The following is a 265,865-nucleotide window of genomic DNA, read 5'->3' as shown; positions in this document are numbered from 1 at the left end:
CAGTTTCTTCTTGCGATCCATCTAAGCCCACTGATGCTGAAAATATGTCAATTACCGCCCTTTAGAAAAAAATGAATCAAAGACTTGGGTATATTCAGGATAACACAGTTTGAATTGTCATAAACATCTCACAAGAGTCTCCTGAAGCAGTTACTCCTTCGGATGCTGAGAGCGATTGTTTGGACGGACCGCCTTGACCTGGGCGCGGAACAGCTGGAAGCGTCCATTCCACTACCGTGAAAGGAAGAGCTAATGATCTAAGCTACACGATTAAGAGAAATAAGAAACATAATATAATTGATTAGAATACATAACCTCAAAAAGATACTAAACACTCCACAAGTTAGATACGACATATTTAAACAAGATGCAAGAGTATATTTATATAAAGAACGCTTTTAGTTCTCATTTGACCCATTCTCCATACCATCATTACTTTCTTCTTAAAAGTTCACAAGAATAGATATTGGCATGGCAAGAAAGGCTTGTTAGCACTTGCAAAAGGGGGGAGCCAAGAAAAGAAGCCACATAGAGAATGTTGTTATAAGTAAATCTCCTCAAAAAATTTAAAGGGACAAGCTTTATCAATTTTATGCATAATCGTTCTTATTAGGCATTATGATGTTCAAGACCTAACATGAGCCAGTGATTATTTGGTGCCAATTACTCAATTTCACATGCAAAAAGTGTAAGGTGGGCAAGGCATTATTACGTGAAAGTAAATGGCCATACGAAGAAAGTATTACAGGAATGAGAGAGTAAGATATATAGAATGGGACATCTAAAGAAAAAAGTCAGAATGTAAAATTGCAAATTCTAAGCTTGCAAACATAAGAGAGAAAAAGTTATTGTCATCCACTCACTGAGACTAACTTAAGTAGAAAAAGTAAATATTTTGGGGTTTGAGCTCACTCACCATAACTGGATGCTTGGTCATTGCCCAAAAAGCTTCTTAGGAATGATCTTCTTTTGTATGATAGCACTGCATTCATGACTCAATACCACCATACCTTGCACTTCTTGAATTCTCTCCACGATCAAGTCTTTCAGAAACTTGTGAGAGTCTGGGATTAGCGCTAGAGCGTCAACAAGAGGTATCCGCAACTCAACCTCCTTAATATTCTTGGCAAACATAGCTCTATATTTATCTGCCAACGCTTTCTTGTGACGGCCAGGAAATGGAAGCTGTGGTTTGTAGGGAGGAGGGACAAAGACCTTTTCTTTGTTTTTAACAGCAACTGGTTTTGGAGCAGTTGGTGATGCTGCTGGGAAGATAGGTCGAGTTGTTGGTCGAGTAACGTTGTCAAGTGGCAGATCGAGTGGTTGCTCGAGTGACTGGTCGAGTGACTGGTCGAGTGGTTGCTCGAGTGACTGGTTGAGTGGTTGCTCGAGTGACTGGTCGAGTGATCCGCGCTTTGATCTCCTTCCTGTGTTTGTCATCAGAGTCAGCTGTGCCTCTGACGGTCCTATCACAGTCCTCGTTGTAATTGCCATCTGATTGAGCAAGGTTCTCTACCAAATCCTAGCCTTCTTCAACATCCTTGTTCTGGAAATTTTCATTGCTGGCGGTATCCAGAAGCATTCTGATGCGTGGTAGGACTCCTCTATAAAGAGTGCTGAGCAGAGAGGCTTTAGTAAAGCCATGATGAGGGCATTGGTTGGTGTAATCCTTGAAACGCTCCCATGCTTCACAGAAGCTTTCAGCAGTCTTCTGTGAGAAACCAGAGATCTCATTTCTGAGTCTTGCAGTTCTGGCATTGGAGAAGAACTTTGATAGAAAAGCCTTCTTGCAATCATCCCAGGTGGTGATTGAATCATGGGGCAGATTCTTCTCCCAGATGTGTGCTTTGTCGCCCAAGGAGAATGGGAACAGACGGAGCTTGAATCCGTCTTCACTGACACCATTGATCTTTGTCAGGTTGTAGAGCCAATCGAATTCATCAAGGTGGTCGAGTGGATCCTCCATTGGCAGACCATGGAATTTGTTCCCCTGAATCATGGAGATGAGACCACTCTTAATCTCGAAGTTGTTGTTCTGGATAGCAGGAGGTGCAATTCCTTTCCTCTGACGATGATCACGTGGTGCATCTCCAGCACCAATGTTGGCAGGGCCATTTTGTTGATTCTGTTCGTCAGCCATTTCGAGTGGTTGCTGAGGTACAGGGTTGACTGTGTTTCACCTTTCTCTAAGCTCGCGAGCTATGCGGTCAATGTTGTCGTTGAAAAGGAGGTTCTGATTGCCTGTTGATCGAGTTCGCATACAGTAGAGGTGTACCTGGATCAAGAAGACAACAAGAAAGACACAAAGTTAGTAACCGAAAAGAAAATTTGAAAAAGAACTTGATCTAAGCAAGTCTGAAATGTCAAATGTAAAAAACAGACACCCAATTGGCAACGGCGCCAAATTGATAATAGATTTTTCAGTCAATTAAACCTAAAGCACTATCATGTCGTTGTAGTACTGAAGGTTGTCAATCCAAATGGGTGTGATGCTAACAATTAAGATGTGATCAAAAGTCCCTAAGTCAAGCCAAGCAATAACAGGTTGTGGTGTGTTCTAGCAATTCTAAGTGAACATGCAGAAAATAGAAATTCAAGCAGAAACAGTAAAACACTCGACCAACACAGCTCTTTGCAGAGCACTAGGTGAGGAGTAACACACAGAAAATAAAACACAGATACTTGACTGCACAGTCTGTTGCCAGACAACTTGGTGGTCGAGTATGAGGTTGAGTAACAAGAAAGAACCGCAGAAATTAAGCGACAGATAACAAGATGCAGTAAACAACAGTAGAGTAAACAAAAAATTCAATCAGATAAAGAATTCCCGAGGATGGGGTAATTGAGTAGTTTCGTTTCCTCAGTTTACAGGTGATTGACATGCTCAATAAATTAACCCTAGACAACAAGTTCATTAACCAAATCTAAGTGCCACCGCAATAGAGACTCTCAAGTTAACCTAGTCCCAGACTCAATCACCATTGACGAGAGCTAACCTAACAGGCATTACGAATCAACAAGTTAAAGCCAAAACGCTCCCTGCAACCAATACCTTGGTACAGGGCCACAAGTCTCTAGAATTAGTGGTTCAGACATTTCATCGAACACCTTTTGGGCGCGGAAATGTCTGGGCTCAAATTCCAGTTGATCAGAAAGCAATAGGCATTAAGAACAACTAATCCATAAGGGATCTATCAATCAATACTCAATCACCTAGCATACTGAGAATTCTACACTATTCTAACCCATCCTCAGAAACCTATTCACTACTCAGACATCAGAACAGAAAGCATAAACGTTGAACAAGCTAAAAACATGATAACAACAGTGTAATAGAAGGGTGATAACAGAATGAACAACAGTAAACGAAAGCAAGACCAAAAGCTGAATACTGAATACTGAATACTGAATATTGAATAGATAAAGAGAAATCCGGATTACAAAAGGTCTAGAACACAAGGTCTGCGGAATAAAACTAAATAAAAAACTTGTTTGCGAAAATGTGAAGTACATGCTACTTATAGCCAAATATTCCGAAACCCTAATACTTAAAACGATGCAGTATTGGGACGGATTAAGAATTGTACTCGACTCATGTGGTCGAGTGGGGATCGAGTGAATAGCTGGAGTCTTCTTTTCTTCCTTGTGCTCGAGTGTCTGGTTGAGTGCGGAATGAAGAAGACTCTGAAGCTTGCCATCGAGTGTGTAGTCGAGTGGTGGTGATGGTGATACTCGACTTCCAGGTAGAGTGATGGGGTCGAGTGATGATTAGGTAATGGTGGTAAAGACACTCGACCTCAGGGTCGAGTGATGTGGTCGAGTGATGGTCAGGTGATGGAGATGAGGACACTCGACCTTGTGGCCGAGTGGTGAGGTGAAGTGGTGATGTCTTCTACTCGACCTGGGGGTCGAGTGGTCTGTTGAGATCTTGAAGCTCCTACTCGACCTCTGGGTCGAGTGGTTTGTCATGATCAGGTCCGCTTCTTCCAGTTAGCTCGTCAACAGCTCCAAATCACCTGAAATCAACACAAATATGCAACATGCATGCAAACCTATCCTAAACATGTAAAGTGATGATAAATGATGAGAAATGATATAAAACAGTGATGATATGATGCTAAAATGATGACAAATGGATGCTCAAAACATGCAAAATACACACTTATCAGTATCTCATCTACGTTGACCTTATTCCCACCAGCATCATTTAGCGTTTATCGGAGTTCTTATCTGCCGCCTCAGATCCGCCGCACCATCACCATCCTCTGCCACACTGTTGCCTTGTTAGGGTTCCTCTTAATGGGCCACTGTTCTTCGAGCCCATTAACCAAATTTAGGCCCATCCCCCAAAACAATTGCCCATCTCCACTAATGGATTGGCCCAGCCCCTCCAAACGGTCTCCGCAAAATCATAGGTTTGACCCAAACTCCTTTTTGTCTTCTCTTAGCTTTTATTTGCGTCGATTCATGATACCAATTGCTAATGGACATCAATTGAATCATAATCGAACATTGCTGCTATGTTGGTACAAAAATCCTTTGAGAACCTTGCCATTAGAATCTATAGGTGTACTATTCATGTTGCTAATTCCTTGAAGAAGATCGGCATGATGATCCCGTCTCCAAGGAGCAGTGATTACCGTAGTTTCTTCAAGTTTTCATCTCCGATTCATTTTATTATTGATTTCATACTTGATATATTTAGCTACATCATGGGTACTATTCTTGAAAGTAAAAGTTTGATGAATAATGGCATTATGATCCCGTCTCCTTGGATATGAATTAGTGCTTTAGGTTTAATTGATCTTAAAAAACCTATTATCATCTCCGTTCCTCATTGGCTTATCAAACCTATCTTTTTTTCCTTATTGTTAGCTTTCGTTATTCGGAGTTTTTTGTAACCCTTTGTATGCTTGAAGATCTTGTAAACTTTACCTTTAGGAGATGCATTGAATGAAATACAAGGCTTGTTTGACAAAAAAATAAGAATAAATAAAAAGTATCAACTGAAAAAAGCATTCGTTTATGCAATATAACAACGTATTCGATGATTCAATTTTAATTAAAAAAAATTCTAACAACATTCTCAACAATGCATCATACACATAATTCAGAAACAACATTGATCTTAAACCAATTTAACAGAGGGTAGTGTTGGATTCTAAAAACCTAAGAATTTGATGATGGAGCTCTTTACGTATTCTTCACACTCAGTGGTTTATTATATAAATATCAATTTAAGAGAATATAAATATCAATTTAAGAGAATAACTTACTCAAATCATTAAGTAATCCACAACTATTATACACTCATACTTTGAGTTTGGATTACAAGAAAAAAACAAACTTCGGGTATAAGAAAACTATTAAAATGGTTTTATTGAAAAATCATGTAATATTAAAATAAATTTAGTAATAATACAATTAAATATGTAAAATAAAATAATAAATATATCATTAACCTATAAATTAGAAGTTGAAGAGCTTACATTAATTATTTAATAGACACATGGCAAATGGTAAAGTGATGATGTGTCAATCATATGGAGAGAGTTGGCCAACTTTCATATATATGATTTATAAACCATGTGAGGTTCAAACCCCTTGGTTTATATTTGCTTAATAGTATAAAGTCGTGGTCGTATAACTTTTATGCCGGCAGGATGTTGGTATTGACGTTATGCTGCCCGACTATTATACTTTGATTGTTAGATAACTAGGATTAGCCAAATCATGAGGATCCCATCCGTATGTTGTGCATCGCGTGTAACTCCGTTCCATTATGGCATACGAAGGCAGGGGCTGGTTCAATACCGACCGGATGCTTCATGACGATGTAGTATAAGGAATGGCAATCTTCTTTAGACTTTGTGTCTAGGAGTGTGCAGGCCATTGCCTCGGGTTATCATGTGTTCGTAAAAGGCCTTACTTAAGTAGTTAGGAGCATGTTTAGGCATAGTAGTTTCGCTGCATATAGTTGCTAGTTGCATTGCATTTGATTGCCTGTTTGCTTTTTGTTTGGGGGTTGGGTTGGGTTTTATTTTTAGAGATCCCAGATTTATTGAGTAATACTAGATTACTCAGACACTACTTTTTTTTTACAGGCAACCTTTAGTAGGAAGACCTTAGGGGGCGAAGGATGTTAGACTAACCGGTGTAGATTTGCTTTGCCTTTGTAATATATAGTTTTGCGTATAGTATGTAAGACTCGATATTTTTATAAAGCTCTGATTTTATTAAAACCCCATATCTCCCAATGATATATTTAGTCTTGTCTAGACTATCACAACTCGCGTCCGCGGTACGGGTTGCAAAGCCTTAGGCCATGTTCGTGAGAAACGGGACTCGCGGTCGGACGGCTCGGGCGAACGGATTTGTTCTGGGAATATGGGTTGGCTGACTACGGGCGTGCACGTGACGCTCTCATTCTATCCTAGGCCTAGGACGGGGTAGGAGTGTTACAGTTACTAGCTGCAAAGTATGCTTCAAGAGAAATTCCTAAAGTGGACGTCTCAAAGATCGAGCTAGCTCAGCCTCAATCTGAGGCAGTAGAGTCCAAAGAGACGTTACCCCCGAACAAGAAATAAAAGAGCGACTCAACTCCCGTGACTACTAAAGGGCTAAAGAAAATGGTCAAGGTAATTATGGGATGATTCTATCAATGCAATCAAGCAACACAAGAGAAAAGTCGTTACTCCGATGGAAAAAAGCCTAAAACGAGCCGTGCTAACTGGCCCGAGGAAGAAACCAGCAACCTTGATAAGCCTCATGATGATGCCCTCGTAGTTACTCTTGACATTGCGAACTGTGAAGTCTAAAGGATACTCATTGACACCAGGAGTTCGGTTGATCTGATTTTTCTCGAAACACTCGTGAGAATGGGAATTTCCAAGAAGGATATTAAGGGAGCTCCAAGCCCACTTGTATCTTTTACCAGCAAAACCTTGATGTCAGTTTTCACAATAACGCTTCATGTTACCGCACAAGAGGTCGTTAAGATGATCGAGTTCTCTGTCTTTGACCGACCGGCGGCTTACAATGTAATTCTCGGAACACTTGGTTGTACAAGATGAAGGCAGTCCCATAAACTTACCATCAGTGCGTTAAGTTCCCAACCCCTACTGGAGTCAGGCAAATCATGGGAAATCAGTGCACCTCGAGAATGTGCTATTTGACTGGGCACAAGCTCAAAATCCAATAGCAACCACAACTCAAGGTATCTTTGAATGTGATCAAAAAAGTAGGGGATAACCACGTAGAAAAGGTGGTCATAAACGTGGAGCACCTGGATCAACTTGTCAGCATTGGGGCTAGTCTAAGTGAGAGCTTCCGAAGCGAAGTGATTCAATTTCTCAAAAATAATAAGGGCACCTTTGCATGGACTATCGAAGAGATGACTGGAATTAGTACGAAGGTCATTTCACACGAGCTGAACGTAGACCCAACATTCAAACTGGTCAAGCAAAAGCGTCGAAAGCTTGGTTTGGATAGCGTAAAACCGGTGAACACCGAAGTCGTCTGACTTCTCAAAGCAGGCTCGATCCGTGAAGTCAAGTATCCAAAATGGCTTGCTAACCCCGTAGTGGTTAAGAAGAAAAATGGCAAGTGGCGTGTATGTGTGGATTTTACCGACCTCAACAAAGCTTGTCCAAAAGATTGTTTTCCACTTCCCCACATCGACCGTCTTGTAGAGTCCACTACGGGACATGAAATGTTATCCTTTATGGATGCTTTTTCATGTAATAATCAAATCTTGATGAAATCGGAAGATCAAGAAAAAACGTCTTTCATCACGGAGCGCGGAACCTACTGTTATAAGGTGATGCCATTCGGGCTGAAAAATGTTGATGCCACATATCATCGTCTAGTGAACACAATGTTCAAGGATCTCCTCGGTAAAACAATGGAGGTTTACATCATGGACATGTTTGTGAAGTCAGCCGTCTCTACTTCGCATCTCGAGCATCTTCAGGAATGTTTAACTTTTTTGAATGAGTTCGGAATGAAGCTAAACACTTTGAAGTGCACCTTCGCTGTCCCTTCGGGAGAGTTTCTCAGGTACATTATCACCGAGCATGGAATCGAAGCAAACCCAATGCAGATAAATGTGTTCATGTCGATGACTTTGCCTCGCAGTATAAGAGAAGTTCAGCGTCTAACAGGTCGAGTTTCCGCACTGAACAAGTTCATATCCCTATCTATTGACAAGTGCCTACCTTTCTACACATTACTGCGGAAATCGAAAGCGGGGTTTGTTTGGGTTGAACACTGTGAGGAGGCATTAAGCAGCTGAAAAGCTATCTGTCCAAACCACCAATTCTTGCCAAGCCCGAGTTTGGTGAACAGCTCTTTCTATATATTTCTGTCTTGGAAAGCGTAGTGACTGGCGTTCTAGTGCGAGTTGAACGGAGTGACAAGCGTCCAATCTTTTACGTTAGCAAGTCATTCTCCGACGCAGAAACCAGATATCCAATGATGGAAAAGCTAGCTCTAGTTGTTGTAACGTCAGCTCTGAAGCTGAGGCCATATTTTCAGTCGCACCCGATCATCGTCTTGACATCGTTGCCACTTCGGACCATCCTCCACAGTCCAACTCAGTCCGGAAGATCAGCAAACTGGGCAATCAAGTTAAGTGAATTTGACCTAGAGTTTCACGCGCGAACAAGCTTAAAATCTCAACTTCTCGTAGATTTCCTGATCGAGCTGCCCTTGGCTACTCCCGAACCTGACATTCCGGACCAACCTAGGATTCTTCATTTGGATGGAGCTTCTTCTAAACAAGGGTCCAATGTCATAGTTTGCTTGAAGTCTTATACTAGAGAAATTCTTGAACAATCATTTTGGCTCGCTTTCAAAGGCTAAAACAACGAAGCTAAATACGAGTCACTTTTGGTCGGACTTTGCCTCGCCATCACGGTAGGAGTTCGTAATCTGCAAGCTCATTGTGATTCACTGCTTGTTGCCAATCAGTATTTCGGGGACTACAAAGCGAAGGATATTCGCATGGAAGCATACCCGGATTGAGCCCTGGAACTGACAAAGAAATTTGAAAAGTTCGAGCTATCTAGAGTTCCTCGTGTAGAGAATTCTGCTGTCAATGCACTAGCTGCCTTAGCTTCAACTTCCGACGTAAAAATGACCAGGATGATTCTTGTTGAAACAATTAGCCAACCGAGCGTACGTCTGAAAACGGTGAGTTTCGTCACCACTCAGGCCATGCGCAGACGGCTCGAAGCTCAAATGGATGATTCTGGACCTTAGCAGTTTGACAAAAATGGGGCGATTCCCGACATAACGTAGCTTGAGGCGAACCAAGAGAGTCCAAATTGTCTAATTCCAAATAGCCACGAAGTCCCTGATGCTGGTCAACCACCTCATGACTGGGGGGGGGGGGCAGACTAGAGAGAGCCTATTCGGAATTACATTCTCTCTGGAGTAATTCCCGCCGATAAATGGGAAGCTGAAAAGTTAAAAGCCACTAGTGCGCGTTTATGTGTAGCAAACGACGTTTTTTACAAACGATTAATTTCGGCTCCGGATGTTGTTTGCATCTTTGTGGAGCATACCCGTACTATGATGAAAGAAATCCACGACGGTACGTGCGGAAATCACTCAAAGTAAAAAAAATATGGTTATTTTTGGTAAACAATGATTGCAGACTAGGAAGCATACGCACTTAAATGTGAGCAATCCCTGAGGCATGCACCATTCATCTTGCAGCCCGCTGAACTTCTTAGTTTGGTGTCCGCACCTTATCCGTTTATGAAGTGGTCCATGGACATCATCGGATTACACCTCGCTATCCGCAGAGAAAAGGTCAGGCTAAAGCGATGAACAAAATAATCATTTCTAATCTCAAAAAGAAGTTGAACGAGTACAAGGGCGCTTAGTTAGGAGAATTACAAAACGTTCTATGGGCAATCCGTACGATTCTGAGAAGAGCTACCGGTGAAACACCTTTCCTTAGTTTACGGAATGGAGGTAGTCATCCCGACCGAAATCAAAGTCCCAAGTGCGAGAGGAATCAGAAATCCACAGAGTGAAGCTGCGAACCGCAAAATGATGGTTGATGTCATTGATACTATTGATGAGTGTCGCGATCAAGCCTTAGTCCGCATGCAAAACTACCACAACGTTGCAGCCCGCTATTACAATTGAACGTCTAAAACAGATCATTCGAGGTGGGAACTCTAGTTCTACGTCGGTTTCAACAGAAAACGACAGAGAAAGGAGCAGGCAAGTTAGGGATCAGCTGGGAAAGTCCTTACAGAATCACACACGTAGTTTGGAATGGAGTCTACCGCCTCGTGAAATGTTTTTACATTTAAATTCATCTTTGTCATTGAACTACGTTAGACTTGATCCCCACCTTTGAGTACGTAGGCAGCCCGTACATTGGGTCCAGTCTCTAAATTCTTAAAATCAATAAAACCGAGTTTTGTCGTATACTAAGTCTTTCATTTCTTACTCTGTACAGTTTCAGGTAGATTCCATTAGAATCTCACCTCCGCCTCGGAAATACACAAACTAAGCTAATACTTAGTCGTCGCGATCCTTACTGTTTTCCCAAAATTTATAAACCGAGTCTAACTCGTAAAGGAAAAGCATTCTTTGGTCATTTTTTCCAACTCAAAAGTTAAAACCAAGTCCATCTCGTAATTCGGAAAATAGACTAGCAATCAAAACTAAAATAAGACTGTCTCAGTGAATTTAAATAAGTTTAAGTAATTAAAAAGCCTCTGTGGCCAACAAAAGCAAAAACAAAATAAACTTTTCATAAAACAAAGCGGGGGTTCCAAAGGACCAGAACAACCCCGAGGTAATTCTTACTCCGCTGTTTGGGAGTCTTTCTGAACATCTATTGGGAACATTACCGCTATCCCGGGTTGCAAAGCAGAATTCTTGTTAGAACCTGTTCATTGTTGACCAAAACCTCGTCAGGAGTGGTTGTCTCCGCGACTGTCTAGGGAGGGGTGTCGTCCAGGAGAGAAGTGAGTTCAACCAGGTCAGGTTGGGGGGTCTTCGGTTCAGCAGCCTTCTCTGGGTACTTAACTTCATCGGCTCGAACTGATTCCAACTCCCCCTTTTTATCTCTTAAAGTAGTTCCTGATTCACTCTGGTCTCCGCAACTGATACCTTCAGTGCTTCAACCTCTTCTGACTCCTTGAAGAAGCTCCCGTATTTCGAAGAAAAGTCATGGAACTGAGCCCGAACTTTTCTCCTTTCCTCCTTCCTCGCAGCGTTCAACATCGCGGACTGCTCTTCCTCGAGTTTCTTCAGCTTCTCCTCGCAGACTTTGAGATTAGCTCTAGCTCGCTTCTCATTCTCGATAGCAGCAAAGTAGGCATTTTTGCCTAACTCGAGTTTTGCGGATAGGTCGATATTGGTCACCTCGAGGCTATGAACCCTCGCTTCGGCAGCTTTCATCCGGCTCAGAACTTTTTTGGCCTTATCCAAGAAACCGGCATTTTCCTCTTCTATCCTTTTGAAAACGTCAATTTCACTCTCTTTGTTGGAGAGCTAGTCTTCGTGGCTACAAAAGGTGGAGTTGAACTCCAAGATTAACTTTAAAAGTCATAAGGTTTGGTTAAAACACCGACTTGCGTGTTAAACTGAATATTTCCGAAGATCAACTGCTAGCTTTTTGGCAAAACGAAGATAGTTCTTCCGGTTAACAGCCTTCATTTTGTCAAAGGGAGCAATGGCAATTCCGGGAGGGACGAAAGTCCTGATTGTGTCCGCGAAAGATGCTGGAGGAGATGAAAACAAGTCAAAGCGGTATGAGTCGCCAATTCTTGTTTTACATTAAAAAATGAAATTTGTTATCTAGAGGAGGTGATGTGTCATGGTGCTCCAAGCTACGAGGACAAGACTCCCGATAGGAGAGGATCACAGATCTTGAGGGTCCCCCTTCTTGTTCTCTCCTTTCTGTATGCTCGCACTTGTAGTTTTTCCTCAATGCGATGACGAGATGTGCGAGGAGAGGGACGAACATCATCCTGTAGTTGCTTCATCTTCTTCTCAGTATCCCGTTTTGCGGATTCTTTGCTGGAAGAATTCTTGACACAAGTCCTTGCCTCCGAGGTGGGAGTCGCAGATTTTTTCCCAGTTGAAGAAGAAGCCCTTCCTACAATTTGACAAGGTTCGACCCCATCATCGACGATTGGCTTCTTTGACTTTTCGGCATCTCGGAGCTTACTCTCTTTGAGGATTCCCGACATCACGACTTTGTCGGATTTAATTTGAGCTTTCACCTGATTAGCCCTCTCTCTTTCCAATCTCTTCTCTTCGCGTTATGAAATGGAAGACATGTCAGCTTTGGAAAGAATTTGTGGTTGGAAGGGAGAAGTTAAGGCAGCAAGATCGGTACGATATTGAAGCCGTCTACCTGATGCTCTGATCATGTCCGACGTGAGAGATTCTTAACCTAAGTCTTGACGACAATGTGTGTGAGACTGGGGGTTTGTCGACTTTAACTGTAAGAGAACAGAAGTGGTTAGCTCGTAGAATGCGAGATGAATCGCAAAAGGGTACGACGAAATGAAAAATGGCATCCTAAGTTCATTATCTATCGGCCCGAGCTGTCCATTCAGACCCAAACAAGTCTGTCTTCTTGCCGTACGTGAGTTCATTCACAGGGAAAAAGAAGTAAGACTTCCTCCATTGTTCATCCTTTTCTGGGAAGTCATCAAACACTCAAAAACCCTTCCAGGGTGACAGGAGAAAGGTTCCATTTGTGTGACCCTTCTTCACTGTGTATAGTTGAAGAAGGTCGGGCAGCGACAGCATGAAGCCGTCTTCTTCGGCTAAAGTAAGGAAGCACATAATGGTACAGATGACATTCAGACATAACTGGGGCAGAGCAATTTTGAAATCATGCATAAAATCAATAAGAAAGCAGAAAGTAAAGTCCGCATTCCAAGAAGAAAATCTCGAAAGCGCAAGTATGACCAGGAGGCAGTGATTCGGTGAAACGGTTGGTTCGGGGGATAACAGGTTGATTTGGGGAGAAGTTTAGTGGGCCCCCTTTAAAAGGTTAAGTTTGCCCGGAGTCGTTAGGGAAGTCATATATTTCCCAAACTGACCGTTAATCGAGAATCTTTCGGGTTTAATCTTTCTCGGAGGCATAATTAACACTGCGAAATCGTGTCGCGGATGGTGAGGAAGGTCTGGGAAGTTTTTGGCTCAAGAACATGTTGAAGATCTTCCCAAAATCTGAAGAACACTCAATAAATTATCACCGGAATCCGGTGGTTAGCAGTTCAGAGCGCCGGTAGGCTCGACGACAGATGACGGATTACAGGCGGTGAAAGAGAAACCGGTGGTTAAAACGATGAATTTCTTCAAAATCAAAGTTGAAAATCTGAGAAACCGATAAGGAATCATGTCCTAAAACAGCCTGTTCAAATCCTAAGCAATTCTAAGCTTAATAAACATGCTGGATCTTCTAACGAACTAAACGATTTAACTGAAACAAGTTTAAGAGGAAGAGAGAAGAATCGAGGCTTTACTTTTAGCGGTGAATGAGCTCCAGCAAGTTATAAGCGATATTAGGAAGCTGATAAGGTTCAAATTACCTAGAACTACTCTCTCAAATAAGAGATCAATTGCAGTATTTAAGGATCGAATTCACGGAGTTCTTTGTTCAAACAGTGAGTTGAATGTCGAGATTAAGCTAGCAGGTGATGATTAAAATAGTAAGAAAACAAAATAAAAAGACAGCAAGTTGATTGTGATGTAAACGATTAAATAAAGAGCTAGGAACAGGGTATTCTCAGGAAACTATTGGTTAGTAGATCTAATGAAAGCTAGGTTGTTATCAAACCATTCTTGAACTCAAACTCTAATTATGGAATAACCGGTGGCGTTCCGCAAAACTCCCTATATCTATAGCTAAGAATAATCGGAGAAGCCGAGAAATTATCAACCTAAATATACATTCTTAACGAGTTCGATTGTTCACCTTAGTAGATAGGCCGATTCTTATTACACACCTATAAACCAGGCTCATCAAATAATAGATCCAACTACAAATACCTATGGCGGGCATATCTATTGTCTGGATTCAAGATCTAGTTAATTACTCTAGATCTAGCATTAAGCATAATTAAAGATGAAGAATTCTACAGATAACCTAGCAAGGGGGCAATCTACTAAACCATATGAATCCCTAATGAGAAACCCTCTTCCTAACAAGCAGATTACTCAGACATATTGATTGAAGTAAACAACATATTGAGTATGAAAACATAAACACAACAAATAGATTAAGGGAAAGAAGGGATCTCTTCACTGTATTAAGATCTGAATCAATCTCTGAAAAGAATCGATGAATAGCTTATGTCTCTCAGTAACAGGGTTTGCAAAAAGCTTTATAAGAACTTGATAGAAAACTGGATGATGAAAACATAGGTCTAAACAATGTATATAAACCCTATAAAACGTCCAAGGACTAATAATGCAAATACGGAAGTCTTCTGGGGCAAATTCCTCTTCTCTAAACTTGAAAGCGTCTTGGACTTTGCTGGGCCGAAACTGGTGTCGATCGACACCAAGAGTGTGTCGATCGACAGTCCTCGCTGATTCCTGAATCCAAAATCGTCCTTGGCTTCCTTTCCTTAGCTTTTGCTCCAGAATGTCTTCTCATCTCCATTGTTGTCCCACTGCATAGAATACCTGAAAAGACACTAAAACGACTCGGGAAATAATATAAAGACTCGAAATCCTATACCTAAAACATAGATAAAATCAGTGAAAACAGAGATATATCAGAAGCCAAGAGTTTAACCTCGATATATAAAGCGTCAGAAGAGCGAGAAAAAGGAAAATCCTAGGATCACAAAGCGTCACACTCTTTCCAAGAATAATCTCGAAAATCGCGATATTTTGTTTCCTTTCCCTACTTCGGAGGATATACGCGCCTGTTGAGGATCCTGAAAATTACGGCATTACTTCAAGATAGTATGTTGAAATTGATCTAAGTCCCCGAATTGAATTCATTTTTGAGACTTGGGGGGTAAATTGTGGATGTCGGATCACGTCTATTCGACCCGACCCGCAATCCGTCGATATGTCCTAGATCGGGTGAATAACAAGTTCGACCCATTCAGGATGAGATGGGCTTCAGGAGCCCATTTAATGAGGCGAGATCTGCGGCGTGATACGAGCATTCATTTACTTTCTGTAGATTTGTCTTCATTGTATAAATAGAACTTAGCCTGTAATTATAGAGGGGCAGAAAAAATTATACTGAAATAATTCCGATTTACTTAAACACTTTTTCGATTTGATCTTGGCTCGACTGACAAGGCTTAAGAACCTCGTTAATATCCATAAATTTTTAATTGCGGATTTCAACATCCACAATGGGTATCACATAAGCCTTCCAAGGGTACCATGACACATTCGATCAAGAAGAAGAAGTTAACTATGTTGGAGCCCAAGGATGCTTTAAGAATCGCGGCTACAACAACAACTTCAACAACAACTTTAGAGGTAGTCCTAGTCTTTCTTACAGAAACCCGAATGTTGAGAATCCTCAGGATCAAAACTATCCGTGTTGGTGTCGGATCCCAAACCGATCGTCCGGTTCCAACCAAAGATTGCCACGTCAACAAAAGGGGGTTTGCCAAGGATTCAACCTAGAGGATACCCCAAATCGAACAAGGAGTTTGACTTTGTGCAAGGTGAAGAACCTTGTCGAGATAGGAGGCAGTTCAGATAGTTGCTATGGGCCTAATGTCGAAGCCCAAGAAGAAGTCAAAGGAATTCAAATTCGAACGTTAAGGCATTTAACCAAAGAATCTAAACGGATGCATTGAAGGGAAATTAGTGTAGATAATTGTGAATAATTATAGTATTGATGTATATATACTGAGTCCAAAATGGAGTAATACACACACATTCTTGCAAACATACTTTAAGCTAATACAATACCAGTTTCAGTTTTATCATTCAAAAGGTGTTCTCTATTTTATTATATTTTCATTCGATTTTTGTCCTTAAGAGATTTCCTTCTCATAGATAAATAAATATTTGAGTGTGCAAGTCCGAGATCCACATTTTGGCGATGTCTATTGGGACGGAGGATTCTTGAGTCATCAGATATCTTTGACGACATACCCAAGGAAGGCGGCAATGGCCGAAGAAAGCTTTGTCAATGTGTCCATGGCTAAAACACTCTAGAGCATCCAGAAAACCGTTTCGGGCATGGCGCAAAAGTTTTCAGACGTGGAAAAGGTTGTGAGCACTTTGAAAGCAACTCAAGTATCTCTTAGCCAAAATTTCAATATTATGCAATCTCGGGTTCGATCTTTGAGGAAAGGAAACCCTCAAGGAGTCCGGAGGAGCATGTTCAGTTCACCATAGTCCCATACAGGGAATAAAACTGGCGGACAGATGACTCCGGATGCAACTGATCCCAGAACTCAACCAAATGTCGTGGAAGTACAACCTGATGGTGAAGAACAACTCGGGAGTCTCGTGAGCAAGAAAACTATGAGCAGTTTGAACCTATGAAGAAGGTTAGCCGTAAACTGAAAGAGATAAAATCAAAGTTCCATCAGGCCACCAGTTCGGAACTAGACATCGATCGAGTCATCGAAGCAACAAGGTGGACGCATTTCACCCCTCATATTGCGAGCATAAGAATCAAGATTCCCGGAAGCTCAACCGCGAGCCCTATAATGGGCTAGAAGATCCTAAAAGCTATCTCGTGGCTTTCCTGATAGCCGTCGGGCGAGTCGATTTGGACGAAGCTAAACAGGATGCAGGATACTGCAAGCTTTAATACGAGAACCTGGCTAGACAAGCCTAGATATGGTTCACCCAGCTCGAACCAGGCTCTATCATGAACTTCAACGAATTATCCGTTGTGTTCCTGAAGCAGTACACCATCCTTATGGGTAAAAGCACTTCAGACACTAACCTTTGGAATCTACAGCAAGGGCCAAATTAGTCACTCCAAACTTTCATCACAAAATTCAAAGCTGTACTTTCAAAGCTCATGAGGGTGTTTCCCTATGGCAAGTCTGATGACCAAGGAATCGTTATGATAACTGTCAAGACTGTTCTTCTAGCTTTCTTCGAGCATGATAACATCGTTTGGTCGGTCGAAAGGTCTCGACCAGTTGCTACTTGAGTCGACTCGTTTCTGATAAGCTTTGCTTGCAGCTAAGGTGTGGAGGCAATACGCTGATCCACCCATTATGGTAAAAATCCTCTATCGGGTTCCACTTGGTTCTGCGTCGATTGCCCTTCGATCGCTTTGGATTCTCTTCGGATTCTCTGATAGTAGGATTTTACTCAATTAATCCTAAAACACTATCGTGTCGTTGTAGTATTTTAGGTTGTCAATCCAATCCGGTGTGATGCAAACAGATGAGATATGATTGAAAGCTCTAAGTCAAGCCAAGTAGAGAGTTGGTTGGTTCTAACTATCCTAGTATGCAATAACATAAATGAAATGAAACTAAAAGAAGAAATGGCAATAACAGGCAGGTGAATAACAAAGCAGAAATAATAACAGGCAGTCAAATGGATAAACGATTCCTAAGGATGGGGTAATCGAATAGTGTGATCTCCTTAATCTATTCAGGCGGTTGACAAAACTTCACAGAAGCTATCCCTAGACAACAAGTTCAACAACAGATTAATTCACTCCCGTGATAGAAATCTTCAAGCAAAGCTAGACACTGACCTAATTCCCATTAGCGATCTCTAACTAAGCAGGCAATATCGAATCAACTTATTAAAGCCAATACCTTCTCTACAAGCCAATCCCTTGGGGTAGAGGCGAATATCTCTGGAATTAATAGATCTGACATTCTATCGAACACCTTTTGAGCGCGGGAATGTCTGGATTCATATTCCACATTAGCCAGTGAAACAAGCAATAAGCGCAACTAATCTAGAAGGGATTCTAGTATTCTAAACTCAACCACCTAAAACGACCAAGTAAACCACAACTACTCTATCTCATCATCAGAAATACGGTTCACTACTGAGACATAATCAAAGACAATAGCAAAGCAACGATTGAAAACATGATAACTACTTGAAAGTGAATATCAAATATTTGAAAGTGAATAGAAAGTCGCAGGAGAAACACTGCGGCAAGAAAAGTTGTATGAATAACGGATGCCCTGGGGAAAACCCTTAAAGGAAGTTTATATAAGCAAAACTATGAATCAAATAAGGAAACTAGATAGATAGCGAATCTTCACGTCAGGACCATGCGATCAAGTATGTCATTGGCATCTGATGGGCTGAAATGGGCTTCCCTGTGATTGAGTATGTCATTGATCAAACTGGGATTCAGGGACTCCGCCTTGCGATCGAGTGGATGTCATGAGGTTGTGATCGAGTGGTTGCTTTAGCTTCTCTTCTCTTCTTTGTTCTCAGTTTGTCTGGTTGAATGCAGAACGAGCAGATAGGCCTCCTTGTGATCGAGTGGTGTAAGATGGGTGATTCCTCCGGCTTTGCGATTGAGTAAAACTGATTGTTAGCTTCTCCGGGGTTGCGATAGAGTGGTTTGCCTTGGCAGGGCTCCGAGGCTGCAATAGAGTACTTTGGCTGAAGGCGTCATTGTGAAACCAAAGTACCTGAAAAACAACCAAATATACAATGCACATGCAATCCTAATGCGAAACCATCCTAAGTATGCAAAACACACTAAAACGACTCCTAATGAGATGAAATGTGGATGAAACAATGACAAACTGGTGAAGAATGAATGCCTAAATCATGCAAATTATAGACATATCAGTCTCCGTGTCTCTCGGCTCATGATCTACCACAGGGTCAGCCTGCTTGGGCCGGACATGTCTTGCTTGTAGGTCCTTGTGGGTGATGTTTCCTAGAGCTTCGCGGCTAGAAATTTAGCTGCTAATTTTGCTCTAAGGCTTTGACACTTAGAAGTATAATGCCCAAAGGTCTTGTGGAGTTACCAATACCTTTGCTTGTTGTTTGACGGTTGGTCTCTTTTCGGCCTGTATCTACTTGGTAATCGTGTGCTCCAGAGAAGTTACGTCTCTCATGATGTACGAATGGTCCGCTCTGAATGCCCCTCTTCTGGGTCAGGAAGTTTGTGTGTACTTTCTCGGCTCGTGCTTCCTTGCTAGCAGCTCCATGTCCTTTTTGTGGGCGACGTAATACAAAGCGCGAAGCAGGGCGTCTCGGATTGTCAAAGGCTTAGACAAATTTAACTCTTTTCAGAATTCAGATTTGTACGAAATGGCCTTCCTTAGGGCCGAGAGGGCAGCGACGTCGCTTATTCATTCGACTTTAGCCAGGGTTGACTTAAACGTTGCGACAAAGTCCCTTAGTGGCTCATTAGGTTGTTGAGATAATGACCAAAGATATGCGTCGGATGTCCATGGGTCGATTAGCATGGAGTACTGCATGAGAAAGAGCGTCAACGGCTCTTGGAAACTCTCAACCAAATTCCGATCCAAACTAGAGAACAAATCTTGTGCAGTTCCTTTGAGGTGTCCACGAACAACAAACACAAGCTGGCGTCTCTCTCTCCTAGTTTGAATCTGCCTCATCTAACAGCTATCATGAAAGACTTTTATATGTCCCTTTGGGTCGTATGACCCGTTCAAATACTCGATCTTGAGCTTTCACAGGTCAGAGATCGTGGCCTAAGTGATCATGCGTGTGAATGGCGTATTGTACGATTCTTCCGGGATGCGGTCAATATGGAGGCCGAGGAGGCCATGCTATGCATCTGCGAATTCACGAGCTTCATGTCAGCCTCAACATTGGCTAGCGAGGCTTTTATCACGTCGATCTCATACTCCCTTTCGTACTCCTCGGTCCATTTGATGTTTTCCTCAGCTTCTTCATCGTTAGTGACTTCAATCTGTTTGATTGCATTAGCCTCTGCTTGGGGATGCAGTTCTTGATGGTTGCCAAGCTCGTCCGTTTAGTTTGATGCGTCTAAATCTAACGGCTCAGCATGATTGTTACAGTAGGGGATGTCGAGCGGTTTCTTAACTTGGCTCGGCATCCCCTACTGTAATTCGTATGATCCCGAGGTAATCCATAACCATTGGCGTTTGGCTCGGTCTCATTAAGTGGGTGAAATCTGACCCTAACAATTATGCTTAGTCAATTTCCATTCTTTTTACACCTAACCCTTTATTTCGATAAGAGGGTTTTGCAAAACCCAACACTGAAACCCTTCTCCGTAATTTCTCAACTCCAACACTTAACCCACTTTTTTCTTATCTCATATGAGCTCTATTATACAAACCAGAACATGACAGCTTAAAAAACAGAGCACAAACGCTCATCAACAAAACACATATGCCTTAACTCTGAAAAAAAAAAAACTAAATCATCCTCCTCGTTTTTCCTCTTCAATTCGTGAATGTAACCACCACGGTTTTATAACCAAATTCTACTAATATGTAAAGTCCAATAGTTCCACGATCTTGGCAATACAAAGTGATGAGAAATAGAAACCCAATCTCAAATGCTTATAACTACTACTTTCATTAAAATAAAACTACTTAATTCCACGATCTGACAACGTTCTACCGACTGGTTTCGAGAATCAACTACCACACTCCAAAATATCACATATGCAAATCAGGTTGAAATCCACCAGTTTCGTCTTAGAAAAGCCATAAGAAGACATCTTCTAGCCTTTATCATCTTAACCCGATTTCTTAACAAAAACGTTTGTCTAAGACCTATATGAAGTACTCTTCATAGTAATTGACAAATATATTACTCCCACATAAAAGTGGAACCAATCGACTATGAGACATAGGAAATCAATCAATGGTAAATGAAAATCGAATTGAAATCCTAGTTGAATCTAAAACGAATACTATTAGAACCAGAAAAGCCGATTCAACAAAGATGAAAAAGATCCAACTCAAATCAGAAATTATATGTTTAACAAAAAAAACTTGCGTTTTCATTAACCAGATATCACATTCTCTCTAGAAAATATAATTGAGATAAGAGAGATCTAATGCAAACTATTTTTTATAATTACGTTTCAAAAATTGTACTATACTACAAACTCACCCTAACTTTTAGGCCTGGGAGTTCGGATTAAACCGATCAAACCGGCACGATCAACCCGAAATTTTCGGTTCTCGGCTTAGACCGAAGAGATTAAACCAAACCGAACGGCAAATTAATTTGGGCAATCAGATGTCGGTTTGGGTCGGTTTGGTAATCAGTTATCGATCGATTACTTCGGGTTTAAAGGAACATTGTATAAAAACATAAAACCCTAGATCTAATTCATTTCATCTCTTCTCCTCCTTTTCGCCTCTCCTTTACGATCCTTCTTTTTCCACTCTCCTCCTCTCCTTACGATCTTCCTTGTTCTTTCTTCTTCTCCTTCCTTCTCTTCTAAACTCTTCTACATCTTAATCTTCTTCGTTTTCGTCTCAGCCTTCCATGACATTTACCGACGTGAGGTTCGTGTTGGGATTTGATTATTGGTGTTACTTGATTTTTTCGTAGTGATTGTTTTTTCAAGTTCTAGATCTTAGAAATCGTTTTTATTTTATTGATTTAATTGTTTTCTTTCTTCTTTCAGTGAGAATGCTAAAAACACATTCATCAACCTCATTCAATGCAATCTCGCTTCAAGGAATAAATGTCTGGAATGCCACTATGTGCGAAAAAGTAACCAGGAATGCCACTCTTCTAATTCTTATTTTTTGCCGAATTAAAAATAAATGAGAGAAAATCCAAATAATTGGCAAAAGACCAAAAACCCAGACGACCCAACAAAGTATCCGATCCAATTAAGATCCATGCCCAGCGACCCAAAACTCATCCCAAACACTTAAGCGAAATCCCTAATTTCTAAAATCAAACCGTTTCTGCTCTCAGAAAATTCAAATTTTCCAAAATCAAATTCATAATTTCTCGCCTTTCACGATTTTCCGACGAATTCTTGATTCGTGTAATAGTTTGATGGCTCGTGTTAGAGACGGTATTGCTGGCCCTTTATATGATTCGACGGAGAAGTCGTCGTCCGGTGAAGTTTCGACATCCGAACCAGTTACTTCAAAAATTGAGAACGACGGAGATGTCGCCGACTTGGTTCCGACCGAACCTGCAGGTCCGACAGAACCAGAAACACGAGATGTTGCGGCGAATGATACTACAAAAGAAACCGCTGAAATTGAAAAGGCTATGGAGGAACCGCGTGATGGTGATGAGGGTTCTGAAATTGAAAAGGCTATGGAGGAACCGCTTGTTGGTGATGAGGCTTCTCCAAAAGAAACTGCTGAAATTGAAAAGGCTATGGAGGAACCGCATGATGGTGATGAGGGTTCTGAAATTAAAAAGGCTATGGAGGAACCGCGTGTTGGTGATGAGGCTTCTCCTAAAGGAACCGCCGAAATTGAAGAGAATCAGACAGGGACAACTTTGAAACCTCTAATTGACGCTGTCATTCAACAATTCGAAGAAGCGAAAGACGGGAATGGGGAGGAGTTGGAGGAGGAGGAAATGGTGAATACAATTTCAAAAGAAGGGGTAGAGAATGTTAATCGTCAGGTATATACAATTGAATCTCTATGACACACATTTGTTTTGTTTGAGTATTAGTTCTCGTATTAGTTAGAAATGTTCAACTAGTTCATCTATGACACATGTTTGATTTAAGTAATTTGATGGAACTAGTTCAATTGGTACATATGAATTATTAGTTTGGTACATATGAATTCTTCAATTGGTTAATGTTTATTGAATTTGCAGGATACTTGTGAGGCCGAGGATGATGAGGTTTCTGTTAAAGAGACAGAGGAAGATGAGGCTGGCAATGATGGTTTGGAGGATGATGATTTAGATTCTCAGCCCCTGCCGCCACAGACCATGCATTTTCCTTTTTCAGAATACGGCAAAGTGTGCAAGATAAGCAGTAGGTGCCAGGTCACGCAGACAGTTGAACTGATAGAGAGGAAGTTTAAAGAAGAAGTTGTATGGTTCAAAAGACACGATCAGTTCAAGCATATATTCCACATCCCTCAGGAGCCTAACCACCAGACGCAAGGCATGTGGGTGCTTATGCTGCGCACAGTGAAGACAGATTTGCTCGAGGAGGCTTGGTTTGTGGTAAATGGAGTACCTATTAGGTATTCCATTAAAGAGCATGCGTTGTTAAGTGGGTTTGATTGCCACAATTACCCAAAAGAACTAAATCCAATGGGGAATATTAACTTTGTGAAGAGGATATTTAAAAAAGAATCTGGGATAAAGGTTGTAGATGTTCTTGCTAAGTGCTCGAAGATGAAGCATGGTTCAGATAGGTTGAAGTTAGTGCTGTTGTAATTCTTGGGCAAGGTAGTAAAAGCTGGTGCAAAGAATGATGGAAACATTGAAGAGTTTCTGTTAAGGATTATTGGCAATTTGAATGCGTGCGAGACGTTTCCGTGGGGCCGTTACACCTTTTTGGAATGTATGGCAGGAATAAGGAAAATGATGAAGAACATGAATGGTTTCGTGAAACCAAAAGCTCAACCTTGCTTTAGTGGATTCATTGTGCCTCTTGAGATAAGTAATTTATGATCATTATATGAGAATAAGGTGTAATGTACATGTTTTATGATATTAACATTGTTTTGTTATTTGTAGATTCTGGCTTATGAGGCTATTCCACAGCTTGGACTGAAATTTAAGAGTCCCTTGCGCTCCGCTTTGAATGACTGTCCAAGGATGTGCAAGCATAAGTTTAAAGAATGTAGCACGAAAGGTGTCCCGTTGGAAGTTATATATAAAGAGCTTGGGAATAGTAAGGTTAGAGTTTCTGTATTTACTTCATTGTGTGTCTAGTCTCTCATGAGATTGATTGATTGCTAAATGAATTTCTTTTAACAGGATTTTCCACGCATTTTGGTACCTGCCTATCATGAGAAATATTTGTTGAAAAATCTCTTAAACAATGATGTTGATGATGACTGCGGTCCAATAGATATTGTTATTGACAGTTGGAGAGAGCGAGTATTAGTAGAGAAGAAGAGGATATGGTGGAAAGGAATGTGTGAGATGGACATTTCTTCTAGATGTATTGTAAATGATATTTCGGATGAGGAAGTCCATGAGATTGAGAATGAGGTCCCCGAGAAAGATGTCCCCCTGACTGCTGTCCCTCCTTGATTCCCTGATTTAGATACAGTTGTGGCATCTATAACCTCACTGACGCAGATGATGACCAAAGGCTTTTATGAAACAAAAGATAAGATTGATGTCATTGATGTGAGAGTGCAGTCTATTGAGTTATTTGTGGCAGATCTGAAGGAAAGGGAACATGGGAAGCAAACAGAGGAGGCAAGTCAACATGGGCATTCAACAGACGATGACGTGTTATTTGCTTCGCCCGATGGTTTTGTGACCACCGGCAGGATGCAACAACGGGATGTAGTGATCTACAGAGAACATTCTCCAGAGGTTGCAGAAAATAGTAAGTATAATAATTAATGTCAATTGGGTATAAAAATGTGAATATATGACTTAGGTTTTGTTTTAAAATGTGTGCAGGTAATAAAGAGACAAACACGACGGAGAAAGAGCTGAAAGGAAAAGCGAAGAAGAATGGCGGGGGCAAGAAGAAGCAGGAGGTGCCACCTGTAATAGAAACCGGAAAGAAGTGAACAAGGGTAGCATCCCGCCTTATTAAATCACCGTTTGTGACGGATAATAAGAAGCGTAAGAGAATGCGGAAGGCAGATTGATCCAGTTAATGGTAGTTGTGGAACAATTGGTTTACTTAAAAACGTTTGGCTTGATTTGCATTGTAATGATGTCTACTTTTGTGAATTTTTAAACATTTGGCTTGTAATTGGTCTTTTAGGTTCAACTGTTTATTTTGGTTCCTCTACTATGGTTCAACTGTTTATTTTGGTTCATCTACTATGGTTCAACTGGAATGTTACTAAGTCACAACGGATAGTTCAGATAGTTCAACACTAGGATTATCCGGTTCGACTTATTAGTTCAAATGGTTCACTTTGGTTCAACCGATTAGTTCATCCGGTTCAACTGCTAGTTCAAATAGTTCATCCGGTTCGACTGATTAGTTCAAATAGTTCAGATAGTTCAACACTAGGATTATCCGGTTCGACTTATTAGTTCCAATGGTTCAATTTGGTTCGACTGATTAGATCAAATGGTTCAAATGTGTTCGACTAGTTAGTTCAAACGGTTCGACCTGTATAGTTCATCCGGTTCGACTAATTAGTTCAAATAGTTCATCCGGTTCGACTAAAGTCCAAATGGCTCGACTAAGAAGTCCAAATGGTTCGACCAATAAAGTACATCCGTTCGACTGATTATATAATTGTTAGCAAAATTTACTTTCAAAACACAGATAGTTATATTCAAACATTTAGATTCATACATTGTATTCAAAACATAGATAGTTAGCAAAATAAAGATTTTAAACAACAATTTAGATTTAGATTTATCTTACAAACTTAAACAAAACAAAGGCATAATGTTTATTGAAAGAGAGAGTCAGGAGGATACTCGCGTGGAGGCTCATCCACTCTCCAGTAGTAACTTCCATCATCTGGTTCATCGTCCTCCTCAATGGGATTTGGCTCCGCGAAAAACGACCAATTCGGTGACGATCCATCGTGCTCAACACACCATCTCCTTAGTGGCAGTGGAATGTCAGCAACTTTGTCGAAACCGTATCTCACCCAGTCTTTCGGATGAGCCTCCAACCGCCTCATACCTCTCTCCAGGTCTTGCAACTTAATGAGTAGTTGGCGGTGACGCCTTCGATAAGCCTGGTGTTGATTATCCACCTGTCCAACAATAGAAATGTCAATTTCTCGCTAAATATCCATCAATACAACTATACCACCACTATATGATTCACCTAATATAACCAACAATCAACACAACTAAACCCTAAACCTGAAATTTGATTAAACCCTAAACCTAACCAAACGAGCAACAACGAAACACTATTCTTACATTTACCTTTTGAATGAACATTTGACATGCGTCATGCATCTCATTGGATAGATTCGTTTGACCAAAAAACTTTCCGGGCCAAATAACTTCACCTGGGACAAAATCTCTTGGGGCTGGAACAAAATCCGGCCCCATATCTCCTGGTAAAGGAGACTTCATCCACGGTACCGTCGGCTCCACTGCTCCAGGGGGATTACACGGTGAAGCGGAACCCCCAAATGTCGGCAAATTATCTCGATGTCAACTAACTACTCAGGTGGTGGTGGAGAAGAACAATCCAGTGATGTTGGAGTCGGAGACGCAGGAGAGGAAGGCGCCGACGTTCTTACTCTCTGAATGCTCCGGCGATGAGCCATGTAGTTCACCGGTGAACAGTTTCAATTTCTTGAATTCTCTGGTTTCGTGTAAAATTAAAAGCAAACGAGTAAATTGAATAGACATGACTCTTCGGCTGTCTCATCTGAACTTTGACGCCGAACGATTAAGAAAATGGGTTGGGCTTAGGCCTTTCGTTTACTAGGGGTTGTAGCATCCCTAAAATAAGTATCCGTTTTGGGTCTTTTGCCATCTTTAATGGGCTTATAAATTACAAAAAACAAAATCCAATAAATTTCAAAATATAGAGTCTGCTTTATGCAAAATTCATAATTCAAAATTCGAAAAGGCAAAAACGATTTCAATCCCTAAATCGAAAAATTCGAATTCCAATTCCGAATTGCAAAATTGATTTAGGGTTTTGTGAGTGCCTTCTCTAACTACTCCGATGAGTTCAAGTTCAGTGTCAGTGTCATCTGGTGTTGATGGAGCCCGTGGTTTTCCGGTGAATTGTGCGTGTGGAGCAGATGTGACGATCTTCACATCCAAGAGTCAAGACAATCCCGGAAGACCTTTTTCCGGTGTAAAACCAAAAGAGATCCGAAAATGTGGACAAACAAAAGAGATGTAAGTAGAGTTGGTGGTTATAATGTGTATTTATGTAGTTGCTAAACTTGTCGGATTTGGTTCGTGGGTTGTGCAATAGGGTCATTTGTTTAAGTGGGTTGAGGATGCTGTGCAAGAAGAGGTCGAAGATGCTTTAGAAAAATTTGGAGTCATTGCAAATGAGCTTAACAAAATCAAATCTGAGGCGAAAGAGCTACATGTGATGTTACAAGAACTGAAAGAAGAAGCAGAATTGGGCAAAAAAGAATTCCGCAAGTGGAAAGTTTGCTTAACAATGTGTTTTGTGTGGCTTTGCTTGATCACCATTGCCATTGTTTACGTAATGTTTGGTAATAAAAAGAAACAGGACTTTGTAATGTCGGATTTGTGACCTTATTATTCCCTGATTTTATAATACTTTTGATTTGTGACTTTGTAATGTTATTTCATTGGTTCGACTGAACTAGAGATAGTTCATCTGGTTCGAAACAGTTTAGTTCAAATGGTTCATCTTTCGTCACATTACCCTGTTCAACTGTATATTTTGGTTGCACATCGTAATAAATCATAAATACTTGCATATTTAAAACAAAGTGGTTCACAAGGTTCATACATAAATACACTTGCATAATTAAAACAAAGTGGTTCACATGGTTCAAAAGTAAATACTTGCATAATGAAAACAACGTGGTTCACATGGTTCATACATGGTTCAACGAGAACCACGCCCTCCTCTAGCTCGGAGGATACTAATAGCACTCCTCATTGATCGTAGTTCCTTGAATAATTGGGTCTCAAGCTCAGTGATCCGGTCAATCATAATGCGTATCTTCTCGTGGATGGCTCGAACATCGGAACTTGCCAAGCAGGAGGTCCTTCTTCTCGCTTGTCCTTCCGGCTACAGTACTTCGAAAACTCCTCTTCAATGGCTTCCTCCCACCACTTATGCAAGTGTTCTCCATCCACCTCGGTCAGATTTAGTGGACTTCGGAATCTTGTTTTCCCGTGGAGATTGCCACCAACCACATTACCCTTTTCAACGTCTTTTCCACAGTAGCACTTAGTCAGAATGCCCCAATTCCTGTCCCGTATTGCATTGTAGTAGTCGAAACCGTCAGATTTCTCACTAGGAGAGGAGTCGGAGCTTCCGTTAAAAGAGATAGGCATGTCTGTCAAATACAAAATATAAAACTATCTAATACTTGACTAAACCCTAGATCTTGACTAAAATAAACCCTAGATCTTGACTATTATAAACCCTAGATCTTGACTAAAATAAACCACATAAACCCTATATCTTTAATAGAAAAGATCTAACCTTGTGAAGAAATGACGTCGTTTGCCGGAAAAATCTCGTCGCCCGAAAATACTTGACGCCGCTAAAGAATCGCCGCCGTCTTCTTCAGCAGAGGGTTTTCTCGAATTTTCGATTTTTCACACAAGTAAATGATTAAATATAGATGAAAATCCTCAAAACCCTACCATTAAAAAAAAATATTTTAAACATAGGGACCCACCAAAATCTAACTTGAGTTGATAAATCCAGACATTTATTCCTTGAGTTGATATACAGTATGCCAGCTGGAATTATGCGGTATGCCAGCTGGAATTATCAAGTTCATCCGCTAAAATTTTACACATAATTGTACAGCTGAACTATCATACACATAGATGTACTTTTCACTGTTTTCATATATTGCAGCTGAACTTTAATGTACATACTTGATAACTATGTCGAACCCAACCTAACTGTGATTTATTTTGCATATTCAAAGTTTTGGCATAATCATATTTGATATACGACCATATTCACGTAATTTACTTCATTTGAGGTGATCTCATAGTAACTACTCCTTATCATATAAGAGGTTGTATATGTGAACACATACCACGATTTCAATTTTTATAAAATAATATTTATCAATGACACTTTAATAGTAATAGTAGATTTTTTGTTGAGCTAGTAGTAAACTTCAAACGTTTCTACATATTATAAAATCGTTAAACACATTTTACTAAGTGATTATAGTTGAACGAGCTGAACCTGTTGTACTAGGCTTACAGATTTCGGGAATTACAAAGGAAACATAGAAAGACTTGTTATTAGTTAAAATAATAAAGTCAGATTACAAATTCCTTCGTTTATACGAATAATACAAAGTACCCAAAAACTAAAATACTACATTATAAATTTCATCAACTTCCGAAATTTCCAGATTACCAAACACCTTCGACACGAGGCCATGACTCACAAGCTTCGGTTTAGAATGACCGCTCACACGCCAGCAAACGAGTACAACCACAATTCCCCGAGTACAAAGACTCCGAAAGTGAGCTTGAAAGTCCAAAGCTTGTTGATTGTGTGCTTCACAATAGAGAACTTCATTGCTGCAATTCATAGAAATTATTTACTTGATCAGAAATTGTGAACATGACTATCTGAACCAGGTCTGCTGAACCATTTGAACTATAGCACTTGAACCATCAGAATAGACCAAGTGAACCATGTGAACTATAGCAATTTGAACCATTTGAACTAGAGTAGGTGCACCATGTGAACTATAGCAATTTTAACCATTTGAACTAGATTAGGTGAACATGTGAACTAAAGCATTTGAACCATTTGAACTAGAATAGGTGCACCATGTGAACTAAAATAGGTGAACCGTTAAAACTATATCATTTGAACCATTTGAACTAATCCCAAAATAGAAACCAAGTTTCATTATAATAAGTTAAGATGGAGGCACTTACTGTTGATTCATTATCTTGAAAGAAAACTTCACACCCTCGATGCCTTCGGTCAATCGGCTCTGCCAAATAATCGCACCTACCGCATCTTGTGTATAATAATAGAAGTAAGTATTCGTACAATTTCTCAAAGAAAATACTATAAAATTGTCAAAATAACTCACCGACCAACACATTCTTGTAAACCGTCTTCTCTATGATATTGTCGAAAGGAGTAAAATTCCAAAACAAGAGTGCATCCGTTCGCAAAGCTTTAGTAACAATAGTTTGTTCAATAAACCATATCTGGTAGTCATGGGATGTTGCTCTCACAGACTCAGCGTCGTTTCGGACCGAGAAATTAGTGGTAATTATCCACTCATACTCATATTCTCGTATTCGATCAAGGTAAAATGACGCAAGGCGACGAGGAATGGTAGCCTTGATTCGGGAACGGGGACCCTACACCAAATAATTTTAACTATATACCTGCAAGTTATGTGAAAGAAACAAAATTAAACATATTCGCAATATATTACCGTTTGATCTGCCAATATGACGCCCAGTTCGAACTCATCCGGTGCCACAAACTTCTTGAACACATTCACAACAAAAACGCAAATAGTCCCATCCACTGATAGTCAGACAAAGTTCGGAAACAGAATGATATCCATCCATGTTGACAAACAACGGCTTCCTTTATTAGTGGGGTGGGCTCTTTTTGTTGGATAGGATGAAATATGAATGGTGTAAAATCGATTGTAATCCTGTCTTAAATAATATTCCAACCGACGCGACGATTGGTACTCGCAGTGCCACCTGTCACTGCTAATATTTCAACTGACGCGTTGACTAGGATGCCACCCGTGTTTATAGTAGACGCAGATGAACCTGTTGTACTAGGTTTGCCAAACAACGACTGGTTCGTAGTTGAACCTGTTGAACTATGTTTGGCAATTCTGTTGAATTAAAAAACTTAACTATGCTTAAAAATTCCGAAAACACAAATTTAAACACAAAGGATTGTTCTTAATTGAACCTGTCGAACAATATTTGACAATTCCGAGAAACACAAATTTACACACAAAGACTTTATCGTAGTTGAACTCCTTGTACTAGTTGACGAGTTAACGTCAATCATCATTGGTTTCAGGCTGCAACCACCTCTCCAAGTTGATGCCACGCGTAGCTTTGTTATTTGTCTTCTTTCGGCGCTTCTCACCTGTGGATGGAAACCGGGTTTCTTGATTCCTTCCTTTTTTTGGAGTGTAATCCGGCGGTTTTGCGACCTTCTCCACATAATCAGGAGGAAAGAACCAGTGAGCCTGATGCGGCACCACATAAATTGTTCTGTAATATGCCAATGCCCACGTCTCGATCAAGTAATACTTCGAGCAAAGACCATAGATACTTACATTCAAGATTGAACGGCTATTCTAATCCATCTAGATCGCTTTATGGTTGCAGCTATAGCATGGACGCACGGGTACTTGTCTATATCAAATTCTCTGCAAGAACAAGTATTCCTTTCCAAGTCCACCAAATAAGAACAACATCAATTCCAATTACGTTGTATTCTTGTCGGAAACTGTTTAGTTCAGTTGCATTTAGCTTTGCACCAATTGGACAGCGCGTATGTAATATATTCTCCACAACATGCACCACTTGCCTTGTGTTCGATGTAGACGCGGAATCTTTGCGATGTGTGTTGAACCACTCAGAAAACTTCTTCAAAATCGCATCGATCATCGGTAACAGATGGTACTTCCTTACTTCTGAAAACACAACGTTCATTGACTCTGCGGAGTTGCTAGTATCTATGTTGTACTTGTCTCCCTAAAAATAGCACCTAGCCCATTTCTCAATCCCAATTGCCCGATCCAGATAGGTGGTTACATTAGGATGCTTTCTCCTAAATTCTGCATACCTAGTGTTGAACTTAGTCGCAGTATAAATATGAGCTAATTCCCTAAATTTGGCCATACCTGCTTCTTTGTCACCTGCCAGCATTTTCTTAATGTTTTGAGACAAATGCCATACACAATGTCCATGTGATGCCTTCGGGAACACATCCGCGACTCCCTTGATGATGCTTCCATGTCTGTCGCTTATGAAAACCAATTTCGGGTCATCCGGTATAATGGAAATCAATTTTCTGAAAAACCAGTTCCAACTAGCATGATTCTCGCTATCAATTACACCAAACGCAATGGGGTAATGAAGATGATTAGGATCCTGAGATGTTGCAATAACTAACATCCCTCCATATATGGTTTTCAGAAAAGTTGCATCGATCACTATAACTTTCCTCATTGCCTTAAACCCTTCAATGCTTGCTCCCAAAACGATGAATAGGAACTTAAACCTGTCATCTGCATCCAATTCCACTTCCGTTATTGTCCCATGATTCACAGACCTTAAAATGTGCAGATAAGCAAACAATAACTTGTAGCTAGTTTCAGGGCTCCCACGCACATCACTAACATGTTTTTTTTTTCCTCTTAAAGCTGTGGAGTATGAACAATCCAAACCATGTCTTCCTTTAACAATACTCATTTTTTGTTAAGGTTTCAGAGTATTAAGAGGACCCGGATAGTCCTCATGCAACACATCTGCTACTAATCGCGGTGTGGCTTTTTGTTTTTCATATCTAGTTGCTTCCGGACATCAAGAGCATTTATGTATTTGTGTGTGTTTCTTCACAAACCAAAAATCTGTGCTCGAAGTTTTGGTAACTCTTAAATACCAATCACAACCCAATGATGTTTGACTGCATTCTAACATAAGACGGCCCGGGTCAGATTTAATAGTTTTCACACCAAACACTTCCTCTTTCGAAGCTCTATTAATCAAATCCCATACTGCCTCTTTAGAACGAAATTCTTGACCTACTAAATCACCAATACCATCTTCCCATTCTTTGACAACGGCAGCCACACTTTCTTGTACCGGACCTGCAAGACGAACATATTTGATATGTCTATAATATGCATGTTTTCAATGTCCATTCATCATCGTTTTGAGTCCAGTTTCGTATCATTCATCACTGTTTTATATCATTTCTCATCATTCTTGCATACTTTGCATGATTATGATGGCTTTGCATACATATTGCATTTCTGAGTTGTTTTCAGGTGATTTGGAGCTGTTTGCGAGCAAATTGGAAGAAACGAGGCAGAACCAGAAGACATACTCGACCACCAGGTCGTGTGCATCCAGCACCATACTCGACCCCCTGGTCGAGTGACTTTGGAGCCATTCTTCCCATCTTCTCGACCCCTTGGTCGAGTAACCTCAGCTCAGGCCACTCGATGATGCCACTCGACCCCCTGGTCGAGTATCACTTCGCCACACCACCTGACCACACTCGGCCATTCACTCTACCAAATTACTCGACCCCCTGGTCGAGTATCATCACTCACCACCATCACCATCACTCGACCGGACACTCGATCACGTCTTCACAGTCTACTCAAATCCGCACTCAACCAGACAAGCTAAGCACAAGGAAGAGAAGAGGAGAAGACAAAGTGTTTGGAAGCGGCCTGGACCTCCATCGAATCACGAAGCCCATCTCGGCCCATTATCACTCTGTGGGCCGGGCGATTAGGTTATTGGCCCGTCTACTATCATTTTATTTCGTTTTGTATAAATAGATGTCTTAGGGTTCTGTCCTGAGACATCTAGTCGACATTGAGTTTTTGCTTCAGTTTTATTTTTTGTTTTACTCTGCTGCGCCGCTTTTGCTTCTGCAACCTGTAATTCGAGATTTTTCCAAGTTATTCAGATTCCGCATTTGATTTCATTTGTCATCCTGTTTCTCTACTCTTTATCTCTTTACTTATGCAATATTATCATTTATCTACGTTTATGTCTTTGAGCATGTTGTCTGAGTAGTGACTTAGAATTCTTAGGGATGGGATAGAGTAGTTGTGGAATTCGTAGTCTGTAGAGTGGTTAAGTTTTAGAATTGATTGAATCCCTTTAGGACTACTTGCGTTTACTGCTTATTTCTTTCTGATCAACTGGAATTCGATCCCAAGCATTCCAGCACCCAGAAGGTGTTCGATGAAATGCTTGATCCACTAGTTCCTGAGATATGCGTCTCTATCCCAAGGGATTGGCCGTTTAGAGCGTTTATTGACTTTATCAGTCTGTTTTTATTGCCTGCATAGTTAGATTCCGTTAATGGGAATTAGTCTGGGCTAGCTTTGCTTGAGGATTTCTATCACGGGAGTGAATTGATCTGTTGTTGAACCTGTTGTCTAGGGATAACTTGATTGCGCTTGTTAACCATTCGGATAGGCTAGGATACCACTATACTCGATTACCCCATCCTTAGGAATTTCTCGTCTATATTATTTCTCTGTTTTATCGTTATCGCTTAATCATTCTCATTGCTTGTTTCTTAGTTTTTGCAATTACTCAACCAACTTACTCGACCACACCCAGTGTCTGGCAACAGACTGTGCAGTCGAGTACAGTTATCTTGTTTCCTGTCTGTTACTCGACCAGTATACTCGACCACACCCAGTGTCTGGCAACAGACTGTGCAGTCGAGTATATCTGTTTCATATCATGTCTGTTACTCGACCAGTTACTCGACCACATCCTACTTCTGGCATCAGCCTGTTGTAGTCGAGTGATTTTAGTAATTCTGTTATTGTTTCTGTTTTCTGCATGTTCGCTTAGGACTGTTAGAAACCCCAAAACTGTTATTGCTTGGCTTGACTTAGTGACTTCTGATCACATCTCATTTGTTTGTATCACACTCATTTGGATTGACACCTAAAATACTACAACGACAGGATAGTGTTTTAGAATTAATTGACTAAAAACCTATTATCAATATTCTTCCCTAACATAATCATTATCAGAATCTTCATTAACCCCACACTCTATCATCAGCGGTTCAATAACAGTTTCAGAAACTCCATTCTCTAGCATCATAGGTTCACTAACTGTCTCACGCTGTTCCTCTAGTTCAATAATAGGTTCACTAACTGTCTCACGCTGTTCCTCTAGTTCAATAATAAGTTCATTAGTACTCAGAATTCCTGTATTTACATCCGCAACCATTACAACATTGGCAGCCAATTCCCCATAATTTACACCGCATGAACTTCTTCGCTCTACTATTGGAACTTGCCTATTATTACTTTCCAAATCACTGCATAACTCTACATGCAAAACAGGTCTAAATCCCTCTTTATCCAATGACGTTAAATATATCAACACATCCTCATTATCTACAATATAAGACTCTCTCCATGCTTTACATATCTTGTAACTCAATTTCAGATTCCTTTTCTCTCCACCTAGAGCAATCTTTCTACAGATCTTATCTATTAAATCCGCATATGTTATTCTCTCCAAAGATGATGTCTTAAACACTATACCGTATATTGAATTTTTGCAACTTCACTCATGGTCTGCTGTATAGTACCCTCCATAGTCAAAGTGTAGGTTCATCTGGATCCTCTTCTTCATCGCCTCCTACAAATATAAACACTATATTAGTACCAGTTGAACCACGAGATGTACCAGTGTCTGATTCAATTTCAGTTCGTCCATCCATTGTATTATGCAAATATGGTTTGATTCTGCTTACACATTGATTCAATTCAATTACATTGTACTAACTATAATACTTACAGGAGATGGAAGAACTAAAGAAGGATCGTTTCCAGAGTAGCCGCAGCAAAGATCAATAAAGAATTCGATCCAATAGTATCGACTCACGTAGCACGCAGCACCGGAGAAATCGACGGCCGGAGAATTGGATTAGCTGACCTAGCAAAGTTTCCCCAGACTCGACGGAGCCAATGTCAAAAATCACCGATGTTGGAAGTTAATCGGAAATCGCCTATCTCGTCGGAATTAAATGAATTGGGTCGGAATTAATTGGGTTGGGTCGGGATAATTTCGATTTCGATTTGGATTTTGTTTTTGATTTTTCTTTTAAAATTAATTGATATAATTCATTAAGGGTAAATAGGTATTATCCACTACAAGAGTGGCATGCAGATCAAAAGATGGCACGCCGGATTCAAATTTCCAGTTTAGTGGCATTGTTGATTAGGACTCCTTCAAGTTGGAATAGGACGGTCGGAGATCGCCGTGGTTTTTACCGTCGCTGTCACAATCACAGCCAGAGCCGCAGTCACTTTGCTCATTCCTTTGCAAAACCCTAAAAAAATTATTGGGTTGGGCTTTTGATTGTATGTTGGGTTTTTTAATTGTATTGGGCTTTTATATTATTTGTAATGGTTTATTTTAGTAGGGTGAATTACAAAAATGACGGTTTTTGAAAAAGTTATTAAATATATAGCACCATAATGTGTGTAATTCATTTGATAGCACATGTCAGTTGTGAAAATACACCCAACTCCTTCCCAACGATGCGCTTGGAGAGAAAGAGAAGCCACAGGAGGAAAGAGAAATATATATGAGTAATATATATTCACCCCTCTTGATTTTGTTTACTTTATTAGTTTAACAATATTACTTGGTTAAAGTTAAAGATACTATTGAAAAAACAGATTTTTTTTTTGTTTATCTAATATGATTTGAATTTTAAAAATCGGAAACGAATTTCTTAAAAAATGAATAGTGGTATCAAATTCTATACAGATCATCATAGAAAGATAGAATATTATATATTTGTTCAAATAGAAACGTTTGTTCCGATGAATCCAAATAATCAATTAAATACTTTTTGATGGAAGGATACTAAACCCTAAGATAATATATAGGGAACCCAAGACTTTTAATATAAAACACTAATCAAATCACTTAATATCCTTAATCAAAACAAACAATTCATTTTAAAACATATATAGTACAAGGTATACGTAAATAGTATACCCAAAAAGTACAACGACGCCAATAAATTAGAGAGACCCAAAAAAAGAAATCAAATGAAGGAAACAGAAAACAGAGATTGATCAAATTCAGCGCTTATTAGCGAGAATCTCGACTAATTCAATTTCAAAAAATAAAACCAAAGTCTCTTAAAAAAAACCAAAGACTCCAACAAAATCTGAAGTCTTGCCTGTGTAAATCAAAACCTCTAATTCAATTTCGAGCAAAACCGAAATGTCATTTCCGAAAATTAACTGTCTTGCTTCTGTGCCCAATACACCTCTGTTAATCGTTGGCAAAATCAAAAGCTTCATAAACGGTGGACTGAAATTTATTAGAGCCAAACCCATGTTCAAAAGTTAATAGTTAGTGAAAGAGAATAATTGGTTTTCTATGGAAGGGAGAAGATGAAGAGCGTGTATTTCAAACAGGGATAGTATTGGCATTATTACAGAAAATACAAACAATATTGGTTACTTTTTTTTAGAGTGTTAGTTACCTAATTATAATATTTTTGTAGGTTATAAATGTAAATTTCCCATTTTAGTATTTTACTAGATTTGTGTTTGTAATAGAGTAATTGTAATATGTAAACCAAAATGAAAAAATCTATAAACCAAGAAAAATACAAAATCCAGTTCATGTTCAGAACATAAATTTTAGCTAATAACCGATCCGAATTAACCGACTACCGAACTGATCCGAACCGAATTTTAATTCGAGTCTATTCAGTGAAATTTTCAAAACCCTGAATTTTCCTTAAACCGAATAACCCGATCCGACCAACCCGATTTAGTCGAACTCCCGGGCCTACTAACTTTTGTAGCGTTTAACGGAACAACCGGACCGGTTTTAGTAATTTCCCTAATTCAAATTCACTCTTCCCTCAGTTTGAAATCTCTAAACTGGTAATTCCAATACAGTCTTTTCTTAAAATCGCACTAGCTTAAACCAGTAGATCCTAAACCGATTCATTTAAACAACAAAAAACCACTTACAGAGTTCGTTCGCCGGCGGCGGCGAGTCATCGTCATCAATGTCAAACATCGTTGTTCTAGACAACGGCGGTGGTCTAATCAAAGCCGGACAAGGCGGCGAGCGTGATCCCACCACCGTAATCCCGAACTGTCTCTACAAACCTCTCTCTTCCAAAAAATTCATCCACCCATCACCACTCACCACTCTCTCCGACGAAATCGACCTCACCTCCGCCGCCGTACGCCGCCCAATCGACCGTGGCTACCTCATAAACTCCGACCTACAACGCGAAATCTGGTCACACCTATTCACTTCCCTCCTCCACATAGCTCCTTCCTCCTCCTCTCTCCTCCTCACCGAAGCACCACTCTCAATCCCTTCCGTTCAACGAACCACCGACGAACTCGTCTTCGAAGATTTCGGATTCTCTTCTCTCTATATAGCTCATCCTCAATCTCTTGTTCATCTCTATGAAGCTAGTCGTCAGCCTGATTCAATCCTCTCAAAGACTCAGTGTAGTCTCGTTGTTGATTGTGGTTTCTCCTTCACTCACGCTGTTCCTGTTCTTCACAATTTCACTCTTAATCACGCCATTAAGAGGATTGATTTAGGAGGAAAAGCTTTTACTAATTACTTGAAGGAATTGGTTTCTTATAGATCTATTAATGTTATGGATGAAACTTTTTTAGTTGATGATGCTAAAGAGAAGCTTTGTTTTGTTTCACTTGATCTTCTTCGTGATCTCCGCCTTGCTAGAAATGGGAACACTCTTATCAAGTCTACTTATGTTCTTCCTGATGGTGTTACACATACCAAAGGCTATGTTAAAGACCCTCAAGCTGCTAAGAGGTTTCTTAGTTTGTCAGAGAAAGAGTCTGTGGTGGTGATGGATAAGGTTGGGGAGAGAAAGAAGGCTGACATGAACAAAAATGTAAACTTTTTTTCGATTCTTTTGTCTCTGTGGTGGTGGTAGGGATTTCTCTCAAGTTTGAGGTTTTTTTTTTGTCTTTGCAGGAGATTGATTTAACGAATGAGCGTTTTCTTGTACCTGAGACGTTATTCCAGCCTGCAGATTTAGGTTTGTGTTGATGAATGTTAGAATGTAGTTGTAGATAGAAGATGATGATGAGATGGTATTTTATTTTGTTTTGGGATAGGGATGAATCAGGCGGGACTTGCAGAGTGCATTGTCCGAGCTATAAACTCATGCCATTCTTACTTGCAACCAGTTTTGTATCAAAGGTGGTTTTCAAATGGATTACTTATTTTTAATCTTCTGCTGTTATTGAATGAGCTTTGATGTCTAATGTTTGATGTTTTACCGCAGCATTATCTTAACTGGTGGAAGTACATTATTTCCACAACTTAAGGAGAGACTGTAAGGCTAAATTTATGTGATGAATCATTCATTAGTACTGCTTTATTATTAGAGAAGTTGATGGTCTGAGACATTATTGCAGAGAAGGAGAGCTTCGACCACTTGTCCCAGATCACTTTGATGTGAAGATAACAACTCAGGAGGAGTAAACAACCTCAATCCTTTTTTTTTTTTTTTTTTTACTCTTTATATTTGCAGCTCTTTCTTTGTTATTTTAACTCCTTTTGTATTTGCAGCCCCATACTAGGTGTATGGAGAGGTGGTTCACTTTTGGCTTCCAGCCCGGATTTCGAGTCCATGTGTGTCACCAAGGCTGAGTACGAAGAACTTGGATCAGCTCGGTGTCGTAGACGATTCTTTCATTGAGGCTAACCAAAACAATATCACATGAGTTGGTTGTAAGTTGAAATTCTTCACATTATTTGTCGTATATTGTAATGCATGTATTGTTTTTCTTCTTCCTCTAATTTGATAAACTTCAAACCGTTTAAGTAATAACCAAACAACAAGAGAAAATTATCTTGTCTTCTTAAATCAAGTTTACACAGAAGAAGGGTTTAGGGTACAACATGCAGAAACATTATCTATATCACAAATACAGTAATATTTAAATGCAAAAACTTGTTTTTGTTGTTGTTCTTCAAAGATGATTTCATGTGCGTAATTTTGCATAGCCAACGAAAGAGTTTGGTAGTATAGTTTCCTCATCAGTCGGTGTAGGGTTGAGAGTCCATGCACAAATGCACTAGCTTTCTCTGGTACTGTTGAAAGTATTCACAAACCGCTGTCACTTCTTCCTTCCCTGATTCAAGACCAGGCAGATCGGGCAGCGGTACTGTGCCATCACCAGAAGCAGATTCAGACTCCTCGTCTTGGGTTGATAGCTCGGTTATGATTTCTGAATGAATCTCCTGACACGCGAGGACAAACATGGCTACTGTATCAGGCTGTTGCACCTCTCTGAGAGCTGCAAGCGCCTCTTGCAGGGAACCAGCAGCCACATATAAAATAAGGGCCCTGCATTAATAAAATGAAATTCTTTTCTCATCATCGGAACTGTTTGAGGAATTTATGTCACATTTAAATTTTCTAAGTTAAACTGTATTGAATGTGAGCATGATGATAAAGTACCGCCAGACGTTGTGCTCCGCATGGAGAACATGATCAGCCCACCTTTGCAATACCCTGAGTAGATAGAGAGATAGGAGTAGTTACAACGACTAGTAACCAATAATAGGAAATAATAATTAGATCTAGAAGTAAACCGTAGAAGAAAAGACCTGGCATAATCCGATCCTTCTAAATGTGTTGCGGCCAAGGTAGCAGCATCGGTCCATCGTCCAGAATCTTGGAGCTGCATATTAAAAAGTATAAAATATTCTGTGTCTAAAACGTTGCCTATTATTAAACCAAGCTAAGAATATTCTCGAATAACTAATGAAATGACAATTTCAGTGGAAGCATAGTTCCGAAGAATATGCAATATGTAGTATGACCAAGGAAACAAAGAAAGCTAACCTGTGAACAAGCTTCTTGGTGCCTACCAACGGCACATAAAAGATGAGTACCAGTGAGTGAATTGTCGGTCCTTACCATGTTGGCTGCAACAACCTACGTGTGGAACAAATGTGATGGAATGATTTTTTTACAAGGACACGAAAGATTATCCAATATAGCAAAGACAGATACCTTTAGTGCAAGGTCGAGAAGAGATTTAGACACAGCAGAAGCGAGTGCAACAGCTCGGAGAGCATTTGGATAGAAGTATGGAGAATCTGGAGCTGAAGAAAGCAGCAAACTAACAGCAGCTTCCAAATTTCCAACTGATATCAGCCTGGTCAAAGAGGTTACCGATACAAGATCAACACAACTACTTTTTCTCTCAGCTTAAGATGCTTCTAAAATATATAGTTTCCATTTTACACAGGAGCTACTACTAAAACAAAACCGTAATTTCAAGTAATAAATTGAAAGGACAATAAACAGTAAAGACAAGCTAATGGTGAAATACTAACTCGTGTACTTGTTTCTGAATGCAATCTTCTCCGTCTAATTTTTCATGCCAAGGAAGACGTTCATTGGCACGCGTCCGTAATTCTTCTCGCTCAAAAGCCATCAATCTAAGTGAACCATCACACTGTTCGAGAAAATGTAGAATATAAGCTCACCAACAAACACTAAGCAAATGGAAATTTCTAATCCAAACCGACTTCAAATAAGAAAGCTCCATTAAGCTAGCAGAAAATTACAAAGTGAAGGAGCTCCAGTTCCAAAATAAATAAATCTCGTCTCTGCATCCTGGTAGAAGGGAATGGCTAGAATGCATGATCTTTTGAAAGGAAAAAAAAAATTATTTTGAAACTGACCATAGAGTCTATCTTCCTGGCTTCAGGTGACGATAATCCAGTAGATGGTATTTTACTCGGCATAGCTACTTCATCAGCTCCTGAGTCTAAAGTAGGGGAAGAGATTTTCTGCGGAGACCTTCTCGTTAGCTTGTTCATCAGATGGCGAATGGCTTGAGGAAGTTGCAACCAGAAAAGTGCTTCTGAGGTTTCACCAAAAACAGAAGCTGCAAAAGCAAATCTTGCAGCATAACCTTTCTTGACCACATCAGCGTAAAGTTTTGCTCTTTCATCGTCCAGCAAGCAACCTAGGATACAAGAAATTAGAGAAGGTAAGAAAATAGAATACTTAAACAGGTATCTTAACAGAGAGAGGCTAGTCTGTGGTGACAAATGAGATCAACCTTCTTTCCGATAAGGTTCTAGTATCTTCAACAGCATTTCGGGCACTACAGGGTCCCCTAAAGGCGGTAACTGAATCATGTAACTCCGTAGATCCTTAGAGGATGAAGCCATCCCACGGATTAAATGAGGCCTCTTCTCCAAAGTTGTGCTAGACGTATTAAACCAAGATGGTTTCACTCCTAACTGTAAAATCATCCGCAGTGCCTGCATGTATAATAATAATCAGACACATTGTCAAGAGTAATCGGAATCTCATTTCTCAGAACCTGTCTTGGGAGATTATACGGATATACAGATAATGCAATAATTAGTATCTTCTGGATTACATGAATTCAGAACTAAACCAAGATTGACTTCAGAATCAAGAAGTACTCCAAAGCAAAGAAAGTTACCAGCGCATGTGGCACAGGAAGTAAGATAGGGGAATACATAGGCATAGGACGAAACCTCTCCTTTACTGATTTAGACTGGGGCACAAAGCCAGCTTTCTTTTCATTTCTGCAAAATCCGGAAGAAAAAGTTGGAAATTAAAGATCGCAGAAGTAAATGATTGTAGCCAATTCAAACTTGGATCAATAATAATGGACCCTCAGAAAAAAAACAGTATTTATATGCCCTAACCTAGGCATGCCTAAGTCCTAACCTGGGGGAAAGGGCGCCTAGTTGTCAACCCCACTAATCCATCTACACGGCCTTGTTTTAGGCACAGTCCTCTGGTGAGCAAAATAGATAAACCTAGACATGTCTATTCTATACAGTTAAGTTATACGGGGAGAAACAACATGCTGAAAAAAACTAATCCTAATCTGAAAGCATTCATGGGACTCTGCATACGAATAAAGTTTTACACATACACAGTAACCTCAACGAGCCGGAAGGTGCTATCAGCCCCGGCAATGCATAGAACAAGCGGATCATTTTTATCAGTTCTCAGAGGCAGCCAATCAAGTTCCAGTACAAGGGTGCCAGGAATTTGAGGCTGGAGAAGTGATTGGGCTAACGGATCTGGTGAATCCTGCAGCAATTTTCAAAAGCAAGTGTCAGAAAGAGTCATTTTGAGTTGACAGACAATTTCAAACAAGTATCAATAAAACCAGTCCTGTTCTTGTTTTCTCTTCACACTACACAATATTAGTACACCACCTTTGAAACCACAAGACATGTGCACAAATTGAAGGAAAATACTGAATCCTCTTAAGACTCACCAGATCAAATACAGAGAATGTATTGTCATTAAATAGCACAGCTACACGCCCTCTGCTGCGATCTCCAGCAACAACAGGAGAAAATTTGATCCTCCGTATTCCATCTCTGTGACTATTAAATGCAGATGACTGTCCTGTTGTTACATCCCACCATCTTATGTTTCCTGATCTATCTCCCATAACCTGAAAAGAGAGAGCAAAATATGATCTCTCATAAAAATAAGAGACAGAACTGGAAGGTAAAAAGAAACGAACCACATGAGGCAAGCGATATGCCATGGCTGTAACCAATCCATCTGAGGGAACGAATGAAGTAGATGGCCATTTAGGTCTAGAAATAGAGGCGGGATCGTCTATACGTCAGTGAATATAGGAAGAAGATTACACAGCAATCAAGGTTCAAGAAGGTGAGTGCTAATTTATGTAAAGGCGGCTACTAACAACTATCAGGTAGTGAATTTTCTGCACTTTCTGAAATTGGACAATAAAGATCTACTCCCTATCTCGCAATTTTTTAAGAAGAATTTAATGACAGATGGCAAAGAAACAGATTGAAAAACAAGCATGGAATAAGTGAAAAGGAACTCTACAGCAGGTAAGCAATAATGTGCAATCACTATTTCATATTATCTTCTCAGAATCAGAGAGATATTCAGAAGCCCTTAACTATGATCAGCATTGTGACAAAAATAAAAACGCAGCTATAATGTATTACTACGGAAAGAAGAATTCTGAAAAAAAATTGAGTTAACGGAACTCTGATTAGTTTTACCTGAAATCTCGAATTCGACGTCCTTGGACTTCAAATACTCCAAGAGCACCATTTACTAGTGCAAATGCAAAACTCTCTACAGTTTCTTCTTGCGATCCATCTGAGCCCACTGATGCTGAAAATATGTCAATTACCGCCCCTTAGAAAAAAATGAATCAAAGACTTGGGTATATTCAGGATAACACAGTTTGAATTGTCATAAACATCTCACAAGAGTCTCCTGAAGCAGTTACTCCTTCGGATGCTGAGAGCGATTGTTTGGACGGACCGCCTTGACCTGGGCGCGGAACAGCTGGAAGCGTCCATTCCACTACCGTGAAAGGAAGAGCTAATGATCTAAGCTACACGATTAAGAGAAATAAGAAACATAATATAATTGATTAGAATACATAACCTCAAAAAGATACTAAACACTCCACAAGTTAGATACGACATATTTAAACAAGATGCAAGAGTATATTTATATAAAGAACGCTTTTAGTTCTCATTTGACCCATTCTCCATACCATCATTACTTTCTTCTTAAAAGTTCACAAGAATAGATATTGGCATGGCAAGAAAGGCTTGTTAGCACTTGCAAAAGGGGGGAGCCAAGAAAAGAAGCCACATAGAGAATGTTGTTATAAGTAAATCTCCTCAAAAAATTTAAAGGGACAAGCTTTATCAATTTTATGCATAATCGTTCTTATTAGGCATTATGATGTTCAAGACCTAACATGAGCCAGTGATTATTTGGTGCCAATTACTCAATTTCACATGCAAAAAGTGTAAGGTGGGCAAGGCATTATTACGTGAAAGTAAATGGCCATACGAAGAAAGTATTACAGGAATGAGAGAGTAAGATATATAGAATGGGACATCTAAAGAAAAAAGTCAGAATGTAAAATTGCAAATTCTAAGCTTGCAAACATAAGAGAGAAAAAGTTATTGTCATCCACTCACTGAGACTAACTTAAGTAGAAAAAGTAAATATTTTGGGGTTTGAGCTCACTCACCATAACTGGATGCTTGGTCATTGCCCAAACTTCTACAGGAGCATCACGGAAAAGAATTAGAAGATACCTGCAACAGGACAGAAAAAACGAATTCTCAGCATCAGAAGAGGTATCTAGAAGCTCGGGTCCAAAGTAATAACTTCCAATTTTACAATAGTTCCTCATCTTTGAAATAGTGAAGGAGTATCCTCGATGATCTGAATTGACATTTGTCATCTTATAAAGGAACATATTTTCAATACTGAAAGACGATGTTCTTAAGCTTAAATTATTAGTGAGAAGCTGATAGCTTGAAGAGCACAAGCATTTAGTTACATTATTTATAGGCATCAAATACTCAAGCAGGTAAAAAAACATTAAAATCAAACCTTCCGGAAGAAGAAGTTCTAAGAGCTCTTATGGGAGTGCGCTCTGGCTTTTGTAAATCACGAAATGGTTTATTCAACCCACTTCTAAGGCAGGTAACAACAAGCCTATTTATGTAGCCTCTGCTTTTGTCATTCACCTGAAACCACAAACCAGTGCATGATGCCGGATGTCACTTTCCTAATTCTATTATTTTTTATAAAAAAACAACTGGAAATTAAACTAAACCTAATACTATTCTTAAACCAACTGTAGATTGGAAATCACTACGAAAAAATAGAAGAAAGCGATGCGACGTAACATGTTGGATTATTAAAATATATTTGCACACCTGACTGTAAGAAAATGAAACTAATCTTGAATTTCCAAGCCACCGAAGGCCTCTAACAACACCAGTATGAACCGAAGTGCTTGCAGCAACAGCATTCGTTGATACATCAACAACATCGATTGTCCCACTCTGAGTTCCCAAAGCAACCAACGGAACAGCTGCAGCAGGAATGTTACCCCCTCCTTCATTTAAAATCAATCCATAAATCAATCATTTGAGTTTCTTATGAACACTTTTAGTATTACAAATACAAGGGAGAACAAAACAAACTTGCTAGGGTTGCTGTAAGAGACGGAGATGGTACAGCAAGTGTAGAGACTGTGGAAGAGAGAAGCTGAAGCTGTCCAGTCAGGCTGATCTGCATTGAGCGAAGTAAACAAGTATAAGCCCTGTTAAGTAGAAAAATAATGAAAAGACCAATAAACACATACTGTGGAAAACACAACCCTAATGATGAGGAACCTGGTAACGCCAAACTTCTACCCTCTGGCGGAATAGTCATATAGTGATTAAGGAACTAGTTAACCCAAAAACCTTCCAGCCACCAACCTTAAATGATAGATCTGATTTTTCCATGGAGGAACCTGATGTGTGACCTCTGCTTCGATTTGTAGGTGCAACAACTAATTCATCATCCAGACTTGAGGAATCATTTTCCTGAATAGCTCCAGGAAGTGCTGCTTCAGTGGCTCCAATACCCATGTCCAAGTCTGATGCATTTTTCAGAGCATCTTCAACACCTTCAGCACTTAAGACCCACTTCCATATTTTGCCATCATCAGATAGGGAGATAAAAGTTGTCTTAGAAACAAGAAGACTTTCGTCATAAAAGTCAAATGGGTTATCAAAATCTATAGAAGAGGTTCCATCCGGGTGAATTTTTGTAATGGTTTGCATTGTGGAGTCTGAATGACTGAGTAGAACAGCCAGAGCGGAAGGAGACGGGATGGACATTCCAATAGATGGCATAAACTCTTCCATGGTACACATGACATGCACCTGTTCTCCTCTGCAATGATATGTAACGAGCTATAGTTTAGATATGCATCCAGAACAGGGGTATCCAAGTCTATTCAACATAACAAGATACAAAGTCATATTCATATGACGCTTTTATACCATCAATCTCAGACACTATAAGACACCAGATAGTTCAAATATGACCAGATAGGTAGACTAGACTGGTTGAAGCACAAGGCTATTAGCATGATTACCCTAAAATCTGATACCTAAAATATTCTATCCATATTTTCCCAGTGTAGATTCTTTAAAAGATGATACTTCTAACATGTAAACGGTGATTGCTTCAACCATCTCCTGGTTAACAAGCAACTCAATCTGTATAGTGACTGGAAACACAAAACCCTGAACCATCAAAAGCTAAAATGAAGCCACCCTTAAAGGACATAGATATCTTACTCTTTCCGACGCCAAATGCTGAGCCTGCCATCGACATGACCACAATAAAGCAACTCCTTGTTTGGATCAGGCAAGATATCAAGAAACTTGGCGCAACCACGAGGTAATGGCGTAGTCGAGAGGGGCGTCTCATATTGCAGATCAAACACCAATAGCTCCCTAGGAAACGTCACAAAGAGTATATTCTTCCAATGTGGCGAGAAGGCAAATCTAGCAAAGTATAACGGAAATGCGGCTGAAGCAGGCGAAGACGATGATGAATTGCCATTACTAGCTGCCTCTCTTTCCAACCTCGGTAGCTCACTGAAATCTGTCTTTATCTGCATCTCCTGAATCACAACATCGTTCTCACTATCTCCAAGTACCTTAACCGACAATAGGAATCCTTTAAGGCCAAGCACACAGAAATGGCGAGAATCATAGGGATCGCGGCGGAGACAGGAGAGAATCTCCGTGCCGGCATCGTACTTCCAGAAAAGTCCACCGGAGGTCGTGTAGAGCGAGAGAAACGAAGATCCAGAAATCGCAGCGAGGACATGAGAATCGTGGCGAGCTTGAACCCAACAAAGGTCTTGAATTCCGAGCTTGGGATCGGAGGAAGGATTAAGCCAGACGACGACGGAGCGAAGATGGAAGTCAACGAGAGCGACACGGCCGTGGCGATCTGCAACGGCGAGGAGAAGGTGAGAGGCGGAGGGTTCGGTGGAGAGTAGATCGCGGGGGAGAGGGAGAGGAATCCAACGGACGGAAGTGACGAAGGGAGAGAGAGCACCGGGAGGAGGAGGGAGAGGGATAGTGGAAACGAGCTGGAGAGAACGAGAATCGACGACAGAGACGGAGGAGCCAGAGGCAAAGGCGAAGAGACCGGAGGGACTGAGATCGGCGGATCCGAAGTTGTTACGGCTGGGAGGACCGGGGAGAGTAGAATCCCAGGTATCGGTTGGTGATGGCTTCGATGCTGCCATTGTTGCAGCTTTCTACCAACTTAATTTCTCTCGATTTCAATTTCAATTGTCTCATTTGTAAACTTCCAAAGGTGAGTTGAAATCTATACATGAACCAGCATGTACAGAGGACCATTCTATTTTTAATTTTTTTTCACAAAGTGTTCTTTTTGTTTAGAAACAGAGAGATTCCAAACATTATAAAAGTGGGTACAACCACCTACAACCTTTAAAGCCTGCTAACTATTACAAGTTTTGGATTATCAAACAGAGTACTGACAATCCCTACTTCAACAGAACCAAAAGTATCCTAAGTTACTTGAAGCTCGACCATAACATCTTGAACATTCAAGGATTAATGAGCTCGCAATGAGAATAACCAAGGATCATTAGAAGACTCTACAACATAGGCTAGTCTTCATCTTTTACCTGAAAGTTAACACACACAAATTCCTAAAAACTGGATTAAAGAAAAAAAACGAAACAACCTTTTCCTGCTTTGTCGAAACTACGTGATACCAAAAAGTGGATGACAGTATTTGTAGAGTGATATTATCTCTTCTTTGGAGGTATCTCAACTCCCCAAACTGATGTTCTTGAAACTTTCATTATTTTTTTCTTCAGTTCATTATCTGTCACAATTGATAGATATTTAGATGACTCCCCAACCTCAATCTTTGTGTCATCTCATCTATCAGTCCTCACTCTTTACAAAGTTCTTTGCTGCCCAACAATGCTTTCTTTGGCAAATTGATCCGACAATCATTGAGGATGACTGCTAGCAACATAAGATTGAAGTCTTAATCTTGTTATCACTACAACAAATATCCACATTAATAGCACAAGAGGATACATTGATAGCACAAGAGGATAACTCATTTTCCGTTACTGCTATGAAAGATTAATTTTTATTTTGATTATTTTGTAATAGCGTTTGATAAACACTATGATAGAAAATCACTAAGCGGAAAGCTAAAATCATCTATTCCGCCAATATATATGCGAAAAAATCACTTAAGCGCCTTATGTCTCAGATCTAAAAATATTAAGCGACAAAACGCTAAACACATCTTAAGAAAAAAAAAAATCCCCCAAATTGATTCCTTCAAACCCTAAATTTCTTCTTTGAAAATCTCTAATTCCACTTCTTACATCCCAAATTCTACATTGTTCTTCACCTTTCTCTCCTCCTTTCTCTCTTCTTTCACTCATCCTCTCACGTTTCAGATGGAAAAGGTTTGTTGATTTTGTCTCTCTTTTCCCTTTGAATCTATAGCTTCTAATCCTTGTTTGTTGGTTGTATCGCTCCTCTGTTGGTTTTGTCTCTCCTCTTTTTTTGAATTTGCAGCTCAAAAGGGTAACGTTTTTGAAGTGTTTTTGTGCACACAAGGTGTTCGACGAATTGACTGTGAGACAAAAACCAAGAAAAGACTCAACATCTCTTTCTCTGGGTTCGTTTCTCTCTTCTCCAAGGTTGTGGTATATCTCAAATCACTATGATTCATAAACCTAATTACAAATACTTTATCTATAACATCTTAAGTGTTCTTCCTCATGTTGAATTATGTTGTGTATATGGTTCGACATTGCATTCAGCCGTGGATATTGTAGTATCTTAGGTCATTAAGCAAGGTCTCTTTGTTAGCATATGTAGCATAAAAAAGATTTTGTTTTGTTCTTTATGTTGTTTCGTGCTAATATATTTCACAAATTCTCATTGCTTTCTCTCATGATTCTCTAAATTGTTGTTACTCTCTTTGGATTTCTTTAATCTGTTTCCATGGATGATTACGTTTAGCTACTTTAATTGTATTTCTACATCGAGTTTATAATGATTTGGTTATATGATTAATAGTTTTCCTTCTAATAATGACTTATAATTTTCTCTATTTCAGTTTACTATTGACAATATACTTAGCTTCAATTAAGCTACTAGGAGACCGAGTTTTGGTAAGACCAAAGAGACAGAGAAAAAGACTTGACTTTTGAATATAGAGAATTGAGAGATGGGTGATAGTCAAGGTAGCATCAAACTTGCTTAATTGGTTTGGTTTCTGAAACTTCATTTTGTCGATTCTTAGTGGTTAGCAAGATTAGCTAGATTGATTTCACTTATGTGGTTTGTCATTTTTGTTTTCAGAATTCTCAGAAGTTCCTGATCTAAGTCAATGGTGTTCGAGTTATATCTATGAGTCACCGATGATGGATACAAGTGATGGTCTTGGGTTTGCTTTTCTTGGAGAAAGTAAAAGTATAAAGGAAATGGAATTAGTCTCTTCTCACGCTAAAGATATGTCTCAGTCCCAAATTGAGTTTTCAGGTGAGTAAAAAGATTTGTTTACTAATAATGTGACTTAATAAGTTTGTGTTCAAGAAGCCGAAATTTTACTTGTTTTATTTCATGTTCTAACAGAAGATATTATGAATCTCGTCGTTGAGGACAGTGAGATAGATGAAGACAACAGTCTTTGGGGAAAACCTAAGAGAAAAGGTAGCAATGTTTTCCGAAAACCTAAGAGAAAGGATGAGACTACAACAACCTATGAAGCTGAGCTAAATTACTTGAAGAACCGAGTCTAATATCTAGAAAACGAAGTAAGGATTTTGCATGATCTCATCAATAACTTCATTGGCAAAAGTAGTATATAGAAGTTAGGATATTAGTTTAAGTGTTGGATTGAGACTTGTGTTATGTATGAATTGATTTTTGGTTTATGAAATGGTGTATACTTTTTGGATGTTTATTATTATATATGTATTGGTTATTTTGAAAACTAAACATGTTCCACCAAATGCAAATAGATTAAAACAACCGCATAAAATTAGAGTCATGACACTGAATATTATAGCATTATAAACATTATAGATCATAGCCTATATATATCGCTATTATAAGTCAATAAATGAAAGCGTTTTACTAATGCTATGGTAGAATATTCTATCATAACATACGGAAAAAATGCTATCGTATATGGAGGGTCTACCATAACAGGGGCATAACACAGCGTTTATGAAAAAGCTATTAATGATATTTTATAGCGTTTCTCTCGTGATAAGAATGTGGATATTTGTTGTAGTGTATCACACTGTTAGCTATTTTCGCAGCTCCTCTATTACAACTTGAAGGCTCCAACAAGATGAACCAATGAGGCTTATTTTTTGTGTAACTTAAAAGCTCAGCTATATGACCTTCTATAGCTGGCCAATCTTTTGGTTTAGCAATAGCTTGAATGATGTCTACTGAAGAAGCTCCAAACGTAACTTTCTCTAAATGATGCTTATTCATGCTATCTAAAGCCCACTCCCAACTCTTTAATTTTGCATCAAATAATGAAAGCACCTGAGAATAAGATCTTCTGCTATGTAGCAACACATGGCCATTAGGATCACGAACTATCCATAATGCACCAGTGATATGTCTATAATTTGCATGATTTAGGCAATCATTCTTCACCACTTTATCATTGTTTCATCCACATTTCGTCTCATTAGGAGTCGTTTTAGTGTGTTTTACATACTTAGGACGATTTTGCGTTAGGATTGCATGTGCATTGCATATTTGGTTGTTTTCAGGTACTTTGGATGCTTTTGGAGTTCAAACAAAAGAGAAACAGAACGAGAAGTCAGAATGCCGAATGACGCCTTCAGCAAAAGTACTCTATCGCAGCCTCGGGGCCCTGCCAGGCATATCACTCTATCGCAACCCCGGAGAAGCTAGCAGCTCAGTTTCACTCAATCGCGAAGCCGGAGGAATCACCCCATCAGAACCACTCGATCACCACTCGATCACCAGAAGGCCTATCTGCTCGTTCTGCACTCAACCAGACAAGCTGAGAACGAAGAAGAGAAGAGAAGTCGAAGCAACCACTCGATCACCACCTCATGACATCCACTCGATCGCACTCGATCACAGGGTCGCTGGACCATTCAATCTCGACTTCACTAAATCTCACTCGATCGCAAGGCGGAGCCCCTGAAGCCCAGTTTGATCAATGACATACTCGATCACAAGGAAACTCATTTTAGCCCGTCAGAGGCCAATGACAAATTCGGTCGCAGGATCATGACGTGAAGATTCGCTATATATTTAGTTTCCTTATTTGTTTTATTTCTCGCTTATATAAACTGCCTCTTAAGGTTTTCCCTAGGGCATCCGTTATTTATCTCGCTTTTACATTTCGCAACTTTGATAGCGGCAGTGTTTCTCTTGTGACTTTGTATTTGTGCACTTTCAAGTATTTGATATTCAGTTTTCGTCTAAGTCTTTCATCATTTCTGTTATCATGTTTTCAATCGTTGCTTTGCTATTCTCTTTGAGTATGTCTGAGTAGTGAACTGTATTTTTGAGGATGGGATAGATTAGTTTTGGTTTACTTGGTCGTTTTAGGTGGTTGAGTTTAGAATACTAGAATCCCTTCTGGATTAGTTGCGCTTATTGCTTGTTTCACTGGCTAATGTGGAGTATGAGTCCAGACGTCCAGCGCTCATAAGGCGTTTAATGGGCGTTGGATCCTATTAATTCCAGAGATATCTGACTCTACCCCAAGGGATTGGCTGTAGAGAGGGTATTGGCTTTAACATGTTGATTCGATAATGCCTGCTTAGTTAGAGATCGCTAAAGGGATTTAGATTAGTGTCTAGCTTTGCTTGAAGATTTCTATCACGGGAGTGAATTAATCTGTTGTTGAACTTGTTGTCTAGGGATAGCTTTTGTGAAGTTTTGTCAACCGCCTGAATAGATTAAGTAGACCACACTATTCGATTACCCCATCCTTAGGAATCGTTTATCCATTTGATTGCCTGTTATCATTTCTGCTTTGTTATTCACCTGCCTGCTATTGCCATTTCTGCTTTTAGTTTCATTTCATTTCTGTTATTGCATACTAGAACTGTTAGAACCAAACAACTTTCTGCTTGGCTTGACTAGAGCATTCTGATCATATCTCATCTGTTTGCATCACACCGGATTGGATTGACATCCTAAACTACTACAACGACAGGATAGTATTTTAGGATTAATTGACTAAAAACCTATTATCAATTTGGCGTCGTTGCTAGTTTGGTGTTTGTTTGCTATATTTGAGATCATTAGAAACGTTAAGATCAAGTTCGTTTTTGTTACACAAGTTACTAACATTGTGCCTTTTCTGTCTTTGTGTTTCAGGTCCCTTGCAACCCGCTTTACAGACGCATCTCTGATTCGTCTGTTATAGTCCAGCTGCTATTTGCTGCATGCATACACGGTCACAAGGAAATCAGAACCTCCTATTCAACGATAACATCGACCGTATTGCTTGCCAAAAGAGAGAACATAAAGACACAAACACAATGACTGACGTTGTAGATGAGCAAGAGCAACCTACAAACATTGGTGCTGGTGACTGCCCTCACAACCACAACCAGCGTCATGGAATTGTTCCACCTCCAGTACAGAACAACAACTTTGAGATCAAAAGCGGTCTCATTGCAATGGTTCAGGGGAACAAGTTTCATGGCCTGCCAATGGACGATCCGCTAGATCATCTTGACGAGTTTGAAAGGCTTTGTGGCCTTACTAAAATCAATGGAGGTAGTGAAGATGGTTTCAAGCTTCGCTTGTTTCCATTCTCACTTGGAGATAAAGCCCATCTGTGGGAAAAGACGCTACCCCAGAATTCAATCACAACCTGGGATGACTGCAAAAAGGCCTTCTTGGCAAAATTCTTCTCCAATTCCAGAACTGCAAGACTCCGGAATGAGATATCCGGATTCACTCAAAAGCAAAATGAAAGCTTCTGTGAAGCTTGGGAGCGCTTTAAGGGTTATCAAACCAAATGCCCTCATCACGGATTTAAGCAAGCTTCTCTTCTCAGCACACTCTACAGAGGTGTCTTGCCTAAGATAAGGATACTGCTTGACACCGCTTCAAATAAGAAATTTTTGAAGAAGGATGTTGAAGAAGGATGGGAGCTAGTTGAAAACTTGCTCAGTCGGATGGCAATTACAATGAAGACTATGACAGAAGTATCTGCACCAGGTCTGACTCTGATGACAAGCACCATAGAGAGATGAAAGCTCTCAATGGTAAACCAGACAAAATCGTCCAAATGCAGCACAAACATGTTTACTTCATCTCTGAAGATGAACCATTCCCAGTACAAGAGGGGGAGAATGATCAGTGGGCTGAAATCAGCTATGTTTAGAATCAAGATGGCTACAACAAGGGGTATAATCATTACAGACCAAACCCAAATCTGTCATATAGAAGCACCAATGTCGCCAACCCTCAGGACCAAGTCTACGCTCAGCAGCAGCAGCAGCAGAACCAACCCAAACCGTTTGTTCCTTACAACCAAAACCAAGGGTTCATTCCAAAGCAGCAGTTTCAAGGAGGATATCAACAACAGCAGCCACAGCCTGGTTTCACACCACAACAACAACATGCACCTACGCCTCAGAATTCAGACATAATGATTATGCTCCAGCAGCTCATTCAAGGACAAGCCACATGAGCAATGGAAATCGCTAAGAAGCTGTCTGAAGTAAACTACAAAGTCGACCGACAAGGCGTCGAACTTAACAACAAGTTCGAATCAATGAGCACTAGGATGAGATATGTGGAATGCATCCTTGCATCACCATCTGTTAACACAAACCCATGCCAGCTTCCAGGGAACGCAATCCAAAATCCAAAGGAGTATGCCACTGCCCATGCCATCACTATCACACATGATCGAGCCATGCCATGTCCCTACATCAAACACTGAGGACACTGTAATTCTAGAGGGGGAGGATTTTTATCAAGATGATGTTTTGGCTAACAACACAATCGAAGAGCCCATACTCACCAGTAATCCACTCGACCACAAGCTTCCCCAGCTACTCTCTTTGTTGAAAAACCGGAAGCTGCAAAGACCAAAGACATAGTCTTCGTGCCACCCCCTTACAAACCTCCGCTTTCATTCCCTAGTCGTTTCAAGAAAGTTCTGGTTGCAAAATATCGAGCCCTCCTTGAAAAACAGATAAAGGATATGCCTTTAGTGGACTGTCTTGCGCTACTACCTGACGAGCACAAGTACGTGAAAGACCTGATTACAAAAAGGATCAAAGAAGTCCAAGGAATGGTGGTATTAAGTCATGAGTGCAGTGCTATCACTCAGCAGAAGATTGTTCCAGAAAAGTTAGAAGATCCAAGATCTTTTACTCTACCATGCTCCATTAGGCAATTGACTTTCAGCAATTTTCTATGTGATCTATGAGCCTCAGTCAGCATAATGCCACTCTCTGTGGCAAGGAAGCTGGGATTCGTTCAGTGCAAGCCTTGTGACCTAACCTTGATTCTTGCTGATAGGACTTCAAGGAGACCTTTTGGCCTGTTAGAGGATGTGCAAGTAATGATGAATGGAGTAGAGGTCCCTACTGATTTTGTTGTGCTTAAGATGGATGAAGAATCTAAGGATCCTCTAATCTTAGGAAGACCTTTCTTGGCTTCAGCTGGAGCAGTCATAGATGTTAAGCAAGGAAACATTAATCTTAATCTGGGGGAGGATTTCCAAATGAAGTTTGAAATTAGGGACACTATGAAGAAGCCAACAATAGAAGGACAAAGCTTCTTAGTTGAAGAAATGGGTCAGCTAGCTAATGAACTGCTAGAGGAGCTTACTGACAAAGATCACCTACAAACTGCTTTGACCAAAAGTAATGAAGCTGGATTTCTCTCTAGTGAGACCTTGAGCTATGAGATGTCAATAGACTCACACAACAAAGTACCAGGATCAGAGATCTTTAAAGGTGTCATTGCGTTAGAAAGAGAGGATGTTGCATTGAACGAGGAAGGCTCAATTGATACTCGACTAAAGTGCTCAACCAAACAGCTAAAGTCAAGCATGAGGGCATCAAATGATTGGTTAGAATTCAAGGAGAGGTCTAAATGGCATGACAGAGCTATAAGAGAGCTAACACACACTGTGAAAGAGCTGAAGGATCAAGTCAAAGAGCTCCATGGGAAAGCCAACCAAGCACCACTCGACATCAAGGACGTCCCAAATGATGAAGTTATTCCTATGGTTAGAAAAGAAGGATGTGAATTCACATTAGAATAGTATAGAAAAGATGATTATCCAGATGATGAAAAATGAGCTTACCAAGAAAGGGCCATTGAGTACTCAATTACATACTTGTCACGAGAGCATGCTGAATTTGATGTTGTATCTACTAAGGAAGGAGAGGAGACGTCAATTCTACTCTATCACCCTCCTTGAGCCTAATGAGTGTGAGGAGTCAAGCTAGAGACTTAAAACAAGCTCACTTGGGAGGAAGTCCCACGTCTATCCCTGTATATAGTTTTTATTTTATTTTATTTTGTTACTTTTGATTTGTTTTGGTTTTGGTTTTGATTCTCAGGAAATGAATAACAGCTAGAGCAACATCAGGGATGCAACCGAGTGTTCAAATAAAAAATTACAATTTTTTTTGATGAATCACTTGATCGCAAGATGGGAGTAAAAGCTCGGGAGTGCGATCTAGTAGTTTTTGGACAACATCTTTCTCAAAGACAATGTCAAACTACTCGATCGTAACATGGAAGTGGTGTGATTGAGTGATCTCCTAGTGGAATTGCCCAAACCACTCAATCGCAAGGAGAAGTGAAAATGCCCGACATGACTTCAATGACAACCCGCCTGAAGACATGCCATCCAGCTGCCAGGACATTGCCCAACAAAAGGAAATCCACCTATTAACAGAGGGACCACACCGTTCCGCAAGCTCCCGCAAGGCACTCGTCTCATGAGCCAATGGAACACAGGAGGAAGAATGCTAGAACTGTACATTCATCAAGTAAAGGCCGGATAATGTCGGGCCGAAGAACACATGATCATCGTGCTCCACAACCTGCTGGGGTTGCGATCGAGCACAATGACGAGGAGATGGCCGAGCCACATCAAGAACTTGTCATGCATGCGGAGTACACTCAAGCAGATATGGATGACTACATCTCCAGGACATTCTACTGAGGTAACACACCAAAACCCTTTGTAAATACTGCTTTTGTTTTTGTTTCTGTGTTTATCTTGAATTCTTTCACAAATTTTGATTACACAAGGGACTGTGTAATTTAAGTTTGAGGGAGGATTCAAGACGTAATTGACTTGTTTTTTGTGAATATCATTTGAGTCTGCATATCATCTAAGTCATAGAAAAAAAAAAAAAAATTGAAATTTTTTGAAAATGAATTCCACAAAAACAGAGTGATCATTTAGTTGCATTACATTTAGGATAGAGTCTAGAGTGTTTCATATAGGATTGTTGCATATGCATAGGGGATAATGAGGAAATAGCCTTGTAAGCATGATGATTCACTAAAATGAGTTATTAGTTCTCTGAGGCATTTGAATGACTTTGAAGTAAAACCGCACCATGTTCTATAGAAACCACTCAGTGCATGTAATGACACCTTTCCCTGTCAATTTGAACTTGAATCTGACTTATAATTATCATGTTTGCATCGCTTTTGAACTCAAGGATAGAATACATATTTGGATTTTCTTTCACTTATTCACCACTCTTGTTAATCCAAGTAGCTGCTTCTATTATTGGAGTAGTTCCCCCACCCTTAACCAACCCTTCTTTCAAGCCATGTTATTTTGTGAGAGCATGTGAAGCCTATTTTCAGGATTGAGCTTGGTAGAACGTGTTAGGTTTGAGCCGACAAGAGTAGTATCTCATGTAGTTCCAATCCGCGTTTTCGGACTTGGTAGGACTAGGTGGGAATTTATTTGGGGATTGAGATTGAGTGTGAAAAGAAAACGAAAGAAAAATAAAAAATAATGGGTTAGAGTCCTTAGGAGAAGGAAGCTGAAAATCATATTGAGGTCTAGTAAATGTTTGGGAAGCATAGAATTGTTAAGACTTGCTCTAAAAAATAGATGGCAGCAAAAACAGAAAAAAAATTATAAGAGCCATAATAGTTTAAGAAAAACTCAATTCACTAGACTAGACTCATAGAGTTTAAGAAAAGCTTCTCCTTAAGAACAAGAGCCAAAGAAAAGAAAAGGAAACATTGATCCAAGAAAAAAAATCAAAATATGCCTTTAGTGCAAAATGGTAGACTTAGGATCATCATTGGGTTTAGAGATAGGACCATCTACTTGTTATTCACGGTTTATGTCATTGGGTAGATGTGGTGCTATTCTTGTATGCATAGGTTGGCACTTACCTTTAGCATTCTTCTAAAGCTTAGTCCTTTTTCATTGAGAGTCCCCTGCTATTAAAATCTGAACCACTTAAAAGGGACCATCTTTGTCTCATAACCTGTCATTAGCCAAATGAGTTCACTAGCGATTCATATCTTGATTCATGTTTTCGAACTTAATGAATGTTAAAGGGATTGGTTGATCTTGACGCATTGTGCATTTGAGTGTAGGTTTGGATCATAACAGAGCATGGCTAAAGTTTTTAAGTAGAAGTCGATCACCTCGCATTTTAGAACTGTTAGTTGGTACATTGATCTTAATTGTCATATCTCATGCTTTGGTTCTGAATCCCCAACTTCAAACATCTCCTTCCGCTTATGTCTTCTTGTTTGCTTGAGGGCAAGCAAAGACTAAGTTTGGGGGAGTTGATATGTCTATAATTTGCATGATTTAGGCAATCATTCTTCACCACTTTATCATTGTTTCATCCACATTTCGTCTCATTAGGAGTCGTTTTAGTGCGTTTTACATACTTAGGACGATTTTGCATTAGGATTGCATGTGCATTGCATATTTAGTTGTTTTCAGGTACTTTGGATGCTTTTGGAGTTCAAACAGAGGAGAAACAGAACGGGAAGTCATAATGCCCAATGACGCCTTCAGCAAAAGTACTCTATCGCAGCCTCGGAGCCTTGCCAGGGCAAATCACTCTATCGCAACCCCGGAGAAGCTAGCAGCTCAATTTCACTCAATCGCGAAGCCGGAGGAATCACCCCATCAGAACCACTCGATCACCACTCGATCACCAGAAGGCCTATCTGCTCGTTCTGCACTCAACCAGACAAGCTGAGAACGAAGAAGAGAAGAGAAGCCGAAGCAACCACTCGATCACCATCTCATGACATCCACTCGATCACACTCGATCACAGGGTCGCTGGACCATTCAATCTCGACTTCACTACATCTCACTCGATCGCAAGGCGGAGCCCCTGAAGCCCAGTTTGATCAATGACACACTCGATCACAAGGAAACTCATTTCAGCCCGTTAGATGCCAATGACAAATTCGGTCGCAGGATCATGACGTGAAGATTCGCTATATATTTAGTTTCCTTATTTGTTTCATTTCTCGCTTATATAAACTGCCTCTTAGGGTTTTCCCTAGGGCATCCGTTATTTATCTCGCTTTTACATTTCGCAACTTTGATAGCCGCAATGTTTCTCTTGCGACTTTGTATTTTTGCACTTTCAAGTATTTGATATTCAATTTTCGTCTAAGTCTTTCATCATTTCTGTTATCATGTTTGCAAACGTTGCTTTGCTATTGTCTTTGATTATGTCTGAGTAGTGAACTGTATTTCTGAGGATGGGATAGATTAGTTGTGGTTTACTTGGTCGTTTTAGGTGGTTGAGTTTAGAATACTAGAATCCCTTCTGGATTAGTTGCGCTTATTGCTTGTTTCACTGGCTAATGTGGAGTATGAGTCCAGACGTCCAGCGCTCATAAGGCGTTTAATGGGCGTTGGATCCTATAATTTCCAGAGATATCTGACTCTACCCCAAAGGATTGGCTGTAGAGAGGGTATTGGCTTTAACATGTTGATTCGATAATGCCTGCTTAGTTAGAGATCGCTAAAGGGATTTAGGTCAGTGTCTAGCTTTGCTTGAGGATTTCTATCACGGGAGTGAATTAATATGTTGTTGAACTTGTTATCTAGGGATAGCTTCTGTGAAGTTTTGTCAACCACCTGAATAGATTAAGGAGACCACACTATTCGATTACCCCATCCTTAGGAATCGTTTATCCATTTGATTGCCTGTTATCATTTCTGCTTTGTTATTCACCTGCCTGCTATTGCCATTTCTGCTTTTAGTTTCATTTCATTTCTGTTATTGCATACGAGGACAGTTAGAACCAACCAACTTTCTGCTTGGCTTGACTTAGAGCTTTCTGATCATATCTCATTTGTTTGCATCACACCGGATTGGATTAACATCCTAAAATACTACAACGACATGATAGTGTTTTAGGATTAATTGACTAAAATCCTACTATCAACCAGCCAATCTTTTCGTTTTTGACCAAGCAAAACCAATATTACACTTCAATTCTCGAGAGACAGGAGGAATCCAATTAGCATTTTGCTCTCTAATCAACTTTCCATTTTGTTTGATGTTTTTTGGGCAAATAGCCATTGATTCCCATCACCAAAAGCTTTAGCAACAATTTTATTTGCCAAAGCACCCTCTCCTTCAAAAAGAAGCTTATTTCTATTCTTCCATAGAACCCACATAATCCAAGAATTGCCAAATCTTAGATCTTAAGGAATAGCTCTAACCTTAGACAGTTGCAGCAAATGACTAATATTTGCAAAAATTGATCTCCCAAAACCTGAAACTAGAAATGGAACATTGGATAAGGCCCACATTTGCCTAGCAAGGGGGCATTGAAACAAAATATGATTGACTGTTTCAATCTTTTCCTCATACATCAAACATCCATCTTGGACTTTAATTCCTCTTGTTCTTAGTCTATCTTCAACTACAATAGCTCCTTTCAACGCTTTCCAAATAAATACCTTTATTTTTGGAGCTGTTTGAATTTTCCAAATTGAATCAAACAAAGGACTTAATGATGGACTTGTTTCAGCATCCGTAAACAAATTACGATGTGCTTTTCTACTGCTCAAATCATAACCAGACTTAACTGAATATAACCCATTTTTTGTTCCTGACCAACAAAAAGAATCTTCCTTTGAAGGCATAGGTCGTTGTTGTGAGATGATCTGAATCTCTTCAAGTGGAAACAGTTTCTTTACTCGACTCCAGTACCAATTTCTCATGTGTGGATCAATGAGACTCTTAACCTTCAAAGAAATATCCATTAAAGAATGAAGATTCATAGCCCTTCTAGATTTTCCATCAAAAACCCACTTATCAATCCAAACACACGTATTTTCCCCATTACCAATGACCCTCTTTAATCCCTGGATTAACAACTCTCGAACATATAAAATGCTTCTCCTAGCGTATGAAGGACGAGTTCCATATGGTGCATTAAGAAAGTCAGAATTTAAGAAGTATCGGCTCTTGAAAATCTGGTAAAACAAGCTATCCTTTTAAGTGAGTAACCTCCATGCTTGCTGATAAGTGTGCATTTTACATGTTTTGAGCATCTATTTGTCATCACTTTAGCATCATGATATATGTCAAATTAATCCTAAGACCACTCTCTCAAATAAAGAGGTCAATTGCAGCAATTAGGGATCGAATTCACAAAGTTCTCGGATCACGCAATAGACTAATGGCAAATCGAATTACGCTAAGTAAAATAGTAAATAAAATAAAGAGAAACAAAAGTAAGCAATAGAAGATTGGTTCGTTGTGAAACAAGATATTAAAAGCGTCAGGCTTAGGGTTTCTCAGGAGATAAATGATAGTAGATATAGAAATAGCTAAGTTGTTATCAAACCGTTCTCGAACTCAAACTATGATTTTAGAGTAACCGGTGGCGTTCCACGAAACTCTCTATACTTAGAGCTAAGATAACCGGAGAAGCCGAGAAATCCTATACTAAAGCATGCATTCTTATCAAGTTTGATTAATTCACCTAGAATCTAAACTAGAGCCCTTCTATGAGCCTACCTGTTCTTTCTTAAATGCCTAGGCTCATCTATGATGGATCAAATAGCAAGTACCTATGGTGGGCATACTTACTATCTAATATCAAGTTCTAGTTAGCTACTCTAGAACTAGCATTAAGAACAATCAAGAATTCCTACAGATAACCTTGCAAGGGGGCAATCTACAAAATCATCTATAACTCTAATGAGAAACCCTAAACCTGACAAGAAAACTACTCAAGCATGATGAATGAAGCAAACAACAAGATTAGAATAGAAATCAATGAATAAAACAAGAAGAAAATAGAGTAAGAAAGATCCAAATGGAGTTTCCACAAGGTTTTGCTCCTAAAGTACAAAAGAGATAAAGGGAATCGCCCCCAAAGCTTAGGTCTAAACAATGACCCTAAAAACCTAATTATATGTCTAAAACACGTGATGGGCCTTCATTAAACATAAGAGAAAGTTCTGGGCCGAATTTGGAAATCTTCAAAACATCAATAAGTTGCGTCTCGAAATTGCCGTCAGGAATTGGTGTCGCTCGACACCAGGGGTGGTGTCATTTGACACCTACGTGCATTTTCGTCTCCGGATTTCTACAACAGCTTAAGTTGTCTTTTGATCTCCAGAATGCTCCATAATCTCCAAATGCATCCCAAACATGTAAAGACCTAAAAAGGACTAGAAAAGACTCTAGAAATAACAATTAGACTCTAAAACTTATATCTAAATCATAGCTAAAATCGGTAAAAATAGAGTTATATCAACTCCCCCACACTTACCTTTGCTTGCCCTCAAGCAAAACACAAAAGCCGAACCCGTGAAAGAGGTTTGAAAACACATGAACTCCCAACATTCTCTAGTTTATTGCCAAGATAAATCTAACCAAATCCATATGCCTAGCAAGTCTAATCAAATCCTAACCAACATGTACTTCTCTGCAAGCTTACACAACATTCTAGATTCCATACCTAAGTTCCACAACTATATCCACCAGGCTTTCATCGCTGGGTCTCATCAAACAAGCTAATATTCAAGATCTTTCTAGACTCATTCCTATATTATACCGTGATAAATCGACCATTCTTTATATGTATGTTTTTCTTTGTGTCCTTTCTCTCCCCTAGACTTATTTTTTTTAGAGAGTAAAACAAAGGGGAACTCGCATACTAGATCGACCCCCTCGGCATTTTGCCAACCTTTGTAATTGATCATCCCAAATAATGTATAATAATGGGGTCATAGAAAACATTCCTACCCTTATACACTATCTAAAAATCGTCTCAATCTCTCATTATATTTTTTTTTTATAAGGGGCGAAGAACATATTCTTTTTATCACATTGGTCTCAATATCAGGTGAACAAGGAGTCAAGATCTATCAATACTAACCGTTTGAAAAGGTAAAAGGAAGAGCAGTGAGATTAGCTCCAGCCTTAGTGGTTGAGTTGGAAACTAGGATATCCTCAAGTCTGTTGGTTTGCCATCTAAATTTTCCAATAGTCGGATTGACTCGAACCTGCAACACTCATCAATCAGGCAATAAACAAGAGAAATATAGATCATGATTCCTAACTAAACTAATCAAAACCTCTTTTTTTTTTAAAAAAAAAAAAAAATGACTCAATAAACTCAAAAACGAAAAATTATAAGAATAAAAAATAAAGGCAATGTTAGTAAGAACCTCCCCCAGACTTAAACGACATTGTCCCCAGTGGCATTCAAATCCAAAGAAGGTGGGAAAAGTAAATCAAAAATAAAAGAAAAGAAAGAAAGGGAAAAGAAAAATCAAACTTAGTGGGTTGCCTCCCACTAAGCGCTTGTTTAGAGTCAATAGCTTGACTTTGGTGGAGTTTGAGGATCATGTGAATCAGATGGAGGAAGTAAATACTTCCTCGTAGAACCTCGCATCATCCAAGGTGGCGTATAAGCAGCCAGTGTGTGCGGTCTACCAAGGAAGTGAGGAATGTTAGCAGGACAGGACAGAGGTATGGGTGGTCTACTCCGGTTTCCTGAACAATCATCAAAAGAAAGAACAAGCGCTCGACAAGAAACTCATGGCTTGCTTAACCGTAAAACAGTTTTTAGAAATTTTAAACTCTTATTGATGAAATCAGGAGGTTTAGGAGGAGGAGATGAGTACCTTAGCCGTTTAGGAGGTGGATCAATGAGTAGAGGTGCAGTGGGTGACGTGACCGTAGTGACTGGCGTATCAGTAGTGAACTCAACACGAAAACCAGCTCTAATAAGGAACTCTGGCTCAGCCTGTGTGGGGTGTCACTTGGCTCTTGAGAATCTGTTCTAGCATGCATTCCATCCTACTCGTAGAAGTGGGTGAAGGGTGGGCTTGGTGAGTAGAATAGCTTGAATGACTAACCTAGAACATAGCAGGCCTGTTGTAGTCATCAAGTTGAATGGCACGTCCATCTACAACAGCTGCAGCTCTGTATCCGGCTTGGTGTCGAGCAACACCCTGGTGGTGTCGATCGTCACCCTCGGCAAAATCAGGTAGCAGGTTTCCCTACTCATCGATTTTCTGACCATCCTCATTGTATGCCTGACCAGCTCTGAACCTTAACACTCCTGCAACATCAGGTATTACTATCAACATCTTGGTGTTGCAATTTAATTCCTGAAGCTCCTGAAACAGAAGAAAAAAGAAAACAAAAAGAAAAACTGAATTAGTAATGAAAGAAAAGAAGAGTCTAGACTTAAATCGACACCTAGTCTAATGGTGAAGCAAAGAGAACTTCGGCAAAGGCGCCAAATTTGATATAGGTTAAATTAATCTTAAGACCATCTCTCAAATAAAGAGGTCAGTTGCAGCACTTAGGGATCCAATTCACAAAGATCTCGGATCACGCAATAGACTAATGGTAAATCGAATTACGCTAAGTAAAATAGTAAATAAAATAAAGAGAAACAAAAGTAAGCAATAGAAGATTGGTTGGTTGTGAAACAAGATATTAAAAGCGTCAGGCTTAGGGTATTCTCAAGAGATAGATGATAGTAGATCTAGAAATAGCTAAGTTGTTATCAAACCGTTTTCAAACTCAAACTATGATTTTAGAGTAACCGGTGGCGTTCCGCGAAATTCTCTATACTTAGAGCTAAGACAACCGGAGAAGCCGAGAAATCCTATACTAAAGCATGCATTATTATCAAGTTTGATTAGTTCACCTAGTATCTAAGCCAGAGCCCTTCTATGAGCCTACATGTTCTTTCTTAAATGCCTAGGCTCATCTATGATGGATCAAGTAGCAAGTACCTATGGTGGGCATACCTATTATCTAATATCAAGTTCTAGTTAGCTACTCTAGAACTAGCATTAATAACAATCAAAATGAAGAATTCCTACAGATAACCTAGCAAGGGGGCAATCTACTAAATCATCTATAACTCTAATGAGAAACCCTAAACCTAACAAGAAAACTACTCAAGCATGATGAATAAAACAAACAACATGATTAGAATAGAAATCAATGAATAAAACAAGAAGATAATAGAGTAAGAAAGATCCAAAGGGAGTTCCACAGGGTTTTGCTCCCAAAGTACAGAAGAGATAAAGGGAATCGCCCCCAAAGCTTAGGTCTAAACAATGACCCTAAAAACCTAATTATATGTCTAAAACACGTGATGGGCCTTCATTAAACATAGAAGAAAGTTATAGGCCGAATTTGAAAATCTTTAAAACATCAATAAGTTGCGTCTCGAAATTGCCGTCAGGAATTGGTGTTGCTCGACACCAGGGGTGGTATCGTTCGAAACCTACGTGCATTTTCGTCTCTGGATTTCTTCAACAGCTTAAGTTGTCTGTTGATCTCCAGAATGCTCCATAATCTCCAAATTCATCCCAAACATGTAAAGACCTGAAAAAGACTAGAAAAGACTCTAGAAATAACAATTAGACTCTAAAATCTATACATAAATCATAGCTAAAATCGGTTTAAATAGGGTTATATCACATCATATCATCACGATTTTATATAATTTCTCATCATTTGTCACCACTTTGCATGTTTAGGATAGTTTTGCATGCATGTTGCATATTTGTGTTGTCTTCAGGTGATTTGGAGCTGTTGGCGAGCTAATTGGAAGAAGCGGACCTGATCACAACAAAACACTCTACCCCCTGGTCGAGTAGATTAGATGGCTCCACGACTTCAAAAAACCACTTGACCCCTTGGTCGAGTAGAAGACCTCATCACTTCATGTCACCACTCGTCCCCCTTGTCGAGTACCACCATGAGAGTCACTCGATCACATCCACTCGGCCGCATGGTCGAGTATCATCATCTCCATCACCTGACCATCACTCGATCACACAACTCGACCACCTGGTCGGGTACCTCTATCACCTTCACTCGATCACTCTACCACCAAGCCGAGTACCACCATCTCTATCACTCGACTTCGTACTCGATTGCCAGCTTCAGATTCTTCTCCATTCCGCACTCAACAAGACACTCGAGCACAATGAAGGGAAGAAGACTCTAGCTTATCACTCGACCATTCACTCGACCACCTGGGTCGAGTGTCGTTCTTAATTCGTCCCAATACTGTGTCGTTTTGAGTATTCGGGTTTCGGAATATTTCGCTATAAGTAGCATATATTTTACATTTTTGTAACAAAACGTTTTATTCTGCAGACACTGTGTTCTTGACGTTTTTGTAATCCGGATATCTATTAATTTATTCAGTATTTGTTTTTTATTTCGTTTACTAAGTTGTTCACCATGTTATCATCCTGCTATTACTCTGTTGCTATCATGTTTTCATTCTCTTCATCGTTTATGTTCTCTGCAATGATGTCTGAGTAGTGACTAGGTTTCTGAGGATGGGTTAAAGTAGTTTAGAATTCTCAGTATGCTAGGTGGTTGAGTTTGATTTGTAGATCCTTCTGGATTAGTTGTTCTTAATGCTTATTGCTTTTTGATCAACTGGAATTTGTGCCTAGACATTTCCGCGCCCAAAAGGTGTTCGATAAAATGTCTGAACCCCTAGTTCCAGAGATCGTGGTTCTGTACCAAGGTATTGGTTACAGGGAGCGTTTTGGCTTTAACTTGTTGATTCGTAATGCATGTTAGGTTAGCTCTCGTCAATGGTGATTGAGTCTGGGACTGGTTTAACTTGAGGGTCTCTGTTGCGGTGGCACTTAGATTTGGTTATCGAACTTGTTGTCTGGGGATAATTTATTGAGCATGTCAATCACCTGTAAACTGAAGAAACGAAACTACTCAATTACCCCATCCTCAGAAATTCTTAATCTAATTGATTTCTTTGTTTATTCTGCTGTTGTTTACTGCATCTTGTTACATATTGCTTAGTTTTTGCATTTTTCCTGTTACTCGACCTGATACTCGACCACCCAGTTTTCTGACAACAGACTGTGCAGTCGAGGGGAAAACGGGATTTTCATACTCATACTTTTATTCAGAGTGTATTTTCATACCTAAACAAATTTGTAAGGTATTTTCATACCTAAACTGTATATTTATTTGAATTTCATACCTCAACTTAAGAAAAAGTGCAAAATTCAAAGTCAAACTAACGGGTGTTAGTCAAATCCGTAAAGATGCTGAGTCAGCGGACATGTGAATTATGACATGTCTAGAACGACGTCGTTTTGCATAACAGACGTTTATAAATGATAAAAAATTTGAAACAGACGGGAATTGAACCCACGTCGTTTAAACCTTTACCCGGAGAATCTAACCATTTTTACCAACAAACTTTATTGGTTATAACTCAAACGTTTCAATATATAAGGATAACAGTTTTGTGTTAAATTGTTTGCAAAACAAAGGTGTCGAACTTGCATCCTCAATGTCTTTTAACGGAGTGTCTAAACATTCCATCTCCATTTTCATTGGTTATATCCCAAACGTTTTAAAATATAAGGGTAATTATTTTGTGTTTTCTCATTAATAAAAATTATTTTGTATTAGGAGGAATGAATTAAATTTTATGGTTTGTAATTGAAATTCTAGAATATGAAAAATCAATTTCAAATACAAACCCTAAGTTTATTCATTTCCCTCAATTCAAAACGTTTTCGTTTTATTAATGAGAAAATACAAAACTATTATAAAATTTATTCAGTTTCAGTTTAGAAAGATTTTACATTCTAAATTTTTTAACATTCTACATTTTAGAATTTTTCAAATTGAAATCGATTTTTCACATTCTATAATTTGATTTCAATTAGAAACACTAAAATTTGATTCATTTCCCCCAATTCAAAACGACTTCGTTTTATTAATGAGAAAACACAAAATCATTACCGTTATATATTTAAACGTTTGACGTATAACCAATAAATATTGTTGGTTAAAATGGTTTGGTAATCAGTAACGATGCTCTTAGGGCGTGGGTTCGATTCCCGTCTGTTGCAAGTTTTTTTTTTTTCTTTTTTTTTTATCATTTTAACGTCTATTATGCAAAACAACGTCGTTTTAGACACGTCATAATCCACGTGTCCGTTGACTCATCGTTTTCACGAAGTTGACAAACACCCGTTAGTTTGACTTTGAATTTTATACTTTTTCTTAAGTTGAGGTATGAAATTCAAATAAATATACGGTTTAGGTATGAAAATACCCGACAAATTTGTTTAGGTATGAAAATACACTCCAAAAAAGGTACGGGTATGAAAATCCCCTTTTCCCTGCAGTCGAGTATCTCTGTTACATTTTCTGTCTGTTACTCGACCACACCCAGTGCTTGGCAACAAGCTGTGTTGGTCAAGTGTTTTAATTGTCTGCTTGAATTTCTGTTTCCTGCATGTTCACTTAGGACTGCTAGAACACCCCAAAACCTGTTCTTGCTTGACTTGACTCTGTGAACTCTGATTGCATCTTGATTGCTAGCATCACACTCATTTGGATTGACAACCTTCAGTACTACAACGACATGATAGTGCTTTAGGATTAATTGATCTTAAAAACCTATTATCACTTGCTTAGCTAAGAGAGCTTGATTAAAAAATTGAAGATCTTTAAAACCAAACCCTCCTAGTAAGTTAGGCATTGTAAGCTTCTGCCAACTTACCCAATGAATTTTCTTTGTATTTTGCAAATTGTTCCACAAATAATCCATCATAATACTTGTAAGATCTTTGTAGAGACTAACATGCAACTTAAAACGCGTCATAGCCCTAGTAGAGCCATTGCAATCGATTTCAACAAAACCTCCTTGCCACCTTGAGATAAAGATTTTGCATACCATCCTGACATCCGGTCCTGTAACTTGTCTTTGATAAAACCAAACAATTGGTGCTTAGATCCACTGAGGCACTCTGGTAGCCCCAAATAACGACCTGTTCCACCTTCTAAATGAATCCCAGATCTTCGCTTGATCCACTCTTTCATCTCTTGTTCCACTTTTACTCCAAAGGTAATTGCAGATATATCTAAATTGATCATCTGTCCAGAAACTCTTTCATACTTAGACAAACAATTCAACATTTCTTCACATTCTTCTTTATTACCTTTACAAACAAACAATGTATCATTAGCAAAGAGGCGATGATTAACAAATGGCATTGAATTATTGAATTGAATACCCGCAGCTTTACCTTCTCGGCTTGTTTGATTGAGAAAATGAATCAAGGCCTCAATACACAAGATAAAAAGCAAAGGAGACAAAAGATCTCCTTGTCTAATGCCTCTTTTAGGTTTAATGTAACCAAAAGGTTGCCCATTGATCATGACTGATTAAGAAACAGAAGATACCCAACCCATAATCCATGAAATCCACTTCTTATCAAAGCCTAGAGCTAACAGAATTCCTTCCAAAAAACTTCATTCTACTCTATCATAAGTTTTAGACATGTCTGTTTTAAAAGTCATTAACTCATTGGATAGCACATTATTAGACTGAAGACCATGCATGATTTCATGAGCAATTAGAATGTTATCAGATACTAACCTCTCAGCCACATAAGCAGATTGCGTCGGTGAGACTATCTCTGGAAGATAGACTGTCAGTCTACTCGAAATGATCTTAGAAACAATCTTGTATAAGACTAAGCATAAATTGATCGGTTGAATATCTGTCATTCTCTAAGGATTCAAATTTTTTGGAATGAGACATAAGTGTGTATGATTCCACTGTTCTGGAAGAACACCTGATTTAAAGAATCCCAATACCTCCTCAATAACTTGAACCTTCACAACTGACCAGTATTTCTGAAAGAAAAGTGCTGTAAACCCATCTGGACCAAGAGCACTTTCACCATTAATTGAAAAAATAGCATTATAAATCTCCTCTTTAGTTACTTCCTTAGTTAACCGTTGATTCATTGAAGCAGAAACTCTAGATTGAAATCCAACTAAATAAGGTGAAAGCAAAGCAGGAGAAGAAGATTTAAACAAATCATTAAAAAAAATAGAGAAGCAAGACGTTCTTTTTCTCTATTTAATGTTTGTTCAACACCTTTCTTATCCAGCAAGAAATTCAAGGAATTTTTAACTCGAGTGGATTTCACACTAGCATGGAAAAACTGAGTGTTCTTATCTCCTCCAAACATCCATTTCTCTCTGCTTTTTTGTCGCCAAAATATTTCCTCATCACTAAAAGCAACACCCAATTGCTCTTTAATCTTATAAATTCTTTCCCAGCAAGGACATCTAACACTAAGCCCATCATTCAACACCTTTCTCAATCTCTGAATTCTATTTTTAGCATTAAAATCGGCAGATATTTTCCAAATACTAATACTTCTACGATATTCTACAATACTAAAAATAGAAGAGTGAGTACCTTTTGAAATTTCACTGTTCCAAGAACTGTGAATAACATTTGCAAGATTAGGATCATCCGCCATTCTTTTGTCAAATCGAAATTGCCCACAAAACACTTCTTGATCATTAATGAATTTGACTAACACAGGTCGATGATTAGAACCTAATTTCTCCAAAAACCATTGATGAGAATTAGGAAACATTGCAAACCAAGCTGGATTTCCAAACATCTGTCAAGCTTACACTGAATCCATTGATAATTCCTTATACAGCCCCAAGTAAAACTATTCCCCGTACTTCCCAATTCATGCATCCCACAATCAGTAAACATATCTTTAAAGGGTCTAAAGGAAGATATCAGCCTAAGAGGACCTCTTGACTTTTCCGCATTAGAAAGAATCTCGTTAAAGTCACCTATCATATACCACGCTTCTTTTCTCTTGAGACCAAAAGTACTAATTCTCTCCCACAACAAAGATCTAAGACTCGCCACAGGATTATCATAAACACATGAAACAAACCATCTCTTACTACCATGAGAGATCTGCAAATCAATTAGATGTTTGTCTTCAAAAAGGAAATCTAAATCCAGATTATCTTTCCAAAAAATTGCCAAACCTCCACTCTTTCCTTCAGGTTCTATTGTACGATACTTATCATAACAAAGCCACCTAAAAACTTTCAAAACAAAATCACCTTTATTCTTTGTCTCCATGAGGAATAGAATATCCGGAAAATGTTATTTTCGCATTTCTTTCAGGTACCGAATTGTCCAGGGATTCCTCAAACCCGGACAATTCCAACCTAGAATGCCTTACTGATCCAACGGCGGTTCACTTGGAACCACCGTAGTTTTATCTTTCTTTAGACAAGCAGAAGATTCTGACCATGTAACATGGACTTTTCTCTTGAACACTTTAGCAAACCGATTCTCAGAATCATCAAAACTAACTTGATCTCCCTCCGACCCATCCGATTTGGATTTAGTTTATCGTAACAAAGTAATTTTCCTTTTCTTAGGATTTTTCTGCTTCATACTTAACCCTGAAGAACCAGCATCAGACATGTTTGCTTTAAAACCTGTAGATAAATCAAAACCAGAAAAACCTAAGAAGAGATCATCATTAAACTCCTTGGAGAAGTCCGAATTTTTTGATGAAGAAGAAGCCTTCATCGCATCAGCTAGTAGTATAGGAGTTTCTTGCTTGGAGATAGCTTTGCCTCCATCATTTATAAACAATCCTTTTTGTTTATTTGTGACTTTAGAAACCTCACTAGAAACTAACACATGACTTGGCTGAAGAAACAGACACAAACTCTTCCCTCATGAGTTAGCCTTTGACAATGAAAACATTTAATTCTCTCATAATCAAAGGTTATTGCAACTATTTCACCAGTAGGAAGTTGTACTTCTTTTGACTTCCGAAGCGGATTCCTAACATCAAAGAGAACCCTAACACAGACATAATCCTGAGCTTGAGATTTTTCAGGATCAAAAAGTACCAGTAACACCTTCCCAACACACTCTGCTACTTCTTTAATCGTCTCCTTTGTGTAATGTTAACCGGAATATTACGAAGACGAATCCAAACTGGAATGAACATCAAATAATCATCTACAGGTTTTTCAATCCATCTTTCCATTACAACACACCAATCGTCTTGTGTCCAAACCCTTGTTTTTAAGATTTCATCTAACTCAACATCAGAGTTTAAAATAAACTGAAATCTCTCCTGCGATAAGGCAATACCCCGAACTCTAGAGGACAATCTCCAAATTCTAGGCATGTCTAATATTCAATTAGCCATTCTTTGATGTGTAGGATTCAAAAACCGACCCAAAATACACCACTGATTTCTCTTTATAGAAAAAAACTTCGAATGATTTGAGAGAATAAGAGGCTTCTCCTCTGCAATTGACATATCTTGAAGCGCTTTATGTATATCCATATCAGACTTTAGAAACAAACTATCAACAGAACCAAACCAACACAGATCTAGCAGATCGAAACGATTAAACAGATCACCGACTGATCAAACATAATTACAAACGGAAGAACAGAACAATTACAAGATGAAATACACCACCGACAGAAAATGGAAATATCTATGGACAAAGGCTCAGCTCAATTCGACTATGATTGAGAGAGTAGTTCTGAAGCCCAATAAAAATGGGACAACGACAATAATCACGGCGATAATAACCTCACCATTCTATTCTGCCACCAAAACTGAAAAAAATTCTAACGTGCCACTAGTTATTGTGAGTACCACTCAAGGGTGTGCAATTACCCTTAGCTCCTTAATGAGTAATTGAGAATAAATGATTAGTAAAAAAAGAAAAAAAGAAAAAGGTTAATTCCATTTCATTTACGCTCCATTTCCCGCATAATGTTTATACCTCCGGCGACTTAAGCTCCGATTTTGCCGGCGACTTGAGATTCGATTTCGGCGGCGACTTGAGCTCCGATTTCACCGCCGAGTTAGCTTTCGGGGTCGCTGTAGCTTCAAAGACGAAAATCTGCTCCCAAAATTAGCTTCCTCCTCACCGGCAAAAGTAAATCCGATCTCCTTTTGATTTGTAGATTAATGTGAATTTCTTGTTTGAGTTAGTTGTTAATAAGATAAAATTGTTGTATTGTTCATTCTGGGTTGTTGTATCGTTTTGAATCATAGAGTTCAGTGAGTCTTCAATCAAAATTAACGATTTGTAAAACCCTGAATTGACCAACTGGGACAAATGGTAACACTGAGACATAATAGTACAAGGGGTACAAACAATAGGACAGGTGGTACAAATGGTATTAGTGAGATATAATATAGGTACAATTATGTCTAAATCTGAATGATTACGTTATTGTGTTTTAATAATTTATTTGTAATTATAGGAAGCGATGAAGAACAAACACACATTCATACAATTTGACAATGAGTATTATTCAGAAGAGCATGAGTGGATTTCAAACAATTCTTTAAGCGGTGTATTGTTGAAGACGTCAAAGGTAACATACTCGTTGTTAGTAGAAAAGATATGCAAGAAGATTGGAATAGATGAAACCTCAAGGAAGGTGAAATTGAGTTACATTCTATGCACATCTGAGAGAGAGACATCTATTGTAGATGATGATGACTTTTTAGGGTATATAATGGTAGTGAATGCTAAGGGAATTAGACCAGCTTTGCACGTGGAATTAGTAAATAAAGAATCTGAGAGGGTGGAACAAATTTCAAGGGTAGAGGGAAGAAGTTCAGTTGGTGTTAATTTTGAGGAGTTGAATGCATTTGATGTGGAAAATGGTGGAGTAGTGACGATTTTTGGAGTAGAAATTGCAGGAGGTAATTGTGTGAATGATGAACCGATTATTGAAGAGCCTAATTGTGTAGAAGAGGCTATTGAGAATGCTGATAGCCGAATTTTTGAAAAGGCTATGGAGAATGTAGTTATTGAAGGTAGGGAGCATGTGGATAGCCAGATGGATGTTGATAAAGATAATGGTATTGATGGTAGAATTAAGTATTATGAGCTTCCATGTGCTGGTGAAGGAAGTCAGAGTAGTGAGAAAAGTCAGAGTGTTAAGGAATGGGAAGATGGAACGGGGATTGAATTGCACCAAGAATTTGTTTCTAAGGAGGTCGTGCAAGATTTGGTTAATAGAGCTGCAAATAAGTATTGTTTTGCGACCGCAACTGTAGAGTCAGATCCAAAGCGACTCATGTTACGATGTCGGCAATCTATAACAACAGGTTGTAAATAGTATTTACGATGTGCAAAAGTAAAGAGCTCAGATTATTTCGGTGTTAAAGTTCAGAGGAAGATGTACTCATGCAAGCGGTCTTTTAAGACCTCAAGCAATTGTAAACATACCGGCATACCACGATTAATCACGTCTATTTTGCATGAGGATTATCCAGCTGAGTTTCAAACTCCACCACCTAAAAGCATAATGAGTATTGTTCGGGGAAGAATGGGTTTGCATTTTTTGTATGCTACCGCGTGGAGAGGGAAAAAACAACACATTAGTGATGTGCGTGGTAGTCCTGAAAAAAGCTACACCAACTTGTACTCTTATATGTACGTATTAAAGGAGGTGAATCCCGAGACAATATCATATGTGGAAGTTGATGCACAACAAAAGTTCAAGTACTTCTTCGTTGCTTTGGGTGCTTGCATTGAAGGGTTTAAAGTTATGAGGAAATTTGTTATTGTGGACGCCATTTTTCTTAAGACCGTATACGGCAGTATGCTAGTTTTCGCAACAGCCCAAGATCCTAATCATCACAATTATATCATTACGTTTGCTGTAATTGATAGGGAGAACGATGCTAGTTGGTCGTAGTTTTTTAACAAGCTGAAAACCGTTATACCGGATGAACCAGGTTTGGTTTTTGTGAGTGATAGACATCAAAGCATCATCAAATCAGTTATGCATGTGTTTCCAAACGCGAGACTTGGCCATTGTGTTTGACATTTGTCTCAAAACGTAAAAGTAAGGGTGAAAACTGAGAAGGAAGAAGCGGCGGCTAAATTCCTCATGAGATAAGACAATTGATAGTCTTACTGCCGGATACCACAACTAAACCAGGGAGAAATCAAGAAACCCAGTTTCCATTAACAGTGGAACGTCGTCGAAAGAAGACTAATAACAAGTTTCAGCCTGGGATTAATATCAACGCGTGGTTGCAGCCCGAGGAGTCCGACTGATAATTAAATGTATATTTTGTGTTGTATTGTGTTGTTATGTCTGTACCGTGTACTTGTACCGTCTGTACTATTGCTTCATGTATTATGTTTTCATTTTTAAGTACTTTGGAATTTTGTTAAGTGTTGTTATGTCTGTATCGTATTCTTGTACCGTCTGTACTAGTTCTTTCATGTTTATCTCTTACAACAAAACCTCTATAAATTAAGACTCGATAAATTAATAATTGTATAAAAATATCAACTATATATATTAGAAAGAAATTTAATTTTAGTATTATTTCTTTTACATAAATTTGCATAAGTCTTTTTATTTAATTTTAATATTTTTCTTATATCAAAAACTTTTTTTGTTGTTTTCTATACATGATAATTATTAGGGAATTTTGAAAACTACCTTGTTTATGAGTTTTTGTATGAAAAATACACTTCTCTCCACTTTTAATTAAACTACTAGATTTTAAGCCGCAGTGTACCGCGGGAACAATTTATTTTTAAAAGTTAGTATACATAAAAGTTTGTAAATTGTATCTATCTATAAAATATTTTTATTTTATAGTTTACAATTGTTATTAAGTAACGTCCTGCCAAACCCGTCCCGCCAACCCGTCCCGTAAAAAAACCATTAATTTTATTAATATTGATCTTATTTATGATATGTTTATGAATTATTGTCTAAATATTTTGTAATTTTGTAGTAAGTAAATGCTATCAAATATCTCTGCGATTTGATGATTATAATCGGATTGGTATAGTCATGGAGAAAAGCAATATCAAAAATGATAATTTTGTAGTAATTAAATGATATTAAATATTTTGGAAGTTTTATTTTAGGAACTAATCGTGTAGGTAATGTGGAGAGATTTAGGGAACATTGTTAAATGTTAAATATTTAATTCGAAGATTTGTTTTCTAATTATCAAAAACAAACATTAAAATCCAGTGGCAGCCATTGTAAATAAGTCCCAATTACAGGATTTATTTCACAAAATGGCTGCAAAAATATATATGTAGATAATTTCTAATATATTTGTAGGAGAAAAAGGAATAAACTAAATTCAAAATCTTAATTATTAATTTTGACTATTTATGAAACAAATACAGTTTATTTATTTTATCCACTAAAATCTATTTGGTTATAATTTTTTGTAACAAAACAAAATTAATTTAGTCCTACATGTTTTGGTACAAATCATACATGGTTCTGAAACATTTATTAATCACTTATACTAATTTTCATACGATCTAAAAAATATTTGAAAATATTTTACTCATCAATTCAAAAAACACTTCTTACATTATATGGTATGCATTGTATCATGTTGGACCAACTTGACATAAACATGGCGAAACGCATATATTTATACAAATTGTATAACTAAAACATTAGATTTTATTATTAAACATTTTATATCATCTGTCCAACTATAAGTTAATGATATTTATGAAGTCCAACTCTAAATATTAAAACTTCCACAAAGTACAAATAACTTGAGAACCGTACAACTGAATAACTGAACAACTATGGCTAATGCGCAGTCTTTTGTCTGGGCCCGCATTCCACGTTTATTGGTAATAACTCTTGTGTGTTCAAACTATGTATTTTAAATTTCAATTCAAAGAAGAGAATCTTTCTCATTAAATTACATTTCTTTCTCTCTCTTTCTTTCTTCTCCTTTCTTCTCTCTTTTTCTTCTCTCCTTCTCTGCCGAGTTCTCGAACAACAGTGCTGACGAACATTCACGACGAACCTCCGCCGACGCCGACCACCGAATCTTTCGCATCAGCTGCCGGATCCAAGTTCTCTGACATCCGTTTAAGCTCCAGCTGTAAGTTTTGGGTTGGATTGAAATAAATTAGGGTTTTGATTTTCCCACTTTTGCATCGAATTATGGTTTGCAATGAATTAGGGTTGCCGTTTATGATAGTTTGATATCTAGGGTTAGATTTTTGATTTTCTTAAAGATCTAGTTTGGATTTTAGGGTTTAGATTTTGGAATTTATCCCCTTTGATTTTCATGTGTTTGGCTACAGCAAATAATGCCGTTTAGTTATTGGTCACCTTCTTCATCAGAGAAACGATCCATCGATGATCCTTACAAATACGATGGTGATTTTGGTGTTCCCACAAACTGTTTTTTTGGTAAACAACTTTACCTTTCAGAGCGTATTATTGGCAATCAAAAGAAGACATTTCTCAAATGTCCAATGAGTGGTCAAGATGATAATTATCACGTTCACGAGCATTGCTTTTTCATCGACAAACAATTTGGCGAGCACAGGGAATTGATTCAAAATGCATTCAAATATGGAGGTGATAGTAATCGTCTCCAGATTAACCAAATCCGTGTTGAAATTGAGTACCTCAAAGACCGCTTGGACAAGAAAGATGCAGAGATCGCAAGGCTTATGGATGCACTTGGAAAGAAGTAAAATGGGAATTGACTCTTGATAGTATTTCCTTTTTATGTTACAACAAGTATGTTAAGGTTTGAAACTATGTTGAATTCCTATTTCTAGAGTCATTTGTACTTTCTTGACTTGTTTTGAAGTAATTTGTACCTCTTTTGGAATTGAGTTGTACCTCTCTATAAACTACTTGTACCTCTTGATATATTCATTTGTACTTGTTTTGAAGTCATTTGTACTATTTCTGACTTGTAATTTGCACCGCTTTTGGAATTGAGTTGTACCTCTCTATAAACTACTTGGTCCTTCTCATCCTCTCTACGGTATAAGGTGGCTTGTGGAATCTCGATTGATTTACCTTACGCTTCTTTTTGCCACCTTCATCCGCGTCTTCAGGATCCTCATCTCTTTTTTTCTTGTCATTCTTCGTATCGTTGCACTTCCCTTTTCCCTTCTTCCCTTTCTTCTTCGTTTCCTTCTTCGACGTCTCATCATCGCCTTTATCCACTTTCGGTCTCATCATGAACATGTCCTTCAAAAGAAAAGGGAACCATTCATAACCAACTAACATCATATATTAAAAAGATCAAAAATTGACAAAAAAACATACCTTTTGGAGAGCCTGCAGCATAAAGAACGATGGCAGTATTCAGACCCTCCGTCTCAACATCCTCGGGCTCAACACCCTCGGTCTCAACAGCCTCAGGCTCAACACCCTTTGTCTCAAAACCCTCAGTCTTAACACGATCAGTCTCAACACCATCAGTCTCAACACCCACATTCACGTTCTTCTCATTCTTACCACCATCTTTCTTCTCCTTATTCACATCGGAATTCACCTTCTTCTCAAATGGAGGCACACTCTCACCGGCTTGTCTCCTTTCAATGGTTAAAAGCCTTTAATTGTGTTCCGCCAACATCTCCATCACTTCCTTCAAAGAGCTACTGCTGCCCGAAACATCCAGAACATGTCTCGGAACATTCTCTGAGACATGTTCTTCCTCCATTTGCTCGCCGCTTCGAGCCCGCACATCCGCTTCAAACATGTCCTTCCACCAGATTCTCTTCCTCTCTTTGATCAAACGGTTTCTCCAGCTATCGAAAACCGGATCAACGAAACCTATCCCATCATCAGCATCATCACCATCTACAATGTGTCTCAACAAATCTTTCTCTTCGTTATCCGGTTCCAAAATGCTAGAGATAACCTGTACAAACTCAAACATCAAAATAATCATATTAAAGCTCATAGTCACATGTAATAAGATATAACTAGGACAACTCTTACCTTTACACTTCCAAGCTCCTCGTTTATCTCTTCCAACGAGAACCCTTTCATGACACTACTAGAGAATTTGCTCTTACACATTCTCGGACACTCATTCTCGAACCTTACAGGGTCTCTAAATTTTTGTCCCAAATGTGGAATAGCCTCAAATGGCAAAATCTACACATTCAAATTAAAAGTCACATAAGTATTAGTTTTAAGTCTAATAATGCATCTCATTATATATAATACTCTAAATTGTTACCTCTAATGGAAAAATAAATCCGGAGAAACAAGTCTGCAGTTTTGCTTTCCCTTTCATGTTGTTCATTACCGACTTAATCCCTTCCATACAACCATCAAATGTGAAACGACCCCATGGGAATGTCTCGCATGCATGCACATCATCAACAATCTTCAGCAAGAAACGCTAAATGTTTTCATCAGCCTTTGACTTCGCAGCAATCACCTTGCACAAAAAAAGCAAGATAGCCAACTTCTTTCTATCCGCCTTCTTCCTTTCTCCACAATTCTTCATTTCATCCACCTTCTTCTCAACATCAATGATCTTAATCCCAAATACCTTTTTAAAGATCTTTTTGGCAAACTTCAATTCTGCATCCAAGATCTTAATACTCGGCTGCAATTCCTTCAGGTACTCATGACAATCAAAACCACATAAGAGCGCATGCTCTTTAATGGAGTACCTAGTAGGCAGTCCAATAACCACAAACCAGCACTCCCGATCCATCTCTGTTTGTGTTGTGCGAAGCAAAAGCATCCCCATGCCTTGAGTCATGTGGCTTTTCTCCTCAGGCATGTGGAATACATTCCTAAACTGTGAATGCGCCTTGAACCATGACAAATCTTCTATAAACCCCTCCAAATACTTCATTATCTGCTGCACAGTGTATCTCGTCCCTACCTTACACGTCTTCTGGTATTCGCTTGGACCAAAGAACATCCCTTGTGGCTGCATTGGTTGTTCCTCATCATCAAGTTCCTGAAATTTCATACACAACCATAAAATTAAAATTTCGCTGTACTACTTGTACTAGTTATCTCAGACCAACATTATCAACTTTGTTCAGAATTCAATTTTCTAATGCAAACCAATGTATGATTAATCACGTTAACGTATAAATCCATGCACCAATCACATAAGTTGAAACTATACTATTAAGTTGTCTTAAGTGTTTTCTAGTTGTCCTTATACACTACTTTTAATTTTCGAACACAATTTTCAGAAATTAATGTTACCTCAGATTTTTCTTCTTCCCCTTCTTTATCCTCTTCTTCAGGGTTTTCTTCCATCCCCTGAGGCTGCATTTGTTCCTCGTTATCAATTTCCTGAAAATTCATACACAACCATAAAATTAATATTTCGTTGTACTACTTGTACCAGTTATCTTAGAACAACATTATTAACTTTTCTCAGAATTCAATTTTCTAATGCAAACCAATGTATGATTGATCACGTTAACGTATAAATCCATGCACCAATCAAATAAACCTATACTATTAACTTGTACTAATTGTTTTCTAGTTGTCCATATACACTACTTTCAAACACAATTTTCAGAAATTAATGTTACCTCAGATTTTTCTTCTTCCCCTTCTTTTTTCCTCTTCTTCAGGGCTTTCTTCCATCACCTGAGGTTGCATTGGTTCCTCATCATTAATTTTCTGAAAATTCATACACAACCATAAAATTAATATTTCGCTGTACTACTTGTACTAGTTATCTCAGAACAACATTATCAACTTTTTCAGAAGTCAATTTTCTAATGCAAACCAATGTATGATTGATCATGTTAACGTATATCCATGCACCAATCACACAAAACTATACTATTAAATTGTACTAATTATTTTATAGTTGTCCCTATACACTATATCAATATTCACATAAAATTTTCAGATATTTGTATATACCTCAGATTTTTCTTCTTCCGGTTCGTTAAGGTTTTCCGGATGCTCTTCGTCACAGTTTTCGTCTTCCACTTTGTTTTCCTCTACCACTTCTTCTCGGTTCACATCCACTTCACGGATCGTGACCCTCTCATCTTCACTCTCACTCGAAGTAGGACTGACTAACTTTGCACGAACCATAATTCCCTTGCAAACCACACAACAATCAAAGAAACCGTTCAAATCAACACAACAAAAACCACATCTAATATTTCAAATAAAAAACCGTTCACTTTATAAACTAATAAGATACTTACAAGAGTATAGCGGTAACGGCGGCTAAACGACGGCGGTTTGGAACGACGGCGGTGACGAACATCGGCGGTTTGGAACGACGGCAGTGACAAACGTCGGCGGTTTGGAACAGCAGCGGTAACGACTTAGCAAAATCATTTGGTGAAGAAGTAGAGATGAAACCGGTGACGGTGAACTAATCGGAGAAGAGAAAACGACAAAATTTTCCAAGAATCGCCGGAATAATCGCCGTTTAAGTTAATCGGAGAAGAGAAAGCGACAATATTGATTTTCGAAAAATATTAGTTAGGTTAAAAGTTTTGATTTGGGGGAAAACCTAGTGACAATGGGTCGGATCCTGGAGCTATCCTTGGATTTGTGGTTGGATCCTGTAGTTTTCCTAACTTAACAAGGTTATTTCGTAATATCCCTCTGCTTCTCTATTTAAAAAAAATTCAAAACGAAAATCAATTTTGAGATTGGCAAAATGAAAATTTTTCCCGCAGATGATGGCAGAATAGATAAAAATCCGCATGTACACATTAAAACCATTTATTTAAGTAACTTTTTTTCAACTAAAATCTATATGACAAATATATCCCTATAAAAAAATATGATAAAAATCAGGATAATTAGCAGATAACTGCATTATTGAAATAATATCATTAACAAATATAGATGGAGTTTGATGTATGGATGAAATGATATAACGTACAAACCAACTTAATATGTTAATAATATATTTGACGATATAAACAAATTCTCAGTTATTAAACCAATGATTAGATTTCAAAGACTGATATATATGCAAAAAACATTATATCTACTCTATTATTTGAGACGTATGTTAAGTGATTCTCAGTTAAAAAAAAATTTACCTTAAAATCATATGTTTAAAATGTTAATGTCATGAAAAAAATTACCTTTAACTGAGAATCACTTAACTTCCGTTATAATCTTTGCCATTCGATTGAATTGTTTGTGTCTGTTCGATCTCTCGCCTTCACTTTAAAAACACGCGGAACCTTTTGACCCAGGTTTACAATTTTTGGGTCATACGTTATAATCTTGGCCATTCGATTGAAGTGCTTGTGTCCGTTCGATCTCTCGCCTTCACTTAAAAAACAAGCGGATCCTTTTGACCCGGGTTTACAACTTTTGGGTTATACGTTATAATCTTGGCCATTCAATTAAATTGTTTTTATCCGTTCGATTTCGCGGCTTCGCTTAAAAAAACACGCGGATCATTTTACCCGGTTTGAAACTAATGGGTATTCGCCTCTAATCTTGGCCATTGAATTGAATTGTTTGTATCCGTTCGATTACGTATTTCCCAAAAAAAAACACGCGCTTCTTTTTATCCTGTTTTAAAAAAATGGGATTCTCCTTTTAATCCTCGCCGTTGAATAGATTTATTTCAAGCTGTCCGATTTTGTAGTTTCATGCATAAATTCTTCCGACTATATTTCAGGAAACTAATCGTATTAATTTCATTCAATATCTTGCGTATCTTCGTTAACAATTAAGTATATATCACTTCTCCATAATTATCCATGAAACAGTATTTCGTGTGGATCTTCTTTGAGAATTATCTTACATTTTCTCCATAATTATAGCACATATAATATTTCGTTTGGATCTTCTTTTGGAATTATCTTACATTTTCTCCATAATTATAGCACATCTAATATTTCTTTGCGATCTTCTTTTGGAATTATTTTACATTTCTCCATAATCCTATATTCATACCTACTTTTACGGAAAATGATAAATATTTTCCTATAATTTACTGATTTTTGATATGGAATAAACTTGAATTCCAAGGATAATATCTTTTGCGCATATTTTTTTGACCTAACCACTCATTCTTATAAATATCGGACGCCTCATTTCAATCTACTCACTCAGCTTACACTCACACAGTTTCATTTTCAATTTCATTTTTTTAAAAATGATGCTCGACAATCCTCTTCCATTCACTCCCTTGAAATCGCTAAAACCTTACAAGAACGCTTGGCGTATTCAGGTTAAATTGCTTCATGTTTGGAGGCAATATTCTGTAAAGGCTGGTGAATCCATCGAAATGATTTTGGTTGATGAAGCTGTACGTATTATAGTTTCAACTTTATATTTTCATAAACCTTATAGTACAAGCATCATTTTCCTTTACTAATTATTATTTAAATTATTTTTGTCATATATGGTGATAAGATGTATGCTGCTGTGAGAAGAGAGCACATCAAGAAGTTTTAAAGGTGCTTAACCGAGGGTGTTTGGAAGATCATTACGACAATCACTCTAAATCCTACAAGTGGTCAGTATCGTATTTCTGACTTGAAATACAAGATTGGTTTTGTTTTCAAAACCACTGTCTCTCCATGTGATACCGTTTCTGATGCTTTGTTCCTCTCACTTGCTAAGTTTGATGTGATCCTCTCTAGATCCGCTAACTCAAATATCTTGCACGGTTAGATTCAAGTTTTCATTTTATTTTCGAACATACATGCATTATCTCTTATATAGTAATTATATTCATAGATGTATTCTATTTGTCTATACATATGTTATGGGTCAGGTTGTCAATCGGTCTGAAATCCAAGATCTTAACGCTAACAACAAGTCCACCAAAAAAATCGATTTCGATTTGAAAGATCAGCAGTACAAACAATCTATATTCATATTCATTCTTATTTAAAGTTTGTTGTTTTTTTACTTTTTATTAATAAATTTATTCTTTCCATTTTTAGTGACACTCGCTTGGCATGTACACTTTGGGGGAAGTATGCTGAGATTGTTGACCAAGCTTGCCAGGAGTCAACCGATGGTATTGTTGTTTGCTTAATCCGATTTGCGAAGATCAATCTCTACAACGGTAATTATATTGTTATGTGTTACTACATATCTATACTATTTTAAAAAACACGACCTTAAATTTTTAAAACAGATAGTAGGAGTGTTTCCAATTCTTTGATGTTTCACAAGTCTTCGTGGATCCCACGTTGGCTGAGTTGGGTCTTTTTAAGCAAAGGTAATTGTATTTATTTGTCACTAAATATATTAGCTTCTACATAATATTAAGCAAAGTATATTTTCTTGATATATAGCATACTAACTGATGGGTTAACTTTGGGAAGTTCTGGATCTTTTCACAAGAGGCTCTATGCACCAAGAACTGGCGATGACGATGGTGATTATCCTAGGCAAACAATCAAGGAAGTCCTCACATCTTATGATGTACGATTCATTAATTTATGTGGTGGCAAACCTTTTTATTACATTTTCATATTTTAAACTTAGTTTGTCAATTCCTCTTTATATTCATTTGAAAGTGGGTAAGTGCAAAACAGTTTGTTTTAATCCGGCAATTGATACAAATTGGCCGTGGTACTATTTTTGTTGTCGTGCTCACAACAAGAAGGTTGTCAAAGAAGAAGTTATCAAACTTGAAGATGTCAAGCTACCTCAAAAGCCAAGATTTTGGTGTGAAATATGCAATGGTTTTGCAAAATATGTTGTTGCCAAATTAGTCTTTATGAAATCCTTATATTGAATGTATTATGATTTATAATTTGGTGTTTAGAAGCTAATAATCCTATTTAACTTTTAGGATTTGGTTACATCTCCATATTATGGACCAAAGTGGTGAAGCCAGATGCATGTTATTCGATAGTCATGCAAAGGAAATTCTTGCCATTACTGCCCATGATTTGCTTTCTAGGTCATTTGATGAGGTTTATTGCCTTTTGAAAAATAAACTCTTTCATTAAAATGTCTACGTTCATGTTATAATAATCTATATTTTTCTGTAGATCGAAGACCCAACTGTTTTGCCTGATGTTATCAATGGTTTGAAAGGGAAGACTTTTTAGTTTCTATTGTGCATTCAAAGGGAAAACATATTTGGTGGATATGATTCATTCACTGTTGCCCGAGTCTACACCGGTAACATTGCTGATGAAATCGTTCAAGAAGACTCTGATGCATACGTTGATCCATCATCCTTAATTTCGATCGAACAGGTTTGTCAAATAACATTAAACAATTCCAATCATTAATATTTATTTCTTAGGGTTGTCTTATTAAACTGTTTATGTATTTTCATATAGGGTTCCCTTATGCTCACTAATGGTGTTGACCTTTCTGATGTGGATTTGTCATCAACCTGTACTCCATCATCAAAACGAAAAGAAGATGATGTTGATGGAAATGATCAGGCTTCCATAAGTAGGAAGAAGTGTTCTAAGATGACCATGTCTGAGGAAGTCTCCGGCGAATGATGCTCAATGACTACTCCAGCTTGGATCGTTTTTTTCTTTCTTATTTATTTGCTTAAAGTGATGCAAGTTGTTTTATTTTTTTAAGATCTAAACTATCTTTATTTTATTTTATTTTATTTCTTGGGAATTAATAAAGTTATTTCAATTATATGTCGTTTTGTTAACAATTTTATTACTTAAGTTATACTCCCTCTGTTCCACTAAATTTTATTTGTTATATGTTCACACAAATTAAGAAAACAAATTTAATGAAATTTTATTATTTTGTTATTTAACTATAATATTATTAATATTTCTCTCTTCTTTTTATTATTTAACAATAAAATAGTAATGATTTTGATGTAGAACATCAATTTTTTGGAAACAATAAAAAACTCAAAACATCAATTTTCCAGAAAACAATATTGTTTTTTATTACGAATCCAATGATTTTATATTATACTGTTAATCATACTAACCACAAGCAATTTTGCTAATTTTGTATTAAATATTAAACAAAATCAGAATTAGCATAGATTTTGTACACTAAATAATCAGTCTAACTAAACAAACATATTCCTATTTTTTCATAGATTCTTATTATAATAATGACCATTTTTTGTAACACGCTAATAAATAAATGTCATAATTATTGTTCAAACCTATAAGAAATCATATTGGTTGTAGATGATTCCTTTCCTTTTTACACATCAATTATTTCAACGAGGAGATAATTGATCAATTATCCCTTAATTTGTGTTCCAATTTGCACAATAATATAGTAGAAAAACTAAATTAGAATATACATTCCGTATACTGTGCCATAATAGATTTAGATTATAGATATTTTGGTTAACAATATATTTTCATATATATTGTTTCCTATTTTTTAGTATGGCTATGTTTATCATATTATATTTCGTTTCTCATACATTTAGCTTTATACTGAAAACAAATAAACATTTTTTGTTATTTTTTCATCGATTACAATGAAGAAAAGAAAGGATAATGATGAAAATGATGTACATCAACAACAAAAAAACCAGAAAACCAAAAAAGAACAAGACGTTTGTTCGATGAAACCAACTTTTCTTCGCATAATCAAGCACTTGGGTCGAAAAATTTAGTTCCCATCGGTTCTGTTTTTGGTAGAGTGCTTAGTGACATTACCAATGTCGATCTTACCAAAAGAAGTCAAACTCCTCATACTCCCGTGTCCTTACCGCTATACCCGGCAAATAATAATGGGAGTTCCTCACCCATTACGCCTATTAATTCGTTGAATTCAACTCTTACAGGTAGTATTCTCATATATCATCATCATCGTTTCTTTCGACTTTATATTGAACCATATATTTTTGCACTTCAAAGGAGACAGAGTAATTTATAATACCCCACACACAAGAGAAAATAGAGTCAATCCATCTAATAGCTCAGAAGTTATTAATCCAACTTTTACAAGAGCTGCCGCAAAAACTAGAAAATCAGGTTAGTAAGTTATATACTATTCGATATACAACATTATCATATAAATTTAATCATAAAAATAGTATTTTATTTATATGTTATTTTTTATTTTTATATTCTTTAATGCAGGAAATTTATCGAAAACAAAAAGTATACCATCATCACTTCGTAAGAAGACCAATGTCAAAACAACCAACAATGGTGATATTGTTAACAAAGCACCTATTAGAAGATTGTCTGCTATTAAAAGAATGGCCAGAAAAATATCAAACCCATCAGGTTATAATTTTTTAATATTTAATATTAGATACAATACATATTAGTTAATATTATTATTTTTCTTAATTTGGTTGTTGTTTTCTCAGGAGGATCACCAGACTTCTTAACTCCTAATCAAACTACCCCAAACGTAAACACATTGTTTGGGGTAGATTACTCTGGAAATGTCTTATCGGATATAACAAATATATCTGGAGAATCCATCGTCTCTACCATTCGATTAATGTCCAATAAGAAGGAAAAAGTATCAAATGATCAAGGTTCGATTTATATTTAAAAGTAGCTATTTATGTTATGTTTTAGTATGTTTGTCTAATGTCCAATAGTCAAACAGAAATTATATTGTTTAATAAATTTTTTTGTTGATTGTTAGGAGTCCTCCATTCAACTAAATTACAATCAAAAGAGAATGTTGCAAGTATTGTACGTGACAACATGCTCAATGACGAAGAAATTGATCATTCTGAAGCAATATATTCTGATAGTGGTATAATGTTAATCATACTTTTAGAATTACCACCTTTATATAAAATGTATAAAATTGTTTTATTTGTGCTACTTTCATGTTTTCTTCTGTCTTCAGATAGGTCAGAGGAATTCGATGATCATATATTTGACTGTAGTAGTCAAGAAGAGTATGAGTCAGACAAAGTTTCACCGAGCGATCAAGTTATTGGACCAAATAATATGATTGACATGAAAGATTTGTTAAGAAGGAATTTAAACAAGGAGTTTACTGCAGCAACTTCGAACAAAGAGCATGGCAGTTCATCCACTAGCGGTAATAATTTTAAAACATATATTATATATATTAGAAACAATGAAAAACAACATGTATTGATGTTTGTTCGATTCAGATTATCATGACGAAGGTGAAGCGAATCACACATGTGTGCATTGTGGTGCAATTTTCTGGTACGGTGAAAGACTAAATAGAAGAAGGAAGAGTGCTAATTCGGTTTATACAGGATGTTGTATGCAAGGTCAGATTGTTCTACCTATGCTAAAAGAATCACCTAAATATATGTGGTGGTTGTTTACAAGCGACCATCCAGATGCTAAAAATTTTAGAGCAAATGTCATACCATACAACATGTTGTTTTCATTCACATCTCTTGGTGGCAAGGTGGATCGATCAGTTAAAAAGGGACGTGGTCCATCTATGTTTGCTCTACAAGGAGAAAACTATCACTTGATACGCGCGTTGAAACCAAAACCTGGCGATTATGCAAAATTTCAACAGCTTTATATGATGGACACTGATAATGAAGTTGACAATCTAATTGAAGTTATGAGGTAACTGATAGTTTTATAAAAGAACTTTATGAAAAAAAAATATTTTAGAAGCAGCTAATACATTGTATTTATTAAATGTCTTTTGTAATTATACAAAATTGCAGCAAAGGTAATAATAGTGGGATGGAAGGTGGAAAACAAAAGTTCAAGAAAGAAACAGTTTCAGCTTTGCTAAAGATGTTGGACAAGATAAACCCTCATGTTGCAAATTTTAGGATTGCCCGTGATAGATTCAACATAGTGAAAGAAGAGGCAAATTTTCATATGAGGATTATATCTAACCGCGAGACAGATGACAGAGTGTATAATCTTCCATCTGTAGCTGAAGTTGTTGCATTGATACCTGGAGATTTCGACGACAATCTAGATAAAAGAGATATAGTTCTACAGATGAAGTCTGGAAAGTTAAGGAGAATACATGAATGTCACGTTTCATATCTAGCTCTCCAGTATCCATTGTTATTTCCAAAAGGAGAGGATGGGTATAAGCTTGGAATAAAAAAAACTCCTACCAAAACTTCAAAAGGAAAGAAGAAGCAGGAAGATGTTAGTATGAGGCAGTGGTTTGACTACCGTTTACAAGAGAGAAAAGATGAGAAGCACATCCTCCTTTGCTCAAAACGTTTACTTCAACAATTCATAGTTGACGCTTTTACAATGATAGAGTCTAATCGGCTAAGATTTATTAAAAAAAATCAGACGAAGCTGCGCAGTACCAACAAGCAGGCAGTTCAAGATGCTTCTGATGCTGGGGGTAATGATCTTTCTAATAAAGGAAAAAGTGTTATTATTCCTCCATCTTTCAGCGGTGGTCCAGCTTATATGCAGCAGAACTACTTAGATGCAATGGGTACCTGTAAACATTTCGGCTTTCCCGACCTATTTATAACCTTCACATGTAATCCTAAGTGGCCAGAGATCACAAGATTTGTAAAAGAGCGGAAGTTGAATGCTGAGGACAGGCCGGATATCATTTGTAGGATTTATAAAATGAAACTCGACAACTTGATGGATGATATAACAAAGAATCATATCTTTGGCAAAACCAAATCAGGTACTACATTATTTCATATTTTTATACATATATTTCATGAATTTTAACTTACAAGTGACATTAACTCATAATTATTATGTTGAAACAGTTATGTATACAGTAGAATTTCAAAAAAGAGGTCTTCCACATGCTCACATAATTGTTTGGATGGATCCTAGATACAAGTTTCCTACGGCTGATCATGTTGACAAGATTATTTTTGCCGAAATTCCAGATAAAGAAAAAGATCCAGAGCTATATCAAGCTGTCTCAGAATGTATGATTCATGGACCATGCCGATTGGTTAATCCTAATTCGCCATGCATGGAAAATGGTAAATGTTCCAAGTATTATCCAAAGAACCATGTTGAGGACACGTCTCTTGACAATGAAGGTTATCCAAATATAGGCGCAAAGATACTGGTCGTTTCATCGAGAAGAATAAGTATCCATGTGACAACCAGTATGTTGTTCCATATAACGATGTCCTATTACGGAAATACAGGGCTCACATCAATGTAGAGTGGTTTAACCAATCCGTCTCTCTTAAATACTTATTCAAGTATGTTAACAAGGGACCTGATCGTGTAACCGTCTCTATAGAGCCTCATCGAAAAGAAGTTGTCTCCGAGCAAAACAATGTAGGAGAAACAAATAATGATATCAAAACCGTCGAGGGTGTTGTTCATAAAACATACAGAGAATTGTAACACCCGTGAACCGGAAAATCGGTTAGGGTTTGTTTTTAAATCATCCGGTTTAATTGGTTGGGTTAATTGGAAATCCTAAAGTGTGCCTATAAAAGAAGGAAACTCGAAATTAGGGCTTTAGTTAGCAACTTTTCGTTTTATAAAGGAGAAAAAGAGAGAAAAGGAAAAGGAGCAGAATCGTTAGGGTTTGGGAAAAATCAGTTTGGTCATATCAAATCATGGTAAAAGGTAACGAAATTTAGTAGAATTATTCCCAAGTCGTTTATCGTTATTCTCCAGTTTACAGAACTGGATTTGGATTAAAACAATTTGAGTTATTCGCAGTTTAGTGAGACACGTTTTCTCAGACGCGAATTAGGACCAGCGGAGATTGAAATTGCGATCGTGGTATCGGTTGTTTTCCGATCGGGACAATATTTTGTGGGAAGCTTCGTGACGTCTAGGGCTAACGTTTCACTGGAGCGATTTAATAGTTAACGGTTAGTTTGTATTTTAGGTTTTCGTCTTTGAGGTTGATTGTTTCTGTTTTTCATGTACAGTTTGCTTCAAGGTTGCTTTTGGTTGTGACTTGTTGTAGGACGTTTCTGGACTCTTTCAGACGCTAGGAGAGTCTCTCCCGGGTTTAATTGTTATTAGAATTAATTTGTTAAGGTGAGTGTGTGACCATGAGCTTATCTGAGCGATTGGGTTGTGTAATTTGTTTTGTGTGATGATAAGTAGGTGCGGTGAATGTGTTTTGGGTGAATTGTTCAATGACTGATTTATTTGTGTTGTATTTGTGATTATACCCTTTTATTTGCTTGTGTGTATAGCTCGTAGATGGGAGGATCGCCTCACTAAGTATTTATGTTAATACTTACGCATCTCATTGTGTTGTTGATGAAGGTAAAGATAAAGTGTGATCGTGGAATCATGGCAATGAAGAGAGGATGATCTAGGAACTCGTTTGTTTTATTTTTTGTGTTTTTGGTTATTGGAACCCGGTTAGGATTGTTAGTTATTCTTGGTTTTGTTGGTTGAATTATTTATTTATTCATAAAATAGTATTTTTAACTTGCGGTTTAATTGTTATTTTATTGGTTGGTTTAATTAGATATTTATGGGAATATTTAATTATATTTTTTTTAAAAATGGGTCGGGTTGTTTCAATTTGGTATCAGAGGGATCACGGTTCTAGGATGTGTAGAAAACTTAATTGATGAATTATTTTCCTGATGATTGATGTGGGATGAGCTAGGGTGTTAGCATATTGAGGATTGATTATGGAGTGTTTAGTCAATTGTGTGTTGTCGGAGTCCTAGCATCATCTTCTCCGAGCCTTAAATGAGATTCCATTGTAAGTTGTTTGTGATATATTTGTTGTTCTAGTTTCTTAGCCTTTTGTTCTTGAGCAGCGCAGATGGTTAGTGGAGCTGGAGTTCGTGGTCGTGGTCGTGGTCGTGGTTGTGGTCGTGGTCGTGGTCGTGGTCGTGGTTGTGGTCGTGGTCGTGGTCGTGGTAGAGGACGAGTCCTCGAGGGTACTGGCGAGAGTGACGACCACAGTGCCACGGTTGAGCAGAGTGTGGATTCGTAGCCTGAGTTTGTGGAGCTCGGGGTTGGGGACGGTCTTTGTGCCGATATAGCTGGTGCAGCCGGAGTGGGGGCTGGTGGAGCTGGTGTCGGTGCCGGTGTGCATGCCGGTTGTGTTGAGGGCCCAGGAGTGATGGGTGCCGCAGCCAGAGGAGCCCAGGTTCCAGAGGTTAGTTTGGCGGGCCTGCTGAGGCAGTTGTTGGAGCGGTTACCAGGTGTGGTACCAGTGCAGACTCCAGTTGCGCCACGAGTGGCGGAGGTGCAGCAGAGGGCTGCGGTTGCTGAGGAGGTTCCATCTTATTTGAGGATTCGGTTATGTTTAAAAGAGTTGCAAAAAATATTGAAACGGCATGGAGCAGATCTTTGGAGGTATAAGATGTTGCCGCAGCTTGAACCTGGCGATGAACCTTCCTTTAATCAGTTGATACTCGATGAGCGCTACTAGAATCGTGAAACATTGAAAAAAAAACATGATGATTGGTTAAAGATGCTATCTAGGGAACAAAAGAAGGTATATGATGAAATTATGGATGCTGTCCTTAATGACAAAGGAGGTGTTTTTTTCTTATATGGTTTTGGAGGAGCAGGGAAAACCTTTTTGTGGAAGGTTCTATCCACAACGATAAGATGTAAAGGAGATATTTGTTTAAACGTTGCGTCAAGTGGCATTGCATCTCTGTTATTAGAAGGTGGCCGAACTGCACATTCTAGGTTTGGTATTCCTCTAACTCCTCATGAGACCTCAACATGCAACATGGAGCGTGGTAGTGATCTTGCTCAATTAGTAACAGCAGCTAAGTTGATTATTTGGGATGAAGCTCCTCTGATGAGTAAGTACTGTTTTGAGTCATTAGATAAAAGTTTAAAAGATATTCTATCGACTCCAGAAGACATGCCGTTTGGTGGAAAAGTAATTCTTTTCGGAGGTGATTTTAGGCAAATCTTTCCTGTCATCCCTGCAACCGGTAGGGAACTGATCTTCAAATCGTCACTCAATTCGTCTTATCTTTGGCAGCATTGCAAAGTTTTGAAGTTGACCAAGAACATGAGGCTTCTCCAAGATATAGACATAAATGAGGCACGTGAGATTGAGGATTTTTCGAAATGGATCCTTGCAGTCAGCGAGGGGAAACTAAATGAGCCTAACGACGGAGTAACTAAGATACAAATACCAGATGATATTCTTATACTTGAAGAAGACGACCCTATAGAATCGATCATTAAAGCAGTCTATGGTACATCCTTTGCTGAAGAGAGAGATCCAAAGTTTTTCCAAGACAGAGCTATTTTGTGTCCAACCAATGATGATGTTAACTCAATTAACGATCATATGCTTTCCAAACTAACATGTTAGTGAATTAACTTTGAATATTACTCAAAATTATACATATAATAGAGTAGATGACAATGAACTACTACTCTTTGCAGGTGAAGAAAAGATTTATCGAAGTTCTGATTCTATTGATCCTTCTGACACACGTGCAGATAAAAACCCCGTATATACGCCTGATTTTCTCAATAAAATCAAGATTTCTGGATTACCTAACCATTTACTTCAGTTAAAAGTTGGTTGCCCAGTTATGTTGTTGCGTAATCTTGATCTTGGTTGTTAACATTAGGTGGGTCTTGTATATCAACTGGTCTGTTCTGTTGATCCATAGCAACTGGTCTTTGTTGATCACAGTCTGCTTTTGGTTTTTTTGCTTGTAACTCACGAGCTATTCTTTCTATTTTGTCTTTGAAAGGTAGTATGTGTGCAGAACCTTTGGACCGAGTTTGCATGCACAAATATTAGTACCTGTACCACAAAAACAAACAGACGAAAAGATGAGTTAGTAACTTGAGTAATGTAAAAGAACTTGATCTTAACTTTTTCTGATATCTTGAATGTAACAATGCAACAATGAATTGGCAACGGCGCCAAATTGATAACTAGGTTTTTACGCCTAGTTATATGCTGAAGTGTGGTTTAGTTCAATTCCCTTAAACACTAACATGTCGATGCAGTTATAGGGGGTGTCAATTGTGGATGTCGGATTCACACACTCAAATATTTATTTGTATAGTGAGACGGATTATTCTTGAGGACAAAAATAAGTGTAAAGAACTATTGATTATGGAGAAAGCTATGAGTTTTGTAAGAAAATATGTATACTAAGTTTGCAAACAAATGCGTGTGTCTCTTATGGCCCTTGGCCCTATTATTTATACCTAAGAATTACAATTAATTCTCATTTACACACAATTATTCTATCTTAAATGTATCCGTTTCGATCTTCGAATTCATTGTTCAAACGTTCGAATTTGAATTGACTTCGAGCTTCCTGGGCTTTCCCCTTCCAGCCCAAAGGCCCTTTAATCTAACCACCTTTAATCCCGACTTCTCATTCACCTCGCGGTATACGGACTGACCTTTCCTCTTCCCAAGGCACTCGTTCGGTACTTGGCCGCTCTTGAAATTGCTCTACCTCAATTAACCTCCAACCTTCTCCAATCTATTCTAGGGATTATCACCGTCGCGGTGGTGGCTGGGTACATAATTGGAGTTCCCGAATTGAACGAGCTTCTTAGCGTAAGAAGTTCGTCGAAGAAAGTTGGTTACTTCTCGGCATACCTAAATGCCAACAGAAACCTCATTTCCCATCTCCCGAACAAAAACGAGAACTCGCACCATCCTTAGTTCTTAATAAAGAAAACCATTGCTTCAATTGAGAGCCTTTCCGAAGTGCTTCCATCAAAATGGTCCACGAAACCTGGTAGAAATTAGGGCAGAAACATATTTGTCTTCTGTTCGTTTACACGTTCTTTTCCTAACCCGAATTTGTTTTTGTTTTTGTGCAGCTTTCATTGCTGCGACTCTTCCGACTGAAGAATAAATCGAGTTCTTCAAAGTGGTCATCGAAGGTGAAACCCTTTGGAATTTGTTTACCCTCGACCGATTTTTTGAAGCTATATGGAATCTCAAAATGAGTCCTCCTGGACAACTCCATCATCTTCCACCGCTTCCTCCCAAACCACACGGGACTTCAGCCCGTGATGGACTGAGCAGCAAGCCAATCGCTGACTTGATTTGCAAAAAGAGAGAGAGACCAGCTCGCAACAGCTCTTCTCCTTGGAGGGAAAAGTCAAGGGCTCGAACTGATCGCTCTCCTCGATCATCTCCTCCATCTTGATCGATGGGTTCTCCTCCTCTTCCTGTATCACATCTCCTTCTCTTCGACCTAGTGGTGAGAAGACTGATCAAAGTGCTACTCCTCGACAAGAAGATGCTGAGCCCCGAGATACTCATCCCTAGTCGAAGGTCGTTCTCGTTCCTCAAACAAAATCGCTTATAGGTTCAAACGATGGTTTTATTTCCCTCGCTTTCGGTATAATTCGAACTTTTAGTAACACATCTTTCACTCCCTATTAGCGATGGAGAAAGAGGGCAACGTCTTTCGGTGCTTCAAAACCTGGAAAGACACGATCCTGCCCACCTTCGACAAATGGCGACCTACAATTCGCGAGCGATTTTTACTCCATGCTCATCATTCATCTCGGGTTAGTCTCGTTTTCGCCTATTCCGATATCGCTTATTTATACGCATGCTAATTTACTTTTTTGGATATAAAACTCTTGCTTAGGCGAACAACGAGCTTAACGACATGATCGAGCACTATGAAGGATTACTGCTCAGTATAGAACAGGATATTGATGCTTGGAAAGGCAAGTTTTCTTCCCTCGAGGCCGATCTCCGCTCCTCCTCTGACTTTAAACAGAAACTAGAGGATCGAGTCGACCATCTATCTTCTAAGCTCATGAGATCGAATGGCGAGTTGCATGATCAGTACCAAAGATACGACAAGCTCTAGGATGAACTCTCGACTGCTCGAGACAGGCTCTCTGAATCTAAATCGGCCACTTATGATTTGAACAATCAGTTCACCGAACTTAAGGCTAAGTACAAAGCAATTGCTAAGCTTTGAGATGCTGAATTAGCCAAGTCTACGTCAAAAGCCAGAAGAGAGGTGAAAGGTCGCGGGATGGAATTGATTCAAGGGGCTATCCTCTTCATTCAAACTGAGAAGGCCAGATCGGAGCTGGAGTCAGACATTAAGGAGCACGAAAGTAACCTGCTTCTGTTGGACCAAACCCTTGAGGAAGATTTCTCTGAGGAACAAGAAAGGTCCAAACTGGAGGCTGTTTTAGCTGAGAAAAGAGGCCACCTTGCTTCTCTTCCCACCTTGTCCTTTAACCCTCAACACTTCGAGGATTTTTACATCGAATCACTGCCTTTGAGTGAATCAGGCTTAGATTGGGCTGGTAAACTTTTACATCTGAATCCTTATAATCTATAGTTGTTGTATTTGTGTTTTTTGCTGACTTGAAACGTTCGCTTCAGGCTCTAGTGAACTGGTCGATACTACTGTCCGGTCGTGAACAGTGAGACAGTGATCATCCCGGATGTTGAACATGAAGCCGGAACTGAGCCGGGAAACTCTTCTAAGCTACTCTCTGCCAGTGAACCAACCAAAACTGAGTCAGCTGTTGTTGAACCAACCGAAGCCGATCCGGCTATCGTTGACCCCGAGAAGATTACGGATTCCTAGTGGTTGTATCTACTTTAATTGGGGGCTTTCCCAAACACTTCCAAAACTAGAAATTAAATTTGGATAAATATGTTGCTGCCTAAGGAGGCTTTATTTTTGAACAAGTATTTGCCTGAGGAGGCTTTTAAACCTTTTAAAACTATGATTTTGCAATAGTCCGTCTTTATATATCTTTTGGCCATGTGGCTAAGTTTCGAGATTTTTAGGTTGATCATACCTTTCTCTTAAAACGCGAGAACCGAGCTCGGTTTTGAACGCGAATTCCCCAACTCGGGTTTAATCAATTCAGCTTATTTACTAGGCTTGGGCCTTAACTGTTTTCTTTATATTTAATGGGCTTTTTGTCTTTAATGCGACGGTTGCCATCTCCTTTCTCGAGAAACAAGAAAAAGCTTCACGCCTTTGAGGTAATAATTGCTTTTTCTTGATTCCCAAAAATGGTTTAAACCATTCGGACACGCCACAGTTATTAAACTTGTGGTTCCAAGGAAAAACCCTAACCCTCTATAAATAGAGGTCCCATCTGCCACCAAATTCTCCAAGTATGATTTCAGAAATTTACTTGATAAACAATACACAAATGGAGAACGAAGCAGCCTCCACTGTTTCTCTTCTTCACCCCGGCAGCCCTCTGTTCCTCTCCGGCGACGGTCACCGTGATATCAAGGGAGCTTCACACCCTTAACTCTCTTCCCGGGGATTGGATCAAACTCGGAATCTCCGAGTTTGCTCGCATACCAAACTGTATGATGCCTATTCTTGACCTCGCCGGCGAAGGAGTCCAAGTGTTTTGCAAGACAAAAATAGTTTCTTACTTCGAAGGGCACGCATGTTGGGACTTCGTCTTCTTTACTTACTGCTTTGAATAAACGTAGTTTTGTTTCTTGTTTTTGTATGTTCGCACATCCGAACTTCTTTGCCTTGTTCGTTCATACAGTCGAACTCCCTTTTTCAAATGAATAAAACAAATTTATTAGTAGTTGAACTCGTTTCCGAGCTGCCTACATACCCATTTCGGGATAAAGCCACACCGTAGTTCGTGTACATAACAAAAAACGCATGTTACTTAAACATAAAACTTCTTTAAATTCACCATATTCCAAGGACGTTTGACTGGCCTGTCTTCTAGATCTTTTAAGCCAAAAACACCATTCCGAACCACTTCGGTAACGATGTAAGGTCCTTCCCAATTTATGCCGAGTTTGCCTGCTCCTTCTTCTTTCTTATTGTCAAAAACACGCTTTAGAACATAATCTCCCATGAAGAAAGGTCTACTATTGATCTTGGAATTGTAATATCGAGCTGCTGCCTGTTGGTAATTCTGAATTCGGATTAAAGCTTGATCTCGCCTCTCGTTGATGGTATCTAACGAATCGTCGAGCATTGCTGAATTTTCATCTTCATTTAAAGGAGCCTCCGTTCGGCGTAGTCCAGGCACGTTGAGTTTGGCTGGAACGACTGCCTCCATCCCGTATACCAATGAGAATGGGGTTTCTCCGGTAGAACGTCTAGAAGTTGTGCGATACGCCCATAAAACAGGTTGAAGCTCGTCGTACCATCCTCCTTTCAAATGATTTAGACGCTTTTTAAGATTGAAGCTTCGGCTTGATTATTTCCTTGTGGATACCGCAGAGTGGAGTAACTAACTTTGATTCCCCAATCCGTACAGAAAGCATCAAACTCGTGTGAGATGAATTGTGGTCCGTTGTCTGTAACTATCTCGTATGGGACACCGTGTCGGCATATGATGTTTTTCCAAATGAAGGTTTTTACCGCCGAGTCTTTGATGTTCACGTATGCTTCGGCCTCAATCCACTTCGAAAAATAATCAGTTAAAACCAAAAGATATTGTACACCTTGGGTTGACCAGTGCAGTAGTCCAACGATATCCATCGACTATAACGCCCTCGAGACGCTCTATGACCGGACAAGTCATTGGCGCCCCGAAAACGCCACATTGAGATTGATCATCAACATCCAATCGAGGTTCAGGAACCAATCTCAACCCTTGGCCGGCGTATTGACGACCACTCTCGATATTTAAGTGTTGTGCCGACCCGGACTAAGTCATTATAAGTCATTACTTGCAAATTTGTACAAGAAATCTGATTTATTTCATAAGTATAAATATTACACAACATGTTACCAAACATTTAAAAGTTTTATGAAGGCCATCGCGATTACTAAGGTTACTCAGTGAGCTCGGGATTCCCTGCAACAGACATTAGTTTACCCCAACCCGAATACCCAACATGAAACACGCAACAGAGAATGGCAACATAAGGTATCTTGCCGAAGCAAACTACAAAAACATGAACATGCATTAAGACTCCAGTTTCATTAAGTTTTTAAGGGCTCGACATGCTGCCTTCCAACCCAACACCAAACACACACACTCTCGTGATCTCCCGCATTACAACCACAAAGGTATGCAACTGGAGCATCACTACCAAACGCTACACCGTCGTGTAGACACTCGGGCAGGATAGCTAGCCTCGTCTCTCCAAGTTCTTCGCACTACATGGCGATCAAGTAACAACGTTACAAGACCCCACGATAGCACGGTTCACTATGAAGGTCAGACACATCACGATCTTGGCACGCTTATGGTTTTTGCCTCCTACCACAAGCACCACGTACCAAGACCCCAAAGTTTAAGATATTATGAAACATATGGTTAAATCAAACACATAGAATCATCAATATCCCAACAAAACCTCCCAACCATAAATAATAGCATAAGAATCTAAAGATCACATATGCATTCCAATATAACCATTTACACTATTCATATAACTCACAAAATCAATCAAGAATGCATGAGAATATGAATATGAAACTTAAACCATTATCCAGAACTCACTCAGTAACCAACAGAAAGTTTCCAACGATTCGGGTAGAGTTTTCGGCTATGGGACCTTAACTTGAATCGGACGGACGGTTTCAACTTGGCAGCCTCTCACTTCCACTCAGTTTCTCTTCACAAAACAATTGGGGTCGAGTTCGGCTTATATAAGCAAGGGAAAGGCGATTCAGCATGCCCACGTGTCAAGTGCTTGAGCGAGTCAGCGGGTCACTACATTCTCCCCCCCTTACTAGAATTCGTCCCGAATTCCAGAAGGATTAGACGGTCCGTCTTCATCCTCTGCGTTCCCTGGTTCGAAAAACTGAGGCTATTTCGTCCAGAACTTTTCCTCATCTTCCCAAGTAGTAACCTTACAACTGTGCCTTCCCCAGAACACTTGAATTTGCGGAATCCTTCTATTCTTTAGCTCCCGCATTCGTCTTTCACCAATACCAAGAGGTCCTTCGGGATATGTGAGATTCGTTCTCAACTCTTGTATTGGCTTGGGTATGATAGCATTAGGATCCGGAACATGCTTCCTTAGTTGCGACACATGAAAAACTTTATGTAATCGCATTTCTTCCGGCATAAACAAACGGTAGGATACCTCCCCGATTTTCTTCTCAATTTTATATGGACCAATAAATCTTACAGCGAGCTTTCCAATCTTTCCAAAGCGATCATTCCCTTTTAACGCGGTTACCTTAAGATAAACCATGTCGCCTTCTTGTTTCGGTCAGCATACTTTTTCTGTCAATCTTGAGCTTTCTTCATATTGTCTCGGATGAACTGAATTTTCTCCGTAGACTCATCGATCAACCGATTATTAAAACTCGTCCTCTCTCCTACTTCAGTCCAACAAAGAGGAGTTCGACATGGCCTCCCATACATTGCTTCAAATGGCGACATACCGATGCTCGAGTGATAGCTGTTATTGGAAGAAAATTCAATTAAAGGCATGTAGTCTTCCCAATCACCAGCCCACTCTAGTGCACATAGTCAAATCATATCTTTTATGGTTCGGATGGTCCTTTCAGTTTGCCTGTCAGTTTTTGGATGGAATGTCGTGCTCATGGGAACATCAGTCCCTAAAGCACGATGGAGGTCTTGGCAAAATAAAGATGAGAACTTAGGATCTCGATCAGATACTATATTAGTTGGTACCCCATGGAGTCTTAAGATTTCATCAATATACTTTTCTGCCAGGATAGGTGACTGATCAATGCTTTTCATTGATACCAAATGAGTCGTCTTGGTCAAGCGATCTACTACTACCCATATAGCCTCATTGCTACGTCCTGGTCTTGTTGGTAATTCAGTGATAAAAACCATTGATATTGACTCCCATTTCCATGCAGGAATTGGTAGGTTATGCAATAAACCTGTCGGCACTTGGTGTTCCACCTTAACTCTTTGGCATGACTCACATTGGCTTACCCATTTCGCCACTGATCTCTTCATCCCAGGCCAATGGTAATACTTCCTTATATCCTTGTACATTTTTATACTTCCCGGATGAATGCTCAATAAAGAAGTATGAGCCGCCCTTAAAATTTCTTATCGTAATCCTTTACGATCAGGCACTGTAATTCTCCCATTGAGTAATAAGGTGCCGTCATCAGCTAGATGGTTGCCACTAGCGTTTGGTCCATCTAATGTTTTTAACTCCTCCACGATTTTCTGCAACTTTTCATCTTGCGCTTGTTCCTCTCGGATTTGGTGAAGTAGGTTTGCTTGAGTCACAACTTGTAAACCCAAGGGCTCACTAGATTCACCCTCTAGAGCTAACAAAGTTACCTTCTTTAGCTCATCAGATAACGACTCTAGATCCTTTCCAACATCTACTTCCATTTTCCGGCGACTTAAGGCGTCTGCTACTACATTAGCCTTTCCCGGGTGATATTGAATTTTCAAATCAAAATCGGCAATTAACTCCATCCATCTTCATTATCGTAAATTCAGATCTGGCTGCGTGAATAAGTATTTAAGACTTTGGTGGTCCGTAAATACTCGTACCGTCTCTCCATACAGGTAGGATCTCAAATGCTTTCAACGAAAATACTACAGCGGCCATCTCTAAATCATGAGTGGGATAATTCTCCTCATGCCATCTTAATGGCCATGATGCGTAGGCAATCACCTTTCCTTCTTGCATAAGGACACATACCAAGCCAACTCGCGAGGCATCCGTGTAGATATCATATGGTTTATTTGGCTTTGGCAATGCTAGATTTGGGGCGGTTGTTAATTCCGTTTTCAACTTAACAAAGGCTTCCTCAACATCCTTACTCCATATGAAGGGTACACCTTTACCAGTAAGTCGGGTCAAAGGCTTAGTAATGGATGAAAATCCCTTGACAAACTTACGATAATAGCCTGCCAATCCTAAGAAGCTCCGTACTTCTGTAACGGATGTAGGTTGCGGCCATTGCTATATTACAGTAATCTTTTCTGGATCCGCCGTAACTCCTTGTCCTGAAATTCGGTAGCCAAGAAATCCAATTTCTCGTTGCCGGAACTTACACTTGCTAAACTTAGCGAACAACCGTTGTTCCCTAAGTCTATCCAACACTTTCCCCAAATGTTCACGATGCACTTCCGCACTCTGTGAATATACCAAGATATCATCGATAAATATGATAACGAAGCTATCCAGATAATCGTGTAATACCTCGTTCATAAGTCTCATGAAGGCTGCGGGCGCATTTGTAAGTCCAAATGGCATGACTACAAATTTATATTGCCCATTCCTCGTCTGAAAGGCAGTCTTCATTACATCCGATCCCGAGATTGAAATTTGATGATACCCAAAGGCCAGATCAATTTTTGAGAACCAACTTGCTCCTCCCAACTGATCCATTAGCTCATTAACTCATGGCAATTGGTACTTATCCTTAATGGTCATGTTGTTAAGACCTCGGTAGTCTATACATAACTACATACTTCCATCTTTCTTCTTAACAAACAATACCGGAGCTCCCCATGGCGATGAACTTGGACAAATAAATCCCTTTTCGAGTAGATCCTCCAATTGTTTCTGAAGTTCTGCAAGCTCAGCTGGCACCAACCTATATGGTGCATGTAGTACCCCGCTCATTGACCCCGAGCAAGAAAGAAGGGCAAGAGAAGAAGAAGAGAGAATGGTGAGTGAAATGAGAAGAAGGGCTGCCAATTTATAATCCGCGGAAGCCAGAGTAGAGCCCAAGTTTTAAAACGTGGAGCCAAATCCATTCGGGCAGAGCTGACTTGGTGACCAAGTTTTCTCCCAAGCCATGCAAGCCCAACTTCGACCCCACGCCTTAGCCAACTTGGAGCCGAATCCACCCGGGCGAGCTAACTTGGTGAGCAAGTTTTGTCCTAGAGTCAGAAGGACCCAGAGAGACTGGGTTAGCTACCCAAGGGGTTCGAAGGACCCAGAGAGACTGGGTTAGCTACCCAAGGGCCGGTGTCGCTTTCACGACGGTGTAGCCAAGGTGATGTTCCGGTTATATGCCTTTGTGGTTATAACTCGGGTGTTCACGTGTGTTGAGGAAGGGAGTGCATTCATGCCCTAATTAAAACTTTAAGAAACGTTATTTCTTGCTTGTGTTTGTGTGGTTTACTACCTTCTCTGTGTACTCTGATTATTCATGTTATTCATGTGGGGATTATGGGTGGGGATTAGACTAACGTTTTCTTGAGGAATCCGAGCTCATTGAGTAATGCTAGATTACTCATGACTCTACTTGTTTTGCAGGTAACCTTAAAGGGAATTAGAGGGAGTGGTGAACACTAGGGAATCCAAAGTAGTTTTTCAGTGTCCTTTTGTAAAACTCAAAGTATGTATTTTAGTATAGTGTACTTTTGGGCCTCATGCCTTGGCCATAAAAACAATGTTTATGTTGTGGTTTTTCCTTGTATTTTCATAACTCTTTGATAATGAAATCAGTATTTATTTTATACTTTACGGGTTTCAAACTGATAAGACTTTGTCCGAGTCGACACAACATTTGGGTGAAGTTAGGGTTGGCAAGCCTAAATGGATCCCAAATGGGGAAATGGGTAACCTTGAGTGGCTAAGGGTCGAAATGTGTTTCAGAACCTCGACTACTCTATGGGAATTCATTTTCATTGTGGCGTGTCTGGGCCGTGCCGGACTGGCTGAGTTCTAGTTCGGACTGGGGGTGTTACAGTGTCCTTGCAATTCGAATCATCCCAGGTTCAAGATTAATGGTAAACGGATGATTTCTCGGCAGAGGTAATCCTTCCAAGGGCTTGAACACATCATCAAATTTGTTCACCACCGGGATCTCTTAAATCCTTGAGTCACTTTCAACTTCTCCACCAACGGCGGTTAAAGTGACAAGGTAGACTTCTCCTTCCCTTAGTAAATTCTCAACCTTAGTGCTGACACGAACGAAGCAATCTTACTTGGATTGATTCCACAGTAAGTGAGTCGTGGTCGATTCCTTAGTTCGAACACTACTCTGCTCCGCCCGCAATCCAAATGGGCATGATATCCTGACAACCAATCCATCCCAAGGATAACTTCGAACCTTTCCATCGGGATTACCAAGAGGTTCACCGAAAGGATCGTATACTGGATAACCACCGGAACTCCTACTAACACAATTTGGGTCTGTAGGGGTGGCCGAACCTCTTAACTTTTCGCGATTCAACATAGAATTGCCTTTATGAGGCTAAATTCTATAATCGCTCTCTTATTACACAGCGGAAGTCTTTCTAACCTTGGTTTAATTCTAACCAACTCTTGTACCGGTTTCATCGTCTTTGTCCCTTAGACTTAGATCGATCCTTTTCTCGGTCAAGACATGCATATTTTCGCTAACCATTCTAAGCCAAACAATCGCATATTCCTTTATCCTACTTTCACGGTCAATTACCAAACGTCTATCTTAACTAATAAGCTAGATCGTTACATACCTTGGCCAATATGCGGATTTGATTCCTTAGCCCGTTTGTCGCCTTACTCCATTCGTTCAACGACTTATCATCGGTCGTGAATTGATGAACCAATCCCTATCGTTACTTAGCCATACAACCAACCAACCCCACTGGTCTAAGTACAACGATAGAGATTGGGGATCGTACGATTCCCTTGGTTCACGATGGTCGAATCAAGCTCTTGGCTTATTGGTCCATCCGTCCTCCAAACGTACTCCCCTTCGGTTCCATGGTGGACGATTGAGCCCTTGGCTTATCGAACCATCCATGTTTCCGATCTGTTCATTTACTACGACCGCCCATGGTTTACTAACCATTTATCCGTCCGGTCTATGGTGGTCGATAAAGCTTTCGGCTTATTGATCCATCCATACGATCTGAACTATATCCTTATCACACCCAAGGGTCCTTGGATTCATCCACTGGATCATCGTAGGCTAGCCCATGAAATCCTTCTTCCGTCGGCCTTAGGTTTGCTCGCGGGTCCAATATCCGTTTTGTCCATCGGTTCCCACCATGGACTTTCCCGTTGGTTATCCGTCGAGTCACCCTTTGGTCTTACCAATCTCTGATCGGTTTCACCATGGCTGAGGAGATAGATACATGAAGGCGGCCGCGATGTTGATCCTATATAGTGAATCACGTTCCTTACCCATTCTTGGTGCTTTCTCCCTTTACCGGTAAGATTGCATCCATGGGTGACCCTTGGGTGTGTTCGGATGCACTTATCCTTGTGCTTCCTCGAACACTTTTCTCGATCCATCCCATCCGACGATCGGTCTGTCCGACCCGTTCCGTCAGACGATCGGCCTGTCCCATCCGACCCGTCCGACGATCGGTCTGTCCGATCCGTCTGGCCGATCCGATCCGTTTGACGATCGGTCTGGCCGATCCGATCCAACGATCGGTCTACCAGATCCGATTCGTCTCTAAGACGAATGGTCTACCCTCTCCATCCTCTACACTCCATCGAACCGTTGGACCGGGAGGTAGCATGCGCATCAGTTCGGTCGAGTTATACTCGCCGAGCCGCACCCCCTTTCCGACCAACAACTCTAGGATGTGTTGAGACTCCTTTAAGAATGTTTTATGGTGTTTTGGATGTTGTGGGATGATATGAGATTATTGTGAGATGATGTGAGATTATTCCAAAGGCCTTGGGCGTTCTCCCTTATATAGGGGGCGAATGGATGCTTCCCGAAGCATCACATCCGTTCCTTGCACCCTTCTGAAAGGTCACATCCGTTCCTTGCATCCTTCCAAAAGGTCACATCCGTTCCTTGCATCTATTAGGCGATGCATCCGTTCCTTGCATCTATTAGGCGATGCATCCGTTCGTTGGTACCCGCTCGACCTTACACCTTTTGGGCGAGACACCTCTTCACCCGTGAGCTACCACAGTCCACCAGCTCGAGTGTCAGCTGACCGAACCACCCAGCTGGGTCAGTACACGATCAGTTCACCGAGCTCAGTCGAGCTGTCGGTCAGCTCACCTAGCTGAGCTAGCTAGTCTTCCAGCTGGTTTAGCTCACCTAGCTTAGCTAGCTAGTTCATCCTAGCTTGTCCAGCTCACCTAGCTGGTTGAGCTTTGAACTTTCTCTTTCTTCTGACTAAGTATTTTAGTCCGTTTCTTGACCATGGTATAGTTTTCTCCTAAAACAACCTGGCCTCTTTATGAACGCGGGACGCGGTCGTTACAAGTCTACCCCCCTTAAACTGAATTCGTCCTCGAATTCGGCGTGTGTAAGATCTTGCTTACTCCCTAACTCGGGACACGGGCGTTACAAGTCTACCCCCCTTAAACTGAATTCGTCCTCGAATTCAGCGGGTGTAAGATCTTGTTTACTCCTTAATGCTTTCCCATCTTTAGTCTCTCCGAGACTTTAGATATCACATTTGATCAAATCTCTATTTCCGAGTTTGATCAAGTTTCCCGATCTTTGTCTCTTACGACACTCGATCAAATTCCTGATCCTGGTCCTCTCCCGGACTCGATCATTATTTCCCGATCTTTGTCCTTTCCTGGACTTGATCAATGTTTTGCGATCTTTGTCCTTTCTTGGACTTGATCAACGTTTTCCAATCTTTGTCCTTTCCTGGACTTGATCAACGTTTTCTGATCTTTGTCTCTTCCGACATTCGATCAAATTTTTGATCCTGGTCCTTTCCCGGACTCGATCATTATTTCCCGATCTTTGTCCTTTCCTGGACTTGATCAACGTTTTCCAATCTTTGTCCTTTCCTGGATTTGATTAACGTTTTCTGATCTTTGTCTCTTCCGACATTCGATCAAATTTCTGATCCTGGTCCTTTCCCGGACTCGATCATATTCTCGACTAAAGTCTTTTTCCGACTTTGTCAATATTTCCGACCTTGGTCCCCACCGGACTCGGTCAATATTTCCGACATAGGTCTCTTTCCGACCTTGTCATTTTTCCATGATCTTGGTCAATTTTTGATAAGATCAAAACCCCAGAAATAGTCAAATCCAGACTAAGTCTGTACCCGATCTTAGTCAAGTTCCGACTAGATCCAAATTTCATTGATATCGGTCCATCTCCGAATATATCAACCCACTTTTATCGAATGGTGATCGACTAACACGTTAACAAGACCCCACAATAGCACGGTTCACTACGAAAGTCAGATATACCACGATTTTGATACACTTATGGTCTCTGCCTCCTACCACGAGCACCACACATCAAGACCGAACATTTTAAGATATTATGAGACATATGGTTACTGAAACACATAGAATCATCAATATCCTTACTCACCACAACCTCCCAACCATAAGCCTATAAGCATAAGAATCTAAAAGATCTCATATGCGGCTTACTATCACCATTCACACCATTAATCAATACTCATATAATTCATGAAATCATTCAATGAATGCAAGAGTATATAATCATGCAACTAAACAAGCAATCAATCACCCAAACCTATCATGTGCAATATCACACGCTCGAGACTCACAGAGATTCGGATGAAGGTTTAAGGTTAGCTTCAATGATTCTCGGTCACGGACAGGGATTTCTCATCCACAAACAGGTTTTCTTGATCACGGACAGGAAATAATAAGTTACGGACAAAGGATCTTGATCACGGGCATAGTTTCTCGATGGTAACACTTTTCACGATTTCTCGGTCGGACGGTCACTTTGAAACTCGACAGCTGATATATCCTTATTTTTACCAGTTTTAACTATGTTTGAGGTATACGTTTTAGAGTCTATTTGTTATTTTTAGAGTCTTTTCTAGTCTTTTTCAGGTCTTTACATGTTTGAGATTCATTTGGAGATAATAGAAGATAATAGAGAATTCTGGAGGAAAACAGGGAACTTATGCTGCTGAAGAAATAACTTAGTCAAATACGCAAGTTATTGATGTTTCAAAACCGTCTTTCCGAGCCCTTGGCACTACATGGTGATCGACTAACACGTTAACAAGACCCCACGATAGCACGGTTCACTACGAAGGTCAGATATACCACGATTTTGATACACTTATGGTCTCTGCCTCCTACCACGAGCACCACACATCAAGACCGAACATTTTAAGATATTATGAGACATATGGTTACTGAAACACATAGAATCATCAATATCCTTACTCACCACAACCTCCCAACCATAAGCCTATAAGCATAAGAATCTAAAAGATCTCATATGCAGCTTACTATCACCATTCACACCATTAATCAATTCTCATATAATTCATGAAATCATTCAATGAATGCAAGAGTATATGATCATGCAACTAAACAAGCAATCAATCACCCAAACCTATCATGTGCAATATCACACGCTCGAGACTCACAGAGATTCGGATGAAGGTTTAAGGTTAGCTTCAATGATTCTCGGTCACGGACAGGGATTTCTCATCCACAAACAGGTTTTCATGATCACGGACAGGAAATAATAAGTTACGGACAAAGGATCTTGATCACGGGCATAGTTTCTCGATGGTAACACTTTTCACGATTTCTCGGTCGGACGGTCACTTTGAAACTCGACAGCTGATATATCCTTATTTTTACCAGTTTTAACTATGTTTGAGGTATACGTTTTAGAGTCTATTTGTTATTTTTAGAGTCTTTTCTAGTCTTTTTCAGGTCTTTACATGTTTGAGATTCATTTGGAGATAATAGAAGATAATAGAGAATTCTGGGGGAAAACAGGGAACTTATGCTGCTGAAGAAATAACTTAGTCAAAGACGCAAGTTATTGATGTTTTGAAGATTTCAAAATTCGGCCCAGAACTTTTCCTTATTTCTAAAGAAGGTCCATCACATTTTTTTAGGTCATATATATAGTTTTAAAGGTCATTGTTTAGAGCTAAGCTTGGAGAGGCTAATATCCTTATCTCTTTTGTACTTTTGGAGCAAAACCCTATGGAGACTCCCTTTGGAGAAGATCTTCCTTACTCTTACTGTTGTTATTATTGATTTCTTATTCAGACTTTGTTGTGTGTTACTTTAATCACGTCTAAGTAATCACCTTGTTGGGTTTAGGGAGTCTCAATATGGATTTAGATGGAATACTAGATCGAATATCCCTTAGGATTATTCTTAAACTTCTTCATATTGATTGTTCTTACTGCTAGTTTTAGATTGATCACCTAGAACTTGATATTAGATAATAGGTATACCCGCCATAGGTAGTTGTTATCAGAACTATCATAGATGGGCCTAAGTATTCAAGAAAGAACAGGTCGGCTCATAGAAGGGCTCTTGTTTATATACTAGGTGAACTAATCAAAGTTGATAATAATGCATGCTTTCGTATAAGATTTCTCGGCTTCTCTGGTTACCGATTATTCTAGGCATAGAGAATTTTGCGGAACGCCACCGATTATTCTAGGCATAGAGAATTTTGCGGAACGCCACCGATTATTCTAGGCATAGAGATTATTCTAAAATCTTAGTTTGAGTTCGAGAACGGTGCGATAACAATCCTAAGATTAGCTAGATCTGCAATTTATCTATTTCCCAAGACAATTCCTTAGACCCGACACTTTAATCTCCAGAATATACAACTCATTTTATTGCTTTACTGTCTTTTACATTCATATACTTTGTCTAGCTTAATTGAAATCATCATAAGTCTATTGTGTGAACATCGAGAGCTCAGTGGAATTCGACCCTTAAGTGCTAACGACGATCTGTCTATTTGAAATAGTGGTCTTAGGATTAATTTGACCTACATCAAATTTGACGTCGTTGTCAAAGTTCTCTTTGCTTCACCACTAGACTAGGTGTCGATTTAAGTCTAGACTTTCTTTTCTTTCATTACTAATTCAGTTTTTTTTTTTCTTGTGTTTTAGGAGCTTCAAGAATTCAATTGCAAGACCAATATGTTGATAGTAATACCTGATGCTGCAGGAGTGTTAAAGGACAGAGCTAGCCAAGCATACAACGAGGATGGTCAGAAAATCGATGAGCAGGGAAACCTGATACCTGATTTTGCCGAGGCTGACGATCGACACCAAGGCGGATACATAGTTGTAGATGGACGTGCTATTCAACTTGATGACTACAACACGCATGATATGTTCTATGCTAGTCATTCCAGCTATTCTACTCACCAAGCCCACCCTTAACCCACTTCTACGAGTATGATGGAATGCATGCTTGAACAGATTCTCAAGAGCCCAGTGATGACAAATCAACAGATTGATAGTCTGTACGATGTTGTTCAAGACTTGAATGCTCAGATCAACAAAGAGGATGTTAGTGTAGTTCAGTCAAAGAGTAGAATTCAGAACCAGACCTTCGAGAAACCACTCACGACTGCTTGCTCATAATAGGTTTTTAGTCAATTAATCCAATAGCACTATCATGTCGTTGTAGTACTTATGGTGTCAATCCAAATGGGTGTCAAGCCAAGAATAACAGGTTTTGGAGTTTCTAACAGTCGTAAGTGAACATGCAGAAAACATAATTACACAAATCACTCGACCACAACTGGCTTATGCAAGAAGCAAGATGTGGTCGAGTAACAGGCAAAAAATAAAACAACTATACTCGACTGCACAGTCTGTTGCCAGACACTGGGTGTGGTCGAGTAAGTTAGTCTAGTAAATGCAAAAACTAAGAAACAAGCAATGAGAACGATTAAGCGATAACGATGAAATAGAGAAATCATATAGACGAGAAATTGCTAAGGATGGGGTAATCGAATGGAGTGGTATCCTACCCTATTCGGATGGTTAACAAGCACAATCAAGCTCTCCCTAGACAATATGTTCAACAACTGATTAATTCACTCCCGTGATAGAAATCCTCAAGCAAAGCTAGCACAGACTAATTCCCATTAACGAAATCTAACTATGCAGGCAATAAGAACCGATTGATGAAGTCAATAAACACTCTAAACGGCCAATCCCTTGGGATAGAGACGCATATCTCAAGAACTAGTAGAGCAAGCATTCCATCGAACACCTTCTGGGTGCGGGAGTGCGTTGGATCGAATTCCAGTTGATCGAACTATAAAACCAATAACCAAACATGTAAAAATATTAAATACACCTACCATTAATATATATTCCCAAATAAAAATGTAAATCTTTTTATTAAACGTATTGAATTAAAAAAATTTCTCTTAAATTATATAAAAATGAAACTTGTGAAATATAGAACCTATAAATATATTACCAAAAAATAATTTTTTATATACTTTCCATCTAATTATGAATAAAAATTTGATTTGAAGATGGAATAATGATCTTATATTTATCTTTTATCAAATATTTATCAAATTAATTTATCAAATATATGTTTTATTATAAATAAAACTATATATAAAGTGAAGTTGAATGAAATTCTATGTGCATGTATAGATTAATCCTATATTTATATGAGAAGGATTGTGTAAATTTTAGGTAATTTTCTATATTATTGATTTATTTTAGTTGGTTATTTTTAATTAATTACGTATATATGTATGTATATGTTTACTATACTTCCAAAAATAAATGTGGCTCAATGGTTTAGTCCTTCAATAGAATCGAAAAGGTCACTAGTTCGACTCTACCTGTTATTTGTTTAACGAAAACTTAACGACATGCTTAAAATGGCAAAGTCAACAAAACTTGACCATTTTATCAAAAGTCAAACAAAAGTTTACGATTTTAGTGGCATTTTGGAAGTTCATATTTTTTTCGTTCCAAATTTGAAAGTTCATGCTTTTTTTGACATTTTTCCCGATTTGAAAGTCAAATAAAGTGGAATTTAAAGTCAAACAAAGCAGATATTAAATTCATACAAAAGGATTATAAAATTAAAATATTACAATCTTTAAGAAATAATCTGTCACGTTCTGATCTATGAATTCTCAATTGAATCACTCCACATGTTTGATGCTATTGTTTCTCTCCACTAATTGGCATATTCTCTCTATTGATCTTGGGTTGTAAGAACTTCATCATTATTGTTATTAATTTCTTCGACAACTTCTTCTGCACTTTCGTCTTCTTCCAAAAAATTATCCGTTCGACAAAACTTTCGAAGAAAATCATGTAAACCAACACATGCAAGTACAATCTCTGTCTGCGTCTTATAAGGAAAGGGAGGTGCAGATTTAAAGATTAGAAATCGAGATTTAAAAATACCAAATATTCTTTCAACCACGTTTCTTAAGGATGCATGACGATGGTTAAACAACTCTTTTGCATCTGGTTGTTGTGAATTTTGACCAGAATATTCTTGTAGATGATATCTGACACCACGATACGGAGCTAAAAAGTTTCGACGATTTAGAAATCCACAATCTACTACATACAACTTTCCTGAAATATAGTAATAACTTATAAAAGATACAATAATATATAGCACTTGTCTTGTTGAAAAAAACATATTTACAATATAAAGACATGTACTTATCTTCTAGAACTGGTAGTCGATTACTGTTCCTTGTGAAAGCATCATTTAATACTTTTGAGTCATGAGCTGAACCTTCCCATCCACTAATCACATACATGCATGCAAGATCAAAATTACAAGAAGCCAACACATTTTACAATATAACACCTTTTCTGTTACAGAAAGAAGGTGTTTTTTTTTGTGATACCATTGCAAGGATATGTGTACCATCAATAGCTCCAACACAATCCTAAATAAACAATAAAGTTTTATATCATGAAAGATAATGAAAAAGCAAAAACATAACTTTATGAAAGATATACTTTAAAATACAGATAAAACTTCGTACTTTCTCTAATTTTTCTAGGCACTGCAATCTCGGGCTTAGCCATTACACTTAGAGCAATTTGATTAAGAGTCAGCAACACTTTGTGAAAGTTCACGCTTGTTGCAAACGTTGACCTATTAAAAGTGTCTTTTGTATAACAATACCTTGAATTTTGGCCGACTACTAGAAGGAAAGTTGCAACCATTTCTTCAACACTAATATATTTCGTATCGCATAAACTTGTCAGCTCCCGGAGTTGTTCACATAACTTCAGAAATATTTGTGGATATATTCGACACAACTGTCGAAAATGCATAAGGTTTTGCTTTTGCACATTTTCTATAAAGATTTCTCTGCCTCTTGTGATCGCACGACGAATAGAATATTAAGGTCGATGTCGTAGGCATTTCCTCAAATACAACATCCGAAAAGAAATCAGGAGCACCAACAAAATAATGTCAGCATCCAACTCGTCATCATGTAATACATTTCTTTCTGTTTCTTCAAGGACTTCTTGATCTCCATGATGGGCTCGATACATGTTTGAAGATGTACACCTGTGACACAAAAATATAACTCGTAAAACTCTTCTTACAAGCAAATGACATGATAATTAAAAATTCAAGCAACAAAAAGGTGGGGACATGTGTTGAAATCTCATAACGAGAAAGTTGAAAAATATAGTTAACATATAAAGTTAAGAAAATACACTTACAAATTTATCAATGGTGCGCCATCTCTTTCCCTTTCTCTTGTGTTCTTATAGTTTTGTACTTTTATTATATGTATATTTTATATTTTTATTTTATGTAAATTTTATGTTTTACAAACACACATATTACTTTTTTTTTATGTACATTTTACATTTTCAATATGAAAACTGTGAGATAAAAGAACACATGAATGTTCGTAGAGAAAGTGTATATACATATATATATTTCATGAGTCAATAAATTGTAAGAATTCTAATAAGATATGATAAATCACCATTTTCGTAAAACATTTAGGTGAACATATTTTTTTGTGAGTCAAGAAATTGTAAGATTTGTCAAATCACCATTTTTCGTAAGAACATTTTACATGGAAGCTTTCTAAAGTGGATTCATAGATACAGCTGTGATATATTACAAAAACTTTTGTGACTCAAGAAATTGTAAGATTTCCAAAAAATTTAATCGAAGATTTGTCAAATCACCATTTTTCATAAGAACCTTTAGGTATGCATTCTTAACGAGTTCAATTGTTCATCTTAGTAAATAGGCCGATTTTTATTACACACCTATAGACCAGACTCATCAAATAATAGATCCAACTACAGATACCTATGGCGGGCATATCTATTGTCTGGATTCAAGATCTAGTTAATTACTCTAGATCTAGCATTAGGTATAACTAAAGATGAAGAATTCTATAGATAACCTAGCAAAAGGGGCAATCTACTAAACCATATGAATCCCTAATGAGAAACCCTATTCCTAACAAGCAGATTACTCAGGCATATTGGATGAAGCAAAAAACATGGTTGAATTAAAAAGCATAAACACAGTAAATAAAGAGGGGAAAAGAAAGGAACTCTTCACTGTATATAGATCTGAATGAAAACTCTGAAGAACAAGGGATGAATAGCTTATGTCTCTCACAATAGGTTTTTGCAAAGAACTTGATAAAAGACTTGATAAAAGAAACTTAGGTCTAAAAACAATATATATATATAGACCCTAAAAACGTCCAGGGACTAATAATGTAAATAGAGAAATCTTCTGGGGCAGACTTGAGCTTCTGGAAACTCAAAAGCATATAGGGTTTTTACGGGGCCAAAACTGGTGTCGATCGACACCAAGAGTGTGTCGGTCGACACTCCTCGCTGATTCCTGAACCAAAATCGTCCTTAGCTTCCTTTTCCTTAGGTTTTGCTCCAAAATGTGTCCTTATCTCCATTGTTGTCCCATTGCATAGAATACCTGAAAAGACATTAAAAAGACTCGAGAAATAACATAAAGAATCAAAATCCTATACCTAAATTATAGATAAAATTGGTGAAAATCGGGTTATATCACCACCCAATTCAGCTTCGTATGAGAGATGGATAGGTAAGTGTTCCATAACATCAAAAAATAATGGTAGAAAGATCTTTTTCAAGTTACAGATGATTAAAACTATGTTCTGTTTGAGAATTTGAACGCGACTTGTCTGTAAAGTTCTCAAACATAGGTCCCGGAAAAATGTTACAATTCCTAAAATATATGTGCAAGTTAAATGATTAGATAAAAAAGTGTTGGAAAAAAAATAGTAAGTATTATACCTCATAATGCAAGGTGGACATTTTAATCAAGGAGCTCAGCAAAGATAAATGGAAGTAGTCGCTCCAAAAAAACATGACAATCATGACTCTTCATGCCTGAAAACTTTGAATTCTCCAGATCTACACAACTAACCAAATCTGAAGAATAACCATCTAGAAATCAAACATCATGTTTCACACATTGAAATAAACTCTGTTTAGCTTCTTCTGTCAGTGTATACGCTGGAATTGGAGCTTTACCCTTACTATCAATGTGTAAGCCTGGCCGAGAACAAAATTTCTTAATATCCAATCTTGACATGATGTTATCTTTTGACTTACCCTTAACACTCATGAGAGTGTTCATGATGTTGTCAAGAAAATTCTTCTCGGTATGCATCACATCAATATTATGTCGAAGATTGAGGTCCTTCCAGTAAGGCAACTCCCACAAGATGCTTTCCTTGTGCCAATTATGTTCCTTCCCATAGCCTCGCATCTTCTTTTCATGACCGTTCCCACCAACATCCTTCGTTTTTGGTGGATTTACACTAGCCAACCGCTCGTACTAAACTTGCTCCCCTGTCAAAGACTTGGGTGGATACTCGCGAGAAGCATCTCTTCCTTTCAGAAAGTCTTTTTTATTCCTACAGGATGGATGACCATGAGGAAGAAATCTATAGTGACAATAAAACCAGCATGTCTTCCGTCCATTGGGTAGATAAAAAGACTTTGTACTTTCCATGCAAACTGGACAAGACAATTTACCATGAGTAGTCCATCTTGATAATATGCTATACACCGGAAAGTCGGTAATCGTCCAAAGTAATACAGCTTTTAGATTAAAATTCTGACTCAATGAAATATCGTACGCATCGACTCCAGTAGACCACAACTCTTTTAGCTCCTCAATAAGATGTTGGAGGAAGACATCAAGACTAGCTCGAGGATGATTTGGTCCAGAATTCAGAATAGTAAGAAATAAGTACTATGTATTCATGCACATACCAGGGGGTAAATTATATGGAGTGAGGATCACAGGCCACAACGAATGATTACAAAACATGCCAATGGATTGAACCCATCAGTACACTACCAGAATGCATCAAGAACAACAAGGAAAAGTAAAGATATATACAAAGATAGATATGGGACTTCCTCCCAAGTGAGCTTGTTTTAAGTCTCTAGCTTGACTCCTCACACTCAATAGGCTTAAGGAGAATGATAGAGAGGAATTGAAATCTTCTCTTCTTCATTTGTAGATACGACATTGGACTTAGCATGCTCTCTTGACAAGTATGTAATTGAGTACTCAATGGCCCTTTCCTTGTAAGCTTCTTTTATTTCAAGTGGGTAGTCCTCTTCTTCAGACCATTCTGAAACAAACTTCTTGCTTGGGATAGCTTCAATGCCGAGTTGAGGTCGAATATCTTCCCTCTACATTCTACTCACTTTATCCCTAAGTTCCTCAACAGTGTAAGCTAGCTTCTAGTTGGTTTCTTCTTGGAGATGAGACTTCCTTTTGAGTTCTAGCCAATCAACTACAGAGAGTGTACTAGATCGAGTGGTTGAGCTTGAAGGTCGTGTTGGAGCTAAACTTGGTTGCTTTACTCTTTCAGTCTTAAATCTTTCTTCCTTTATCACTCCTTCGATCCCAAAGGTTTGTCCCTCTATGGTTGATCTTCTTGGAGTTTTCTTGATGTCAAATTTCAACTTGATATGCCTCCCAAGGTTGAGATCGACTTTCCCATTTCTGACATTTATCACAGCTCCTACTGAGGCCAAGAAAGGTCTTCCTAAAATTAGAGGATCCTTAGATTCATCATCCATCTCAAGCACAACAAAGTCAGTATGTATTTCTACTTCATTGATCATTATAGGCAGATCTTCTAACAGGCCAAAATGTCTCCTTTCACTCCTATCAGCAAGAATCAAGGTTAGGTCGCATGGCTTATATTTGACAAATCCCAGCTTCCAGGATGACTGAAGCTCTTAAATCACATAGACAGTTGCTGAAAGCTAGTTGCCTAATAGAGCATGGTAAAGTGAAAGATCCTGGATCTTCCAACATTTCTTGAACAATCTTCTTCTGGATGATTCACTACACTCGTGACTTAATGCCATTGTTCCTTGAATTTCTTTGATCCTCTCTATAATCATGTCCTTCACACGTTTGAGTAAGTCCGATATTAGCGCAAGACAGTCTACTAGAGGCATTGTGATTTCAAGGTCCTTCAATGGTTTTTCCAAGAGAGCTTCATACTTCTTTATCAGTTGCTTCTTGAATCTCCCTGAAAATGGTAGTGGAGGCTTGTAGGGTGGAGGAATAAAGACTTTATCCTTGTTTTAGCAACGACATGCTTTTTAACAGAAAGAGGTACTGCTTGAGCTCGGGATCGACTACTACGATCGAGTATGGACTCCTCTATTGCTATTTCAGTTGGATCTTCACTCTGAACGAAATCCTCTCCTTCCCGAACTTCACTATCCCCAGTGATAGAGGTAGGGGCATGTCGAGTTGGCAGCTCTTGATCATGGCAGATAGTGATGGCGTGAGCAGTGGCATACTCCTTAGGGTTTTGGATTGCTTTCCTTGGAAGCTCGCCTGGGTTGTTGGTAATAGATGGTGAAGCGGGGATGCCTTCCAGATATCCTATTCTAATGCCCAAGGATTTGTACTTGCTGTTAAGTTTGATGAAGTGTCATTCAACTTTATTGTGTAATTCAGCCAACTTCTTTGCGATTTTGATTGCTCATGTGGCTTGGCCTTGAATTATCTTCTGCAGAATGGTCTTCCTGTCAGAATCCTGAAGTGTAGGGGCTTGATGTTGATGTGATTGGAAACCAGGTGTTGGTTGTTGTTCATAATTGATATGGTTCAAATTACCCTAGAACTACTCTCTCAAATAAGAGATCAATTTGCAGTATTTAAGAATCGAATTCACAAAGTTTGTTTGTTCAAACAATGAGTTGAATGTCAAGATTAAGCTAGTAGGTAATGATTGAAATAGTAAGAGAACAAAGTAAGAAAACAGCAAGTTGATTGTGTTGTAAACGATTAGGAAAAGAGCTAGGAACATGGTATTCTCAGGAAATTATTGGTTAGTAGATCTAATGAAAGTTAGGTTGTTATCGAACAATTCTTAAACTCAAACTTTAATTATGGAATAACCGGTGGCGTTCCACGAAACTCCCTATATCTATAGCTAAGAATAACCGGAGAAGCCAAGAGATTATTAACCTAAATATGCATTCTTAACGAGTTCGATTGTTCACCTTAGTAGATAGGCCGATTCTTATTACACACCTATAAACTAGGCACATTAAATAATCGATCCAACTACAGATACCTACGGTGGGCATATCTATTGTCTGGATTCAAGATCTAGTTAATTACTCTAGATCTAGCATTAAACATTATTAAAGATGAAGAATTTTACAGATAACCGAGCAAAGGGGGTAATCTACTAAACCATATGAATCCCTAATGAGAAACCCTATTCCTAAAAAGCAGATTACTCATACATATTGATTGAAGTAAACAATATAATTGAGTATGAAAACATAAACACAGCAAATAAATTAAGGGAAAGAAGGGATCTCTTCACTGAATTAAGAACTGAATCAATCTCTGAAAACACTCGATGAATAGCTTATGTCTCTCTGTAACAGGGTTTGCAAAAAGCGTGATAAAAACTTGATGATAACTTTTTTGATGAAAACTAGGGTCTAAAACAATGTATATAAACCCTATAAAACATTTACGGACTAATAATGTAAATAAGGAAGTCTTCTGGGCCAAATTTCCTATTCTGTAAACTTGAAAGCGTCTAGGACTTTGCTGGGCCGAAACTGGTGTCGATCGACACACTCTTGATTCCTGAGTCCAAAAACGTCCTTAGCTTCCTTTTCCTAAGCTTTTGCTCCAAAATGTCTCCTTATCTCCATTGTTGTCCCAATGCATAAGATACCTGAAAGACACTAAAAAGATTAGAGATATAACATAAAGACTCAAAATCCTAACCCTAAGACATAGATAAAATCAGTGAAAATAGGGATATATCAATAACCTCCCTGGAACTGTTGCTTTGGAACAAACCCCTGAACTTGGTTGTAAGGAACAAACGTTTTGGGTTGTTGTTGTTGGTGTTGCTTAGGTAGACTTAGTCTTGTGGGTTAGCTACATTGGTGCTTCTATATGACAGATTCGGGTTGGATGTGTAATTGTTGTACCCTTTGTTGTAGCCACCTTGGTTCGGAAGATAGCTGCTTTCAGCACACTGATCATTCTCCCTTTCTTGCACTTGGAATAGTTCATCTTCAGGGGCGAAGTGAACATGCTTCTGTTGCACTTGAAGGAGTTTGTCTATTTTTTCATTGAGAGTTTTAATCTTTTTGCGGTGCTTGTCATCAGAGTCAAAGCTGGTGTGGATGCTTCTGTCATAATCATCATTGTAATTACCATCCGACTAAGCCAATTTTTCAACTAGCTCCTATCCTTCTTAAGCATCCTTGTTGAGAAAGCTCCCATTTGAAGCGGTATCAAGCAGCATCCTTATCTTAAGCTGGACGCCTCTTTAGAGTGTGCTGAGAAGACAAGCCTGCTTAAATCCGTGATGAGGGCATTTGGTTTGATAACCCTTCAAGCGCTCCCAAGCGTCACAGAAGGCTTCAGTTTGCTTCTGAGTGAATTCGGATATCTCATTCCGGAGTCTTGTAGTTCTGGAGTTGGAGAAGAATTTTGCCAAGAAGGCTTCCTTGCAGTCATCCCAAGTTGTGATTGAATTCTAGGGTAACGTTTTTCCCATAGATTGGCTTTATCTCCAAGTGAGAAGATGATACAAGACTCGGTGGTGAGCTTTGTATCTGATAGAGATGGTGGCTTCACAAGCTGGCGGTCGCTTCTCTCTTGTGAAGGAAAGATGGTCGATGATGGAGATTTAACACGATGGCGATCACTTCTCTCGTGTGGGATCTAATGGAGGGGAAGTGCTGGCGGATTGAAGTACACCACAAAGATGTGATAAGTCTCTAATACAGTACACGAAATTAGTCTTGGTGAATCACACACACAAGACAAAGAACGAGCTTAATCTCTTAAGAACACTTAAAGAGAAGAAGTGAGAAAATGCGGTTCTTTATTGATAATCAAAGGTAAAAATTAAACAACTGATGTAGGGTGACTTTATAAGAGTCCTTCAGCTAGCCCTAGGGCTGAAATTAAATGTAAAAACGCAACAAGGAAGCAAATAAAATCAAAACACAAAAACCATTGTTTTTAGAAAGAAAATAAGCTAAAATAAGGAAACTAATTAAGTTCTCTTGCGGAGCACGATTGAGGGCGACTCTAGCCGTTGTCTGGGCTGTGTGGACCTACAAAGATAATATGAACTGAATAAACCTTACCTAGATGTTTTTTAGGCCCAATAGATGTCGCCTGAGTTACTTCTTGTAGTACTTCTAGAGGTACTTTTGGAATCAAGTCTTGTGCTCGTTTGTTGGCTGGTTCCTCGAAGTAGGGGTCTTTCTGGAGTTCCTCTTGAGTAGTTTGATCAATGTCTTCGAGCTTTTCCATGTCCTTGATGTCTTGTTCTTGATCTTGACTCTCTCGATCACTTTCAGAGATGACACTTGAACATCCATCTATTGAAGCTCCAAAGTCTTCTCTTGGTTTCTAGAGGTCCTCGAACCTGTCAAACGATATTTCATACCTGGGGGAGTAGTTCGTTCAAGACTCATTTGGGTGAATGCTTCAGCAAGCTTTTTTCGTCTATAAGATCATATCCTGTATGGGGTGCTACGGACTAGTTTACTCCTAGCTCTTGGTAGCTCAAAATATCTTGCACAACTAAGTTGAACCTTTTCTTCAGTTGTTTAGCCTTTGAACTTGTCATGATACCATCCGGGACTTCTGGTACAGGTTGTAGTAAAAGATGTGGTACAGCTTGTAGTTCAGCGGTTTGTGAAGTAAGGTTGATGTCCGCATAATTCCCTCCCTCTTCAAAAGGTTTTGTCCTCAAAACTGAATCTCATGGATCATAAGCAGACAATTCAGCAACATTAAAAGTGTGAGAAATTCTTACCTCACTTGGCAGCTCTAAACGATAGGCATTATCGGTTATCTTTTCGAGGATCTTGAAGGGACCATCGCCTCGTGGTGCTAGCTTGGATGCTCTTTGTGTAGGAAACCTCTCAGGTCGCATATGTAGCCAAACCCAATCTCCTAGTTCAAATAACATTTCCTTCCTTCCCCGATCAGCTTTACGTTTGTTTTCGGCGGCCTTCTTTTCTAAGTTCGCTTTTGGCTTCTCATGTATTTTCTTGATGATTTCACCACGTCTCAAACCATCTTGGCAAACCTGTTCTTTCTCAGGCAAAGGTACTAAATCCAATGGAGACAAGGGGTTAATTCCGTAGACTATCTCAAAAGGAGACAGTTTTGTACCGGAGTGAACAGCACGATTATAAGCAAACTCGATAAAAGGAATGCAATCAAGCCATGTGCTCATATTTTTACCAAGAGTAACTCTAAGTAAAGTTGAGAGAGTTCGGTTTACCACTTCGGTTTGTCCATCCGTTTGAGGATGACAAGTTGTTGAGAATAGAAGCTTGGTACCTAACTTTCTCCAAAGAGTCCTCCAAAAGTGACTCAAGAACTTGGTGTCATGATCAGAAACGATGGTCCTTGGAATTCCATGGAGGCGTACCACTTCCTTGAAGAACAACTCCGCGGTTTGAGTCGCGTCATTGGTCTTGTCACACGGGATGAAGTGTGCCATCTTAGAAAACCGGTCCACAACAACAAAGATTGAATCCTTGTGTTTAATCTTTGGCAATCCTAAAACAAAGTCCATAGAAACATCTACCCAAGGGGCGTTAGGAATAGGTAATGGTAAATAGAGACCATGAGGATGTGACCTGGATTTCGCTTTGTTGCAAACAATGCAACGGGCACAAAACCTCTCAACATCTTTCTTGAGGTGGGGCCAAAAGAAATGCTCAATTACCATGGCCAAAGTCTTTTCTACACCAAAGTGTCCCATCAAACCTCCACCATGCGATTTACTAAGTATCAACTCTCGCACTGAACCGTAAGGGATGCACAACCGCTTGTCTTTGAATAGAAACCCATCTTGCAAGTAGAATGCCTTGTAAAGTCCTTTACCATGCTCTCGGTAGCATTCTCCTAACTCAGGATTGTCTTTGTACAACTCTTGATATGCTCAAAACCCATCACTTTAGCCTCCATAGTAGCTATAAGGGCATGTCTCCTAGACAAAGCGTCAGCTACCACGTTCTCCTTTCCTTTCTTGTACTTAATCACATATGGGAAGATCTCTACAAACTCCAACCACTTGGCATGTCTCCTCTTAAGCGAAGTATGACCCTTAAGATGCTTGAGAGTCTCGTGATCGGTATGAATGATGAATTCCTTGGACAACAAGTAATGTTGCCAAGTCTCAAGAGCTCGAACCAAAGCATAGAGCTCCTTGTCGTATGTTGGGTAATTCAATGCTGCTCGACTTAGTTTCTCACTAAATAAAGCCACGGGCCTCTTTCTCTGATGTAGTACAACTCCAATTCCCAATCCAGAAGCATCACACTCTACTTCGAACATTACTTCAAAATCTGGTAAGGCTAAGACCGGTGCTTGCGTGAGCCTCTCCTTCAACGTGTTGAAAGACTTATCTTGAGCTTCTCCCCATGAGAAAGGCACGTTCTTTTTTATCACAGCAGTCATTGGCGCAGCCACTGTACTAAAGTCTCTGACGAACCTTCTATAGAAACTCGCTAGTCCATGGAAACTACGGACGTGTGTAATAGATGTTGGAGTAGGCCATTCACGGATTGCCTTGATCTTCTCCTCATCTACTTGTAGTCCCTGCTTACTCACTACAAAACCTAAGAACACACACTTGTCAGAACAAAATGTGCACTTCTTCAGGTTAGCATAAAGGCTTTCATTCCGAAGCGTTTTGAGAATTAACTCTAAGTGTTGAATGAGATCAGAATAGCTCTTACTGTAAATAAGTATGTCGTCAAAGAAAACAACAACAAATTTACCAATAAAAGACCTTAGAACCTGGTTCATTAAGCGCATGAAGGTGCTTGGCGCGTTGGTTAGCCCGAACGGCATGACAAGCCACTCGTGGAGACCTTGCTTTGTCTTGAAGGCTGTCTTCCACTCGTCTCCTTCTCTCATTCGGACCTGGTGATAGCCACTCCTCAAGTCAATTTTGGAAAATATGATGGCACCCCTAAGCTCATCTAACATGTCGTCTAGTCTCGGAATGGGGTGTTGGTACTTGATGGTGATATTGTTGATTGCACGGCAGTCTACACACATTCTCCACGTGACATCCTTCTTTGGGACCAATAGGACATGTACTGCACACGGGCTGAGGCTCTCTCTGATGTACCCTTTGTCCATTAGGTCACGCACTTGCTTCTCAAGCTCCTTAGACTCCTCCGAATTCATCCTATAGGCGGGCTTGTTAGGTAAACCACAGCCTGGTACAAGATCAATCTGATATTCTATGCCACAAATACGTGGTAGTCCGGGTGGAATCTCCTCCGGGAATAAGTCTTTGTACCGATCTAGTACACCTAGTACTTCAGTGGGTAGCTCAGGATCACCTATCCTTGTACTAAGACATTCTTTGAAAACCATTAGTAGCACGGTGCCCTTGGCACTCATAGTTTTACAAACATCTTTAGAGCTTAAATAAAGATTAGAACTTCTTACCTCGTCCTCCTTGGTCATGTGAATTTGTAAGTCATAAACTTCTGAGGGACTAAGAGGGGCGAGGTTGTACTTACGGTCATTAAAGGTAAAAGAGTAATGGTTGGTGCGCCCATTGTGATATGTAATTCAATCAAACTGCCATGGTCGTCCAAGGAGAAGATGTCCAGCTCTCATTGGCACTACGTCACAAACGACTTGATCGTGGTACTTTCCCACGCTGAATGATACAATCACTTGTTAATCGATTTTAAGTTCAGTATTGTCATTGAGCCACCTAAGCTTGTATGGTCTCGAGTGCTTTGTTTTCTGAAGACCTAGCCTGTCTACCATGTACTTGCTAGCAACATTAGTACATGAACCTCCATCAATAATCAAGTTACATACCTTGTTCTTTATGGTGCATCTAGTGTGGAAGATGTTTTCTCGTTGCACTTTTTCTTCGGGGTTAACAAACACACTCAATGTCCTGCGAATCACAAGGAGTTCTCCTACATCCGGATACTCAACGTCCTCATGCTCATTAGAATCCTCTTGCTCATCTTGTGACTCATAGTCACCACTAGGAGTGAGGATCATCACCCTTTGGTTCGGACATTCTCTCACCATGTGTCCCCTACCTTGACATTTGAAACAAGTAATGTCACGAGAAGGAGATGGATTAGTACTAGAGAACTTACCTGGTTCGGGCCTAGAGGTTTTAGGTGCCTCATTAGACTTGTTCTTGTACCTAGGATCACTCTCTACGGCCTTGCCTTTGTCCATGGCTCGGTTGTTGCTTGCATTCCAAGGTGTGTTGTTTCTGGATCGGTTGCTTAAGGATGCCTTACGCCTGATTTGCTGCTCGACTTGTACCGCTAGGTGTAGCAACTCATGGAGTCCATTATATTGGGCTCTCTCCACCTTTCGCTGAATCCTCTCTTGTAATCCGTCTATGAATTGAGCCATGAGAGCTTCGTTGGATTCCTCTAGGTCCAAGGCGTTCATGAGCTTCTCAAACTCTTCAAAGTACTCATCTACGGTCCTTGTTCCCTGAGACAATTTTCTAAAACGTTTTTGTAAGTCTCTATGATAATGGTCAGGGACATACCTCAACCTTAAGAGGTACTTCATGTCTCCCCAAGTGCTTATGGGACCAAATCTTTATCTCCTCCTATCAGCTACTGTCCTATCCCACCAAGATAAAGCATTTTTGGTGAGCTGAGCGACTGCTAAGGACACCTTCCGAGATTCTCCCCAAGTGCTTATGTACTTCATCTATCGCTCCCAATCCATGTACACCTCTGGATTAGATTTTCCTGCAAAAAGTAGGAGGTGTTAGTTTGATATCTCGGTTCTGTTCACGCGGTTCTACTCCTCGTGCACGGTTTCTCGTCAATGGATCTTCTCTCCGTTTATGTTGGCGCCTCAAAGGGTCGGGTGGTTGATCATCATCATCATCCAAGTCAGGAAACTCCTCTACCTCTTCGCGGGCATTCCCACGAGCCTGGTCTTGCCCCATTTCAACCCTAGGATGGGGCTGCTCCAAACGACCTAGCCGTTGCCTTAATCCTCTTAACTCCTCCGTCAAAGTAGCCATCATTTGCATTACGGCGTTTTGGGGAATTTCTGCTGCTTCTCCCATAGTATATGCCTAAAACTGACATGGGATTAGACAAAAACAACAAAGAAATCAATGTACCACAGCACTAGAAAAGAAAGATAAAAAACAAGAAACCTAAGACTTGTTGAATCACTTCCTGACACACTTGCTAATGTAGTACAAAGTTAACAATAATTTTTTATTTTTTTTTTAATTAATATTACGAAACTCAAAAACAAATACTTAACACGAAATAAAATGAAACTGAAATACTTTTTTTTTTAATTTAAATAAAACAGAAACTAGACTAATGCAAAAACTGATTCAGAAAGTAGGGCAGACAAAACAAAATGATGAAACCTCGCAAAGGAAGCACAACTGCGCTCTTATACCAAGATGATACAAGACTCGGTGGTGAGCTTTGTATCTGATAGAGATGGTGGCTTCACAAGCTGGCGGTCGCTTCTCTCTTGTGAAGGAAAGATGGTCGATGATGGAGATCTAACACGATGACGATCGCTTCTCTCGTGTGGGATCTAATGGAGGGGAAGTGCTGGCGGATTGAAGTACACCACAGAGATGTGATAAGTCTCTGATACAGTACATGAACTTGGCCTTGGTGAATCACACACACAAGACAAAGAACAAGCTTATTCTCTTAAGAACACTTAAAGAGAAGAAGTGAGAAAATGCGGTTCTTTATTGATAATCAAAGGTAAAAATCGTACAACTGCTGTATGGGGACCTTATAAGAGTCCTTCAGCTAGCCCTAAGGCCGAAATTAAATGTAAAAACGCAACAAGGAAGCAAATAAAATCAAAACACAAAAACCATTGTTTTTAGAAAGAAAATAAGCTAAAATAAGGAAACTAATTAAGTTCTCTTGCGGAGCACGATTGAGGGCGACTCTAGCCGTTGTCTGGGCTGTGTGGACCTGCAAAGATAATATAAACTGAATAAACCTTACCTAGATGCGTTTTAGGCCTAATAGATGTCGCCTGAGTCATTTCTTGTAGTACTTCTTGAGGTACTTCTGGAATCAAGTCTTGTGCTTGTTTGTTGGCTTGTTCCTTGAAGTAGGGGTCTTTGTGGAGTTCCTCTTGAGTATTTTGATCAATGTCTTTGAGCTTTTCCATGTCCTTGATATCTTGTTCTTGATCTTGACTCTCTCGATCACTTTCAGAGATGACACTTGAATCGTCCGTCTCTTGAAGCTCCAAAGTTTTCTCTTGGTTTCTAGAGGTCCTTGAACCTGTCAAACGATATTTCATACCTGGGGGAGTAGTTCGTTCAAGACTCATTTGGGTGAATGCTTCAGCAAGCTCTTCTTCGGCTATTAGATCATATCTGGTATGGGGTGCTAAGGACCAGTTTACTCCTAGCTCTAGGGAGCTCAAAATATCTTGCACAGCTAAGTTGAACCTTTTCTTCAGTTGTTTAGCTTTTGAACGTGTCATGATACCCTCCGGGACTTCTGGTACAGGATGTAGTACAAGATGTGGTACAACTTGTAGTTCAGCAGTTTGTGAAATAAGGTTGATGTCCGCATCAGAAGGGAAACAAGCGAAGCTTGAAACCATCTTCACTGACTCCATTAATTTTAGTAAGGCTATAGAGCCTTCCAAACTCGTCTAGATGATCAAGCGAATCCTCCATTGGCAAGCCATGAAACTTGTTCCCTTGAACCATTGCAATGAGGCTGCTCTTGATCTCAAAGTTATTGTTTTGTACTAGAGGTGGAACAATGCCATGACGCTGGTTGTGATTGTGTGGAAAGTCACCAGCACCAATGTTGTTAGGTTGTATTTGCTCATCTACAAGGTCAGCCATTGTTTCTGTTGTTGTCTATTCTCTTAGTTGTCGAACAATACGGTCGATGTTATCGTTGAATAGGAGGTTATGATTCCCTTGTGACCGTGTATGCATGCAACAAGTAGCAACCCAACTATAACAGACGAATTAGAGATGAGTCTGTAAATCAGGTTGCTAAGTACCTGAAATACAAATACTGAAAAGACAATGTTAGTATCTCTTGTTACAAAAACGAACTTGATCTTAACAATTCTAATGATCTCAAATATAACAAACAAACACCCAATTGGCAACGTCGCCAAATTGATAATAGGTTTTTAGTCAATTAATCCTATAGCACTATCATGTCGTTGTAGTACTTAGGGTGTCAATCCAAATGGGTGTGATGCAAACAGATGAGATGTGATCAGAAGTCACTAAGTCAAGCCAAAAATAACAGGTTTTGGGGTTTTTAACACAAATCACTCGACCACAACTGGCTGATGCTAGAAGCAGGATGTGGTCGAGTAACAGACAGAAAATGAAACAACTATACTCGACTGCACAGACTGTTGCCAGACACTAGGTGTGGTCGAGTAAGTTGGTCTAGTGAATGCAAAAACTAAGAAACAAGCAATGAGAACGATTAAGGGATCAACGATGAAACAGGCAATGAGTGGTATCCTAGCCTATTCGGATGGTTAACAAGCACAATCAAGCTATCCCTAGACAACATGTTCAACAACAGATTAATTCACTCCCGTGATAGAAATCCTCAAGCAAAGCTAGCCTAGCTTAATTCCCATTAACGGAATCTCACTATGCAGGCAATAAGAACCGACTGATGAAGTTAATAAACGCTCTAAACGGCCAATCCCTTGGGATAGAGACGCATATCTCAAGAACTAGTGGATCAAGCATTCCATCGAACACCTTCTGGGTGCGATAGTGTTGTTGATCGAATTCCAGTTGATCAGACAGAAATAAGCAGTAAACACAACTAGTCTAGAAGGGATTCAATCAATTCTAAAACTTAACTATTCTATAGACTACAGATTCCACAACCATTCTATCCCATCCTTAAGAACTAAATGTCATTACTTAGACAACATGCTAAAAAACATAATCATAGGTAAATAAGTATATTGCATAAGTAAAGAGATAAAGAGTAGAGAAACAAGGTGATAGACGAAATCAAATGCAGAATCTGAATAAAAACCAAAAATCTCGTATTACAGGTTGTAGAAGCAAAGCGGCGCAGCCAAAGTAAACTAGGTAAAATAGAAATAAAAACTGAAGTAAAAACTCAATGTCGATTAGATGTCCGAGGACAAAACCCTCAAACACCTATTTTATACAAAACGAAATAAAATGATAGTAGATAGACCGGGAACCCTATCGTCTGGCCCATAGAGTGATAATGGGCCAAGATGGGCTTCATGATCAAATGAAGCTCCAGACCGCTTCCAAACACTTCTTCTTCCCCTCTTCTCTTCCTTGAGCACAGCTTGTCTGGTTGAGTGCGGATTTGAGTAGACTATGAAGATGTGATCAACTGCTTGGTCGAGTGATGGCGCTGGGTGTTGACTGATATACTCGACCAGGGGGTCGAGTAACATTGTAGAGTGAATGGTCGATTGGTGGTGAGTGATGATACTCGACCTGGGGGTCGAGTAATGTGGTAGAGTGAATGGCCGAGTGGTGGTCAGGTGGTGTGACGTAGTGTTACTCGACCACGTGGTCGAGTGGTGTCATCGAGTGGCCGGGGCTGCTGTTACTCGACCACGGGGTCTAGTAGATGGGAAGAATGGCTCCAATTTCACTCGACCAATGGGTCGAGTATGGTACTGGATGTACTCAACCTGGGGGTCGAGTATGTCTTCTGGTTCCGACATGGTTTTTCCTATTTGCTCGCCAACAACTCCAAATCACCTGAAAACAACTCAAAAATGCAATATGTATGCAAAGCTATCCTAATCATGCAAAGTATGCAAGAATGATGAGGAATTATTTAAAACAATGATGAATGATATGAAACTAGACTCAAAACGATGATGTATAAATATAGAAAACATGCAAATTATAAACATATCACTTGCCACACTAATTTGTAGAACCATTGATATCAAATCTCAATGTCGATCGACACGACCTCGATGTCGATGGACACTCTTCAGGAACAGACTATGATTCAGCGTTTGACGGAGAGAAATCGAGAGAGCTCGGCACCTAAGCGTCAGCATCAGATGATAGCGTATGTGAACAATGGACAAGGACTACGCCATATTATGTTGAGATTCCAATGGTTGTAATGGCCGAGCAGCTTATCCTTGAAGCTAGATGTTATAGATGTTTCACGCTGTGTAGACTGCTTCTATCAGAGTTACCTTATGTTGACTTTATGAACCTGGAGTATGTACTTTATGATTATATCTTGGAGATGATATAGAAAGGTATCAGTGTTAAGGACGCGAGCTTGCTTAACGCCGAAATCATTGCACTTCTGATGTATGATGCTCCATTGAAGATGAAAGACAAGCTGGAAGTGCCTATCTCTACAATAATCAATGCAATGATGCCTAATCCAGGAAGTTGTATACTCGATAGCCCTATATCTACCGACAGTCCAATTGCTTTGAATGAGTGTGATATGGTTATGACTCTTGACATGGACAGGCTGAAGAAGCACCCACCATAGATGGTCATGCACCTCTCTGTATCAGAGCATTTCATAGACACTGCGTTGAGATAGATCTGGTTCATGGTACAAGCTCGCAACTATAGAAAGCAAGTCACGATCTAATTGCTGAGAATCGATCTGCAGTAATGGTGTTGATCGACACCACCACATGTGTCGATAGATACCCCATACAGGCCGAGCCAGATTTCGTTGTTAGAGCTGGTTTTCGGGTTGAGTTCCCTGCTGAAACTCCAAGCACTATAGTCACGTCACCCACAACACCATTACTCCTTGATCCACCTCTGAAACGGCAATGGTACTCATCTCCTCCTCCTAAACCTCCAGATATCATCAATAAGACTTTGAAATATCTAGAAACTGTTTTACGGTTCACCAAGCCACGAGTTTCTCGTCGAGGGCTTGTTTTTTCTTTTGATGATTGTGAAGGTAAAAGGAGTCGACAACCCATACCTTTGTTTTGCCCTTCTGACATTGCTCACTTCCTTGGTAGACCGCAAACACTGACTGCTTATACGCCACGTTGGATGATTCGAGGTTCTACTAGGAAGTATTTATTTCCTCCATCTGATCCACCTGATCCGCAAACTCCAAGAAAGTCAAGCTATTGACTCTAAATAAGCGCTTAGTGTGAGGCAACTCACTGTTATGGTTTTCTTCTTATTTTTTTTATTTTACGTTTTTTCTTTTATTTTTCTCGCTTACTCTAGATTTGAATGCTACTGGGGACCGTGACGTTTAAGTCTGGGGGAAGCAGTTACTAACTACGTTTTTCTTTTTCAGTCTTATTCTTATTTTATTTATTTTGAGTCGTTTTATTGAGTCAAAATTTTGTTAGGAATTATGATCTCTATTCTTTAGATTATTGTCTGGTTGATTAATGTTGTAGGTTCGATTCAATCCGACTATTGGAAAATCCAGATAGGAAACCAACAAACTTGAGGATATTGTGGTTTCCAACACAACCACTAAGGCTTGAGCTAATCTCACTACTCTTCCTTTTACCTCTTTAAACGGTTAGTATTCATAGATATTGACTCCTTGTTCATACATGATATTGAGACCAATGTGATAAAAAGAAAGTGTTCGTCTCCCTATAATAAAAAAATAAGAAAATGAGAGATTGATAGGATTTTCATATAGTGTATAGGGGTATAAATGTTTCCTATAACCTCATTATTATACATAGTGATGTTAACTTGGGCATGGAATACCCATTTATTAAATGGGTACATGCAAAAAAAAATTAACCCATTTAAACCCATTTAGAGAAAAATATTTAATGGGGTTTACCTACAAACAAATGGGTTCCCATTCAAGCCCATTTATGTTTATTTATATTAATTAATTTTATTAAAATGTAAATAACTTAATTTTAAATAAAATAAAGAGCAAAATATTATATATATTGAAAACAAAACGTAAAATCATGTTTTTTCACCAAAATAACCTTTTCAGCCAAAATTGAAAATAACGTTTTCCCACCAAAATCGTAAACGGATGTTTTTTCGCCAAAATCGTAAAATCACGTTTTTCCCGTCCAAACCGTAAAATCACATTTTCCCGCCAAAACCGTAAAATCACGTTTTCAGCCAAAATTGAAAATCACGTTTTCCCACCAAAATAGTAAACCGACGTTCTCCCGCCAAAATCGTAAAATCACGTTTTTCTCGCCAAATCCGTAAAATCACGTACTCCCGCCAAAACCGTAAAATCACGTTCTCCCACAAAAATCACAAAAATCACAAAGTGTTTTCCGCCAAACCGTAAAATCACGTATTCCCACAAACACTGTAAACGATATTTTCCTATAAAAATCATAAAATCACTTTTTTCCGCCAAAATCACAAAAAAGTATTTTCCGCCAAAATTGAAAATCATGTTTCCCGCCAAAACTGTAAAGTGACATTTTCTGCTAAAATTGCAAAATCATGTTTTCATCCAAAATCGTGAAATTGCATTTTATTACCAAGAAAACATTTTCCCATAAAATGACATTTTCCCGCCAAAATCACAAAGAAGTGTTTTCCGTCAAAATTGAAAATCATGTTTTTCGCCGAAATTGAAAATCATGTTTTCCGCCAAAAGTGTTTTCTCTCCAAAATCCGAAACCCGTATTTTCTGGCCAAAATTGTGTTTTTGCAAAAAAAAAATATATTCACTCATAATGGGGTATTCATCATCGTTTTGAGTCCAGTTTCGTATCATTCATCACTGTTTTATATCATTTCTCATCATTCTTGCAGACTTTGCATGATTAGGATAGCTTTGCATACATATTGCATTTCTGAGTTGTTTTCAAGTGATTTGGAGCTGTTTGCGAGCAAATTGGAAGAAACGAGCCAGAACCAGAAGACAAACTCGACCACCAGGTCGTGTGCATCCAGCACCATACTCGACCCCCTAGTCGAGTGACTTTGGAGCCATTCTTCCCATCTACTCGACCCCCAGGTCGAGTAACCTCAGCTCAGGCCACTCGATGACGCCACTCGACCCCCAGGTCGAATATCACTTCGACTTACCACCTGACCACACTCGGCCGTTCACTCTACCACGTTACTCGACCCCCTCGTCGAGTATCATCACTCACCACCAACACCATCACTCGACCGGGCCCTCGATCACATCATCATAGTCTACTCAAATTCGCACTCAACCAGACAAGCTGAGCACAAGGAAGAGAAGAGGAGAAGACAAAGTGTTTGGAAACGGCCTGGACCTCCATCGGATCATGAAGCCCACCTCGGCCCATTATCATTCTATGGGCCGGGCGATTAGTTATTGGCATGTCTACTATCATTTTACTTCGTTTTGTATAAATAGATGTCTTAGGGTTCTGTCCTGAGACATCTAGTCGACATTGAGTTTTTGCTTCAGTTTTATTTTTGGTTTTACTCTAGCTACGCCGCTTTTGCTTCTGTAACCTATAATTCGAGATTTTTCCAAGTTATTCAGATTCTGCATTCGATTTCATCTATCATCTTGTTTCTCTACTCTTTATCTCTTTACTTATGCAATATTATCATTTACCTGCGTTTATGTCTTTGAGCATGTTGTCTGAGTAGTGACTTAGAATTCTTAAGGATGGGATAGAGTAGTTATGGAATCCGTAGTCTCTAGAATGGTTAAGTTTTAGAATTGATTGAATCCCTTTAGGACTAGTTGTGTTTACTGCTTATTTCTTTCTGATCAACTGGAATTCGATCCCAAGCATTCCCGCACCCAGAAGGTGTTCGATGGAATGCTTGATCTACTAGTTCCTGAGATATTCGTCTCTATCCCAAGGGATTGGCCGTTTAGAGCGTTTATTGACTTTATCAGTCTGTTCTTATTGCCTGCATAGTTAGATTCCGTTAATGGGAATTAGTCTGGGCTTGAGGATTTCTATCACGGGAGTGAATTGATCTGTTGTTGAACCTTTGTCTAGGGATAGCTTGATTGCGCTTGTTAACCATTCGAATAGGCTAGGATACCACTCTATTCGATTACCCCATCCTTAGGAATTTCTCATCCATCTGATTTCTCTGTTTTAACGTTATCACTTAATCAATTTAGTAATTCTGTTATTGTTTCTGTTTTCTGCATGTTCGCTTAGGATTGTTAGAAACCCCAAAACTGTTATTGCTTGGCTTGACTTAGTGACTTCTGATCACATCTCATCTGCTTGCATGACACCCATTTGGATTGACACCTAAAATACTACAACGACATGATTGGTGTTTTAGGATAATTGACTAAAAACAAATTATCAATTTGGCGCCATTGCCAATTGGGTGCTTGTTTGCTATATTTGAGATTTTAGAATTGTTAAGATCAAGTTCGTTTTTGTTATAAAAGATACTAACATTGTGTCTTTTCAGACTTTGTATTTCAGGTACTTAGCAACCAACTTTATTCGTCTCTTATAGCCAGGTTCTACATGTTGCATGCATACACGGTCAAAAGGGAATCAGAACTTCCTATTCAACGATAACATCGACCGTATTGCTCGCCAACTGAGAGAACAGACAGCAACAGACACAATGAATGACATAGTAGATGAGCAAGAGCAACCTAACAACATTGGTGCCAGTGACTTCCCTCACAACCACAACCATCGTCATGGCATTGTTCCACCTCTAGTACAGAACCACAACTTTGAGGTAAAAAGCAGTCTCATTGCAATGGTGCAGGGAAACAAGTTTCATGGCTTGCCAATGGAGGATCCGCTAGATCATCTAGACGAGTTTGAAAGGCTCTGTAGCCTTACTAAAATCAATGGAGTTAGTGAAGATGGTTTTAAGCTTCGCTTGTTTCCATTCTCACTTGGAGAAAAAGCCCATCTGTGGGAAAAGATGCTACCCCAGGTATCAATCACGACCTGGGATGACTGTAAAAAGGCCTTCTTGGCAAAAGATGAACCATTCCAAGTACAAGAGAGGGTGAAAGATCAGTGTGCTGATAGCTATGTTCAGAATCAATGTGGCTACAACAAGGGGTACAACAATTACAGACCCAACCCACCTCTGTCATACAGAAGCACCAATATTGCCAACCCTAAGGACCAAGTCTACCCTCAACAGCAGCATAACCAACCCAAACCATTTGTTCCTTACAACCAAAGCCAAGGGTTCGTTTTAAAGCAGCAGTTTCAAGGAGGATATCAACAACAACAGCCACCACCTGGTTTCACACCAAATCAACAACAAGCACATGCGTCTCAGAATTCATATATAATGACTATGCTCCAGCAGCTCATTCAAGGACAAGCCACAGGAGGAATGGAAATCGCTAAGAAGCTGGCTGAATTAAACAACAAAGTTGACCGATAAGGCATCAAACTTAACAGCAAGTTCGAATCATTGAGCACTAGGATGAGATATGTGGAAAGCATCCTCACTACACCATCTGTTAACAACAACCCAGGCCAGCTTCCAGGGAAAGCAATCCAGAACCCTAAGGAGTATGCCACTGCTCACGCCATCAGTATCTGCCATGATCGAGAGTTGCCAACTCGACATGCCTCTACCTCTATCACTAGGGACAGTGAAGTTTAAGAAGGAGAGGATTTTGTTCAGAATGAAATTTCAGCTGAAATAGAAATAGAGGAGCCCATACTCGATCGCAGTACTCGATCCCAAGCTCAAGCAGTATTTTCTTTTGTTAAAAAGCCTGCCGCTGCTAAAACCAAGGATAAAGTCTTTGTTCCTCCACCCTACAAGCCTCCACTACCATTTCCAGGGAGATTCAAGAAGCAACTGATAAACAAATATGAAGCTCTCTTGGAAAAACAATTGAAAGACCTTGAAATCACAATGCCTCTAGTAGACTGTCTTGCGCTAATACCGCACTCACACAAACGTATAAAAGACATGATTACAGAGAGGATCAAAGAAGTTCAAGGAACGGTGGCGTTAACTCACGAGTGTAGTGCAATCATCAAGAAGAACATTGTTCAAGAAAAGTTGGAAGATCCGGGATCTTTTACTCTACCATGCTCTATTAGGCAACTGGCTTTTAGCAACTCTCTATGTGATCTAGGAGCTTCAGTCAGCCTAATGCCACTTTCTGTGGCAAGGAAGCTGGGATTTGTCAAATATAAATCGTGCGACTTATCTTTGATCCTTGCTGATAGGACCATAAGAAAACCCTATGGGCTACCAGAAGATATGCCTATCAAGATTAATGGAGTAGACGTGCCTACAGACTTTGTGGTGCTTGAGATGGATGAAGAACCTAAGGATCCTCTGATCCTAGGAAGACCTTTCTTGGCCTCAGTTGGAGCGGTGATAGACGTCAAAGATGGAAAGATTGATCTCAATCTTGGGAAGGATATAAGGTTACTGTTTGACATCAACAAAGCTCCAAGAAGATCAACCATAGAGGGACGAACCTTTGGGTCCAAGGAGTGGTTACAGAAGATGGATTTGAGACTAAAAGAGTAAAGGAACCAAGTTTAGCTCCAACACGACCTTCAAGCTCAACCACTCAATCTAGTACGCTCTGTGTAGTTGATTGGCTAGAACTTAAAGGGAAGTCTGATCTCCACGAAGAAACCATCCAGAAGCTAGCTTGCAGTGTTGAGAAATTTAGGGATAAAGTGAGTCGGATGCAAAGGGAAGCTATTCAACCTCAACTCGGCATTGAAGCTATATCAAAGAAGAAATTTGTTTTAGAATGGTCTGAAGACGAAGACTATTCACAAGAAATAAAAGAAGCTTATAAGGAAAGGGCCATTGAGTACTCAATTACAGACCTGTCAAGAGAGCATGCTAAGTCCGATGTTGTATCTGCTAAGGAAGAAGAGAAGATTTCAATTCTTCTCTATCACCCTCCATAAGCCTAATGAGTGTGAGGAGTCAAGCTAGAGACTTAAAACAAGCTCACTTGGCAGGAAGTCCCATGTCTATCTTCGTAAATATCATTATTTTTCCTTGTTGTTTTTAATGCATTCTAGTAGTGTTTTCAGGAGATAAGTATGAAGAGCTGAATGAAGTAGATTCTGGGTCTGAGGGAACAACTACTCACGACCATTGAGCAATCAAAGACACTCGACCTTGTTTTGGCTTCTCCACGCCAGGAGATCACTCGACCGCGGTGGTGGCCGCAGTAGAAGAGTGAGATCGAGTATACACAAAGCGGTGCTGACCGCAGTAGAAGAAGAGAGCAGTATACTCGACCACACCCTACGGGGAGCGAATGAAGCTGCGATCGAATATAGTTGATGCCAGTCACAACTTCTCTATATCCAAAATTCACTCGACCGCAGTGCTGGCAGCCACGAAGGAGAAGAGGTTGAGTACCCACATGCTGGAGCTGACACAGAACATGGCGGCTCGTCTATGTCCTGGGAGCAATCACAGGCAGCCATTGACGACCAACTCCGCTCCTTCTTCCACTGAGGTAAGCAACTCACTCCACCATTGTAATATACCATCTCCTGTTTTTATTTTGTTTCTGTGATGTGTTTTGTCCTGAGTACTCTCTTCCAAATTTGGTCACACAGTGGACTGTGTGATTTAAGTTTGGGGGAGGGCTCAGGAAGTGTGTGTTGCATTGTATATAATTTTGAGTCTGCATTCATCTAAGGCATTGAAAAAACAAAAAAAATTGAAAATTTTCAAAAAATGATTTCACAAAAATAGTGTTCATGTAGTTGCATTGCATTTAGGATCGAGTCTAGAGTGTTTCGTTTAGGATTGTTGTATATGCATAGGGGATAATGATGAGATAGCCTTGTAAGCATTTTGGTTCACCAGATAAGCTTAGTGCCCTCGTTGTTAGTTGTCTGATGCGTAGTCAATGAAATTGAAGTAAAACTGCACCATGCCTAGATTGCTCTACTCGACCACACTGTTAGGATATGATACCATTCCCTATCAATTTGAACTTGAATCTGATTTAGAATTATCATGTCTTGGCATCGAATTTGAACTCATGGATACCCTAAAATACTTGGATTTTCTTACTCATTTTAACCACTCTTGTTAATCCAAGTAGGTGACTCTCCTTATTAGAGCAGTTAACCCGAACCCAAACCTAAACTTTCTTTCAAGCCCTATGTCACTTGTGAGTGTTTGTGAGGTCTTATTTCGATTGAGCTTGGTAGAAAGTGTTAGGTTCGTAACGACAAAGATAGTGTTTCATGTAGTTCTAGTTCGCATTTTTCGGACTGGATAGGACTAGGTGGGCGCTTATATCATGGGTTGGTATGTGTTTAAAAGAAAAGGGTGAATTCATTGTTGATAAGGAAAGGGAAAAAATTCTAGGGGAAGTAAGCTAAAGAAGTTAGAAAAAAAAATCTAGTAAAGGTTTTGGGAATGTTAAAGAAAAGAATGAGGTTCTTGTTAGCTAAAGAAGAAGGGTTAAAAGCCTTTGGTTTTAAAGATTAAAAACAGGAACCTTAGTTGTTAAAGAAATCCAGATCCGCTAGATGTATCAGAGTGTTGGGAAAGCTTCTCCTAGAGTTAAGAGAAAAGAAAAGAATGATATGAAAAAGAGTTTGGAAGATTCACGAGTGCAAAGGGTAGAGTTAAGTTCTTGTATTGGGATTGGAGTTGGGATTACCATTAGAGCTTCATTGTTATACTCTGGGTAGATGGGATCTTATCAATGTATGCATAACTTGGGACTTACCTTTAGTATTCTACTAAAGCTCAATCATTCTTGAGAGATCCCTGTTACCTAAGCTTATTCTGTAAGGACCATCTTTGTCTCTTGACCTTCACCTTAGCCAAATGAGTTCATTGATGATGCATTGCTTGATTCACGTTCCAGAACTAATGAATGTTAAAGGGATTGGTAGATTTGAAAGCATGTGTAGGTCGAGTATAAGAGACGGATTGATTGATAACAAGGCATGGCTAACGTTTTTGAGTAAAATTCAATCATATCGCATCTTAGAACTACCAACTTGGACATTGATTTTATTTGCTCTATCAGATGCTTTGGTTCTGAGTCCCCACCTTCAAACCTCTCCTTCAACTATGTCTTCTTATTTGCTTGACGGCAAGCAAAGACTAAGTTTAGGGGAGTTGATATGTCTGTAATTTGCATGTTTTCAGTGTCCATTCATCATCGTTTTGAGTCCAGTTTCGTATCATTCATCACTGTTTTATATCATTTCTCATCATTCTTGCATACTTTGCATGATTAGGATAGCTTTGCATACATATTGCATTTCTGAGTTGTTTTCAAGTGATTTGGAGCTGTTTGCGAGCAAATTGAAAGAAACGAGCCAGAACCAGAAGACATACTTGACCACTAGGTCGTGTGCATCCAGCATCATACTCGACCCCCTGGTCGAGTGACTTTGGAGCCATTCTTCCCATCTACTGGACCCCCAGGTCGAGTAACCTCAGCTCAGGCCACTCGATGACGCCACTCGACCCGCTGGTCGAATATCACTTCGCCACACCACCTGACCACACTCGGCCGCTCACTCTACCACGTTACTCGACCCCCTGGTCGAGTATCATCACTCACCACCAACACCATCACTCGACCGGGCACTCGATCACATCTTCATAGTCTACTCAAATCTGCACTTAACCAGATTAGTTGAGCACAAGGAAGAGAAGAGGAGAAGACGAAGTGTTTGGAAGCGGCCTGGACCTCCATCGGATCACGAAGCCCATCTCGGCCCATTATCATTCTATGGGCCTGGCGATTAGGTTATTGGCCCGTCTACTATCATTTTATTTCGTTTTGTATAAATAAATGTCTTAGGGTTCTGTCCTGAGACATCTAGTCGACATTGAGTTTTTGCTTCAGTTTTATTTTCTATTTTACTCTAGCTGCGCCGCTTCTGCAACCTGTAATTCAAGATTTTTCCAAGTTATTCAGATTCCGCATTTGATTTCATCTATCATCTTGTTTCTCTACTCTTTATCTCTTTACTTATTCAATATTATCATTTACGTGCGTTTATGTCTTTAAGCATGTTGTCTGAGTAGTGACTTAGAATTCTTAAGGATGGGATAGAGTAGTTGTAGAATCCGTAGTCTGTACAATGGTTAAGTTTTAGAATTGATTGAATCCCTTCAGGACAAGTTGTGTTTACTGCTTATTTCTATCTGATCAACTGGAATTCGATCCCAAGCATTCCCGCACCCATAAGGTGTTCGATGGAATGCTTGATCCACTAGTTCATGAGATATTCGTCTCTATCCCAAGGGATTGGCCGTTTAGAGCGTTTATTGACTTTATCAGTCTGTTCTTATTGCCTGCATAGTTAGATTCCGTTAATGGGAATTAGTCTGGGCTAGCTTTGCTTGAGGATTTCTATCACGGGAGTGAATTGATCTGTTGTTGAACCTGTTGTCTAGAGATAGCTTGATTGCGCTTGTTAACCATTCGAATAGGCTAGGATACCACTCTATTCGATTACCCCATCCTTAGGAATTTCTCGTCCATCTGATTTCTCTGTTTTAACGTTATCACTTAATCGTTCTCATTGTCTGTTTCTTAGTTTTTGCACTTACTCGACCAACTTACTCGACCACACCCAGTGTCTGGCAACAGACTGTGCAGTCGAGTACAGTTGTCTCGTTTCCTGTCTGTTACTCGACCAGCATACTCGACCACATCTAGTGTCTGGCAACAGAATGTGCAGTCGAGTATAGCTGTTTCATATCCTGTTTGTTACTCGACCTGTTACACGACCACATCCCACTTCTCGCATTAGCCTGTTGTGGTCGAGTGAATTTAGTAATTCTGTTATTGTTTCTGTTTTCTGCATGTTCGCTTAGGATTGTTAGAAACCCCAAAACTGTTATTGCTTGGCTTGACTTAGTGACTTCTGATCACATCTCATCAGTTTGCATCACACCCATTTGGATTGACACCTAAAATATTACAACTACATGATTGGTGTTTTAGGATAATTGACTATAAACAAATTATCAGGTATAAATTTAAATAGAGTTAAATATGTTTAGAATAAATGGGGTGGATTATAAATGGGGTGGGTATAAATGGGGTGGGTTAGCCCATAATTTATACATTATTAGGAATGATCAATTACAAAGGTTGGAAAAAAATGCCGAGGGTGTGGATCCAGTATGCGAGTTCCCCTTTGTTTACTCTCTAAAAAGAATAAGTCTGGGGGAGAGAAAAAATACCAAAGAAGAAAAGAATGGTCGATTTATCGAGGTATAGTACATGAATGAGTTTAGAGGGATCTTGATTGTTAGCTTGTTTGATGAGACCCAGCGATGAAACCTTGGTGGATATAGTTGTGGAACTTAGGTATGGAATCTAGAATGTTGTGTAAGCTTGTAGAGAAGTACATGTTGGTTAGGATTTGATTAGACTTGCCATGCATATGGGTTTGGTTAGAATGATCAAGGCAATAGGCTAGAGAATGTTGGGAGTTCTTTTGTTTTCAAACCTCTTCCACGGGTTCGGCTTTTGTATTTTGCTTGAGGGCAAGCAAAAGCTAAGTCTGGGGGAGTTGATATATCCCTATTTTAACCATGTTTTAGAGTCTATTTGTTATTTCTAGAGTCTTTTCTAGTCTTTTCAGGTCTTTACATGTTTGGGATTCATTTGGAGATAATGGAGCATTCTAGAGGAAAACAGAGAACTTATGCTGCTAAAGAAAATCCGACGACTAAAAACAGCGTAGGTGTCAAACAACACCATCCCTGGTGTCGAGCGACACAATTACTTGACGGCAATTCGAAGACGCAACTTATTGATGTTTGAAGATTTCCAAATTCGGCCCAGAACTTTCCCTTATTTCTAATGAAGGCCCATCACGTTTTTAGGTCAGACATATAGTTTTAAGGGTTTCTTCTATGTTGGGGAACTTTCCAAGTTTTTAAGCACATTTAGAGCACTTTGAAGGGAGTAGACACTTTTTTGGAGATTTTCTACTGTTTAATAAAAATCAATACAATTCTACCCCTGATGACGTCAGCTGCTCCGCTAACATGTTTTTAATCTCAGCCGTTCGTTTATTTTGGAGAGAGAATCGATCTAACGGTTATTATTAAGAGAAGAGTTAATGTTTTCACGAAATGATCTCGTCCGTCGGATTAAAATGTAAAGTTAATGTCTCTTTTAATCTTGACCATCAAATTAAAATTAATAAAATATATCTAATGATTTTTTTCTCTCTCTTCCTTTTTGTTATTTAATTTCTCTTTAATTTGTCACATTCTCTATTTTATTAAAAATCTTTAACCATTTTTTTTTAAAATATATAATAATAACATTAGTTCCTTCATTTTGAAATCCATATTACTATATTTTTTCATATTATTATTAATTGTATTCACCTAAATATAAACAGATTCAGAAAACAACAAATCCATATGATCTAATCCATATGGATAACAATGAAATATATAATCTTTAATGAGAACCATGTAACTATAAACTCTAAAATCATTGTAAACAATCATAGTTCCTTAACACTAAATCCTAAACCCTAAACATTAGATACTAAACTCTAAACATTAAACCCTAAACATTAGATACTAAACTCTAAAACATTAAATCTTAATTCCTAAATTCAAACCCTAAACCCTAAACTTTAACACATAGACGCTAAACCATTAACCATATACAGTATAACCTCTATAAATTAATACTCTATAAATTAATAACCTTTATAAATTAATAAATTCTTCCGGTCCCGAGTTGGGATCAGTGTAAAAAATGACATAAATCGATAAATTAATAAGATAATAATTTTTTTGAAAGTCCTATGTAAATCTATGGTCCCATTAATATCATAAATTAATAATTATATAAATGTATCAACTATATATATATATATTAGATGTAAGAAAATTCTTTATAATATATTTATAATATTTTGTTGCTTAAATTCATATTTGTTCTTTGTTTGATTATAGTTTTTATATTTAACTGTATCAAAACTTTTGGTGTTGTTATCTAGACAATATTATTATGTTTTACTTGTAACTGGTTCTAGAAAGATATTTTCTATAATGAAGGAAATCTTATAAAAAAATTTTAAAAGTTACCAAATTAGGAAAATCTCTCTATAAATTGATAAATATTAATTTATCGATAAATTAATAAAATTTTGCAGTCCCAATATTATTAATTTATAGAGGTTTTACTGTACATATATCCTACACCATATACCATAAACCCTAAACTCCAAGCCCTAAACTTTAAACCTTCTTATTGTTGCCCTTAAATGTTAAGCATAAATCCCTTAACCCTAAAGTCTAAACCCTAAACCCTAAACCCCTAAACTTAAACCGATAGACATTAACCCTAAACCATATACATATACCCTAAACCCTAAACCCATATGACCATAAACCCAAAAATAATTATAGAACTTATTTCATCATATTTTATCAACATCTTTTACATAACGTAACACTTGTTTTATGAATAATATTATTAAAACGCAATCATTTCAAATTATCGACCGTCCACACACATCCACTAAACTCTAACCATGTGGTAATTTTTAATCATTTCGAATTATCGACCATCCATGCAAATTCACCAAACTTTGACCACATAGTTTGCATAATAGTAATTTGCATACAAATGAGAAGGACAAAATAGTAATTTGCTTACAGATCATCCTTTTCGTGAAAACCTAGCGGCCTATCACTTTGCATTTTTTTGGATATGATTTTTTTGTATTTTTTCCATTTTTTAATCATTTGCTCATTGTTTTAAGAGATGGAAACTGCACAAAATCACACACATCCACCAAATACTTAGTCGCCAAAATTGACGACTAATTAGTCACTATTAAACGACTGTTGGGCGACTAAAAATATTAAGTCGTAAATCAGTCACTTTTGTGCGACCAAAAACACTAGTCGGTAAAATAGTCGTAAATTAGCGACTACTTTATGACTAAATTGCATACTGGAAAAATTAGTCGCAAAATAGTCGCTAATTAGGCGACTATTATGCGATTACAAACCGTAGTCACTATTTGTTAACATTGTAGTCGCCATTTAGTCAGCATAAATGTCTATATAATCAAAAAGTTCACCCCATTCTAGTCCTCGTTCATACAAACACAATTCAAAACCAAAACATTAGTAGCTAATTATAGTTACAAATCTATTGCATTCCTATGTTGTATGTGCCTAATTGGTAGCTACTATAATGTACGAATTTTTAATGGCTAACTACTATAATGTTATGTATAGTAATATACTCTAAAACTAAAATTTAATACTGCCGAATTCTAGGGTTCATTATCGACAGATTCAATTTCAGATCTAATCATCTCTTCTCTCCCCTTTCCTCTTTTCTCTTCTCTTTCCAAACTCTCGATAATCTTCAAGGGTTATCAGATTGGTTCGTGATTAAGGAAGATGGCACTCCAATTTGTTGATCCCCTTGGGTCGGTAAGAGTTTATCTCACTTGATTCTCGTTCCTAGATATGACCTCTTGAGGACGGATACCGGTGTTCTCTGTGGTTGATGCTCGATTTATCCTGTGGAGTTGCAATCTTGCTGGAAAGTGTTGTTTGATTGGGTAAGTTCTCTGAATTTTAACTGTTTTTTTTCTAAGTGACTAAAATATTGATCAAGCTGGTGTTGATTTTGGCGCTGGATTGAATATGATGGTTAAGGAATTCTTCAGAAGGTTACATGTAACGTTCCGACACGACGAGAACGCCTCTGTTCATTTATCAAAGCAACACTTTCTCTGGTATGGAAACGATAGAAAGGTATGTTCAACGCTTCAACACTTAGCATTTCGGTTTTTTGCTTATTGTATCAAAAGTCGGGTACTACTCATATGGTAATCTATTTTCAGAAAAGTATGCATTCAATGTGTCCAACGTTGTGGTCAAAGCATCAAAGATGGCTTATGATGTCAATTTTCCGCCTCAATCTTTTAGGGACGGATGGCAAGTGTTTTCGTTCCTTTATGTGGCTGTCTTCTTCAAGCGCAAGGTCAATATCCAGGCGATATGAGATATTGTTTCTCCTGCAAGGTTGGTTAATAATTGATCAAGTATAGTCACCATTCCTTTATTGAAGAGCTTAAAAACCTGCTTTTTTGACTTTGATGAAATAGAGTAAATAGGAAACATGATTCACATTGGGTGTTTCTGAACCCTTGGCTTGGCGGAGGTCCGGTGGCATGTTGAAACCTGCAAATCAACTTAGGTAAGTTAAAACCTGCTTTTTTTTATTATCAAAATTCTTTTTTTAACTTGCAAATGTGGAAACAGCGTGTTTGAGTAAGCAGACTAGAGTTGGATAATTAGACACTGTTGGCGTGTGTTCTTTTAAGATGTTATATCATTGCCTTCTCAGGTAGAGGATATCCACGAAACCAATAACTAGGAGGCAGCGTTTAGAGAAACAAAAGCATTAAAAGAAATGAAAGACAAGGAAGAGTTAATTAAGCCAAGTTCTTTCTTGAAGATTGTTGGTGTGTTCTATTAAGATGTTATGTTTTTAGGATGATGATGTATTATGTTCTGTTAAGACAAGCTCTGTTAAGATATTTTTTAATTATCTTTTTAATTTTATTTTGTAATACAGTTCTTTTTTAAATATCGTTTCACAATAACTAAATGTAGTTTCAGTACTTTCCAAAAATATATTTAAAACAATTATTAACAAATATAAATATTATTATTAATATAAATACTGCATAAATACATAAATATTGTATGAATACATAATTACGACTGTAGCCGCAACATAGTCTTCAGTTAGTCACTTAAATTAACGACTATTCTATCACTACACTACATCTATTTATATTTGTGAAATTTAATCGTAAATTAGTCATTAATTAGTCACTAAATTTGACGACTACGTTACGACTATACTTACGACTACAAATATTAGTCGTAAAGTAGTCGCTAATTGGCGACTATTTTTACGACTATACATTTTAGCGACTCTCGATTTACGACTACATGATTTAGTCGCTATTTAGTCGTAAATGACCACTTAACGACTATTTAACGACTTTTGGTGTAGTCGCCAAAACCCAGTTTTCTTGTAGTGTGTGCTAATGATATCATGTAATATTTGGAGACTTGGAGTGATTGATGTTTGAATCCATTTTGTGTGTGGTCATTTCAATCATTTCGAATTATCGATCATCCATGCACATTCACCAAACTCTGACAACATGGTTGGCATACAAATGAGAAGGGCAAAAAAGTAATTTGTATACATATCATGCTTTCCTTGAAACCCTAGCCGCCTATCATTCTGCTATCATCTTCTTCCTCCGACCCATTAACCTATCACTACAAGAAAACAGGTAAAAGACAATTACGAAGAGCGACAATCAACATAGTCGTATTATCAAGCGACCATTTGGCAACGGTTTGACGACTACAATGCGACAACACGAAAATTAGTAGTAACATAGTCGTTATTTTACGACTAACTCAATTTGTCGGAACATAGTTGTCCATTAACGACTATTTGACGATTCTATTATTGAAGGGAGATGTTAGTTGTTACGTAGTTGCTAATTGACGACTATCTTACCGACTAAATAATTTAGTCGCTAATTTAGCGACTAATTGACGACTACAATTCTTAATCAACCTGTAGTCGTATAAGAGTCGCATAGGCGTCGCAAAAAGTAGTTGGAAAACGTGTTTCACATTGGCAAGTAGGTACACCTAATTAATTAGTTGTAGTCGTAAATTATTCATAAATATTCGCCTATATAATAAATATTCACGAAACTCTTCTTTCACCAACAAATCAAAACAACAACAACATCAAAGAAAAAAACGATTTATTATAAAAAAAAAATTTAGTTAGTTTATTGTATAATGGTGGGAAACTACAATTATGGCGGTAGTGGCGGTTTCTATCAAGATTGGATGTACAAGAGATTTGATGAAGTGACGGGGAATTTATCAGCGAATATGTCGCATGGGTTGAGCAATTCATGACATTCGCTAATAGTCAGCCAATAGTATAGAGTAGTCGAGGAAAATTTCATTGTCCTTGTAGTGTATGCAAGAATGAAAAACACATCATCTCGAGTAGAAGAGTTAGTACTCATTTGTTTAGTCAAGGATTTAAGCCTGATTATTATGTTTGGTATAAGCATGGAGAAGAAATGAATATGGATATAGGAACGAGTTACACGTATAGGACATATTTTAGTGAAAATCATGAAGAAGTGGGTAATGTTGTAGAAGATCCATATGTGGATATGGTGAACGATGCATTTAATTTTAACGTGGGGTATGATGATAACTATCATCATGATGATAGTTATCAGAATGTGGAAGAACCGGTCCGTAACCATTCAAATAAGTTCTACGACTTGTTAGAAGGTGCAAATAATCCTTTGTACGATGGTTGTCGTGAAGGGCAATCACAGTTATCCTTAGCATCTCGACCCATGCACAACAAGGCGGAGTATAATATGAGTGAAAAGTTGGTGGACTCCGTTTGCGAAATGTTTACAGATTTTTTACCAAAAGGAAACCAGGCTACCACTTCACATTACCAGACCGATAAGTCGATGCGCAATTTAGGACTTCCATATCATACGATTGATGTTTGTCAGAACAATTGTATGCTTTTTTGGAAAGAAGATGAAAAAGAAGATCAATGTCAATTTTGTGGGGCACAAAGATGGAAGCCTAAAGACGACCATCGAAGAACCAAAGTACCATATAGTTGTATGTGGTATCTACCTATTGGGGACCGGTTGAAGAGAATGTATCAGAGCCATAAGACAGCTGCGTCAATGCGATGGCATGCTGAGCACCAATCAAAGGAGGGAGAAATGAATCATCCTTCAGATGCAACAGAGTAGAGATATTTCCAAGAGTTACATCCCCAGTTTGCCGAAGAACCCCGTAAAGTTTATCTCGGGTTGTGTACTGATGGGTTCAATCCGTTTGGCATGTCTCGTAATCATTCGTTGTGGCCTTTGATCCTAACTCCATTTAATTTACCCTCTGGTATGTGCATGAATACAGAGTACTTATTTCTTACCATTCTGAATTCTGGTCCAAATCATCCTCGAGCTAGTCTTGATGTCTTCCTCTAACCTCTTATTGAGGAGTTAAAATAGTTGTGGTCTACTGGAGTCGATGTGTACGATGTTTCATTGAGTCAGAATTTTAATCTAAAAGCAGTACTACTGTGGACGATTAGCGACTTTCCGGCGTATAGCATGTTATCAGGATGGACTACTCATGGTAAATTGTCTTGTCCAGTGTGCATGGAAAGTACAAAGTCTTTTTATCTACCCAATGGACGGAAGACATGCTGGTTTGATTGTCACCGTAGATTTCTTCCTCATGGTCATCCATCCCGTAGGAACAGAAAAGACTTTCTAAAAGGAATAGATGCTTCTAGCGAGTATCCACCTGAGTCTTTGACAGGGGAGCAAGTTTATTATGAGCGGTTGGCTAGTGTAAATCCACCAAAAACGAAGGATGTTGGTGGGAACGGTCATGAAAAGAAGATGCGAGGCTATGGGAAGGAACATAATTGTCACAAGGAAAGCATCTTGTAGGAGTTGTCTTACTGGAAGGACCTCAATCTTCGACATAATATTGATGTGATGCATACAGAGAAGAAATTTCTTGACAACATCATGAACACTCTCATGAGTTTTAAGGGTAAATCAAAAGACAATATCATGTCAAGATTGGATATTGAAAATTTTTGTTTACGGCTAGGCTTACATATTTATAGTAAGGGTAAAGCTCCATTTCCAGCGTATACATTGACAGAAGAAGCCAAACAAAGTTTATTACAATGTGTGAAACATGATATTAGATTTCCAGATGGTTATTCTTCAGATTTGGCTAGTTGTGTAGATATGGAGAATGAAAAGTTTTCAGGCATGAAGAGTCATGATTGTCATGTATTTATGGAGCGACTACTTCCATTTATCTTTGCTGAACTCCAAGACCGGAATGTCCACCTTGCACTATCAGGTACAATACTTACTATTTATTATTCCAACATTTTTTAATCTAATTATTTAACTTGCACATATATTTTATGAATTGGAGCATTTTTCCGGGATCTATGTTTGAGAACTTTACAGACAAGTCGCGTTCAAATTCTCAAACAGAACATAGTTTTAATCATCTGTAACTTGGAAAAGATCTTTCCACCATCATTTTTTGATATTATGGAACACTTACCTATCCATCTCCCATACGAAGCTGAATTGGGTGGCCCTGTCCCATATAGGTGGATGTACCCATTTAAAAGGTTCTTCAAAAAGTTGAAAGGAAAAGCAAAAAAATAAAAGATATGCTACAGGCTCAATTGTTGAGTCATATATCAATGACGAGATTGCTTATTTTTCAGATCACTACTTTGCCGATCATATAAAAACAAAATCAAGGTAAATATATTTAATTATTTAACGATTTGTTATACTTCGATATTAATTCACTTACATGGATCAGGTTAACAATATTCAATGAAGGTGAAGTTCCTGTATATCATGTCCCTGGAGTATCTAATATATTTATGCACGTCGGTCGTCCAAGTGGTGAAATGCATGTAAAATGGCTTTCAGAGAAAGACTACCAACGCGCAATGCATATGTTTTAAGAAATTGTGACTATTTTAAACCATTTGAGAGGTATTTTTAATCACTTGTTGTTTGTAAATTTGCACTAAGATCACTTTGACTTATTTTTCTTCGTTTGTAAATATAGTATGTTCGAGGATTATCTTTCTGCGAAATATCCATGCTTGCCCGAAAAAGAACTCTACGCGAGAAGACCTGAATAATATCATCTATGGGTTAAAGAATATGTAAGTCTACATCAATTTTGGTTCTTTCGAAAAGTGATCATTTAATTTATACTAATTGATATTGTTTATCTATTATGTAGGTAACATATTAGAACACTACTTCTTCATTTCTTACTTGGGTTCAAGAGATTGTGCAAGGACCTTTGAACAAGGTTAAAACTTGGCCAATGTATTTCACAAGAGGATATTTGTTTCATACGCAAAATCACGGCGCTGGACAAAAGACATGTAACTATGGGATATGTGTTAAAGGTGAAAATTATGCTGATTCATCTGATGAAGCGGATTTCTACGGTACCTTAACTGATATCATAGAACTCGAGTATGAGGGCATCGTCAATTTGAGGATCACACTTTTTAAATGTAAGTGGTATGACCCAAATATCGGGAGAGGCACTCGACGAAGCCATGGTGGCGTTGTAGACGTTCTATCTACGAGAAAATACAATAAATACGAGCCATTTATTCTTGGTATGTAATTTTGAAGTCCAAAATACGGTTCTTTGTTAATTATTAATAATCTTGTTTGATATATGTATATAGCATCTCAAGCAGATCAAGTTTGTTATATTCCTTATCCATATACGAAGAAACCAAAGAACATTTGGCTCAATGTTTTAAAAGTCTATCCGAGGGGAAACATTTCTGGAGAATATGAAAACAATGATCCAACTCTTTTGCAAACAGAAAATGATGATGATGTTTTGCTCACTACAATTGAAGATCTTGTACTAGAAAATCCGGTAGGCGGCTTAAACCCAATAATCCTTGATTACGATGTCGGGGATGCTGAACCAGAAGACGAATTCCGATGTAATTTATCGTCCTCGGACGAAGATGAAGTAGAAGATGAAGATGTATAAATGTGTGAATATATGTATAATTATTTGAATAAATATTTGAATGATTTTATGATATATGCATATTTATTTCATATGTAGAATTATTTTAATTTCAAAGGTAAAAGGTGACTCTTATGCGACTAATGCGCGACAAAAGTAAGATTTGTTGACAAAAATGCGACTACTTATTGACACCAATTTGATTTGTTGAGCTTTTATATTTCGAAGCCCAAACCCATTAATATAGGTGACAAAAATGCGACTACTTAGCGACACGAATATGATTTGTTGGGCTTTTAAATTTTGAAGCCCAAACCCATTAAGAAAGGTGACAAAAATGCGACTACTTACCGACGCCGATTTGATTTGTTGGGCTTTTAAATTTCAAATCCCAAACCCATTATTATAGGTGACAAAAATGTGACTACTTACCGACATCAATTTGATTTGTTGGGCTTTTATATTTCGAAGCCCAAATCCATTATTAAATGTGACAAAAATGCGACTACTTAGCGACTACGGTTTGTTTTATTGGGCTTTTAAATTTTGAGGCCCAAACCCAAATGATTAGGCGACTATTATGCGACTAGTTTGCGACTACTTTAGTGTTGAAAACCCTAAATCGAGTCATTTCTCTTCGATCCAAACACTTAGTCATTTTCGATCTATCTTCTTCTTCTTCTTCTCTCAAACCCTAATCCCCATTTTATCTCGATCTTCTTCTCCTTCTTCTTCTTCTTCTTCTAAGATCGATCGATCTTCTTCGATCGCTCTTCTTCTTCTTCTTCTAAGATCGATCGATCTTCTTCGATCGCTCTTCTTCTTCTTCTTCGATCTGCTACTCAATCTTCTTCTTCTACTAAGATCGATCGATCTTCTTCGATCTCTCATCTTCTTTTTCTTCGATCTGCAACTTCATCTTCTTCTTCTCTTCGATCTGCTTCTTCTTCTTCTTCTTCTTCTCTTCAATCTTCTCTCACTCGATCTTTGGATCTCTTCTTCATCTCTTTGATCTCTTCAATCCCTCCGTCGATCTATCATGCCTAACACCGGTCAAGGTTTCTCCCGAAAGCGTAAGACGACGCCGAACGTCACTCAGAGAAATGGCGAATCCACGACCGCAAGACCTGCTAATCTTCCTCAGCAATACAACTTCACTCCGGCGCCAACGGTTCAAGTTCCTGCGATGGAGCCGGCTCAACAACAAGGCCCTTCAACGTCTGCCCCCCCCCCCCCCCCCCGCACGTATACAACTATCCACCGCCTCTATCTGAAGAGGTCCACTACAATCCACTGCCAACAGAGCCTGCTCAGCAAGGTTCTCCTCAGTCGCCAAATCCAGACACTCCAGCTAACAGCCACCCTTTGTCTCAAGGGAACAACTTCTAAGAGGAAGTTCTTGGGACGTTGCTGGAGCTACAAGAAGACTCGGCGGTGGCTCTGCAAGTGATACTCTCAGTGCCAAACAGGGAACAATGGTGTTGTGTCTTGTCTCCGATTCCCACACCAAAAAACGAGTGGTATGTTCTCTTCCTCTAATTTCTTCTCGTGTTCTTAGCCTGTGTAATGTATAACTCGTGTTCTGTTATAAAGAATGGCTTGTTGTGGAACATAGTTGTGAATGATGGTTTTTGGAATTGAATGTTTGTTATGGGTTGTCGGAACATAGTAGACTTAGATGTCTTTGCATGTTTTCAGAATGACCTTGTTCAGTTCTATAATTGTGTAGAATCATGCTCTCATAATTGACTGTTGCACTTAGCAAATTTTCAGCTTAGACATTTAGGATCTGCCTTTGTTCTATACTCGTGTAGAATCTTGTTAAGTTCTATACTGTCTGTGCTCTTGTTATGTTCTATATTGTGTTCTGTTGTGAATCATGAACTATTCTGGAACATTTGTTGATTGTTCAACTTAGCATGTTTTCGGTTTAGACATTTAGGATCTGCATTTCTTGTACTTGTGTAGAATCTTGTTAATATCTATACTGTGTGTGCTCTTGTTATGTTCTATATGGTGTTCTGTTGTGAATCATGAACTATTGTGGAACATTTGTTGATTGTTTAACTTAGCATTTGGTGACATGAACTAATAGGTTCTGTTGTGAATCATGTTCTCTTGTTACTCGTGTTCTTTGTCTGTGTAGATAAACTCTTGTTCAGTTATATAGTCTGCTCTAGTTGTAGTGTTTTGGATTTTTAACATGTTTAATTCTTTCATTGTTGCATGTGTTTGGAGGTTTACTCGCGACAGAGGATCTAAATTGGTTAGAAAGATCACACAGATTTTTACTCAAAAGTTCAGTGCTCCCTACTATAATTGGTCTTGTTCGCCATTGGATAAAAGAGAAAGATTTTTTTTAGAGTTTGCGGTAAGCTTCTTGTATATCGCCAACTTTCTTTAGACTTTACTATTTAATCTTTCAAGTGTTCACTAACTTCTCACTTTTTTTGTAGAAAACTCACCACTGTGATCCCTTAATAACATGGACAGTCCAATACTACTTCAATGAGATTGTTAAGAGGCGCTTAAAGGACATGGTTAGCACCGCAAGGAGAAGTCGAGAGTAGCCTCCATGGATTGGAGAAACTCTGTGGGGAACAATGTATGCTTAATGGGACATAGAAGAAGCACAGAAAATGAGTTAGACCTATTCCAAAGCTCGTCTATCTGACCGTAACAGTCTCGGTCCTCACATCCACTACTCCAGGCCAAAGTTTTTCCAAGAAATCCAAGATGAATTGGTAAGTGTTTCTGCAAAATCTCATGTCTATTAGTGATGTTCGTTTTACTGTGTGTGATGTTATGAAGTTCTATAGTCTGTTGACTTATGAAGATTGTGATCTGTGTTTGCAGGAAGAGGTCCCTCTTAGTGAGGTGTTCATCCAAACACACACTAATTCGGATGGCACTTATGTTGATCGGAAGGCGGAGAAGATTGCTCTAACTTATGAGCATAATGTGAGAGAGAAGTTGTCTGAACGAGAGGCGGCTGCTTCTGCTGTGTCTGGTGGCTCTTCACGTCCTCGGGATCTCACACTAGATGAGTATACAGCCATCTTTCTCGAGGTAAGATGTTGCAGTCTAATTCAGAGTCTTAGAGTCCAATGTTGCGTTCTGTCACTAATTATCTTCCTCTCTATTTCTTGCATTCCACAGAAAGGGATTCAAGAGGCAATCCTTATGGACTTGGATGTCTTAAAGACACTCTAGGCAGTGCCAACCGCCAACAACTCCCCGAAGACTCATCCTTTAAAGCCTTAGAAGAACGGCTGCAGGAAGCTCAGCAGCAAATTGAAGAGCAGGCTGCATATAATGAGAAGCGAGATGTTGAGATTGCTGCCCGAGAAGCCGATTCAGCCCGAGTTACAGCTGATCAAAAGGAAAAGCTCGAGCACTTGTCCTTAGTCGAGAAGTATCTCCGCCAAACTGATCCGCAGTTCTTGGACTTCATGGCCACTCACTCTTCCACAGCCACAGAGCGTATCCCAAGTACTCCACCATCTAATGATCCATAGTTTTAGGTTTCCAAACACTAGTTGAACTTAACTTTCTTTGAATAAGTTGTTTGTTTAGAAACAAGATAATTTTATGTATTTGAACTTGATTTTCAATATATGTGTATATGTCTTTTCATATTTTATAGCATTTTAGATAACAAACGAGAACAATCAATGACTTTAAACAACAAACAAGAAACCCAACAATAGATGACCAAATTCTTATTCGGACCAAACTAGTAGTCGCAAAATAGTAGTAAATAAGTAGCAACTTAGTCGTACAGTAGTCGTAAAATAGTCACAAAAATTACCGACTATTATCAGACTAACCAAATTAGTCATAGACTAACCAAATTAGTCATAACCTAATCGTGAAAGAGACATATAATAGTCGTATACATTTATACGACTATTATATGACTAAAAGAATCGTATCCCTGGTACAGTACAATTAATCGTCCAACAGTCATCGAATTATCGTAACACGTTTTACGACTATTTTACGACAACTAGAAACATACCCAGGGTTCAGAATATTTAATCGCATAGTAGTCGTAATTTTGACGTAAAACATTAACGACTACTTAACGACTCCATGTTTCACACGCTCTGTATAGTACTATTAATCGTAAAATGGTCGCCAAATAGGTGCCCAATTAATACGACTACATAATCACGAATTTATACTGTTTAGGCTGTACTCGTAATATTGTCGTTGGTCGACGACTAATTAACGACTACATGACTTAGCGACTATGGAATATTGACTACTGTCTTTAGTCGCGGATTAGTCACATTATCATCATTTACGACTACGAAACGACTGACTTGTAAGTCGTTTATCTCCTGTTTTCTTGTAGTGTATTCAACCACCATGTCTTCTTTGATTCATCAAAACCATCACCATTATTACCACCATCATCATTATCCCTCTTCCACCTCTTCCACCAAGGAAATTACCCAATAATCAAATCCAATCAAAGAACACACAAAACCCCAGAAAACCCAGAAAATTTAGAAACCCTAGACTTATCTTCTTCAAAATAAGAAAACCAAAAGAAGTCTTCTTGTTTTCTCAGTTTTGACTATACAAAATCAACCCATAAAACGACAAACCCAGAAAAGAGAATCAAAAGTAGAGGAAGTATGAGATTCCAATTTCGTGGGCCATAAATGGAGTCAGTGTTGGGAGAGAGGAAGAAGGAGAAGAGAAGTGTAATTGAGATTTGAGAGAGATGTCACATCATTTGGGAGAGAGGAAGAAGGAAGAAAGAGAAGAGAAGGAAGAAAAATAATATTTTATTTGTAAATAAGAGGAAAGTAACTATGGTTAACTGAAATCTGGGGGGTTATGGTAAAAAAACTTAAAAAAGTGCCTACTCCCTTCTAAGTGCTCCATTGCCTAATTGAAACTCAAAAAGTGCTTCATTGCCTAATATTCCCTAGTTTTAAAGGTCAATGTTTAGACCTAAGCTTGGAGAGGCTAATCTCCTTATCTCTTTTGTACTTTAGGTGCAAAACCATGTGGAGACTCCCGTTCGAAAAGATATTCCTTACTCCCTTCTTGCTAGTATTGATTTTTTATTCATACTTTGATGTGTGTTACTTTAATCATGTGTGAGTAATCACTTTGTTGGGTTTAGGGAGTCTCAATCGGGATTTAGATGGATTAGTAGATCGAAAACCCCTTACGATTATTCTTAGAGTTCTTCTTCTTGATTGTTCTTTCTTCTAGTTTTAGATGATCACCTAGAACTTAATATTAGATAATAGGTATACCCGCCATAGGTACTTGTTATCAGAACTATCATAGATGAGCCTAAGTATTTAAGAAAGAACAGGTAGGCTCATAGAAGGGCTCTGGTTTAGATACTAGGTGAACTAATCAAACGTGATAATAATGCATGCTTTAGAATAGGATTTCTCGGCTTCTCTGATAATCTTAGCTCTAGGCATACAGATTTTTGCGAAACGCCACCGGTTATTCTAAAATCATAGTTTGAGTTTGAGAACGGTGCGATAACAATCCTAATATTAGCTAGATATGCAATTTATCTATATCCCGAGATAATTCCTTAGACCCGACACTTTAATCTCCTGAATCTACAACTCATTTTTACTATCTTTTACATTCGTAAAATTTGTCTAGCTTAATTGAAATCATCATAAGTCTATTGTGTGAACATCGAGAGCTCAGTGGAATTCGACCCTTAAGTGCTAACGACGATCTCTTATTTAATAAAGTAAGCTTAAGGCAATTTGAGCTATATCAGCATCCTCATGGTTTCCCTCTTTTTTCCTCTTCGAACATTTTCGAGGTTGAATGGGTTTATATAGGGCTGGCAAGGGCGCGTCATCAGGTACATGTGTCATCCTCCCGTGATGACATATATACGACCTTAACGGGATGTGGACACGTGGAAGGGGAAACTTCAGATGTAAGGGTGGTGGATTCGGCTCCACTCCACCTAAATTCGGCTCTAAGAAACTTTGCTTGGCCTCCAAGTAATCTGGCCCGAGAGTCCATGGCGCGGTCAACACCTGGCGGGACAATCTTTGCCCGCGGCACACCCGTGTTGACCATTCTTGCCCTTTCTTTCCTATTCTTGCTCATTCTTGCCCAAATAGTTATTTCTTTTGCCCTTTGATGGGTTATCACCTTTTGGGCACATATGGTCAATCGGCCATGTATTTGGGACAACTTTCTCTCGTTTTGGGTTTGCCCCGGATGACCCCATTTCAAACTAGATTTGACCACACTCATTTTTGCCTTGCCCATCTCTTTGGCTTTCTTCCCTTTAACTAGTTCCTTTCTCTTCTAGTTCTTCCTCACACGTTCCTCGATGTTTTCCGCTAAACCGCTTACCCCTTAACGAGGGTCACTACATCGTCCTTGTCAAAGTTTTGGAGGATTCCGAGTTTCGTAGGAAATCCAAACACAACCTCAAGTTTTCTGATGGTTAAGGAAAAGTGGTTCCTCTCCACGATAAAGGTTATGCATCATAACCTTCCTTTTTCTCTTTCACTTTCACCAGAAGAGAAATGGACCTTGATGGTTGTAAGGAGTTGGAACTCTCCTTCTTGTACCCTTCAAACTTGTAAGTCTAGAAGGTTTCGAGGTTGGCCTTCTCCATCAGATACTCCACATCTCTGCAGATTCCAAGTGCTTGCATTGTTGGCCTGTGGAGGTATCTGGTGCCTTCAAACTTAAGTTCCATCAAGTACTGATAGTGCTCCTCTAAGGTGGGTTCTATCCTCCTCCTTGGCCTATTCTTTCTTCATGTTGGGGCTGGCGAGTTATTTTCAATAACCTCAACATCTTCTTCAGATGCTTCCACCTCTAAGACTGGATGTTCTTCCCTTTCTTGTGCAGCTTCAAAGATCCTCTTTGCTCTGGCGATCTCCTCTCTCTCCCTAGCCGAACGACGACTCATATAAAACGGTGAGGCTGTGCTCGGCCTTTCTTCTCAGCGTTATAGTCAAGCACAACGTTCATTCATGGCATTAGCATTGCGGACTGGAATCCTTTCGTTGATGATTGCAAATCCTCTTGCTATAGCTCGCGTAAAATCACCTTCTCTTTGCTTCTTCAGAATCCATGTGTCTGGCGATGAGTTTCTGTAGGATAGTTATAAACACAAGCCAACGTAGATCAAAGTGGAAGAGAATCAAGTTTATAACCGAGAGAATTTAAATTCTAAACTGATTAAAAGCTCGGAATAGGTTTTAAAACTATTTGTATGAAGAGATAGGGTGAAATTATGGTTGAATTACACGGAAATGTAGAGAGAAGTTATGGCCAAAACATGAAATTTCTTGAGGGAAATTGAAATGCCCTAACCCGATTTGCCTAAGGCCGATTAACCGCCAGCCAAACGGACTAACCGTGTTAAACATTTTTACCAATTCGATAGACATAGTTTAAGCGATAATCTGATTATTAAACAAGTCAAATTCATGCACAAGCGGAAATAACTTAAATCGATTCGTTTTATTAAGCAAATGAGGTTCTTAGACAAGTTGATATTCACCACAATTTATTACCAGTCTAACCAACAACATAAGTTACCCAAAATAAAACATAACAGAAAATCCATCATCCTCTTTTCCTTGCCCTAGTCCCGCGAACTGGTTAGCCACGCACATTACCCTCTTTTCCTGCATCACAAAGGAGGCATAAGCAAGCATTGCATAGTGAGAGCGGTCGTCCCGTCTCACTAGGCCACAATAAACATATCGTAATCAAGTAAAGCAATCAAGTCTATAGCACATCATAACAGAAACCGCCACACCCGACCATCCGGAATTGTTCAAAAATTCCACACAATTGCTTGTATCTAAGTTGTATCTTTCTCTGGGGAAACAACACATTGCCTATTTTTCTTTCACGGTTGTATCCCTGAAATACTTGGTCGCCGAAGGATATCTCAACTTAAACAATCTATACTCCCAATTGAACTTAGCCACGGTGTAAATCTGACTTAACTCCATGAACTTCCATGCGAGTACGTCTTTGTTAGTGTTAGTAGCATGCCCTTTCACATTTTGGGACAAATGCCAAATACATTACCCGTGATGAGCTACGGTATACACGTTCTGTATGCCCTTTATGAGGCTTGCATTTATGTCGCTCATGAAAACCAATTCAGAAGTATCGGGTACAACCGTTTTTAGCTTCTCAAAAAACCAATCCCAACTAGCATCATTCTCACCGCTGAGTACTTCAAACGCTATGATGTAATGGTAAAGATTAGGGTCTTGAGCCGAGGCAAATACTATCACACCACCATATCCGTTCTTCAAATGTTTTGCATCCACAATAATAACTTTCCTCATTACTCTATAGCCTTCAATGCTAGCTCCCATAGCTATGAATATGTACTAAAATTTATCATTCTCATCCAATTTTAGATAAGTTATTATACCATCATTTACCTTCTTCAACATGTACAAATAACTATTGATATCCTTGTAACTTTCTTCTGGGCTACCTTTTAAATCACAAATTGCATTATAGTTCCCCCTTAGTGTTGTCGAGTATGATACTTTCACACCTAATTTTGTTTGAACCAGCTCCACGATAACCCTTGGAACTAGAGTTTCCATGTCCCAGAAAATGATCATGAAGAAGAGCTACAACTAATTGTGGGTTGTCTTTCCTTTTTCTGATCCTACTAGTAACTTTACTTAGCCGAGTGCAACTATGCATCTTATTGTACCTTCTAATCCATAAGATATCTGTATTACGGATATTTGACGCTCGTAAACGCCAAAAACATGTTTCTTTGGCACACTTTAGGGCATACTTCTCCTTATCCGACTTCTTAATCACCTAACCAAAATTGTTAACAAATGCAGCTCTATCCACCACCTCGTGCAATGTTGCATTGTTTGGAAATACTTGAGATAAGGTCAAACCAATTTCGTCTTCTCATTCTTTTAAACTGACCGGTTCTACAGCAGGCGGCGGCTCAACATATTGTTCCCCCTATCATAATTATTCCTAGACTCATCAACGGTTTCATCACGTGTTTCATCTTCTTGAGTCTAGTGATCCTCCTCCACTATTTCCTCAAGTTGTTGGGTAGTTCATTGTTCCTCTTCTAAGCAGACGATGAGGGCAGCATTATCCACTCTCATTTCATCCTCCGCTGAATTCAACTCCGCATAGTTCTTACCAACATAACTTTTCTCAACTCTAGACAATTGCTTTGGCAATTGCTCGAGCGGTTTAGAGATCTCCTCCACAACCAAAACACTTCTCCGGTTATTTTTTGCGGATGTTATATTAATAAGGACATCCTCATCATCATGAATGTTCATCTCTTCCTCTACTCTGAACAACGATGGAGTGTACCTTATATGGAATTTAACCTTATTTTCATCTAATCCAAGCTTCGTCAATATTCTATATTCTAACATGGAGAGAGTTATCTTCTCCCCTAATGTCTTCATCATACAACTATACATACAACCTTCGAGTTTAAAATATATGATCACGTTCTCTCTCATTGTATCCTGCCAAAACAATACCTATACTCAGTCAATATTACTAGTATTACCGGTTCTACTACATTTTCAGTAATACTAGTCCTAATTCTGAAATACTACATGTGTCACTAATACTAATACATAAATGAAGTACTACATGTGTAAGTAATACTAATGCTATTAAAACATACTATCTATATAAAAACCATTTGTTTCGGTACAACTATACCTAGTTCTACCAGTATTATATTTGCGACAAGAACAAAGATTGGATTCGAGTTCAATTCAGTACGAATCAGCATGTGAAATCATATTTTACCCATTTATAGAGCAAATCGACCGTGAAACTATATTTAAACTTCTAATGTATGTACTAAAACACAATAATCCAAATCTAATTGGACTGAATCTCAAAATATGTAATTCCTAATTGAAAGCTTTTGAAACTCTCTCTAACTCGATGCACGTACCTGGACTTCGTAGCTTGACGCACCTTGAAGGAGGAGAAAAAACGGCAACAAATGCAGCAGAATAAAGCTCATCGGGGGAAGAAGACGGCAGAGGAAGAAGCTCGAAATCAAAGTATTACTTTTTAATATAAAAAATATGACCAGGTCCACTTCTTCCAATTAGCTCGCCAACAACTCCAAATCACCTTAAACAACACAAATATGCAACATGCATGCAAAACTATCCTAAACATGCAAAGTGATGATAAATGATGAGAAATGGTATAAAACAATCTTCATATGATGCTAAAATGATGACAAATGGATGCTTAAAACATGAAAAATGCACACTTATCAACTCCCCCAGATTTAGTCTTTGGTTGCCCTCAAGCAAACAATTAAGAACAAGCTGGAGGTGAGGTTTGAAAGCGGGGACTCAAAGCCAAACACCAGATAAATCAGATGAAATCAATGTCCAAGTTGGTAGTTCTAAGCTGCGATATGATTGAATTCTACTCAAAAAAACGTTAGCCATGCCTTGTTATTAATCAATCCGACTATTATGCTCGACCTACACATGTTTTCAAATCTACCCATGCCTTTAACATTTATTAGTTCTGGAACGTGAATCAAGCAATGCATCATCAATAAACTCATTAGGCTAAGGTATAGGTCAAGAGACAAAGATGGTCCCTTACAGAATAGGCTTCAGTAACAGGGGATCTCTCAAAAATGATTAAGCTTTAGTAGAATGCTAAAGGTAAGTCTCAAGCTATGCATACAGAGATAAGATCCCATTTACCCAGAGTATAACCAATGAAGCTCTAATGGTAATCCCATCCTAGTCCCAAATTAAGAACTTAAATCTACCCTTTGCATTCATGAATCTTTTAAGCCCTTTTGCTAATCATTCTTTTCTTTTCTCTTAACTCTAGGAGAAGCTTTCTCAACACTTTGATATATCTAGCGGATTTGAATTTCTTTAACAACTAAGGTTCCTGTTAAAAAATTTTAAAACTGAGGGCTTTTGCCCTTCTTCATTAGCTAACAAGAATCCTTTTCTTTTCTTTACAAATCCCAAAACCTTTACTAGATTTTTTCTGCTTCTTTAGCTTACTTCACCCTAGAGTCTTTTACCTTTCCTTACCAATGAATCCACCCTTTTCTTTCTTTTAGACACATCCCAACCCAGAGTATAAGCGCCCACCTAGTTCTATATAATTCGGATAACGCGAACTAGAACTACATGAGACACTATCTATGTCGCTACAAACCTAATACTTTCTACCAAGCTTAATCGGAATAAGACCTCACAAACACTAACAAGTGATATAGGGCTTGAAAGAAAGTTTAGGTTTGGGTTCGGATTAACTGCACTAATAAGGAGAGTCAGCTACTTAGATTAACAAGAGTGGTTAAAATGAATAAGAAAATCCAAGTATTTTAGGGTATCCATGAGTTCAAATTGACGTAGACATGATAATTGAAAATCAGATTTAGGTTCAAATTGATAGGGAATGGTATCAAATCATGACAGTGTGATCGAGTAGAGCAATCTAGGCATGGTACAATTTTACTTTAATTTCATTGACTGCGCATCAGACAACTAATAACGAGGGCACTGAGTTATGCCCTATGCATATGCAACAATCCTAAACGAAACACTCTAGACTCGATCCTAAATGCAATGCAACTATATGAACACTCTGTTTTTGTGAAATCATTTTCTGATATTTTTCAATTTTTTTTGGTTTTTCTATGCCTTAGATGAATGCACACTCAAGAGTATATACAATGCAACACACACCTCCTGAGCCCTCCCCCAAACTTAAATCACACAGTCCACTATGTGACCAAATTTGGAAGAGAGTATTCAGGATAAAACACGTCACAGCAACACAATATAAACAAGAGATGATATAGTACAATGGTGAAGTGAGGCGCTTACCTAAGTCTAAGAATGAATCGAGTTGGTCGGCAATGGCTGTCTCTGCCTGCTCCCAGGCCATTGAAGAGTCGCCTTGTTCTGTCTCAGCTCCAGCGTGTGGGTACTCGACCTCATTGCCTATGTGGCGGCCACCACCGCCCTGAGTGTACTCGACCTCTTTTTCTGCTGCGGCCACCACCGCGATCGAGTGATCTCCTCGAGTGGATAAGGCGTGATCTACTACTAGAGCGAACGAGCATAGCCCTCTTCCTCCTATTGTGCTCCCAGGATTCGAATGATGAATGTCTAGCAGGGACATGTGAGACTTAAATCACCTCGATGGCTTGTCCTGAGGGGGCTGTCCCTGTGGAATAGCTGTAGTAGAAGAGGAGCAACTTAGCTTCTCCTTGAGAAACTTGATAGTCTTGAAGCACTTAATGAGTAACTTATCTTGTTCCTTGCACCACTTCTGCAACTTGCTGTTGTTTCTATGAGCTTCACTCAAACTCTTGGTCTCCCCCGCTGGAGGTACATGCTCACTAAAATGATACATTCTCGTGTCATACTCCACTTCTCTGTCCTCATCCATCTCATCCTTAGTAACTTCTTCTGTATGAACATCCTCATCTGTTGGTTGAGTGTTCTCATAATAGAGGTTTTCAAGCTCAGGCCTGAAATCAATGTTATCTCCCTGTATTATGCATGTAACCTCAGGTCTAGGGAGAAGGATGTTGGATTTCTTATCTGTAGAGAGCTCAAGCCTGAAACGATGTCTGTCGCCAATCATTGCGAACTCTAGGATTTCCCAGTGATGTAGATGCTCGATATCCATTGTCCGTGGCTCAAGTCCATCAGATGTGATTGGGACTCCACAAGCGATCAGAATCGGTGTCACAACACACCCTATGCAAATAGCGCCTCGTGCTCTCTTGTGGTTATTGCTAACAGCCCAACTCTTGTATCCTAACAGGTGGATAAGAAGAAGTATAGAGAGGTGTGTCATTGGTTTCACCTTGGAGAGACATCTTTTTCTTGGTTTGTCGGAGAGTGCCTTTGAGAGCCATAACGATCATCTCCATATAAGTATTGGTGACAGTCCCTGTTATCTCTCGGGAGTAGAGGACATTGGCTACAGAACGCTAGAAGTACCTGATGATAGGACTGCGTATCTGATTGCTCTTGGATCTAGAAGAATTCAGTGGTACAGAGCTGCCAATGGTGATCCATAAATCTTTCAACTCTTCTCTATCAAATTTGGGCTTAGTCCCCGTTCCACTGGGGAAACCAAACAGTCCTTCCAAGCGCGTGATTGATAGCATATAATCCTGGCCATACACAGAGAATCGCAAGAATCCCAATCCTTCACTTTCCAAATCATAAGAAGTCATACCTTGGTAAAGCTCCACTTTTAGTGTGGAGAGGAACTAAATCGTTTCTTCCCCATAAGCTACATATGGGTAAGCCATATGAGTCTCCAGGTGACAACTCTGGTACATGTGCTGAACATCCTCTAGTAATTCAAGCTGTACCCGCGTAGTCAAGCAGTGATATCTTGTGCTGCAGAACTCATTCAGCTAGAAGAGCCTGATATACTCCTCAGCTGGCAATACATCAGGCTTGTGGAGAAGTTTTGTGGCTCTGTGAGAATGCTCATGCATATACTCGACCTCCAGCTCCTCATCTATCAGCTCATACCTCTCTGTCATTGCTCTCTTCCCTCGAGCAATCTCAGCTTTTCTCATGAAATTATCATACTCTCTATGTTCTCTTTCTGGTCTTGAAGATTAAGACTCAGCCTCATCCATGTGATATTCAGGATCCATTGACAAAATGTCACTGTAATTACTCATGATAGTCCTGAAAAGATTTAGAACTCAAAGCTCAAAAGTTAATAAGTTAGTCTAAGAGAAAACAATGAGCAAAACAGAGGTCGAGTAAAGCTGAGGTAGTCGAGTACAGAACAGAGGTCAACAGTCAACAAAATAGACCAAGTTGGTCGAGTACAACCTAGTACTCGAGTAAACTGAACCGTTCCCGAGTTCTTCTTTCACGATTTGAATCAAGTAGAACAGAACAGAGGTCGAGTAAAGCTGAGGAAGTCATGTAAAGTGGGTGAAATCAGGCGGTCGAGTACTTCGTTGGTGAGGCAGAATTGGCAGGGACAGAATCACGAATCGACTGTCGAGTAGTAGAGATGGTGAACTTGGTAATGGTGGTGAGGCGTTCAAGTCAAGTGGTTGAAATCGAGTAGTTCTCGGCTGAAATCAAGTGGTTCTTGAGGCTTTGACAGTTAATGAGATGGGGAACTCGACTGCGGCGGCGCAAGGGTGGTCGAGTAGATGATTCTTTTCACAGCGGTCAAGTAATTCGTTGGACGAGAGAGAGAGAGAGAGAGGGCGATTTGTGGTGTCGGTGGATAGATGAAGAGAGATGGGTCGAGTAAACTTTACTTTTTATTAGGATGAGGGCGATTTCAAAGGGTGTGGTGGAGATTGAATTTGTGATTCTCTCGCCATCTTATCTTTAGGGAGAAAACGCTTGTGGTCCACGCTCTGTTGTTTTGTCTTTAATCTCAGTTCCCTGTTGACTCGGCAAAACCTCAGGAAATCATGAAATCCTCTGTAAATCTCTGTTTGTCGAGTACACGGTCCAGTATAAAGGATCTGAATCATCAAACTTACTCGACTACAGATCCTCATCAGCATGTGACCAGTGTGATCGAGTGACATCTTGGAGCTCCAACTGAAACCATGTTTATACTTGATTGCACACAGACACTCGATCTCTACAGCATGCAGTCGAGTGAATCTCTGAGATTGGATCCATTGCACTTAAACATTGGCGGTTATCTCTTGAAAACACTTGTAAAACGCATCAAAAATAACAAACAAAACAAACATATGTACAGAGAAGTTCCTGGAGATGAACCGACGTCACCTCTGGAGATGAACCGACGTCACCTCCCAAGTGAGCTTGTTTGAAGTCATTAGCTTGACTCCCTTACTTCTTTAATCATCAAGAAGTTCCTGGAGATGAACCGACGTCACCTCTGGAAGGATTTGATCTGTTAAGTATTTCTTGAGCCTTTGACCATTCACTGTAAAATCTCCACTCTTACCAGCTAGAGTGACTGCTCTATAAGGGCGGACTTAAGTGACACAGAAGGGGCCAAACCATCTAGACTTGAGCTTTCTTGGAAAGAGTTTTAGGCGAGAATTGAATAGCAGCACCTGATTTCCAACCTGGAAATCCTTGGTGATGATCTTCTTATCATGGAAAAGCTTAGTCCTCTCCTTGTAGATTTTGGAACTCTCATAAGCTTCTAAACGTATCTCATCAAGGTCACTTAGTTGGATCAACCGTTTCTCCTCAACTGTTTTTATGTCAAAGTTCCTGGATCAACCGCCCACATAGCTTTCAACTCGAGCTCAACAGGTAGGTGACATGATTTTCCATAGAGAAGATTGAAGGGAGTTGTACCAATGGGGGTCTTGAAAGCTGTCATGTAAGCCCAGAGTGCGTCATCGAGCTTTGCAGACCAGTCTTTCCTTGTAATCCCTAAAGTCTTTTCCAAAATTATTTTTATCTCCTTGTTGAAGATCTTAACCTGCCCGCTTGTCTGTGGGTGATAAGGGGTGGCGACCGTGTACTTTACTCCATGCTTCTTGAGGAGGTTCTCAAAAATATTGTTAATGAAATGCTTTCCCCCATCGCTGATTACTACCTTGGAAACTCCAAATCTCTGGAAGATTATGGTCTTGAACAGCTTTAGCATAACTTTTGCATCGTTAGTAGGACTGACAATAGCTTCGACCCACTTTGATACATAATCTACGGCGACCAGTATATACTTGTTACCGTATGAAGATGGGAATGGACCCGTAAAATAAATTCCCCATACATCAAAGATTGATAATAGGTTTTAAGTCAATTATCCTAAAACACCATTCATGTCGTTGTAGTATTTTAGGTTGTCAATCCAAATGGGCGTGATGCTAACAATCAAGATGCAATCAGAGTTCACAGAGTCAAGCCAAGCAATAACAGGTTTTGGTGTGTTCTAGCAGTCATAAGTGAACATGAAGGAAACAGAAAATCAAGCAGAAACAATAAAACACTCGACCAACACAGCTCGTTGCAGAGCACTGAATGTGGTCAAGTGACAGGTCGAGTAGCAAACAAAAAATGTAACAGAGATACTCGACTGCACAGTCTGTTCCCAAACAACTGGGTGGTCGAATATCTAGTCCAGTAACAAGCAAGAAATGCAAAAACTAGGTAACATGTAACAAGATGCAATAAACAATAGCAAAGTAAACAAAGAAATCAATTAGATAAAGAAATTCCCGAGGATGGGGTAATTGAGTAGTTTCGTTTCCTCAATTTACAGGTGATTGACATGGTCAATAAATTATCCCTAGACAACAAGTTTGATAACCAAGTCTAAGTGCCACCGCAATAGAGACCCTCAAGTTAAACCAGTCCCAGACTCAATCACCATTGACGAGAGCTAACCTAACAGGCATTACGAATCAACAAGTTAAAGCCAAAGCGCTCCATGCAACCAATACCTTGGTACAGAGCCACGAATCTCTGGAATAAGTGGTTAAGACATTTCATCGAACACCTTTCGGGCGCAGAAATGTCTTGGCTCAAATTTCAGTTGATCAGAAAACAATAGGCATTAAGAACAACTAATCCAGAAGGGATCTATAAATCAAACTCAACCACCTAGCATACTGAGAATTCTAAACTACTCTAACCCATCCTCAGAAACCTATTCACTACCCAGACATCATTGCAGAGAACATAAACGTTGAATAGAATGAAAGCATGATAACAACAGAGTAATACCAAGATGATAACAGGATGAACAACTTAGTAAACGAAATCAAGAACAAATACTGAATACTGAATAGATTAAGAGAAACCCGGATTCAAAAACGTCAAGAACACAATGTCTGCGGAATAAAACTTAGATAAACAAAAATGTAAAGTACATGCTACTTATAGCAAAATATTTGTGAAACCCTAATACTCAAAACGACGCAGTCTTGGGACAGATTAAGAACGGCACTCGACCCAGGTGGTCGAGTGAGAGGTCGAGTGATAAGCTAGAGTCTTCTTTTCTTCCTTGTGCTCGAGTGTCTGGTTGAGTGCGGAATGAAGAAGACTCTGAAGCTGGCAATCGAGTATGTAGTCTAGTGATAGGGATGGTGGTACTCGGCTTGGTGGTAGAGTGATCGAGTGAAGGTGATGAAGGTACTCGACCAGGTGGTCGAGTAGTGTGATCGAGTGAAGGTGATGTGGTGGACGGGATGATACTCGACCAGGGGGTCGAGTAATGTGATCGAGTGGTAGTCCTGGTCGTACTCGACCATGTGGGTCAAGTTGTGACGTGGAGTGCTGAGGTCTTCTACTCGACCAGGGGGTCGAGTGGTCTGTTGAGATCTTGACTGGTCGAGTGGTTTGACATGATTCCTTTCCGCTTCTTCCAATTAGCTAGTCAACAGCTCCAAATTACCTGAAATCAACACATATATGCAACATGCATGCAAAACTATCCTAACCATGCAAAGTGATGACAAATGATGAGAAATGGTATAAAACAGTGGTGATATGATGCAATAGTGATAACAAATGGATGCTCAAAACATGTAAAATGCACACTTATCAAAGATCTCCACTTCCAAGATTGGGTTATGAGGCATCTCATTTCTCCAGCATGAATCACATTTTGGGACAAACTCGTGAGCGTCCTTAAACATTGTTGGCCACCAAAAGCCTGCTTGCAGAATATTTGACACTTTCTTGTATGTCAAATAATTGACGTGATCAGCATACCATGGAGATCTTCCCTCAACAGCATTTAGTTGGTGGAACTCTTTCATGTTGTAGCTCCCACTGAAGAATTCTACAACCATGAGTTGGTCTTCTAGTATTGAGTCGTTTATCGGAATAGGTTCTTCAATTCTCATCCTTGACAGATGGTCGACTGCACCATTTTCAATGCCTTTCTTGTCTATTGTTTCCATGTCAAACTCTTGCAACAGAAGTATCATCCTCAACAGTCTTGGTTTAGTATCCTTCTTGGCATACAAATGCCTCAAAGCTGCATGGTCTGTATAGACAGGGACCTTAGATCCAACCAAATAGCTTTTGAACTTCTCAAATGCGAATACAACACCTAGAAGCTCCTTCTCAGTTGTTGCATATCTTCCTTGAGCTTCATCTAACGTCCGGCTGGCGTAATATATGACATGAAGCTTCTTCTCTATTATCTGGCCTAGTACAGTTCCTACTGTGTAATCTGATGCATCACACATAATCTCAAACGGATAGTGTAGTGACCCGCGTAAGGACATCGACCACGGGCAAGAGTCCGAATTTTCGAAAGTTGCCCGAATGCATGGCCAATTGACCTTAGGTGCCCAAAACACCATAGAATATCAAAGGGCAAGTTTGGGCAAGAATGGGCACAAATGGGCAAGTTTGGGCAAGAACGGGCGTGCCACGGGCGAAAGTTTGCCTTGCCAAGCGTTGACCGACTGTTGACCGCGCCAAGGATGCGTGGCTCGGCTAACTTGGGGCCCAAGAAAAGTTGTTTGGAATCGAATATTAGTAGCTTGGAGCCGAAATTTAGGTGGCCACGTGTCACTCATCCGCTTGAGTAGCGAACGTGTCATCGCGGGTAGATGACACGTGGATTGGTGACTCGCCCATACTCATGACACGTGGACATGCTGACTCGCCAATCCCTTGCCTATAAAAGCCCAACTCGACCACATTTGATTTGTGAAGAGAAATTGAGGTGGGAGTGAGAGGCTGCCGAGTTTAACCCGTCTGTTCGATCCAAGTTAGGGTCCCATAGCCGAGAACTCTGCCTGAATCATTAGAAGCTTTCCGTTGGTTACTGAGTGAGTTCTGGATAATTGTTTAAGTTTCATAATCATATCCTCATGCATTCTTGATTGATTTCATGAGTTATATGAATTGTTTGAATGGTTATATTCGATTGCATATGTGATCTTTAGATTCTTATGCTATTGCTTATGGTTGAGAGGTTGTGCTGAGATATTGATGATTCTATGTGTTGATTTAATCATATGTTTCATAATATCTTAAAATTTGGGGTCTTGGTACGTGGTGCTTGTGGTAGGAGGCAAAGACTATAAGCGTGCCAAGATCGTGATAAGTCTGGCCTTCGTAGTGAACCGTGCTATTTTTGGGGTCTTGTAACGTTGTTACCTTGGCCGAGTGTCTACACGACGGTGTAGCGTTTGGTAGTGATGCTCCGATTGCATACCTTTGTGGTTGTAATGCGGGAGATCACGGGAGTGTGTGTTTGGTGTTGGGTTTGGCAGCATATCCGGCCCTATTTAAAAGATTTAATAAAACTGGAGTCTTAATGCATTGCATATTTATGTAGTTGCTTCGACAAGCTACCTTTCGTTGCCATTCTATGTTGCGTGTTTCATGTTGGGTATTTGGGTTGGGGTAAACAAATGTCTGTTGCAGGGAATCCCAAGCTCACTGAGTAATCTTAGATTACTCATGATTCTACTTGTTTTGCAGGAAACCCGTAGTGGGAAATAGAGGGCGTGGTGGACATTAGGAAACCCAGTAGTTTTGTGCCTTTTGTAAAACAAGTATGTTTCTAATATGTATCGTGCTTTTGGCACTAGGCCCTGGCCATGAAACTTATAAATGTTTGGTAACATGTTGTGTAATATTTATACTTATGAAATCAATCAGGTTTTCTTGTACAAATTGCGAGTAATGACCACTACAGGAAATGTGGGTATTGATAGCATAATAAGATAGCGTTTTTTTTTATCTATGTGCTATAATTGACTTAATCGTGTTTTAAAGATAGCGTTTTGTATATTGTAAACGCTATAAATTATTAAAGCGGGATAATGAAATTGACGCGGGGCAATTTTGTGGTTCTAATCTTTAGTATCCCGCTATTGAAAATTGTATGAGGAAAAAGTGAAATTTTGGCTAAGGCAAAATAAACAAAATCCTAAAAAATAACTTTCTCATTTTTGTTGGATCTAAAAAATCAACTTTTCATTCTCGATCTCTCATTTTCTCTCTTGAGGTATCATTCGAATTTCTTGAGTTATTGAGCACAAAATCTGCAACTCTCACTCGATTTCTCTCAATCTCACTCGCTTTCTCTGTCTCTCCATCTAATTCGCACTTTATTTCACTCGATTTATCAGTCTCTGAATTCGATTTCTCAGTCTCTCAACTCGATTTATCACAATCTCCCTACAATCTTCAATAGGTATGTTCTCATTCAATCATAGCTTCTTTGTTCTTTGGAATGGAAAACAATTTTGATTTGTGGTTCCGATTCTTGGCTTGTGTGAACATGGATGCGGAAGTTTGTGATTTTGGGTATCAATTTTGATTTGTTAGTTTTGATTCTTAGTTTCGGAGAACATGCATGTCTTGTTTGGATTATGTTTTTTTGGGTTTCGATTATGATTTTTGGGTTTCGGTTGAAACTGTTCTTCATTTATCAGTTTCAGAAATGGTGAAGACAAGAGGTGGAGGTAAAGTTGGTTCTCGTCGTAGTAGACGTAACCAAGGCTTGGAGGTAGAAGATATAACACCACAAGTTGCTCCTGCAACAACATTAAAGGTGAATAAGAAAAGAAAAGCAAAGAAAGTGGCTACAAGAAGAAGCAAGAAAATGGCTGCTCGAGATGATGAGGTAGAAGATGTTACACCTGTAGATGATGAGGTAGAAGATGTGACACCGCAAGATGATGAGGTAGAAGATGTTACACCGGATGTTGTGGAAGAAGAGAAGGGTAATGACAAAGATGTAACAGTACCGGAGGCTGATCAGACTGAGAAAGCAAATGTCTGAAGATGAGAAAGAAGATTCTGAGATAGAAGGAGAAGCTTGTTTGACTGGACAAGAACAGCAGGAGAATGAAGAAGCTGCCAATATGGAAGAAGCTGCCAATATGGAAGAAGCTGCCAATATGGAAGAAGCTGCCAATATGGAAGAAGATGGTGAAGGAAGTAAAGTAGCGGAGGAAAGAGTGAAAGAAAGAAAGAAGAGAGGACCAACAAAGATGCGTAAAGTGGATGAAAATCCTAATGAAAAGGTTTCAGTTACTTTCACTGACTTTGGTGATCATGTTGGACCTGGTTCAATAACATTATCATCTTTTCTTTGTGTCCTTGTGAGGGAACACGTTCCGGTTACACTAGCTGATTGGAGGAAAATTGATGCAGTGGCTAAACAAGCAATGTGGGAAGAAATTCATGTATATATTTATATGGAAAAAAAATTTGGTTGAACATAAATGAAACAGGTGTGACTTTTGATTGTTGTATGTGATGTAGGGGAGGTTTAACTTGCAAGAAGAATGGTAGAGAGTTGTTATTTTTAAGCAAATTGGAAATATCTGGAGGGCTTGGAAGTCAAGGCTAGTTTCAGAAGTACGTGCTGCGAAGACTATTGCTGAGAGAATAGATTTAAAACCCAGCAACATCCCATCCATTCAAGTGTGGAACTCTTGGGTTAGGAGCAAGACTAACGCAGCTTTCACGGTTAGTTATCTACAACTAACAACTTTCTTGTTTATATGTCATGGCTGATAGATTTAATGTGTTGATATTTATCATGTAGGAAATAAGTAACAAATACAGGAAGATGAGACAAAATCAGATTCCTCACACCACCAGCCGTAAAGGAATGCTTTGTTTAGCTCATGATATGGTAATAATAGTTGTCAAATATCTATATATATTGTATTCTTGTTAGAACAAATTGGTACTAAGATATATATGTACTTTATATAGAAAAAAAAAGAGTACAGACCCAAGTAAGGTGACTAGGAGTAAGGTATGGATTGCGGGACACACTCATGCTGATGGTAGACCTGTGAAGCCTCAATTTGCTGAGACTATGGTGAGAATTCTGGAACTTGTTATGGCCTGTGTATAAGTAATGGATTATGATAAATTAGTTTTTTTTGGTTTAAATGTTTGTATGATCAGGAACAAATACATTCACTTGATAGTCAAATGGACTCTACATCAGCTTGTGAAAACATAAGGGAAGATGCTGTGAGCAAGATTTTGGGAAAAGACAAACCTGGACGAGTAAGGGGGTTTGGTAGAGGGATTACGGCTACTAAGTTAGCATTTCTGCAAGCTAGAGACGCAAAGATGGCAGAAATGCAAAGTGAGATTCAGGAGTTAAAGGGAATGGTCCGAGACTTAGCTGGAAAAAAGGTAAACTGTCCTTGTTCCTTATCTCAGTTAAAGGGAATGATGATACTGAAACATCTGGAATGGTTAATTGGATTGGTTTTAATAATTCTTGTTCCTTATCTCAGAAAAGTTACAATGATACTGAAACATCTGAGAGTTTTGGTGGATTCAAAGAAGGAGTTAGAGTACAAATATTAGATTGGATTCATTCAGGAGATGTAGTTGTAGGTGAAGGAGAATTGTGTTCTGCTGAACCGATGTACAAAATTGGTCGTATACCAATTGGTCCTAATGCAATGGTTGTCCTTGTTAAGTCTGCACTAAGCTTAGAAGCTTCTCTGTGGAGGCCTACAACAGATGTGTTATATCTTGAAGAAGCTGTGGGATGCAAAATACCTTGGCCAATAGACAAAGTGCTTTTGTATAAGGGTCCAGCCGCTTCTGAAGATGTATCCATGGTCAAGTTTCCCAATCATTAGCTTCTTACATTTGTATAAGGGTCCAACCGCTTCTTAAAGTGCTTTTGTATAAGGGTCCATGATATATCTCTAATCATTAGCTTCTTACATTTTAGCAAACCAAGGAAGGTGAAACTCGAAGATTCAAAATATATGATTGGACTAATGAAGACGATGAGGTTATTGCTGAAGGTGTTGTGTGCTCATCTAACTCCAAAGAGAAGGTTAACAATATACCTCTAGAACCAAGTGCTGTTAGTATTCAAGTTGTGAAGGTGTTCAATGGTAATGCTCATTTGTGGAGGCCAACTACTGATATTTGTTTAATGGGTGATGCAATTAACGAGAAAATCGCATGGCCAGTCCTAAAGATTGACGTCACGGCTGCCACCACTACAGATGCAGCACTACCTAAAGTCCAGGTTTGTTATTGTAACCTTGTTAATTCATTTGTTTGTCTGCTGGTTGATGTTGGAACTTTCATTGATGTTGGAACTTGCTTTTATTATTGGCTTTGAGTTGTAGAGTTCAGGCAGCAACAGTTCCACAAAAAGTCCAAAGCAGAAGTGTTTTCTTTTAGATTGCAGCAATTCTGGACATAAGGTAGCTGAAGGAAGAGTACTTTCAACAGACCCGAACGATGCTTGCCATAATGTACCCCTAGGTCCTAATGCAAGCAAAGTCTGGGTTGAAGTGGCTAAGATTGGTAATGCAATGGTCTGGAGGCCAAATCCAGAGATCGAATACATTTCTGATGCAATAGGTTCAGTTGTAGCATGGCCAAATGATAAAATAAAGTTCGTGTGAAACTTAGACTGTGTAATAGGTTCAGTTTGTGTTTTTGTACCAAAAACCGATATTGTATTATAAGATTGTGTAATATTATGGTATTGGTAAACCAGATTGTGTAATATTTTGGATTGTGTTTTTAAACACCAAATTTAAACTCTAAACCCCAAATTTGAACACTAATTAAAAGTTGAACTTTAAACCCCAAATTTGAACTTTAAACCCCAAATTAAAACACTAAACCCCAATGTTAAAACGCCTAAACCCCAAATTTACCCTAAACCCTAAAGTTACCCTATACCCTAAAGTGAAAACTCTAATTAAATCCTAAAGTTAAAAATCTTAATCTCAAACATTGAAGTAAAACTTCTAAATCCTAAAGTGCAAAACATAAATCCCAAAGTTTAAACCCTAAACCTTAAACTAAGCCTTAGTGTTTATGAACATATAACTTAGATAGTTGGAATACTATCTTATATTAATTGTTCTTAATTTTAAAATTTTATATTTATAAGAAATATATTTTAAAAATTGAAATTATTATATTGAAATTATTTAAAAAATAATTTATATTTTTTGATTAATAAAAAAATTGTATATGCTAATTTTGGATTTGAAACAAAAAAATTATTCTTTGCCAATGAAAAGTAACCTCCTAGATTGGGGGACGAATCCTAGACCGTTGATCTGTCTCGCTAACTTTGATCTGAGCCGTTCTTGTTATTAGCCAATAGTGACTAACCTCCGAGATTGCAATCCACACCGTTAGATATGTATCGCCAACTTTGATCTCAGCCGTCCTTTCTTATTGTAGACGTGATTAATGTAGACCGTTGATCTGTCACTCTAGTTTTGATCTGAGCCGTTCGTGTTATTAGCCAATGGTGACTAACCTCCGAGATTGCAATCTACATCGTTCGATTCGTTTCACTTCTTTTGATCTGAGCCGTTCATTCTTTAGTGTCTGATTTCGCGGTGAAACGAAAAAATCAGAACACACACAACTCGTGTTTAGGGTTTACCAAAATCTCTCCAAGTCGCTTTAGGGTTCATTCAGATGTTTTAGGGTTCAGCAATTTCAGAACGGATCCATCTCCATCGTAACCAAATGGATAAGATGTGGATTTCGCTGCCAAGGTATACACTAAATTCTTTCTGAGCTTATTAACCGATTGAAAGAAATCTAGCTAAGTTCTTTTCAAATTTACAACGTAGGAATAGTTTTGAGTACTTAGAAGGAGCAACAAACTTCGCCAATTCATCAGCAAGAAGATTGGGCAATCTGTCTGAAATGCTATGCCCGTGTAGAGATTGTCGCAATTTATGCCATCAGTCTATCAAAGAAATTGTTGAGCATCTAGTGATAAGGGGTATGGATAAGAAGTATAACACTTCTTGTTGGAGTACTCATGGTGAAAAAAGAGCATCTACAGAAGACGGTGGTCCTCAATATGAAACAGAGGCATTTGACTTGTTTAAGACAGCATTCTCTATGGGTGAAGGTGAACCAAATCAGACGAATGATGATCAGGGAAACGACGATGAAGCAGTAGAGGAAACTGAGTTTAGGCAGAAGTTAAGAGAAGTTGAAACTCCATTGTACTCTGATTGTATCAAATACACAAAGGTTTCAGCAATTATGGGACTTTACAGATTCAAGGTTAAAAGTGGTGTGTCGAAGAACTACTTTGATCAGCTGTTGGATTTAATTCAAGACATGCTACCTGAAGACAATGTACTTCCGAAGAGTTTAGCTGCAATCAAAAGAATCCTGAAGATATTTGGTTTCGAATATGAAAATATCTATGCTTGCAAGAATGATTGCATGCTATATAGGAAGGAGTTTGAGAAGTTAGATAGCTGTCCAAGATGCAAAGTTTCAAGATGGGAAATGGATAAGCACAGTAATGAGATAAAGGTTGGGATTCCAGCCAAGGTCCTTAGATATTTTCCAATCAAGGACAGATTTAGGAGAATGTTTAGATCAAAAAAGATGGTTGAAGATTTACGTTGGCACTATATAAATGGCACTGAAGATGGTATAATGAGACACCCCGTTGATTCTATATCTTGGGCACAAGTGAATGATAAATGGCCAGACTTTGCTGCTGAACCAAGGAATCTTCGACTTGGAATTTCAACAGATGGGTTGAACCCTTTCTCCATGCAAAACACCAATCACAGCACACATGGCCAGTATTGTTGGTGAAATATAACACGGCTCCGACTATGTGTATGAAGGCTGAGAATATAATGTTGTCTTTGCTGATCCCTGGTCCAACAGCTCCTGGTAATAACATAGATGTTTACTTGGCACCACTGATAGACGATTTAAAAGATTTGTGGGTATTGAAGTATATGACTCATTTGCGAAGGAGAATTTCACACTTAGAGCCATGCTGCTATGGAGTATTAGTGACTATCCAGCCCTAGGAACATTGTCTCGATGTAAAGTGAAGGGGAAACAAGCTTGCAATGTATGTGGAAAAAAGATACACCTTCCAGATGGCTTAAGTTTAGCCGTAAGTTTGTCTATATGGGGAATAGAAAGAGACTACCGCCTGGCCATCGTTACAGATATAGAAAAGCTTGGTTTGATAACACTGTTGAGGAAGGGAATGCCAATAGGATACAAACTGGCGCTGAAATATATGAGACACTACAAGCTTTTAGAAATGATTTTGGAAAACCTCTAGATAAGGAAAATAAAAGAAAAAGAATTGAGGTGGAAGATGATGAGGTGGTTCAAGAAGAAGAGTGTGAAGAATCAAATGATCTATGGCGGTGGAAGAAGAGATCAATATTCTTTGAACTACCTTACTAGAAGGTAAAGAAAATTTGTAATTGAATGATATTCTGTTATTGTGGATCTGAATAGGCCTAACAGTTTCTTATTTCTCTTGTTAGGATTTGCCTGTTCGTCATAATATTGATGTTATGCACGTAGAAAAAAATGTGTCGGATGCTATATTGTCTATCTTGATGCAAAGTGCTAAGTCTAAAGATGGTTTGAAAGCAAGAAAAGACTTAGAAGATATTGGAATCAGAAATAACTTGCACACAGAGGTCAGGGGAAAGAAAACATACTTACCTCCAGCAGCCTATTGGTTATCCAAGAAAGAGAAGACTATTTTCTACAAAAGGTTATCTAAGTTTAGAGGTCCTGATGGTTATTGTGGTAATATTGCGAATAGTGTTTTAGTTAATCCTCCAAATATAGGTAGTTTAAAATCGCATGATCATCATGTCCTAGTACAGAATTTGTTACCGGCTGCATTAAGAGGCTTGTTACATAAGGGTCCTAGGATTGCCATAAATAGATTATGCAGTTACTTCAACAGGTTGTGTCAGCGCATCATCGACCCGGAGAAACTTTTGATAATGGAGACAGAGTTTGTGGAAACAATGTGTCAACTTGAGCGCTTCTTCCCTCCATCCCATTTTGATATCATGTTCCACCTTCCAATACATCTATCAAAAGAGGCACGTTTGGGAGGACCAGTACACTTTCGCCGGATGTATCCCTTCGAAAGGTTTGATGTACTCATTTGGTTCAATATATGTATTTCCTGCAATGATTTTCAACTAATATTCATTTCTTGACTGAGATATAGGTACATGAAAACACTAAAGGCGTTTGTTAAGAATCATGCAAGGCCAGAAGCATGTATGGCTGAGGGGTATTTAGCTGGAGAATGCGTTGTATTTTGTTTAGAGTTCCTTAAAGACTCAGTACCAGTTCAAGAAACAGTTAATCGCAATGAAGATATTGAGGCTGATAGAAGCGTGATTGAAGGTCGACCTCTTTAGAAGGGTGTAGAAGTTACCCTATCAGATAAAGAAAGAGACACTGCACATCGTTATGTGCTAATGAACATGGCATCTTTGGATCCTTATGTCGAGTAAGAGGTTACCCTTTATGTTTGATCTACTAATTTTTAGTATAATTTCTTTCTGAGAACTGTTATCTAATGTAAAATTAGGATGCATTTGGAAGAATTACAAGCTAATGATGCTCGATGTGCAAAAAATAAAACATTTTTATGGAAAAACCATACTGAGCAGTTTGCACAATGGCTTAAAATAAAGGTTTCCAGATGCAGCTTGTCTTCTTGATTATTTGTTATACAACTTGTTAAATTATATTGACTTATTAGCTTGTTAGCTTCATGCTAATGTTTTGCTTGATGACTGGTTAGCTTATCTTGATGTTTGATGACTGGTTTTCTTAGCACAGATTGTTAGCTTATTGCTTAGCTTGATGACTGGTTTTTGTGGAACAGATTGTTAGCTTCATGATCATGTTTTGGTTAATGACGGTTTAGCTTATTGCTTAGCTTGATGACACTTTTTCTAGGCACAGATTGTTAGTTTCATGATAATGTTTTGCTTGATGACTGGTTAGCTTATCTTGAAGCTTGATGACTAGTTTTAGCACAGATTATTAGCTTATTGCTTAGCTTGATGACTGGTTTCCGTGTGGCACAGATTGTTAGCTTCATGATCATGTTTTGCTTAATGACTGGTTAGCTTATTGCTTAGCTTCATGATATTTTAGTACTTCAGCTTCATGATCAAGTTCTGAATTTACTGTGGCAGATTAATTCAGACTCAACAAATCATTCTAAGGAGACAAGGTGGTTGGCATTTGGACCAAGAAATGTTGCCTTAGCACATAAAGGATTTATTGTTAATGGGCAACGGTTTCATATAGATGCTATTAAGCGGAAGACACAAAACAGTGGAGTAACTTATGAAGCATTTAGCATGTGTAGATCAAGTGCTCGAGATATGAGACAAGTCGCTGATATGCTTACATATTATGGAGTGATAAAGGAGATTTTACTTATGGACTATCACATGTTCAAAGTGCCGCTGTTCAGATGCAATTGGGCCAACACAGGGAATGGTGTGAAGGAGGAAGATGGTTTCACCCTTGTTAACCTTCATATGAACCAAACAGCCTATTTGAAAGATCCATTCATTCTACCTTCTCAAGCAAAACATGTTTTCTATTCTAGGGAAGATGATGATTCAAATTGGTATGTTGTTATGAGAGCACCACCTAGAGGCTATCATGAGTTGGAAACAGAAGAGGATTTAGGTGGTGCACCTTTGCCTGTCCAAGAAGTCGATGAATTAGATGATGAAGCTATTGATGATGATAGTGTTTATGTTAGGAATGATTATGAAGGCTTGTTAGTAGTAGATTGATGTATAGGTTTTTGTGGTTTTTGTAAACAATGAAATTTGTTATGGTTTTCTAAACATTTAAATATTAATTTTAATTTTTTTTTAACATTTAATTGATTGAAATAAAAAATATATTATAAATAAAAATGATTTGTAATAATTTTTAATAAATAAATTTTGAATAATTTAAAAACAAACTAATAACACGAAACATTTGCTATCTTTGATATAGGTCAAAATCAAATTAATGAGTTTTAATAACATTTGAATCATGTTATTAAGAATATTAACAATTGCAGAACAGAAAGCGCTATCGTTATATAAATAACTATAGCACAACAAGAATCCGCTATTAAATGTGTCCGACCTACGATAACAGGCGATCTCAGAGCGGTTAAGGAAACACTATTATATAAAACTAATAGCGTTTAACGCCCGCTATTAATACCCACATTTCCTGTAGTGGACTGATAATGACTTAGTCCGAGTCGGCACAACATTTAAATATCACGAGGGTTGGCAAGCCTAAACGATGTTTAAGTGGGAGAGTGGTCGTCAATACACCAGCCAAGGGTTGGGATGGGTTCCCGAACCTCGGTTGGATATTGATGATCAATCTCAATGTGGCGTTTTCGAGGCGCCCGTTACTTGTCCGGTCATAGAGCGTCTCGGGGGTGTTACAGATAGTCCCAATTAGGAGCTCGAACAATAGGAGCAGATACAAAAGCTTCCTTGATGGTGTGAAAGGATTTGAGGCAGTCCTCATCGAATTTGAACACGGTCTCCTTACACAATAGTCTGGTTAACGGCTTGGTTATCTTGGAGAAGTCCTTAATAAATCTCCTGGAGAACCCAGCATGACCAAGGAAACTTCTGATGTCTTTGACAGGTTTTGGTGATGGCAACTGCATCATCACTTTAATTTTTCCCATGTCAACCTCTATACCCTTCTCTAATATCTTGTGACCCAATACTATGCCTTCCTTCACCATGAAATGACACTTTTCCCAATTGAGAACAAGATTAGTCTTTTCGCACCTGGTCAATACCTTGCCAAGATTCAACAAGCATGAGGAGAAAGAGGGGCCATAGACTGAAAAATCATCCATGAAGACCTCCACCATCTCCTCGATTAAATAAAAAAATATAGAGGTTATACACCTCTGAAATATTGCAGGGGCATTGCATAAACCAAATGACATTCTTTTATAAGCAAAAGTTCCATAAGGACATGTGAAAGTGGTTTTCTCTTGATCATTAGGGTGAATTGATATTTGAAAGAAACCACTATATCCATCAAGAAAGCAGTAGTATGGGTGATTAGCTAAGCGTTCAAGCATTTGATTAATGAATGGTAGAGGAAAATGATCTTTCCTAGATGCATCATTTAGCTTTCTATAATCAATACACATTCTATGCCCAGTTATAGTTCTAGTTGGGATCAATTCATCCTTTTCATTTTTAACAACAGTCATTCTGCGCTTTTTAGGGATGCAATGCACTGGAGAAACCCAAGTACTATCAGAAATAGGGTAAATGAATCCAGCATCAAGCAGTTTCAAAATTTCTTTTTTCACTACTTCTTTTGAGTTAGGATTTAACCTCCACTGTGATTCAATGCTAGAATAGGATTCGTTTTCTAGATGGGTCCTATGATTGCATAAACTAGGTGAAATTTCCTTAATGTCAGATAATGAATAACCAATTGCTCTCCTATACTTTCTAAGTTCAGACAATAGCAGGTTCACTTCTTCATCATTTAACTCAGCATTAATGATCACAAGGTAAGTAGAGTTTGAACCAAGGAATGCGTACCTCAGAAATTTAGGAAGTGATTGGTCGAGTATGTCTTCGAGTGAGCAGGTTGAACTTGTGTTGACCCTTCTTCACTCATTTCCATTGCCTCTGTTGCTCCCCCTTCAATTCCTTAAAGGGTTCTGAATCTTCCATCGCTTTTTGTGTGTCTAACAGCTTCTGGTAACCCAAAGTCTCCAAATGCAGAAACCCATCTTCTCCATTCTTGGTCAAAGGGCTATTAAGGGGATCTTCTTCTACAAGCTCTTCCAGTAACTCATTAGCTAACTGATCCATCTCTTCGATCCAAAAGAGTTTTCCTTCTATAGTAGGCTTCTTCATTGCATCTTTGACGAAAAAGGTCATCCTAAAATCTTTGTCAGGGTTTAGATCGATCTTCCCTTTCTTGACATCAATCATAGCTCTTGCAGTTGCTAAGAAAGGTCTTCCCAAAATCAAAGGGTCTTTGGGGTATTCATCCATCTCTAGGACTACAAAGTCAGTGGGTATCTTTATAGCTCCAATCCTGATTAGCAGGTTTTCGAGTAAACCATGAGAGATCCTTACTGATCTGTTAGCTAGGATAAGAGATATGTTGCAGGATTTGTATTGAGTGAACTCCAATATCTTGGCAACAGATAGTGGCATGAGGCTGACTGATGCTCCTAAATCACATAGACATCTGTTGAAAGCCAATTGACCTAAAGAGTATGGTAGAGTGAATGAGCCAGGATCACTAAGCTTCTTGGGAATGATCTTCTTCTGTATAATAGCACTGCATTCGTGACTCAATACTACCACCCCTTGCACGTCTTGAATTCTCTCTACGATAAAGTCTTTCAGAAACTTGTGGGAATCCGGGATTAGTGCTAGAGCGTCAACGAGAGGTATCCGCAACTCAACTTTCTTGATGTTCTTGGCAAACATAGCTCTATTTTTATCTGCCAATGCTTTCTTGTGACAGCCAGGAAATGGAAGTTAGGGTTTGTAAGGAGGAGGAACACCTTTTCTTTGTTTCTGACAGCAACTGGTTTCAGAGCAGTTGGTGATGTTACTGGGAATGGTGGTCGAGTAACATGGGCTAGTGGCTGCTCGAGTGGTCGGTCGAGTGACTGCTCGAGTTGTTTGTCAGGTTGATCTTTATAAAGACTGAAATCCTCCCCATCTTGATCTACACTGTCCTCAGTGACTGTCATAGGTTCCTCTCAGGTTGGAAGTGCTTTTCCACTGCACAGGGTGATAGCATGAGCATATTCTTTTGGATTCTGAATTGCTTTTCCTGAAAGTTGGCTTGTCTATTTCTGAGCGGAAGTAGATGCAGAATTTCCCTCCAAGTATATGACTTTAGAATTCAGTGTCTCCACCTTGACATTTAGATCATTGTAGCTACAATCCAGCTTATTGTGTAACTGAGATATCTTCTTAGCAATCTCCATGGAGCCATATGCTTGTCCTTGGAGCAGCTGTTGTAGCATTTGTTTCATATCAGCGTTTGGAGAAGCAGGACCGTGGTGTTGCCGAGGTGCAAACCCAGGTGGTGGTTGCTTCTGGTAGTTCTCTTGAAATTGCTGTTTTGGAACAAAACCTTGATTGTAGGGACCAAAAAGTTTGTTCTGACCTTGTTGTTGCTGTGGAGGATACACTTGATCCTGAGGATTTGCAACTTTGGTGTTGCGGTAAGAGAGGTTGGGGTTGTTAGTCTTGAAGTTACTGTACCCTTTGTAGCCACCTTGATTGTTTATGTACCTAACTTCTTCTAACTGGTTCCCCTCCCCATCTTGGACTTGATACTGCTCGTCAACAACAAGGAAGTGCACATGCTTCTTTGGCTAAGAAGAATCATGTCCAGCTTGTCATTCAGCGCCTTGATCTCCTTCTTGTGTTTGTCATCCGAGTCAGCTATGCCTCTGATGGTCCTGTCGCAGTCCTCGTTGTAATTTCCATCTGACTGAGCTAGGTGCTCAACCAATTCCTAGCCTTCTTCAACATCTTTATTCTGAAAATTTCCATTGCTAGCGGTATCCAGAAGCATTCTTATGCGTGGTAGAACACCTCTCTATAAAGTGCTGAGCAGAGAGGCTTTATTAAAGCCATGATGAGGGCATTGGTTGATGTAACCCTTGAAACGTTCCTATGCTTCATAGAAGCTTTCACCAGTCTTCTGTTAAAAACCAGAGATCTCATTTTTGAGTTTTGCAGTTCTGGCGTTGGAGAAGAACTTTGCTAGAAAGGCCTTCTTGCAATCATCCCAGGTGGTGATTGAGTCATGGGGCAGATTCTTCTCCCAGATGTGTGCTTTATCGCCCAAGGAGAATAAAAACAACCGAAACTTGAATCCGTCTTCACTGACACCGTTGATTTTTGTTAGGTTGTAGAGTCTATCCAATTCATCCAAGTGGTCGAGTGGATCTTCCATAGGTAGACCGTAGAACTTGTTCCCCTGAATCATCGAGATGAGACCACTCTTAATCTCGAAGTTGTTGTTCTGGATAGAAGGAGGTGCAATTCCTTTCCCTTGACGGTGATCCCGTGGTGCATTTCCAACACCATTGTTTGTAGGGCCATTCCTTTTGCGAGCTTCGTCCAGACCTGTAGTGTATAAGGACATGTAAACTAGCCATGTAAATGATCTCTTGTCTCCAAGGTGTGCTAATAGAGAATACAGCTTGGCGTAGCTTGGGGTTTCATTTGATCAGCTTGTCACCCGCAGCTACTCTGTTTATTTGAACTAGCCATGTAATGAATGAATACTTAGGCGTCGAGTGCTTGAACCAAATTCCGTTGTAATTCTCCATCAATGGCCTTGCGGTGTGAATTTGCATCCACGTCTCTTTGGTGTGAAAAGCTTTGCGGTAATGGTCGTTCTTCAATAGCAGGTTTTGGGGTTTCTAGCAGTCCTAAGTGAACATGCAGGAAACAGATATTCAAGCAGAATAGTAAAAACACTCGACAAACACAGCTCGTTGCCAAGCACTGAGTGTGGTCGAGTGACAGGTCGAGTAACAGACAGAAAATGTAACAGGAATACTCGACTGCACAGTCTAATGCCAGACAACTGGGTGGTCGAGTATCAGAGTGATAACATGCAAAAAAGCAAATGCTAAACAACAGGCAGCAAGATGTAGTAACAATAGCAGAGTAAACAAAGAAATCAATCATATGAGAAATTCCCGAGGATGGGGTAATTGAGTAGTTTTGTTTCTTCAATTTACATGTGATTGACATGCTCAATAAGTTATCCCTAGACAACAAGTTCGATAACCAAATCTAAGTGCCACCGCAACAGAGACCCTCAAGTTAAAGCAGTCCCAGACTCGATCACCATTGACGAGAGCTAACCTAACATGCATTACGAATCAACAAGTTAAAGCCAAAATGCTCCTTGTAACCAATACCTTGGTACAAAACCACGAATCTCTGGAATTAGGTGTTCAGACATTTCATCGAAAAACCTTTTGGGCGTGGAAATGTCTGGGCTCAAATTCCAGTTGATCAGAAAGCAATAGGCATTAAGAACAACTAATCTAGAAGAGATCTATAAATCAAACTCAACCACCTAGCATACTGAGGATTCTAAACTACTCTAACCCATCCTCAAGAACCTAGTCACTACTCAGACATCATTGTAGAAAACATAAACGATGACATGAATGAAAACATCATAGCAACAGAGTAATAGCAAGATGATAACAAGATGAACCACTTAGTAAAAAAAACAAAAAGCGAATACTGAATAGATTAAGAGAAATCCGGATTACAAAATGTCAAGAACTCAAACTGTTTGCGGAAATAAAACTTGTCCTTGAAAATGTAAAATACATGCTACTTATAGCGAAATATTCTGAAACCCTAATACTCAAAACCTTCCCGCCTCAACATCAGTCCCTGCTTATACTCAAGAGAGTACGGACGATTTCGTATCCGTCAACTTCACCTGATCACTGAGGTAACACCACCACCACCATTGTACATACCATAGCAGTTTTATTTTCTTTGTTTGTTGTTTGTTTTGGTCTTGAATTTTCGTTCAGATTTTTATTACACAAGGGACTGTTTATTTTAGTTTGGGGGAGTGTTCAAGACGTGTTTGACATTGTGTTCTCTTTACCTATTTCAAATTTTTCTTAAAATGATTTCACAAAAACAGAGTATCATGTAGATTGCAATTCATTTTAGGATTGTATATAGAGTGTTTGTATTTAGGATTGCTCATTTGCATAGGGGATAATAATGATTTCAAACTGTAGAGCATGTAAATTAAATGAAGTAAGTTCAATGCCCAGGTTGTTAGTTCTCTGTTGCGTAACCGATTGTTTCCTTGAAGTAAGACCGCACCCTGCTTTGAATTTACAACTTTACTATATTGCTTTGATTCGAAACTCGCTAATCTGGTGCCATTCCCTATCTATTAGAACCTGAACTGAATTTGCAATTATCATGTTAATGCATTGTTTGTGAACTCATGGCTACCATATACATACTTGGATTATCTTATTCACTTCACCACCCTTTGTTAATCCAAGTAGCTGACTCTCATCTTTAGAGCAGTTTCCCATACCCTGAACTTAACCTTATTTAAACCCAAAGATCATTTTGTGTGTGATTGTGACTTCTTTTTCAGATTGAGATTGGTATAACGTGTTAGGTATGAGCCGACAAGAGCAGTTTTTCATGTAGACTTGGCCTACTCTTTTTAGGTTAGTTAGGATTAAGTGGAGACTTGTATTTGGGATTGAGATTATGTATGGGATGAAGGAGAAAGAGAATGGGAATGAAAAGAAAAGAAAAAAGGGTAAGAGTTTAAAGTTCTTAAGGGGGATACAAAAGAAAGTGTTAGTCTAGTAAAGGGTCTAGAACTCAAAGAGAGTTAGGCATTGTAATTCAAAGAAAAGGGTAAAATGCCCTCTATGCTATAAGTTTAGAAGAAAAGCCTTAAGTTTACCAATTTTAAAACCAAACCCGTTAGACTCTTGAATCGTTTTAAAGAAACACCCCTAAGAACTTGAACCAAAAGAGAGAAAGAATGAGAAGAAGGGTAGAGTTAGGACATCTAAGGGACTGGATCATCTTCTGTGCTATCATACTATATATCATTGGGTAGATGGGAGTCTGTTCTTGTATGTGTCCGTTAGCTCTTACCTTTAGCATTCTGCTAAAGCTCAATCTTTTCTCTGAAAGTCCCCTGTTACTCGACCAATTCATTAGAAGGACCATTTTTGTCTCTTAGCGTAAGCCTGAAACCAAATGAGTTCATAACCATTGCATTGCTTGATCCACTGTTCGTGCTGAACAAATGTTAAAGGGAATTGGTTGATGTGAATGCTGGAATGCTTGAATAGGTTGCATTGTAAGGAGTATGGCTAAAGTTCTTAAGTAAGGATCTATCACCTTGCAACCTAAAATTAGCTAGCTAGATATTGATCTCACCCGTTCTATATGCATTTTTAGGTTTTTGAATCCCCACCTTCAAACCTCTCCTTCAACTAAAGTTTTTTGTTTGCTTGAAGGCAAGCAAGAGATAAGTTTGGGGGAGTTGATAACACTGTATTTTAGTCATTTTAGTTATTTATTTGTCATCATTTAGCTTAGTGATCACTCATTGTTTCATATCATTTTGCATCACATTTAGCTTATTTTGCACACTTAGGCATTTAGGATCATCTTGCATACATATTGCAAGTTTTGGTGTGTTTTCAGGTGCAAAAGGAGCTTACAAGGAATCTACTCGACCCTCTACTCTATCAAACCATGAGGGAAGCAGCCGAGCATTCTACTCGACCAGTTTACTCGATCCAGGCAGCTACAGAGGAGGCAGTAGACTCTACTAGACCCCCTACTCGATCCTCCACTCGACCAGTTTACTCGAGCAAGGGCAACCAACTCTACAAGACTTGTTGATCGTTCAAAGCATCTTCGGATCCTCCTCATTCCCGACTCAACCAGACAGCTGAGCATAAGAATAAAAGAGGAAGAAGCAACTACTCGACCAATTGATCACTCGGAGTATGGAGGCAAAGGCGCAGACTTTGCAGCACCCTCTTTACTCAATCCCCAAGATCGAGCATCCATCCAAACCGCCTCAAGTCTTTTTTCTTCTAGTGAATCTAGGGTTTCCGACATTTTAGTATAAATAGGTAACTTTGGGATTTGTCCAGAGGACCAAGCTTTTATTTTGTAGTTTTTTTGTGTGTTTTAGAATCTTGAAACTTTAATTACTCTTAATCTATTTCGTTTTTGCATTTAGTTCTTTGAGCAAATTTGTTTATCTTGTTTAGATCTACATTTTGGTATGATTTTAGTAATTTCTCAGTTTGTGTTCTTCATTATGTTGCTTGAGTAGTGATTAGGGTTCTTGAGGATGGATTAGATTAGGGTAATCTCTAGGTTAGTCAAGTGGTTAAGATTAGGTTAGATCCCTTCTCGATTCGTTGGCCCCTATGCGGTTTTCACTGCTAATGTGGGAATTCGACCCTAGGTATCCACCATCCAAAAGACGTTCAAATGGATGCCTGATCTACGAATTCCAAGAGATTTATAGATTCTAACCCAAGAGATTGGATGTTTAGACTGCTTATTGAATTTGGTAGAATGTTGCTTAAAGCTTGCTTTGCTATGTTTCATCAACGAGAGTTGAGATTAGGAAGTGGTGTGGTTATGAGGATCTCTGTCACGAGAGTGGATTGATCTGGTTTTGAATCTATCGTCTAGGGTATTTGCCTTTCGCATGTTAGCCACCTGATGAACCCTAGAGTTGCCCTTATCAATGAATCCATCCTTAGGACTTCTATTCTTCTTAGATTTATTTGTATTCACCCCCTGATTGCACTTTTATTTACTGGTTATTTGTGTTATCTTGCTTAGTTACCTTTCATTGCATTTTGGTTCTTAAATTTGTCACATATTGGTTCTACTCGACCCAATGATCGAGTAGGGCTCTTAAAGTTCTCATTTTTGTTGTCTGAATTCTGATTTAGGATTGTTACTAGAAACCCACCATCATTATAATATGGCTTGACTTAGTTGCTTTTGTATACATCTTGATTGCTTGCAATAACAGTATTGTTTAAGGGGAATTGAACTGAACCACACTTCAGCATATAAGTAGGCTACTTATCACAAAATAGACAACTTAAGCTCCAGAAGCAATCCGGAGACGAAAATGCACGTAGGTGTCGAATGACACCAAAATCTGACGACAATTTCGAGACGCAACTTATTGATGTTTTGAATATTTCTAAATTCGGCCTAGAACTTTCTCCTATGTTTAATGAAGGTCCAACACGTTTTTAAGACTATATATATAGTTTTAAGGTCATTGTTTAGACCTAAGCTTGGAGAGGCTATTCTCCTTTTTCTCTTTTGTTCTTGGGAGCCAAAACCTTGTGGAGACTCCCTTTAGAGAAGATCTTTCGAATTCTATTCTTCTCTTGTTTCTTACTTTGATTTCTACTTTATACATGCTTTGTTCTTTGATAATCATGTCTGAGTAGTTCTCTTGTTGGGTTTAGGGATTCTTAATTAGGGATTTGGATGAATTAGTAGATCGAAAACCCTGTTAGGATAATATATTTATAATTTTTCATCTTAGATTGTTCTTAATGCTAGTTTTAGAGTTATTAACTAGAACTTGATTTTAGGATAATAGGTATACCCACCATAGGTATCTATTATCTGGAACTATCTTAGATGAGCCTAGTATTTAGATGCGTGCTAGCGTCGATTACTTAGGTGAACTTATCAAACCTGATTATAATGCTTGCTTAATTCTAGAGATTTACAAGAGACTTGGGATCAATACTATTAAGCATAGTGAGTTTCGCGGAACACCATCGGTTACTCTATATTAGTGATTTGAGTTCTAGAATGGTTCGATAATATTCCTAATTTACTGCTAAATCTACTATTCTGATATCTCCTGAGAATTTCCCTAAACCCGAACGTCTTAATCATCTGAACCTTCAATCTCTTTTATTGCTTTCTTGTCTTGTCTTTTATTTTATAATCTATTTGTTTAGCTTAATTCGAAATCTTAGTCTATCGTGTGATCTGAGAGCTTTGTTGAATTCGATCCTAAAGTACTACAATTGATCTCTTATTTGAGAGTGTGGTCTTAGGATTAATTTGACCCATATCAAATTTGGCGCTGTTGCCGAAGTTTTCTTCGATTTACCATTAGATTAGGTGTAGAATTTAGTCTAAGCTTTTTTTTTCTTTTGTTACTCACGCGTTTTTATTTCTTCTTTTTCTTCTGTTTCAGGAGTTTAAGGAATTCAAACGCAACTACAAGATGCTGATAATGATACCTGATGCTGCTGGAGTGTTACGCTACAGAGCTGGTCAGGCATACAACTAAGGAGTTAGAAAATAGATGAACAGGAAAACCTAATATCATAAATCGCCGAGGGTGTCGATCGACACCAGCTGGATGTCGCTCGACACCAAGAAGAAATCAGAGCAGATGGTCGTCGGATGACTCTTGGCGACTACAACAGACCGAATATCTTCTATTCCAATCGGTCTGCAGTCCGACCACCTACTTTCGAAAGAAGCAATTTCTCGATAAACCCTACATTATATACTCTTGTGAGTATGCACCCTTTCCATGGTTTAGCACAAGAACAACCTATGGATCATATTGATCGGTTTGAAAACTTGGTTTCAAGCATTAAGGCGAGGGTGTTTCTTATGACTATCTTCCCTGCAAACTCTTCCCATATTCTCTTGATGGGGAAGCATCTTCTTGGCTTAAGGAGTTGAAGCCTGGATCTCTGACAACTTGGAAAGAAATAAATGTCGCTTTTCTCAACAACTTTTATAATGATGCAAGATCCGAGAAGCTGAGAATGAAGATCTTTACCTTCTCTCAAGAAGCAGCTGAAGCATTTAAAGCCGCTTGGATCAGATTTAGAGGATATTAGTGAGATTGCCCGCATCATGGTTTTAGTGAGGTTCAGTTGTTAGGTATCTTCTTCAGAGGAGTTGATTGGCACTATCAGATGGCTTTGGATGCAGCTAGTAATGGGAATTTCAAGTCAAGATATCCAGAAGATGCAACAATGTTGATTGACAACTTGGCTTCCAGCACTAGTACCAAAAGCATTGACATTTCAAGGAAAATGCAGGTTTAGTATGCTGCACAGGTTGACAGTTTAGCCACTTTAGAGAAGATGGATCAACAGGAATACATGAGCTACAATCAACAATTACACATCAGAAACCGGTTCAGAAAACCACAAGCTTCATTCAGACTTATGCTTCTTCAACCCAAGCCCACCCTCCACCCGAGACCACTAAGACGATCGAGTCAATGCTCGAATAGTTTCTCAAAGGTCAAGTGAAGCAAACAACCGATATTGATCACAAACTTGATGCTTTATCCAAAGATGTGAATGGGAAGATTCAAGTATTGAACAATCGGATCAAGCAATTGATTACAAATATAGAGGAGGTTAGTGCTATTGAGTTAAAGAGTGGAAAACAGCTAAATCCAGTTCTTCAAAGAAGGATTTTTGCTGCGAAAATTGTCAATTTGGAAGAGGATGATGACGCAGTTTTTGCAGACCTGACACAAGTGTCGATTGAAAATGTTGGGTGTCAATCGACACCAGGTAACGCAGACACTGCAGAACCTGACAGTGTCGACCGACACCAACTGGGTGTCGCTCGACACCAACCTAGTCCAGACCTGCAAATTCTCCAAAACCCGATTTCAGCTGCAGAAAAGGCAACCAAACCCAAGGTTCCTTTTCCCAAGAGCCCTAGGAACTCCAAACATGAGTTAGATGATGCTATATGCTAAGCTATGATGGGTAAGCTTATTGTAGAGATGCCACTTCTAGATGTTGTGAAGTCTTCTCCTTTGGTCTGAAATTATGTTAAGAGGATGGTTAATATGGATTTGAATAATGAGCATGGTGTAATGATGATTTGTACACATGTAACTGATATTATTCAGAACAAGACTCCACAGAAACAGAAGAACTATAGGAAGAGAGTGGTTATCTCAGAACAGATTGTAGAATTGACAAGTAGACAGACTAAGGCTAGTCGAGCTGGAAAACGAGTGGCTTCGATACCCCTTCTAATGTCGATCGACACCCACAACAAACTGCACCAGAATTGAATCTCAAGGCTGAAATCGCTGCTGCAAGTCAAGGACGGATTGTAAGTAATGCACCTCTACTACTCAATACACCTCCTAAACGCCAAAGGTACTCATCTCCTCCTCCTAAACCTCCATATATCATCAATAAGACTTTAAAATTTTCAAAAACTGTTTTCCGGTTAAGCAAGCCATTAGTTTCTCGTCGGGCGCTTGTTCTTTCTTTTGATGATTGTGCAAGAAAAAAGAGTATTCCACCCATACCTGAGTCCCACCCGATGCTCCTCTCTTCCTAGATAGACCAAGCTATTGACTATAAACAAGCGCTTAGTGGGAGGCAACCCACTAGTATGGTTTCTTTTTCTTTTTCTTTTATTTTTCGTTTTTCTTTTATTTTTCTCGCTTACTCCGGATTTGAATGCCACTTAGGACAATGACGTTTAAGTCTGGGAGAGGCAGTTACTTACTATGTTTTTCTTTTTGAGTCTTATTCTTATTTTTATTTTTCTTTATGAGTCGTTTTATTGAGTCAAAATTTTGTTATGAATTATGATCTCTATTCTTTAGATTATTGTCTAGTTGATTAATGCTGCAGGTTCGACTCAATCCGAATATTGGAAAATCTAGATGGCAAACCAACAGACTTGAGGATATCATAGTTTCCAACAATACCACTAAGGTTGGAGCTAATCTCACTGCTCTTCCTTTTACCTCTTCAAAATGTTAGTATTAATAGATCTTGACTCATTGTTCATACCTGATATTGAGACTAATGTGATAAAAAGAATGTGTTCCTCTCCCCTTATAAAAATAAAAAGAAAATGAGAGATTGACAGGATTTTCATATAGTGTATAGGGGTAGGAATGTTTCCTATGACCCCATTATTATATATTATTAGGAATGATCAATTACAAAGGTTGGAAAATTGCCGAGGGTGTCAATTCAATATGCGAGTTCCCCTTTGTTTACTCCCTAAAAATAAGAAGTCTCGGGGAGAGAAAGAATACCAAAGAAAAAATAAATGAATGGTCGATTTATAGTGCAAGAATGAGTCTAGAAGGATCTTGAACGTTAGCTTCTTTGATGAGACCCAACAATGAAAGCCTGATGGATATAGTTGTGGAACTTAGGTATGGAATCTAGAATGTTGTGTAAACTTATAGAGAAGTACATGTTGGTTAGGATTTGATTAGAACTGCTAGGCATATGGATTTGGTTAGGATGATCAAGGCAATAAGCTAGAGAATGTTGAGACTCCTTTGTTTTCAAACCTCTTCCACGGGTTCGGCTTTTGGGTTTTGCTTGAGGGCAAGCAAAGGCTAAGTCTGGGGGAGTTGATATATCCCTATTTTTACCGTTTTAGCTATGTTTTAGGTATAGGTTTTAGAGTCTATTTGTTATTTCTAGAGTCTTTTCTAGTCTTTTTCAGGTCTTTACATGTTTGGGATGCATTTGGAGATTATCGAGCATTCTAGAGCAAAATAGACAACTTAAGCTGCAGAAGCAAGCCGGAGAGGAAAATGCACGTAGGTGTGGAACGACACAACCCCTGGTGTCAAGCGACAACAATACCTGACGGTAATTTCGAGACGCAATTTATTGATGTTTTGAACATTTCCAAATTCAGCCCAGAACTTTCTCCTATGTTTAATGAAGGCCCAACACTTTTTTAAGACTATATATATATTTTTAAGGTCATTGTTTAGACCTAAGCTTGGAGAGGCTATTCTCCTTTTTCTCTTTTGTTCTTGGGAGCCAAAACCCTATGGAGACTCCCTTTAGAGAAGATCTTTCTAATTCTATTCTTCTCTTGTTTCTTACTCTGATTTCTACTTTATACATGCTTTGTTCTTTGATAATCATGTCTGAGTAGTTCTCTTGTTGGATTTAGGGATTCTTAATTAGGGATTTGGATGAATTAGTAGATCGAAAACCCTGTTAGGATAATATATTTATAATTTTTCATCTTAGATTGTTCTTAATGCTAGTTTTAGAGTAATTAACTAGAACTTTATTTTAGGATAATATGTATACCCACCATAGGTATCTATTATCTGGAACTATCTTAGATGAGCCTAGTATTAGATGCGTGCTAGCGTTGATTACTTAGGTGAACTTATCAAACCCGATTATAATGCTTGCTTAATTCTAGGGATTTACAAGAGAGCTGGGATCAATACTATAAAACATAGTAAGTTTCGCGGAACACCACCGGTACCTCTATATTAGTGATTTGAGTTCTAGAATGGTTTGATAATATTTCTAATTTACTGCTAGATCTACTATTCTGATATCTCGTGAGAATTTCCCTAAACCAGACGTCTTAATCATCTGAACCTTCAATCTCTTTTATTGCTTTCTTGTCTTGTCTTTTATTTTATAATCTATTTGTTTAGCTTAATTCGAAACCTTAGTCTATTGTGTGATCTGAGAACTTTGTGGAATTCGACCCTAAAGTACTACAATCGATCTCTTATTTGAGAGAGTGGTCTTAAGATTAATTAGACCCATATCATTTAGATCTACATTTTGATATGATTTTAGTAATTTTTGGGTTTGTGTTCTTCATTATTTTGCTTGAGTAGTAATTAGGGTTCTTGAGGATGGATTAGATTAGGGTAATCTATAGGTTAGTCAAGTGGTTAAGATTAGGTTAGATCCCTTCTGGATTTGTTGGCCCCTATGCGATTTTCGCTGGCTAATGTGGGAATTCGATCCTAGGTATCCAGTGTCCCAAAGACGTTCAAATGGATGCATGATCTACGAATTCCAAGAGATTTGTTATTCTAGCCTAAGACAAGAGATTGGATGTTTAGACTGCTTATTAACTTTGGTAGATTGTTGCTTAAAGCCTACTTTGCTATGTTTCATCAACGAGAGTTGAGATTAGGAAGTGGTATGGTTATGAGGATCTCTATCACGAGAGTGGATTGATTTGGTTTTGAATCTATCATCTAGGGTATTTGCCTTTCGCATGTTAGCCACCTGATGAACCCTAGAGTTGCCCTTATCAATGAATCCATCCTTAGGACTTCTATTCTTCTTAGATTTATTTATATTCACCCCTGATTGCACTTTTATTCACATGTTATTTGTGTCATCTTGTTGAGTTACCTCTTATTGCATTTCAGTACTTAAATTTGTTGCATGTATGTCTCTGTTCAACCTTGTGATCGAGTAGGGCACTTAAAGTTCTTATTTTTGTTGTTCGAATCTTGATTTAGGTGTGTTACTAGAAACCCGCCATCATTATAATCTGGTTTGACTTAGTTGCTTCTCTACACATCTTGATTGCTAGCAATAACAATGGACTAGATTGACACCTCCTATAGCTGCATCGACATGTTAGTGTTTAAGGGGAATTGAACTGAACCACACTTCAGCATATAACTAGACGTAAAAACCTAGTTATCAATTTGGCGATATTGCCAATTCATTGTTGCATTGTTACATTCTAGATATCAGAAAAAAGTTAAGATCAAGTTCTTTTACATTACTCAAGTCACTAACTCATCTTTTCGTCTGCCTGTTTTTGTGGTACAGGTACTAATATTTGTGCATGCAAACTCGGTCCGAAGATTCTGCACACCTACTACCTTTTAAAGACAGAATTGACAGAATAGCTCATGAGTTACAAGAAACCAAAGCAAAGGTAGCCTGTGTTCAGCAAAGACCAGCTGCTATGGATCAACAGAACAGACCAGTTGATGTACAAGACCCACCTAATGTGGAACAACCAAGAAACATTGGTGCTGGTGATGCTTGAGAAATCATCACCTAAAACAAGGGATAGTGCCACCATCAGTTCATAACAACAACTTTGAAATCAAGAGTGGTCTCATCTCATGATTCAAAGAAACAAATTTCATGGTTTGCCTATGAAAGATCATCTGGACCATCTTGATAGCTTTGATAGGTTATGTAGCCTCACCAAGATCAATGGTGTCACTGAAGATGGGTTTAAGCTCAGGCTATTTCCATTCTCTCTGGGAGACAAGGCACACCACTGGGAAAAGACTATGCCTCCAGACTCCATCAACTCATGGGATGATTGTAAGAAAGCTTTTCTTGCCAAGTTCTTCTCTAATGCTCGCACAGCTAGATTGAGGAACGAGATCTCACGCTTCACTCAGAAAAACAATGAAACTTTCTGTGAAGCTTGGGAGAGGTTTAAAAGCTACACCACTTAGTACCCCCATCACGGTTTTAAGAAAGCATCATTATTGAGCACACTCTACAGAGGAGCTTTACCAAAGATTATAATGCTACTCGACACTCCCTCAAATGGTAACTTCTTGAACAAGGACGTAGTAGAAGGATGGGAATTAGTCGAAAATCTCGCACAATTTGATGGGTTCTATAATGAAGACTATGATCGCTCACTGAGAGGAACTGGAGAAACTTAAGATAGAAAGAGCAAGGATATCAAGGCCTTGAATGAAAAGCTAGACAAACTATTGTTGGCTCAACAGATTCAGATACACTATATCAGTGATGAAGAGCATTCCCAAATGCAAGAAGGGGGGAATGATCAAATGAAGAGCTCTACTACATTCAGAACCAACGAGGATACAACAAGGGCTACAACAACTACAAGCCCAACCCAAACCTCTCGTACATAAGAACTAATGTAGCTAACCCCCAAGATCAAGTGTATCCACCACAACAGAATCATTCTAAGCCATTTGTTCAGTACAACCAAAGTTATGTCCCCAAACAACAATTTAATGGAGGCTACCAACAGCAAAATCCACCACCATGGTTCACTCAACATCCACAACAAGCCCCAGCAGCACAAGATCCTGAAATTAAGCAACTAATTCAATAGATAATTCAAGGACAAGCTATTGGAGCTATGGCTTTTGAAAAGAAGATAGCTGAATTACACAACAAGATAGATTGTTCTTACAACGATCTAAATGTCAAGTTTAAAGCTCCAAATTCCTAGGTCAAGTATGTGGAGAGTCAGTTTGCATCCACCTTTGCTCCGAAGCATCCTCAACAACTTCCATGAAAGGTAGTTCAGAATCCTAAGGACTATGCTACTGCTAATGCTATTACCATTCAACAAGAAGATGAGCTCCACCAAGTCATCAGACTCCCAATACTGAGAACAGTATGATTCAAGAAGGGGGCCAATACTGAGAACAGTATGATTCAAGAAGGGGGGATTCAACTCAAATTGATGCACCTGCTACCCAGCATTTCATCTGGACTATAGAGCACACACCTTTGCTGGATACTCACCATTCTCGGAAGAATTTCAAAGTAGAAAAACTCAAGAAGGATCAAATCAAGAGATGATTAGTATTGTCATCGCTCAAGAAACTTACAAGAAGAAAGTCATCCAAGAAAAGCTAGATGATCCTTGTTCATTCACTCTTCCATGCGCATTAGGACCATTGACATTCAATAGATGCCTTTCTGATTTAGGAGCATCTGCTAGCCTTATGCCTCTGGCTAGGGATCATGGAATACAAGTTCTGCAACCTAGCTTTACTCTTGCAATCCGCCATGGTTTAATAGAAGATCTTCCTTTCAGAATTGGAAATGTTGAGATGCCTACAGATTTTGTAGTGTTAGATACATATGAAGAGGGAAAGGATCCCCTGATACTAGTAAGACCAATCTTAGTCTCTACAGGAGCAGTCATAGATGTCAAGAATGGAAAGATCAACCTGAACCTTAAAAAGGCATCAAGATGAAATTTGACATCAACAAAGCTTCAGGGACATCAACAACAGGAGGTCAGAATTTTGGGATCCAGGGCATGGATGTTGATGAAGAAACAGAAGCTGGAATCCCATCAAGATTCAACTACACTTCTCAACTCAGTAAGCTAAAGAAAAATGATGACCACAAGAAGAAAGCCATAGAAGGTTTAGCTCAGACTGAAGACCCTTCAAAGATGAATAGCAGGAGATGAGAAAATAATTTAAATGGCAAAGCAAAGTCATAGAGGGGTTATCTTCAAGGGTGATGAAGCTGAAAGATCAACTATGGATTTTTGAAAAAAGAGTTAATAAGTATTCAATTGGTATTGATCCAGAGAAGATGGAAATTGCACTAGCTATTAAAGAGGAAAATGATTTCACAACAGAATGGTTTGCACCAGAAGATCATAAAGGAGTTCATTTTGGAGGAAGGAAGCTTAGAGGATGAGTTGTTGAGTGAGGAAGAAATCCCTATTCTGACTTATTTTCCAAGAGTGCCTAAACTGCCTAGTAAACCCTCTTCTAAGGAAGAACACTTGACACTTGACTCTGTTACTGGAAAACTTCTGGAACTCAGAATAGAATGCAAAGCTCAGGGATACCATTGGGAAGCTAACCTGCAAGATGGAAGAACTGAACCATGCAATCTTGGAACTTCAAAAAATGGTTAAAAGTTACCCCATTTTTGAAATTGAGAATTGGTAAGAGAAACCTCGTTCAGAAGAACAAGATTACTATGTTGATCAGAAAGAAGTTTATTTTCAAGAAAAATCAAATGAGTACTCATCCTTCCATATGTCAAGAGAGGATGCAGAATATGATTCAGGCACCGAAGATTCAACCACTGAAGATGAGGACTTCTCTGTTCCGCTCTTCAACCTTTTTTCTAACTAAGCTCTGTAAGAGTTAAACTCAGTGACTTTAAACAAGCTCAATTGGGAGGAAGTCCCATGTTTATCCATGTATATAACTTTCTATTTTCCTTGTTATTTTTTATGTTTTTGTTTAAAAGTGTTTCAGGTTTATTTCATTGACCCTGAGGAAGTCAACAGTCGAGTAAATTCAAACAAAGTCAAGAATCATCTCAACCGTTGATCGAGTGAAATGAAGAAGAATGTTCTAGCCATTGGATTGAATGACCAAATGAGGGAAGCATCACCACCGTTTGATCGAGTGACCGAAAGCAAAGCGATCTCCACCGTTTGATCGAGTTTTGCGCATTTCAAGAGGATGCTCGACCATCTACTCGAGCTTGAATTATTTGGAGACCAAGGCATAAGTTGTGTGATCCCACTTGTTCCCCCAACACTCCATTACTCGATGGGAAATACATTTACCCATACCATCACTATTTCCAACTCGCTTTTCTATCCATTCCAAAAGAAACCAAAGACCATCCCCCTCCACCCATTGAAATCGCCAAACCATCCTTGAAATCTCTCTTTCATCATCTCATTTTTGCAAAATCTCTATCTCTCTCATTCCAAACTCTCCCTATCACTCCTCAAGAATTCGTTCTAACCTTCACCATACCTCACCAAACTTACTCGATCATTCCCAAGTCCATCCTCAAATATTCAATCGGTTTTTAAGCTCGAAACTCCAGCACCAAAAAACGAATCCTTTTCATTTTGATACCTCTTGGAGAATTGTTCTTGATTATCCTGTAGAAGCTCACCACCAAACTCCATGGATTCAAGAAGAAAGGGTTCATCTTGGGCTAGAAGATCCTCTGTCGATAGTAAGAAGTTGCAGCGATTGACATGAGTGGCATGACTGAGTGCCAAATTTTTCAAGCTCATTGTGCTCAAAAGTCTAGCTCGATTCAAGGGGGAAGTTCTAGTCGCTCAAGAATGTAGAGGGAGGAAGTAGCTAGGGGCAAGAGGATTGTTGAGGCTGCGGAAGAACACCAAGAAGAGGTAGTCTTTGAAGAAGCAGTTTCTGAAGAAGAGGTTGAGATCATCGGGGATGATACACCAGCCCCTGTTGGGAGAAGAAACCGGCAAGAAGGAAGAGATAGCCAACCCCAAGCGAGTACTATCAATACTTGAAGGAATTGAAGTTTGAAGGAACTACATAAAGAAACGATGCAAGAGCTTGGTATTTGTGGAGATGTGGAATACTTAATGGAATTGGCCAATCTTGCAACGTTCATGAGCTGCCAATTTGGGGTAATTAAAGAGAAGAGCTGCCAACTCCTTGCAACCCTCAAAGTCCACATTCATGTTAATGATTCGGAGAAAGAAGAAAGAGGAGGTTTCGGTTACGTTACGTTTAAGGTTAAGGGTGTCGAGTATGCCCTGGATATCAACCACCTTGATACTATTTTTGGGTTTCCAAGCGGAGAGGAAATCTGCCAAGATTATGACCAAGATGAGCTACTCTCTCTTTCGCAACAATCGTTGGTCCAAAGCCCTACTCGCCCGCCAAGAGCAATAGTTCTTCGATTCGAAGTCCCGTGATTAGGTACCTCCACAAATGTATCGCCAACACCCTTTTTCCAAAGAAGACTACTGGAGATGTTGGTGAAGGAGAGCTATGTATGATTGATCAAGCTTTGGTCTTCATTTTGAGAGAGACCAAGGATGCGAGGAAGATTGCGGGTGATAGAGCAGATACTTTGTTGACTGTTGTTCTTGTAGACCACCTATTGAGCTATAGAGAATATGCTGCAACCATCCATCGCTTGGGGATTTGCGAAAGTCTTTTTGTTGGTGGTCCCTTAACACCAAGTTCCTCGACCTCGATTACCTCAAGGGAAAGGATTATCTTGAAAAGACAACTCCGACGGATCACTACGTCTTCAAGTTCAAACATCTGGAGCTTGGACCTTCTTTGTTACCCCTACCTTGCGAGAACCGAACTTCAGTTAAGACAAGGCACAATATCAACTTCATGCCATCTCCCTCTGCTCTGAACATCGACATCGGAGGAGCTAGAGAAGATGGACAAGAGTATACTCAAGCTAACTATGAGCACCAAGAGTATTATCCTATTGAATTTGAGCAGCAAGTCGAATTCGAGCAACATAGCGAACAACCAGAGCAAGAGACTAACGAATTCGAGCAAGCTCACTATAAAGAAGATGCTGATCAAGGAGGAGATGAGATAGCTGAAGTTCACAACAAGCTCAATGTGCTTCACAGTAAAACGATGAAAGGTTTCAAGAAGAAGATGAGAACCATGAAGAAGTTGTTGAAGAGTATGGCTGCTCAAATCAAAGACTTCCAAAGCAAGCCAAGGCCCCCTTCTCCCACCCCCGAAGTAAGAAGAAGAGGTTCCACAAGTTTTGCTGCAAGAAGGGCTAACATGATCGATCAACCCGAGCTTCATCATTTGAGCCTTGGGAAGTGATCGCCGAGTTGAGAGAGCCAAGGAGTAGGCAGAGAAGAGCATCCACACGCTCGACCAACTACTCGACCGGATAGGACGAGCAAAACCCTCCCGTCTCAACATCAGTCCCTGCTTATACTCAAGAGATTATGGACGATTTCGTATCCGTCTACTTCACCTGATCACTGAGGTTACACCACCACCACCATTGTATATACCATAACTTTTTATTTTTCATTGTTTGTTCTTTGTTTTGGTCTTGAAATCTCTTTCATATTAAGGGACTATATAATTTTAGTTTGGGGGAGGGTTCAAGACACGTTTGACATTGTGTTCTCTTTACTTATTTCAAATTTTGCATCATCTACGGCATAGAAAAAACCATAAAATTTTACATTGTGTTCTCTTTACTAATCTGATGTCATTCCCTATCTATTAGAACCTGAACTGAATTTGCAATTATCATGTCAATGCATTGTTTGTGAACTCATGGCTACCATATACATACTTGGATAATCTTATTCACTTCACCACCCTTTGTTAATCGAAGTAGTTGACTCTCATCTTTAGAGTAGTATCCCATACCTTGAACTTAACCTTATTTCAAGCCAAAGATCATTTTGTGTGTTGATAGTAGGATATTACTAAATTAATCCTAAAACACTATCCTGTCGTTGTAGTACTTTAGGTTGTTAATCCAATCCGGTGTGATGCAAACATATGAGATATGATCAGAAAGCTCTAAATCAAGCCAAGTAGAGAGTTGGTTGGTTCTAACAGTCCTAGTATGCAAGAGCAGAAATGAAATGAAACTAAAAGCAGAAATTGCAATAACAAGCAGGTGAATAACAAAGCAGAAATGATAACAGGCAGTCAAATTGATAAACGATTCCTAAAGATGGGGTAATCGAATAATGTGGTCTCCTTAATCTATTCAGGCGGTAGACAAAACTTCACAAATGCTATCCCTAGACAGCAAGTTCAACAACAGATTACTTCACTACCGTGACAGCAATCCTCAAGCAGAGCTAGACACTAACCTAATCACCATTAGCGATCTCTAACTAAGCAGGCAATATCAAATCAACTTGTTAAAGCCAATACCCTCTCTACAAGCCAATACCTTGGGGTAGAGGCGAATATCTCTGGAATTAATGGATCCGACATTCCATCGAACACCTTTTTAGCGCAGGAATGTCTGGATTCATATTCCACATTAGCCAGTGAAACAAGCAATAAGCGCAACTAATCAAGAAGGGATTCTAGTATTCTAAACTCAACAACCTAACACGACCAAGTAAACCACAACTACTCTATCCCATCCTCAGAAATAGCGTTCACTACTCAGACATAATCGAAGACAATAGCACAGCAACGACTGAAAGCATGATAACAGAAATGATAAAAGGCTTAAACAAAAATTGAATATCAAATACTTGAAAGTGAATACAAAGTCGCAGGAGAATTATTGTTGCTATGAAAGGTGCGAAATATAAAAGTTGGATGAATAACCGATGCCCTAGGGAAAACCCTTAGAGGCTACTTATATAAGCGAAAATGAAGCAAATAAGGAAACTAGATAGATAGCAAATCTTCCTGTCATGACCCTGCGATCGAGTATGTCATTGGCATCTGAGACTTCCCTGTGATCGGGTATGTCATTGACCAAATTGGGCTTCAGGGGCTCCTCCTTGCGATCGAGTGGATGTCATGAGGTGGTGATCGAGTGGTTTCTTCAGCTACTCTTCTCTTCCGTATTTTCAGCTTGTCTGGTTGAGTGCAAAATGAGCAGATAGGCTTCCTGGTGATCGAGTGGTTTTGATTAGGTGATTTCTCCAGCTTCGTGATTGAGTAAAACTGAGCTGCTTGCTTCTCCCGGGTTGCGATAGAGTGATTTGCCCTTGCAGGGCTCTTAGGCTGTGATAGAGTACTTTGGCTGAAGGCGTCATTGGACATTCTGACTTTATGTTCTGTTTCTCCTCTATTTGAACTGTAAAAGCATCCAAAGTACCTGAAAACAACCAAATATGCAATGAACATGCAATCCTAATGCAAAATCATCCTAAGTATGCAAAACAGACTAAAACGACTCCTAATGAGATGAAATGTGGATGAAACAATGATCAAGTGGTGAAGAATGAATGCCTAATTCATGCAAATTAAAGACATATACTTTCCTCCAAACTTAGTCTTTGCTTGCCCTCAAGCAAACAAGAAGACATAGGTTGAAGGAGAGGTTTGAATTTGGGGACTCAGAACCAAAGCATGAGATATGACAATTAAGATCAATGTACAAGCTAAAAGTTCTAAGACGCGAGGTGATCGACTTCTACTTAAAAAACTTTAGCCATGCTCTGTTATGATCCAAACCTACACTCAATTGCACAATGCGTCAATATCAACCAATCCCTTTAACGTTCATAAAGTTCAAAAACATGAATCAAGATATGCATCGCTAGTGAACTCTTTTGGCTAAGGATATGTTACGAGACAAAGATGGTCCCTTTTAAGTGGTTCGGATTTTAATAACATTGAACTCTTAATGAAAAAAGACTGAGTTTAGAAGAATGCTAAAGGTAAGTGCCAACCTATGCATACAAGAATAACATCTCATCTACCCAATGACACAAACCGTGCATAACAAGTAGATTGTCCTATCTCTAAACTCAATGATGATCCTAAGTCTACCCTTTTACACTAAAGGCATATTTCATTTTTTCTCGGATCAATGTTTCCTTTCTTTTCTTTGGCTCTGGTTCTTAAGGAGAAGCTTTTCTTAAACTCTATGAGTCTTGTCTAGTGAATTGAGTTATTCTTAAACTCTTATGGCTCTTATAATTTTTTTTCTTTTCTGTTCTTGTTGCCATCTTTTTTTAGAGCATATCTTAACACTTTTATGCTTCCCAAACATTCACTAGACCTCAATATGATTTTTACCTTCCTTCTCCTAAAGACACTAACCCATTTTTTTTTTTCTTTCTTTTTCTTTTCACACTCAATCTCAATCCCCAAATAAGTTCCCACCTAATCCTACCAAGTCTGAAACACAGATTGGAACTACATGAGATACTACTCTTGTCGGCTCAAACCTAACACATTCTACCAAGCTCTATCCTGAAAATAGGCCTCACATGCTCTCACAAAATAACATGGCTTGAAAGAAGGGTTGGTTAAGGGTGGGGGAACTACTTCAATAATGGAAACAACTACTTGGATTAAGAAGAGTGGTGAATAAGTGAAAGAAAATCCAAATATGTATTCTTTCCATGAGTTCAAACATGATAATTATAAGTCAGATTCAAGTTCAAATTGATAGGGAAAGGCGTCATGACATGCATCGAGTGGTTTCTATAGAACATGGTGCAATTTTACTTCAAAGTCATTCAAATGCATCAAAGAACTAATAACTCATTTTACTGAATCATCATGCTTATAAGGTTGTTTCCTCATTATCCCCTATGCATATGCAACAATCATATATGAAACACTCTAGACTCGATCCTAAATGTAATGCAACTAAATGATCACTCTAATTTTGTGAAATTCATTTTCAAAAAAATTCAAATTTTTTTGATTTTTCTATGACTTAGATGATATGCAGACTCAAATGGTATTCACAAAAAAAAACAAGTCAGATACGTAGTGAACCCTCCCCCAAACTTAAATTACACAGTCCCTTGTGTAAGCAAAATTTGTGAAAGAATTCAAGATAAACATAGAAACAAAAACAAAAGCGGTATTTACAAAGGGTTTGGGTGTGTTACTCAGTAGAATGTCCTGGAGATGTAGTCATCCATATATGCTGGAGTGTACTCCGCAGGCACGACCGGTTCTTGATGTGGCTCTGCCATCTCCTCGTCATTGTGCTCGATCGCAACCCCAGCAGGTAGTGGAGCATGACGTTCATGTGTTCTTCGGCCCGACAATATCCGGCCTTTGCTTGATGAATGTATAGTTCTAGCACTCTTCCTCCTCTTGTGTTCCATTGGCTCATGAGACGAGTGCCTTGCGGGAACTTGCGGAACGGTGTGGTCCCTCTGTTTATAGTTGGATTGCCTTGGTGGGGCAATGTCGTGGCACCTGGATGGCATGTCTTCAGGCGGGTTGTCATTGAAGTCCTGTCGGGTGTTTTTACTTCTCCTTGCGATTGAGTGGTTTGAGAAATTCCACTAGGAGACCACTAGATCACACCACTTCCATGTTGCGATCGAGTAGTTTGACATTGTCGTAAAGAAAGATGTTGTCCCAAAACCACTAGATCGCACTCCCGAGCTTTTACTCTCATCTTGCGATCGAGTGATTCATCAAAAAAATTGAAATTTTTTATTTGAACACTCGGTTGCATCCTTGCTGTTACTCCAGCTGTTCTTCATTTCCTGAGAATCAAAACCAAAACCAAAACAAACCAAAAGTAACAAAAAAAAAAAAAAACTATATACAAGGATAGGCATGGGACTTCCTCCCAAGTGAGCTTGTTTTAAGTCTCTAACTTGACTCCTCACACTCATTAGGCTCAAGGAGGGTGATAGAGTAGAATTGACGTCTCCTCTCCTTCCTTAGTAGATATAACATCAAATTCAGCATGCTCTCGTTACAAGTCTGTAATTGAGTACTCAATGGCCCTTTCTTGGTAAGCTCCTTTTTCATCATATGGATAGTCGTCTTTTGTAGACTGTTCTAATGTGAATTCACATCCTTCTTTTCTAACCATAGGAATAACTTCATCATTTGGGACATCCTTGATGTCGAGTGGTGCTTGGTTGGCTTTCCCATGGAGTTCCTTGACTTGATCCTTCAACTCTTTTACACTGTGTGTTAGGTCTCTTATAGCTCTGTTGTGCCATTTAGACCTCTCTTTGAGTTCTAACCAATCATTTGATGCCCTCATGCTTGACTTTAGCTGTTTGGTTGAGCACTCTAGTCGAGTATCAATTGAGCCTTCCTCGTTGAATGCAACATCCTCTCTTTCTAACGCAATGACACCTTTAAAGATCTCTAATCCTGGTACTTTGTTGTGTGAGTTTAATGACATCTCATAGCTCAAGGTCTCACTTGAGAGAAATCTAGCTTTACTACTTTTGGTCAAAGCAGTTTGAAGGTGATCTTTGTCAGTTAGCTCCTCTAGCAGTTCATTAGCTAGCTGACCCATTTCTTCAACTAAGAAGGTTTGTCCTTCTATTGTTGGCTTCTTCATAGTGTCCCTGATTTCAAACTTCATTATGAAATCCTCCCCCAGATTAAGATTAATTTTTCCTTGCTTAAAAATTTATGACTGCTCCAGCTGAAGCCAAGAAAGGTCTTCCTAAGATCAGAGAATCTTTAGATTCTTCATCGATCTCAAGCACAACAAAATCAGTAGGGACCTCTACTCCATTAATCATTACTGGCACATCCTGTAACAGGCCAAAAGATCTCCTTGAAGTCCTATCAGCAAGAATCAAGGTTAGGTCACAAGGCTTGTACTAAAGGAATCCCAGCTTCCTTGCCACAGAGAGTGGCATTATGCTGACTGCATCTCCTAGATCACATAGACATTTGTTGAAAGGCAATTGCCTAATGGAGCATGGTAGAGTAAAAGGTCCTGGATCTTCTAACTTTTATTGAACAATCTTCTTCTGAGTGATTGCACTGCACTCATACTTAATACCATCATTCCTTGGACTTCTTTGATCCTTTCTATAATAAAGTATTTCACGTGCTTGTGCTCGTCAGGTATTAGCGCGAGGCAGTCCACTAAAGGCATATCATTTATCTGTTTTTCCAGGAGGGCTCGATATTTCGCAACCAGAACTTTCTTAAATCGACTAGGGAATGGAAGCGGAGGTTTGTAAGGCAGTGGCACAAAGATTGTATCTTTGGTCTTTGAAGCTGTCTGTTTTGCAACGAAGGTAGTAGCTGGCGGAGCTTGTGATCGAGTGCGTTGACTGTCAAGGATGGGCTCTTCAATTGTTTTGTTAGCCAAAACATCATCTTGATAAAAATCCTCCCCCTCTAGAATCACACTGTCCTCAGTGTTTGAAGTAGGGACATGTCGAGTTGGCAGCTCTCGATCATGTCTAATAGTGATGGCATGGGCAGTGACATACTCCATTGGATTCTGGATTGCTTTCCCTGGAAGCTGGCCTGGGTTGTTGTTAACAGATGGTGAAGCGAGGATGCCTTCCACATATCGCATCCTAGTACCTAGGAATTCAAACTTGTTGTTAAGTTCGACGCCTTGTCGATCGACTTTGTTGTTTAATTCAGCCAGCTTCTTAGGGATTTCCATTGCTCATGTGGCTTGTCCTTGAATGAGCTGCTGGAGCATAGTCATTATGTCTAAATTCGGAGGCGCAGGTGCTTGTTGTTGTTGTGGTGTGAAATTAGGTGGTGGTTGTTGTTGTTGATATCCTCCTTGAAACTGCTGCTTTGGAACAAACCCTTGGCTTTGGTTGTAAGGAACAAACGGTTTGGGTTGGTTCTGCTGCTGCTGCTGAGGGTAGACTTGGTCCTGAGGGTTGGCGACATTGGTGCTTCTGTATGACATATTTGGGTTGGGTCAGTAATTATTGTACCCCTTGTTGTAGCCACCTTGATTATGAACATAGTTGATTCAGCACACTGATCATTCTCCCCCTCTTATACTTGGAATGGTTCATCTTCAAAGATGAAGTGAACATGTTTCTGCTGCATTTCGACGATTTTGTCTAGTTTGTCATTGAGAGCTTTTATCCCTCTGTGGTGCTTGTCATCAGAGTCTGAACTGGTGCGGATAGTTCTGTCATAGTCATCATTGTAATTGCCATCCGACTGAGCAAAGTTTTCAACAAGCTCCCATCCTTCTTCAACATCCTTCTTCAAAAAATTTCCATTTGAAGCGGTGTCAAGCAGCATCCTTATCTTAGGCAACATGCCTCTGTAGAGTGTGATGAGAAGAGAAGCTTGCTTAAATCCATGATGAGGGCATTAGGTTTATAACCCTTGAAGCGCTCCCAAGCTTCACATAAGCTTTCATTTTGCTTCTGAGTGAATCCGGATATATCATTCCGTAGTCTTGCAGTTCTAGACTTGAAGAAGAATTTTGCCAAGAACGCCTTTTTGCAGTCATTCCAGGTCGTGATTGATCCCTGGGGTAACGTCTTTTCCCACAGATGGGCTTTGTCTCCAAGAATGGAAATAAGCGAAGCTTGAAACCATCTTCACAAACTCCATTGAGTTTTGTAAGGCTACAGAGCCTTTCAAACTCGTCTAGATGATCGAGCGGATCCTCCATTGGCAAGCCATGAAACTTGTTCTCCTGCACCATTGCAATGAGACCGCTTTTGATCTCAAAGTTGTTGTTCTGTACTGGAGGTGGAACAATGCCATGACGCTGGTTGTGGTTGTGAGGGAAGTCACCATAACCAATGTTGTTAGGTTGCTCTTGCTCATCTACAACGTCAACCATTGTGTCTGTTGTTGTCTGTTCTCTCAGTTGGCGAGCAATTCGGTCGATGTTATCGTTGAAAAAGAAGTTCTGATTCCCTTGGGATCGTGTATGCATTCAACGGGTAGCAGCTTGGCTTTAGTAGACCTATCAGAGATGAGTCAGTAAAACTGTTGCTGGGTACCTGAAATACAAAAATAGAAAAGACACAATGAAAGTAACTTGTGTAACAAAAACGACCTTGATCTTAACGTTTCTAATGATCTCAAATATAGCAAACAAACACAAGACTGGCAACGGCATTAAATTAATCCTAAAACACTATCCTATCGTTGTAGTATTTTAGGTTGTCAATCCAATCCGGTGTGATGCAAACAGATGAGATATGATCAGAAAGCTCTAAGTCAAGCCAAGCAGAAAGTTGGTTGGTTCTAACAGTCCTAGTATGCAATAACAGAAATGAAATGAAACTAAAAGCAGAAATGGCAATAGCAGGCAGGTGAATAACAAAGCAGAAATGATAACAGACAATCAAATGGATAAACGATTCCGAAGGATGGGGTAGTCGAATATTGTGGTCTACTTAATCTATTCAGGCGGTTGACAAAACTTCACAAAAGCTATCCCTAGACAACAAGTTCAACAACAGATTACTTCACTACCGTGACAGCAATCCTCAAGCAGAGCTAGACACTGACCTAATCACCATTAGCGATCTCTAACTAAGCAGGCATTATCGAATCAACATGTTAAAGCCAATACCCTCTCTACACGACCAATACCTTGGGATAGAGCCGAATATCTCTTGAATTAATAGATCCGACATTCCATTGAACACCTTTTTAGAGCGGGAATGTCTGGATTCATATTCCACATTAGCCAGTGAAACAAGCAATAAGCGCAACTAACCGAGAAGGGATTCTATTATTCTAAACTCAACAACCTAAAACGACTAAGTAAACCACAACTACTCTATCCCATCCTCAGAAATACAGTTCACTACTCAGACATAATGAAAGACAATAGCAAAGCAACGATTGAAAGCTTGATAACATGAAGGATAAAAGACTTAAACGAAAACTGAATATCAAATACTAGAAAGTGAATACAAAGTCGCAGGAGAAAACACTGCGGCTATGAAAGTTGTGAAATATAAAAGTTGGATGAATAATGCCCTAGGGAAAACCCTTAGAGGCTACTTATATAAGCAAAAATGAAGCAAATAAGGAAACTAGATAGATAGTGAATCTTCCCGTCATGACCATGTGATCGAGTATGTCATTGGAATCTGATGGGCTGAAATGGGCTTCCCTGTGATCGAGTATGTCATTGACCAAACTGGGCGTCGGGGACTCCTCCTTGCGATCGAGTGGTCTGAAGTGAAGACGAGATAGGATGGTCCAGCAACCCTGTGATCGAGTGGTGCAATCGAGTGGATGTCATGAGGTGGTGATCGAGTGGTTTCTTCAGCTTTTCTTCTATTCCGTATTCTCAGCTTGTCTGGTTGAGTGCAAAATGAGCAGATAGGCTTCCTGGTGATCGAGTGGTGATCGAGTGGTTTTGATTGGGTGATTCCTCCGGCTTCGCGATTGAGTAAAACAGAGCTGCTCTCTTCTCCGGGGTTGCGATAGAGTGATTTGCTTTTACACGGGTCTGAGGCTGCGATAGAGTGTTTTGGCTGAAGGCGTCATTGGGCATTCTGACTTTCTATTCTGTTTCTCCTTTGTTTGAACTCAAAAAGCATCCAAAGTACTTGAAAACAACCAAATATGCAATGCACATGCAATCCTAATGAAAAACCGTCCTAAGTATGCAAAACACACTAAAACGACTCCTAATGAGATGAAATGTGGATGAAACAATGACAAAGTGGTGAAGAATGAATGCCTAAATCATGCAAATTATAGACATATCATGTGTGATTGTGAGTTCTTTTTTAGATTGAGTTTGGTATAACGTGTTAGGTATGAGCCGACAAGAGCAGTCTTTCATGTAGACCTAGCCCACGCTTTTTGGGTTAGGTAGGACAAGGTGAGACTTGTATTTGGGATTAGGATTGTGTATGGAATGAATGGAAAAGATAATGAGAATGAAAAGAAAAAAAGATAAAAATGAGAGTAAGAGTTTAGAGTTCTCAAGGGAGATACTAAAGAAAGTGTTAGTCTAGTAAAGAGTTTGGAACTCAAACAGAGTTAGGCATTGTAATTCAAAGAGAAGGGTAAAACGCCCTCTATGCTATAAGTTTAGAAGAAAAGCCTTAAGTTTACCAAAGTTTAAGACCAAACCGCTAGACTTTTGAATCGTTTTAAAGAAACATCCTCAGAACTTGAACCAAAAGAGAGAAAGAATGAGAATAAGGGTAGAGTTAAGACATCTAAGGGACTGAGATCATCTTCTGAGCTATCATACTATACATCTAAGGGTAGAGTATGTGTCCGTGGGCTCTTACCTTTAGCATTCTTCTAAAGTTCAGTCCTTTCTCTAAGAGTCCCCTGTTACTCGACCAATTCATTAGAGGGACCATTTTTGTCTCTGTGAGAGTCGAAACTCGCACAATCGAAATTGTATCTAGGGTTTGTAACGCCCCCGAGACGCTCTATGACCGGGCAAGTCACGGGCGCCTCGAAAACGCCACATTGAGATTGATCATCAATATCCAACCGAGGTTTGGGAACCCATCCCAACCCTTGGCCGGTGTATTGACGACCACTCTCCCACTTAAACATCGTTTAGGCTTGCCAACCCTCGCGATATTTAAATGTTGTGCCGACTCGGACTAAGTCATTACTCGCAATTTGTACAAGAAAACCCGATTTATTTCATAAGTATAAATATTACACTAAGTATAAATATTACACTACATGTTACCAAACATTTATAAGTTTCATGGCCAGAGCCTAGTGCCAAAAGCACGATACATATTAGAAACATACTTGTTTTACAAAAGGCACAAAACTACTCCGGGTTTCCTAATGTCCACCACGCCCTCTATTTCCCACTATGGGTTTCCTGCAAAACAAGTAGAATCATGAGTAATCTAAGATTACACAGTGAGCTTGGTATTCCCTGCAACAGACATTAATTTACCCAACCCAAATACCCAACATGAAACACGCAACAGAGATATGGAATGCATTAAGACTCCAGTTTTATTAAATCTTTTAAATAGGGCCCGATATGCTGCCTTCAAACCCAACACCAAACACACACTCCCGTGATCTCCCGCGTTACAACCACAAAGGTATACAACCGGAGCATCACTACCAAACGCTACACCGTCGTGTAGACACTCGGCCAGGGTAGCTAGCCCCGTCTCTCCGAGTTCTTCGCACTTCATGGCGATCAAGTAACAACTTTACAAGACCCCACAATAGCACGATTCACTACGAAGGCCATTCATATCACGATCTTGGCACGCTTATGGTCTTTGCCTCCTACCACAAGCACCATGTACCAAGACCCCAAAGTTTAAGATATTATAAAACATACGGTTAAATCAACACATAGAATCATCAATATCTCAGCACAACCTCTCAACCATAAGCAACAACATAAGAATCTAAAGATCACATATGCAGTCTAATATAACCATTCACACAATTCATATAATTCATGAAAATAATCAAGAATGCATGACGATATGATTATGAAACTTAAACCATTGTCCATAACTAACTCAGTAACCAACGGAAAGCTTCTAACGATTCAGGAAGAGTTCTCGGCTATGGGACCCTAACTTGGATCGAACGGACGGTTTAAACTCGGCAGCCTCTCACTCCCGCTCAATTTCTCTTCACCAATCAAATGGGATGGAGTTGGGCTTTTATAGGCAAGGGAATGGCGAGTCAGCATGTCCACGTGTCATGAGTATGGGCGAGTCACCAAACCACGTGTCATCTACCCGCGATGACACGTTCGCTACTCAAGCGGATGAGTGACACGTGGCCACCTAAACTTCGGTTCCAAGCAACTTTGCTTGGGCCCCAAATTAGCCGAGCCACGCGTCCTTGGCGTGGTCAACGGTCGGTCAACGCCCGGCGGGGCAAACTTTCGCCCGTGGCACGCCCGTTCTTGCCCAAACTTGCCCAAACTTGCCCTTTGATATTCTATGGTGTTTTGGGCACCTAAGGTCAATTGGCCATGCATTCGGGCAATTTTCAAAAATTCAGACTCTTGCCCGTGGCTGATGTCCTTACGCGGGTCACTACATTCTCCTCCCCCCTTAATAGAATTTGTCCCGAATTCCTGAAGGATTAGATGTTCCGGCTTCATCCTCTGCATTTCCTGGTTCGAAAAACTGTGGATATTTTGTCCGGAACTTTTCCTCATCTTCCCAGGTAGTAAACTTACGATTTTGCCTTCCCTATATCACTTCAATTTGCAGAATTCTTCTATTCTTTAGCTCCCGCATTCATCTTTCACCAATGCCAAGAGGGCCTTCGGGATAGGTGAGATTCGTTCTTAACTCTTGTATCGGCTCGGGTATGATAGCATTAGGATCCGGAACATGCTTCTTTAGTTGCGACACATGGAAAACTTTATGTAATCGCATTTCTTCCGCCATATATAAATGGTATGCTACTTCCCCGATTCTCTTTTTAATTTTGTATGGACCAATAAATCTTACCGCGAGCTTTCCAACTTTTCCAAAGCGATCCTTCCCTTTTAACGCGGTTACCTTAAGATAAACCATGTCGCCTTCTTGGAATTCCACTTCACGCCTCTTTCGGTCAGCATACTTTTTTGGTCGATCTTGAGGTTTCTTCATATTATCTCACATAAACTGAATTTTCTCTGTAGTCTCATCAATCAATCAATTACTAAAACTCGTCCTCTCTCCTATTTCCGTCCAACAAAGAGGAGTTCGACATGGCCTCTCATACATTTCTTCAAATGGCGACATATCGATGCTTGAGTGATAGCTGTTATTGTAAGAAAACTCAACCAAAGGCATGTAGTCTTCCCAATCACCAGCCCATTCTAGTGCACGTAGCCGAATCATATCTTCTATGGTTCGGATGGTCCTTTTAGTTTGCCCGTCAGTTTCTGGAAGAAATGTCGTGCTCATGTGTACATTAGTTCCTAAAGCACGTTGGAGGTCTTGCCAAAATATGGATGAGAACTTCGGATCTCGATCAGATACTATATTAGCAGGTACCCCATAGAGTCTTAAGATTTCATCGATATACTTTTCTGCCAGGATAGGTGACACATCTGTGCTTTTCATTGACACCGAATGACCCATCTTGGTCAAGCGATCCACGACTACCCATATAGCATCATTTCTATGTCCTGGTCTTGTTGGCAACCCAGTGATAAAATCCATCAAGATTGACTCCCATTTCCATGGAGGAATTTGTAGATTACACAATAAACCTTCCAGCACTTGATGTTCCACTTTGACTCTTTGGCATGAATCACATTGGCTTACCCATTTTGCCACTGATCTCTTCATCCCAGGCCAATGGTAATACTTCCTTATATCCTTGTACATTTTTGTACTTCCCGGATGAATGCTCAATAAAGAAGTATGCCGCCTTCAAAATTTCTTGTCGTAAACCTTTTACGATCAGGTACTGTAATTCTCCCATTGAGTAATAAAGTGTCGTCATCAGCTAGATGGTAGCCACTAGCATTTGGTCCATCTAATGTTTTTAATTCCTCCACGATTTTTTGCAACTTTTCATCTTGCACTTGTTCTTGTCGGATTCGGTGAAGTAGGTTTGCTTGAGTTACAGCTTGTAAACCCAAGGGCTCACTAGATTCACCCTCTAGAGCTAACAAAGTCACTTTCTTTAACTCATCAGTTAACGACTCTAGATCCTTTTCAACATCCACTTCTACTTTCCGGCGACCACATTAGCCTTTCCCGGGTGATACTGAATCTTCAAATCATAGTCGGTGATCAACTCCGTCCACCTCCGTTGTCGTAGATTCAAATCTGGCTGCGCGAATAAGTATTTAAGACTTTGGTGGTCTGTAAATACTCGTACCGTTTTCCCATACAGGTATGATCTCCATACCTTTAATGCAAATACTACAGCTGCCATTTCTAAATCGTGAGTGGGATAATTCTCCTCATGTCGTCTTAGTTGCCGTGATGCATCGGCAATTACCTTTCCGTCTTGCATAAGGACACATCCCAAGCCAACTCTCGAAGCATCCGTGGAAATATCATATGGTTTATTTGGCTCCGGCAAAGCTAGAATTGGAGCGGTTGTTAGTGCCTTTTTCAACTTAACGAAGGCCTCCTCAACAACCTTATTCCATATAAAGGGTAAACCTTTACCAGTAAGTCGGGTCAAAGGCTTAGTAATTGACGAGAATCCCTTGACAAACTTACGGTAATAGCCTGCCAATACTAAAAAGCTCCGTACTTCTGTAACGGATGTAGGTTTCGGCCATTGCTGTATTACGGCAATCTTTTCAGGATCTGCCGTAACTCCTTGTCATGAAATTCGGTGGCCAAGAAATCCAATTTCTCGTTGCCAAAACTTACACTTGCTAAACTTAGCAAACAACTGTTGTTCCCTAAGTCTGTCCATTACTTTCCATAGATGTTCACGATGCTCTTCCGCACTCCATGAATATACCAAGATATCATCGATAAATATGATAACGAAGCTATCCAAATAATCATGGAATACCTCGTTCATAAGTCTCATGAAAGCTGCGGGCGCATTTGTAAGTCCAAATGGTATGACTACAAATTCATATTGCCCATACCTTGTCTGAAAGGCAGTCTTCATTACATCCGGCTCCGAGATTGAAATTTGATGATACCCCGATGCCAGATCAATTTTTGAGAACCAACTTGCTCCCCTCAACTGATCCAATAGCTCATCAACTCGCGGCAATGGGTACTTGTCCTTAATAGTCATGTTGTTAAGATCTCGGTAGTCGATACATAACCGCATATTTCCATCTTTCTTCTTAACAAAGAATACCGGAGCTCCCCATGGTGATTAGTTTGGACGAATAAATCCCTTTTCAAGTAGATCCTCCAATTGTTTCTTAAGTTCTGCAAGCTCGGTTGGCGCCATCCTATATGGTGCCCTTGCAATTGGAGTTGCCCCAGGTTCAAGATTAATAGTAAATGGATGATTCCTCGGCGGTGGTAATCCTTCCAAGGGCTTGAACACATCTTCAAATTCGTTCACTACCGGGATCTCTTCAATCCTTGAGTCACTTGCAACTTCTCCACCAACGGCGGTTAAAGTGACAAGGTAGACTTCTCCTTTTCTTAGTAAACTCTCAACCTTCAATGCTAACACGAACGAAGCAATCTTACTTGGTTTGATTCCACAGTAAGTGAGTTGTGGTCAATTCCTTAATTCGAACACTACACTGCTCCGCCCGCAATCCAAATGGGCATGATATCCTGATAACCAATCCATCCCAAGGATAACTTCGAACCTTTCCATCGGCATCACCAAAAGGTTTGCCCGTAGGATTGTATCCTGGATAACTACTGGAACTCCTACTAACACAATTTGGGTTTGCAAAGGTGGCTGGTTTCCCGCAGTATGTACCAAAATATCCACTTCCCTTCTCTCATACCTGTAACACCCCTAAACCGTTCTAGGACTAAGAACGAATCCGGAAGCGTTACTTTTGATGCACGTAGACGATCCGACCGAGTTCCCAGAACACATCTGGTACCAAGGTCAGGCCATCCTTGAACATCGTTCCTCACGAACATGGCCTAAGGCTTTTCAACCCGTACCATGACCGTAAGTTGTGTTAGTCGGGACAAGAATAATATCAGAAGTACACAAGGATTTTTTTAAGAAAATCTCCTTTATTCAATAAAACATGAAAACACTTACAATGGATTGGGATCCCGAGCCTAATGCTCAAATTGAGTCAATTTACAAATCTAATTTTACAAAGACAACAAACTCTACACCGGTTCCCCAACGTCCGTGCTCCCCTATAGGTCTCCCCAACAAAGGTTACCTATAAGACAAAATGTAGAATCTTGAGTAATGTAAGATTGCTCAGTGAGCCTGGGTTTCTAACCAATAACAAAAATCCCAATCCCAATCCCCAATCAAACAATCAATACGAGTATACTAAATTGAGTATACTCGACAAGAAATCACACAACACAAACAAACAAGCAATGAATACTCTTTATAGAGTATATGCAGCGGAAACTACTTAATCTAAAACTAGCATGCTAACGACTCTTCATCCTACGGGCCCCTACACTTTACGATGCTGATTTCCCACAAGGCAATGTCTCCGACCGCTAGACACAAAGTCTAAAAAGATCACATCCCTTCCCCAATCTAAACCGTCTAGAAGGGACTAACTCCCTTACGGTAAAACTTTTACTACCCCGTTGGGCAGTCTCGGGTGGTAGCGAACCATTCTGAGCTATTGGGACAACCACGACATCGTCACACCTTATTCATATAAATGACTAACCACATTACTTACTACGAGCCTAATGTAACCTAATACTACTCGTAATAAAACCTACTAGCAAGCAATTGACTCTCAAAGGTTAATCAAGACAAAGCAAGATTAACCAACAACAATCAATCAAACAACCTAACATGCTTGCTAACAATTTAATTCATAATAAAAATTACGAACAAACAAACAAACAATCAAGCAACATAATGGCTAAACTAATGTCTAGCCTAAGCACACAAATACTTCATCCTAAACTAAATCAAGCATGAATGCAAGATCTAATCAAACAACCAAGCCGATCTTACGTAAAAACGTAGATCCGACTATAAACAATAAATGCATAAATTATACTAAGTATAAAAATGCAACCTCATGCCTAACAATCATAACCCCAAAATAAAACCTAGTCATGTGCTACTACACACGCTACGGTACTCACCTTGGCCTTATTGTCAAGAGATTAAAATTCTACCCTTGACCGCCTAATAATTTTGATCCGACCGAGCTATCTCCAACGCGTACTAACGATGGATCTAAGCGTCGGACCGAAAACAAAATTAAGAAAAATATTCTAAAAAGAATAAAAGACTAAGGGCGAAACTACTTACCTTATTACCCAACTACGACTCCCGACTCGACCAACTTCTACCCGACTCAGACTCCGACGGACTAACTAGCTATCTAACAGTTTAAGCTACAGGTTTTGGTGGGAAGAACTAATGAATCGATCTAGGGGGTTTATATAGGCTGGGGAAACTTGGTCAGCAAGTTACTTGGAGTGCAAGTCACTCAAAGGATAAGGCTTATCCTTATCTTATCCACTTTCAAGCGTATCATTATCCAATCTTGTTCTTATCCTTATCTAAATGCCCATTCTAATCTAAAACGTGTGGAGGATCATGCACAACACACGGTACACGCCCGTACCGAGAACTCTCCGACCATTGTACGCGGACAATGATCATTACCCATTCTTCTAACAAATAAATGACTAAGTCATTTAACTACTCCACTAACCTTGTTGTGTCCGCATCCAATCCCATTCGATCATCGCTTGCTTGTCTCGGCCTGAATTTACTATTTCTCGATAATAATCTTGATAGTCTTAATAAATTCCTCGATAGCCTTAACTGCCTTTGTCTATAATAGCCGATCCTAGTCTTCTTGATATGTAGCATTAGCCGATAAAATCTCTACTTTCTTCTAAACTGATATTAAACTCCTTATGTAACCTTTCTTTGATCAATGATCATTCGGGTAATGTTTGAATTACCCACAACTCCGTCTAAAAATTATTATCGAAAATTTTCCTAAGTTACGATCGCACCTCTACGTTCGCGACCGTCCGACGGATTCCTAGTCATAGTCAGGGGTATTACATTCTCCTCCCCTTAAAAGAATTTGTCCTCGAATTCTACAAGATTATGACGAGATACTCTGAACTCCTCTCTACTCTAGGTTGATCATACCTCGCATTTCTTTCATCAGGTTCTCTCCAACGGTTTATAGCTCATCCACATTCTAAACTCGTCTACGTTTCTCTTCTTGTCAAAAGCTCCTTGTAGTGTATAGATCATGTCCTGGTGACAAGATCATATGTACACCCGCTTCAACCCTTCTTTTTTCTTTAATACTTTCTGATCTCTTCTGAATACCACTCTTGGTTCAGTGTCTACGTCATGTCTTCATCTCTTTGAGGTAGCCCTACTCCTTCACTTAGACCTTTCTCTTCTTCTTACTCTAGTAGTACTAGACTTTTTCTTCTTCTTGACGTCAACTTCTTCTATTGTATTGTTGTAATACTAAACAACTTCCTCTTGACATCAATTTCTTCTATTGTAGCTACAATTGATACAACTCCCATAAGTCTTTGTAGTTCTTGATTCCACTCTTGACATTCTTCATTTGCATAATGCAACTCAAGCAGTATACTATCTTCATGTTCTTCCACCTTTGGGTCGCTTCCATTACGACTCATATTTTTGACTTCCATAGCTATTACTCCTTCCGTGTTGGAACATGGTACTATGCTGTGTCTATGAGCAGCATGGTACTATGCTCTATCTTAACTTCTCCATTATTTTCTTGCAACTTCTTTGGACTCTTCAACTCTTTCATCTTCTTTTCTTAGCTCTTGGTTCATCCTCCTCATTTAAAGGTTCACTTCATCTTCCTCCTACTTGTTGTGATATTGACCTCACTCTTAGTTTATTACCCTCCTCCTTGACATGTTGTACAACTCTCCTCCCCTTTGACTTGTTGTACAACTCCTCCCCTTTGACTTATCATACCACTTTCCCGCCTTTGACTTGTCTTACTTCTCAGCTTGAATATGGTGTAACTGTTCCTTTAGGCTAACATGATTCTCCTTTTCAACTTATAGTCTTCGTCTTTATTTCATCTTCGTCTTTGTTTCATCTTCGCCTCCATTTCATCTTCATCTTCTTCTTCATAGACATAAACCGATTGTCTCCCATCTCCTTGCTTTGTGAGAACGCTACTTCCTCAGATTCTTTGATTATTGTGTAGGCTAACAACACGTTCCATTTGTGTGTATCCTGACGTTTGAAACTTCATCTTCTCAACCTTCTTTAACTCTGATTTCTTCTCCTCATTGACTTATTGGCCGTTCATTTCGTCTTGTGACTTATGAATTTGGCTCTTCTCCTTAGACTTCACTTTACCATACGTAAAGTTTGTCTTTTTACTCTACAATGCAAAACTTCTTCGGCACTACTCCAAACTCCTTCCTTCTCTTGCTTTAGCTATCTTCTTCTTTAGTTATAGTCTTCTCAGCCTCATGATTTCCATCTCATGACCTTTTACGCTACTTCTCTTCTTTGCTCCTTAGATAATTGCTTCTTCTGCTTCCATCTCTTTACTTGACTTGATAAAGGTTTTTCGTCAATTATCCTAAAACACCAATCATATCGTTGTAGTAATTTAGGTTGTCAATAAAAATAGGTGTGATGCTAACAATCAAGATGTGATCAGAAGTCACTAAGTCAAGCCAAGCAATAACAGGTTTTGGTGTGTTCTAACAGTTCTAAGTGAACATGCATAAAACAGAAATTCAAGCAGAAACAATAAAACACTCGACCAACACAGCTCTTTGCAGAGCACTGGGTGAGGTCGAGTGACAGACAGAAAGTATAACAGGGATACTCGACTGCACAGTCTGTTGCCAGACAACTGGGTGGTCGAGTATCTGGTCGAGTAACAGTCAGAAAGTACAACAGGGATACTCGACTGCACAGTCTGTTGCCAGACAACTGGGTGGTCGAGTATCTGGTCCAGGTAACAGTAAAGAATTGCCGAAACTAAGCAACAAATGACAAGATGCAGTAAACAACAGTAGAGTAAACAAAGAATTCAATCAGATAAAGAATTCCCGAGGATGGGGTAATTGAGTAGTTTCGTTTCCTCAGTTTACAGGTGATTGACGTGCTCAAGTTAACCTAGTCCCAGACTCAATCACCATTGACGAGAGCTAACCTAACAGGCAGTACGAATCAACAAGTTAAAGCCAAAACGCTCCCTGCAACCAATACCTTGGTACAGGGTCACGAATCTCGGGAATTAGTGGTTCAGACATTTCATCGAACACCTTTTGGCCACGCAAATGTCTGGGCTCAAATTCCAGTTGATCAGAAAGCAATAGGCATTAAGAACAACTAATCCAGAAGGGATCTATCAATCAATACTCAATCACCTAGCATACTGAGAATCCTACACTACTCTAACCCATCCTCAGAAACCTATTCACTACTCAGACATCATAACAGAAAGCATAAACGTTGAACAAGTTGAAAACATGATAACAATAGTGTAACACCAGGATGATAACAGAATGAACAACAGTAAACAAAATCAAGAACAAAAGCTGAATACTGAATACTGAATAGATGAAGAGAAATCCGGATTACAATAGGTTTAGAACACAAGGTCTGCGGAATAAAACTAGATAAAAACTTGTCTTCGAAAATGTGAAGTACATGCTACTTATAGCCAAATATTCTGAAACCCTAATACTCAAAACGACGAAGTATTGGGACAGATTAAGAACTGTACTCGACCCATGTGGTCGAGTGGGAGGTCGAGTGAACAGCTGGAGTCTTCTTTTCTTCCTTGTGCTCGAGTGTCTAGTTGAGTGCGGAATGAAGAAGGCTCTGAAGCTTGTCATCGAGTATGCAGTCGAGTGGTGGTGATGGTGATACTCGACCTCCAGGTGGAGTGATGAGGTCAAGTAGTGGTCTGGCAATGAAGGTGAAGACACTCGGCCTCGGGGTCGAGTGATGGATCGAGTGATGGTCAGGTGATGGGATGAAGACACTCGACCTCGGGGTCGAGTGATGTGATCGAGTGATGGTCAGGTGATGGGATGAAGACACTCGACCTCGGGGTCGAGTGATGTGATCGAGTGATGGTCAGGTGATGGAGATGAAGACGCTCGACTTCGTGGTCGAGTGTTGAGGTGAAGTTGTGATGTCTTCTACTCGACCTGGGGTTCGAGTGGTCTCTTGAGATCTTGAAGCTCCTACTCGACCTCTGGGTTGAGTGGTTTTGTCATGATCAGGTCCGCTTCTTCCAGATAGCTTGTCAACAGCTCCAAATCACCTGAAATCAACGCAAATATGCAACATGCATGCAAATGTATCCTAAACATGTAAAGTGATGACAAATGATGAGAAATGGTATAAAACAGTGATGATATGATGCTAAAGTGATGACAAATGGATGCTCAAAACATGCAAAATACACACTTATCAACTCCCCCAAACTTAGTCTTTGCTTGCCCTCAAGCAAACAATCAAGAACAAGCTGGAGGTGAGGTTTGAAAGCGGGGACTCAAAGCCAAAGCCCCAGATAAACCAGATGAAATCAATGTCCTAGTTGAAAGTTCTAAGCTGCAAGATCGAATTCTACTTAAAATGTTAGCCATGCCTCATTATCAATCAATCCGACTCATATGCTCGACCTACACATGTTTTCAAATCTACCAATCCCTTTAACATTCATTAATTCTGGAACGTGAATCAAGCAATGCATCATTAATGAACTCATTTGGCTAAAGTAAAAGGTCAAGAGACAAAGATGGTCCCTTACTGAATAGGCTTCAGTAACAGGGGATCTCTAAAAAAATGATTAAGCTTTAGTAGAATGCTAAAGGTAAGTCCCAAGCTATGCATACAGAGATAAGATCCCATCTATCCAGAGTACATCAAATGAAGCTCTAATGGTAATCCCATCTCCAATCCCAATATAAGAACTTAACTCTACCCATTGCATTCATGAATCTTTTAAGCCCTTTTCTAATCATTCTTTTCTTTTCTCTTAACTTTAGGAGAAGCTTTCTCAACACTTTGATACATCTAGCGGATTTGGATTTCTTTAACAACTAAGGTTCCTCTTTTTAACATCTTAAAACCAAGGCCTTTTGCCCATCTTCCATAGCTAACAAGAACTCTTTCTTTTCTTTCCAAATCCCAAAACCTTTACTAGACTTTTTCTGCTTCTTTAGCTTACTTCACCTAGAGTCTTTTACCTTTTCTTATCAATGAATCAACCTTTTTTTTTTCTTTTAAACACATCCCAACCCAAAGTATAAGCGCCCACCTAGTCCTATCTAGTCCGAAAAATGCGAACTAGAACTACATGAGACACTATCTCTATCGTAACGAACCTAACACTTTCTACCAAGCTTAATCGGAATAAGACCTCACAAACACTCACAAGTGATATAGGGCTTGAAAGAAAGTCTAGGTTTGAGTTTGGGTTAACTGCTCTAATTAGGAGAGTCAGCTACTTGGATTAACAAGAGTGATCAAAATGAATAAGAAAATCCAAGTATTTTAGGGTATCCATGAGTTCAAATTTGATGCAGACATGATAATTAAAGATCAGATTCAGGTTCAAATTGATAGGGAATGGTATCAGATCATGACAGTGTGGTCGAGTAGAGCAATCTAGGCATGGTTCAGTTTTATTTCAAATTCATTGACTACGCAACAAACAACTAGCAACGAGGGCACTGAGTTTATCCGGTGAATCAAAATGCTTACAAGGCTATCTCATCATCATCCCCTATGCATATGCAACAATCCTGAATGAAACACTCTAGACTCGATCCTAAATGTAATGCAACTACATGAACACTCTTTTTTTTGTGAAATCATTTTCTGAAATTTTTCAAATTTTTTTTGTTTTTTCTATGCCTTAGATGAATGCAGACTCAAAAATATACACAATGCAACACACACTTCCTGAGCCCTCCCCCAAACTTAAATCACACAGTCCACTGTGCAAATAAACTTGGAAGAGAGTACTCAGGACAAATCCAATCACAAAAACAAAAAATGAAGAAACAAATCACAACAGATGATATAATACAATGGTGAAGTGAGGCGCTTACCTCAGTCAAAGAATGAACGTAGTTGCTCGTCAATTGCTGCCTCTGATTGCTCCCAGGCTATAGACGATCCACCTTATCTTTATCAGCTCCAGCAGGTGGGTACTCGACCTCATCAGCTCTGTGGCGGCCAATACCGCTCTGAGGATACTCGACCTCTTTCCTTCTGCTGCGGCCAGCGCCGCGGTCGAGTGATCTCCTTGAGTGAATGAGGCGTGATCTGCTGCTAGGTCTAGTGAGTGTAGCCTTCCTTCTTCTCTTGTGCTCCCGGGACTCGAATGACGAATGCCTAGCCTGGACATGTCAGACTCTCTGCTCGCTAAGCTAAGGCTTGTGCGCAAGCTCATTAAATCTCCTCGATGGCATCTCCAGAGGAGGTTGTCCCTGTGGAATAGCAGTGGTGGAGGAGGAACAACTCAGCTTATCTGTTAGAAGCTTGAAACACTTGGCGATCAGCTTGTCCTGCTTCTTGCACCACTTCTGCAATTTACTGTTGTTCTTATGAGCTTCAGTCAAGCTCTTGCTCTGCCTCGCTGGAGGTACATGTTCACCAAAGTGATACATGCTAGTGTCGAACTCCACTGCTCTATCTTCATCCATCCCACCCGAAGCAGCTTCTTCTAGAAGATCATCCTCATCCAATGGCAAAGCGTTCTCATAGTAGAGGTGTCCAACCTCAGGCCAAAAATCAATATTATCTCCCTCTATTATCCGTGTAACCTTAGGGCTAGGGAGAAGGATGGTAGCTCTCCTGTTTGTAGAGTGCTCAAACCTGAACCTATGGAAATCGTCAACCATTGCAAACTCCAGAAATTCGCAGTGACGTAGGTGCTCGATGTCCATGGCTCGCGGCTCGAGTCCAGCAGAAATGATGGGGACTCCACAAGCTATCAGAATCGGTGTCACAACACCACCTATGCACAGAGCGCCTCGTGCTCTCTTCTGATTATTGCTGACAGCCCAGCTCTTGTATCCATACAGATGGATCAGAAGATGTACAGAGAGAGGTGTGTCATTGATTTCACCTTGGAGAGACATACCATTCTTAGTTTGGCGAAGAATTTCCTTGAGGGCCATTGCGATCATCTCCATATCAGAGTTAGTAACAGTCCCTGTGATCTCTCGCGAGTAGAGTACATTGGCTATATAACGCTGGAAGTACCTGATGACAGGGCTGCGTATCTGATTGCTCTTTGACCGGGAAGAATTCAGCGGTACAGAGCTGCCAATGGTGATCCACAAGTCTTTCAACTCTTCTCTGTCATACTTGGGCTTAGATCCCGTTCCACTGGGGAAGCCAAACAATCCTTCCAAGCGCTTGATTGATAACCTATACTCATGACCATACACAGAGAATCGCAAGAATCCCAATCCTTCACAATCCAACTCATCAGAGGTCATACCTTGGTAGAGGTCTACTTGCAGCGTGGAGAGGAATTGTATTGTCTCATCTTCATACACTACATACGGATAAGCCATCAGAGTGTCTAGATGACAACTATGGTACAGGTGCTGAACATCTTCCAACAATCCGAGTTGTGCAAGTTTGGTCAAGCAAGGATACCTCGTGCTACAGAACTCATTCAGCTTGAAAAGCCTAACATATTCCTCAGCAAGCAATACGTCGGGCTTGTGCAGAAGTTTGGTAGATCTGCGAGTCTGTTCAGGCATGTACTCGTCTTCCAGATCTTCTTCTATAAGCTCATACCTCTCTGTCATCGCTCTCTTTCCTCGGGCTATCTCAGCTTTCCTTCTGAAGCTTTCATATTCTCTCTGTTCTCTCTCTGGCCTTGAAGATGACGACTCTGTCTCATCCATGTTGTAGTCAGGATCAACAGAAGAGCTGCCACTATAATTGCTCATGATTCTCCTGTAGAAATTTAAAACTCAAAGCTCAAATGTCAATAGGTTAGTCTCAAAGATAGCAATGAAACCAAAATTGTTATCAATAGGCAATGAAATAGATTGAATTGATCGAGTACAATTCTGTACTCGAGTAACCTGAGCTGTTCCTGGAGGTCGAGTGAATTGTGGATGTCGGGTTCAGCCGGTGAAGCCTAGAGGTCGAGTAAACACTTTGACAATTCTTCAGGGCTCCGTTGCTTTCAAGAACAAGAGGCCAAGTTGCTGCTGCAGAGGTCGAGTGAATACTCGAGGTCGAGTGATACTTTGTGGTCGAGTAGCTTTCTCGTAATCGAGTGGTCCAGGAGACTTCGACGGTGAACGAGGAGGAGTACTTGATTACGGCGGTGCAGGGATAGTCGAGTGAAGTAGGAAATGATCTGGTGCCGGCGGCGCGGAGGTCGAGTGGTTCTCGGACGTCTAGTGACGGAAGATATGGTCTGGTGACTGCGGCGCGGAGGTCGAGTGATTCACGGTGGTCGAGTGAACTGATCTGGACAGAGTGGCTCTTTGGAGTGTCGGTGGTGAGATGAAAAGAGGTAGGTCGAGTGGATTTTGTGAAGTCGAGTGAAGTTTCAAAATGAGTGGTGGAGGTTGAGTTTTAGATTCTCTCTCCAGCTTATCCTCAACGCGTGGTCTACTGTAAACTACAAGAAATCCTTACAAGTCTCCGTAGCTCCTGTTGGTCGACTATAGTGATGTTCTTAAAAATTTTGGATTTTAAACATCACGTATACTCGACTGACGTACTCGAATTACGGGTCTCCAGATGCAACAGAAAACTTTCAAAATTTTGTACTCCACCAGGTTATACACTCGATCTCTAGGTCTTCTATAGAGTAAAAGTTTTGAATTTTTACTCTATCTCTACGTTGTTCCCTTGTCTCTGAGAACCACAAACACAACTAAAACAAATCAAAAATAACAAGACAAGAAAAATTTATTTACAGAGATAGTCATGGGACTTCCTTCCAAGTGAGCTTCTTTAAAGTCATTAGCTCGACTCCTTTACTCCTTTAATCATCAAGAAGGTCCTGGAAATGAACCGATGTCACCTCTGTAAGGATTTGGTCTGTTAAGTATTTCTTGAGCCTTTGACCATTTACTGTAAAATCTCCACTCTTACCAGCTAGAATGACTGCACCATAAGGACGGACCTCAGTGATACAGAAGGGGCCAGACCATCTGGATTTAAGTTTTCCTGGAAAGAGTTTCAAGCGAGAGTTGAATAGCAGCACCTGATCACCAACCTGGAAATCCTTAGTGATGATCTTCTTGTCATGGAAAGGCTTGGTTCTCTCCTTGTAGATTTTAGAACTCTCATAAGCTTCTAGACGGATCTCATCGAGGTCACTGAGTTGGATCAATCGCTTCTCCTCAGCAGTTTTTATGTCAAAGTTCAGAAGTTTTACCGCCCACATTGCTTTGTACTCGAGCTCAACAGGTAGATGACATGATTTTCCATAGAGAAGATTGAAAGGAGTTGTACCAATGGGGGTCTTGAAGGCTGTCCTGTAAGCCCATAATGCATCATCTAGCTTTGCAGATCAGTCTTTCCTTGTAATCCCAACAGTCTTTTCCAGAATTGTTTTTATCTCCTTATTGGAGATCTCAACCTGCCCGCTTGTCTATGGATGATAGGGAGTGGCGACCTTGTGCTTTACTCCATGCTTCTTCAAGAGGTTTTCAAAAACCTTGTTGATGAAATGCTTCCCGCCATCACTGATTACTACCCTGGGAACTCCAAATCTTGGGAAGATTATGGTCTTGAATAGCTTCAGCACAACTTTTGCATCGTTGGTAGGACTAGCAATAGCTTCGACCCACTTTGATACGTAGTCTACGGCGACCAGTATATATTTATTACCGTATGAAGATGGGAATGGACCCATAAAATCAATCCCCCATACATCAAAGATCTCAACTTCCAAGATTGGATTCTGAGGCATCTCATTTCTTCTGCTGATGTTGCCTTTTCTCTGGCATGAATCACACTTTGAAACAAACTCCTGAGCGTCCTTAAACATTGTTGGCCACCAAAACCCTGCTTGAAGAATCTTGGACACTGTCTTGAACGTCGCGAAGTGACCACCATATGCTGAGCCATGGCAATGCAGCAGGATAACTTCCACTGCATCTTCTGAGACACATCTCCTGTAGATCTTATCTTTACAGAGAGTGTAAAGATAAGGCTCATCCTAGTAGTAATGGTGTATGTCTCTGAAAAACTTCTTCCTTTCATAACTTGTCAGGTTGGGAGGCTCTACTCCGCACGCCAAGTAATTGACGTGATCAGCATACCATGGAGATTCTCCTTCAACAGCATTCAGTTGGTGGAACTCTTTCCCACTGTAGCTCCTTCCCAAGAACTCTACAACCATGAGCTGCTCTTCTGGCATTGAATCGTCTATCGGAAGGGGTTCTTCAATTCTCATCCTTGAGAGATGGTCAGCTGCACCATTTTCAATGCCTTTCTTATCTACTATCTCCATGTCAAAGTCTTGCAGTAAAAGTATCCATCTCAACAGTCTTGGTTTAGTATCCTTCTTGGCATACAAATGCCTCAAAGCTGCATGGTCTGTATAGACGTTACCTTTGATCCAACCAAATAGCTTCTGAACTTCTCAAATGCGAATACAACAGCTAGAAGCTCCTTCTCAGTTGTTGCATATCTTCCCTGTGCGTCATCCAACGTTCGGCTGGCGTAATATATGACATGAAGCTTCTTGTCTATTTTCTGGCCTAAAACAGCTCCTACTGCGTAATCTAATGCATCACACATGATCTCAAATGGATAGTCCCAATTAGGCGCTCGAACAACCGGAGCAGATACCAAAGCATCCTTGATGGTTTGGAAGGATATCTTGCAGAAGTCTTTAAAAAATCTTCTGTAGAACCCAGCATGACCAAGGAAACTTCTGATGTCCTTCACCGTTTTTGGTGGCTGCAACTGCATCATCACTTCAACTTTTCCTTTGTCAACCTCTATACCCTTCTCTGATATCTTGTGACCCAGCACTATGCCTTCATTCACCATGAAATGACACTTTTCCCAATTGAGAACAAGATTCGTCTCTTCGCACCTGGTCAATACCCTGCCAAGATTCAACAAACATGAGGAGAAAGAGGGGTCATAGACCGAAAAATTGTCCATGAAAACCTCCACCATCTCCTCGATTAAGTCTGAAAGTATAGAGGTCATACACCTCTGAAATGTTGTAGGAGCATTGCATAAACCAAATGGCATTCTCTTATAAGCAAAAGTTCCATAAGGACATGTGAAAGTTGTTTTTTCTTGATCATTAGGGTGAATTGGTATTTGAAAGAAACCACTGTATCCATCAAGAAAGCAATAGTATGGATGATTAGCTAAACGTTCAAGCATTTGGTCAATGAATGGTAAAGGAAAATGATCTTTCCTAGATGTAGCATTCAACTTCCTATAATCAATGCACATTTTATGACCAGTTATAATTCTAGTAGGGATCAGTTCATCCTTTTCATTTTTGACAACAGTCATTCCACCCTTTTTAGGGACGCAATGCACTGGAGAAACCCAAGTACTATCAGAGATAGGGTAGATGACACCAGCATCAAGCAGTTTCAAAATTTCTTTTTTCACTACTTCTTTCAAATTGGGATTTAACCTCCTCTGTGGTTCAATGCTAGAATAGGATTCGTTTTCAAGATGGATCCTATGGTTGCATAAACTAGGTGAAATTCCCTTAATGTCGGATAATGAATAACCAATCGCTCTCCTATACTTTCTAAGCTCAGATAATAGCAGGTTCACTTCATCACTATTTAACTCAGCATTAATGATCACAGGGTAAGTAGAGTTTGGACCAAGGAATGCGTACCTTAGACCTTTAGGAAGTGGTTTGAGATCAACCTTCAGTGCCTTAAGTTCAGACCAGTCATCTGAAGTTGGAATGATCGGCTCCCTAGATTCGTTGGTAGACAAGGCCGAGTGGCTGGTCGAGTACGTCCTCGAGAGTGCAGGTTGAACTCGAGTTGACCCTTCTTCGCTCATTACCATTACCTCCGTTGCTGGTCCATTCAATTCCTCAAAGGGTTCTGATTCTTCCATCACTTTATGGGAGTCTAACAGCTTCTGGTATCCCAATGTTTCCTAATGCAGAAACCCATCTTCACCACTTTTGGTTAAAGCACTGTTAAGATGATCTTAGTCTGCCAACTCAACCTCCTTAATATTCTTGGCAAACATAGCTCTATATTTATCTGCCAACGCATTCTTGTGATAGCTAGGAAATGGAAGTTGTGGTTTGTAGGGAAGAGGGACAAAGACCTTTTCTTTGTTTTTGACAGCAACTGGTTTTGGAGCAGTTGGTGATGCTACTGGGAAGATAGGTCGAGTTGTTGGTCGAGTAACGTTGTCGAGTGGCAGATCGAGTGGTTGCTCGAGTGACAGGTCGAGTGGTTGCTCGAGTGACTGGTCGAGTGGTTGCTCGAGTGACTGGTCGAGTGGTTGCTCGAGTGGTTTGTCTGCTTGATCGTTCTCGAGACTTAAATCCTCCCCATCTTGATCTTCACTGTCCTCAATGACCGTCTTTGGTTCCTCCCTAGTTGGAAGTGCTTTTCCATTACGCAGTGTGATAGCATGAGCATATTCTTTTGGATTCTGAACTGCTTTGCCTGGTAGTTGGCTTGTCTGTTTTGGAGCTGAAGAAGATGCAGAATGTCCCACTAAGTATCGGACTTTGGTATTTAGTGTTTCCATCTTGACATTGAGATCATTGTAGCTACAGTCCAACTTGTTATGTAACTCAGATATCTTCTTTGCCATCTCCATGGAGCCAGAGGCTTGCGCGTGAAGCAGCTGTTGTAGCATTTGTTTCATATCAGCCTCAGGAGCAGCAGGACCTTGGTTTTGCTGATGTGCAAACCGAGGTGGTGGTGGCGGCTGGTAGTTCCCCTGAAATTGCTGTTTAGGAACGAAACCTTGGTTGTAGGGAACAAAAGGTTTGTTCTGACCTTGTTGTTGCTGTGGAGGATACACTTGATCCTGAGGATTAGCAACGATGGTGCTGCGGTAGGAGAGGTTGGGATTGTTGGTTTTGAAGTTGTTGTATCCTTTGTAGCCACCCTGGTTGTTGTTGATGTAGCTGACTTCTTCCAACTGGTTACCCTCCCCATCTTGGACTTGAAACTGCTCGTCATCAACAAGGAAGTGCACATGCTTCTGCTAGCTAAGAAGAATCCTGTCCAGCTTGTCATTCAGCGCTTTGATCTCCTTCCAGTGTTTGTCATCAGAGTCTGATGTGCCTCTGACGGTCCTATCACAGTCCTCGTTGTAATTACCATCTGATTGAGCCAAGTTCTCAACCAATTCCCATTGCTAGCGGTATCCAGAAGTATTCTGATGTGTGGTAGGACTCCTCTGTAAAGAGTGCTGAGCAGAGAGGCTTTAGTAAAGCCATGATGAGGGCATTGGTTGGTGTAACCCTTTAAACGCTTCCATGCTTCACAGAAGCTTTCATCAGTCTTCTGTGAGAAACTAGAAATCTCATTTCTGAGTCTTGCAGTTCTGGCATTGGAGAAGAACTTTGATAGAAAAGCCTTCTTGCAATCATCCCAAGTGGTGATTGAGTCATGGGGCAGATTCTTCTCCCAGATGTGTGCTTTGTCGCCCAAGGAGAATGGGAACAAACAGAGCTTTAATTCGTCTTCACTGACACCATTGATCTTTGTCAGGTTGTAGAGCCTATCGAATTCATCTAGGTGGTCGAGTGGATCCTCCATTGGCAGACCATGGAATTTATTCCCCTGAATATTCGAGATGAGACCACTCTTAATCTCGAAGTTGTTGTTCTGGATAGCAGGAGGTGCAATTCCTTTCCTCTGACGGTGATCACGTGGTGCATCTCCAGCACCAATGTTGGCATGGCCATTTTGTTGATTCTGTTCGTCAGCCATATCGAGTGGTTGCTGAGATACAGGGTTGACTGTGTTTCTCCTTTCTCTGAGTTCACGAGCTATGCGGTCGATGTTGTCGTTGAAAAGGAGGTTCTGATTGCCCGTTGATCGAGTTCGCATACAGCAGAGGTGTACATGGATCAAGAAGACAACAAGAAAAACACACAGTTAGTAACCGAAAAGAAAATTGAAAAAGAACTTGATCTAAGCAAGTCTCAAATCTCAAATGTAACAAACAAACACCCAATTGGCAACAGCGCCAAATTGATAATAGGTTTTTAGTCAATTATCCTAAAACACCAATCATATCGTTGTAGTATTTTAGGTTGTCAATCCAAATGGGTGTGATGCTAACAATCAAGATATGATCAGAAGTCACTAAGTCAAGCCAAGCAATAACAGGTTTTAGTGTGTTCTAGCAGTTCTAAGTGAACATGTAGAAAACAGAAATTCAAGCAGAAACAAAAGACACTCGACCGACACAGCTCTTTGCAGAGCACTGGGTGAGGTCGAGTGACACGTCGAGTAAAAGACATAAAGTATAACAGGGATACTCGACTGCACAGTCTGTTGCCAAACAGCTGGGTGGTCGAGTATCTGGTCGAGTAACAGTCAGAAAGTACAACATGGATACTCGACTGCACAGTCTGTTGCCAGACAACTGGGTGGTCGAGTATCTGGTCGAGTAACAGTAAAGAATTGCCGAAACTAAGCAACAAATGACAAGATGCAGTAAACAACAGTAGAGTAAACAAAGAATTCAATCAGATAAAGAATTCCCGAGGATGGGGTAATTGAGTAGTTTCGTTTCCTCAGTTTACAGGTGATTGATTTGCTCAATAAATTAACCCTAGACAACAAGTTCATTAACCAAATCTAAGTACCACCGCAATAGAGACTCTCAAGTTAACCTAGTCTCAGACTCAATCACCATTGACGAGAGCTAACCTAACAGGCATTACGAATCAACAAGTTAAAGCCAATACCTTGGTACAGGGTCACGAATCTCTGGAATCAGTGGTTCAGACATTTCATCGAACACCTTTTGGGCGCAGAAATGTCTGGGCTCAAATTCCAGTTGATCAGAAAGCAATAGGCATTAAAACAACTAATCCAGAAGGGATCTATCAATCAATACTCAATCACCTAGCATACTGAGAATCCTACACTACTCTAACCCATCCTCAGAAACCTATTCATTACTCAGACATCATAACAGAAAGCATAAACGTTGAACAAGTTGAAAACATGATAACAACAGTGTAACAGCAGGATGATAACAGAATGAACAACAGTAAACGAAATCAAGAACAAAAGCTGAATACTGAATACTGAATAGATAAAGAGAAATCCGGATTACAAAAGGTTTAGAACACAAGGTCTGCGGAATAAAACTAGATAAAAACTTGGCTGCGAAAATGTGAAGTACATGCTACTTATAGCCAAATATTCCGAAACCCTAATACTCAAAACGACGAAGTATTGGGACGGATTAAGAACTGTACTCGACCCATGTGGTCGAGTGGGAGGTTGAGTGAACAGCTAGAGTCTTCTTTTCTTCCTTGTGCTCGAGTGTCTGGTTGAGTGCGGAATGAAGAAGGCTTTGAAGCTTATCATCGAGTATGCAGTCGAGTGGTGGTGATAGTGATACTCGACCTCCAGGTGGAGTGATGAGGTCGAGTAGTGGTATGGCAATGAAGGTGAAGACACTCGGCCTCGGGGTCGAGTGATGTGATCGAGTGATGGTCAGGTGATGGGATGAAGACACTCGACCTCAGGGTCGAGTGATGTGATCGAGTGATGGTCAAGTGATGGGATGAAGACACTCGACCTCGGGGTCGAGTGATGTGATCGAGTGATGGTCAGGTGATGGAGATGAAGACGCTCGACCTCGTGGTCGAGTGGTGAGGTGAAGTTGTGATGTCTTCTACTCGACCTGGGGGTCGAGTGGTCTCTTGAGATCTTGAAGCTCCTACTCGACCTCTGGGTCGAGTGGTTTTGTCATGATCAGGTTCGCTTCTTACAGATAGCTCGTCAACAGCTCCAAATCACCTGAAATCAACGCAAATATGTAACATGCATGCAAATCTATCCTAAACATGTAAAGTGATGACAAATAATGAGAAATGGTATAAAACAATGATGATATGATGCTAAAGTGATGACAAATGGATGCTGAAAACATGCAAAATACACACTTATCATGATTGAATGCCTTACTCTCTTCTTCTAATTATCCTTTCCATCGGATAACTAGGGCTTTGTCTTGAGCTTCATCCCTCTTCTTCTCTTTGATTCTCTGGAAATGACAATGGTCATTTCTTACTTCCTTGGAATTATGACTTGATCTTGAGCTAGTGTCCTTCTAGCTCTTCCAACAAACTTCCTGCTTCTACACCCTGGAAATACTAACTCCGTCCTTCGAGTTAATACAATCCTCTTTGTCTTGGGCTTCACATTCTCTGAAACTGCAATTTCTATGTCATCTTGTTGTCTTTGCTTCTTCCTTACTTCATTACCACACAAGTCTTCTTAAATCTTACGGTTTGGGTCAACCAACATCTTCTTCTTTGATTACACCATCACCTGAAAGTCTGCTCGGTACCGCCAGAAGTCCATTGCTTCTCCGTTTGGTCGACATGACCTTTCTAACTTTGTGTTGATCCCCTTCGTCCTTACGAGAATAGTCTGCACACTCTCTCTTGGCGTCTACTCATGATTAAAATAACTACGACACTCTCTCTCTCTCTTTCCCTTCATTCCCTTTACGACTATCTACTATCGGCTCTTTCCATTTTCTTTGATCATCACGGTGAAGGGTACTTCCTTCATGGCTATTGGCAATATCAACCACACTAGGGCTGTTCCCATAGTAGGTTTGGCAGCGGCTCTCTCTTCTTTACAGTGGTTATCTTATTCCTCTTCTAAAATGTGATTTCCTATCTCACATGATGCCTTGACATGCTTGCTGATCTAGGGGTCGGATTTCACACGGCACAACTAAAGTTTCATTCTTACGTATGTGATTCCCTATCACATAACATCTTACTTACCTGACACACCAACCCTTGCTTTTTCCCCAACACGCCCATAAAACACCACAAGATCAACCGGGTAAAGTGTTCCCACCTAAACTTCTAGGGTTCATCTAAAATCCTAAGTTCCACTATTTACAGTTCTTAAGGCTCCTAAAAATACTAGAAACCAACCCTACTTTTCTACCAACACATACTCAAAATACTTAAGGCAACAATACAAGCATGGGTTTACCATTCCACATGCCTAGTTGCGCTTAAGAAACTAATGCAAGCAATATTATTCTAAATGATGCAAACTCAACCAATGCAAGCAATAATAAAACTTAAAGCGAGCAATCTACCAACAACATATGCTAGAAATATTTATTCTACATAAAGCAAGCATCAACCACACCACACAAAGAATAGTTAGAACCCATTCGTACCTGCGCCGAAACCCATAAGGTCATAAAGGTTAGGGTAATCTATTCCTAAGGTATAACACAACTTACTTGTGCCTTCCGCTCTTCTGTTAATGGATTACCAAACAGGCCGTAGTGGGTAGACCAATGACTACACAGACTGAATCGGGTGAGAACTCATCTTCTTCTTGATCTTTGGCTTGGCCACTTACTCGACTTGCTTCACCTAATCATCGACCATGGACTTGCAGTAGATCTAACTCCATCTCTCTTTAAACTTCATGGTACCTTCTTTTCAAAGCCTCCTTGATTACTTTTCCACAACGCTTCATGGATCAATGACTTCATCAATTTTGCTTCTTGAGATATCCTCTTCTCAGTTGTTTGAGCACACACCATTTCTTGAACGAGCTTCTTCAACTAGTATAGCACACCTCCTTAAATACTTTAGCAAGATCCATCTCCGCATAACCATCTTTGTTTGCTTCCATCTATTAACTCCAATATCATCTCCTTATGAGTTCTCTCCCATTGATTCTTAGCCTTGTAATGGTCACCACATCCATCCTCCTTTCATCCATTAACTCTAAATCTGCATTAACATCCAAAAGGTAAAACCTAATAATCCCTCTACCTAATCCCTCTACCTATAGCACATGGTAGCACCGGTTTCCTAAAGTTGTCTTTGCGACTCATTTTGACTCGATAAAACGTTTGAAAACTTGTGTCCCTTAAGCATGAACAAAACCATGCTCTGATACCACTCTTGTAACACCCCCAAACCGTTCTAGGACTAAGAACGAATCTGGAAGCGTTACTTTTGATGCCCGTAGACGATCCGACCGAGTTCCCAGAACACATCTGGTACCAAGGTCAGGCCATCATCGAACAACGTTCCTCACGAACATGGCCTAAGGCTTTTCAACCCGTACCATGACCGTAAGTTGTGTTAGTCGGGACAAGACTAATATCAGAAGTACACAAGGATTTTTAAAGAAAATCTCCTTTATTCAATAAAACATGAAAATACTTACAATGGATTGGGATCCCGAGCCTAATGCTCAAATCGAGTCAATTTACAAATCTAATTTTACAAAGACAACAAACTTTACACCGGTTCCCCAACGTCCGTGCTCCCCTATAGGTCTCCCCAACAAAGGTTACCTATAAGACAAAATGTAGAATCTTGAGTAATCTAAGATTACTCAGTGAGCCCGGGTTTCTAACAAATAACATAAATCCCAATCCCAATCCCCAATCAAACAATCAATACGAGTATACTAAATTGAGTATACTCGACAAGAAATCACACAACACAAACAAACAAGCAATGAATACTCTTTATAGAGTATATGCAGCGGAAACTACTTAATCTAAAACTAGCATGCTAACGACTCTTCATCCTACGGGCCCCTACACTTTACGATGCTGATTTCCCACAAGGCAATGTCTCCGACCGCTGGACACAAAGTCTAAAACGATCACATCCCTTCCCCAATCTAAACCGTCTACATGGAATAACTCCCTTACGGTAAAACTTTTACTACCCCGTCGGGCAGTCTCGGGTGGTAGCGAACCATTCCGAGCTAGTGGGACAACCACGACATCGTCACACCTTATTCATATAACTGACTAACCACATTACTTACTACGAGTCTAATGTAACCTAATACTACTGGTAATAAAACCTACTAGCAAGCAATTGACACTCAAAGGTTAATCAAGGCAAAGCAAGATTAACCAACAACAATCAATCAAACAACCTAACATGCTTGCTAACAATTTAATTCATAATAAAAATTACGAACAAACAAACAAACAATCAACCAACATAATGGCTAAACTAATGTCCAGCCTAAGCACACAAATACTTCATCCTAAACTAAATCGAGCATGAATGCAAGATCTAATCAAACAACCAAGCCCATCTTACGTAAAAACGTAGATCCGACTATCAACAATAAATGCATAAATTATACTAAGTATAAAAATGCAACCTCATGCCTAACAATCATAACCCCAAAATAAAACCTAGTCATGTGCTACTACACACGCTACGGTACTCACCTTGGCCTTATTGTCGAGAGATTAAAATTCTACCCTTGACCGCCTAATAATTTTGATCCAACCGAGCTATCTCCAACGCGTACTAACGATGGATCTAAGCGTCGGACCGAAAACAAAATTAAAAAAAATATTCTAAAAAGATTAAAAGACTAAAGGCGGAACTACTTACCTTATTACCCAACTACGACTCCCGACTCGACCAACTTCTACCTGACTCAGACTCCGACGGACTAACTAGCTATCTAACGGTTTAAGCTAAAGGTTTTGGTGGGAAGAACTAATGAATCGATCTAGGGGGTTTATATAGGCTGGGGAAACTTGGTCAGCAAGTTACTTGGAGTGCAAGTCACTCAAAGGATAAGGCTTATCCTTATCTTATCCACTTTCAAGCTTATCATTATCCAATCTTGTTCTTATCCTTATCTAAATGCCCATTCTAATCTAAAACGTGTGGAGGATCATGCACAACACACGCCAAGTTCATGGAACAACTGCCTATGCCACAAGCACCTCAACGACATGGCCTTAACGACCATTCGTTATGTCGCTCACGGTACACGCCCGTACCGAGAACTCTCCGACTATTGTACGCGGACAATGATCATTACCTATTCTTTTAACAAATAAATGACTAAGTCATTTAACTACTCCACTAACCTTGTTGTGTCCGCATCCAATCCCATTCGATCATCGCTTGCTTGTCTCGGCCTGAATTTACTATTTCTCGTTAATAATTTTGATAGTCTTAATAAATTCCTCGATAGCCTTAACTGCCTTTGTCGATAATAGCCGATCCTAGTCTTCTTGATATGTAGCATTAGCCGATAAAATCTCTACTCTCTTGTAAACTGATCTTAAACTCCTTATGTAACCATTCTTTGATCAATGATCATTCGGGTAATGTTTGATTTACCCACAACTCCGTCTAAATTTTCTTATCGAAAATTTTCCTAAGGTACGATCGCACCTCTATGTTCGCGATCGTCCGACGGATTCCTAGTCAAAGTCAGGGGTATTACAATACCCGTGGCCTAACTTATCGGCCATGTCAAAACTTACAAAACTATCTGTCGCTCCCGAATCGAACAATACATGCGTGGGGTTACCACCAACAAGTAATGTCCCTAATGCATATGAAAATGATGTATGCAATATTTAAACTAGTAAACTATGCATACAATAATCAATCACTCAAACATACATAAATAAGAAAAGTAAGAACCCATACTAACCTATTATGGGACCTTTTGCGGGTCCTGGAGGTTTGGTAGGTTCTAAATCTAAGGCATAGACATTTGCTGGAGTAGCTTGCTTCTTTACCGGTGATCCCTTAGCTATCTGAACTGGCGGTGGGTGGTTAACCATTTGGTTATACTGCTTTATTTGTCTGTTCGGGCATGCGTTAGCATAATGCCCTTGGTCTCCACAAATGAAACAAGCTCCCACTCGGTTACTCTGTAGTCGCCCTTGTTTATTCGGGCATGCATTGGACACATGTCCCGACTCCCCACAAGTGTAACAAGTAACAAATGCCAGATTTGGCAATTTAGTCTGTACGACCATTGAGCAATCTCGTGCAAAATGTCCCGGCTTTCCGCATATATAGCAGGCTCTTGGATCGTAAGTATTCATTACACGTCCTCCTTGGTTACCAACCTTAGGCTTTCCACGATCATTATTCTGGTTTCGTCCTCCCGACTGATTAGTCCTCAAAACCCCAGGCTGAAATTCTCGATTATTCCCTTTCTTGCCTTCAAACTTTTCGTTCTCCCGTAACTTCTCTCCCTTCTCTAACTCATTCCCTTCTTTACATTCACGGCCCTTTCCGTTAATTCACTCACGTTGGTACTGAAGACGTCCCCAAATATCAGGCCCTAGTCCTCTAAGGAATCTCCGTACCATCATAGCTTCATCATCCCTTCCGTTGTACAAATATCTCCGAAGTCTTGTAGAAATTTGCTCATACGCCTGGACACTCTTTTGCCCTTGTTCCAGACTCATAAACTGAAGCTCCAGACGATCACGTGCCTCCAGTGGAAAATACTTAGACTCAAACTCCTTCTTAAACATATCCCAAGTGATAGGCTGGTCGCGGTATCGTGAAACAACACTATCCCACCATGCTCGACCATCCTCATCTAAAAAGTTTACTGCTATCTGGCCCTTAAAGTCTTCCGGGCACCTTGAAGTTTCAAAATTCATTTCCAGATTCCTCAACCACTTATCTACTAAAACTGTATTCAGCTCTCCTTTAAACTTCCGAACACCTAAATCCTTCATCATCATAATCAGTTTTAAGAACTTGGCTGAAGGAGATTCGGCACGCTGGCTTTCCTGCATCTGTTGTTGGTGTTGCTGTTGTTGAATCATATGAGTCAACAAAGTCTGAATCATTCCCAACGTATGTTGAGTCTCTGGCAAACTTTGAATATTACGACCTTCCCCATTTCCTTCATTAACTTCTCTTGGCAGCGAAGAATTTGGGTGTGCAGTGGGTTGATTCACAGGAACATGTGGTCTCGTCCCTAAGTGTGACCCTTCAGATGTGCTATAGTGTACATACCTTGGTAAGGAGTATTTTGGTGTGGTTCCAAGAACATCCAAATCAGGCGCTCCATACATATTGGGGTAATAGTATCCCTCATCTCCTTCCCCTCCAGCGTACGGTACCAAGTCTTTTAGACCAAAATGATGACTCCAGTTTTCATAAACTGGTGAGAAATTCATCGACTCACTCCTCTCCATCCTTTGACCAGACATCTGAATCCATTCAACCAAGGTAAACTTAACCCATCTACCTAATAATGGTGAACAGACCGGATTATCCTAAATTCCTTTTGTGACTCATTTACTCGATAAAACATTTGAAAATCACGAGTCCTGCTAGCATCATTAACCATGCTCTGTTACCACAAATTGTAACGCCCCCGAGACGCTCTATGACCGGACAAGTCACGGGCGCCTCGAAAACGCCACATTGAGATTGATCATCAATATCCAACCGAGGTTCGGGAACCCATCCCAACCCTTGGCTGGTGTATTGACGACCACTCTCCCACTTGAACATCGTTTAGGCTTGCCAACCCTCGCGATATTTAAATTTTGTGCCGACTCGGACTAAGTCATTATCAGTCATTACTCGCAATTTGTACAAGAAAACCCGATTTATTTCATAAGTATAAATATTACACAACATGTTACCAAACATTTATAAGTTTCATGGCCAAGGCCTAGTGCCAAAAGCACTATACATATTAGAAACATACTTGTTTTACAAAAGGCACAAAACTACTCCGGGTTTCCTAATGTCCACCACGCCCTCTATTTCCCACTACGGGTTTCCTGCAAAACAAGTAGAATCATGAGTAATCTAAGATTACTCAGTGCGCTCGGGATTCCCTGCAACAAACATTAGTTTACCCCAACACAAATACCCAACATGAAACACGCAACAGAGAATGGCAACGAAAGGTAGCTTGCCGAAGCAACTACATAAATATGGAATGCATTAGGACTCCAGTTTTATTAAATCTTTTAAATAGGGCTTGATATGCTGCCTTCAAACCCAACACCAAACACGCACTCCTGTGATCTCCCGCGTTACAACCACAACGGTATGCAACCGGAGCATCACTACCAAACGCTACACCGTCGTGTAGACACTCTGCCAGGGTAGCTAGTCCCGTCTCTCCGAGTTATTCGCACTTCATGGCAATCAAGTAACAACGTTACAACACCTCACAATAGCACGGTTCACTACGAAGGCCAGACATATCAAGATCTTGGCACGCTTATGGTCTTTGCCTCCTACCACAAGCACCACGTACCAAGACCCCAAAGTTTAAGATATTATGAGACATACGGTTAAATCAACACATAGAATCATCAATATCTCAGCACAACCTCTCAACCATAAGCAATAGCATAAGAATCTAAAGATCACATATGCAATCTAATATAACCATTCACATAATTCATATAAGTCATGAAATCAATCAAGAATGCATGAGGATATGATTATGAAACTTAAACCATTATCCAGAACTCACTCAGTAACCAACGGAAAGCTTCTAACGATTCAGGCAGAGTTCTCGGCTATGGGCCCCTAACTTGGATCGAACTAACGGTTTAAACTCGGCAGCCTCTCACTCCCGCTCAATTTCTCTTCACCAATCAAATGGGGTCGAGTTGGGCTTTTATAGGCCAGGGAATGGCGAGTCAGCATGTCCACGTGTCATGAGTATGGGCGAATCACCAATCCACGTGTCATCTAACCGCGATGACACGTTTGCTACTCAAACGGATGAGTGACACGTGGCCACCTAAACTTCGGCTCCAAGCTACTAACATTCGGTGGGGCAAACTTTCACCCGTGGCACGCCCGTTCTTGCCGAGCCACGCGTCCTTGGCGCGGTCAACGGTCGGTCAACGCCCAGCGGGGCAAAGTTTTGCCCGTGGCACGCCCGTTCTTGCCCAAACTTGCCCTTTGGTATTCTATGGTCTTTTGGGCACGTAAGGTCAATTGGCCATGCATTCGGGCAACTTTCGAAAATTTGGACTCTTGCCTATGGCCAATGTCCTTACGCGGGTCACTACAGGGTTCCTTCAAAGAACGGATCTCTGTGAGATTCTCAAAGAACAACAGAATTGCTGATTACCGCAGACGGTGTTCTTAATTATATTATTGAGATAATGATGATTTGATCGTACAAGTGTTTAGAAATATATAAAATAAGTGTTTTAGCCTTCAAAGTCAGAGCGTTTTTTATAGCCTGAAGTTGAGAGCGTTTTTGTGCGTGTCCTCTTTGTTTGTCCTTGGAGGTGCTTTATATAGGGCTTTGGCAAATCGCCTCCCTCGATATTCTCGGAAGATTTCCAGATATCTAAGAGTCGGTGATGGAGATTAACTTTATCCTTAGAGAATTTTGCGGGATCTTCCATATTCGGCAATATCCTTAGAGATTTTCCAGTATCACTTCCGGGTTTTCCAGGAGTAACGTTTCGATTTTACATCGGTTCTAAGTCTTCTCCTCGGATACGAAGTTTCTCCCGAGCCAGGTCAAGTTGGTCCTTTGGCTGTGGTTGGGCGACTCGTCTCCTGGATGCATCAAAAGCCGAGTGAAAGTTGTCCGAGGCGTTTCGAGATCTGCTTCGGGATGACTTTGGAAAGACGCCCGACCTGTTTCAAGGTTGGCTCGAACGGCTCTGTGGTGATATCCGAGGCGTTCCAACGCCAGCTCGGGATGGCTCTTTGAAGTGATATCTGAGGCGTTTCCGGGCCGGCTCGGGACAACTCTGTAGTGATGCCTGAGGCGTTTCAGGCGCCCTGTTACATGCAGCCGACTCTCTCTTGAGAAGTGGAAACGTTTCTTGCTTATTCCCGAGGATCACGCAGACGTTTCTCTTTCTGCCGAGCCCACGCGCTTCTAACGCGTTTCATCATTTATTGCGGACCCGACGCGCCCTTCAAAGTTCTATATATTGAGAGCCGTCCCTTTGAGAAATCCTCATTTGAAGTTTTTGAAGAAGAAAAATCAAGGTTTGCCTCCTTTTCTCTGATCTTGATATTCTTATTGTTTTCCCTTTTTCCGGTGAAGCTCCGCCGTTTCTTTATAAGTTTTGATTTTGCCGGTTAAAGCATTTGTTTTTTTCTCGTAGTTCTTCGTCTCGTCAAACGTCTCTGAGCCGAGAATGAATTCTGGATCTCCCACAACCCCGAGCGCCTCTCTTTTCGACTCCAGCGATTCGAACCATCTGTACGATCTTCCCCCTATCTGCAAGCGAAAGATGGTTTGGACATCCTCGGAGGATGATGGTGCATCGTCTTCGAACGCCTCTAAGCAGATAACCCCTTTCACGGCTCGGGAGGATACCACTGCTGTCATTGCTCGGGAATTGGATTTGCCCGACGATACCGAGCTGCCTCTTGTCCGAAGGACCCTTGCTCCGATGGCCGACAAAGCTGGGACGTCCGACTAGCTATACGCAACCGAGCCCTTGGTGCCGCAAGTAAAGATTGAAGACTTTCTTTACTTTGGCCCAAACGAGATGGAGGATATCATACGGATTACCGAGCAAAGGGCCTTTGAGAAAGCCGAGAAGAAGAAAAAGAAGAAAGGCAAGAGGGCGATAATGCCGAACCCTCCTGGCTCCACTCTGTGCACCGAGCAATCGCTTTCAGAACTGAGAGTCTGGTTCAACCTTGGTGAGGTCACTCTGCGCGTGCCGAGCCCCGACGAGTGTGCTCATAATCCCCCCGAGGGATTCTACACCTTGTACGCTCGCTCATTTGAGAAACCTCCTCGAGATCCGAGGTGGATCGATACTATATCTCTCCTGCTAAGGGTAGGAAGGTTATTGACGGGTTCCCGAGCAAGGACGAGCCGTATACCAATCACTTCTTCTTCGTGCCCCTTGAAGATGCTGTTCTCGACGAATCTCCTCAGAACTGTTCTGACGCGATGGAGAACTTTAGGTCGTTGTAGCTATTACTTTGTTTGTGCCCGAGGCGGTTTTGTGAGCGTTCTAACTATTTTTCCCTTTGTTGCAGAACGCACTATCAAATTCCTCGAGCCGATTCCAGCCTCCTTCGCTTTGGATTTTCACGCATTATCGGCTAGGAAGTGTGACTGGTTGAAGCATTTTTCCCGAGATCAGATCGAGCGAGCGCTTCGTCTAGTTCATGGTGTTTCTTGCCCCTCCAGCTCAGAGTCCTCGGACCATCGCACCCAATTCTTCGTAGATATGCAGTCGACCAAGCTCACTTTGAGGGAGGTTTATGCGAAGAAGAAGGAAGACAAAGAGAGGCGTTTGGCGGAGGAGAAATGTCTTGCCGACACGGGGCTGATTTCACCGCAGGCCGCTCCCGAGGCAACCCAGGACGGAAAAGTCGTTCCTGATGCAACTGCGCCGGTTGAGACGGTGCCTACTGAAGCTCAGGAAGCCGATCCGCCTTCTGCTGTGCCTACGCCTGAGGCGGTTGTTGCGCTGCACGCGAGCTGAGGAAGCCGATCCGCCTTCTGATACTTTTCTGGAGTCGTGGAAGTACGTCGAGACTGCGTCTCACTTCTTCCGGGTATGTGTTTCCTTATTCATGGTTTGTCCTTGGTTCCGATCCTATAACTCTATCCTTTATTTGTTCAGGCCATCGCCTCGATGAACCAGATGGTGCACTCGTAAGATGCGGCCATGCAGAATAACATGGAGGTGGTCAGCAAGTTAGCCGAGGTGGAGTCCCGAATTCAGGCCGCCGAGCGAGAGAACAATGAAGAGCTCGCAGAAGCCACCGCGGCAAATCTGGTGAGGGAGGAGGCCGAGACGGCGTCCTTTGTAAACAAGGAGAACGCCATCAAGATGGCCGAGTAGAATCTTAGGCGGATTCTGAGATTGTCCGTCTCAAGCGGATGTTGGTCGAGGCGAGAGTACTCCGTGATAGCGAGGTGGCTCAGGCTGTTCAAACGACGAGGCGAGAAGTTTCAGAGACTGTTATCGCTAAGTTGAAAGCTGCCAAGCAAAAGGTGTCGCTCCTCAATGAAGTTAATGACCAATTCATTTACCTGTCCCAGGCGCAAGCTAATGCGCAGCTAATCAAGGTACTTGAAGAAGGCGGGGTTTTGGAGACCAAGAAGCATCAGGTCGATGAGTGGTTGAAAGATTTCACCGACGCTGAGGCTAACCTCAACCGCTTCATTGCCGAGCTGAAAGAGGGTCTCAAAGCTCCTACTCCCTAGCCCGCTCCTTCGAGTCCCGGTGGTCACATGTCGGTTGAGACTCTCACCGATGAGGCGAGGGTTACCGACCAATCCGGATCGCTCCTGCCTGCTGAGAGTATCCGCCCGTCCGAAGAGCTCGATTAGGAACCCTAAGCGGGATTTTTCTTTTGTCTCCGGTTTTTTTAATACGTTTGGTTGTAGCACTTATACCTGGATGGCTTTATCCGAGGATTTGTAGAACCTGTGCCTTGATTGCTTTATCCATTTTGTTCTTGAAATTCAAAGTTCTTGGTTGGATTCTTTCTTTAAATCTGAACCGTTTTATTGAGTGAAACTTCTCGGTTGTGACCCGATCCGATTCACTTCCCAACCAGCATTTAGAAATGAGCTGGGGTACCGGTGTTTAGAGTAACCGGGTTTCTAAAGATAAAAGAATTCCGAGCAGAAGTTATCTGAAGGATGTTATCTTGTATTTATATAGTGCGCTGTTGCCGAGCAAGCGTAAGAGATACTCTGAGCTGTCGCTCATCGTATTAGCCGAAGCGTTTGAAAATCGTGAATCGATTTATTATTTATGCCAAAGTTAACTTACAAAATAATAAATGGGAGTATGGATATACGGACCCACTCCCCCCTTTTTAATGAGGGGGGTAGCTGAACTCGGCCGAAGATGAGGTGCCTACGTACCCTTTTCAAGGATCAAGCCACCTCGTAGTTCAAGTTTAGTCACTTCGGATTTAGTTGTTGTATTTCCTTAGGTGCACTGCATTCCAAGATCTCGGAACGGCTTTGCCGCTTAGGTCGGCAAGTTCATATACTCCTGGTCGGACGACCTTCGAGATCAGGTACGGTCCTTCCCAATTCGCCCCGAGCTTCCCAGCGTTCGGTTCGGCGGTGTTTTGAAAAACTTTTCGGAGAACTCGGTCCCCTTTGTGAAATCTTTGCTGTCGGACGTTCGAGTTGTAATACCGAGCCGTCTCATTCTGTTAATTCTGTATTCGCACCAAGGTTGAATCTCTTTGTTCATCTATCAGATCAAGTTCGTCGAGTAGCCTCTGAGTATTATCTGTTTCATGCTCGGAAGATAAGGCTCGCCGCAGGCTTGGTACCGTCATTTCGGCTAGAATTACACATTCTGTTCCGTAGACTAAGGCGAATGGGGTTTCTCCTATGGCCCGACAGGACGTCATCCGATGCGACCATAGAACACCTTTGAGCTCGTCAGACCACGAGCCCTTTTTGGCGGCGAGCCGTTTCTTTAGACCGTCGAGGATTGTTTTTTGCGGCCTCGGCTTGACCGTTTCCTTGGGGATATCGCAGTGTTAACTTGCTGAGTCGGATTCCCCATTTGTCGCAGAAGCCTTGAAAGAGCGTTGATATGAATTGCGAGCCATTGTCCGTGACAATCTCGTAAGGCATCCCATGGCGACACAAGATGTGTTTCAATACGAAGCTTTCCACCTGAGCATCTTTGATGCTGGCATAAGATTCGGCCTCTATCCACTTAGAGAAATAATCGGTTAAGATGAGAACCAACTTCTTCTGCCTCGAGGGATGCATGGGTCCGATTATGTCCATTGACCAGCGCATGAATGGGTACGGCGAGACGATTGATGACAGGAGCTCGGCTGGTTGATGGATTGTTGGCGCGTGCCTTTGGCATTTTTCGCATTGTTTGGAGAACCTTTTGCAATATTTGATCATCGTCGGCCAGAAGAGCCCGTGGCGTTTTATTTTGATGGCTAGGGCTCTTCCCCTGGAATAATTTCCACACGAGCCTTCGTGAACTTCTTTCATGACTTTGCGAGCCGCTTCTTTTTCCACGCAAGTCATTAAGGGTCCGGATAATCGGCACTTGTAGAGTTTCTCCTCGACCAGAACAAAGCGCGCGACCTGAGCTCTAAGTTTCCGAGCTCCCTATTTATCTGAGGGCATTTTCCCTTCAGATATGTAGCTTTTGATGGGTTCTATCCATTCTGAGTTGTAACCTAGGTCTGGGCTGTCATCCAAAGCGTTGTCGCAATCCGCGCCAACTTGAATGGGGAAAACCTGTTCTTCTTTGCCGAGCTCGATACTTGACTTCTCGATGAACTCCACTGGAATGACTCTTCTCGGGCTTGGGTCAGATGTAGATGCCAGAGCAGCTAGAGCGTCGGCCGATGTATTTTCTCCTCGAGGGATTCTCGTTAACTCTAATTCGTCGAAATGCTTTGCCAGATTTTGTACATGAGCCAGATAGGCTTCCATTCTTTCGTCCCGAGTCGTGTATTCTCCGTTGAATTGATTTGCGACAAGCTGAGAGTCACAAAAAGCTCGGATTTTTTCTATCTTTAGTTCCTGAGCTAGATTGAGTCCGACTACGAACGCTTCGTATTCGGCCACGTTGTTGGTAGCCTCGAAGTTTAATCTGAATGATTGTTCAAGAACTTCTCCCGTTTGGCGAGGTAAGACGGATGCCCACGCCCGAACCTTGCTTTGATGACGAGCCGTCTACATGCAAGAGCCAAGTTGTATCAAGCGGATTCTCCCGGACCTCCTTTGTGGGTAATTCGACGATAAAATCGGCTAGGACCTGGGATTTTGCACATGTTTTGTTCCGATACTCGATGTCATACTCGCTGAGCTCGATTGCCCATTTAGCCAGGCGTCCCGACTGGCTTTGACTGTGTAGGATAGCGCGGAGCGGCATGGATCCCATTACTACGATGGAATGGGATTGAAAATAGGGTCGCAATTTCTGAGCTGACATTACAACTGCTAAAGCGAGTTTTTCCATTTGGGGGTAGCGAGATTCTGCGCCGGTGATGTCTACGAGGCGTAAAAGATCGATTTATGTTCGCCTCTGTCTTCTCGAACTAACACTCCGTTGACTATAGTGTCCGATACAGCAAAATATAAGTAGAGTGGTTCCCTGATTACAGGTTTTGCGAGGATCGGTGGGGTTGCCAGGTATTTCTTGAGTTCCTGGAAAGCCTCTTCGTTTCAGGTAGTCCATTCGAATTTCTTGTTCCACATCGTAAAAGGCCAAGCACTTGTCGGTGGATCGTGAGATGAACCGGTTAAGGCCTTGCACGTCTCGCTTGTATTGTGGCGATGCCATTCCTAACAACGCCTCGATCTGCTTTGGATTCGCCTCGATGCCGCGATGCGTGACTAGATATCCGAGAAATTCACCGGATCGACATATAGAGGTTAAGCTGCTGGAAACTCTCGCGCAAATGGGGTATGTGTTCTACCTCTTCCATGGATTTTACCAACATGTCGTCGATATATACTTCCATCGTTTTCCCAATTTGTAATGCGAAGATCTGGTTGACGAAGCGTTGATAAGTTGCCCCGGCATTCTTGAGTCCGAATGGCATCAGGGTTGACGAAGCGTGCGTGATAATTTTCGCAGATCTTGTTGACGAAGCGTTCTGTGTAGAAAGCGGTTTCCTCTTGATCCTCAGGGTTCATCATGATTTGGTTGTAGCCAGCGAATGCGTCCATGAATGACAGCAACTTGTTTCCAGAGGTTGATTACACGAGGCGATCGATGTGCGGCAATGGGAAAGTGTCCTTTGGGCAGGCTTTGTTCAGATCAGTGAAGTCTACACAGACTCTCCATTTGCCGTTTTTCTTTTTTACCACGACGGGATTTGCGAGCCAGTCGGGGTACTTTGTCTCGGTGATGGAGCTGATCCTTAACAGTTTCTCTACCTCGGCTTTCACAGCTTCCGCTCGCTCTCGACCCAACGCTCTTGTCTTCTGCTTGACGGGTTTAAACGTTGGGTCTACGTTGAGCTCGTGTGCTACGATTTCAACGCTTACTCCGGGCAAGTCTTCTGGGGACCAGGCGAAAGTATTGACGTTCTCTATGAGGAAAGAGATCAGCTCGGCTGTCAATTTTTCGCCTAAGTTTACGCCAATTTCCACGCATCGCTCGGGTTTCTGAGCTTGTGTGCTGCCATGAAGCAAATTCAGGCATTTTTCTGATTTCCCGAGATGGTCTTCACGCCGTTGCTTGTCAAAATTTCAGGCAGAGATGATATGTCGAGGCGATGGCTCAGAATTGATTCAACCATGGAGTGCCAATAATTGCGTTATAAACGGTCGGCTCGTCAGTAACGGAGAAATCGATGATTTTCGTTATCCCCTTGGCTCGGACTGGTAACTTGATAGTGCCGAGAGTCATGGTGGTTTCCCCAAAGAACCCGAGCACAGGTCGCAGAGTTGGTACGATTTGCGTCATACCGACCTTCATTTCTTGCAGGGTCGTTAGAAAGATGATGTCCAGTGTGCTCCCCTTGTCGACTAAAACTCGTTCGACGTTGAAATCACCAATGGTTAGTGTTATGACCAAGGAATCATTGTGTGGACTGTCTAAGCCGATAATATCGCTCTCGTGAAAAGTTACTTCGTCATCTGGTCCGTTAAACGGTAGCGTCCAGTTACGATTTGAGTTGGCCTTCCTCTGATAAGCTTTGATTGACACCGTTGTGTCTTGACAGAAAGCTGAATCTCTTAAAATTGTGAAAATCCTTCCCCGAGCAGCTTCTGGCTCGTCGTCATCTATCTCGCGATTGCCTCTGCCTCTGCTTGCTCGGGATTTGCCATAGCATTGACCAACTCGGTCTTGGCTTTCTCCGCCTCTAAGTCCTCGATGGTTAGGCCTCCACCGATTTCTCCGGGTAGGAACTTAGCTGCTAACTTTGCCCCGAGGCTACGGCATCTGGAAGTATGATGGCCGTAACTTTTATGTAATTCGCATTATTCTTGCTCGTTTCCCACATGTTGGTTCTTCGTCCAGGTGTAGGATTCTCGTCCGCGACCTCGGCCGCGGCCTCGTCCTCGACCTCGGGGTGTATCAGCTTGATAATTGTGGGCTTCGGAGAAATTCTGTCCTTCATGGTGTACGAACGTTCCGCCTTGAGCGCCCTTTTCGTGGTTCGGAGCGCTAGGTTGGGATTTTTCGCTATGAGGCGTTTGCTTCAGCGGCTCGTGCCTTTTCTTCATGGGAAACTTAATTCGAGGCTCGGTGCAAGGCGTCTCGGATTGTCTATGGTTTGGACAAATTTAACTCCTTTCGGAATTCAGACTTGTACCATAGGGCTTTTTTTAGAGCAGAGAGAGCCGCTACGTCGTTGATGCCTTCGACTTTGGCTAGGGTGGATTGCGAGGAAGTCTCGAAGTGGCTAGTTCGGCTGCTGAGACAATAACCAAAGATCGGCGTCGGACGTGCCAGATCGATTAGCACCGAATATTGCTTGAGTAAGAGTGTAGATAGCTCCTGAAAACTGTCAACGGAATTTCCTTTGAGTCTTGAGAACCAATCCAGAGCTGGTCCTTTCAAATGCTCGACGAACAGGTGACAGAGACCGGCGTCTCTTTCGTAGGGTCTGAATTTGGCTTGGGCCATAGAGATTATGAAGGACTTCAAAAGCCCTTTCGGGTTAGATGATCCATTGAAGTACTCGATCCTTAGCTTTCCTGGATCTGAAATTATCGCGTTGGAGATCCTACGAATGAAAGGAGTGTTATGGGACTCCTCCAGAATGCGGTCGATGTTTGGGGCAAAGGAGACTACGTTATGCATTTGGGATCTGACGAGCTTCATCTTGGTTTGATAGCGCTTATTTCTTGTTCTCTAGCATATTCCTCAGCCCAACGAACGTTCTCTTCTGAGTCATCATCGTCCGAGATCCTGATCTGATTGGCCTCGGCAAATTCTGCTCAGGGAAGAGGAAGTTGCGGGTCGGTTCCCTCTGCTCGGTTCGTCGCGTCTCGGTTTCCCAAAGCTGCCGATTTTGCTCGGTCCCTTCCAGATTCTGGCGCGGTTCGGCGGATAGGCCTTGTTGTGTTGCCAGGCGTGTGGAACACGTGCCGTGTTGGGTTGAGATCTGGTGCCGCTCCTCGATCCTGAAGATGTCGTGCGCCGAAGCGAGTAGTCCTGATCTGTCCTTGGGAGGTAGCTGCCTTGAGCTGTTGCACCAAAGACCGATTCGCCTGTTCTTGATCGTTTACCTTCTTCTGGAGTTAAGCTCATGCTTCTTCTGGGAGCGGTGGCTTCGGGAGCGTCTGTCTAGATTGGAGGGATCGGGTTTCCCACTGCGTCAACAGTGTTATCGGAGATCTGATTGTTGACCATTGTGGATTGGTTGGTTGGTTTTGTGTTCTGAGAGTAAGAGAAATCTCAAGTCCCCCTCCTTCTAGCGCCAAATTGCTAGAGTCAAAACTCGCACCATCGAAATTGTATCTTGGGTTCCTTCAAAGAACGGATATTTGTGAGATTCTCAAAGAACAACTGAATTGCTGATTACCACGGACGGTGTTCTTGATTATATTATTGAGATAATGATGATTTGATCGTACAAGTGTTTAGAAATATAGAAAATAAGTGTTTTAGCCTTCAAAGTCAGAGCGTTTTTGATAGCCTAAAGTTGAGAGCGTTTTTGTGCGTGTCCTGTTTGTTTGTCCTTTGAGGTGCTTTATATAAGGCTTTGGCGAATCTCCTCCCGCGATATTCTCGAAAGATTTCCAATTATCTTAGAGTCGGTGATGGAGATTAACTTTATCCTTAGAGAATTTCGCGGGATCTTCCATATTCGGCAATATCTTTAGAGATTCTCCAGTATCACTTCCGCGTTTTCCGGGGAGAAACGTTTCGACTTTACATCGGTTCTAAGTCTTCTCGTCGGAAACGAAGTTTCTCCCGAGCCAGGTCAAGTTGGTCCTTTGGCTGTGGTTGGGCGGCTCGTCTCCTGGATGCATCTCGAGCCGAGTGAAAGTTGTCCGAGGCGTTTCGAGATCTGCTTCGGGATGGCTCTGGAATGACTCCCAACCAGTTTTAAGGCTGGCTCGGACGGCTCCGTGGTGATATCTGAGGCGTTCCAACGCCAGCTCGGGATGGCTCTTTGAAGTGATATCCGAGGTGTTTTAGGGCTGGCTCGGGACAACTCATTAGCGATCCCCGAGGTGTTTCAGGGCCGGCTCGGGACAACTCCGTAGTGATGCCCGAGGCGTTTCAGGGCCGGCTCAGGGCGGCCCTTTGAAGTGATGCCCGAGGCACTTCCTCTGGTTGGCTCGGTTACTTGGGTGAAATCCGACCCCAACAGTCTCTTAGCCTAAGCCCGAAACCAAATGAGTTCATAACCATTGCATTGCTTGATCCACTGTTCGTTCTTAATAAATGTTAAAGGGAATATGTTGATGTGAATGCTTGAATACATTAAGGCTTATATCTTTGAAACATATTATAGAAATGGGCTTCTTCAGTTTTAATAGATAATTGCTTATGGATAATGTTTATATATATATATATATATATATAAACATATATTATTTGTACCATATTTTATTACGCACACACATATATATATATATAGGTTGCATGATGACGAGTATGGCTAAAGTTTTTAAGTAAGGATCTATCACTTTACAACCTAGAATTAGCTACATGGACATTGATCTCACCCATTCTATATGCATGCTTCGGTTTTTGAATTCCCACCTTCAAACCTCTCCTTCAACTTAAGATTTTGTGTTTGCTTGAGGGCAAGCAAGAGATATGTTTGGGGGAGTTGATTGATATGTCCTGCTTTTTACTGATTTCTAACATAGTTTCAGAATGGTTTTTAGAGTCTTTCTAGTCTTTTTCGTACGTTTTGAGTCATTTCATGTACACTTACACATTTGGGAACTATGGAGCACAATAAGTAATTTTGGAAGCTTTTCAGCAATGAAGATCTTGAAGGACTTTTTTCAGAAGCTGGTGTCGATCGACACCACACCTGTGTCGATCGACACTCTAATCGCTGCCAAGGGAATTCTCGTTTTCTACCAAGTCTTTGAGAAGCCCTGAAGTCTTCCTTATTTGCAAAGTAGTCCATGCACGTTTTTAGTGACGGAAATACCTAATTGTTTGGTCATTGTTAGACCTAGTTTTGTTTTTAGAGCTTTGGTTACACATTTGAGAGAGGAATCCAATCCCTTTAGAGAGGATTCTGAACTCCTTTGCTATTATTCTTAATTCATTAGTGAAAACTATTCATATTATGATTTGTGTTTCTATTGTCATGTCTGAGTAATCACCTTGTTGAGTTTAGGAAGTCTCAATAGGGATTTAGATGGATTATTAGATCGAAAACCCCTTAGGATTATTCTTAGAATTCTTCATCTTGATTATTCTTAATGCTAGTTTTAGATTGATCACCTAGAACTTGATATTAGACAATAGGTATTCCCGCCATAGGTAATTGTTATTTGAACTATCATAGATGAGCCTAGGCATTTAAGAAAGAACAGGTGGCCTCATAGAAGGGCACTGGTTTAGATACATGATGCCAAGGTTGAACTGGCTGCCTCGTATTCGAAGTTGCTTGATGGAATCAAGGATAAGTGGGTCGCAAAAAAGGAATTCACCGTGCTGGAAAGTCAAGCGGTCGAGGTGGAGTCGAACTTGGCTTTAATCGATCAAATTGCGAAGGCTGTCGTCGACCTGGCCGTAGAGAGACCTCGGTTGCAAGCAGATCTAGATGACCTGTAGGTGAGATGTGCAGTAAAGGAGGTGTCGGACTTCACTCTGAGCGAGCTGGATATCCCGCAAGTGTCGAAGATGTCAGTGGTGCGTCCGATTGATGTTGATGAGCAGGGAACACCGATCGGTTTGGATGAGTTTGGGATCAACAAGGATGCATTTCTAGGAGGTCTCGGAGAGGATCCCGGTACTGTCTTTGCCATTCCAGCCAGGGGGTCGATGGAGTGATTGTTTTAGCTCCTTGTTTTAAGTTTTTTTTTAATGCTTTCATTTCAGACTTAGTGTCAGGGAAGGCTTTCATCCTTTTGCTCGTTTTATTTTGAACCGGGTGCCTGGGAAAGCTTTTATCATTTGTTTGAGTAATCGGTGCCTGGGAAGGCTATTTATCGTTTCTTACTCGCGCGTTGACACTTAATCGAATTCGGTGTATGATGTGCTTGTCGCCTTGTTTTGATTCTGTTTTGGATAATGTTAGGACTTGCTTTAATTCTAAGTTGTTTCTGCTTTGAGATGGTATGTTCTTCGTAGGCTCAAAATCAAGTAAGTTTATGTTACTTGTCTCGGGGACCTGTTGGAACAAGGTCACACAAGGGACCTGCCATGTTTTGGAACCTAGGCTTGTGGTATCGCCAGATCGCGAATGAAACCTTCATTTCTTCCTTGTTTAATATGTCATCTTTGATGGTGAAGGAAGGAGTTAGATATGGTTGTCGTAGGTGAGCTCTGATGAAGTCGAAGTGACGTGCTTTTAAGGATAAGTTTCACTCTCGACTTTTTGGAAGCGTGATCACAAAAATGGATTTGCCAACATTCAGGTGTTGGGCTTTAGGTATCGTAAGATTACGAATGAGTTTTAAATTGCACTGGTAGCGATTGGTTTGCAAAGAGTGATAATAAGTATCGAATGGTTTGCAAAGAGTAATATTAAGTATCGAACTTTCTTTTATTCTGATCTCAAAATGGTTAAGTACAAACGAGGTAAAAAAAATGACGATTCACAATGTAGTTGATAAGAGGGGACCTGCTTGGTGTTGATTGATGGTTGAATTGTCAGGTGAGCCAGCTAACGTTCTCTGATGGAGGCATGATGTCCATTTTCTTTGTCGAAGGGATCTGCTTTAACTGGAAGAGTCGAGGTGCTGGATGCGTTCTGCGGGGGAACTGCCTATGTACCCGATTAGGGGATCAAGCCATGACGTAGTTCGATTGAGGTATTGGTTGCGCTCTTGGGGGGAGCTGCCTACGTACCCTGCCAGGAGATCAAGCTTTATCGTAGTTCGATTGTTTTTGAGTACCTATTCGTGGTATTTCTTGAGATGCATGGCATTCCAAGGCCGTAACTGAGGTACTCAATTGATAACTTTTTCGAGCTTATAGATGCCGTCATGTACCACCGCGGTGATTCGATAGGGACCTTCCCAGTTGGTTCTTAGCTTTCTGGCGTTTAGCTCCCTCGTGTTGCTGAACACTTTTCGTAAAACGAGCTCTCCCACGACGAATCTCCAAATTTTGATATTGGAGTTGTAATAGCAGGCGGCAGCTTGCTGATAGTTTTGAACTTGTATCATCGCCTGATCTCTGCGTTTATCGATGAAGTCCATGTTGTCCTGCAACATTTGCGTGTTCAGGTCCGAGTTAGTAGGACTGGCGGTTCTTCTCACCCTTGGCACTATGGTTTCGACAGTGATAACTGCTTCCAAACCATAGGCGAGAGAGAACGGGATTTCTTGCGTTGATTTGCGAGGTATAGTTCGGTAAGCCCATAGAACTCCGTGGAGTACGTCAGACCACATCGATTTTTTAGAATCGAGTCTTTTCTTGATGTTGCTAAGTATAACATTGTTGGCGGCTTCTGCTTGTACATTCCCCTATGGGTAACGGGGGTGGACGTGGTAAGACGGATCTTCCACTTTTTCGCAGATCGGGAGACTGCAGTGTACAGGTACATCGGTTCTCCCTCTTTGAGTTTTGCGAGTACAGGTGGGTCGAGCAGTTATGTTTTAAATTGCTTGAAGGCTTGTTCGCAATCCTCATTCAGTCAAACTTCTTATCCTTCCAGAGGAGCTGATAGAACAGGACGCATTTATCGTTGGACCTAGATATGAATCTATTAAGGGCGGCGATACGGCTAGTCAGCCGTTGGACCTCTCGTGCCGTTTTTAGTGATGTCATTTGCTTAGGATTGGCGTGGATGCCTCTTTTGGTTACTAGATACCCGAGGAATTCTCCTGATGGGACCCCGAAAGAGCACTTCTCGGGATTTAGCTTCATTTCAAATTTGTTTAGGATTTTGAAGCATTCTCTTAGACCATCTCCAATGGTTGTCTCTATTTTTTCTTGTAAATACAGAAGAAAAAAAAGAGATCTCTATTTTTACTCCAATGGTTTCTCAAAACTAGAGATCTCTATTTGTTAGAAGGAAAAATAGGGAAAAAAATAGAGATCCCTATTTTTTGTCTCTATATATAGAGAAAAAATAGAGAGCTCTATAACAGAGGTGAGAATAGAGATGGGTTGGAGTGAAATAAAGACAAAAATAGAGTTTAGGGACAAAAATAGGGATGGGTTGGAGATGCCCTTAATTGTGGGACGTGGTCATTGGTAGGTAGCTCTGGCATTTTTCAAAACAAAGGGCATTACTTTATAACAATAATTGCCTCGGTCGGTAATGAAAGCGGTTTTTTCTTGGTCGTTTGGGCGCATAACTATTTGGTTGTACCCGGAGAATGCGGCCATGGAGGACAGTAGTCCGTGTCCTGCGGTGGCTTCGACAAGTCGGTCGATATGCGGGAGTGGGAAACTGTCTTTAGGACATACTTTATTCAGGTCCGTAAAGTCAATGCATACTCTCCACTTCCCGTTTTTATGTTTAACAACGGCTGGGTTAGCGAGCCAGTTGGGGTATTTTACTTCCCTTATCGATCCGATTTTGAGTAACCGGTCGACCTCATCGTTCATAGCTTTGGCCTTTTCGGGACCTAATTTGCGACGTTTCTACTTAATGGGCCGGTAGGTCGGATCGACGTTGAGTTCGTGTGAGGTTACCTCGAGGCTTATTCCTCGTAGCTTGACCATGCGAAGCTGTTTTTGTTTTCCTTGAGGAAGGTTATGAGATCCTCTCGTATCGCTGGATCGAGGTCATGGGCTATTTCAACGCATCATTTAGGATCTTATTCGTCTATGCAGACCTGCGTTGTTAACGATTTTCGAGGTCTGCGTTGAGACGGGTCAGAGGATCTAACTGTTTTCATTTCTGCGAGTTTATCCTCTAACTTTAATACCACGGGATCGACTTTTTTGATATGCTCGTAGCCACCCATGTAGCATTGTCGGGAACTGCGTTGGCTGCAGTTTACGACTGCTATCCCCTTGTTGGAGGGGAATTTAATGCATTAATGGTAAGTGGATGGGACGGTTTTCATGGCGTGTAGCCATGGCCTTCCCAGTATCGCGTTGAAAGGAGCTTTCTTATCGACTACGAGGAAGGTCATGAGTTGTCTCACTCCTCTTGCGACAGTGGGGAGCTGGATGGTTTCTAAAGAAAAGGTGGTATCTCCAGCGAATCCGGTAAGTGGCATTTTCCTGCCTTGTAGCTTAAAATCGAGGTGTCCCATTTTTTTGAAGGCGTCATTGAAGAGTACGTCAACTGAGCTCCCCGTATCGACCCTTATACGGGAGAGTTCGTAGTTGCTTACGTCGATTCGGATAAAGAGAGCGTCATCATGAGGTTTATCGAGGTCAGTGGTTTCGCTTTCCCAAAATGTGATCTGGTGATCAGATCCTATCATCGGGCTTTTGCCTTTTGTGTAGGAATCTACTTTCCTCTGATGAGTTTTGATCGAGTTGATCGAGTAGTTGCAGAGCTGAGATCCTCCCATGATAAAATCGATGCGTTTCGAGGAGAGGTGCTGGGTTACGTTTCTACCGAATTTTGGGAGGCGTAATGGGAACCTCGTGTTTTTCTTTTGTGGGGCGGGATATTCACAAGAACTTTGACCGACCATTCAGTTGTTGGTCACAATTGATGCGTTAGTTTTGGTGTTGGAAGGATCTATTTCCGTCCCCGCAGACGGCGCCAAATGTGGGTTCTGAAATCCACACTAGAGATTTGTAAATAGATTTGTAAGAAAGGAGGGCTAGATATTCACAAGAACTTTGAGATTTATATCGTTAAGAACAAATGGACTTTTGAATTGATAATAGAAGAGCTTTTACAATGTAGAATGAGATTACAAGTGTAAAAGTATAAGTGTAAGTGTTAAGATGAATGAATGTGTCTTCCAAGTCGTCATTGCTTCCTTATATAAGTCTACGCACGTGACTAACTTCATCCGAGATTCGTGGGGATCCTCCTGGATATTCGGTAGGTCAGTTCTGAGATATCATGTCCGCTCCGCGGATATCTCCTTGTTCAGTTCCTAAGTCGTTATCCGCTTAGGGCTTATCGGGCCCAGATACCTAATCCGTACATGGGCTCCAGAGCTATGCAGGTCCTCTACTTGGTGGGCTTGCTGTGCTTAGTGGCCTGGCATGGTATTTTCGCAAGTGGATTCCTGGAGGGAAATCCAGCTCCAACAATCGTTTAGGGTATTTGCCTTTTGTATTTTAGCCACCTGATGAACCCTAGAATTGCCCTTATCAATGAATCCATTCTTAGAACTTCTATTCTTCTTAGATTTATTTGTATTCACCCTTGATTGCACTTTTATTCACCTGTTATTTGTGTCATCTTGCTGAGTTACCTCTTATTGCATTTCAATACTTAAATTTGTTGCATGAATGGTTCTGCTCGACCCTGTGATCGAGTAGGGCATTTAAAGTTCTTATTTTTGTTGTTTGAATCTTGATTTAGGATTGTTTCTAGAAACCCACCATCATTATAATCAGGCTTGACTTAGTTGCTTCTGTCCACATCTTGATTGCTAGCAATAACAGTGGAGTAGATTGACACCTCTTATAGATGCATCGACATGTTAGTGTTTAAGGAGAATTGAACTGAACCACACTTCAGCATATAACTAGGCGTAAAAACCTAGTTATCAACCAGCCAACAGTTCTAAGACGCGAGGTGATCGACTTCTACTAAAAAACTTTAGTCATGCTCTGTTATGATCCAAACCTACACTCAATTGCACAATGCGTCAAAATCAACCAATCCCTTTTAACATTCATTAAGTTCAAAAACATGAATGAAGATACGCATCGCTAGTGAACTCATTTGGCTAAGGACAGGTTATGAGACAAAGATGGTCCCTTTTAAGTGGTTCAGATTTTAATAACAAGAGACTCTCAATGAAAAAGGACTGAGCTTTAGAAGAATGCTAAAGGTAAGTGCCAACCTATACATACAAGAATAGCATCCCATCTACCCAATGACATAAACCGTGAATAACAAGTAGATAGTCCTATCTCTAAACCCAATGATGATTTTAAGTCTACCCTTTTGCACTAAAGGCATATTTCGATTCTTTCTTGGATCGAATCATTTCCTTCATTTCTTTGGCTCTTGTTCTTAAGAAGAGGCTTTTCTTATACTCTGAGTCTGCTCTAGTGAATTGAGTTTTTCTTAAACTCTTATGGCTATTATAAATTTTTTTCTTTTCTGTTTTTGTTGCCATCTTTTTTTTTAAAACATATCTTAACAATTCTATGATTCCCAAACATTCACTAGATCTCAATATGATTTTCAGCTTCCTTCTCCTAAAGATTCTAACCCATTTTTATCTTTCTTTTTCTTTTTACACTCAATCTCAATCTTCAAATAAGTTCCCACCTAGTCCTACCAAGTCCGAAAACGCGGATCGAAACTACATGAGATACTACTCTTGTTGGCTCAAACCTAACATGTTCTACCAAGCTCAATCCTGAAAATAGGCCTCACATGCTCTCACAAAATTACATGGCTTGAAAGAAGGGTTAGTTAAGGGTGGGGGAACTACTCCAATGACAGGAGCAGCTACTTGGATTAACAAGAGTGGTGAATAAATGAAAGAAAATCCAAGTATGTATTCTATCCATGAGTTCAAAAACGATGCAAACATGATAATTATAAGTCAGATTCAAGTTCAAATTGACAGGAAAAGGTGTCATGACATGCATCGAATGGTTTCTATAGAACATGGTGCGCTTTTACTTCAAAGTTATTCTAATACATCAAAGAACTAATAACTCATTTTAGTGAATCATCATGCTTACAAGGTTATCTCCTCATTATCCCCTATGCATATGCAACAATCCTATATGAAACACTCTACACTCGATCCTAAATGTAATGCAACTAAATGATCACTTTGTTTTTGTGGAATTCAAAATTATTTTGTTTTTTTATGACTTAGATGATATGCAGGGGGCTTTTGATCTTATCTTAAAACTTGCACCATCTTTGGGTTAGATTGAGCTTTCAGTGTGCTTCAGTGAGACTCTTGCTTTCCGGTGAAGGGCGCTTGTGTTCTTCAAAGTGGAACCGGCTAGTGTCATAGTTCTCCCAGTTGATCTCCTCATTGTTACTCTGACCTTCTACTTCTTCAGTGTTCCGAGACGAGGATCCTCCAATCACAACATGGAGGATTTCTTGTGGTGGTGAGAAGGCGATGTAGTCTCTCACCGTGATGGTTGTCATTTCACTGAAGGGGAGAAGTATAGTCGCTTCTTCTTTTGACGGGTGATCGAACTTGAAATCGTACCTCTTGTCATAGACTTGATGCTCGATCACATGGGCAAGCTTGAGATGGGCGATGTCCATCCATCGTGGTTTGATTGGATCCGATCGCCGCAAGACTTTGCACGATAGGAGGATTGGCGTCACAACTCCTCCAATGCAAAGGGCTCCTTTTGCTTTCTTCCTGTCATTGGTCAGTGCCCACCCTCTGTAGCTGCATAGGTGATTGAAGAGATACATCGACGGGGTTGTGTCATTGGCATCTCTGTTCATCGTTTTTCCGTCCTTGCTGTAAAGGAGGAAGCTCATCAGCGCCAGGACTAACGTCTCCATGTCTTGGTCCGTCACAGTGGCAGATATCTCCCTAGCGTAAGGGACATTGGCCAAGGCTCTCTGGAAATAGCGGATGGCGGGATTGCGGATGGAGTTGCTCTTGGATCTAGCGGAGTTGAAGCAGGTGGTGTCTCCGATCGTGTTCCACAAGGCTTTGAGTTTGGCTCGTACAAACTTCGGTTTCGTTCCCGTGCCACTAGGAAACTCGAACATGGTTTCCAGCGTCTTTATCACCATGATGTAGTCGCGGTCGTCGATGGTGAAGCTTAAGTACCCAAGCCCTTATTGTCTCATTTCAGCAGATGACAACCTCTCAAACAATTCCATTTGAAGAGATGAAAGGAATTGGAGTGTCTCATCCTCATAGGCAAGATAGGGATGAGACATGAGTGTTGTCATGTGGCTCTTCTTGAACAAGAGATGAACGTCCTCCAGGATGCCTAACTCCGCCATGGCCTCCGGGTGAGGATATCACGTTCCCCAAAACGGATTTCTCTTGAGAACCTTATAGTAGTCTCTCGGAGTCAGCTTGTCTTCCTTCAACAAAGACTTGGCGGTCTTGCGGGTTGGCTCCGGAATGTAGTCCGCATCATCCTTCATCTCTTCGTCAACCAACTCATGGTTCTCTGTCATTGCCCATTTTCCTCTGGAAATCGCTTCCCTCCTCTTGTCATTGGTGAATGCTCGCTCTATTTCCTCCACAAATCGCCTATACTCCTCTGCTTCTCTTTCTGGTCTAGTTGACCAAGATTCAGCTTCATCAACATTGTAGTCGGCATCCATAGATGATTCGTAGCTATGTGAACTCATCCTGAAGTTGAAATCGATTTGAAACTTAAAACTAAAGTTTAGTACGTTAGTGAAAATCAAACAAAGAGAATGAGAGAAGTGACTTCCTATTGTTAGGCTGTTGCAATCGAGTATAAATCAAAGGTGAGAGTTCATGTCGCGATCGAGTGGAACAAGCAGAGGAGAGACAGGGTTGCAATTGAGTGGTTTCTGAGGTTCTGTTTTAGTGAATAACAGCTTGCAACAATGAAAGAGTTGAGACCATTTTGGTAGTGAAGTAGAGAGATAGATAAGAGCGATGTTTTGAAATCACAACTGATGAAGAAAAGTGAAGAGTAGTGATACTTATCTCCCTTTGCGATTTGAATGAGTGGAGGAGGTGTGTTGCTTTTAAACGGACGGATGAGATGGAATGCCCTTTATGATGTCGGTAAAGTGATAAGGCGACAAAGCATGGTGCTTTATGTCGGTAGGATGTGGTTCCTTCAAGTCACTCGCCTTGTGATCGAGTATGGGCCGTTGATCCTTTAATTTTGTCTCAGGGGCTACAAGGGGACACATCATGGGCTTTTTGGAGTTTTGGTGAAGACTTAAGTCTAGTGGACTTTATGGTAGCATGGGTTGTCACTGAAGTTCTGCGGATGCTTTCAGTCCTCCCTACGATCTAGTGGTTTGACATTGATGTTGAGGAAATTGTTATCTTAGAACCGCTAGATCGCACTCTTGAGCTTTTACACCTATGTTGCGATCGAGTATTCCAGCAAAAAATTTGAAAATTTTTCATTTGAGCACTCGATCACATCCATGTTGATCACTCTAGCTATTATTATTTTCCTGAGAATCAAAGACACAACCAAAACAAATCAAAAGTAACAAGTAAATAAAAAGTATATAGAGGGATAGTCATGGGATTTCCTCCCAAGTGAGCTTGTTTAGAGTCTCTAGCTTGACTCCTCACACTTAATAGGTGGAGAAAATGTGACTGGGGGAACTTGAGAAGTCCTCCTCTTCACTGATCTCATCATCATACTCAGCATCCTCCCTTAACATTTGCATAGCTGAGTATTCAACTCCTCTTTCCTCAAAGTAAGATGCTTCCTCCTCTAGAGGATAGTCTTTCTCTTCTGACAAATCCGAGGTAATCTCCTTTCTTCAAATCGTGTCACTGTTGAGCTGGGGTTGAACCTCAATCTGCATTCGACTTAGTTTGTCTCTAAGCTTTTCAACTGTGAAGTTCAACTTCTTAATGGTTCTGTTTTGGAGATCAGTCCTCCTTTTAAGTTCCAGCCAATCAAGCGTTGATGGTATACTCGATCGAGTAGTAGAGTTCGAAGGCTGAGTTTGACTAGAATTTTCTCCTTCCCTATTTTAATCGCAAGGCCTTCTCTTGGATCTGTTCACTAAATCTCTAAGGTTTTTCCTTCTATTGGTGACTTTGTTGGAGATTTGTTGATGTCAAACTGTAACTTAACGTGCCTCCCAAGGTTGAGATCAATCTTACCATATCTGACATCTATTACTGCTCCCACTGAGGCCAAGAAAGGTGTTCCTAAGATCAGAAGATTCTTAGACTCTTCATCCATCTCAAGCACGACAAAATCAATAGGCACCTTTACTCCATTTATCATTACTAGCACATCCTCTAGAATGTTGAATGGTCTCCTTGAATTCTATCAGCAAGGATCAAGGTGATGTCACAGGGCTTGTACTGAACGAATCCCAACTTCCTTGCCACCAAGAGTGGCATTAAACTGACTGGGGCTCCTAGATCACATAGACAATTGATGAAAGTCAATTGCCTTGTGGAGCATGGTAGAGTGAAAGATGCAGGATCTTCCAGCTTCTCTTGAATAATCCTCTCACTAGTAGCTTGAAGCGGTATGACATCATCATCATCATCTGAATTCTGATATATGTTGAGCCTTTCCAACATCATGTTTCTCACATCTTTGTGAGGATCTGGAATCAACTTGCGGACTTCTATTAATGGCATCACAACTTCCATCTCATGAAGTTATTTTTCTGCAAGAGATTCATATATGCTTTTCCAAGCTTTCTTGAACGTCCATGGAAGAGCAAGTGAAGGTGATGGAGCTGGCTTGAATTGTTTTATCATTCTCTCGATTATAGCGGCCTTCTCTTCCAAGTCAGACTAAGCCTGATAGAAAGGTTGAGCTAGATAGTCGATCTCAGCAAAAGAGGCTTCAATCTGAGTGGAAGCCTCCCCTTCTTGAATTACACTGTCCTCGGTGTTTGATGTAGAGACATGTTGAGTTGGCAGCTCTCGATCATGTCTGATAGTGATTGCGTGGGCAGTGGCATACTCCTTAGGGTTCTGGATTGCTTTTCCTAGAAGCTGGTCGGGATTATTAGTAAATGTTGGTGAAGTGGTTATGTTGTCCAGATATCATACCCTTGTGCTTAATGATTCAAACCTGCAATTTATTTCAGCGAACTGTCTGTCAACTTTGTTGTTTAAGTCAACCAGCTTCTTAGCGGCTTCCATTACTCATGCGGCTTGGCCTTGCATAATATGTTGGAGCATATTCTTGATGTCTGATTCATGAGGCGCAGGTGCTTGATGTTGTTGTGGTGTGAAACTAGGTGGTGGTTTTTGTTGTTGGTATCCCCCGGAATTACGACTTTGGAATGAACCATTGGCTTTGGTTGTAAGGAACAAATGGTTTGGGTTGGCGACATTAGTGCTTCTGTATGACAGATTTGGATTGGATCTGTACTTGTTGTAACTCTTGTTGTAGCCACCTTGGTTCTGAACATAGTTGATTACAGCACACTGATCATTCTCCCTCTCTTCGATTTGGAATACTTCATCTACAAAAGCGAAGTGAACATGCTTCTACTGCACTTGGAGGAGTTTGTCATTTTTGTCATTGAGAGCTTTAATCTCTCGGCGGTGCTTGTCATCAGATTCAGAACTGGTGCGGATGCTTCTGTCATAATCCTCGTTATAATTGCCATCCCACTGAGCCAAGTTTTCAACTAGCTCCCATCCTTCTTCAACATCCTTGTTCATGAAATTCCCATTGGAAGCGGTGTCAAGCAGCATCCTAATTTTAGGTAGGACGCCTCTGTAAAGTGTGCTGAGAAGAGAAGCTTGCTTAAATTTGTGATGAGGGCATTTGGTTTGATAACCCTTAGCGCTCTCAAGCTTCACAGAAGCTTTCATTTTGCTTCTGAATAAATCCGGATATCTCATTCCGGAGTCTTGCAGTTCTATAGTTGGAGAAGAGTTTTGCCAAGAAGGCCTTTTTGCAGTCGTCCCAGGTTGTGATTGAATTCTGAGCAGCGTCTTTTCCCACAGATAGGCTTTATCTCCAAGTGAGAATGGGAACAAGCGAATCTTGAAACCATCTTCATTAACTCCATTGATTTTAGTAAGGCCACAAAGTCTTCCCAACTCGTCAAGATGATCGAGCAGATCCTCCATTGGCAGGCCATGAAAATTGTTCCCTGAACCATTGCAATGAGACCGCTTTTTATCTCAAAATTGTTGTTATGTACTGGAGGTGGAACAATGCCATGACGCTGGTTGTGGTTGTGAGGGAAGTCACCAGCACCAATGTTGGTAGGTTGCTCTTGCTCATCTACAACGTAAGCCATTGTGTCAGTTTCTGTCGGTTCTCTCAGTTGGCGGGCAATAAGGTCGATGTTATCGTTGAATAAGAGGTTCTGATTTCCTTGTGACCGTGTATGCATGAAACAGATAGCAGCATGGCTATAATAAATAAATCAGAGATGTGTATGTAAAGCGGGTTGCAAGGTACCTGAAACACAAACACAGAAAAGGCACAATGTTAGTAACTTGTGTAACAAAAACAAACTTGATCATACTGTTTCTAATGATCTCAAATATAGCAAACAAACACCAAACTGGCAACGACGCCAAATTGATAGTAGGATTATAGTCAGTTAATTCCTAAAACACTAATCATGTTGTTGTAATATTTTAGGTTGTCAATCCAATCCAGTGTGATGCAAACAGTTGAGATATGATTAGAAAGCTCTAAATCAAGCCAAGCAGAGAGTTGGTTGGTTCTAACAGTCCTAATATGCAATAACAGGAATGAAATGAAACTAAAAGCAAAAATGGCAAAACACGAGGACTTTTCTGGAGGTCACCCATCCTAGTACAACTCTCGCCCAAGCACGCTTAACTGCAGAGTTCTGATGGGATCCCGTGCATTAATGCTGGTATGATCGCATTCGTTACTACATGCAATGCAATCGTATCTATTCTTTTTTGAAGACTTTATGATCCATTTTCCGTGGGTCCCACCAGCTATGTAGGAATACCCTATCTTGTTTATATGAGCTTTGATAAACGCAAAATATTTAGAAACAATGTCCGAACATATAATTTTTGCCTCGTAATATAGCAAAGATCACATAAGGCCTGAAAAAGTACATTAAGGTCAAAATTTGGAGTACAAAAAAAAAAATAGAATAATTCCATTGTGCTTCCTCATTCATCGGAGAGCTCTCTTTGGGCTTTCCGAAAAGGTATCACATGCCAAGTTTGGCCTCACGGTCTAAAATTTATAGAGTCATACATTTTTAACAAAAAAAAAGAGAAAACTCGAAAAAAAAAGAGGGATGCAACACGAGGACTTTCCGAGAGGTCATCCATCCTAGTACTACTCTCACCCAAGCACGCTTAACTGTAGAGTTCTGATGGGATCCGGTGCATTAATGCTGGTATGATCGCATCCGTTACTACATGCAATGTAATCGTATCTATTCTTTTTTGAAGACTTTATGATCCATTTGCCGTGGGTACCACTAGCTATGTAGAAACACCCTATCTTGTTTATAAGAGTTTTGATACATGCAAAATATTCAAAAACAATGTCCGAATACATAATTTTTGCCCCGTAATATAGCAAAGATCACGAAAAGGCACGAAAAAGTACATTAAGGTCAAAATTTGGATTAGAAAAAAAAACAATAGAAGAATTCCATTTTCCTTCCTCATTAAATGGAGAGCTCTCTTTGGGCTTTCCGAAAAGGTATCACATGCCAAGTTTGGCCTCACGGTCTAAAAGTTATAGAGTCATATACTTTTAACAAAACAAAAAAGAGAAAAACCGAGAAAAAAAGAGGGATGCAACACGAGGACTTTCCTGGAGGTCACCCATCCTAGTACAACTCTCGCCCAAGCACGCTTAACTGCAGAGTTCTGATGGGATCCCGTGCATTAATGCTGGTATGATCGCATCCGTTACTACATGCAATGCAATCGTATTTATTCTTTTTTGAAGACTTTATGATCCATTTTCCGTGGGTCCTACCAGCTATGTAGGAATACCCTATCTTGTTTATATGAGCTTTGATAAACGCAAAATATTTAAAAACAATGTCCGAACATATAATTTTTGCCTCGTAATATAGCAAAGATCACATAAGGCCTGAAAAAGTACATTAAGGTCAAAATTTGGAGTACAAAAAAACAAATAGAAGAATTCCATTGTGCTTCCTCATTCATCGGAGAGCTCTCTTTGGGCTTTCCGAAAAGGTATCACATGCCAAGTTTGGCCTCACGGTCTAAAATTTATAGAGTCATACTTTTTTAACAAAAAAAAGAGAAAACTCGAAAAAAAAAGAGGGATGCAACACGAGGACTTTCCGAGAGGTCACCCATCCTAGTACTACTCTCACCCAAGCACGCTTAACTGTAGAGTTCTGATTGGATCCGGTGCATTAATGCGGGTATGATCGCATCCGTTACTACATGCAATGCAATCGTATCTATTCTTTTTTGAAGACTTTATGATCCATTTGCCGTGGGTCCCACCAGCTATGTAAGAATACCCTATCTTGTTTATAAGAGCTTTGATACATGCAAAATATTTGAAAACAATGTCCGAACATAAAATTTTCGCCTCGTAATAAAGCAAAGATCACGAAAAGGCCTGAAAAAGTACATTAAGGTCAAAATTTGGAGTAGAAAAAAACTAATAGAAGACTTCCATTGTGCTTCCTCATTCATCGGAGAGCTCTCTTTGGGCTTTCTGAAAATGTATCACATGCCAAGTTTGGCCTCACAGTCTAAAGGTTATAGAGTCATTTATTTTTAACAAAACAAAAGAGAAAAACCGAAAAAAAAGAGGGATGCAACACGAGGACTTTCCGGGAGGTCACCCATACTAGTACTGCTCTCACCCAAGCACGCTTAACTGTAGAGTTCTGATGGGATCCGGTGCATTAGTGCTGTTATGATAGCATCCGTTACTACATGCAATGCAATCGTGTCTATTTTTTTTTGAATACTTTATGATCTATTTGTCGTGGATCCCACCAGCTATGTAGGAATACCCTATCTTGTTTATAAGAGCTTTGATACATGCAAAATATTTGAAAACAATGTCCGAACATATAAGTTTTGCCCCGTAATATAGCAAAGAACACGAAAAGGCCAGAAAAATTACATTAATGTCAAAATTTGGAGTGGAAAAAAAAAACAATAGAAGAATTCCATTTTCCTTCCTCATTAATTGGAGAGCTCTCTTTGGACTTTCCGAAAAGGTATCACATGCCAAGTTTGGCCTCACGGTCTAAAAGTTATAGAGTCATTTATTTTTAACAAAAAAAAAGAGAAAAACCGAAACAAAAGAGGGATGGAACACGAGGACTTTCCTAGAGGTCATCCATCCTAGAACAACTCTCGCCCAAGCACGCTTAACTGTGGAGTTCTGATGGGATCCGGTTCATTAGTGCTGGTATGATCGCAGCTGTTAATACATGCAATGCAATTCTATCTATTATTTTTTGAAGACTTTATGATCTATTTGCCGTGGGTACCACCAGCTATGTAGGAATACCCTATCTTGTCTATATGAGTTTTGATAAACGCAAAGTATTCAAAAATAATGTCCGAACATTTAATTTTTGCCCCGTAATATAGCAAAGATCACGAAAAAGGCCTGAAAAAATACATTAAGGTCAAAATTTAGAGTAGAAAAAAACAAAGAAAAGAATTCCATTGTGCTTCCTCATTCATCGGAGAGCTCTCTTTGGGCTTTCCGAAAAGGTATCACATGCCAAGTTTGGCCTCACGGTCTAAAATTTATAGAGTCATATACTTTTAACAAAACAAAAAAGAGAAAAACCGAGAAAAAAAGAGGGATGCAACACGAGGACTTTCCTGAAGGTCACCCATCCTAGTACAACTCTCGCCCAAGCACGCTTAACTGCAGAGTTCTGATGGGATCCCGTGCATTAATGCTGGTATGATCGCATCCGTTACTACATGCAATGCAATCGTATTTATTCTTTTTTGAAGACTTTATGATCCATTTTCCGTGGGTCCTACCAGCTATGTAGGAATACCCTATCTTGTTTATATGAGCTTTGATAAACGCAAAATATTTAAAAACAATGTCCGAACATATAATTTTTGCCTCGTAATATAGCAAAGATCACATAAGGCCTGAAAAAGTACATTAAGGTCAAAATTTGGAGTACAAAAAAAAAAATAGAATAATTCCATTGTGCTTCCTCATTCATCGGAGAGCTCTCTTTGGGCTTTCCGAAAAGGTATCACATGCCAAGTTTGGCCTCACGGTCTAAAATTTATAGAGTCATACATTTTTAACAAAAAAAAAGAGAAAACTCGAAAAAAAAAGAGGGATGCAACACGAGGACTTTCCGAGAGGTCATCCATCCTAGTACTACTCTCACCCAAGC

At 39.8% G+C, this 265,865-nt stretch overlaps 7 protein-coding genes, 1 long non-coding RNA gene and 49 pseudogenes across 65 annotated transcripts; 24 read left to right on the top strand and 33 right to left on the bottom strand.

Moving 5' to 3' along the window:
• Window positions 1–945: 945 nt before the first annotated feature.
• Window positions 946–4,065, bottom strand: AT3G33197 (annotated as a pseudogene; the record flags this gene model as incomplete). The annotated part of the gene is made up of 1 exon: window positions 946–4,065.
• Window positions 4,066–6,441: 2,376 nt separating this feature from the next.
• Window positions 6,442–10,580, top strand: AT3G33201 (annotated as a pseudogene; the record flags this gene model as incomplete). Its single annotated transcript has 1 exon — window positions 6,442–10,580.
• A 249-nt stretch (window positions 10,581–10,829) lies between these two features.
• Window positions 10,830–13,068, bottom strand: AT3G33205 (annotated as a pseudogene). Its single transcript has one exon.
• A 5,672-nt stretch (window positions 13,069–18,740) lies between these two features.
• Window positions 18,741–19,947, bottom strand: AT3G33215 (annotated as a pseudogene; the record flags this gene model as incomplete). The annotated part of the gene is made up of 1 exon: window positions 18,741–19,947.
• Window positions 19,948–21,864: 1,917 nt separating this feature from the next.
• Window positions 21,865–24,707, top strand: AT3G33225 (annotated as a pseudogene; the record flags this gene model as incomplete). Its single annotated transcript has 1 exon — window positions 21,865–24,707.
• A 768-nt stretch (window positions 24,708–25,475) lies between these two features.
• Window positions 25,476–26,118, bottom strand: AT3G33230 (annotated as a pseudogene; the record flags this gene model as incomplete). The annotated part of the gene is made up of 2 exons: window positions 25,476–25,787; window positions 25,966–26,118.
• A 592-nt stretch (window positions 26,119–26,710) lies between these two features.
• AT3G35003 lies at window positions 26,711–27,265 on the top strand (annotated as a pseudogene; the record flags this gene model as incomplete). Its single annotated transcript has 1 exon — window positions 26,711–27,265.
• A 431-nt stretch (window positions 27,266–27,696) lies between these two features.
• Window positions 27,697–30,288, bottom strand: AT3G33235 (annotated as a pseudogene; the record flags this gene model as incomplete). The annotated part of the gene is made up of 1 exon: window positions 27,697–30,288.
• Window positions 30,289–30,709: 421 nt separating this feature from the next.
• On the bottom strand, window positions 30,710–32,580 carry AT3G33377 (annotated as a pseudogene; the record flags this gene model as incomplete). Its single annotated transcript has 1 exon — window positions 30,710–32,580.
• A 1,875-nt stretch (window positions 32,581–34,455) lies between these two features.
• Window positions 34,456–35,188, bottom strand: AT3G33448 (annotated as a pseudogene; the record flags this gene model as incomplete). Its single annotated transcript has 2 exons — window positions 34,456–34,790; window positions 35,134–35,188.
• Window positions 35,189–37,398: 2,210 nt separating this feature from the next.
• On the top strand, window positions 37,399–39,331 carry ARP6 (actin-related protein 6). The gene is made up of 6 exons (NM_114070.4): window positions 37,399–38,383; window positions 38,467–38,530; window positions 38,610–38,694; window positions 38,780–38,830; window positions 38,913–38,975; window positions 39,067–39,331. Exons 1-6 carry the CDS (start codon window positions 37,511–37,513, stop codon window positions 39,194–39,196), a joined length of 1,266 nt encoding a protein of 421 aa, NP_566861.1. The 5' UTR covers window positions 37,399–37,510; the 3' UTR covers window positions 39,197–39,331.
• Window positions 39,317–47,739, bottom strand: AT3G33530 (Transducin family protein / WD-40 repeat family protein; the record flags this gene model as incomplete). Of its 5 annotated transcripts, none has more annotated exons than NM_001203075.1 (22): window positions 39,335–39,847; window positions 39,962–40,015; window positions 40,111–40,184; window positions 40,349–40,441; window positions 40,520–40,664; window positions 40,846–40,967; window positions 41,197–41,483; window positions 41,580–41,784; window positions 41,973–42,078; window positions 42,435–42,595; window positions 42,708–42,968; window positions 43,041–43,116; window positions 43,558–43,672; window positions 43,769–43,898; window positions 44,553–44,619; window positions 44,705–44,749; window positions 44,921–45,057; window positions 45,250–45,431; window positions 45,520–45,638; window positions 45,712–45,728; window positions 45,799–46,258; window positions 46,669–47,689. In NM_001203075.1, 22 exons carry the CDS (start codon window positions 47,631–47,633, stop codon window positions 39,538–39,540), a joined length of 4,131 nt encoding a protein of 1,376 aa, NP_001190004.1. In that variant the 3' UTR covers window positions 39,335–39,537. The 5 variants fall into 5 exon arrangements, with proteins under 5 accessions (NP_189790.2, NP_001190004.1, NP_001326679.1 ...); NM_001161187.2 differs by having other exon boundaries at window positions 39,461–39,847; window positions 42,786–42,968; window positions 43,558–43,696; window positions 46,669–47,633; NM_114071.2 differs by lacking the exons at window positions 44,705–44,749; window positions 45,712–45,728 and having other exon boundaries at window positions 39,317–39,847; window positions 42,786–42,968; window positions 43,558–43,696; window positions 45,776–46,258; window positions 46,669–47,633.
• A 901-nt stretch (window positions 47,740–48,640) lies between these two features.
• On the top strand, window positions 48,641–50,347 carry AT3G33528 (uncharacterized protein). 5 transcript variants are annotated; one of them, NM_001084761.5, is made up of 5 exons: window positions 48,641–48,848; window positions 49,003–49,085; window positions 49,508–49,634; window positions 49,753–49,932; window positions 50,026–50,347. In NM_001084761.5, the coding sequence occupies exons 3-5, from the start codon at window positions 49,619–49,621 to the stop codon at window positions 50,190–50,192; spliced, it is 363 nt and encodes a 120-aa protein (NP_001078230.1). In that variant the 5' UTR covers window positions 48,641–48,848; window positions 49,003–49,085; window positions 49,508–49,618; the 3' UTR covers window positions 50,193–50,347. The 5 variants fall into 5 exon arrangements, with proteins under 5 accessions (NP_001078230.1, NP_001327878.1, NP_001327876.1 ...); NM_001339075.1 differs by having other exon boundaries at window positions 49,003–49,063; window positions 50,026–50,342; NM_001339074.1 differs by having other exon boundaries at window positions 48,641–49,085.
• Window positions 50,348–52,844: 2,497 nt separating this feature from the next.
• Window positions 52,845–56,602, top strand: AT3G33537 (annotated as a pseudogene; the record flags this gene model as incomplete). The annotated part of the gene is made up of 1 exon: window positions 52,845–56,602.
• Window positions 56,603–59,843: 3,241 nt separating this feature from the next.
• Window positions 59,844–60,926, bottom strand: AT3G33545 (annotated as a pseudogene; the record flags this gene model as incomplete). The annotated part of the gene is made up of 1 exon: window positions 59,844–60,926.
• A 2,312-nt stretch (window positions 60,927–63,238) lies between these two features.
• Window positions 63,239–64,061, bottom strand: AT3G33555 (annotated as a pseudogene; the record flags this gene model as incomplete). The annotated part of the gene is made up of 1 exon: window positions 63,239–64,061.
• Window positions 64,062–68,362: 4,301 nt separating this feature from the next.
• On the bottom strand, window positions 68,363–72,104 carry AT3G33565 (annotated as a pseudogene; the record flags this gene model as incomplete). The annotated part of the gene is made up of 1 exon: window positions 68,363–72,104.
• A 938-nt stretch (window positions 72,105–73,042) lies between these two features.
• Window positions 73,043–74,679, top strand: AT3G33570 (annotated as a pseudogene; the record flags this gene model as incomplete). The annotated part of the gene is made up of 1 exon: window positions 73,043–74,679.
• A 2,208-nt stretch (window positions 74,680–76,887) lies between these two features.
• AT3G33572 lies at window positions 76,888–77,280 on the top strand (annotated as a pseudogene; the record flags this gene model as incomplete). Its single annotated transcript has 1 exon — window positions 76,888–77,280.
• A 15-nt stretch (window positions 77,281–77,295) lies between these two features.
• Window positions 77,296–80,820, bottom strand: AT3G33575 (annotated as a pseudogene; the record flags this gene model as incomplete). The annotated part of the gene is made up of 1 exon: window positions 77,296–80,820.
• Window positions 80,821–82,763: 1,943 nt separating this feature from the next.
• AT3G33585 lies at window positions 82,764–85,002 on the top strand (annotated as a pseudogene; the record flags this gene model as incomplete). Its single annotated transcript has 1 exon — window positions 82,764–85,002.
• A 1,401-nt stretch (window positions 85,003–86,403) lies between these two features.
• On the top strand, window positions 86,404–93,021 carry AT3G33595 (annotated as a pseudogene; the record flags this gene model as incomplete). The annotated part of the gene is made up of 1 exon: window positions 86,404–93,021.
• A 607-nt stretch (window positions 93,022–93,628) lies between these two features.
• AT3G33494 (uncharacterized protein) lies at window positions 93,629–94,627 on the bottom strand (the record flags this gene model as incomplete). The annotated part of the gene is made up of 4 exons (NM_148790.1): window positions 93,629–93,802; window positions 93,875–93,952; window positions 94,036–94,091; window positions 94,339–94,627. The coding sequence occupies 4 exons, from the start codon at window positions 94,625–94,627 to the stop codon at window positions 93,629–93,631; spliced, it is 597 nt and encodes a 198-aa protein (NP_683632.1).
• Window positions 94,628–94,752: 125 nt separating this feature from the next.
• AT3G33393 (myosin heavy chain-like protein) lies at window positions 94,753–95,189 on the top strand (the record flags this gene model as incomplete). The annotated part of the gene is made up of 2 exons (NM_148789.1): window positions 94,753–94,878; window positions 94,962–95,189. 2 exons carry the CDS (start codon window positions 94,753–94,755, stop codon window positions 95,187–95,189), a joined length of 354 nt encoding a protein of 117 aa, NP_683631.1.
• A 171-nt stretch (window positions 95,190–95,360) lies between these two features.
• Window positions 95,361–95,927, top strand: AT3G33293 (myosin heavy chain-like protein; the record flags this gene model as incomplete). Its single annotated transcript, NM_148788.1, has 2 exons — window positions 95,361–95,640; window positions 95,770–95,927. 2 exons carry the CDS (start codon window positions 95,361–95,363, stop codon window positions 95,925–95,927), a joined length of 438 nt encoding a protein of 145 aa, NP_683630.1.
• A 1,066-nt stretch (window positions 95,928–96,993) lies between these two features.
• Window positions 96,994–102,282, bottom strand: AT3G33193 (annotated as a pseudogene; the record flags this gene model as incomplete). Its single annotated transcript has 1 exon — window positions 96,994–102,282.
• Window positions 102,283–103,691: 1,409 nt separating this feature from the next.
• AT3G33189 lies at window positions 103,692–104,643 on the bottom strand (annotated as a pseudogene; the record flags this gene model as incomplete). The annotated part of the gene is made up of 1 exon: window positions 103,692–104,643.
• Window positions 104,644–111,594: 6,951 nt separating this feature from the next.
• AT3G33187 (Defensin-like (DEFL) family protein) lies at window positions 111,595–112,300 on the top strand (the record flags this gene model as incomplete). Its single annotated transcript, NM_001035720.1, has 2 exons — window positions 111,595–111,662; window positions 112,102–112,300. 2 exons carry the CDS (start codon window positions 111,595–111,597, stop codon window positions 112,298–112,300), a joined length of 267 nt encoding a protein of 88 aa, NP_001030797.1.
• A 1,658-nt stretch (window positions 112,301–113,958) lies between these two features.
• AT3G33185 lies at window positions 113,959–115,284 on the bottom strand (annotated as a pseudogene; the record flags this gene model as incomplete). Its single annotated transcript has 1 exon — window positions 113,959–115,284.
• Window positions 115,285–115,407: 123 nt separating this feature from the next.
• On the bottom strand, window positions 115,408–119,026 carry AT3G33181 (annotated as a pseudogene; the record flags this gene model as incomplete). The annotated part of the gene is made up of 1 exon: window positions 115,408–119,026.
• A 956-nt stretch (window positions 119,027–119,982) lies between these two features.
• Window positions 119,983–126,443, bottom strand: AT3G33178 (annotated as a pseudogene; the record flags this gene model as incomplete). The annotated part of the gene is made up of 1 exon: window positions 119,983–126,443.
• Window positions 126,444–127,777: 1,334 nt separating this feature from the next.
• On the top strand, window positions 127,778–129,762 carry AT3G33175 (annotated as a pseudogene; the record flags this gene model as incomplete). The annotated part of the gene is made up of 1 exon: window positions 127,778–129,762.
• A 3,152-nt stretch (window positions 129,763–132,914) lies between these two features.
• AT3G33172 lies at window positions 132,915–135,343 on the top strand (annotated as a pseudogene; the record flags this gene model as incomplete). Its single annotated transcript has 1 exon — window positions 132,915–135,343.
• A 9,919-nt stretch (window positions 135,344–145,262) lies between these two features.
• Window positions 145,263–149,099, top strand: AT3G33169 (annotated as a pseudogene; the record flags this gene model as incomplete). Its single annotated transcript has 1 exon — window positions 145,263–149,099.
• Window positions 149,100–150,117: 1,018 nt separating this feature from the next.
• On the top strand, window positions 150,118–152,593 carry AT3G33166 (annotated as a pseudogene; the record flags this gene model as incomplete). The annotated part of the gene is made up of 1 exon: window positions 150,118–152,593.
• A 2,231-nt stretch (window positions 152,594–154,824) lies between these two features.
• On the bottom strand, window positions 154,825–156,178 carry AT3G33163 (annotated as a pseudogene; the record flags this gene model as incomplete). The annotated part of the gene is made up of 1 exon: window positions 154,825–156,178.
• A 600-nt stretch (window positions 156,179–156,778) lies between these two features.
• On the bottom strand, window positions 156,779–158,590 carry AT3G33160 (annotated as a pseudogene; the record flags this gene model as incomplete). Its single annotated transcript has 1 exon — window positions 156,779–158,590.
• A 2,376-nt stretch (window positions 158,591–160,966) lies between these two features.
• Window positions 160,967–163,290, bottom strand: AT3G33157 (annotated as a pseudogene; the record flags this gene model as incomplete). Its single annotated transcript has 1 exon — window positions 160,967–163,290.
• A 666-nt stretch (window positions 163,291–163,956) lies between these two features.
• AT3G33154 lies at window positions 163,957–167,388 on the bottom strand (annotated as a pseudogene; the record flags this gene model as incomplete). The annotated part of the gene is made up of 1 exon: window positions 163,957–167,388.
• Window positions 167,389–169,385: 1,997 nt separating this feature from the next.
• AT3G33151 lies at window positions 169,386–172,470 on the top strand (annotated as a pseudogene; the record flags this gene model as incomplete). The annotated part of the gene is made up of 1 exon: window positions 169,386–172,470.
• A 1,179-nt stretch (window positions 172,471–173,649) lies between these two features.
• AT3G33148 lies at window positions 173,650–176,373 on the top strand (annotated as a pseudogene; the record flags this gene model as incomplete). The annotated part of the gene is made up of 1 exon: window positions 173,650–176,373.
• A 657-nt stretch (window positions 176,374–177,030) lies between these two features.
• Window positions 177,031–177,648, top strand: AT3G33145 (annotated as a pseudogene; the record flags this gene model as incomplete). The annotated part of the gene is made up of 1 exon: window positions 177,031–177,648.
• Window positions 177,649–178,308: 660 nt separating this feature from the next.
• On the bottom strand, window positions 178,309–182,029 carry AT3G33142 (annotated as a pseudogene; the record flags this gene model as incomplete). The annotated part of the gene is made up of 1 exon: window positions 178,309–182,029.
• Window positions 182,030–187,824: 5,795 nt separating this feature from the next.
• Window positions 187,825–189,857, top strand: AT3G33139 (annotated as a pseudogene; the record flags this gene model as incomplete). Its single annotated transcript has 1 exon — window positions 187,825–189,857.
• Window positions 189,858–193,083: 3,226 nt separating this feature from the next.
• AT3G33136 lies at window positions 193,084–198,764 on the top strand (annotated as a pseudogene; the record flags this gene model as incomplete). Its single annotated transcript has 1 exon — window positions 193,084–198,764.
• Window positions 198,765–202,282: 3,518 nt separating this feature from the next.
• On the bottom strand, window positions 202,283–206,093 carry AT3G33133 (annotated as a pseudogene; the record flags this gene model as incomplete). The annotated part of the gene is made up of 1 exon: window positions 202,283–206,093.
• A 2,378-nt stretch (window positions 206,094–208,471) lies between these two features.
• Window positions 208,472–209,313, bottom strand: AT3G33131 (annotated as a pseudogene; the record flags this gene model as incomplete). Its single annotated transcript has 2 exons — window positions 208,472–208,687; window positions 209,185–209,313.
• Window positions 209,314–210,164: 851 nt separating this feature from the next.
• On the bottom strand, window positions 210,165–213,662 carry AT3G33130 (annotated as a pseudogene; the record flags this gene model as incomplete). Its single annotated transcript has 1 exon — window positions 210,165–213,662.
• Window positions 213,663–220,689: 7,027 nt separating this feature from the next.
• Window positions 220,690–222,750, bottom strand: AT3G33127 (annotated as a pseudogene; the record flags this gene model as incomplete). Its single annotated transcript has 1 exon — window positions 220,690–222,750.
• Window positions 222,751–223,730: 980 nt separating this feature from the next.
• Window positions 223,731–228,768, bottom strand: AT3G33124 (annotated as a pseudogene; the record flags this gene model as incomplete). Its single annotated transcript has 1 exon — window positions 223,731–228,768.
• A 5,581-nt stretch (window positions 228,769–234,349) lies between these two features.
• AT3G06315 lies at window positions 234,350–234,736 on the top strand. The gene has a single exon (NR_141242.1). It is a non-coding gene; the product is annotated as an other RNA (long non-coding RNA).
• Window positions 234,737–235,190: 454 nt separating this feature from the next.
• Window positions 235,191–236,914, bottom strand: AT3G33121 (annotated as a pseudogene; the record flags this gene model as incomplete). Its single annotated transcript has 1 exon — window positions 235,191–236,914.
• Window positions 236,915–239,845: 2,931 nt separating this feature from the next.
• Window positions 239,846–242,037, top strand: AT3G33118 (annotated as a pseudogene; the record flags this gene model as incomplete). Its single annotated transcript has 1 exon — window positions 239,846–242,037.
• Window positions 242,038–242,606: 569 nt separating this feature from the next.
• On the bottom strand, window positions 242,607–247,962 carry AT3G33115 (annotated as a pseudogene; the record flags this gene model as incomplete). Its single annotated transcript has 1 exon — window positions 242,607–247,962.
• A 3,717-nt stretch (window positions 247,963–251,679) lies between these two features.
• AT3G33112 lies at window positions 251,680–254,319 on the bottom strand (annotated as a pseudogene; the record flags this gene model as incomplete). The annotated part of the gene is made up of 1 exon: window positions 251,680–254,319.
• Window positions 254,320–256,734: 2,415 nt separating this feature from the next.
• Window positions 256,735–258,398, bottom strand: AT3G33109 (annotated as a pseudogene; the record flags this gene model as incomplete). Its single annotated transcript has 1 exon — window positions 256,735–258,398.
• Window positions 258,399–259,127: 729 nt separating this feature from the next.
• On the bottom strand, window positions 259,128–261,878 carry AT3G33106 (annotated as a pseudogene; the record flags this gene model as incomplete). The annotated part of the gene is made up of 1 exon: window positions 259,128–261,878.
• Between the last annotated feature and the right edge of the window lie 3,987 nt (window positions 261,879–265,865).

Source organism: Arabidopsis thaliana, chromosome 3 (assembly GCF_000001735.4).
Source record: "Arabidopsis thaliana chromosome 3, partial sequence".
NCBI classification, from domain to species: Eukaryota; Viridiplantae; Streptophyta; class Magnoliopsida; order Brassicales; family Brassicaceae; genus Arabidopsis; species Arabidopsis thaliana.
This window is presented reverse-complemented; position numbering and strand designations above follow the sequence as displayed.

Excerpts from the sequence above, each read along its gene's own strand:
- ARP6 (NM_114070.4), top strand. The coding sequence starts at position 37,511 with ATGTCAAACATCGTTGTTCTAGACAACGGCGGTGGTCTAATCAAAGCC. Across the intron at positions 38,531-38,609 it reads ATTCCAGCCTGCAGATTTAG|GGATGAATCAGGCGGGACTT; the intron begins GTTTGTGTTGAT and ends GTTTTGGGATAG. Across the intron at positions 38,976-39,066 it reads AAGATAACAACTCAGGAGGA|CCCCATACTAGGTGTATGGA; the intron begins GTAAACAACCTC and ends TTGTATTTGCAG.
- AT3G33528 (NM_001084761.5), top strand. Across the intron at positions 49,933-50,025 it reads GTCCCAAATTGAGTTTTCAG|AAGATATTATGAATCTCGTC; the intron begins GTGAGTAAAAAG and ends ATGTTCTAACAG.